Source organism: Hyperolius riggenbachi, chromosome 10, assembly GCF_040937935.1.
Source record: "Hyperolius riggenbachi isolate aHypRig1 chromosome 10, aHypRig1.pri, whole genome shotgun sequence".
Lineage (NCBI taxonomy): Eukaryota > Metazoa > Chordata > Amphibia > Anura > Hyperoliidae > Hyperolius > Hyperolius riggenbachi.
The window spans coordinates 136,718,146-137,006,503 of record NC_090655.1 but is presented as its reverse complement, the minus strand read 5'-3'; the positions used below and the strand labels follow the sequence as shown (position 1 = coordinate 137,006,503).

Sequence of the window (288,358 nt, the reverse complement as noted above, 5' to 3'; positions counted from 1 at the left end):
AACTTTTACTGGTCCTCATTTTAACTGTTTGCAGGCCGCAACACGCGGTTGGGCGTGGCCAACCCCAGAACCACCTAACGCCAATCGGCATAATGTCCTGGGGCTTTAGTTTGCAGGAGATTGTGCATCGGCTGCGCGCGCATCTCCTACTTGATAAAGAATTACAGCCATAAATCTCTTCCTTGGCAGTTAACCGCTTCTGAGTGAAGGGAATAGGTAGCAAAAGATCAATAGTTAATATATTTTAGCTCTGGGACACTTGAAAGACGGTGTCATTGAGCAGAGACAGTAACACATGAAATCTACTTTAAGTTTTTAAACATAAAACTATGGGATATCTAAAAAGTCATATTTAGAATTAGGAGGTTAGATACCATTGCCTTATCAGTTTATTTTCAACTTAGATTCACAATAAGAAAAGGTATAAGACAAGTGATGAGAAATTGTCAAATTTAATTTGAGTTTTTATGGATGCAATGGTTTTGAAATGACTTATGTTAGTGAATAGGGATGGACTACAGTGAATGCAATTACAATATTGTAATGTGCTCCATTTGGCACGACCTGTTTGAAATTAAAAATGTTGATGATGACCTACACTTTTTAAAAATGTAATACATAAAATTTGGAATGACACTTTTTTTTAGACCTCTCTGAGGGCTGGTGTTCTTTTCCATCGCACAGGAAAGGTGGCTGTAGAGTGGAGGTTCTCACACAAAACCTTTTTTACGCATCATGTAATAAAGGCGCCTATTAAAAAGGGCGCCCCATAGACATCAATGTTAGGCCTCTTGCACACTACATGTGATTCCAATTCTACTTTTTTTTTTTAATACAACCGATTTTGGATTCCGATAAAAAATCTTAGCAGCATGCAGTACGTTTTTTCATTGGAATCCAAAATTGGATCAGATAAAAAATCGCATGTAGCGTACAAGAGGCCTCAAACTGTTTTTGTTTGACAATAATAGTATAAAAATGGTGCTGTTTTAATTTAAAACCATTATTTGTAAAATTATTTGCGTAAATATTAAATATATCACTTGTGATCTTTAACTTTCATGTCTATACCAAATTTATCGAATACAGTAACCCATAATTTAACAAATCGTTTCTGAACTGTATAATTGTCTACAACTGTTCCCTTCTTTTTCAGAAAAAAAATCATTTAGATTTAAAATGTTTGCACCGTAACAAACACTTTCCATTATTTTCACCTATATTACAAATTATCGTTTTTAAACAAATTAACTTAAACTTATATATTATAAAAACTTTTTTTTACATTTGACTCCTCAATTATATCATTTTTTTTATTCTATGTAAAATAAAACCATAAACAATCAAATACAAATTTATTTTACACAAACAAAATGGGTGATTAAGCTTAGGTGCCCTCCAGGAGGGAAGTAAGGTCAGGTGCCACCGGGGGGGGTCTTAAGGTTAGGCACCACCTGTGGGGTCTTAGGGTTAAGCACCACCAGGGGAGGGTTCTGTGTGAGAGTAGGGAGAGGTCAGTAAAATATTAGTAGGATTAAATATATTTTACTATAAGAATGAAGTAGTACAATACTGGTATAATAAACAATATTTTATCACTTTTACTGGTCCTCATTTTAACTGTTTGCAGGCGGCATCACGCGGTTGGGCGTGGCCAACCCCAGAACCCCCTAACGGCAATTGGCATAATGTCCTGGGGCTTCAGTTTGCAGGAGATTGTGCATCGGCTGCGCGCATCTCTTACTTGGTAGGTGGAGCTCAGCTCTGCCTTTAGTCTCCTAGCAGCGATCGCCGCTCGGGGACTGTTAGACAGCAAAACCGCCGTCTTTTTACTTAGTACAGCGCTGCGATCTGCAGCAGCGATGTACTGGGGACAGCCGTGTGACACCGCTGTCCCCCTGGGGCACAAGAGAGCGATCGGCTCTCATAGGCTGAAGCCTACGACAGCTGATCGCTATGATTGGCTGGCAGGGGTGGGAGGGAGGCAGAGGGAGGAAAAAAAATGTTTATTAAAAAAAAATACCATAAATATTACAAAAAAAAAAAAAAAAAAAACATCTGGGGGGAGATTAGACCCCACCAACAGAAATCTCTGGTGGTGGGGAGAAAAAGGGGGGGGCAGGGGCATAGCAATAGGGGTTGGAGAGGTTGCGACCGCATCGGGGCCCTTGGGCAAGAGGGGCCCCAAAAGCCCTCCCTCAACTACAGTATTAGCTCTCTATTGGTCCTGTGCTCATAACAATCACTTCTATAGATACATTGAATAGTGGTTATCATTAACAGACTGCTCCCCATCCCCTTCTTGCACCTCTGACACTGTAGTTGCCTTTGGTAGGTTTTGGTGCGCCGTATCAATTGTTATATATAGAGTGCTTGGGGGGGCCCCATTGTAAAACTTGCATCAGGGCCCACAGCTCCTTAGCTACGCCACTGGGGGGGGGGGATCACTAGTGTGCTGTGTTGTGCGGCCCTGCAGCTTGACCTTAAAGCTGCAGTGGCCTATTTTGAAAAAAATAGCCTGGTCTTTAGGGGGGTTTAGCACTGTGGTTCTCAAGAGGTTAATAAACATAAAAGTAGAGGTTACAGTGGGGAATAGTAGTATATTAGTATTATAAATGATGTTTTACATTATATCATGGCACCCATTAAAATTATAGGTTTAACCGCTTAATGACAAACTGACTAGAGCCTCTTAAAGGATACCACAACTGACATGTGGCATAATGAGATAGACATGGGTATGTACAGTGCCTAGCACACAAATAACTATGCTGTGTTCCTTTTTTTCTTTCTCTGCATGAAAGAGGTAAATATCAGGTATGTAAGTGGCTGACTCAGTCCTGACTCAGACAGGAAGTGACTACAGTGTGACCCTCACTGATAAGAATTTCCCCCTTTTTTATCTCTTTCTTGCTCTCAGAAGCCATTTTCTTCTAGGAAAGTGTTTTATAGTTGGAATTTCTTATCAGTGAAGGTCACACTGTAGTCACTTCCTGTCTGAGTCAGGACTGAGTCAGCCACTTACATACCTGATATTTACCTCTTTCAGGCAGAGAAAGAAAAAAAGGAACACAGCATAGTTATTTGTGTGCTAGGCACTGTACATACCCATGTCTATCTCATTATGCCACATGTCAGTTGTGGTATCCTTTAATGGTTCCAGGAGTTTTATTTTAAGTCAAACAGTGCTGCTGCCATTGTGCGCGTGCACGTGAAAATAGTGGGAAAAAAAAAACACCATACAAAAAATACACCTTTATTTCCAAATAGTATATTGTCACCATACTTTGTACTAGGGACATAATTAAAATCTTGTGATAACCAGGACAAATAGGCAGATAAAATGATGTTCGGCCATCCCTATTAGTGGCGCTTCCTACAATTATATTAGCTTTAGAGCTGTTCTATACCACAAATGATTTGTTGCACTTTATGATTCATTTTCTATTGCATGCAAACCACAACAAGAAAGGACACTGCATAATGATGAACCCTTTTATACAATACAATAAAAATACAATAACATTTGTAAAGCGCTTTTCTCCCATTGGACTCAAAGCGCATAGTTGTGTCTCAGATCAGATTATATTAGAGTGATCTGATAATTTGATTTTGCCTGATCGCAAACGCTTCATATCTTATGTGTTTCTCCTTGTCTTCTTCGTATACAGTAAAAATCACAACTCACAAAACACAATCTCATTGCACTGCATTTTGCATTTTTGTACTATCAAACACCCCTCTTTTCCCCAAAAAAGGATACCAGGGCAAAAACAGAGTGACGATGGCAGGGAGTCCCTGTTCATTTAATTTGCACAAATTGCAAGTTAAGATATCAGTGCTTAGTGTAAACTAGACCCGCGGTACTCCAGTAGCGCGACCACTACTGCCGTAACCCGCACGTTACCGTAGTAGCAGCCGCACTACTGGAGTACCGTGGGTCATGCTACTAGTGTATTTTGCGGTACTTATGTGCATAAGTAATGGCTATATTGCCTGTGCTATGAGCTCACTGTAATATTACCACAGTTTATTGAATCAAGCACTTTATCACATTTTATTAGTTAATTTAGAATGGTCTTCCGTAAAAGTAAATAAATAAAAATAGGATTACAAGAAAAACACAAGTAAGTAGAGGTTAAAATCATAATAATAGTCCCTCACAAAGATTCCCAACTGTACAAACTTCTAAATATGCACTATGTCTTGTTTGTCTCACTTTATGAGATCAGTGTTAGAATTATGTGTGTAACATTTGTGCCAGGGTTCGTTTTATCCCAATACCCTCAAGTCTTGTATTAAATGACACAAACTATGTTTCTTCTAGATGGTGATAACTAGTGAAGCAAAAAATAACAAGGGAATTCTAAGACAACTGACCTGCTTGTCTGCTGTGCCAATATGGAGCTGAATTCAAGTATGATAAAAAGTTTCCCATGGGAAGTATGCAGCTTAGCCTGATGCCTTGACATCAGTCAGATAAAATAATACATAAATAAGTGAACAACACTGTTTGTAAGAAGATTAGCTCAATCATGGGGACTGTACTCTTGGGATTGTCTCTCAGGAAATTCGGGATACATCATAATGCCTTATAGAAATAATTAACTTATACTGGTTTCTTCATCTCTAATCACAGGCTGGGTCAAATTTCTTTAGCTGCTTTGCTATGCAAGACAGGGAACACACCAGCATGTATAAACAGCACAGATAACCATCGTCCTTTCAGTCTTGCTGCTAGTGGAAGATGTACCTGCTAAGCACCATAAGACATTTACATTAAGTAAGTCGCTGGAAATAATTTGATGTGACCAGTTGGTTTGGTGTTATCCCCAAGGAACTGAAATTCTTTACAGACCAGATTATTATCTGCCTCTATTTCACTGCTCAGAGCCCACTGAAGTGTAATGCACTATATTGTATACTACAATACCCAAATCCTTGTAGTGTTGGATTTAAAATGTCCTTCAAACTGAACAGAATAGTGTATATGAATACATTATAAAATAGTGGCAAGAAAATTACAGAAAAGAAGAGTTAGACTTTCACAGTTATATGAACAACATCACTAAAAAGCATTATAAGAAAAACACATTGGTTAAGGTCAAACTTTGTTTTAGGGTTAATATTTCATTCTCGTATTATAGTATTATATATTATACAGCTCAGTATTCCTAATTAATTTATTTTGTATTTGTGATATACATACAGTATATATTGTGCGTGCTTTTCTTTATATGTGTGTGTGTATATGTGTATATATATATATATATATATATATATATTGAACATTTTTGAAACTTCACTACATTGAGGTGTGATTTTAGACTATTCAGACTCCAAGGGGCAGGGACACAGCTTTCTGAGAAGATTGCTACCTGCTGAATCTGTATTTCTGTGTTACAGGAAAAGACTAGAGAATCGCCTCCTGTTTGGACCAGGGTCTTAAAACAAGACTGGTTGTCACATTTCAGCCCACATAGGCCTCGGTTCATCATTGTCTTTGAGATAACTTTTTCCAGTTTGTTAAATTACCGACTTCGAAGTTTATCGATTTCTAGTTGTATTCATCAAGGTTTTTCCGCATTCGGTGTGAATTCGATAAACTATCGATAACAATTCGGTAACCATTCGGTAACGTGTCAATATTTCCATTTTACAGCGGTAATTTAACACAAGGCTATAAGATTCCCATGGAATTGTGGGTAAAAGGCAGTCCTTTGAACACTACGTAGCAACATTCTGAATAGGGCTTAACACCTGGACCAGGATTCTGGAAGTGGCTTGGGACAATTCCACAATTTCACCAGCTGCGGCTTGATAGAAGCCCTTTCTAAAAAAATATAGTGCAGCTAGCAAATTAGTTAACCCTGGCACTGCCTTTGTTCTCTTACAAGATGATTCCCGAGAAATGCAGATGTCCTGTTATAGCAAATAAATGTATTCTCTTGCAAATTGATATGGTTCTAGACCTTATTCTTGCCCTTCTGCACCTTTGAATCACTCTCAGCTGATACATAACCACTTCAAATGGCTCCATCTTCTCTGTCAGCAATGATCTGACAGGAATAACGGCAGAGCAATGAAGGAGATAACTAATCCTAAATGTAACGCTAAACCACGCCCACTTTTATGTTCATGAATTGCACGTTCTTCCGTTTTAACGCATCACTAACGAATAATTACTGAATTATTACGAATGCTCGCTAACAGCTGTAGATAAATTTGATGAATCCTGAAATCAACTTACTGAACTGTCGTTAATCAATTTGATAAGTCTTGATGAATCGAGGCCTGGTGTATTACTTGGGCGTTGCCATAGACGTTAGGTTATTACACTGCGCTGCGTAATATGTTGGCGCTTTATAAATACAATAAATAATAATAATAATAATAATAATTACACCTATAGTGGTGCAGCGGGATTTTTTGTGTAATTTGGGTGCCGTCAATAGCCAGTCCCTGAATTACACATCCCTCCGAGTTGCTACGACTCACAGGGGGAATAGTATATAACATCTACCAGAATTTCAGCAGCAGCAGGGTGAGCTGTCTTTCAGCTCATCCTGCAACCAACTGACTGGGCTGCGTCAATATGTATGCTCTTTGAATGTGTTTTACTCAACATCAGTGCATCAAGGAACTTGTTTACAGAGAAACACACGGAGTGCCTATGTTGGACTGGAAACACAATAGTACCGAGAGTTGGGCTTTTACTAAGCACCTGTCATGACAGAAATGTTTCCTATTGCAAACCTTCTTCTGAATAGTGTTGGTGTTTGGCAAATTTGGCAACTTGTGGTTCAAAACTTGAACACATGCATTCAGCACTGTTTCAGCACAGAAAAACAGGACAGTTGTGTTTCATTTAACTCTGATACTCCCTCCTTCTAAGCTGTAACTCACACCCCTCCTGCTGATCCATGCGGAAATGGTGTTGGACGTGTGTGTTCAGGTTCCAAACCATGCAGTGTCAAACTTGGACACCATCACTACTTCGAAATATCAAGCAGTTTAGAATCAGGATGATACAATTTATCGGCTAACTTAAAAGAATAAGAGTAAGCAAGGTTTTGGCTGTATAGCCTTCATCAGACTCAAAATATGAGCTCTTCTTGGATAACAGTTAATTTGTTTGCTATAATAATTCATTGTTCAAGAACAAGTATGCATGGAAAGTTAGGGCAAATCACAACACCCTATTTATTTTAGTGGAGTAAATTGGAAGACGTTATACTCAAATATGCAGCACAAATTGCAAGAGTAGAAGGTAGTCAGCAGTTACACCAAATATGTCATAAAGAAATCTGTTATGTTCTACTTTGTGATAGTCATCTCCTTGAATTACTTGAACTCTTCTGTTGAGTTTACTTGAAGTCGAGCAAGTTCTGTTAAATTGGGTCTTGTAACAGGATCCTATAAAAACGATCCTATAAAAACAGTATTAAACACCTTAAACACCAACATAGTTTAAAACATAGTAATGTTGGGGAACACAAAAAATGTATATGCAGGGCCGGATTTCTGGCAAGGCCACATAGGCCATGGCCTAGGGCACCAGAAGTTTAGGGGCGGCTCAGTGAGGGGCAGGAAAGCTGTTCTATGCAGTCATCCCTATCTACAAGAACAGCTTTAACCTTTGAACTCTCGGTCCTGTACTTGTGCCGTCCCTGCAAGACCTGTAAGCTCTATCCTGCAGGTATACATCAGTCTAACTCTCATGGTGATGCAATGGGTCAATCATTAATGAGATGGCAAGCATAACATAAAATTTCAAAACATAACTTCTAATCTTTACACGTATTACTAAAATAGCTATTTTCTGTGACACCAATGATGGAAAGTAAGGCGAATTCTCATTGGGGCACACAGAGATAACAACCATACAGAATCAGATGGTATAGTTGGCCTTGGGAGGTAAAAAGTACAAGTCCGGCCCTGTGTATATGATACACATTTACTAAAAAGGAGTGTACGTTTACACCTATCTCCTAAGAAGAATCAGTTTAGGGAACAGTAAAAAGATGTGCAAGCCCTAACAATGTGTTTTCTGGCTCAAAAATATTTAATCAGTGAAAGTGCCTATACATTACTTCACATAAAATAAACCTACACAGGCAAAAAGGACCAAAAACAATATGAAGCATTACATTAACAGTATGGCCGTTAGCCTAAAACAACTAAAACAGCTCAAAGTCCTGTTCATTGTGGCTATAATGTGAACCAATGTGTAAGCTGATATTTTATTATGATAAAATGAATATAATTTAATCAGACATAAATATTAATAAAAATTTAGTTAGAGGCACCACATGCCAGAAATGACATTTTACATGAATGATTTATTAGTAAACTTTGCGTATTAATATTAATAATACAATTCTAAAAACTTGCAGTTTCAGCGTAACCCCCTTCACAGTAATATCAGGGCACACTATACAAAGCAATTAGTACCTAGCTACAGCTTCAACATTATATAAAAATATAATTTATTGAGCTACTGAACAAAAAACATCTGTACGTTAAATTACCATAGAAAATAATATTTTGTAATCATTTAGTGCTGTTGACATCTTCCACTGTGTTTTCCAGAGGTGATAGCTATGTCACCAACTGTCCCTTAGAGAAACTTACAATCTAATCCATGCAAAAGTCAAATTCATATGCGCCTGTCATGCCCAATGTTGACCAATAAAAACAGGAAACACCAAGATCCCCAATAGTGTAATTCTTACTGGACAAGGTGGCAATAAGTTTGTATTGCTAAATACTCACAAGTCAGGGTCACCAGCAGGCAACCACTGTAAAGGCAGGTGGGGAGATTGTCCTGACCCCACTCAGGATTAAGAAGTCACTCTCTGTAGACAGGAAGAAAGGGTAGCAACCCTCCACCAAGGGTGGACTCAAAATTGTATACAATGAACAGAGGCGCCAAAAGTATAAGATTGGATTAAATGAGCTTAAAAACCAACTTAAATGGCAAAATTGAAGGAGGAAGTGGTGGTCTTACCTTCCTCAAGCAGACACGACAACGACTGCGATTCAGACAGTCAAACACATTTATTAGGAACTCCAAAAAGTTAAGCGCCTTAATTTGAATCCTTGTGCAGATTGTTTGATACTCCTCCCTATATTGCCTGATGAAGCGGGGTTGAACCTGCGAAACGCGTTGCATTTCTTTTTGGAGTTCCTAATAAATGTGTTTGACTGTCTGAATCACAGTCGTTGTCGTGTCTGCTTGAGGGAGGTAAGACCACCACTTCCTCCTTCAATTTTGCCATTTAAGTTGGATTTTAAGCTCATTTAATCTAATCTTATACTTTTGGCGCCTCTGTTCATTGTATACAATGTTGACAAATGTTGGGGGAACCAATTAACTTATCTCTAATTTTTGGGGATGTAGGAGGAATCTGAAGTGCGTCCGAAGAAACCCACAGGAACATTTGTGTCGTCCTTGATCTTGCAACCCCAACTATGACACCTTTTCCATAGACTAACTCAGACTTCAATTCCTGGGTCTCTGTAAAAATTCAAGATCATACATCTTATACCATGTTTGCATGAATAACCTTGTGCTGTGTTGTATAGCTGTTTACTACATGTCTGTCTGTCACCCCTTGTTTACATTGTATGGATCCCTCTTTATTGTCGAGTGCTGCATAATATGTTGGCGCTTTAAAAGAAAATTTGTAACGGTTGGGTGTTGCAGCTCAGACGTCTGATTATTGTGTGATCTGCAGAATCACCAATAATACAGACTCTATACCTGATTATGTGGTGATCTGCAGTATCACCAATAATGCAAGTATAGAAGGCAGATATATAAAGGTGTATGGTGTTTGGTGCACAGTAGAATAAATAGATCTCACCAGAGGAGCTGGCGAGCACTATCCGCAACAACAAGGCTAGGCCTCACCAGAGGAGCTGGTGGGTACAATCTGTAATTAACGCTAGACCTCACCAGAGGAGCTGGTGGGTACTAGCTATGATAGTAACTGATAGTTCGACTAAACCTTACCAGAGGAGCTGGCAAGGTACTATCTGCAATAGTGACTGTATAGTTTGGCTGGACCTTACCAGAGGAGCTGGTAAGGTACTACCAGTCACATTAACTGAATAGTTTAAACTAAACCTCACCAGAGGAGCTGGTGGGTACTTTCAGAAGAGCACCTCACCAGTGGCGAAGGCCCACTGGTGAGTAGAGAGGTCAGACAGGCAAGGTTCGGCAACTGAGAGGCAGATACAGTACAGAATCGTTAGGCAGAAGAGTAGTAGATAATCAGGCAGAGGTTCAGCAACAAGGTCAGATGGGCAAAAGTACAGAAACGATAAGCAATAGCAAGGTCAGAGTATAGACAGAAACATACACAGGTAATCAATAATACAATATAATAATAGTCCTAGTCTTGTGTGAAATCCCTGGTTTCCTCCCAGATCAAAGCACACCGGATACTAGTCTAAAGTCTGAGCGCTAACACGAGTGTATTCGCAACAGCAGACAAGTTGCCAATGACCAGTGAAAGCTTAAGAAGCCGAGGAGAGCTCACAGCCACGCCCCTTGCCAATCAGCCAATCCGAGCGGCGAGTCACCTCTGACGTCAGCCGACTGGCAGGTCAGCTGACGCGGCTTCTTCCAGCATAAAGGTCCTGTCTCCGCGCGCGCCCGCGCGATACAGCCACCCTATGAGCAAGAGACAGTACGGTTCCCGGCGTGCTAGACGATTTTCATTTTCGATTTAAAATAACTTTCTAGCACTTTTCAACTAAAAAAGTACCAAAAAGTAGGTGAAAAAGTATTATCAAAATTATATTGAATATTGTCTTGCTTTCTGGTGGCTTAAAAGGCATCTTATTGACAAGTTTAAAATTATCACCTAGGAGAAAACTCAAGTGAAAAAGTGATTTGCATATGGGCCATTATGTCATTAAAATAGCATTGAAACATTCTAAAAATAATTATTCTTAATACAAAAGGTGGTTAGAGGGTCCTAATACCCACATATACACAAAAATATTTATTTATGGGGAGGAATTAAATTATGGGCCTTGATGATTGATAAATATGCTGCTGAGCAGAATGTAAAATCACCACAATTGGGGATGGTCGGAATTGCCAATTTCCGCTTCCGCAGAAAATCCACTTTCCGCCATTGCAGATTACCGCTTTCTGCTACCGATTTCCGCATTCCGATGCGGATTTTCACTGAAATTTTCACCGACTTTAACAATGATTTTCTCAAAAAGTACAAGGTCTTTTTGAAAGATTTTTGTTCTCTTGTTCCCACACTTCTGCTTAACATACCCTGAAAATTTGGGGTTTCTAGCACTTATGGGGGCTTTGCTATTAACCTCTAAAGTCAGCGGCATACCGTATATCGGTAATGCGGATTTTCTGCATTTTTAATTACAGTTAATTCCTGCCGAGCGGTTAATAGCAAAGCTCAGCGAAAATCCGCCTACCACACTTTTATTACAGATTTCCGAATTCCGATGTGGAAATGCAATTTTCGATTGGAAATGCGGAAATCGCATTTCTGCGAAATCCCAACGAACATCCCTAACCACAATAACCCAATCACAAAACTTCCAAAAATATATTATTTTGGAAATACCCTTTTACATTGATTGTGTAGAGAAAAATACAGTGGCACCTTGATTTGCAAGCATAATTTGCTCTAGAAACATGCTTGTAATCCGAAGCACTCTTCTATCAAAGCAAATTTTCCCATAAGAATTAATGGAAACTCAGATGATTCGTTCCACAATCGAAAAATATTTATAGAAAAATAATTAATATAAAGTACTGTGTAATGTAAAAATGCATACAGTTAAAAAAAATAACCTGCACTTTACTTTTGAAAGAAATCATGGCTGGTGGTGGAAATGAAAGGAGTTATTCTGTAGGAAGACTTTGACTATAACAACAGAACCATTGCTATCTGTTGATTCACCCCAAACTTTTTGTTTTCTTTTGTGCATCTTTAACAAGGAACTTATCCAATGACCGTTACTTTTGAGGGTTCCACAGAAATGTGACATTGTACAGCCCTTACACTCGTGCAACTTTGATCCTGCAACATCAAAGAAGGGAAAGAAGAACTATTAGTTCAGTTGTGATGACTTGATGGATATTGTAATAGATAGCGGAGATATCGCCGCAGAGGCAATCGGCATGGCGGCTATCTCTGCGTATCAGCCGGCGGCCTCTGCCGCGCAGTTACATGCTGGTGCTCCGCCTGGTCCTTCTATTGCACATAGATTGAGAGCTACGCGCGCGCGCCAGGCGACAGGACCTTCATGCGAATAGAAGGGGAGTCAGCTGATCTGCCAAGTCAGCTGACTCCAACAGTACGCTGAATGACTGGGGCGACGTTGTGGAGCACTTTCTGTATATATAGTACTAGCCTGTCAGTTGCTCCGTGTCTGCTGTTGCGAATGCTAACGTGTTAGCGCTCAGACCTTAGTTAGATCCCAAAGTGTGCTAGAACCAGCTGGAGCTGGGGTTCCACACTTAGCCAGATTCTGTTGATAGCTTAAAGTACTAATTGCATTGTATTATCTGTTATTACCTTCTGCTAGCCTTGACTATTCTCCTGCCTTCTGATTCTGTGCTTTCGCCTATCTGATCCAGTTGCCGACTCTGCCTGAACTTAACTCTGAGTTAGCCTTCTGTCTTTGTACTGTATCTGTCCGTACATTGCCGATCCTGCCTGTCTGACTATCCTGTCCTCACCAGTGGGCCTAGCCACTGGTGAGGGATTCTTAGTATTGAGTCACCTGCTCCTCAGGTGATCTCACTGGCTGCAGTACTGTCTTTATCACCTGCTCCTCAGGTGAAGCCCTAACTGCAGTACAGTCTTAATCACCTGCCTCTCAGGTGATCATTACTTGCAGCATAATTTGTAAACACCTGCTCCTCAGGTGTCCACTGGCTGCAGTACAGTCTTAATCACCTGCTCCTCAGGTGAAAGCCCTGACTGCAGTACAGTCTTAATCACCTGCTCCTCAGGTGATTCCCAGCTGCAGTACAGTCTGAATCACCCACTCCTCGGGTGATCTTATCTGTACTGAATTACATCTCCAGCTTGCTGGGTGAGTACTCTTGAGTTCTATTGAGATACCTCTCTCCACCAGCTCCTCTGGGGTAGCAGGTATCTCCATCTCATTACTGTTGCACCAAACACCCACTTCTATATCTGGTTGTCCTGTGTCTCGCTATACTAGCATTATTGGTGATTTTGCAGATCACCACATAATCAGGTATAGCATCTGTATTATTGGTGATAATGCAGATCACCAATAATCAGAAAATCTGTGCTTGCTGACACCAATCGTTACAGATATATACGTACTGTGTGTGGGTGCGCGTGCGTGCGCAGTACATGCGGCGGTGAGAAACACAGACCCTAGAGTCCTTTTTAAACAGGCTTGGGTCTGCTAGTATGTATATAAATATAATTGCTTATTTATCAAGTCAAAATATCATAAAATGTATTTTTGTCTTGCAAAGTGCTGACAAACAAAGTTACCTGCAATCTAAGGTTTTACTATAAAAGTGAATTTCCACCAGGCTTTTTTTCAGTTAGGAAGATGACTTTTGGCTTTTTTTCAGGCAAACATTCGTGCACCAGTTTGGATACATTCGTGCCAACATGACTTATCCAAGATAAGTTTTAGGGCCCATTTCCACTAAACGTGGTGCAATGCAACTACCACATCGCACCGCAAAAAAACTAAAGGTAATGCACGGGAATGGAACAGTTTCCATTGCGTGGTAGTTATGTAGAGCGGTGGGGAGTGATCCGAGAATCTTCAGCATGGGCGGCCGCATCTCCCAATGGAGAAGTGCCGCAAATGCGAGATGAATTGATGCATAGCCGCATCCCATCCCTTTGTATCCCATTCGCCACTGGAAATGGGCCCTTAAGTACCTCAGTCATTCATAAGGACAGGTCTGAAAGGCAGTTTAAAAACACAGCACAGGAGAAGTCAGGTAAAGAGTAGACAGGTACTGCCGATCTGATTGTCATTAGCAAAAAGGTAATAATAAAGTCTGAAAGAGAAAATACCGTTGTGTTTGCAACGGAAGGTGGTCCAGAGAGAAAAGAGAACAGAGCCAAATACAGAGCCTTGGGAAACCCTAGCTGGTGTAGTTTAGGTAGAGGTCAACAGAGATCTTACAATTTAGTATTACCCCTTCATGCAGCCTGTGCACAAATTTAGCGAGTGTTGAGCTTACTTTTCTGCATATATAATATTAGACTCAGTAGTCCATGACTACGTTGGTGTCCTCAAATACTAGTAGAAATTATTCAATTTACGCCTTTTAATCACAAGATCTTTAATCCTTACCTTGGAAGTGCCATGGATGTACAAAAGTATGAGAGATGTAAACCTTCAGTCCGGTGTATGAAATATGGTCTTCATCTTAAAGGATACCTGAAGTGACATGTGACATGATGAGATAGACATGTGTATGTACAGTGCCTAGCACACAAATAACTATGCCTTGTACCTTTTTTTTCTTTCTCTACCTGAAAGAGTTAAATATCAGGTATGCAAGTGGCTCACTCAGTCCTGATTCAGACAGGAAGTTACTACAGTGTGACCCTCACTGATAAGAAATTCCAACTATAAAACACTTTCCTAGCAGAAAATGGCTTCTGAGAGCAAGAAAGAGGTAAAAAGGGAAATTTCTTATCAGTGAGGGTCACACTGTAGTCACTTCCTGTCTGAGTCAGGACTGAGTCAGCCACTTGCATATCTGATATTTAACTCTTTCAGGCAGAGAAAGAATAAAAGGAACACAGCATAGTTATTTGTGTGCTAGGCACTGTACATACCTATGTCTATCTTATCATGTCACATGTCACTTAAGTTATCATTTAAAACAAATTTTAATGAAAACTAGGTAATCTGTAATACTTTACTCTTTCTACATTAGCAATGGTCCTGACTCTGAACTATAGGCATGTGGAGGAGAGGTCATAAGTAAATACCAAAGCCTAGATAATTTGATATTTATATTTGATGCATCAGTGGTTTGCACTAAAAGCATGTGTCACATACACTGCCTTACTGTGTAAGATAGTTCCTAAATAATAATACAAAAAAGTTGAATTCAGGTTCAGATTGAAATGTACTGTATCCCCTAAGCTGCTGAAAGTATTCATTTCTGGAAGACTTCTTTAAATGATCTATTACGCTATTCCAGTGACACCTCAAAAACGCCTTTTAGGTTGTCAGATCTGATGTTGGAATGCTTTCAGCACCAGAAATTAATACAGAACATTTTATGTGATGGCTCAAATACACTATCACTTTGCAATTGATAGTGCTGTGACAGGCTAAATACTTCTGTCCATTAATGAAATACTGGTAATTGCCACATCTGAATGGGAAATCCAGTTTAAATGAATAAAGGTCAAGTGTTTTCCAGCATTGCCAGGATAGAGAGATTAGGTTACGGAAATATTCTGCAGTCATTAAGGAAGGCTTGCTGCTGCTGTGGCCTTTTGTTTACAGTATGCATCTCGGTTAATAAGTCGATCTGCTATGTCTAAACGATGCAAATATTTCCTGTGCAGAGTAAGCAGCACACTACTTGCCAATCTTATTCCAACACAAAATAGTCTCAATGTATATTTCTGCTGTGTTGAAAAAACTAGTACAGATTTGCTCTACAAACTCTTCATGTGGCTCTTAGCAGATGACTAACTTCATGGATGTAGAACACAAATTACTTTTCATTATGTCTTTACCAACATCTGGGCAATGTAAGTGAGCTGACACATCACATGACCTACATAAACGATGTGTAATCTGATGTAATATTTTCATAAATTAAAATGAATCAATCAGCTTTACTGATAATGTAAAGGTTATTCATAGGGAACGTTTCTTAACTTTGGTGCAGCAATTGTTTGCAGTCTTCTATATTTGTCTATTACGGTCTTATTAGTAGAGTTGAGCTGAAATTTTCGTAATTTCGCATTACTATAATTACGCATGCGAAATTTGCGATTACGATGCGAAATTAGCGTAGCGAAATTGCCATTAAAATCGTAATTGAAAATACCGTAAGCGTAATTTTCAACGCGAAATTTCGCGTTTCGTTCATGCCGTAATTTCGCATTAAACGCTACCGTAATTTCGCGTTAAACCGTAACGCTCCGTATAATATAAAAAAGCCGCCGACTTTAAGGGTTAATAGTAAAGCCCCCTTAAATGCTAAGAGCCTCAAATTTGGAGAATATATTAAGGAGATCAGGAGGAATAAGAGGAAAAATTTTTTTTTCAAAAAGACCTTATAGTTTTTGAGAAAATCGATGTTAAAGTTTCAAAGTAAAAATGTATACATTTAAAAACCCGCCGACTTTAACAATTAATAGCAAAGCCTGCTTAAAGTTTAGGAACACCAAATTCCTCGTGTATATTAAGGGGATCAGTGGGAATAAGAGGACAAATTTTTTTTTCAAAAAGACCTTATAGTTTTTGAGAAAATCGATTTTTAAGTTTCAAGGGCAAAAATGTCTTTTAAATGCGGAAAATGTCAGTTTTTTTTGCACAGGTAACAATAGTGTATTATTTTCATAGATTCCCCCAAGTGGGAAGAGTTTTACTTACTTCGTTCTGAGTGTGGGAAATATAAAAAAAAAACGACGTGGGGTCCCCCCTCCCAGACCTCTTTAACCCCTTGTCCCCCATGCAGGCTGGGATAGCCAGAATGCGGAGCACCGGCCGCGTGGGGCTCCGCACCCTGACTATACCAGCCCGCATGGTCCATGGATTGGGGGGTCTCGGAAGGGGAGGGGCAGCCAAGCTTTCCCCTCCCCCTCCGAGCCCTTGTCCAATCCAAGGACAAGGGGCTCTTCTCCACCTCCGATGGGCGGTGGAGGTGGAGGCCGCGATTTCCTGGGTGGGGGGTTCATAATGGAATCTGGGAGTCCCCTTTAAAAAGGGGTCCCCCAGATGCCCACCCCCCCTCCCAGGAGAAATGAGTATAGAGGTACTTGTACCCCTTACCCATTTCCTTTAAGAGTTAAAAGTAAATAAACACACAAACACATAGAAAAAGTATTTTAATTGAACAAAAAACATAACCACGAAAAAAGTCCTTTAATATTCTTAATTAACCATTAATACTTACCTGTCCCTTTAAATAAATGATCCCACGCAATATCCTCGGAAATGTTCTATCAGTTACAATGTAACAAAGTTATTACAATGTAACAACTTTGTTACATTGTAACTACGCCGCACCCGACGTCACTCACCGCCGCCGCCGCCGCCGCTGCGTCTGCGCTGCAGGACCCGACAGAGCTCTGAGCTATAGCTCAGAGCTCTCGAAAGCATCTTTGTATTTGGGCTCCAAGGAGCCCCATTGGTCCTTAGCAGACCAATGGGGTTCCTTCTGATTTGAAGGAACCCCATTGGTCTGCTAAGGACCAATGGGGCTCCTTGGAGCCCAAATACAAAGATGCTTCTCAGAGCTCTGAGCTATATAGCTCAGAGCTCTGTCGGGTCCGTGCAGGACGCTAAGTGCCCGCCGGCTCCGCTGCCCTCCCCGCCTCTCCCACATGTCACCCACATGTCACCCACATGTGGGTGACATGTGGGTGACAGATGTGGGCGGGGTGGACAGCGGGAGCTGCGGGGACTTAGCGTCCTGCACGGACGCGTATGCGGCGGCTGAGCGGCGAGTGGCGTCGGGTGCGGCGTAGTTACAATGTAACAAAGTTGTTACATTGTAATAACTTTGTTACATTGTAACTGATAGAACATTTCCGAGGATATTGCGAGGGATCATTTATTTAAAGGGACAGGTAAGTATTAATGGTTAATTAAGAATATTAAAGGACTTTTTTCGTGGTTATGTTTTTTGTTCAATTAAAATACTTTTTCTAAGTGTCTGTGTGTTTATTTACTTTAACTCTTAAAGGAAATGGGTATGGGGTACAAGTACCTCTATACTCATTTCTCCTGGGAGAGGGGGTGGGCATCTGGGGGACCCCTTTTTAAAGGGGACTCCCAGATTCCACCATGAACCTCCCCCCCAGGAAATCGCGGCCTCCACCTCCACCGCCCATCGGAGGTGGAAAAGAGCCCCTTGTCCTTGGATTGGACAAGGGCTCGGAGGGGGAGGGGAAAGCTTGGCTGCCCCTCCCCTTCCGAGACCCCCCAATCCATGGACCATGCGGGCTGGTATAGTCAGGGTGCGGAGCCCCACGCGGCCGGTGCTCCGCATTCTGGCTATCCCAGCCTGCATGGGGGACAAGGGGTTAAAGAGGTCTGGGAGGGGGGACCCCACGTCGTTTTTTTTTATATTTCCCACACTCAGAACGAAGTAAGTAAAACTCTTCCCACTTGGGGGAATCTATGAAAATAATACACTATTGTTACCTGTGCAAAAAAAACTGACATTTTCCGCATTTAAAAGACATTTTCGCCCTTGAAACTTAAAAATCGATTTTCTCAAAAACTATAAGGTCTTTTTGAAAAAAAAAATTTTCCTCTTATTCCCACTGATCCCCTTAATATACCCTGGGAATTTGGTGTTCCTAAACTTTAAGCAGGCTTTGCTATTAACCGTTAAAGTCGGCGGGTTTTTAAATGTTTACATTTTTCCTTTGAAACTTTAACATCGATTTTCTTAAAAACTATAAGGTCTTTTTGAAAAAAAAAAATTTCCTATTATTCCTCCTGATCTCCTTAATATATTCTCCAAATTTGAGGCTCTTAGCATTTAAGGGGGCTTTGCTATTAACCCTTAAAGTCGGCGGCTTTTTTATATTATACGGAGCGTTCCGGTTTAACGCGAAATTACGGTAGCGTTTAATGCGAAATTACGGCATGATACGACTGTAATGCGAAAATTACGCGAAAATTTCGCTTACGCGAAATTTCGCGAAATCCTTCTTCATTACGATTATGTACTTACGGCCATAATCGTAATTACACTAATTACGCGAAATTTTGCGAAATCGTAATTAGGTCATTACGCTCATCTCTACTTATTAGCCCAAAAATCTATATTATCTCAGGGGTAGATTTGTCCAGGGGAAAAGGCATTTTTTTCTTTGGCTACTACATTTTTAAAATAAAATGTATGTCTGCCATGGCTGAGGTTGCTTCTGATGTAATTGCACAGAGGTTGGTTGGAACTGATTGGCCATCTGATCTCTGTCTTTCCCTGAGCAGTCACGTGACCGAAAAGGAGGCTAAAAGTACTACTTTCTTTGGCCTCTTTTAGCCCATTTCAGCTGCTCTTTGCAACGGCTGGGTGCTTGTTAGCACTCTGTGACAGCGGTGGACAGACCTTACGCCCCATGGAGCCTCAGCCAAATCTGAGCACGGCAATGCTCAGATGCAACATGTCTCAGCTTTATGTCACCAGGTCACACCACTGCGTGACACTATTTAAATTGCACCTGAATGCTGCTTGGGGATGGGAAGGCAGGGTGATGAACTGCTTCACAAGCTACTAAAATGGATGCAGGCTCCCAATGCATGGAAGATAGGCTAATATCCATCCCTGTTTTCAGTGGCGTCTGTAGCCTCTTTGTTACTCTAGGCAAGAAGTCCTGCCCCCCCCCCCCCCCCCAAAAGACACACTAGTGAATATAAACCATGTGCTGTATAGGTTGGAAGCATAAGTACATGAGGTACAAACAACCCGCCGATCCTGTCCCATTTTGTTGCCCACTCCTTCCCTGCACTACCCCAGCTAAGTGTGTAAAGGCAGCGTATAGTGCAGCAGAAGCTGTCCTCTAACCTCTCTGCTGGAGTACAGTGCTGTGCTTCCGCGTGTCCGCCCACCACTCGCCCTGGTGCATAGCATTTCCTACTGCATGTAATGTGATTACATGCTACATGAGCAGAGCCAGCACTAGAGGGAGCAGAAAATGGACAGGACAGTTGCACAGCACTGGACTACAGAGGGGAGCTTCTGCTGCGCTATACTCTGTCTTTACACACTGGACTGGGGGAGCGCAAGAGGGGACAGGAACAGATAGTGGGACAAGGGGACAGAGGGACATACACAGAGCTGGATCATCCACAAGGCAACTTAGGTAGGTGTCTAGGGCCTGGAGAGATTCTAGGGGCCCAGTTTATGCTTACCCTTTTTGCCCCCCCAAAAAACTAGGTAACCATCAAGTGTGGGTCCAAAGTCGTTGCTTGCCTAGGGCACCATTTACCTTTAATCCATCTGTGGGTGCACATGGGGACAAAGAAGGCACAGGGAGACAGAAGAAGCCACAAAGGGAGACAGGAGGCACAGGGGACAGAGGGACACGAGGGCAGAGGTGGCACAGGGGAACTGAAGGTGGCACAAGCAAACAGGAGGAGGAACAAGGGGACAGAAGGAGGTACAAACACCCGTGGTGGCTTGGCTTTGCTCGAGGCATGGCTTTGTCCGGGTGCATGGCCAACTTTTAGGGGGCAGGGCTTTAATGAGGGGCATGGCGTCTCCCAGCACCAATGGTACTCCAGGCAGTGGTATGTAAAGCCTATGCCTACAAATGTCCCTGCCTGGTGTAGTGTCTTGTCATTCCTCTTTAGAGGTGACAAATTTTAGTTTATCCTAAAGAACATTCGGAGTGCGACTGACAAGTTCTTGTTACAGACCAGGAAAACCAAGTGGGGATGGTTAATTTCCCATTTGCTCTGACAGTGGTTGCAAGGATTTGCAACCCACCTTTGTGAGTATTTACATCCTTAGCAATTTGCTTTTCCAAATCTTACATGATTCTGTGCCATTGGGCTCCCCGTACTCTATTGTCTTTTGATGAGCCTGGAGTTGTTACAACCACAGGAACCATCAGCATAATCTATCTGCTCCACAAGCTTGTGGTTCAGCCATCTATCTAAAAAAAGGAGAAGCCTGCCAATCAATCAAATCCTACACTGCTCCATGTCTCTGCTGACATGCTGTTGAAATAGCCTGTCCATCAGTTTGTTGGTAAATTTCGACAGTTACCCAGAGGATTTAGGTTGGAAGCTAGGTTCTGGACTGGTTAGCGTGTGGTTATGGTTAGGGACTAGGCATAAACATATGCAGGCTGCAATATGTATTTATTTTTGAACAATACTAGTTTTCCTGGCTATCCTGCTGATCTTTATGGTCAGTAGTGTCTGAATTATACAATTGAAACAAACATGCAGCTAATCCAGTCAGTCATGAGTAAAAAACAGCTGATCTGCATGTTTGTTTAGGGTCTATGGTTAGAAGTATTACTGTACAGTTCGAAAGCAGCACAACCCAAAGCCTATCTATACACAGGATTCTATGCTCTCTGTTAGCGATGATCAAAATCTGCTAATTACAATTGCGCAAAATTTTGCAGTCATTTTTTGCAATTACGGCCATACGTAATTACAGTTTGGACATTCAACTGATTTTGTGTAATCCATTTGTAATTTTCACGTAATTTCATGCCGACTTTGGTTCAGGAGAAAGGTGGGAACAAGTCAAAAAGACAATTTTTCAAAAAGACCATGCAGTTGTTGAGAAAATCGATTTTAAAAATTAAAACTAAAAATAATTTTTACCACTTGAGGACCACAGGTTTATTCAACACTGCACAGCTTTAACGGTTTATTGCTCGGCCATACAACTTATCACCAAAATGAATTTTAATTAAATTTCATAGATTTTATTATTAAATAAAAAAACTAAAAAAAAAAAATGTTCTTACTCTCTCTCCCTCCTAAATTGGCCCTAAACTGTGCTCCGTACACTACATTACCCTCTCGTAGCCATCAGCCTATGAGAGGGATTAGATTGTGTGCCAATCAGAGGGACAGCTAAGTGAAAGGACTCTCCACTGTACATCGCTGCGCTAGATCGCAACGCTGTACAAATGTTTGCGTCCTTTTTTTTGTTTTTTTTACACTGCAGCCTGCCAGCTAATGAATCCCTGCTTTATTTGCAGGGAATGGGCGTGCGAGTGCTCGTTCCTTGCTAATCCCCCACCCACCACTCTTAACGGCAATTGGCATTAGGCGGTCTCAGGAGAGCCACTTTGTGACCGCCCATCGGCGTTAGATGGTTGCACAGTGGTTAAACTCAAAAAAATTATTTTGCTTTAGCATTTTTAAAATCGATTTTTTTCCAAAACTACAAGGTCTTTTCATCCTTCTCCTTAACATATGTAGCGATTTTAGTGGTGATAGCAAGTATAGGGGCTATTAAGCGCTAAAGTCAGCAAAAAATTACCCAAAATTGCAAAATGACGGTTCCTGATTACATTTATAAACAAAATTAATTACGATTCTACCCAAAATATTGCATTATGATTTGCATTGTGATTGCGAATTTGTGTTCAACACTACCCTCTCTAGTTATAAAATCTACATAGAAGACCAAAAATTTCAATTCCCCAAGTTATGGCATAAGCAGGTCAGCAGTATTCAGGAACTTTTTGCTAGACAGGATAGTCTCCACCACACCTGGCACACAACACTTACCAAACTTAGACCCACAATAACGGGCCTGACAGCAATTTGGAGATGTTAGCAGGTCTCCCATCACCTTGCGAGCCGACCTACAGTGATAGTCACACCCCAGAAATCAGTACTCACTGGTCCGCTCCAGTATCCACAACTACCTTTCTTCATCTGCAAACTTCAATATAAAAAGATGCTGTTAAACTTTTAACTAGGATAAAAAGCCATTGCACTTACATAGGATGATGTGTTAACAGGGCAGAGCCAATACTTAATCACTCTGTGCTTTTTAAATGGCCATTGGCAGACACTCTCCATTAGTGTCACAGGTGTTCCAGCAATTCCTGGTTCACTTGCCACCAAGTGCCAGTATTTACTGTTCCATGTATATGTCGTTGCCTTGTCCAGGTTCTACCCCATTAATTTTATCAGCACATGACTAATCAGAGGCATGGCCCTGGACACAGTTACCAATGTAATCATTACCTGCCCCCAAGCAGATGGCTAACTCAGTCACTCACCTCTACCCCCTATTTTGATAGACAGATTTTTGTTTCTCCCACTTATCCATGCTTTTTAGCACAAAATGACCCCACTTATCATTTCCCGTCCACCAACCCTACAATGTGATTGGATGGCAGGTGATCCACCGTCCAGTACCATCTTCCAGCTCCACAAAATGTACAGAGCCTGCCCTATTCAAATCCACCAAATTTGAAATTGTTTTACCTACTCACCCTGTCCATTGCATTACTTCAGATGTGCACTGCTCTATTGGCTACCTCCATAGCAGAAGAACATGGGCTAGTGACGTGTCTGTACAGTGTGGGCCCAGCTGTGTTGCCTGAGGAATCCCATGCAAGTTAGTTGCCTTACTTCCAAATTGATTATGGAGCATGACAGTCAAAAATATGTTGTCCGCCTCTTTGAGAGAAATAAAGGTGGTGATTTTCTAGCAAGATAAAACAATTAAATGTGGCTTAATTACTCCTGCAAGCCCATTTGATAAATGTTTACTGATTGAAAGTGTGATGAGGTGCAGAGGTAAATTTTCATTAAGGAGACACGAGGAGGAGGGACAGGAGCTTGATGGTAACATACCTTTGTACTGCATCTAGTAGTACAAGAGTATTGGTGGTAGGGGTTTGACTATAATAAAGTAGTTCAGTGTGGCAGTTTTTTTTTCGAAAACTGAAAACGGTTGACCTGTGTATACCTAACTTATTAGTGTTGTAAAACAGTTCACCAGGCTCTGTACATATAAAAGGGAGAAAAGCAGCCGGGCATGTAGAAAATACATCAATATCTACCTATATATTTACATTTGACACAGGTTATTTATGTAATATGCTAGTTTGTTTCCCATTTCCCACACATGTCTGGCCAGTGGCCTCTCACATTGCCATCAGAGCTTTCAATTTTTTGATCGCTTGCTAGAATATGTGTTGTATTCATACTTCACATTGATGCTTTATCCAACAGACCCTTTGCTCTTACTGGTCTGTTACTTTGCCAAAATTTGTGAAATGTTAGTCTTTTAATCAACAATACATCACAAAGCTGTTCAAGTTTAATTCACTTTAACCTTCCCTGTGCAGTCTGTTTGACTTTAAGGTGTTGACATCACCAATCTCTTTCCTGACACCTATTGTTCAAATAAATGTCTTGTACAATTATGTTTTTATGTAGTGGTGCTCAGCAGAGCTCGAATATTCGAGTAGCTCGAATATTCGAGCTCTTTTTCAGCTATTCGAGCTCGGTATTCGAGCTCCGAATAGCTGTAGCTATTCGAATGGGCTATTCGAGAACACTCGAATAGCCCATTCACTATTCGAGCTATTCGAGCAAACCGGCGCTATTCGAGCTCGGTACCGAGCTCGAATAGCGTCATAGCCCAGATTGATGTGCTTAGAGCCAATCAGAGGGCTCCCAGGCCCTCTGACGGCAGCCAATCACAGAGGGGGACCCTGGCCAGCCCCTACCCTATAAATAGCGGCCGCCATGTTCGGGTTTTCCATGCTTGCCTGAGACTTGTACAGAGAGAGATCTGCTCCTTTGTGCTTTGGCTTAGCAAGTGCTCTATTGTGTTCATTTACCTAGCGTTTTTGCTCACCTACACCTGCCATATACACCTGTATTGTTGTTATTTAGATAGACATTGTATTTTAGTTAGTAGCTTGTGTGTTACATTAGAGACAGGCAGCTGCTGCAAGCTTACAGGTTTAGGCCTCAGGGGGGCCTTGCCTCTGTGGGCAGCTGTCCTCTGTTTATTTCTCTCATCATCTATACCAGTATTTCTGCTGTCCTTTACTAATAGTATTGTAGTTATACTGTACTAGGAGTAGGACACTCACTGACTGTCACTGTTTATAGGCTACTAGCTAGCTCCTGCGTGTGTGCACTCACTCACTGTCTGTGTGTACACACACTCTATTTCCTTCTGATTACTGATTGATTATTGTTAGTTGTACTTACTTACTACTTACTCTTACTGTACCCGTAGGGACACTCACTGTCACTGTTCATATAGGCTACTAGCTCCTGCGTGTGCGCACTCACTGTCTGAGTGTACACACACAACACACACTCTATTTCCTTCTGATCGCTGATTGATTATTGTAATTAGTTAGTTCTACTTACTGTTACTACTTACTCTTACTGTACTAGGAGTCTAGGACACTCAGTCACTGTGTTCATAGGCTACTAGCTCCTGCGTGCGTGCACTCACTGTCTGAGTGTACACACACCCACACTCCATTTCCTTCTGATCGCTGATTGATTATTGTTATTAGTTAGTTCTACTTACTGTTACTACTTACTTACTCTTACTGTACTAGGAGTCTAGGACACTCAGTCACTGTGTCCATAGGCTACTAGCTCCTGCGTGCGTGCACTCACTGTCTGAGTGTACACACACCACCCACACTCCATTTCCTTCTGATCGCTGATTGATTATTGTTATTAGTTAGTTCTACTACTTACTGTTACTACTTACTTACTCTTACTGTACTAGGAGTCTAGGACACCCAGTCACTGTGTCCATAGGCTACTAGCTCCTGCGTGCGTGCACTCACTGTCTGAGTGTACACACACCACCCACACTCCATTTCCTTCTGATCGCTGATTGATTATTGTTATTAGTTAGTTCTACTTACTGTTACTACTTACTCTTACTGTACTAGGAGTCTAGGACACTCAGTCACTGTGTCCATAGGCTACTAGCTCCTGCGTGCGTGCACTCACTGTCTGAGTGTACACACACCACCCACACTCCATTTCCTTCTGATCGCTGATTGATTATTGTTATTAGTTAGTTCTACTACTTACTGTTACTACTTACTGTACTAGGAGTCTAGGACACTCAGTCACTGTGTCCATAGGCTACTAGCTCCTGCGTGCGTGCACTCACTGTCTGAGTGTACACACACCACCCACACTCCATTTCCTTCTGATCGCTGATTGATTATTGTTATTAGTTAGTTCTACTACTTACTGTTACTACTTACTTACTCTTACTGTACTAGGAGTCTAGGACACCCAGTCACTGTGTCCATAGGCTACTAGCTCCTGCGTGCGTGCACTCACTGTCTGAGTGTACACACACCACCCACACTCCATTTCCTTCTGATCGCTGATTGATTATTGTTATTAGTTAGTTCTACTTACTGTTACTACTTACTTACTCTTACTGTACTAGGAGTCTAGGACACTCAGTCACTGTGTCCATAGGCTACTAGCTCCTGCGTGCGTGCACTCACTGTCTGAGTGTACACACACCACCCACACTCCATTTCCTTCTGATCGCTGATTGATTATTGTTATTAGTTAGTTCTACTACTTACTGTTACTACTTACTGTACTAGGAGTCTAGGACACTCAGTCACTGTGTCCATAGGCTACTAGCTCCTGCGTGCGTGCACTCACTGTCTGAGTGTACACACACCACCCACACTCCATTTCCTTCTGATCGCTGATTGATTATTGTTATTAGTTAGTTCTACTACTTACTGTTACTACTTACTTACTCTTACTGTACTAGGAGTCTAGGACACCCAGTCACTGTGTCCATAGGCTACTAGCTCCTGCGTGCGTGCACTCACTGTCTGAGTGTACACACACCACCCACACTCCATTTCCTTCTGATCGCTGATTGATTATTGTTATTAGTTAGTTCTACTTACTGTTACTACTTACTTACTCTTACTGTACTAGGAGTCTAGGACACTCAGTCACTGTGTCCATAGGCTACTAGCTCCTGCGTGCGTGCACTCACTGTCTGAGTGTACACACACACCACCCACACTCCATTTCCTTCTGATCGCTGATTGATTATTGTTATTAGTTAGTTCTACTTACTGTTACTACTTACTTACTCTTACCGTACTAGGAGTCTAGGACACTCAGTCACTGTGTCCATAGGCTACTAGCTCCTGCGTGCGTGCACTCACTGTCTGAGTGTACACACACTAAATTTACTTGTGATTACTACTACTGATTATTGTAACTGCTAGTTGTACTTCCTGACTGTTAATACTTACTTACTGTACTAGGGGACACTCACTCAGTCACCTCACCAACCAACCCACTCCATTAAAGTACCCCACTTTTCACCCGCCCTTTTACAAAACTTTTGTCTATACGCCCAAAACATTGAAGATGTCTGGAAGTGGCAGCCAGCGCGGTTTGGGCAAGGGGAAGGGCAGCAAGGGAATCAGGAAGAGAGGGAGCAGCATTGTGGCAAGCCGCGGCCGCGGGCGCGCCACCATGCACAGTTCCGCAGCAGCAGCAGCAGCGTCAGTGGCTAACATTCCTCCCATAGCCACTGGCCGTGGACGCCTTGGGCGCCGCCCAGGAGGAGCATCTGCAACTCACGCTGCAGAGACACAGCAGCAGCAGCGTGTAGCACCTGCTCCCATTTTCCTCCAGCCGGGTCGGAAACGTCCCATTGAGGAAAAGGATGCAGACACTGTGGTGCAACTCATGACGGAGGATGAGCAGCCCGCCATCAGCTCTGCATCCGAGGCCTCCACCCTCACCACCACCACCACCACCACCCCTGTTCGCAGCAGCCGCCCAGCAGGGTCTGGGGAGGAGGCCAGTTCACCGTCAGTCGCCGACCTCTCATTCAGCACTCTTTTGACCCCAGGCATGATGAGTCAATTGAATGCTGTTGTTGGCGATTTGGAGGAGGAGATGCTGATGGGCACTTTGGGGGAGGAGGGATTGGACAGCAAGACTGTGGCGACAGTCAAGCGTCCCATCCATGCATCAGCAGAGGAGTTTGGGGGGTCATCATCAGAGCAGGACATGTTTCAGGAGGGGCATGATGATGATGACCCGGTGACAGACAGAGACTGGGTGCCAACACATCCAGAGGATGTCGTCCTCAGCAGCTCTGAGGAGGAGGAGGAGGATGCGGTTGTGGGCCTTGCAAGGAGGCGCATCATTGCAAGCATTGGCAGCGTCCCACAGCCTGCTGGTGTCTCAGGCTCAGCAGCAGCAGCAGCAGCATCAGCCAGTACCACCACCAGCCGCACCCAAGACCCCCCCCCCCCCCCCAACCACCACAGGGAAACAGGCAGCAGCGCTTCCATGCCGTAGGGGGATGTTTTTGTCACCAATCTGGCGGTTTTTCACCATGCCCACAGTGTACAGCAAGTACGCCACTTGCAACCACTGTCAGCGGAAGTTGAGCAGAGGTGCAGACCCCTTGAAGTTCAGCACCAGCTCGCTGATCAACCACCTTTCTGCGAAACACTTCCACCAGCATGAGGAGTTCCAGAGGCTGAAGGCATCTGGTGCTGGCAGTGGCACCAATCCCATCACTGCACAGCCTTCAGCAGCAGCAGCAGCAACAGCAGCCACCCGCCCTCCTGCTCCTCCAGCAGCACCAGCAGGAGTGCGGAAACGCCCTGCTCCTCCCCCCTCTGCAACTCCTGCCGCCGACACTGAGGCCTGTTCTGGCAGCCAGTCCTCAGTGGCCTCCTCTGCTCCGTCTGCTGATTCCCGTGCCAGCAAAAAGGCACGCCAGAGCCTTTTGAGCGAGTCCTTCCAGGGGGTGGTTAGGGCTCTGCCTCCCAGCAGCCGTCGCGTGCGGCAGCTGAACGGCTTGCTGGCACGGGCCATGTGCTCCCAACTCCTGCCGTACACGCTCGTGCAGGAGGGGAGCGACATGCGGGCGCTGCTTGCTTGTGCAGCCCCAGACTGGCAGCTCCCCAGCAGACACTTCTTCGCCCGCAAGGCCATTCCTGCACTGCACCGCTTTGTGATGGCCAATGTGGAGCGAGGGCTGGAGCACGCGGTTGGTGAAAGGGTCCACGTCACCATGGACTCCTGGAGCAGCCGCTTCGGGACAGGCCGCTACCTGTCCTTCACTGTCCACTGGGTCAGCTTGGTGGAAGGGGGTGAGGATGGGAGAGCAGCAGCGGGCACAGCAGCAGCAGCAACACAGTGGGTGGTGCCACCCCGCAGGGTCAGGGGAACTGCAGCGGGTTCCTCCGATCCTCTGCCATCCTCCGCCACACCTGGCCAAACCCCCCGCCTCAGCAGCAGTGTGAAGGCCCGCCACTGCCAAGCGCTGCTGCACTTGGTCAGCCTTGGCAAGACCAAGCTGACGGCAGCCCACGTGTTGGCCAAACTCCAGGAGCAGGAGCGGATTTGGCTGACCCCCAGAGGCCTCAGAGTCGGAGAGGTGGTGTCCGACAATGGGGCCAATCTGGTTGCTGCCATAGACAGGGGAAACCTGACCCACATCCCCTGTCTTGCCCACGTGCTGAACCTGGTGGTGCAGAAGTTCCTGCGCACCTACCAGGGGATGGACGAGCTGCTGGAAACGGCAAGGAACGTTGTGCGTCACTTCCGGCGCTCGGCTGCAGCCTGTGCGAGCCTGGAAGACGTGCAAAAGGAGCTGGATCTGCCACGCCATCGGCTGATCATTGACGTTCCGACTCGCTGGAACTCCACCCTGGCGATGTTGGAGCGTCTGGTTGAACAGAAGCACGCTGTCAACCACTACCTTGCCCTGGCCACTGTTTCCGCAGCTCAGAGAAGGGACAAGACCAGCAACATCCCGTCCATCGTCCCCGATGATGACTGGAGGCACATGCAGCAGGTGTGCTTAGTGCTGGCTCCCTTCCTGCAGGCCACAAACATGGTGAGCAGGGACCATGCTATGGTCTGCGAGTGGGTGCCCCTGGTTTCTCTGCTGAACAGGGCACTCGATGCTTTGCTGGCACAGGGAGCGGCAGCCTTGGACCAGCAGGAGCGGCAAGCAGCTGCACAGTCCACCTCTGAGGGGGAGGAGGAGGAGGACTTGGTGGAGGTCCCTGACCTGGCTGCTGATGAGGGGGATCAGCGCAGTGCAGCTGAGTTGGTGCGGGGGTGGAGAGAGGATGAGGCAGCAGAGGAGGAGGATGAGGAGGACAGCACTGACGTCGATGTGCCAGCAGACGTGGCCCGCCTCTTCCCAATGGCAGCGCACATGCTGACGTGCCTGCGCAGGGACCCCAGGGTGATCCAGATGAAGCAGAGGGAGGACATCTGGATCAGCATGATGTTGGACCCACGCCTCAAGGGGAAGTTGAGCCAGTTCCTGCCGCCTGCAGGAGGAGACCCAGCGCAACAAATAAGGAGCTTGCAGCAGGCCCTTGTTGAGCGCTTGGAGGAAGCCTTCCCCCAGCCTTCCACCCCCACTGTCCAGCAGCCAGCACAGAGGCAGCAGCAGGTGCCTGCATCCAGCAGCAGCAAGCGCCCCACAGACCTGCTGTCTCTCAGCCACGAGCTCTACAGGACTGTAGAGGCTCCGGCAGCAGTGACTAGAGAGGAGATGCATGCAGCAGCATCCTCCTCCGGTCACAGCCAGCGCCTGACCCGCATGGTGGCTGACTACATGGGGTCCTACAGCGGGCTTGACAGCGATGCCCCTGTTGATCCCATGGAGTATTGGGTCAAGCGCATGGAGATCTGGAGCGAGCTGGCGCAGTACGCCCTGGAAGTGCTGTCCTGCCCCCCTTCCAGCGTGCTGTCCGAGCGCTGCTTCAGTGCAGCTGGTGGCGTGGTCACCGAGAAACGCTCACGTCTGTCTCACAAGTCTGTGGACAGACTGACGTTTCTCAAGATGAACCAGGCGTGGGTGGAAGGCGAGTTCCTGGCCCCTGTTGTCGGCGAGAGGGGGACATGAACTGGCTGCCGGAACTTAGTACCATCGTTAATGTGCCTTACCACCCTTTACCACCTCCTGGCTCCTGCTCACTAAGCCAGCCTGGTTCACTTTGACTATTACGTCGCCTGCAGCCACACATTTCACACCTACAGTGGGCTGCTGCTGTGTACTGCCCTTCTGCTGTCTGTCTGTGTTTCCCACTGCCAGGGTACACAGAATTACCGTCTGCTGCCACTCTGCCACCAGCTATTACGTCACAACAATAGCTGCTCACACTGCTCCTCCATTCCTCCTGCTGCTGCTGTCTGTCTGTGTTTCCCACTGCCAGGGTACACAGAATTACCTTCTGCTGCCACTCTGCCACCAGCTATTACGTCAAAACAATAGCTATATTGGTTGTAAAACCAAAACCAAAAAAAACCAATAAAAAAAAAAAAAGGTTTAATTTTTCTGAGGTGCCCGGGTTGAAAACTGTGTTGTCCCAGTTGTGTATTGGACACAATGTGGGCTGCACGACCGCTGTCTGGGACCTCCTGTTGTGTTTATTTACAGCCCTGGTATCACCGCTAGGTACCAGGGCTATTATGTCACGCTGCCTACCTGCTGCCACACTCACACTGCTCCTCCATTCCTCCTGCTGCTGCTGTCTGTCTGTGTTTCCCACTGCCAGGGTACACAGAATTACCGTCTGCTGCCACTCTGCCACCAGCTATTACGTCACAACAATAGCTGCTCACACTGCTCCTCCATTCCTCCTGCTGCTGCTGTCTGTCTGTGTTTCCCACTGCCAGGGTACACAGAATTACCTTCTGCTGCCACTCTGCCACCAGCTATTACGTCAAAACAATAGCTATATTGGTTGTAAAACCAAAACCAAAAAAAACCAATAAAAAAAAAAAAAGGTTTAATTTTTCTGAGGTGCCCGGGTTGAAAACTGTGTTGTCCCAGTTGTGTATTGGACACAATGTGGGCTGCACGACCGCTGTCTGGGACCTCCTGTTGTGTTTATTTACAGCCCTGGTATCACCGCTAGGTACCAGGGCTATTATGTCACGCTGCCTACCTGCTGCCACACTCACACTGCTCCTCCATTCCTCCTGCTGCTGCTGTCTGTCTGTGTTTCCCACTGCCAGGGTACACAGAATTACCGTCTGCTGCCACTCTGCCACCAGCTATTACGTCACAACAATAGCTGCTCACACTGCTCCTCCATTCCTCCTGCTGCTGCTGTCTGTCTGTGTTTCCCACTGCCAGGGTACACAGAATTACCTTCTGCTGCCACTCTGCCACCAGCTATTACGTCAAAACAATAGCTATATTGGTTGTAAAACCAAAACCAAAAAAAACCAATAAAAAAAAAAAAAGGTTTAATTTTTCTGAGGTGCCCGGGTTGAAAACTGTGTTGTCCCAGTTGTGTATTGGACACAATGTGGGCTGCACGACCGCTGTCTGGGACCTCCTGTTGTGTTTATTTACAGCCCTGGTATCACCGCTAGGTACCAGGGCTATTATGTCACGCTGCCTACCTGCTGCCACACTCACACTGCTCCTCCATTCCTCCTGCTGCTGCTGTCTGTCTGTGTTTCCCACTGCCAGGGTACACAGAATTACCGTCTGCTGCCACTCTGCCACCAGCTATTACGTCACAACAATAGCTGCTCACACTGCTCCTCCATTCCTCCTGCTGCTGCTGTCTGTCTGTGTTTCCCACTGCCAGGGTACACAGAATTACCTTCTGCTGCCACTCTGCCACCAGCTATTACGTCAAAACAATAGCTATATTGGTTGTAAAACCAAAACCAAAAAAAACCAATAAAAAAAAAAAAAGGTTTAATTTTTCTGAGGTGCCCGGGTTGAAAACTGTGTTGTCCCAGTTGTGTATTGGACACAATGTGGGCTGCACGACCGCTGTCTGGGACCTCCTGTTGTGTTTATTTACAGCCCTGGTATCACCGCTAGGTACCAGGGCTATTATGTCACGGCGAGCTGCCTGCCTCATTGACTGCCTGCTGCCACACACTCATCCTCCTCCTCCTGCTGCTGAATTTACCTCCTGCTGTCTTTGTGTTTCCACTGCCAGGGAGCACATACAATGGCGCTTCCAACATGCGTGCGCCCACCAGCTATTTGTTACGCTCAAAAATAGCTGCATTTCTTTAAAAAAAAATTTGAAAAGAGAAATACGTGAAGAAGAAGAAGAAGACGATATTGAAAAAGAAGGAGAAGGAGAAGATGAAGAAGAAGATGAAGAAGAAGATGAAGAAGAAGAAGATGAAGATGAAGAAGATGAAGATGAAGAAGAAGAAGAAGATGAAGAAGAAGAAGATGAAGAAGAAGATGAAGAAGATGAAGATGAAGAAGAAGAAGAAGATGATGAAGAAGATGAAGAAGAAGAAGAAGAAGATGAAGAAGAAGAAGATGAAGAAGAAGAAGATGAAGAAGAAGAAGATGAAGAAGAAGATGAAGAAGATGAAGAAGAAGATGAAGAAGATGAAGATGAAGAAGAAGAAGAAGATGATGAAGAAGATGAAGAAGAAGAAGAAGAAGATGAAGAAGATGAAGAAGAAGAAGAAGAAGATGAAGAAGAAGAAGAAGAAGATGAAGAAGATGAAGAAGATGAAGAAGATGAAGAAGAAGATGAAGATGAAGAAGATGAAGATGAAGAAGATGAAGATGAAGAAGATGAAGAAGATGAAGAAGAAGAAGAAGATGAAGAAGAAGAAGAAGAAGATGAAGAAGAAGATGAAGAAGATGAAGATGAAGAAGAAGAAGAAGATGATGAAGAAGAAGAAGAAGAAGAAGAAGAAGATCTAGAAGAAGATTAAGAAAGATAAAGAAGAAGAAGAACAAGTATATACAGTAACACTACACTACTGAACCAAATTAAGGACACAACTTCTCTTTCCACATTTTTTTTTAAAGGAACATCCCCACATAATCACTTGCTGTTGTTACTTGGAAAAAAAGATGTTTCTTGCATCATTCACCCTCAAAACAAGTGTTGGAAGCTATTTTGGGCCAATTCGAATAGTCAGCTCGAATAGTGAGCTCGAATACCGACTCGAATAGTGAGCTCGAAGTCCGAGGTCGAATCGAATAGTAAAAAATATTCGACTCGAATATTCGACTGACCTCGAATAATTTACTATTCGAATTCGACCAAATTCGAATTTTTAAAAGGGGTATTTGAGCACCACTGTTTTTATGTAATGCTTCAATAATGATTTTGATAACAGAGCTATTAAATTAAGTTTTACCAATCAAATATAATCAAAAGCTTTATTCTATTTAAGAAATCATTAGTTTGTACTTTGGCTTCAAATGGAAAAGTTTGTAAAGTAAAGTTGACTTGTAAAGTAAAACTGAAAATCTAGTTTTACATTAACACGAGTCTAAATTCTGATGGTCTGTCAAATAGTGATAGTTGCAAAGCAGCATTACAACACAATGCAAAAAAAAGGTGGTAATGCACATTAACGCTGCATTACCATCACATACAGTAGATACAGTAAAACATACAGGCAATGAGAAATTTCTTGTACCCGGTAACGTGCATTTAGAGGCAACGCACTTCAGCAGTGCATTACCATAATGCTACATGTTACAATGCAACGCTAACGTCTCACTTTAATGTCTCATAGGCTTATCACTGCAGTGCGGCAAGCTGCATTATAAGAGTTTATAATGCAGCTCTGCAACGCCCCACTGAGAATGTGGACACAGCCATATTGTATTTTATATATTCTTATTTATAGATATTTTATATGTTACCCATCATGGCCAAAACTACAAAATATATAAAGTGTTTCCAACTGCCTCCGTCCCTATTGATAAGAATTTTAGCCTACCTGGTATCTCCATGTTAGTGTTGCTTGATTTTGCCTCTGTTCAGTCTGAGGTCTACAGCAGGGTCTATATATATATACAGCCTTAAGCGCAAATGCACTTAAAGGAAACCGGAGAGGAATAATTAAAAGTTATTTATACATACCTGAGGCTTCCCGCAGCTGCAGAAACCCTAATCGCTCCCACGTCGAGGTCCTCAGCTTCCTCCGTTCGCCGCTGTGGGTCCCGTCCTTCCAGGGGGTGTGGCCAGCCTACGCCAGTGAAGTGCGCTGTTTGCGTATCTCTCCTGCAGCCGCTGGAGAGGTACGCAAGGAGCGCACTTCAGCTACGATCGCCTGGCCAGTCGGGCTGAAGTGACGGGACCCGCACCGGCGAACGGAGGAAGCTGAGGACCGCAGCGTGGGAGCGATTAGGGTTTCTGCAGCTGCGGGAAGCCCCAGGTATGTATAAATAACTTTTAATTATTCCTCTCCGGTTCTCTTTAAAATTATGTATGTCCTATGGCTAGTGGACTCAACCCCATTTAGGTACATTGGCAAATGCTTTTTAGGAAAAAAATGCTGCCAAAAAGTGACCTAGTAGGTCCCAGGCCTAAGGGTTTTTTGCTTTCCTTTGAATCAAAAGAGGTATGTGAGGGAGCAGGCTTGTGTTGTACCATATCTTCTGGTTGAACTCAATGGACATTTGTATTTTTTTAACCCAAATAACGATGTAACCAAACCTGCAAAAGTTGAATTAATTTATAATCGATTTGATAAAAAGACTCAATGTATTGCTCAGTCAAACACCAAATCAGTGTGTATGGCCACCTAATAGAAAGTAAATGAAAGAATAAACATACACTAGATTATCCTTAGACAACATTGATTAAGAGTGCTGGTTCATACTAGAAATATCTGAAAAGCAATGCAGCTTGTATAAAGGAAAAATAAAACATTTCTATAGAAAATACATAAATTAAATAAAAAATTAAATAAAAAGGCAATATACTTTTCATGTAACTCTTTAAAGCAAACCTGAAGCAACCCCCCCCCCCCCCCCAAAAAAAAAAACACGTATGATATAATTAATTGTATGTGTAGTACAGATAATGAATAGAACATAAGTAGCAAAGAAATGAGTCTCTTATTTTTATTTTCAATTTTATGGCTTTTTTTTTATAACATTGCATCATTCTGTCATATTTGTAGTTTACAAAACCACACTCTGTGTTTTAAACTATAAAACAGAGCAGAGCTAATGACCCTTTAAACATTCCTCCAGTAAAACCATTTCTCATCCTGTCTCTCGCTGTTTCTTGGTTGTTTAAGAGCTTCAGAAAACAGGAATGTTTTCTGCCCAAGTTAGGTCAAACAGCTCTGAAATGCTTTTTTGCATAGATAACTGAAGTTTCTAAACTCTTCCTGTACTGGAAAACAATACGAGACTCTTTTCTTTGCCACTAAAGTTCTATTTCTTAGCTGTAGTACACATACAACTCCTTATATCATAAGTTTATTTTCGCTTCAGATTTGCTTTAACTACCTAACGACCGCATCACGCCAATGGGCGCGAACGTGGCTGCAGCCCCAGGACCGCCTAATGCCAATTGGTGTCAATTCCTGGAGCTACAGTTTAGCAGGGAATGTGCGCACACATGCGCAATCATTCCCTGCCGGTCCATGGAGCCCCGCTTCGTGATCAGCCTGCTAGCTGCCATCGCGGCTAGCAGGCCGTTAGTAAACAAAAGAGGAAAGAAATCCCTTTTGTTTACATTGTACAGTGCTGCTATCTAGTGCAGCGCTGTACAAGAGACATTCTGTTGTCCCTCAGAGTGGCAGGGGATCGAAGCCCTCTCAGGGATGGTCATTCGGATTCCGCGGAAATGCAATTTCCGAAATTCCGATCGGAAATTGCATTTCCGCATTGGCATGCGGAAATCGGTAATTCTAGTGTGGTAGGCGGATTTCCGCCGGAAATCGCGGAAATTTCCGCCGGAAATCGCGGAAATTCCACCCGACTTTAACATAGATTTTCTCAAAAACTATAAGGTCTTTTTGAAAACTTTTTTTTTGCATCTTGTTCACAAGATTCAATTGAATAAACCCTGAAAATTTTGTGTTTCTAGGACTTAAGGGGGCTTTTCTATTAACCGCTAAAGTCGGCGGATTTTTACTGTAATGTAAAATGCAGAAAATCTGCATCTGCCTATTTTCTGCATTTTACATCACAGTAAAAATCCGCCGATTTTAGCAGTTAATAGCAAAGCCCCCGTAAGTCCTAGAAACACCAAATTTTCAGGGTTTATTAAACAGAATCTTCTGAACAAGATGCAAAAAAAAGTTTTCAAAAAGACCTTATAGTTTTTGAGAAAATCGATGTTAAAGTCAGGCGGAATTTCCGCGATTTCCGGCGGAAATTCCGCATTGGAATGTGGAAATTTGGTAGCGGAAGGCGGAATCGGTAATTTGGCAATGGCGTTATGCGGATTTACCGCGGAATCGGAAATTGGCATTCCGACCATCCCTAGGGCTGATGCCTATAAGAGGTGGAGAAGAGGATTGCCATCCTATTCAATTCAGAACATAGCATATGGGTAGGAAGGAGAGGGAGGGAGGGAAAATCAGGCACTGAAAGCCTGAGAAAAAAAAAAAAAATTAAAAAAAAAACAGGTTTGCAGCAGGAGCAATCAGAAACCTCCAAATGAATGTCCTGTTAAGGACAATAAAAGAAGGTTAGATATATTTGTGTTCTTAATTGTACGGCTTTGCAGCAACCTGACAAAGCTGCACAACCCTGTATTGTGAAAAAGAGTCTGGTCACTAGGGGGTGTAAGCCTGTGGTCCTGAAGTGATTAAACTTTTTGACTTCAATGTAATTTTTCCATCATTGGCTTTCCTATCTGTGTGTCCTTAATTGAGGAAATACTGTACCTCCAGGGGCGTAGCAATAGGGGTTGCAGAGGTTGCGACCGCATCGGGGCCCTTGGGCCAGAGGGGCCCCAAAGTGCCCTCCCTCAACTACAGTATTAGCTCTCTATTGGTCCTGTACTCATATTAATCACTTGTTTAGATACTTTGAATAGTGGTAATCAATAATCATAAACAAACTGCTCCCCATTCCCTTCTTGCACCTCTGACACTGTAGTTGCCAGTGGCAGGTTTTGGTGCGCCGTATCAATTGTTATGTGTAGAGTGCCTGGGGGGCCCCATTGTAAAACTTGCATCGGGGCCCACAGGTCCTTAGCTATGCCATTGTGTACCTCATAATTTATTATATCCGTAGACCATTGAATAAATATACCACTTAAAACTAAGCGACTTTTACATTGATACTGAGAATTTTTTCAAACACTGGCTTTTCAACACTAAACATGCAAGCCTTCTTATCTCAGAGAATGCAAACCGTAATGTGAACTGAAAACTTGTACATGCAAATGCATAAATAAACCGATTAGTGTGTTTATTTCTCCACTCTAATACGAACCCTTTCTGCAATGTCACACATACTGGGGCATCTGTGAACGCTTTGCTGATTTCAAACACACACGCATTACAAGGCATGCAACAGTGGAAATAATTGAATTAGACATTGATAAGACATGACAATTACGTGTGATCCAGGAGACTGACTACCAGGCAGTGTTGTGACATGGACATAAGTACTGTACATTGTTAATGAATAATTTGGGAAGACAAAGAGAACTATAGCACATTGCTATAAATTGTGGCACAATGGGAGTCAATAGCCTGGGTCACATCTGCATATCTGATTATCCAGAGGGTCCAATTACTTAAATTCACTTGATCATGTCAATGTCTGGATAGAAAAAAATGTCTAAAACATAACATTTCACAGTTCAGTTATAAACATCTCTATAACTGCAATATGGATCTTCACTGACAGAGCTGTTAAATCGCACCACAAAGTTAACTTTTTCACTTCTCTTGTGTAGTTCTTCATAAACCATCCCCTTTTATAAAAACATGCGCAGCCCCCTCCACAAGCATAAATGACCTTGTTACACACCAACCAAGCAGAAAATTGACGGTTACAATTTTGTCAATTCAACCATAAGAGTCTGAGCATCACTGCAGTGATAGTGTACTCAGTCTACAAGGGCTACTGCATGCAAAGTATAAGATTTAAAGCAAAAAAATCCTTCTTTCTAAAATGAAGGGAACAATTTAATTAGAAACAGAAATATATGGGTAATAATCTTACAATCCTATTCATTGCCTTTTCTCAGAACATGAAGGACCTGTTTACTCTAGGTAATGGAAAACAACATTGTGAATTGACGTGTATACTTTTATTAGCTCTTTCCAGCGACATACTTCTAAATGCAATTTAAAAAGTAGACGCTAAAATCCTATGTAATATTGATTTTATTCCTGTACTGCAATGTCTATATAGGTATTTGTTGCTGACACCGTAATGATGATTTCACACTAGAAAAAACTAGCCTTTGTGTTGTCTGTAAATGTTTTGTTTTTTGTTGTTTTACTATGTATTGTAAACTTTTGAACAAGTGCATCTAAAATATTTGACTTAGTTCTTTGAAGTGGATGAATACAAACTTCGCCACAATCGAATCTGTACTCTGTTCCTCCATCCTGGTCTGGTACGCTGGTTCCTCCGCCAGCGACAGACACAAACTACAGAGGGTGATAAGATCAGCGGAGAGGATAATCGGGAAACCACTCCCCCCTCTGGACCTCCTCTACAATTCCTGACTGCGCTCCAGAGCACTGAGGATTACTAGCGATCCCTCTCATCCAGGTTATCGCTTTTTCAGCCGACTCCGTTCAGGCCAAAGGTTCAGGTCCATCGCCACCAGGACCTCAAGGCACAGGAACAGCTTCTTCCCCTCTGCTGTTAATTCTCTAAACTCTCTTCAAAAACTCCCTACACACGCTGTTAATCCTCCCTCGCAAGCAGGGTTGGTCAGAACCCGATTACATTGACGCACCTTACGCAATATGTAGGAAACCTGGGGATGAGAATGCGGAATCATCCAGGATGATGATCTATGGCAGTCCAAAGTTAAAAACATTTTATAGCAGTAGCGCAATTGTGTTTGAAACTGTATTTGTATTGTATTGTGTTTTGTTTAACATTTACACTGTGTTCTGTGTTTTTCTCAGCCCTGTATGCCAAGTCCAATTCTGGGCACGACCCAGTCGTGCTTGGCGAAATAAAAATGATTCTGATTCTCATATCTGATTCTGAAGTGTAACTCCAATGAGGGGGAGATCACTGCTTAACTGGTGAAGGTTACCATGTTAACACCAATATTCAGTTATTACTTCAAATTGTTTTCTTTAGATCCCTTTTAAATGTTTTCCAAAAACTGCTGGAGAAAAGTCTGTCCTCTGCTGTCTGACCCTGATTGCTTCATGCATGGCCTCAGAGTATTTCCACTCTGATTGGCATCTGAGTATGTTTACATAACCACCCTTTGAAGAGGGCTGAGTTTAATCGCGCATGCGCCGTGCTGTCACGCCGGCCGCCGTCATGACGCGCGGCGGCCGGCGTGTGACGTCATTCGTGACGTATAGGGAAGGAGAAGGCCCGACACGCGCCAGTGTCGCCCGGGGGACCGGCCTGTCCGCGCTTTGCGGACAGCCGCCGGGAGAAGAGCCAGGAGGCCGCGTGGGACGTCCCGACCAGGGCTGGGATGGAGGAAGCCCCGGGTAAGTTCAAATTTTATTTTTACTCTGAGCTCAGAGTCACTTTAAAATGAATTGGAATATACTAACAAGTGACCCCAAGCTAGCCAAATTTCTAACCCCTATTCCAAAATTTATATACAGGAGGGCACCAAACCTAAAAGACCAATTGGTCCCAAGTTGTGTAGATCCCCCTGCGAAGAAGAAACTACAGGGCTGGCAAAGAAAGGGTTTTTTTCCGTGTAGGGACTGCAGAGGATGTGAAGCAGGCCTCTCCCATAAAACTACCACTTTTAAATCCCATCAAAACCAGACTGAGGACAAAATAGAGAATTGTATCACATGCTTAAGTAACCATGTGGTCTACCTGATCAGAATCTTTTTTTCGCCAAGTGGGACCGAGGTCGTACCCGGAATTGGTTGTGGTTCACATGACAGTGGCAACAATAGCAAGGACAGAGATTGGCATTAGTACAGCAAGACAGGCATAAACAATAAGACAATAACATATAATACAAGCAAGATAAGCAAGACATGCAGTAACACACAGTTTTAGTCGGTCGATTATGCAGTACAATATGTGTTTTGCTCTTTTACGGAGACCCTCCGGTTTGGATATTGTGCCGCTCAGGGTTAAGTAACTTCGTACCCAGAGCCGGGACAAGGTCCTCCAGCACCCAAGGCTGAGACACCAAAGTGCGCCCCTCCATCCCTGCCACCCCAGCCATCACACACTGATTGCTATTAGACTAAGAGGCGCCACAGGGCCCACAACCTCCCCAAAACCTTAATATCTAGTTATATGGCTTGCAGTCACTGCCATGTATCGCCTTTTCTTATTTCTTTCTGCTTCAAACACAATTAGAAATGACAGCTGAATGAATTCTGCGCCCCCTCCTACATTGCGCCCTGAGGCTGGAGCCTCTCCAGCCTATGCCTCGGCCCGGCCCTGTTCGTACCACACCTTGAGTAGAGTTCTACCAAGGAGTGCAGGCTAATATGTCCTGAAATGCGGCTAGTGTACCGCCGAGAGGCCGGAATTCAGCAGGAGGGCTGCTTGGGGAAAAAAGGTGTCCCTACGCCTGTTAGTCCTCGGGCGGATTGTCCTGTAGCGACGGCCCAACGGAAGGAGCTCAAAGAAGCGGCAGCCTGGGTGAGTCGGGTCCTGGGAGATTCTTTTAGCCCTTGTTTTCATTCTGGTGGTGTAGAGGAGATCTAGAGGTGGCAGAGGAGAGCTGATGGTCCTTTCCGCTGAGCTGATAACTCTTTGGAGCTTATACTTATCACTGGCTGTTGCTCTTGCATACCACACAATAATGGCGGAGCAGAGGGTAGCTTCAATAGTGGCAGTGTAGAAGCTGGACAGCAGCTCCCGAGGCATACCAAATTTTTTCAATTGGCGCAGGAAGAATAGTCCCTGCTGAGCCTTCTTCTGGATTTTGGTGGTATTCTGTGCCCACCTTAGGTCGCTCGTTAGGGTAGTTCCCAGGAACCTAACGCTGGAAACTCTGGACACTTCAATCTCGTTGATAGAGATTGGTTGTTGTGTGGGGGAGTGTCTCCTAAAGTCCAAAATCAGTTCCACTGTTTTGGCTGCATTAAGGACGAGCATGTTGACCTCGCACCATCTGCAGATTCTCTCTATCTCGCTGCGATAATCATGTTCACCCGCCTCTCCGATGAGCCCAATGATAGTGGTATCGTCCGCAAATTTAATGACCATTACGGAGTCAGCGGAGGAGGTACAGTTGTTGGTGTACAATGAGAACAGTAGAGGGGACAGAACACACCCCTGTGGTGCCCCTGTGTTGGTAGTGCTCACACTGGAGAAGCAGTTACCAAGCTTCACCTGTTGCGTCCTATTAGAGAGGAAATCTTTTACCCACGCGCAGAGTGTGGAGTCAACTCCAAGATGTGCCAGGTTGTCGATCAGTATGTTTGGGCAGATAGTATTGAATGCAGATCTGAAGTCCAAAAACAGGATCCTAACGTAGGAGTTTGGTCTTTCGAGGTGTTACGTGATGTACGCCAGACTGATGTTGATGGCGTCATCCAAGGACCTATTGGCCCTGTATGCAAACTGATGTGGATCAAGGAGGGGGCTGGCAAGGCGTTTCAGGTGGGCAAGAACCAGACGTTCAAGGATCTTCATGACTATGGGGGTGAGGGTCACTGGTCTGAAGTTGTTGTATTCTGTGTTGCCTGGCTTTTTTGGGACTGGAATGATTGTGGACCTCTTAAGACAGGAGGGGACACTGCCTTCCGCCAGGGACCTGTTAAAGAGGGAGGTCAGCGTGGGGGCCAGTTGGCCTGCGCAAGTTCTCAGGCAAGTTGGTGATATGCCATCTGGGCCGGCAGCTTTCCTGGCATTGAGTCTGCAGAGGTGATGGAGAACATCTTCGTCCTGGACCGCTACTGGCACTGGGTCGACCTGGACCTTCGGTGAGAGCGTTGTCGAGGGTGCAGGGTTAGCCAGTTGCTTCGGACTTTTTTCAAACCGACCGTAAAACTTATTTAGTTCTTCGGCTAGTGAGGTGCTGGGGGTCGCATGCTGGGGGGGGGGGGGTGGTTTGAAGTTCGTAGCTGCTCTGAGGCCTTTCCACACCTCGCGTGGGTTGTTTGACTGGAGGTAGTGACCCAGCTTGTCAGAGTAGGCCCTCTTTGCAGCACGCAGTTCACGATTTAGGGCGTTCTTTGCATCTCTGAACTCGTCAGGGGTGCCGTGCTTGTGCGCCACCTCCTTGGCTTTCCGGAGGTGGCGCAGCTTGCTGTTGAACCACGGCTTGTTATTTGGGAAGATCTTGAAGTTCTTTGAAGGGATTTGGTGTCAGTGTGGTTTCCAATATGTAGGGAGGACCACGCGCCCACTTAAACAGAGGATTGGAGAACACATATATAAAATAAGTAAAGGACACGAAAATCATAGTGTTTCCTCACATTTTAAGGAAAAACATCATTCTAATCCTAAATTCATGAAATATTGTGGAATAGAAAAGTTGGATCCACACTGAAAAGGATGTCATAAACTAATAGAGATCAGCAAGACTGAGACAAAATGGATATACAAATTACAAACTATGAAGCCGGAGGGGTTGAATATAGAACTTGATATCAACTGTTTTTTGACCAATGATTAAGAGTATATGATAATAATAATAGGTCACGACATCAGTATGGAGTTAATAGAGATGAGATGTGAAAGGTAATAGATACAATATTTTATAAATAGGTGTTTGGAACCTCACCTAGGCATACATAATGTATACAGGTATATAGAATGGGAATTTAAATATGCATATTGATATATAAAATAATGGGGAGATAACACTGTAAATAAGTTATGGAAGAGACACACAATCACACATAGGTGTATAAAAAAATAAGGGGCAGATCACACGGTGTATAAGTAGATGGAAGGTATAGAGTAACCACAAATATGGGCTACTAAGGATTGATTATTTAAAGAGACTCCGTAACAAAAATTGCATCCTGTTTTTTATCATCCTACAAGTTCCAAAAGCTATTCTAATATGTTCTGGCTTACTGCAGCACGTTCTACTATCACCATCTCTGTAATAAATCAACTTATCTCTCTCTTGTCAGACTTGTCAGCCTGTGTCTGGAAGGCTGCCAAGTTCTTCAGTGTTGTGGTTCTGTGATGCATCTCCCCCCTCCAGGCCCCTCTCTGCACACTGCCTGTGTATTATTTAGATTAGAGCAGCTTCTCTCTTCTCTCTTATCTTTTACAAGCTGGATAAATCCTCCTCTGAGCTGGCTGGGCTTTCACATACTGAGGAATTACATACAGGCAGAGCTGTCTGCACTCTGCAGGAAGAAATAGCCTGACACTTCAGTGGAAGATAGCTGCAGGGGGAAAGAAACACACAAATGATCTCTTGAGATTCAAAAGGAAGGGTGTATACAGCCTGCTTGTGTATGGATGTATTTTCTATGTGTGGACATACTGTACATCAACCTACTTCCTGTTTTGGTGGCCATTTTGTTTGTTTTTAAACAAACTATTTAAAACTGTTTTTAACCACTTTTAATGCGGCGAGGAGCGGCAAAATTGTGACAGAGGGTAATAGGAGATGTCCCCTAACACACTGGTATGTTTACTTTTGTGCAATTTTAACAATACAGATTCTCTTTAAGTGATAATTAAATATTATATAAATGAAATATGAATGTATATTAGTACAAGAGTTAGAAATCACAGGCTGTGGATAATATGGAATAGTATGGAGCAATTGGTGGAAATGAGTACCGGTATATAATAGATTCATGTATATTGGGGGCGTTGCAGTGAATTTGACACATGCACTAAAGATAACGGTTATGGGGTGAAGTAATATGTAAGGGGGGAAGACGCATCATTTTGAACACTTATAGGTTATGCACGTTATATATATATATAGATGTATCATACATATAGATGTGAATTTGTATTTATGAAGGAAATGGTTTAATTAATATGGAGGGTTATTTTTTACAGTGTGGATAGAGATGATATTTAATGAAATTGGTTACGGTTTTATACATTATACTGGTGTTGTATCAATACAAATATATATGGGGTGCTTATAGTTTGGGTAAAGATATTGTGAATGGATGGAATTATGGAGAATTGAATATTAATTACACTAGGGATCTTTTGGAATATATTAATGTGGATATTAGTGAGTGAGTAGGGATAGGAATAGTTGTGCATAGGTTAGAAACTATGTAAGTCAGAGTGGCTACGGGGTGGGAGAATTATGTGATGTAACCCATCAAACTCTAAAGGGTTTCAGGATTTTGCGTACGGATGTGTATGCAGACATATCTGCAGTGGGTACTCAATTTCCCTGGTTGTCATAAAGGAATCGGCATATGGAACGCAAATAGCGGAAGTATTGGCATATATGGAAGTGGTAGGTGGAACGCGGACATAGGAGGCAGAGGTGGAGCGTAGAGAGCTGGAACGCAAGTGGGAAGTAAGAGTAGGAGGGCCATAGTTATGCGCATGCGCCAGTTACGATGGAGCGCAGTATGGGCAACAGCAATCAGTGAATTTGTGTTCACGGGGTCTGCGGTGGAGGAGGGGAAGCGATATCACTGGAAATGCGTATATACGTATGGATAAAGGACAATATCTTGGAGCCAGGTAATGTATAAACAAGGATTAGGTCACTTGGGGATAATATTCCTATGAACAAAGGGCTGGCAGAGTAACGGGCAACCAGCTTCACGGAAATCCGGCCGCATTGATGACACCCAGGCATATGCCACGTAATATTATAATGAGATGGGAGGTGGATTTAAGACTCAGCAAACGTATTGGTAGTAGCCCCTGATGAGTCATGTGATGTGATGAAACCGGTAGGGCGGAGCTACAGGACACGGAAGCTGAGTCCATGAGGTGGTCTAGAGGCATAGGAGACGCGAGACGCTGAAATCCTGCCCGACCAGAAGGATGGTGATATACAATGCTATGTTTTTTTTTTTAACATGTACGGGCATTACTTGATTTTAATCTAAGTATTAAAAGTGGTTTTACACATAGTCTGCTCTTCGTAGTTTGCTTACAGATAAGTCCATGCGGGAGTGCTCTGGTGGCAGAATCTATATGCTGGGTCAAGCATAAATCTGGTGAGCAGGGACATAAAAGGGGGGGGGGGGCGCCTGAGCCCGCAGGTGGTGGACCCCTTCTGTGTTGACACATCCCGGTTTTTGATGAGTGCCTGTCACTTCAGGGTGATATAATTAGATTGATACAGGTTGCACTATATGTGTCTCTTTGTCTTTGAAGGTGTTTTCTTGCAGCACAGCCTGGGGATGGCAATGTGATTCTGGAGGAAGTGATCGCACTACTATAGAAAGAATTGAATTTGCACAGATTGGTAATCTGAAAGTGGAGCGATCCACCATAATAGGACATTGTAGTTTTCATGTGAGTGTAACCATAATAGGAAAGGGTAAGCGCAGCACTACAAACCAGATATTTAAGTTGCATACATAGAACCACTCCAGTGCATTATTATTTATTATTTCACTGTATTCTGATAGTACTATTGCATTTCTCTGTGCGACACTCCACAGCCCACTGACAGCCAGAGCTGTGCATGCATAATGTGATTTTTTTTCCCTTTAGGGATTAAAACCTTACTTTGCGTCAACTACATAATTTTTGAAACAACTTTTCCATCACTTTTGTGGCCAGAAACAGTCTGTGTAGGTTTTAAAATTCACCTGCCCATTGAAGTCTATAGCGGTCTGCCGGGTACGCCTATTCGCGAACATCACGTAACATTGTCTGTAATCACTGTGCTTAACAATAGCCCTATATGTCATTCGCCACCACCTCCTGCTATCAACCACTGCCTTCCACTAGCCGCAACACAGTGTTTGTCACATATACACTATAATACATGATTTTCTTCTTTCTTCTTGCCTGTGGGATTCCAGTACTTTGATTTAATGTATATAGCACTGACACATTTTTCACAGGGTTTCACAGTGAATTTAATACTATAACTGGAAGATTTTGTGCTGATGAAAGTAAAGATCAGTTGGGGACAGTGGAACCCAAAGTTCCAACCTGCATGGATTTTGCAGGGATGCTGATGCATTTCCTGTATTATTATTATTATTATTATTATTTATTGTATTAATAAAGTGCCAACATATTACGCAGGAGTGGACAATACATAGGGATACACACAATGCTAACATGGGGTGTCAGACAGAGAGGTAGCACAAGGTTGTACATGCAAACCAGGTATAAGATACATGGTCATGGGACTTTACAGAGATCCAGCAATTCAAGTTCAAATTAGTCCATGGGAAGGGTGTCATTGGTGGAGAAGCAAGATCAAGAAGGTCATACTAGGGGAAGGGAAAAAGACCCTGCCAAAGGCTTACAATCTAAAGTGGATGAGGTAGGGATACACAAGGTAGTGCTCCTGAATTGGTGCTCAACTGTGAAAGTTAAGGTGTGGTGCGGAAGGGAGGAAATTAGGCTATTTTAATAATGTGTGTTTTGAGGGCTTGCTTAAAGGAACAATATCAAAGTTAATGGTATTCTGTTAATAGGATGCATGAATGTGGTAACAAAGACAGAGCATATATTAGCACTGTGCAGTGTTTTGTCTTTTTAATGAATATTCCACTTCCCGTCGCCATCACTGTCTTCAGGGGACGCCGTCTATAGGGTTCATTAAAAAGACAAAACACTGCACAGTGCTAATATATGCTCTGTCTTTTTTTACCACATTCATGCATTCTGTTTCTAGAAATGTCATTACTTTGATCATGTTTCTTTAAAGATGTTGTAGGAAGGGGTGATTCTGAGGGGTGTAGGGTGGGAGGAAATTCCATAAGGTGGGGCACAGCTCTTGAGAAGTCCTGTAGTCGTGCATGAGAAAGTTGTGGGGTATTCAGTCAGAGGTCACTGGAGAACCAGAAGGGGTGGGTGGGTATAGATCTGTAGATGAGTCGGAGATGTAAGTTGGGCAGGTATTGTTTACAGATTTGTCAGCCAGGCACAGAATCTTGAAATGGATCCTGAACTGCATAGGGAACCAGTGTAGGGCTTTGTAGAGGGGAGACATGGAAGCAGATTAGTGGTGAAAATAGATGCGACTAGTTTCCACATTCATGACTAGAGGGGGACATTGTGGTACAAGGGGAGCACTGACAGTAGAGCATTGCAATAGTCGAGGAGTGTCTGTGAAGTTAAGTACTGTCCGCTGTCAGGTAGAAGGGGAAAGTCTTGGAGATTCTGTGGAGGTGTAAATTGCAGGCTCTGGTGACATTTTGGATGTAGGGGCTGAAGGTGAGAGCAAAGTCCAGGGTGAATCCCAGGCAAATGGGCCTGGAAGGTAGGGTAGATGGTCGTGCTGTTGATTGTGAAATGAATATCTAGGAGGGGTGGTGCAGAGCGGGGCAGGAAGATCAGGAACTCAGTTCCCATAAAAGCATAAGGTGGAACACATCCATCTCCAGACTCCAAAGGGACTAAAAAGGACCACTGTGGCATGGTCCACTCCAGCTGGCAGATGGAGATCCAGTTCAAGTGTGAATGGAGCCATAATTTGCAAATGAGAATGTGAGTACAGTGACACTTTCCTTCTGCACATATTATTATTATCTACTAAGTTTAAGTTCAGGATTGCTTTAAAAAAAAAGTGTCAATGGTGTGCTTACAAGAAGCCTATTCTTATATACTTCTGTGGTCCGCTCTAAAAAATGCATACCACGCTGAACGCTAGCGATTGCTGAATCGCAAAACCGGCGATTCCCCCGACGTTTGCGGCCGCGATTTTGCTATGCACTGCATAGCAAAATCGCGGCAATTATCGCTCCGCCGCGCGTTCGCGTTCCCGACAAAAGCGAATCGCGGTAGTGGAAATGACCTACCGCGATTCCTATGTTAAAAAGCAAACCGTAGCGATTGTAAAATCGCTAGCGGTTTGCGGTTTTGCGATTCAGCCAGTCTGTAACTGAGGTCTAATAAAAATGTTTCAGTTATTGGAATCCTATCCTAGGCAAGGAAGCTTATTCCACATATAACGGATGAAAAAAAACAAAACAAAAAAAAACTGTGAAATGTGAATGTTTACTAGCAAAGGTTTGAACAACTTAGTTTTCCATATAAAAAGAAAGTGCAATTACACTCGACAGTGTGTATTTTTATTCCTTCTTTCCTCGGGCTCAGAATTTGTCAGGTATTCTTGCTTTCTAAATTTGAAAGACATTTGATTGAAACCAGAACAGCAGCCACATTACTTTTCTGGGTTACTGAAGCTTTTATGCTAGCATTTAGCCTTTCAGCCCCTGCCTGTTTAACTGGCGACATATGAAAAATATGAGAGACGGAATATCAAGTGGTTTCTTTTAAACAGTATGACTATCTTCCTGCTGCACTTCTATTAATGACAAAAGGGTATCATTTGCCTAAAATTATGCTGGGATAAAATTGATATTTTGATATTCTTTTTTTTCCTGAAAGCAGGAGAGATGGACAGAAAGTCTAGGTGATGAAATTAAAACCAAGGGGAAAAAAATCAAAGATTTTTTTTTCTAATTAGAGGAAACCTGAAACCCCAAACGCCGATAGCATTCTTTACTTTCACGCTGATTATTTAGATTTGGGTACAAAATGGCCCAGAGACTCATTCCAGCAGACCAGTCCTATATTTGTCAGCAGTTAGCACAAAATCAATTTTTTTTTTTCTAGATCCGGGAAAGCTGTTATTGAATATTTGCAATGGTGGAGTAATTAAGTGATAGTTATGTTCTTAATGAGGGCTTTATTTTATGTGTCATTGGGAAAAAAACAACAACACAGAGGAATTAAAGTATTAAGTTGACTAATTATCATTGTGTAATTTGCCGCCGTTTTCTCATTTTCAAGATGAGGATTGATTGACTGAGAAGTTGTCTGCAGACACTTATTTTGCTGTTCTCTTTCTGGGCTTGTCAATACAATACCAAGCGTGTCTGTGTGATTCATTTGCAATGCAGCTATCCGGCTTTCATATGCAGTAATGTTTAGTCTGGGAAGCGATTGGTGTACATGAAATTAAACTGGAATCTTAAAGCACTTTTCCTTAAACCACGAGAGCACAAGTATGCAAAATGAACCCTACATATCTTCCCCTGAGCATTCGTGCAATTCTAGTACTTATCAAAATATGCCCTACTTAAGAGATCTGAGAGCAGTCTGTTTGCCTTTTTTTAATACATCTCTCTACTTCTCTTGTAGTCACACATAAATACCAGACCTGCAGCAATTGCTTTCTGCTATTTATAAAGCGAAGTACCCATTGCAAGACTGAATCACTGGAAACTGCCAATGAACAAAGTTTACAAAATCTTTATACTACAGCAATTTAAAGATGGGATTTGGACAACCGCAAAAGACTGCAAGAAGATTACAGATGATAGGATCATATATCTAAAGTCTCATACATACAGTACGTCCAACTTAATGCACAATTAACTGCACAACATGACCAGCCGTACAACAAGTTGTTTACATGACAAGGGACGTACACACACGCCAACCAACTAAACAACCAATTCACTGAAATACTATGCACACAAATTACACAACAAACTGCACAACATGTCCGCATTCAAAAACAACAAAGTTGTTCTAAAGACTTAGACTTATACACACATTCCAAGTTCCAACCTGCTTGATAAGTGGGCAGGTTGATCCACTGGTTGGATCTGCTAAACAACCTGTTATCAGTTGGTCATCTGTTTTTTTTTTGCCAGCCGTACACACACCCAACTATATTCCAACAGAAGCAACAAGAAAAAAGTAGGAGGAGGAGCGCTCCGTAGTGTATTAAAACTTTTAATAAAAATCATGCAAGGATTAAAAACACTTATTCTAAAGTGATGAAAAGCAAGCATATCCTGGGTAAAACCCAAACTAATGACCCTGGATGGTGACCTGTTCCTGTGGCCAGCAGTGGGGGTGGTCCTGGATGGTAATGGATTGTGGGTGCCTCTCCTTCGGTCGTTGTGTGCAGTAACTTCGCAATGTGTTTCGGCGTATCCACGCCTTTGTCAAGCTAGTTACTGCCACGCACGCCGAGGTTTAAATACCTGATGGTAACAGGAAATTGATAGTGTGACCCCAGTGGTTGCCTGGGCAATCACTAGTTACACTTCCGGTTCACAATTATGCTTAAAGATGTACCTTGTACTTATTTAAATATATATGCATAAACAAAGTATGTAAAAGGGTACAATACCTATAATAAATGCATAAAAAAAATATTTAAAAAATGTCTAACTTGCCAGGCAGTAATTCATGCCCTGAAGACTCATGACGTCAGATGTGGAAGAGCCAATCGGGAGCCGCGTTTCGCAGGTTCTATTAGCTGCTACTCACATGTTTGTAGAAGTAAGCAATGGCCATCTAACTGTTCGGACGCTGTAAAAGCAGCCCTTATAGCGATGGTGTCAGGGTGTCCCTTCATCGGATCTTTGAGTGCCTGGGAGGGGGAACCCGGACGTAGGAAATGTCCGGCAATGTGTTCAAGAAACTATACCCACGCTGGAGCCCTATATATTCCAACAGACAAGTTTGGAAGATAGTTTGACAGATTGTTGGTACGTGTGTACGAGCCTTTAGAAAGATGCAGGGGGAAGTTCCATAGACTTTAGCATAAAGATTATTTAAAGATCTGAACACATGGGCTACGTTGAATGAAGTGATCTAATTTTTATTCCATCATGACAGTCTTACACTGTCGTACACCAGCCATCTGTAGCCGTCGTTTACCGCTTTTTCTTAAAAGATAGTTAAAAGTTACTTAGTGTTGGTTGGAACTATTGTTCATCTGTCTTTTTGACAAATCTGTAAGCCTCTATCTTCTTTTATTTGTACATTAGGCTTGAGCATTCATCTGGACAAAGACATGAAGGAAATGGATTACAGAGTGCTGAGATCTGACGAACGTTTCGCTCACCTGAGCATCTTCTGAGGCACTGCGCAAAATGTTCGTCAGGCGGTCCATCGCTCCCACCTCACCCACAGCCTCTAGATCAGGTAGGAACTTTTATAAAGCACCATTTTTACTGCTACAGCTGGATAGAGTAAAGCTGCCTTTAACACGAAGAAGTCGCTTGTGCCAACCTGCTTTATCTTCCTGATTATAGACTGTTTATGCTTTTTCATGGGTTAGAGCACGCACTTTGTGTAATATTGAATACCCGATCTAGTGCCCCGTTCCTCCAGCAAAGTTTAAGCCCCCAGTGCACTAGTGATTGTAGTGCCTGCTGCTGTGACTCTGCATATTGTGCGTAGGTGACCACTTGGCCAGTAGAATGAAATGCTTGTGCATGAGGAAAAAAAATCAGCGCAAGAGCTCCTTTATTTTACTAGGCATGCATGGACCTAACTAAAGCATGCCTGGTTGGAATGCGCTCATCCACATCTAGACACAAGGAGCTTATTTGACTGACTCCAATTAAAGGAACTCTTTACCGGCTTTCCTTTTATAATGAAACTAGTAGACCTAAGCCCGTTACTATAACGTGCTCTAGGTCTGTCTCACAACCCCCCTGCCGCCCCTGTGACCGCCGCCACTGCTGCAAGTTCCCATTCATTGAACTAAGTCCCCGTATGAAAGACCGACACCGCCAAAGAGACGGCTCCGTCTTTTACAAATCCCCTTCTGTCCCATCTTCGCATTACTTCTGCTTTGCATAGTAATACTATGCATGCAGAAGTGAGCTGCGAGGGCATCTTGTGGCCAAATAGTAAAATTACATCTGGAAATGAAAATTTCCAGATAATTACTTTTTTTTACTTTTAAAATTAGTCCCTTACCTCCCACACTCCCCAATAGCTACACAACATTTTTTTCTGTAAAAAATAAAAATAAAATAAAATAAGGTATATTACTGTTGTTTTATAAATTATGGGCTTGTAATAAGTGATGGACGCAAAATTGAAAAAAATGCACCTTTTATTCCCAAATAAAATATTGGTGCCATACATTGTGATTGGGACATAATTTAAATGGTGTAATAACCAGGACAAATGAGCAAATAAAATACATGGGTTTTCATTAGGTAGCATGTATTATTTTAAAACTATAATGGCTGAAAACTGAGAAATAATGAATTCCATTTTTTTTTCTTCATCTTCCTGTTAAAATGGATTTAGATTAAAATAATTATTAGCAAAATGTACCACCCAAAGAAAGCCTAAATGGTTTCGGAAAAAACAAGATATAGATCATTTCAGTGTGATAAGTAGTGATAAAGTTATTGGCAAATGAATGAGAGGTGAAAGTTGCTCAGATGCATACAGGGAGTGCATAATTATTAGGCAAGTTGTATTTTTGAGGAATAATTTTATTATTGAACAGCAACCATGTTCTCAATGAACCCAAAAAACTCATTAATATCAAAGCTGAATATTTTTGAAAGTAGTTTTTAGTTTGTTTTTAGTTTTAGCTATTTTAGGGGGATATCTGTGTGCAGGTGACTATTACTGTGCATAATTATTAGGCAACTTAACAAAAAACAAACATATACCCATTTCAATTATTTATTTTTACCAGTGAAACCAATATAACATCTCAACATTCACAAATATACATTTCTGACATTCAAAAACAAAACAAAAACAAATCAGTGACCAATATAGCCACCTTTCTTTGCAAGGACACTCAAAAGCCTGCCATCCATGGATTCTGTCAGTGTTTTGATCTGTTCACCATCAACATTGTGTGCAGCAGCAACCATGGCTTCCCAGACACTGTTTCCCTCCTTGGAAATCTCACATTTTATGATGGACCACAGGTTCTCAATGGGGTTCAGATCTGGTGAACAAGGAGGCCATGTCATTAGTTTTTCTTCTTTTATACCCTTTCTTGCCAGCCACGCTGTGGAGTACTTGGACGCGTGTGATGGAGCATTGTCCTGCATGTAAATCATGTTTTTCTTGAAGGATGCAGACTTCTTCCTGTACCACTGCTTGAAGAAGGTGTCTTCCAGAAACTGGCAGTAGGACTGGGAGTTGAGCTTGACTCCATCCTCAACCCGAAAAGGCCCCACAAGCTCATCTTTGATGATACCAGCCCAAACCAGTACTCCACCTCCACCTTGCTGGCGTCTGAATCGGACTGGAGCTCTCTGCCCTTTACCAATCCAGCCACTGGCCCATCCATCTGGCCCATCAAGACTCACTCTCATTTCATCAGTCCATAAAACCTTAGAAAAATCAGTCTTGAGATATTTCTTGGCCCAGTCTTGACGTTTCAGCTTGTGTCTTGTTCAGTGGTGGTTGTCTTTTAGCCTTTCTTACCTTGGCCATGTCTCTGAGTATTGCACACCTTGTGCTATTGGGCACTCCAGTGATGTTGCAGCTCTGAAACTTGGCCAAACTGGTGGCAAGTGGCATCTTGGCAGCCGCACGCTTGACTTTTCTCAGTACATGGGCAGTTATTTTGCGCCTTGGTTTTTCCACACGCTTCTTGCGACCCTGTTGACTATTTTGAATGAAACGCTTGATTGTTCGATGATCACGCTTCAGAAGCTTTGCAATTTTAAGGGCTGGTTCAGACGGGCGTTTTTGTGGCGTTTTAACGCAGCGTTTCAGACGCAGCGTTTTTTGGGATCTACTGCCATCCCATGCAAGTGAATGGGAGCGTTTAGAGCTGGCTTTTGCAGGCTTTCATGAAAGCCTGGCAGTAGATCCCAGCGTTGCGTCTAGTCTCAAAAGCAACATGCTGCTTTCAGAGGCAGTAAACGCGAGGAAACAATAGCAGAGACCAGAACTGCTAGCCTTGAACGCTTTTCAAAAGCTTTCAAAAGCTAGCTTTTAAACGCTGGCGTTGAAACGCTGGCGTTTGAACGCAATGCCAAGCAAAAGCTCAGCAGACGCCCGTGTGAACCAGCCCTAAGAGTGCTGCATCCCTCTGCAAGATATCTCACTATTTTTGACTTTTCTGAGCCTGACAAGTCCTTCTTTTGACCCATTTTGCCAAAGGAAATGAAGTTGCCTAATAATTATGCACACCTGATATAGGGTGTTGATGTCATTAGACCACACCCCTTCTCATTACAGAGATGCACATCACCTAATATGCTTAATTGGTAGTAGGCTTTCGAGCCTATACAGCTTGGATTAAGACAACATGCATAAAGAGGATGATGTGGTCAAAATACTCATTTGCCTAATAATTCTGCACCCCCTGTAAGGTGAAACACTGAAGGCTGAAGTGGTTAATCTTCCAATCAGTTATTAATTTGTACATCCCTTCCAGGCTGTACAGGGAGTCAGGTGACTCCTAGTGGTGGCCAAATGAAACTAAACCAACAGCTGAAGAATTTCTGCCATTCCAATCAGTAGCTGATACCCCCCCCCCCTTGAGACTCATCCTACAGTGTGATGTAAGGACCATGGACTCTCAGAAACAAACATTACGCACAGATAACCAATCAATAAATGAATATCGTAAACAATAAGCAATTTTATTATTTATGTCATTTTTCACTACAGTTCCTCTTAATGGTGTTCAAAGTGATGCTAAAGATGTGAACCTGTTTGGTGGGTAGTGTGTGTAATGTTACATTTTGGTTTCATGATACCTAGCAGGATAACTAACTACAAATTAGGTATTATATCCAGTTTTGAGTTGCTGAAAGACTAAACTTTCAGTGCAATTATACACATGGCATTTTTATGCAGCAAAGACTGAAATGACTGGGCAAAGTTTTGGAAAACTTATTCTGAAGGACCTTCTGACACATCAAAAAGTAACAAGAAGACAATACATTGAAATCTGTAGTGTAGTGAAGAAAAGATTGATGCATTAACTACCAGCCATATTGTTGTGCGCAGACAGTGCACAGCAATATTACCATTCCTGATTATACCAGCGCAATTAGCGTGACCTACGGTATTTGATGCATGTGCTTCTATGGTAACACACATTACCAAAATAGCATTACGTGTGCTACTGCAGTAATACTCTTATTATCCATGTACCACGGATTGCACTAATTGTGTAATGTGTCCTACACTGGTGGCTGTAGTAATGGTAATAATGTTGTGCGCTTTGTGCGCACACCAGTATTAATAGGGGCTTGTGCAACAACCTCAGCCCTGGGCCGCTCATTGGGCGAAGTGAGGCAGGTTCCTCAGTTGGCGGAAGGGGTGGTGTCAGTGCCTGCCTTGCTGTGGGGGGGCAGGGGCGTATCTGGGGAATATAGTGCCTATGGCAAACACTGAAAGTGCGCCCCTCTCCTACACACACACACACACACACACACACACACACACACACACACACACACACACACACACACCTCGGTCAGACCACCTTGCCCAATAATAACAGTTTATTTTCTTGCAACGATACAAGTCCCCCTAGTATAAATAGCCCCCCCCCCCCAAGTATAGGTTGCTAGAGTTAGCTCCCTAAGTATAATTAACCAGAGGTAGCCCCCCCCACACCCCCCAGTACAGGTAGTCATAGGTAATTCACCCAGCATAAGTAGCTCCCAATTTAGGTTGCCCTCCCAGTATATGTAGCTAGAAGTGTCTCCCCAGTATAAATAGCCTTCTTAAGCATAAGTGGTGAGAAGTGTACCCCCAGTTAAAGAAGTCCCCCTAGTATAGGTTTGGCAGGTGTCCCCCAGTATAAGTACCCCCCAAGTATACCCACAGAATAGGTAGAGAGAGGTGTCCCCCAGTATAAGTCACCGCTCCAATATGAGTGATGTCTCCCAGTAGGATTTACATAATTTTTTTTTTGCTGGACGCAGCTAGCACTTTGCTAGCTGCGCCAGCACCCCGATCGCCGCCGCCGCGCGCCCGATCGCCGCTATCCGGTGCGGCGCGCGCCCCCCCCCCCCAGACCCCTGCGCTGCCTGGCCAATCAGTGCCAGGCAGCGCCAAGGGGTGGATCGGGTCTCCCAATGACGTCCCGACGTCGCTGACGGGGGAAGCCCTCCAGGAAATCCCGTTCTTTGAACGGGATTTCCTGATCGCCTATCGCCGGAGGCAATCGGCGGGGCTGGGGGGATGCCGCTGAGCAGCGGCTATCATGTAGCGAGCCCTCGGCTCGCTACATGATTTAAAAAAAAAAAATTTAAAAAAAACTGCTGCGCTGTGCCTGCCCCCTGGCGGTATTTTTCATACCGCCAAGGGGGTTAAAGCACATAAGCTAGTCTCAGGTCAGTATCTAGTGATGGGTTGCAGGAGGAAAAAATTATGTGAACACCGGTTGTGTTTCAGTTTTGATTTAAATGCCTCTAGGGTTGGAGCTGTCTTGATTGGATTTGGCAGGGCATTCCAAAGGGTATGCGTAGCATGACAGAAGGCTCGGGCTCTAATTTATTTTTAGTTGGGCTCTGGGGGTGGTCAAGTTATTAGATCCTGTTTTGCTTTGAGGTTGTGGGAGGTGTCCTTCAGGAATCCTTCAGTTATCCGGGACCTAGGAGGTGTAGAGATTTGAATGTTAGCATACCAATTTTGAAGCGGCTTCTCCATTTTACGGGTTGCCAGTGGAGTGAGCAAAGGATGCTTGTTAATGTATACATGCGTACTGCTCATATGATACATTTTATGCAATATTTTGCAGGAAAAAAATAATGCAAATAAAAAAACCTGGAAAATGTTACTACACAACATTCAATTTAAATTTGTCTGTAAATGTGTGTAAAAGTAGGTTTTAGAGCATAATGTTGCCTCTTCCTAACATCAAAACAAATGTGTGCGACTTGTTCATATCAGACACTCACAGATAAAAATGTAACAGATCATAGCGCTTTTGACTAAATAGTCCTGTATTGTCTTGCTGGGAAAAGGTCATAAACTAAACATTTGAGCCAGTTACCATGTCAGTTGACAGCCTTGTGAGGAAATGTGCTGTTTAGGTGTGAAAATAATTCCCTTCCTTCCTTTCCTATCCTCTGACATCTCTCACCTCGCATAGTAACAATGACACAACTCGCTTTTTCATTCTCAGTTTGTTATGCTGATCTAATGTTTCCCTCGGTTCTCACCGAGGACGAGCTTTATTTCCATCTACACATATTGTTCATTTCATCACAACTTCCTGGATTTATCAAGCACAATGTTTCCGACTAATGTCCTCATTCTTTCTCATCATTTCACACTGATATTACTGTGACACAGGCTAAGTTCTATGCTTTGTCTCTAAAACATAAAAACATATTTATGTTGCTCCTTTTCTAACTGGGATATTTAAAGGAGTACTGTAGGGGGTAGGAGGAAAAAGAGTTGAACTTGCCCGGGGCTTCTAATGGTCCCCACAGACATCCTGTGCCTGCGCAGCCACTGGCACTCACCGATGCTTCGGTCCCCACCTCCGGTTCACTTCTGAAATTTCTGACTTTAAAGTCGGAAAACCACTGCGCCAGCATGGCCGTGCCCTTGCTCCCACTGACGTCACCAGGAGCATATTGCACAGGCACAGACCGTACTGGTATAACAAACAAGGAGAAACAACAGTGGCAGGCACTACGGCAACGTGCAATAAACCAGTCTTCCCCAACCCTGTCCTCAAGGCCTACCAACAGTGCATGTTTTGTGGAAATCCACAGAGGTAGTTAATCAGCTCTGCTGAAACACTAATTACCTCACCTGTAAATGTTTGTGGTGTTCTGCAAAACATGTACTGTTGGTGGGCTTTGAGGACAGGGTTGGGGAACTCTCAATAAACAACAGATCCAAACTTCACAATCGCATCCCTAGGGTATAGACGATGGACTGGTTAGAGCGTGCTACAGACTAGAAAAAGTAGATCAGCATCCAATATTCCTTATGTAGAACATAAAGTCTGGCACTGCTTCCACTTTCCATAAAAAGAGCTTTATTGTCCTCGGCTCATGATAGTACAAAAACTCGTCATAAACAGTTCTCACACACTGCCACACACGCCTCTGAAGACGCTAATCCTAGCGAAATGGTCATTAGGCGGGCGGCAGCCACCACAATGCCCCACAACCTGACTCGCTCTCCAAATGGGTATGTGCACCTTTTATGAGAACTGTTTATGATGACTTTTTGTACTATAATGAGCTGAACACAATAAAGTTCTTTTTATGGAAAGTGGAAGCCGTGACAGACTTTGTTCTACATATGGAATATTGCAGACCGTACTGGGCCTGTGCAATACAATTCTGGTGACGTCAGCGAGAGCAAGGGCACGGCGCAGTGGTTTTCCGACTTTAAAGTTGGGAATTCCAGAAGTAAACTGGAGGCGGGGACCGAAGCATCGGTGAGTGGCTGTGTTGGCACAGGACGTCTCCAGGGGACCATTAGAATCCCCAGTTAAGTTCAACTCTTCCTCCCCCCCCCCCCCTACCCCCCTACAGTACTCCTTTAAAGTTTTGGTCTGTGTATACTTGTGTGGCTGAAATTTTAATAATGCAAAATATATTTGTATAGTAAAGTCTCGATTTTTCACCACCGATGGGGATCAGCTGATGCTTTCTAAGTTTTCTTGTTGCTTGAGACTCAATGTTAAAAATAGGCCTAGCTAACAGTACTCTACTACACTCTATAAACTATGAGCTCCATATTAAATATTAAAATACAGTAATTGAAAGTATATTAACCTTGGGGGAGCCGTGGAACCCAGCCTTCAGGCACAACAGAGCCCGCAAACAGCCTAAGAGTTTGACCTTCACCATGTAAGTACTGCCAGTGATTTGTGCTGGTTGGTTGCGACTTCTGGTTAGTTGAGATAACTGAGACTCTACTGTTTTAGGCTGGGTTCCCACTGTCACGGTTCATCCCCAGCATTTCCGTGCAGGATAAACTGTGGTACATGCAGTGTCCATGCACGTTGCTCACATACACGTCATTATCCATCCAGTCCGCACCTGTCTGGTCCACTTTTCACTGTCACATTCACATTCTACCACCGCTGCTGCCATTGCCACTCTGGTCCACTGCCGGGGAGAAGTGCTAGTATACAGAACCAGCCACGACAGAAGCATGAGGCCCCCCGCATTAGATTGTGACAGATTAATGGGAATCCTACCTCCATCAGGAAAGATTCTCACTGTTCCACCACTCAGTGAACCAGTGGAAATCTGCTCTGGGGAAATAGGATTCCCAATAGTCTGTTGCAGTCCAATGGGGAGCCCCATGCTTCTGCCAGGGTTCTGATCAGTTTACTGGCACTTCTCACCTGAATTGGACTGTGGCAGCAGCAGTGGTGGACCACAATGTGTTGATAGCAGGTGAGTAAAATTAATGACCGGCGAGTCGGCGACCAGCCTAGTGATGTTCGTTCACATAGGCTTCCATTAATTCTGTGGGCATCTGTAACATCCATACATATATCCAGAAAGATCATGTTCTGCTCATCTGAACTGAACGAACAGATCTGCACTGAACGTACAGATGTGGAATGATACTATTGAGTAGCACAGGTTCCATTCTCCTGTAAAAAAAAAAAAAGGCCATTACCCCATAACAGATTCCTGGTCAGCACACTGTTAAATTGTAATATCACCCACTTGAGCCATAACATGGACATTGCCTTGCACATTCAGTTGTAACTGACAGCTGCTGATATATAACTGACAGCAACTGGTATATTTCATTTCTGACATAATATTGTCAGAACTGGAAGTGATCACTGTAAGAAGAAAATGGTGAGCTTCTGAGAGGAACTGACTGTGAGGTTAGTGTATAATTTTCATTTGCAGCTACGTCATGTGTTTATTTTATATAATTTTACTTCTGGTTCAGGTTCCCTTTAAGCATTGTACACAGGATAGATAATCCTTGGCCAAGGAGATTGATGTGGGCAATCTTGGCCAAGAATCTAATGTGTGAACAACTACCCTGCAAAGTTGTTTAGCAAATGTATCATGGTGGATTGATACATGTTAAATTACACCCACTCTCCACTTTATTAGTCATACCTGGTTAGTACCAAGTTGGACACCTTTGCCTTCAAAACTATCTTAATTCTTTGTGGCATAGAAAAGGTGTTAGAAACGTTCATCAGAGATTTTGGTACATATTGACATGATTGCATTGTGCAGTTGCTGCACATTTGTCTGCTGAACATCCATGGCATGAATACCTCATTCCACTACATTCCAAAGGTGCGCTATTGGATTGATATCTGGTGACTCTGGAGGCCATTGGAGTACATTCAACTCATTGGCCTCAATTCACTAAGCAATACCGCATTCAGTAATGCAGAGAACATCTGATTTTAACAGTCCCCATACCAAATCACTAAACCTATTACCACACTTAAAAGCAAAATTACCGACTAGAGAGGTTACATACCAGCTTGTGCTGTAAATACCTCAAGAAATGTCAATAAATTGTAATTTACAAAGATTAATGCATTAGGTAAAGTGTTTGGTATTTCTCTGCTCTAACCAGCCGATAACTCACACTCCCGATGCGATAACATTGACAGATGTAGCAGACAACCAATAGGGAGAGCCAGACAGCCCTAGTTTTCACCCTGATGTGGTCCGATACCCTGGAAGCCGGAACTTCACTCTGGCAGATCGGGGAAGGAGACATTTTATAAGGCTTTTCTGCATCCCTTTAAATGTGAATATCTTTATACTCTTATACAGAAGTGCTCCCGCTAGTGGCTGAAGCACATCTAACGGGATTCAGGGGATGCACTGGACAGAAAACCCCAACTCATGCACACATCTTCCTGCCCGACTGCTGACCTGCTCCACAGCTGGTAAGTGAGACTTGCCAAGCAGGACTTAGTGAGTTGAAGCATGTTTATTAGGTAAATTACCGAACTGCTACCTCATGCGGAAAATCTTAGTACATTTGGAAAAAAGTGTAAAACACATTTTTTTACCAACCTAAATTGTTTTACCGAACTGCCTTTAGAAAATTGAGGCCATGGTCATGTCAAGGAACCAGTTTAAGATGATGTCAGCTTTGTGACATGGTGCATTATCCTGCTATTAGTAGTCATCAATACATGGAAACACTATGGTCATAAAGGGATTGTTATGGTCAGCAACAATGCTTAGGTAGGTTGGGGTGTTTAACACTCCTTGACGGTAAATCCGAGTCAGACTCAGAGAAAAGGAAAAAAGTTGCTGGGAGTGGTAATCCTGGTGAGGTGAGTATGTGCAGGGGCTGCTGCAAATCTCTCTGCAGTATGTATTTTTCCTGCTTTTAGGCTCTAAAAGCACATAAGAAATTGTACCACTTTTAAAACCTAAAATCAGGGAACAATTATACTGCCTGGGAGGTTAAACACTGCTCAGTTAATGCTATGGGGCCCAAATTTTGTCAACAACCCCCCCCCCCCCTCCTCCCCTCCCTCCATGCCATTACACCACCACCAGTTGCCTGGAGTATTGACACAAGGTAGGGTGGATCAGTGTTTTTTATGCCAAATTTTGACTCAACCAGGCAACATTTTTCTTACTTGTATTGTTTGTTTGTCTGTGCCAACTGCAGCCTAAGTTTCTTGTTCCTAGTTGACTGCTGCTTTAGTTAATCTGTTTGAATGTTCAATATATTATGACACACAGAGCTAATGGTATTCTGCATACCTTGGCTGTAAAGAGTGGTTGTTTGAGCCACTGTTGCTTTTTGATCTTCTGGAACAAGACTGCTCATTCTCCTCTGGCTTATGACATAAACAAGGTATTTTTGTCTATACAACTATCACTCATAGCAAAAATTGTCGTCTTAAGACAATTCTCTGCAAAGGTATGCTAGGTACACACAATGAGATTTTCTGGCAGATTTACTGTTAGAAATCAGATTGGACATGTAAACAATTGATCTGATTGTTTTTACGATCGATATTCCATTCACTTCTTTGGAAAATGGATCAAAAATAATTTGGAAATCAGATCGGACATGTTGGAAATAATCTGCCAGTAAATATCATCCTGTGTACCTAGCATACGTTTTGGATCAAATATTATGCTGAAGCCTACCCTGCAAAACCTTGGCATAACCTTGCTAGCATGTGAAATGAGGGTTATTGTTCAGTAGTCTAAACATTCCTTTGCTTTGCCCTTCTTTGGGACTGGGGTGTAAACTGACCTTTTCCAGTCCTGTGGCCTTTGTTGTATTTTCCAAATTTGCTCGCGTATTGAGTGAAACACTTTAATAGGATCATTTTTTAAAATATTTTTAGCAGTTCAGCTGGAATATACAGTATGTTATGTCCAGAACTGAAGTTAGCCAGTGTAGGATCAGGCAGGACAATTTGTAAAGTGGCCAACCGATGAGGCCAACATATGAACAATTCTTCCTTTTTGGGGCTTTGGCCAGCCAGAACACCAAATAACAGGACCCAGTTGGCAAAGTCCAGAAGGCGTTCCTGGAGCACTGGCAAGCAAAGTTCACTGGCAGCAAGTGGGTGTAAATAATAGAGGACAAAGTGTAGAGAGCCGGAAAAATCCTGGATATGCAGAGAGCTAAGAGATGGCTGTGAAGACCAGGGGAGAAAAAAGGTGAGCGTGGAGAGCAGACATTGGAGAAGAACAGAAGGGGAGGACATGAAGTAGAGGGCTGAAAGTGCAGAACAGAGTGAAGGGGAACAGAGGTAAGAAAATGCTGAGAGCAGAGGGGGTACAGAGGTGATGATCAGGGATGCTCATTCAGATTCTGCGTAATTTAAATTTCCGCATTTCCAATTGGAAAATGGAAATTGAAATTCAGCGGAAATCCGATTTACTGCATCTTGGTAATATTAGCCCAATCACAGAACTCTAAAGTATTGGACCAATCATGCAATGCAGAATTTTTGCATCACACGACTGATTTTCTGTTTTCCCCGAATTCCATTTTTTTGATTTCCATTTTTTGGATTTAATTTTTTCATTCTCTGATGCAAAAAATGACTAATAAAATACTTATCAGAAATTGGAAAATTGGAAATCAGAAAATTGAAAAAATGGAAATTGGCGGAAATCTGAATTTCTGCATGTAACGATTGTGGAATTCTCTCCGTGATCAGCGCACAAGACGTGCCCTGACACTGCGGAAATCCTCCACAAGCGTATAATTTGCGGGAACCCAGCAAAAGGTGCAATGCACCTGTAGAGGCCCCCACAAGTGTGAACAGGGTGAGACAAAGACGCATCTGCAGTAGAAATAGTGACAACATCAGGGAAACAGGCATCAGATGGCACAGATTCAAACCGCACGCAGTCAAGAGAGAATCCTCCAGGACTCGCACAGGAATCAACTACAGTGGCACACCCACTCACTTCAGATCGCACAATGTCACGGCTCACATGCTTTACCCCAGAAAGGCAGGAACAATCATCCGACAACGATGTCTCTTTATTGGAATCAATTGGTTGGTGTGTGTGCAACTCATCCAAAATCGTCTGCCATACATAAATCATTAGATCCACATCACCCTCGTCACATTCATTGGAATCAATCAAAAGGTACATAGAATCGAGACAATCATTCAAGACATCTTCGCTTTTTGCGATGTAAAAATCGCAAAAGGCTTTCCAATCAAAATCAAATTTCTCCATCAAGGCCCCAATGTCCCATGAGGCAAATGGGGGTTCAAACAGGCCAGTATCCAGATAATCTTCATATGGGTGGAGTTCAGGAACAAGAACAGATTTTTTAACTGCTTTAATATAGTGGGCGATCCTACCTATAGTAGGATCCACACAAGCTTTGGATTGAGGCAAAAAAACCCAGAGACAAAGCAACATCATGGTAAACATCATTATCATACTGAATGGTTTTGCACATTTCAGACTTGACAGAAACAACCTCTTTATTTGTGGTTGCTATGGGCAACGGATCTTTCCGCTGGGAAGCCTTCCTAGATTTTTTACGTTTAGACTTAGAGGCTTTGGATGGCTGTTTTTTGGATGAGGATGAGCTGTTAATGCAAATCTTTGCAGGCTGAGAGATTTTGCACTGAGTAGATAGAACAGCTGATTGAGCTGCCGACAACAACTCGTTAAGGGGATATGGTAACTGAGGTAGTCTCAGCCAATTATGAATTGTAAAGGCCAAGAATTCCAGGGGTCTTTGACTCAGGGTGGTATGATCTAACACATCATAAGCCCACTTTAACATTTCGCCCCCAAACAGAAGGTAGGCCATTTGGGGGGCCCTGGTAGATACTGGGGTGCATTGGAATTCAGATTCATTAAAAGTTTAGTGCACTCAGACAAAAATTCATCCGCTGTTTCAGGTTCAAGATTTTTAAATTCTTAAAGGTACAAGAGCCACACTCGACAAAATCATACAAATCGGAAATTCCCTCTACACTGGGAATTTTGGTTGGGCTGGTCATACTGTAACAGTTGTGGAATTCTCTCTGTGATCAGCGCACAAGATGTGCGCTGACACTGCGGAAATCCTCCACAAGCGTATAATTTGCGGGAACCCAGCAAAGGTGCAATGCACCTGTAGAGGGAAATTCCTGTCGACAGGGGGAGCTGTGGAGTGCAGAGGAACCGCTCCTCTGCCCTACCACACACGCCAGACAGGAATTGCACAAAGGGAAGAAAACTGAGGGAGAACGCAATCGCTAGAGAAGCGATTGCGAATGAGATTGAGCAAAGGGACAGATTGTATGTGTGTGCACCAAACTAGTCGCCAACCCGCGACGGTGCACACACAACAGCAGATATGAAGTAGCAACGCAATCGCGAGAGAGGCGATTGCCAGAGGTGCCACAAGGCTACAGCAAGGCAGAGCACGAGAGTAGCAAAGGCACAGCAAATAATACAATGAGGAGATAAGGAAAATAACAAACGCTAACTAAACGCGAACACCGCACTCATTCGCAACAGTGCACGCGTTTTATGCGCGGACCCAGCGTGATAAGCACAACAGGGACAAGCACGCCTAACTAACCACCGACAGACAAACATAAAACAGAGGACGCGAGCGCTTGCTTAACGGTTACCTCACCGAGCCTCCAGCAAGCATTCATAGCAGACAAGACAGACACACGAAAACAGGAATACGTAAGAGATACGATCCACTGCTCTTACCGTCAGAGCGAGTGCGATCCAAGTAAGGCAACAACAGAACAGAAGGGCCTACCAGCAACAACCGCTGCTCTGGTTAGCACCCCACAGACAGAACAGGCAATACAAATAATGCAATCCTAACTGCACTAGGGAAACCTGCCTAGTGCAGTCCCAGGAATTACTCTAGGCTAATCTTCAAACAAAGAGCAAGGCTGACACTCCAGGCGAGTGTTACACAGGAAGTAACTCTTATGACCAGCAACTTACTGTGGGAAACATAGCTCTTTATAGAGCAAGCCCACAAAGGATGTGGCTAGGCAATCTGCATGACAAACGTATGCAAATTCCTCAGCAGCAAGCTGCACAACTGACAAAAGGTCTCTCTTCCAGAGACCTGCAGAATGCAGACCTGAACAGTGGTCAAAAGGCTGCATGCCTGCGCAGACAGCCACGCGGATCCTCACACTGCACAATCGGAAATGTGCATTTCTGACCAAGGCTTAGTGATGAGCAGAGTGGAGGCAAAAAGCATGGAGGAGGGAGCACTACAAATGCTGCTGAACTCTCTATTTTTTGCCGTTGAGGCAAGCTAACTTAATGTATTTTCACATCGACATCAATACATTGTTTTGCTTCTTTGAACTTGCATATATACTTTGCGATCTGGCCAGCCAAATTTGCTAAGTAGGCAAGTGATAGGGCTGATATGTGAATATTCTTAAGCTGAGTACTTACCACCCAAAGGGTCCAGCGACACCCCCTTGATGACAAGTGATCAGTGATTCCTCTTCCTGCTTGCAACATCACACAACGTTACATGACATCACAGGACAGGCTCAAATGGGCAAGCAATCACGGTACCTTGCGCAAAGCCTTCAGGGATCTTAAATATCTGATCTGCTATGACGGTTGTTATCAGACCATGTTGCTAAATGTCATTTGTGTGTTTGCGCGCCTGTACCCACGTTGCGAGATCATAGAAATGACTACTTGCCACTCAAAAAAATTGGCAGTCATCGACAATATTGCTTGGTGTGTATGGGCCTTTACTTTTTCAGACCTTGGCCAAAACACAAAATGACAGGAGCAAACCTCCTGAAGGCTTTCCTGAATTGAATGGCCCAGGTTTTTATGAAAGTGTCAGTAAAGTATGCTTGTATGCTTGACCACTCCCTTGAATTTTTGAATAATACTAAAATATATAAAAATTAGACCTTAGACCCGTTACCATAACGGGCGCTAGGCCTTGGCCACTACACCCCTCACAACACTGCTCCCCCCACGTCGCCTCCGCCAACGACACCACAACATCGCCCGCTACGTGTACATGGCCACTATGCATACACTCCTGCACAACACAATGGCCGCAACGCGGACGTATGCCGCAAAACGCTCACACAAGCCCGCCCCATTGTCCTGTGCTGTCTAAAGTCTGTCCACAAGCTGCGCATGTGCACTGGCCTAAACACAGGGACACAGAAGGATGCAGGGACACAGGCAGATTATTATATAGGATAGCAGTGGCGCATCCTTTGGAAAAACTTTTTCTAGAAGGAAGGCTAATGGTGCTTGCCTTCCTAAATGTGATTGAGTCTGCAGTGTGGTTGTATACCTAACCTGACTGCAGAACTACAGTTGTCAGAAAAGGCTACACAAAGCTAATGGATTGTTTGCAGCTCCACTGTCTGCTTGTAGGGGTAAATATAAAATATTCATAGGTAATATTTTACAACTGAGCAATTAAAAAAAATCTGTCTTTTAGTATTGAACATAACACTGTTGATTAAAACACATTGCACATAGCTTTTACATGAGTGACTACACTATCCTTGTTGTTCCAGATATTAGAAGAGCTTGTATCATTATCTGGAAAGGAAGGACTTGTCTTGTAGAGTGCCGGTAATTAACAATAACTCCTTACTTATGTGTTGAGATTTGCTTCATTTTACAGAATGATACTGAGAATGCAAGAATGAAGTAAAAGGCTATTCTAAAGGAAATCTCATTTTACACACAGTTAATGCATTTTTATATACTGTAGTTTTCACCACTGATAGCAAAGATCGTATGTTTCATTCTCACCAAGTTAAAGTATTGCTCTAAATTAAACTTTTTAAGCTCCAAAAAGCTAACGGATGTGCAGTCATGGTCTGATTGCCCTCAGGGGCTGTACTTATCATCTGACACATGAAGATAAATGCTTGGATTGCCTGATTATTTATATTTATGTCCATGAAGAGGGACAGTGGTGACTGTAAGCAGTGGACAAAAAGTGGATTATCGTTCTTAAGAATAAAAATGAGCAATTTGGCTAAATTGCTGATTTATTTCATCCACTAGCGGTCATCTATCAGTTTTTCAGTGATACTATGTACCTAAGATTGTTGCCTCAAATGTATAGGAAAAAGTCCAGACTCAGTAACTCTCCCTCACCTAATCTCTCTGAACATGGAGAAGAAGACTAGTGACCTGTAAACTTACCAGCTTGATAAAAACTACATCTAATGTAAACTTCAGTAAAATTGCATGCCAACATAGTTAGTACTCAGGGCCAGCGCTTCCATAGAGGCAAAGGGGACAATTGCCCTGGGGGCTCTTTAAAGTGTGTGTGTTGTCTGTCTGCCCCCCCCCCCCCCACACTTAACATGTACTCCCTGTGGCCCCTGCAATGTCTTCAGCAGAGTAGGATCTTATCTGTCCCAGGAGGTGCGCTTCACTGTCAGTGGAGCCACATGGATCCACATGAATGCATGTGGCTCCATGCATTCATCGACTTCATCCTTGCAGGGGCCCCTCTACTTGATGGTCCGGCGGCATATTATTGCCTAATATCACAGTGTGTCACAGCTAGGCACAAGATCATTAGTGTAATATAGTCTCACCACCACCGCTTTTTTTTTTTTTTTATAAGTAGATGTATTTATACAATTGCCTGTGTCTTGCAATGCCTGTACCTCGGAAGATGCTGAGCAACAGAAATCTCTTTTCTGGTTATACGCTTCTTCCTACCGGCCTCTTCCCTCATAGCAATGCATTGACGTGGCAACAGCTGAAAAGTCATTTGGAATTGGACAAGAACAGCACAGCTTTTACCGGCCCAAACATGCTGTCAGTTACTGTGTTGTCAGCATGTTTGTGCCAGTGGCAGCCTTGCAGTTAAAGTCATTTCTGAATGATACACCAGTTGTTGCCACAGCGACACATCCCTACGAGGGAGGAGACGGGGAGAAGGAAGTGTATAACCAGAAGAGAGCTTCCTGTTGGCACCTCCTGGTATACAGGCACTGCAGGGACATAGCTGATTGTATAAATATTTTTATAAAAAAGAGGTGGAGGTAACTATGTTAAACTAATACTCTTGTGCCTAGCAACAGGTGTATTACCGATGACAATAGGCATAAATGGTAACAGTATAGATATATACTCACAAATGTAGGATGCCAGGATAAGGAATCACTGCAGCGAATTTAGACCTGTCCCCACTCAGGTTAAGAAGTCGCTCTCCGTAAATAGAAAAGAGGGTTCACACCCATCCACCAGGTGGATAACAGTATTTCATAAAGGAACAGAGGCGCCGGCAATCAAAATGCAATCAAGGTTAAAATCAGAATAAAATGGGGTGCAAGGGTGGATTTAACGCCCCAGGAAAAAACACTAATTTCTCCTGAGGACAGGAATATCCTTGGTTATCTTTAAGGTGTTTTGCGCTCAAAGCCTCATTTCATTTGAGACTGACCAAGTGCAAAGTGGTATTGTTATTTTGTCAATGGAAAAATATCACTGCTCCATGCAACAAAGATTCCACTGTCGAGCTATGAGGATGAAAAACTCATTTAACATAAAGTAACCTGAGCTACAGCAACAAGGATGTGTAAATGTAACTGCACTGGTGTTTTTTGTACACATCAGCATGGTGCAGATAAGATACTTTGCCACCATAAATCTGTGAAGAGATGACTTTTGTCGGGGAACTTTCTTTTTTTTATGTTCCTGTGACTCAGCATTTGACAAGTTCTGCATTCACCTGTCCTGGTCTGACTGCGCTTGATCTTTCCTCTCTGGATCGCTGGTTCTTCTGTGAGACTGATTTGTAATACCCACAACAATCTGCTCACTGTGGATATTATAAATCCGCAATTGACTCACTAAAAAAAACACATTGAGCTACATTCAATTTCACCTTCAGAAGTTAAATATGAGAAGTTGAAAGCGTGATGTTAATTTCTTTATTTTCATAATAAGGAATTTTTGTATAAGTTATAGAACATGAAGTTTTAGCGATCAAATTTGAGAAAAAAAAAGAGATCGATATAAAGAAGAGTCTATACTTTGATCTGTAGGGATAAATAAAATATATAGCGTAAAGGTCAAGGGAAAAGGGGGGTTGGGAGGCATGTGTAATAAGTTCACTATAAACACAAAAATTATAAAAATACAAAAACCTTTATTAATTATTATCAAAAAAACAAAAAATAACCATAAAAGCAGCCCACACATATGCCGCCCGCCAGAAACGCGCCACACCGCAACTCTCTTACATAACCACACACCACCGCTCCTAGCTTAAACCACCTAGTGTAGTTAGGGATCCCAAAAAGGTTTCAAATAGCCGTATCAATATGGCAGATGATTGATGTCTTGCTCAGGGAAAGTTAGCATAAGCAAAGTTGTAATAATGCCATAGAAGCAACAGATGCAGAGTGTTAATTGCCAGCAAGAAAGATCCAACAGATGACCAGATATAAAGTTCAGGTCCAGGGATGAGTAAGGCTTAAGCAAGCAAGGCAGATTGTAGCGGCAAATCCGCATATAGGTCAGACATTGGAATAGTTCACAGATGTATTGGTTGCATGTTAAGCCATATACTGTACCCACTCCGGGCGACGGCACTCCAAGATTGCTGCTTGTGCTCAAGGTCCCTCAACCCACTGCCAGGGCCCAAGGCCAGGGGAGGGACCAGAAAGGAGTCTAACCAAGAACAATATTGCTGGTGCGGATGCGGATTCCCAAGCGTAGTTCCCTGCCAATGCTTGCAACGGCTAACACTGGACACAGCAGGACCGTGAGATGGTTGACAGCAGTCGTAGAGGGCCGGCAGAGAGCAGCAGGGGGCAAGCCCGGCAGAGCGGCAAGTGCGGTAGCCAGAGTCACGCCAGATGCCCTGACATGTTTCGCCGGCCACTTCCGGCTTTCTCGAAGGGAGGCATGGCTCATCTTGTCATCATGCACTGTCTAAATACGCACCACGCCGCCGTAAGAGCGGCAGGCGTGTGCGTCATCCCCCTCCCAGATGGGCCCAAAACCAATCAGACACAAGGAAGGAGCTGACACAAAGGTAAATAGCTCCCGTGTGTGTAAATAATCACACGCTGATGGCTAGTGGTGAAAGATGGCAAAAGGCAACAACTGGGAGGGCCCAGACAGACATCACTCAAGCACATAACACACACAATCAGCCCAAGTATCGATTACTACCTACATCAAAGCGATACGTGTAAATAACAGTAAAACTTTCCATAATTAAGTGGAGCAGACGCATGGACAAACAAAGTTTGTTAATAAGTAATTATAGGACATAAATCGAAATGACCCGAACATTGGGTCGAATGTCCCAAATCAAATAGTATTATCTAAACAAGGAAAAATATTGATTATCAAAAGTCAATTGCGTCATATGCAGCCATGCCGCAGAGGGAGAACCCAGATCACAGCCCGACAGGAGCAACCCGTCCACAGACACAGGGCGCACAGAACTAACCAGGAGGGACAGCACTAGGGGGGGGGGGGCTCGGGACACAGGGAAGGGAGATGAAAGAGGAGGCCCACAATCGACATAGACCCAAATTAAGTGGGTAAAAATGCTGAAAATCCGATTGAATCATTCAAACCCGGGGGGTCATTGGCTCTTAATTCAAAAATCCATCGAGATTCTTTTTGAAGAAGTAACCGATCATAGTTACCTCCCCTAATCGTTGTATGTATACGGTCAAGACCAATGACTCGTAAGCCACGGTAATCGCCCCCATGCATCAATTTAAAGTGCCTGGCCACAGGTGTAGTGGATGTGATACTCCTAATATTGGTAAGATGTTCACCAATCCTACTTTTCAAATCACGTACCGTTTTGCCAATGTAGAAAGCCCCACACTGGCAAGAAAGGAGGTACACCACAAACAGGGTATTGCAATTAACAAAATGTTGCAATCGCCAGCGATGTCCATTGGGGAGTACAACTTCCCTCCCAACAGATAGAAATCGACATATACCACATCCACCACAGCTGTATGTGCCAGTCACTCTGCAGTGGGGACGTGTAGAGTCAATCCCACGGAAATGACTCCTGACTGTAAGGTCGCGGAGGGATGGCGCCCTCTTAAAGGCGATTTTGGGTTCAGATGGCTCCAAAGGATTGATTTTGGGATCATTGATCAGAATGTACCAATGGCGTTCAAAAATACGCGCCATTTCTTTATGTTGAGCAGAATATTTGGTACAAAATCGTATGTCCTCACTGCCATCCCTCCGAGACCCGCCCCTCATAATCAAAGCCGTGCGATCAGCCGCATTCGCCCGTTGATATGCCCTTCTCAGGAGATTATCCGGATACCCTCGCTCCCTAAAACGGGAGCGTAGGTTGCTGCCTCCATTTCAAAGGTGGAGGCTTCAGAACAATTTCGTTTCACACGGAGGTACTGGCCCACAGGGATACCCCGAATTGTATGCTCGGGGTGAAAGCTATCAGCTCGAAGGAGGGCATTTGTGGCTGTGTCCTTCCTATAGAGGCCCGTCGACAGACGGCCCTGATCATCAATCAATATCCAAGTATCCAAAAATGGAATTTTGCTGAAAACGTAAGTTAACGTAAAATGTAAGTTCCGCGTGTTACAGTAAATAGCATCCACGAAAGAACGCAAATCCCTCAGGGTCCCGTCCAAACGATAAAGATGTCATCGATGTACCTGTGCCACATCAAAACGTGGCACAGGTACATCGAGAGACCATCGTCGGCAAAAATCGTGCGCTCCCACTCCCCCAGGTACAGGTTTGCGTAAGACGGAGCGCAAGTAGTGCCCATCGCCGCGCCCTGCACCTGGTGGTAGTGTGATCCGTCAAAAACGAATATATTATTCAGCAACAAAAATCTTAGCAGATCCAGTAAAAAAATATTATGGGCCGTCTGTCGCACATCGAGCTCACCAAGGAAGGTACCCACAGCTGCCACCCCCAAATCGTGGGGGATACTAGACTATAGTGCCTCCACGTCCAAGGCCACCAGAATGGCGTCTGAGGGGACCTGAGTGCCCTCCAACACTTTAAGTAGGTGCATGGTATCCCTGACATAAGAGGGGAGAGCCTGCACATGAGGCTGAAGATGCCTATCAATGTACACACTCACCCTCTCAGTCAGGGACCCACGGCCTGAAACAATTGGTCGCCCAGGAGGACGTTCCTTCCGCTTATGAATTTTAGGTAGGGCATAAAACGTAGGTGTTATAGGATGTAACACCTTCAAAAATTGACTCACATCTTCCCGAATGATACTGCGCCGCAGCGCGTCATCGATAATTGTAAATAACTGCTTTTAACATCTGGTGACCCTGGACGCAGAGACACGAACATAGCAATCCTGATTTTCAAGAATCTGTAAACACATATCCCTGTAGGCCAGCACCCCCATAACAACCACATTCCCCCCTTTATCAGAGGGTTTAATCTCCCATCTTGTCTGTGACCCGAGCTCCTCCAGTGCGTCCAACTCCTCCGTCGTCAGATTCTGAGCATCAGAGACCCTGCCAGAGAGGTGCATGATGTCCCTCTCTACCACTGATATGAATGTCCGCAGACTGGGGCTGACCAAGAGGGGCGGAAACCGACGAGACCGATTTCTCAACTCCAACTCATCTAATGATGGTTGATATTGCACTGGTAAGGCGTCTGGCAATGCATCAATGCTGCCAGCAGCCTCATCATCAATATTGATCTCACCATGGAGATCCATGAGATCAGCAAGGGCCCGTTTGTCCTGATCCGATAGAGCAAGCTGTGGAGGGGGTTGTGTGTCCCTCTGAAGCGAACCATCGCTTAACAACTTCATAAGAATTTTTCGTCCAAAGATATGTATATCCGTTATTACCTCAAACATATCAAAATTGTAAGTTGGACAGAACCCCAGGCCTCTTGACAGGAGTGCATGTATAGGGGCAGAAAGAGCCTCACCAGTGAGATTAATAACTTGTAAATCCTTGTGATCCAATTCAAGTGCTGTCACGTCAGAATCGCCCCTCTCCGTCAGCCCACCTACCCCCAAAAAAGGTGAGGACGAGGGTCCCATAGACGACCCATCGCCATCTGCCTCTCCCGGGCCAGAGTCCAAAACACCACCACATGCTGGACCCCTAGGGGCACCCTTGGGGATACGCTGTATTTCTTTTACCTTTTTCCTGTTATTAGATCTAGTATCGTATCTTTTAGATCCTTTAAATAAAATATACATTCTGTATGGAAATTTCCAGTGGTTAACCAGAAACCCCACATGGCAAACAGTTAACTGACAGCTGATAAATATAGTGGATAAACAATCAGCACCATTTCAGTACTGAAAAGTGGACAGGTTCAAAGGGAGCCTACTTGTGCGATTGTAGTTAGCAAAAGATAGAGTTGGATTGACCCGTATGAAATTACGCATATGCATGAGATGCTAACCTGTACGAACTTATGCATACTCAAAAGACACTATAAAGATTCTGATGCAACTTCTGCCTATTGATCACATGAATAAGGCCGATATGCGTGTGGAGGCGGTGATCCTCCTATAGCTATGGTCCACAAGCCCCGACTGGCCAGCAACGTTAGTCTGGTACCGGCTTATTGTCAGATGGCGATCTACAAAGGGTAGAGTGGATAACACTTCCAGTTTCCTCTAGTTACTTTCTACTTCTATTACCCTTGCTATCTTCTTGTAACTTCCTGTCATTTATCTGTATGCTGTACATAGGCTTAAGTGATGCTTTCGTGCAGCGTAGCATAGATGTTCGTACCCGAAAGCCTGAGCTAATCACAAGGACTAGTTTAGGATACCATGAAACGCTTAAGATGACTTACTACAGATTGATTGCTTTGCTGAGGTAAAGAACATGTAACAAAGATTGCTGATGAACACGCCTGTTTATCTATCTTGCTGAATAAATTCCTTAAAGTTTGTTGTCTAACAGTTCTATCTCCTTTGCTGCTGCTGTGACGAGTGTCAAGTTATTACAAGTTCTATGATATGGTGCCGAACAAAGAAGTAGCGTTGTTGCCCATAGCAACCAACAAATATTTATTACAGTACGCTCCTGGTGATCTCAGGGGGAGCAAGGATGTGGTCATGCAGGTGCAGTGGTTTGTGACTTTAAAGTTGCACATTCCGGAAGTGAACCAGCGGCGGGAACCGGAGCATCGGCGACTGGCTGCGCAGGCACAGGACATCTGTGGCGGACCATTAAAAGCCCCAGGTAAGTTCAACTCTTCGCCCACCCCTCCTTACAGCATTCCTTTAAATCATACGTGTCAAACTCTGACCCGCGGGCCAAATCTGGCCCTCAGAGCCATTACATTTGGTTCTCAAGTGGTTTCCCCTCTTTGCATTATGTTTTGCACACTCTAGACCACCAGGGACGCTATATTGGAGGTGAAGCCCTAGAACTACTGGAAAGCCATATGAGGGATAGAGGAGAAGAGCAGTAAACACCAGGGAACTGTATAGGCGAAGGAAAGGGGCCAACTGGGAACTTTATAAGGAGACCAGTAGACATTGAAGTTGGCATGCAACTAGGTCCCAGTGTACAAATGCCCACTTTGTATTTGAGATTGACAAATCTCAGTTGCTTTAAATTGTTTCTTTATTAAAATTGTTTGAGTAGATTGCCACAAGCTTCTTGCAATAAGTTACTGGAATTCTGATCCATTTCTCCAGACATAACTAGTGTGTATATAATGTGACTTGTTTGTAGGCCACACACACTTTTTTAGTTATGTCCACAAACTTTCTATCAGGATATTGAAAAAGCTCCTTAACAACATGATTCCTCCTCCATTCTTGATGGTTGGGACAGTATTCTTTGGCTTGCAAATCTCACTTTTCGTCCAACCTTTTCGTCCAAACACATCAATGGTGATTTTGGACAAACCATTTGATCTTCGATTAATCAGACCTAAGGACATTTCTCCAGAAAGTAAGATATTTGTTTCCATGTGATTTTGCAAACGGCATTGTGGCTATTTTATGGCAGCTTTGGGGAGTGATTTATTTATTGTCAAGCAACTCCTCTAGTTTTGTTGATAATGACTGTTTTTATGGTGGATAAGATGCTTCCCTACCTGTCTCTTTCTGCATCTTCAGTCCTGGAAATGATTTGATGGCAGAGTGGGTGGCTGAGCTTCCCAGCGTGCGAAGTAGACAACTATTGCGGCGGGTATGTCCGGCGATTTGTCGGTATTCCATTGTTTCTTGTACCAGAGGTGTATGGTCCTTAAGGAGGCAGAGACCGCTGGTACTTAAGTGGTTGTCATTGGTCCTCACCCCTGCAGCACCACCTATCATCTGCGCTTCTTGCCACAACATCCATCTCTGTAAATAATTGTAAGCCCCGGAAAAGCATCTGTGAAGCTCCCGCCAGGGCTCCCCATTGCTTCAAGGACTGGACTAATGAAAAACCTCCTCAGGGAGCATTCTCATTGCTCCAGACTGTTCTAATTTAAGTAGGCCTCAGTTATTTGGCCTGAGTTTAGGTAAAAGGCTTGGTTCACAGAGTATACCTTTAAGACGGGTTTCTCGCAGAAGAGATGATGCAGTCAGTTACCAGGAATATGTCCCTGGGGAAAGGCCATAGTTCTGAGCTGCCCCAGACGGTTAGTCGACAGAAAAGTAAACATAGCCAATATTTACCAAACATGGCATTCCTTGTATGTAGGGTAGAAAGCGCTCGGAATATTAATTAAATAGGTGTGTGTCATGACACCACAAGGGGTCTGAGCCAATTGTAGGTTTGGGGGGATGGCTCAGATGATACCACATTTAACTCTTTGGTGACCGGTATTAAAAGGGGGTCACAGGCTGAAGAGAGATACTTCTTCTCTTTGCTGGCTTGAACCCTTTAAACCCTTTACTTTTATTTATTTATGTCATGTCATATTATATAACTGTATGCTGTATATACGTAGTGTACATGGAACATAGGATAGACATAAGAGGACACCTGATTCCATGCAAGGGAATCAAGAAGCTGCAACGCAAAAGACTTACTACAGGATAATCTGCTTGGCTAAAGATGTAACGAGAACTGTATCTGTATATCAGTTTACTGAATAAACACCTGAAACTTTGAAGACGCCTAAGAAGTTCTATCTCCTATACTGCTAGCTGTGATGAGAGTCGTGTTTGCAGCTCTTACTAATGAGTTGCTGGTGCCGGAATAAAGGTGTGTTGTGTTGTTGCCAATAGCAACCAACATATAGATTCTTACACAGACCATGGACCACTGGGGAGCCCTGGCTGGAGCTTAACATATGCTCAGTGATGCACGGATACCCTCAATCACGGACTCGACTTATTTGGCCGTGGTTGAAAAAAAATCCAGAAATTCCTTGATTAATTTCCAGATTTGAAACGCTCACAAATTCGACCCAGATTTTTTCCGTGAATGAGGCAATCACGGAAATTCACGGCCGTGGTCGCGGAAAAGCGTTTTAGCTAATAGCAAGGCCCCCATACATACTACAATCCCCCAAATTGCATGGATTATAAAGTTGATAAGGGGCTACAACTTAAACAAAAAAAATCAAAATAGTTTTGAGAAAATGGATTTTGAAGTTAAATCAACACTTTAAATGCGGCTATTAATTTGTAATAATTGGTTTTAAACAGGGAAATACATTTTAAGCAATCACAGAGGTGATGGTGAGTCCCAATGGCCCCTGGCGGTGGTGGTACCACTGGAAGAGGAGGAGGAGCCGACGCCACAAAAACAGAGAGAGTTTTGTAATTTTTTTTTCCTTGCAGCGATAGCAATGACATGGCAGCAGAGTTGTCCGTGGCCCCTGGGGGTGGGAACGCAGACTTTAGTAGTGAAATGGAGCATTAGTGGCAGCAGGAGGAGGACTAAGCGGTCAGTGTGTCAGCACAGAACGACCATGGCACCTCACTGGTGGAACCACAGCATGATAATGCTGCCCAAAAAATGACATGCATCCGTGGCCGCTGGTGGTGGGAACCCAGACTTTAGTAGTGAAATAGAATCCAAGAGGCAGCAGGTGGAGGAGGACTAAGCAGCAGTCAGCACAGCAGCACAGAAAGACTATGGCACCTTACTGGTGGTACCACAAATTTAGAGGTGGAGAAAGTGTGCTGATGTTTACAGTCAATACGTGTGTGTGTGGGCCTGGGGACAGACGGACGGAATATAACAGGGGGCTTTTTCACAAAAGAAAAAAAATACTGAATACAGTAATAGAACACGAAAATCAGTGGGCAGCGCCGTGGTCTGCCTGCACTATGCACACAGCAAGCTAACCGGCTGCACGCTAGTAGCAAGGTACAATGTTACTGACTAAACTTAGTGACTGAACAACAGTGGCAGTGACTGCAACTAACTGAAGTTGATCACTGGCTGGCTGGCTTAGCTAGCTAACAAGTATACAGTAATAGAGCAGTAGGATCAGTGTGAAGTTGAACTCTCCACTCTCCTTTGTTTTTTTTTTTGCAGTGAGTAGGCTCGCTCTGATCTGCACAACCAGTGAAAGTAGTGTGTACTGTGCTCCACATGCTACGAGGAGGATCATCGCTAACCAGGGAAAAGATACCCGGGAGTGTGTACAATCCTGTGGGAGCACAGTGACAATACTTTTATCCGTGATTGCAAAGTGGAAGTAGTAACACTGCGTCCTCTTTTGTGTACGCTCACATTATTCCTCATTTTCCCCAGGCTGCTTATTTGTACAGTATTGTATATCCAGCACTGGTGCCATTCTTCTTGTCTTACAAATGTTATCAGGCATCAACTCACTTGCAACCAGCCTGAAGAGAGCGCCAACCATGGGTTTCACACTGACATATGCAGCATGCACTGCCCACTTTTTACTATATCCAGACTCAGCGTCAGGCCAACAATCATGTTTACTTTAACAGAAGTTTTATTATATTTTACTATTCCAGGCGTTGCTCCCATAGGCTTATAATGGAGAATATTCGGGACCTAGAGAGGTCGTTTTTTAGTGCCTACTTAAAGGGAACCTAAACTGAGAAGAATATGGATTTTTTCTTTTAAAATGATACCAGTTGCCTGACTCTCCTGCTGACCCAGTGCCTCTAATACTTTTAGCCACAGGCCCTCAACAAGCATGCAGATCAGGTGTTCTCACTGAAGTCAAGTCAAACTGGATTAGCTGCATGCTTGTTTCAGGTGTATGATTCAGCCACTACTGCTGCCAAAGAGATCAGCTGGACTGCCAAGCAACTGGTATTGTTAACCTCTCAGTTAAGGTTCCCTTTAACCACTTAACGACTGCCTAACGCCGATAGGCGGCGGCAGGTCGTAAGTGGTTTTGCATGGAAATGGTCCATGTCAGTTCACGGAGGGTGTCTCCGTGAACAGCCTGAGAACCTCCGATCACGGCTCGCAGGCGAAATGTAAACACGCGGGGAAGAAATCCCCTGTGTTTACATCATACGGCGTAAAGTCAATCAGCGATCCCCAGCCTCTGATCGGCCGGGGATCTACGGCATCTGATATGCTGAAGCATATCAGAGGCGGCGCAGGACGGATCGCCGTCCTGTGCCGCCCAGGGGAAGTAGGGGAGGGAGGGAAAGGGAGCGAGGCGGAAAATCGCTGTGGAGGGGGGCTTTGAGGAGCCCCCCCACTCGGCCACACAGAGCGGCGGCGATCAGACTCCCCCAGCAGGTCATCCCCCTGGTGGGGAAAAAAGGGGGGAAAACTGATCGCCCTGCATGCCTCCTGATCTGTGCTGTGGGCTGGAGAGCCCACGCAGCACAAATTAGCCGAAAATGCCCTGGTCCTTAAGTGGTTAAAGTATTCCAAAAAAACACAACTGTTAAACCGGCAACAGTATTGTTGAGGCTCAAAGCCCATTAATGCACATGTGTTGTGAATGCTAGCTTGTCTGGGATGATCCTACAGAAGAACTGCTATAGCAAAAACCAATGAAAAATTTAATTTTGGCCTTTAACCCCCTTGGCGGTACGCAGTTTCTGACTCTGTGTCCGCCGGGAAGTTTTTGACCCCAATTTTTTTTTTGCCGCTTTAGCTAGCCCGTGCCCGCTGCCCCCCATGCCCGCTGATCGCCGCCGGCTATACGTACCTTGCCACGATCTCACGAAGAGCGCAGTTTCCCGATCGGCTTCTGGCATTGCTATGGCGACGATCGGAGCTGACGTCATGACGTCAGCCGCAATCCCGATCGCTGCCATCGCGATGCCTGGAGCCGATTGTGCGGCTGCGCCTGCGTGGGAATGCGGGGGTATGTATCCCGGAAGTAACTGCGGGCAATCGCGGGGGACCGGAGCAACTTTGTGCATACGCTTAGCTAGCGAAACCGCTAGCTAAAGCGTATTGCACCAGTTTCTTTGTTTTTTTAAGTCCTGGGGCCATGTGATCCTCCGCGGTGGCTACCCCGTGTGTAGCACGGGGTTACCGCTAAGGAGGTTAAATAAAGGTGGCAGAATACAGAGTATATATATATATTTTTTTTTTTTTGCATATGGGGCTGCGTTACCACAAACTAATCAAAGTGACTGTTCCGCTTTTTTTTTCCAATACCAAAAATGCATACAGTGGGCATGTGAGTGCCATATCTGGACCATGATGCAATGGGGAAAGGTGGCCTAGTCTGATCTCCCCACTCTGTTTGATAGAGCATCCATGGAATGTTCTAGAAAAACAAGCCCAATCCACAGAAACCCCACCCTGCAATTTGTAGGAATTGCATGATCTTCTGCTAACATCCTGTTACTAGAGGACTTGTAGAGTTGGTTAGGGCTGTTTTAGCAGCACAAGGGGAATCTACACAATATTAGGCATCTCATCTGAATGGCTTTACTGATCACCGTAGTTACAGCTAGTCATTCTAGCATGGGAAAGATCCCCATGGGCACCTCACTCTTTTGATACAAAGCTTTTGTCCACAAACAGAATCTTCATTCAAAGGACTAGAGATCAGTATGTACGGTGGGGTTTAGAGTACTCTTCTAGTGAATCAATGGATTTTTAATACTGTCATGAAAAAAGAAAATGTTATTAGTGGGTATGTACTCCCTATGATTTTTTCCAAATAGAAGAGACATAGGGATATCTGGTAACCTTTTATAAACAGGATATAACATCTGTGTCTATACATTTAGGTATCTATAAATATATCCTGAAGGACCTTGTTACATTTCAACCATCATCTTACATTTTCAGAAGCAAGGCCTGACGCACAGCAAAGCACTCTATACAAAGAGTACAGCAGCTAATGCTTTAGTTATCCAGTATGACAGCGTGTGCAGTGGTTTTGTCTAGAATAGCCTAAATACATATTTTCCTATGTTTCTTCTCCAGAAATAAACATTGAATGCTATCTGCTCTTTATGTTTGCTTTTGCTCTTTTAGCAACATCTTAACTTTGACGTGAATGGATTGCTAGAGACAGCCATGAGTGAGCTGTACTTTGCAACACCGCACTGAGATGAACTTACTCTACACATTTACTCTATACACAACAAAATAGGCACAGACTGATGAATTATCAAAGCAAGCCATGGTAACCAATAGTGATGGAAAAACTAATGTATACAAAGCATATTATACAGGCTGCCTCCTGCCAAGGTGGCCCCAGTGTCCGAAGGACCACCAGGGCAGGCTGCAGCCACCCTAGTCTGCACCCAAACACATTGATCTGCCCCCCCCTCCTGCCCCCTGATCACCCACAGCACCCCTCAGACCCCCCCCCCCCCTGCCCAGACCATTGTTTGCACCCAATCACCCCCCTAATCACCCACCAATCACTCCCTGTCGACGCTATTTTTTTGTATGCCATAAACTGCCCCCTGGGGGCTCCTGACCAACCCACCCCACCCCTCAAATTCTCCCCAGACACCCCCCCCCCCCCCCGTGTACTGTACTGTATGCATCTATCCCCCCTGTAATAACCCACTGATCACCTGTCAATCACCCATCAATAACCCCCTGTCACTGCCACCCATCAATCAGCCCCTAACCTGCCCCTTGCGGGCAATCTGATCACCCACCCACACCATCAGATCGCCCGCAGACCCGCCGCCAGATCCCCTCCCAAATGCATTGTTTACATCTGTTCTCTCATCTAAACACCCACTAATTACCCATCAATCACCCATCCATCACACCCTATCACCACCTGTCACTGCTACCCATCAGATCAGACCCCTATTTGCCCCTAGGGCACCCAATCACCCACCCACACCCTCAGAACGCCATCAGACCCCAGCCCTGATCACCTCGCCAGTGCATTGCTTGCATCTATTCCCCCCTCTAATCACACCTTGAGACACCCATCAATCACCTCCTGTCACCACCTGTCACCCCCTAGCACACCTACCCATCAGATCAGGCCCTAATTTGCCCCGTGTGGGCTCCTGATCACTCGGCCAAACCCTCAGATCCTCCTCAGACCCCCTTACAATCATCTCCCCAGTGCATTGATTGCATCTATTTTCCCCTCTAACCACCCCCTAAAACACCCATCAAGCATCCCCTGTCGCCCCCCTAGCACTCCTATCCATCAGATCAGGCCCAATACAACCTGTCATCTAAGAGGCCACCCTACTTTTGACTGGTTTCACAAAATTCGCCCCCTCATTGATCACCTGTCATCAAAATTTGCAGATGCTTATACCCCTGAACAGTCATTTTGAGACATTTGGTTTCCAGACTACTCACGGTTTTGGGCCCGTAAAATGCCAGGGCAGTATAGGAACCTCACAAGAGACCCCATTTTAGAAAAAAGACACCCCAAGGTATTCTGTTTGGTGTATGACGAGTTCATAGAAGATTTTATTTTTTGTCAAAAGTTAGCGGAAATTGATTTTTATTGTTTTTTTCACAAAGTGTCATTTTTCACTAACTTGTGACAAAAAATAAAATCGTCTATGAACTCACCATACACCTAACGGAATACCTTGGGGTGTCTTCTTTCTAAAATGGGGTCACTTGTGGGGTTCCTATACTGCCCTGGCATTTTAGGAGCCCTAAACCGTGAGGAGTAGTCTAGAAAACAAATGCCTCAAAATGACCTGTGAATAGGACGTTGGGCCCCTTAGCACGCCTAGGCTGCAAAAAAGTGTCACACGTGGTATCGCTGTACTCAGGAGAAGTAGTATAATGTGTTTTGGGGTGTATTTTTACACATACCCATGCTGAGTGGGAGAAATATCTCTGTAAATGGACAATTGTGTGTAAAAAAAAAATCAAAAAATTGTCATTTACAGAGATATTTCTCCCACCCAGCATGGGTATGTGTAAAAATACACCCCAAAACACATTATACTACTTCTCCTGAGTACGGCAATACCACATGTGTGGCACTTTTTTGCAGCCTAACTGCGCTAAGGGGCCCAAAGTCCAATGAGCACCTTTAGGCTTTACAGGGGTGCTTACAATTAGGCACCCCCCAAAATGCGAGGACAGTAAACACCCCACAAATGACCCCGTTTTGGAAAGTAGACACTTCAAGGTATTCAGAGAGGAGCATAGTGAGTTCGTGTCAGATTTCATTTTTTTTTTGGTCGCAAGTTAGAAGAAATGGAAACTTTTTTTTTTGTCACAAAGTGTCATTTTCCGCTAACTTGTGACAAAAAATAAAATCTTCTATGAACTCACCATGCCTCTCAGTGAATACTTTGGGATGTCTTCTTTCCAAAATTGGGTCATTTGGGGAGTATTTATACTATCCTGGAATTTTAGCACCTCATGAAACATGACAGGTGGTCAGAAAAGTCAGAGATGCTTCAAAATGGGAAAATTCACTTTTTGCACCATAGTTTGTAAACACTATAACTTTTACCCAAACCAATAAATATACACTGAATGGATTTTTTTTTTAATCAAAGACATGTAGCACAATACATTTGGACAAAAATGTATACAGAAATTTTACTTTATTTGAAAAATGTCAGTACAGAAAGTAAAAAAACATCATTTTTTTGACAAAATTCATGTCTTTTTTGATGAATATAATAAAAACTAAAACTCCCAGCAGCAATCAAATAGCACCAAAAGAAAGCTGTATTAGTGACAAGAAAAGGAGGTCAAATTCATTTAGGTGGTAGGTTGTATGACCGAGCAGTAAACCGTGAAAGCTGCAGTGGTCTGAATGGAGAAAAAGGCTCTGGTCCTTAAAGAGAACCCGAGGTGTGTTTAAAGAATGTTGTCTGCATACAGAGGCTGGATCTGCCTATACAGCCCAGCCTCTGTTGCTATCCCAAACCCCACTAAGGTCCCCCTGCACTCTGCAATCCCTCATAAATCACAGCCGTGCTGTGAGGCTGTGTTTACATCTGTAGTGTCAGTCTCAGCTGCTCCCCCGCCTCCTGCATAGCTCCGGTCCTTGCCCCCGTCCCTTCCCTCCAATCAGCAGGGAGGGAAGGGATGCAGGTGGGGACTGGAGTTCTGCAGGAGGCGGGGAGAGCAGCAGACTGACACTATAGAGATAAACACAGCCAGCTCTGACAAGCTGTTTGTCAGCAGCGTGGCTGTGATTTATGAGGAATTGCAGAGTGCAGGGGGACCTTAGGGGGGTTTGGGATAGCAACAGAGGCTGGGCTGTATAGGCAGATCCAGCCTCTGTATGCAGATAATATTCTTCAAACCTACCTCGGGTTCTCTTTAAAGTGAACCTCCGGACTAAAAATTGACTCAGCAGCACGGAAAAGGCTTGGTGTTTCTTTAACAGTTTCACAGCATCAGAGCTTTGTTTCTCTTATCCAAGCCTCATTTTTAGCTGCACAGAAGAAAACTGCCCGGGCTTTTTTCCCCTGATGCTGTGCAAAGCATGATTGGATTTCTGATGATGTTGCTCTCGTTCTGCTGTTTTGGTGCAAATTTATTTATTTTTTACATTTTGAATTTGACATTTAAAGCCTAGCGTGTGCAGCTGGGAGGGGTTATCAGGACACAGGATAGTTGGAACTGTGTCTCCTGCTCCTTGTCTCCTCCTTTCAACCAAAAAGATGGCTGCCCCCATTACAAAGATGGCAGCCCCCATGAATCACAAACATTTGCCTGTTCTTTTAAAACAGGGTGGGTAAAAGATTATATTACCTATCTATTCTAATTAACATAACTAATGTAACTTAATGACAGTATGTTTGTTTAGACTGAAGTTCCCCTTTAAGCGGTGAAAAGACTGTGGTCCTCAAGTGGTTAAATAGATAAATTTAGTTATTTGAGGAATTTTGTATTTTCCACTATTCCAGTAAATATCGTTTTCGTTATTAAACTTTACATAGATAGAAACGATAACTATGGTAAATATGTTTGTAAATGTTGTTATTCACCGGGCGCCCATTGAAAACGTTATTATTCACTAGGTGCCCAAATTTCCCGTTGAGCACCCAACAAACAATATTTGACATTAGAGTCAATGGCAGAGCCCTTTTTGTCCACTTGCCTCATGCGCCCAAATTTCCTGATTCCAGTATAGACATCTTTTTCAATTTAGATTATGCGTGCCACAGCATCTTCTAAGCCATTTTGCTGCCTTATGCAGCTATGCAGAGTAGTGCAGGGAGCTTTTTTATATTTACCCGCTCCAGGTGGCTGGATTGGCTTCTCCTCTTCTTCCACCTGTGGTGCGGCACTCCTGGCATCCTCTTCTGAGTTCCGATCACATGATATGACGTGATCATAACCCACCGGCCAGCGCTGCAATGCTGACACCATCCCTTGGGTTGCAATCACGTGTCATATCATGTGATCGGAACTCAGAAGAGGATATCTGCAATGCAATGCCGCAAGTGGAGGAGAAGCCGATCCAGCCACTCAGAACATGTAAATATGACAGCTCTCTGCACCACTTTGCATACTCTGCCAGGCTGGGGAAGGCTCGCTTATATAGATTTGCTATATGTGGCTGCTACAAGGTTAAAATAAATTGTAGCTGCAAAGGTTTTTGAAGTTCACCTGCCATTAAAGTCAATGGGGTTCGCCATGAATGGTTGGTTTGCAGACTTTCACAGAAGACTTTGGGAGCAGTTCGTTTGCAATGTTTGGCCTTTGCAACCAATTGCATGTGCCCTCTTGTTAACTTTGTTCTATACAATATGAAGTAAAGGTAGACTTTCCTGTAGCATGAAGATTGTGTGCTGTAAGTAAAATCTAAAGAAATAAAGATGTGAGAATATTTTTTTAAATAAAAAATAACTGTGTAATTATAGAGAACTCTTTGATTTGCAGTATAAATTACATTGCTAATTTCATTGACTGTTGCCCTGGAAGAGCAGGATGTTACACTTAGAATAATTAGTTTTTCCATTTTGCACGAGGAAGGAACAAATTGCGTTGTTGGTAGGGATGGTGACTAAAGCAAGAGCATTTTTTTAGCATATTTGTCTTTACGCTTGACATATACTCATTTGGATGATACGAACATGGACAAGAAAAGAGTCTCTGGAGTGGAAAACAGCCAGGATTTATTTGCAATCTCCAGTTGAAGTTAACAGTGGAAGTAATATAATATTTGTTGCTGAGCAATGGGTTTGATGCATCTGAAAACAAAAGCTCAATGTCTCAACATGAAATAACCCTCTTTAAGTGGATATGTCACCCAACACTTCATTTAAATGTGGTTGTATGTCTGATATTTGAATGGCTGATGATCATTCATTGCAACTTCACAGTCAGTGGAATGGTTATAAAGCCACTAGCCCCAGAGTCATGTGAATTCTATGTTGGGGGCATTGCATTAGTTACCCTTTCATATGTGATGCATATACAGAAGCAAGAAAAAGTATGTGAACCCTTTGGAATTATATGGATTTCTGCACAAATTGGTCATAAAATGTGATATGAGCATCCTAATCTAAGTCACAACAATAGACAATTGCAGTCTACTTAAACTAATACCACACAAATAATTAAATGTTTTAATGTTTTTATAGAACACACCATGTAAACATTCACAGTGCAGGTGGAGAAAGTATCTGAACTCCTAGGCTAATGACATCTCCAAGAGCCAATTGGAGTGAGATGTCAACCAGCTGGAGTCCAATCAATGAGATGAGATTGGAGGTGCTGGTTACAGCTGCCCTGTCCTATAAAAAACACAAAAGTTTGCAAAAGAGTACCTGGATGTTCCACAGCAGTACTGCCAAAATATTCTGTAGACAGATGAAACCAATGTTGGGTTGTTTGGAAACACACAGCACTATGGGCTTGATTCATCAAGCAGTGCTGCTAAAGCATGGTGCGGCTTAATTACCCCCCGTAGTACGCTCTATGCACACCTTACATAGCAGTGTGCGCTACCATGTAAGGAATGTGCTTTCCTTAGTTATGTGCAAAGCAATGCATGTAACATTAACTGCGGGTGGCCCTGCTTCTGTTAACTATCGCTACCGCGATACTTTACTCGGGGCCTCTACTGTATTAATTTACATTGCTATGTAAATTAATAAAGTAGTGGCTGACTGGCCGTGAGTGAAGTACTTCACAGAAGCAGGGCCACCCGCAGTTAATGTTATGTGCATAGCTTCGCACATTGCAATGTGCGTAACTAAGGGAAGGCACACTCCTTACATGGCAGCACGCACTGCTCTGTAAGGTGTGCATAGGGCGCACTATGGGTCATTAAGCCGTGTTGCTTTAGCAGCGCAGCTTGATGAATCAAGCCCTATGTGTGGAGAATAAGAGGCACAGCACACCAACATCAAAACCTCATCCCAACTGTGGAGTATGGTGGTGGGGGCATCATGCTCTGCTGCGTCAGACCCTGGATGGATTTCTATCATCAAAGGAAAAATGAATTCCAAAGTTTATCAAGACATTTTGCAGGAGAACTTAAAAAGTGAACCTTCAGACTAAAAATCGACTCAGCAGCATTGAAAAGGCCTGGTGTTTCTTTAACAGTTTCACAGCATCAGAACTTTGTTTCTCTTATACAAGCCTCATTTTTAGCTGCACAGAAGAAAACTGCCCGGGCAGTTTTCCCCTTATGCTGTGCAAAGCATGATGGGATTTCTGATGTTGTTCTCGTTCAGCTGTTTTGGTGCAATTTTTTTTTTTTTTACATTTTGAATTTGACATTTGAAGCCTAGTGTGTGCAGCTGGGAGGGGTTATCAGGACACAGGACAGTTGTAACTGTGTCTCATGCTCCCTGTCACCTCCTTTCAACCAAAAAGATGGCTGCCCCCATGACAAAGATGGCAGCCCCCATGAATCACAAACATTTGCCTGTTCTTTTAAAACAGGGTGGGTAAGAGATTATATTACCTATCTATTCTAATTAACATAACTAATGTAACTTAATAACAGTATATTTGTTTAGGCTGAAGTTCCCCTTTAACCGGTTCAGCACCGCAGTGCCGAAAATCTCATGCATCCGAGCAACGTTCACCTCCCATTAATTCGCCTATAACTTTATTGCTACTTATCACAATGAATTGATCTATATCTTGTTTTTTCCGCCACTAATTAGGCTTTCTTTGGGTAGTACATTTTGCTAAGAATTATATTTTTCTAAATCCATTTTAACAGGAAGATTAAGAAAGAAATGAAAAAAATTCATTATTTCTCAGTTTTTGGCCATTACAGTTTGAAATTAATATACGCTACCGTAATTAAAACCCATGTATTTTATTTGTCTGTCCCGGTTATTACACCATTTAAACAATGTCCCTATCACAATTTATGGTTCCGATATTTCATTTAGAAATAAAGGTGCATTTTTTCAATTTGCGTCCATCACTATTTATAAGCTTATAATTTTAAATAATATAATAACATACTCTCTTGACATGCATATTTAAAAAGTTTAGACCCTTGGGTAACTATTTATGTTGTTGTTGTTTTTTTTATTGTATTTTTTTTATTTTATTTTTTTTTTAATAAAAAATGTATGTGGGTAATTTTTGGTGTGGGAGGGAAACTGCCTATTTTAAATGTAAAATAAAATAATTGTTTATTTTAAAATGTATGTTGGTGCAGTTTACTATTTGGCCACAAGATGGCCACAGTGAAAGTCCTGGATGCGAACGATCTCGCATCCAGGAACTTAAATGCAGGGGAGATGTTTCCTGGGGGGAGAAATACCACGCTCTCTGGATAGAAAGCGTCGGTATTTCTGCGGGGAAGTTAGATCGGTAAATGGGAATTATATTCCCATTCACTGATCGGGGGGCTAGCAGCGGGCGGCGGCCCGATCGCGCGCACCACGCAGGGAAAGCTGCAGTGCCTTTCTGGACAAGAAAGCTCGTCCAGAAAGGCCGAACTGGTTAAAGCCACCGGTCCACCAGCTGAAGCTTAGCAGAAGATGGGTGTTGCAACAGGACAACGACACAAAGCACAGAAGTAAATCAACAAGAGAATGGATTTAACAGAAGAAAATATACCTTCTGGAATGGCCCAGTCAGAGTCCTGACCTCAACTCAATTGAGATGCTGTGGCATGATCTCAACTACTCCTGACCATTGTGCATGTCTGATCTGCAACTACAGGAAACATTTGGTTGAAATTATTGCTGCCAAAGGAGGTTCAACCATTTATTAATTCCATGGGTTCACATATTTTTCCACCTGCACTGTGAATGTTTCCATTTTTTTTTAATTAAACACACTGTGTAAACATTTAATTATTTGTGTGGTATTAGTTTAAGCAGATAGTAATTGTCTATTGTTGTGACTTAGATGAAGATCAGGTCACATTTTATTACCAACTAGTGACCTTAGCCCATTTAAAAACGGGCTAGGTCTGTCACCACTCCTCCACATGTGAGCCCGCACACGCCCACCTCTTCTGGCCCCATCGTCCCTCAGCTCTCCTCAGTCTCTGCGTCCCTCCCTGCACATGCGCAGTAGCGCAAAACACGGGGGACACACACAGGAAGTGAGGGATGGGACGCAGAGACACAGGGCTATTATTATATATCCTATATTATTATATAGGATTTGTGCACAAATCCATATCATTGCAAAGATTTCACATACTTTTTCTTGCTACTGTGTGTATTGAGCTATAGATGGATGTAAAATGCACAGTTCACCTAATATATAAATATGTTGCAATGTGCAACAACTGATCATTTCAGTGTAAAAAAAAAAATTAAAAAAATCTGTCACTTACTGCTGGCTAGAACGCAGTGATTCAGTGTTTCAACCAGGCAAGAGACTGTGTGGGGACATCTAGTGGCCAAAAAAAAATAAAAAAATTGCAATAAAGAACATTACAAAACCACATTCTTATACCTATAACAAGCCCATTAACATACATGCATATTTTTCACCTGTATGTGCAATCCATTGGTCATGTATTAATTTGTGTGTTCATTGTATATGTTACGGCCAGAACCCGAAGTTTGGCCACTTCTAGTTCTGGCCGGCCACTTCGGGTTCTGGCCGGCCAATTCGCGAAGTGCCCGCTGCGCTGCGGCCAATGTTAGAAACGGATCGTTTACTCTGATATGAATGTATCTTCTGGCCGCAGCGCAGCGGCCAAACGTATTAATTTGTTGCAATTTTAAGCCGGCGGCAATGTAACGATTCAAGCCGCCGGCTTTTTCATCTGCCTCATCTCTCTCCCTCTCTTTCTTATGGCCAGCCGGCGGGGGGGGACACGCGAGTCCCCCCGGGAGTCGTTCGTCGCAGCAGGGGCAGCAGAGCGGGGAGGCTGCAGACATTGCTTCTGCCAGCACCCGCTCTGCAAGAACGGCAGGCTTCCCTGCCGCGACGAACGACTCCGGAGGGACACGCGTGTCCCCGCCCGGCTGCCCATAAGAAAGAGAGGGAGAGAGATGAGGCAGATGAAAAAGCCGGCGGCTTGAATCGTTACATTGCCGCCGGCTTAAAATTGCAACAAATTAATACGTTTGGCCGCTGCGCTGCGGCCAGAAGATACATTCATATCAGAGTAAACGATCCGTTTCTAACATTGGCCGCAGCGCAGCGGGCACTTCGCGAATTGGCCGGCCAGAACCCGAAGTGGCCGGCCAGAACTAGAAGTGGCCAAACTTCGGGTTCTGGCCGTAACATATACATAACTTAACATACTATATACTCTCCACCATGGATTACGCTGACACTATACAAATCGAAAATAATTTATAAACAATATTAGCACAGTATTGGATTACATTGTTGTTTTTAAATTTTGTTTTCAGTTTAGCTTCAAGCCATTAAGAGGCTTATTATCCATACAAAAGTATAAATGAAGATTAATCTAGCAAGTTGAGCATAAAGATATTAAAGATCCAAAGCATTCAACAAAATGTAAATACACAGCTTGTGCCCTTGAAACATCAAACCTAATCAAATAGTCCACATTTTGGTATATTAAGTGTTTAAGAATCTGAGGATTAATGAACAATGTAACATCATTTTATCCTAGTGTGTTCCTGAACTCCAAGAGATCTTCATCTTTGTAAACTTGCAGCTAATTTTTACCTCTTGTTTATAAGAACTACAAATTGCTTTAAACCCATCTTGCTAATTTTAAATATATTTAAAGATAGTTTTGATGTAAGAATAAGAATAACTTTAGAAATCGCATCACATACCGAACTGTGCTCATGAACCCTTTAAAGCTGGCCTGAAACTCAGATCTTCCTCTCTGCTCTAAAACAGTGTTTCTCAACATTTTATTGGTATGTACCCCTTTTAAAACCCTGTACTCACCAAGTACCCCCTAGCATAGTAAACATTATCACAAGTACCCCTTGACAAATATATATTTAAAGCTAGTACATGATAATTGGTTCTAAACTATTTCAAAGCCTTTACTATTGCTTTTAAATAGCTAAAACACTAATTTGGTGTTGTTTAAATAGGATTTATCATTTTCTACAACTCTAAATTTGTTATTCTTGGTTAGGTATATAAAGCCCGAGTACCCCCTGGAACCATCAGAAGTACCCCCTGGGGTACGCGTACCACACGTTGAGAACCTAGGCTCTAAAAGATACGCAACAGCATATTAACCTTTAAATAAAAACATCTCTTTGTTACAGCTGATATAAATCCTGCAATAAATCTGCAGTGTTTCTACTTCCTGCTTTCATGGAAGCAGACATATTGTTAATATTCTTTGCTTTCAAATTAGCTTATCTGCTGTGGCAGTCAGCTGACATAGGGGACATCAAATTACAACTTGTGATTAGTCACAGATGAGGGGGACTTAGACAGGTTAAACTGTCTAGATAGATACAGAATGCATTTCTCTATATTTTCCTTCTGTCCTGTGCAAGAGTTCAAGTTCACTTCAAAGCGGGATTGTCAGCCACAAAATCAACTTCCGTTTACCCACTGCTCTGTGTTTATTATGTAGTCTACATGCAGTCTGCATTGTGAGCATTCTAATATAACCATAAATTTTATTGCTGTAATGAATCTTATCTCAATCAGCCTGGCTCCTTTCTGGTGCATTGTTGGGGAGAAGGAAGCTTGTTATCTTCTCTGCCACATTCCTACTCCTCGCTGATTGGCTAAGGGCAGTTCAGTGTGACACAAGGCTGAGAAGGAAGTTTCACCTCACCCCTCCGCAGAAGCTGCTGAAGTATGATCTATGCTGTGCTCACATGTGTTTACAAAGCAAGCTAGATATGACAGTGCAGTTTCTGGGAGAGAAAACAGAGTAAGCAAGGAAATTACATCAGGATTGGCTTCGGTAAGAGACTGTAAAGATGGAAAATGCCTGGAACAGTTTTCTCTTTAATTACTATATAAAATTGACATAAGATGTGGAAAGTACAGTACATTTGTTATGCAAGTAGGACAAGTATTTGTCTACTTATATATGTAAGTTTTTTTTTTCCTGGGATAGTGCTGCTTTAAGGGATACCTGAGACAGGACAAAGCAACCTAAGGATAGAGTTATGTTCATGCTGGATAGACATACCTCTGTACATTGTCCGCTCCTCAACTAGTTCCTCCTGGTTCCTGTAAACACTCCTTGCAAAATTAGATTTTTAGAAATGAGAACTTTACACAGTCAATTGCATTTCCAAATCATTATTACTCATGGCCATAATTGCAAAATGTACTTTAAATTTAGCATATTCCTAATTCGCAGATCATCACTATCCAACACGATCATATCACTATCGTTACCTTAGGAGGCCTCTCCTTGGGTCAAGTAGTTAATTGGCTTCTCCCTAGATTGGTCCTAGGCTACAATAAATACACTGCACAATACATACGACTATGGTAGGGATTAGATTGTGAGCTCTCCGAGGGACAATTAGTGAAAAGACAATATACTCTGTACAGCACTGCGTAAGATATCGGGGGTATATAAATGCTAAATAATAAATAAATAATAATAAAGGGTGGCTTGGCCCCCACCCCCAGATGTATGGTTGACTCCTGGAGGTCATAGTAATCTATTGCTTAATCCTCCTAGCTATAGGCCCAATTACTATTGCCTGTAGGAATTAGAGGTCATTTCTTTGGGCTGAATGCTGTACAGATACACCATTGGCCTACATGCCCCAACATTTATTTAAGCCTGTTCTACAATAGTGATGGAGCGAACATGACATTTTCAAAGTTTGCGAATCTGGCAAACCTACATAGACTTCAATGGGCAGGCGGATTTTAAAACCTATAGGGACTGTTTCTGGCCACAAAAGTGATGGAAAAGTTGTTTCAAGGGGCCTAACACCTGGACCGTGGCATGGCAAAGAGGGATCCATGGCAAAAGTCCCACCAAAAATTATGTAGTTAATGTGTCGTCATCGTGTTTTAATCTGTAAAGCACAGAAATCACAGTACATTCCTAAATTTGTGGAATTAAGTGCTTTAAAACGCCCGGCGTGCGTACATGGTGATGAAGTAGTATAAGGGTTATGCCCGGTACACACTGACAGACGAGACGCTGCTTTTAACGCACTGCAAACAACTGCAAACAGCTTTAGTGATAAAGACAGGTGAGCAAATAATAATTTTTGCTAGTTGACACTTCCAGTACATAAATGTTAGTCCTGCTGTGCTGGCTTTCTGATAGGTGGGGGACGGTCCAGGTGGGAGGGATAGCTGATTGGCTGTCATGTGTCTGGTGGGGTGAGGGGTCAAAGTTTGGCTCCATTATAATGTATAGGGGCGTGTCGAACACGCCATGTGTTCGCCCGAGGAAGCAAACACAAACACCCGTTGTTCGCTGCAAACTATAACAGTTTGTGCCATCTCTATTCTACAATGCAACACCTTCTCATGACTCTGTCTATCCCTAATGCAGTTGTGCTCTTCCTTTGCTTTGAAGGAAAAGAACATGAATAATGAGTAAGGGAAATGTTCCCGACACAGCACACACTGATAACATCTGGTGTTCTTTTACTGAATTACTTGTCTGTTCTTGAGACTACCATCAGCTTATCAGTGATACACTGTCACAAGACTGTGCCCCAAACAAGGCAACAATCATTGCAATGTCACACGCTGTGTTAGTATATCTGTATTGCTTAAAGGCATTGGAATCCATTTAACTGCTTGTAGTGAATCCTCTGTGTAAGTTTGTTTTCAGCTTATTTATTTTATGTAGGAAGTTTAGATGCTTGAATGATGTCCACTGACCACTTCCAATTGTCCCTTAGTGCAACCAAGAGGTTACAGTAATGACAATTAAGTGAAGCATTCTTGCTAATAATGGGCATCACTACTATAATTGCCTGTTTACTGCACGTCCTCAGTACCATGTTCTGTAGCATAATAATCATTGTTTTTTCTGCCATGTGTTTGGTGTCTAAAATAAGATTCCTTCTGGAGTTGACAGATTAGGATGCCTCAATCTTATCTAAATAATACGTGGTTTGTTTACTGTTTGGGATGACTAGTGTTTGGTGGGCGTTAAAGGATAGTGTGTTAAAGTAGTCATACCCTGCATCAATATTCGGCTAAACCTTTCACTTGATGGAAGAGTCTGGAGCGCATCGATAGTGGGGTTCAATTTCAGGACAACCGACACAGCAGCGCAGCTTACACTCCCCTGTCCGTCGCACATCATGTTTCGGTCCGGTCCGGCAGTTCGGGCTATCAGCTGTTCGAGCCCACGTGCCCAGATCGGGGGATGCCGGGAGATGCCACCGCAGCCACAATGCTCTATGAGCTGCAGAACCTCCAATGCTGTTGGGGCCAGACACCGCTCTCTTCAACTGCTGCGGGGTCCGCCTCTCATCGCAAGGGAAGACCATCGCTGCGGCACACAGACGGGCCCTCCACCACTCATCAGCTTTCTGGCCCACGTGCTCAGACCGGGAGATGCCGGGAGACGCCACCGCTGCCAGGATGCCCTATGCCCTATGAGCTGCTGATCCATCGCTGCTGTTTGGGGCCAGACACACCGCACAGAGATCCCCAGGCTGCAGAGAGGGTCTTCACCAGCCACAGCCTCCAGCCTGCTCGGCCACCCCACGTGGAGGAGGTCCTCTCCTCCGAGCTCTTCAGTTCGCGCAACCTCAGAGTGCCTCACAGCCTACCCCCATCTGAAACACCCCAGGCAGGCATCACCCCAGGGCCACCCTGAAACACCCCTGGCTGGCATCACCCCAGGGCCCCACTGAAACACCCCTGGCTGGCATCACGCCAGGCCCCCTGGAACACCCCTGGCTGACATCAACCCCAGGGTCACCCCCAGGGCCCCCTGGCCACCCATGCGAAAGACCACTGGGGATCCAGTTCACACTACTGCTGCTCCAGACAGGACAGTTACCACAGCGGTCCGAGCTGACTCCAGATCCTCCACCGCCAAGGAGGCAATGAACACAAAAGACAAAAAAGGACTTTTTGCCACCTGCGTGGGGTAAGTCTCACCAGCTTCCCTGCCCGACTGGCTCACCACGCGGTCCGCTCCTCCTGGGCCACATCGACCCCAGCCACCTTGACGCCTGATCCATCTGACCTGTGTCACTTCCTCACCTGATTTATCTGACGGCTGCCCTGCATAAGGGGACTCACTCCTCACTGTCCCTCTCACTTTTTCTCTCACTTCATCTTTATTTTTCTTCCTTCTCTCTTGCATCTCTCTCTCTCCCCCAGGGTTGGACTGGGGGGGCACCTGATACAAGTATCGCTGCAGAAGCGTTTGAGTGCCACATACGGCAGCGGAGTACCCCCTCTAGTCCTCCTCCTGCGTCAATCTGGAAGTTCTTCCATCTAGGCTTATTTATTCTCTGCATCTCTCTGCGCTTCTTTTCCTCGGCATTCTGGGGGGCATCCAAACAGCTGCAGAGCTGTTGAGCGCTGCAGAGAAAGGTAGCGCTCCACTCACATAGCACTTGGATGTCTCCTCAGGGCCTTCCACTATTTAACTATGTAACTAAGTATTGTTCCATGCACTGTGTACTCACTTCTAAATGTAATGTACATTACTGCTTGCGTTTTTTTTTGCTTTACCATCACTGACCTTGTATGTGCCAAAAATAATTCCGGGTACAACCCCCGTTGTACTTGGCGAAATAAATGATTCTGATTCTTCTCTCCCATGGGGGGGTCAAACATACCTTCTGTGCGCTCCAGCGTGGAAGCTTCTCTCTCTAGTGTCTGACGCGACTTCCTGTTTATACAGAAAGTCGCATCAGACACTAGAGAGAGAAGCGTCCACGCTGGAGTGCACAGAAGGTATGTGTGTCTGCCGTTGCCCGCCGCTGCACATGTATAGTTATTGAAGCTGGAGGGGAGCGCAGAAGGGAGAGCCCGAGGTGAGAGAGGGTGGGGACCGTCCCCCCTCCACGCCGAGTGTGGCCATAGCTTTCCCCTCATACTGCGACCCCTCCAGCCCCCCAAAATGGCCCAACGCGGGCGCAGGGGCTGCAGCCCTTATTGTTACACCCATGTTGCCTATATAGTCAGTGTAGAGAGAGGAGCTGCTACTGTAGATAAAGGGACAGTGAGGGATAGGCTGTTATTTGATATTGTGCTGTATAGCAGCTGCCTAGGTGCTCTGCTACTTGAAGTTTACCAGCTAGGGACCCCCAGTAGTCCTTTTGAGGACACATCCTGACCACAAACATCCTTTTGAGGACTAACATTGACCCTGCTGTACTGATTTTTGGTTGTTGTATTTTGTAGTGTGTGTTGTAGCAACACAACACCTGTATACAGTGTAGTGTGTGGCTGGCTTTGTCACCATTATAGCGGTTTCACTATACATATGTGATTGTTACTGACCTCCACACAGTATTACACCAATACACGTGTCGCCTTACTGTATGTTACTGTCGGGGATATCCGTGTGTCATTTAAAGGGGCACTACAGCGAAAAACTGTAAAATTTTAAATATGTGCAAACATATACAAATAAGAAGTACATTTTTTTCCAGAGTAAAATGAGCCGGGCAGCCTGCAACGTGCGTGCTTGTAACGTGCCCGGCGCCGCCCCCAGCCATGACGTAGCGGCCGCGCCGCCTCTCTCTTCGCCGCCGCTTCTCTCCTGCATCCCATTGGCCTGCCAGAGTCTCTCCTCGCCGCCTCTTCTCCTCTGCCTGCCTGCTAACCTACGCTGCAGGTACATATGCCTGGAGGGCTGATATACCTGGCTAACCTACACTGGGGGCCCATATACCTTGCTAACCTACACTGAGGGACCATATACCTGGCCAACCTACACTGGGGGCCCATATACCTTGCTAACCTACACTGAGGGACCATATACCTGGCTAACCTACACTGGGGGCCCATATACCTGGCTAACTACACTGAGGGACCATATACCTGGCCAACCTACACTGGGGGCCCATATACCTTGCTAACCTACTCTGGGGGCCCATATACCTTGCTAACTACACTGAGGGACCATATACCTGGCTAACCTACACTGGGGGCCCATATACCTGGCTAACTACACTGAGGGACCATATACCTGGCTAACTACACTGAGGGACCATATACCTGGCTAACTACACTGAGGCCCCATATTCCTGGCTAACTACACTGAGGCCCATATACCTGGCTAATCTACACTGAGGGCCCATATACCTGGCTAATCTACACTGAGGGCCCATATACCTGGCTAACCTATACTGAGGGCATGTAACCTATGCTGCAGGCACATATACCTGGCTAACCTACGCGGGGAGTGCTTAGCATTTAAACCGTTGGTAGATCTCCTGGCCTCGGCAAATTTTAAAGTAGCTCGCGAGCCGAAAAAGTGTGGGCACCCCTGCAATAGGCAGTAGAAATCTGACAGAAGTGACAGGTTTTTGACTAGTTCATCTCTTCATAGGGGCTTCTCAGCAAGGCTTTTATTCTTTATAAAGATATTCTCTAAAAAGGATTTAAGCAAGGATGCTGGCCAGCTTCCCTGCTCTCTGCACAGTTTTTTGGCAGTTTAACAGAGCAACTGCCATTCACTATGTGCTTTTGAAAATAAATATATCCCTGAGAATCCCCTATAAAGAGATTGACTAGTCCAAAACCTGTCACTTCTGTCAGATTTCCACTACCTACTGTAAGTGACCGCAACATAGGAGAAAAGTAATTTATGGCTCATTTTACTCTGGAAAAAATGTACTTCTTATTTGTATATGTTTGCACATATTTAAAATTTTACAGTTTTTCACTGTAGTCATTGACATGGACATTTGTGAAAATACTTCTTGGCTGGCCATTCACTATAACAAACATGACAGGCAGAAGCAGGCAAAAGCACAGAGGTTCTAAGGGTCGTCGTGGTGCGTCATCCTGTGGCTGTAGCATATATGATCTTCTGCAGAAGAAAGCCATTACTTCCCAGATTGCAGATGTGGTTGATTGGCTCACTCAGCATTCCATCTCTTTTACCTTTTCTGCTGCCAACATTCCTGCTGCAACCTCTTCATCCTCCTCTGCTGTTGTCAACTGCAACACCAGCTCTACCACCACAGCCCTTCCAACTGAATTGGATTGCTCAGAGGAGCTATTTCCCCAGGCATTGACAGACCAGAGTGAAAAACAAGCATTCTTGCCATCGGATGAACGAGATAAACAAAGCAGACACTAAGACAACAGTCCCCAGGCCACCACAGGGTGTTATGTCCCTGCTGCTGCGGCCTACTGTGAGCTTAAAGCTGAAAGTGATGAGGATGATGATGATGTGGTGATGGAGTCTCATGGGTGCTTACCAGTGTTGCCAACCTTTCACGTTATTTTTTATTGACAAATACCTAAAAATTTACTGACAAAAGATTTTTTTTACTGACAAAATCTCCTGCGCCGCGCCGAAAAATGGGCGTGGTCACGCAACAGAATGTGGGCGTGGTCATGGGTGGGGCCAAATATATATGATTTTAGTATTGCTGTAAAAGGTCTGCCAGGGAAGTTTGAGCTCTGCCATAGTGTTTCCCCCCCTTCCCCCAAAATACATGTTCTCTTACAGCATTTCACCAAAAATCCACGTAATCTGGCAGAGGTTCTTCCAAAATACAGACAATATGGCAGTGGTTCCCAAAAAAGAGATGTAATCTGGCAGCAGCGATTCCCCCAACATACACATAATCCGGCAGCAGTTCCCCAAAATACATTTAATCTGACAGCAGTGGTTCCCCAAAAATAGGTAGCCCCAGGTCTATAGGTGTCCCCAGAATAGGTGGCCAGGGGTATAGATGTCCCCAGAACAGGTATGTAGGCAGGGGTAAAGGGCCGGTTCTAGACTGTCACATATGAGGGGGCAGTCAAATGGGTAGGGGGCAACATGTTCGAGGAAATTTGCGCGCCGCGGCGACGAAAGTGGGCATGGCAAGTAAATGCGCTTAATGAGAGACAGCCTTTCACCAGTAAATGCACGTAATGACAGACAGCTTTTCACCAGTAAATGCACGTAATGACAGACAGCTTTTCACCAGTAAATGCACGTAATGAGACAGCTTTTCACCAGTAAATGCACGTAATGAGAGACAGCTTTTTACCAGTAAATGCACGTAATGAGAGACAACTTTTCACCAGTAAATGCACATAAGACATAGCTTTTCACCAGTAAATGCACATAAGCTTTTCACCAGTAAATACACATAATAAGAGACAGCTTTTCACCAGTAAATGCACATAATAAGAGACAGCACATAATTGCAAACAGGCAGCGTCCTCAGTACATGTAGCCAGGGATATATGTGCCCAGTATATGTAGCCAGAGGTATATTTCCCCAGTATATGTAGGCAGGGGTATATGTGCCCAGTATATGTAGCCAGGGTTATATGTGCCCAGTATATGTAGGCAGGGTACATGTGCCCAGTATATGTAGGCAGGGTACATGTGCCCAGTATATGTAGGCAGGGTATATGTGCCCAGTATATGTAGGCAGGGTATATGTGCCCAGTATATGTAGCCAGAGGTATATGTGCCCACAATAGGTAGCCGGGTGACCCCCCCCCCCCCCCAGCAGGAGGACAGCAGCGGAGTGGAGACAGAGCTGTGGCATCAGCGGTGGAGAAGGGGGGGCAATCTTCACCCCCTTCTCTCACCTTAGTGCTCACCCTCTCTTGCTGACTGTCTCCTGAGCTAAGTGCAGAGTGGCTGGCAGGCGGCAGCGTGCGGAACTTACCTGCGTCTCGTCGCCGGTGCGGGATGATTTGCCGCTACTCTGGTCTGGTCCAGACCAGAGCAGCAGAACTTCCAGCGCAGGAGCGAGACGGAAGGTAAGTCCCGCCCGCTGCCAAACGCCACTCAGCAGTAGCACTTAGATCAGGAGGGGACAGTCAGCGAGGGAGAGAGAGCACCGCTGCCCACAGCTCTTCCTCCACTGCGCTGCTGTCCTCCTGCAATAGGGCGGGCGGCCTTACGGAATTCACGGGCAGCTCATTTTGTATCAGAATTTACGGGCTGCCCGTAAATTTACGGGAGGTTGGCAACACTGAGCCCAGGGGACAATGAGGGACCTGACAGACTACAGGACAGTGAAAGAAGGCCCAAGTAAGTTAAAAATACAGTTTTTTTGCTGCCAATTCAGTGGTACTTGCAGATTACGTTTCTGTACACTATTTGCAATATTTAAAGTACCACTGAATTGGCCTAAAAAAGTGGATTTTACTTACCAGGCCTTGCACCCCCTTGGTTGCCTTCTTGTAGCCAGGACTCAGGAGCACTCTGTGCCTTTGTAGTTGCAAGCTTTAACTGACTTGCAGGTGCAGTACGCTCCTCGCCACAGGAATGTGACCAAGGAGACGCATGGCCAGGGCCACGCATGTGCTGTAGTACCCGACTACTGGAGCTGACAGTGGGAACTGACAGAATGGCTCAGCAAACACTAGTGAAAGGAAACTTGATTTTAACTTACCTGGGGCTTTTTCCAGCCCTCTGGACTCCTACTGTGCCCATGATGTCCTCCTAATACCCTCCGGCCAGCGGTGGCGACCCCTGCAAAGCTGTCCTGTCGTCGCCAGTCGGCAGCTACTGCACATGCACGGCCCAGAGGCACACGCATTCTGCGCAATACAGGTAATTCACTACTGCGAATGCATCAAACGCTCCCAGTGGGAGTGCGACCGGGGTGCATGTGGCTCGGGGCCACACATGTGCAGTAGCTGCTGATTGGCAGCAACAGGCCAGCTTTGCAGGGGTTGCCACCTCTGGCTGGAGGGTATCAAAAGGACATCATGGGCACAGTAGAAGTCCAGAGGGCTGGAAGAAGCCCCAAATAAGTTAAAAAAAAAAATATATATATATATATTGTGAGAGGGGGAATATGTACCGGGTGCTAAGCTCCCTGGGGTGAGCAACCTTTTCAGGTATAGAGACCAGTCCAGTGGCTTTGCCTTCAAACAGTGGTGTGTTTATTTACAGCTATATACACAGGTGCTTAAACAGGTGCTTCAAAACAAAGTAAATTCAAAAACAAAATCCTAGCCGTGTCTCGGCTCTAACTATACAATATATACAGATCTAACTATAGACTGAACAAGCCTTATGCTTTGTTAGTCACACTGCAACAAATGACAGTTTTTAAACCAACCTTTTAGCTCCAGCCAGACCAACCTGTCTGCTCCCCAGGTTACAGAGCAATGAATGAGAGCAGGGCTTAGCTATTTAACATAATCCACCTCCTGAATACTAATTAATGAATCCGTTGGATTCCTGGAGTGGATCACAGCTCCCTGTATGCAAAGGTTAGAAGTCTGGGTGATATATAAACTCCTGACAGGACTTTTCCAGGCTCTCTGTTAGCCATCCTGCTACATACCCTCCCCCCTTGTTTCAACCCCAAGGTTGGAACACCCACAGAAAAACATGAGTGTACTCGGGATAGGGCGTCTGCATTTCCCATCTTTGCTCCTGGTCTATGTTTTATAGTAAGACTATAATCTTGTAAAGTAAGAAACCAGCGATTTACCCTTCTGTTTGTCTCTTTCTTCTGTGCCATCCATTTGAGAGGAGCATGATCAGTTATTAAATCAAAGTGACGACCCAACAAATAATATCTCAATGCCTCTAGGGCCCACTTTATAGCCAGACATTCCTTTTCTATCACTGCATATTTTCTCTCATGTTCATTTAGTTTTCTACTTAAATACACAATAGGGTGTTCTTCCCCATTCTGTACTTGTGACAATACTGCTCCCAGACCTACATCCGATGCGTCTGTCTGAACTACAAAGTCCTTGGAAAAGTCTGGGGAGTACAAGACTGGCTGTTCACAAAGGGCCTTCTTCAAGACCAGAAATGACTGTTCTGCCTCAGGAGACCACTTTATCATCACTGAGTCTTTTCCTTTGGTAAGGTCAGTCAAGGGTGCTGCAAGAGTTGCAAAATTTGGGATAAATCGTCTATAATACCCAGTAATGCCAAGAAAAGCTCTGACCTGTTTTTTGTTTGTAGGGCGTGGCCACTCCTGTATGGCTGCAGTTTTCACTAATTGTGGTTTTATTACCCCACGACCGATAGTGTACCCAAGATATTTGGCTTCCTCCAACCCAATGGCACATTTTTTTGGATTGGCAGTGAGGCCTGCTTTGCGGATAGCTGTAAGAACGGCTTGAACACGTGTAAGGTGGGACTCCCAGTCAGTGCTATGTACAACTACGTCATCTAGGTAGGCTGCAGAATATTGTTGGTGGGGCCTTAAAATTCTGTCCATGGCTCTCTGGAAGGTAGCAGGGGCATTTTGTAACCCAAATGGCATCACTTTATATTGAAATGACCCCTCAGGAGTCACAAAAGCTGTTTTTTCTTTGGCATTTTCTGTCAGGGGTATCTGCCAGTAACCTTTAGTCAAGTCTAAGGTGGTCAAATATCTAGCTGATCCCAGTCTGTCAATGAGCTCATCCACCCGGGGCATGGAATATGTGTCAAACTTGGTCACTGAATTTAATTTCCTGAAATCGTTACAAAACCTCCAACTACCGTCTGGTTTTGGGACTAAGACGATGGGACTGGACCAGTCACTATTGGATTCCTCAATTACCCCTAAACCCAGCATTTTTTTTACTTCATCTGTGACAGCTTGTCTCCGTGCTTCCGGTATTCTATAGGGCTTAAGTTTTACACGAACTCCCGGTTCGGTAACAATGTCATGTTGTGTTACTGTAGTCTGGCCAGGTAAGTCTGAAAACACGTCTCTATTTCTCTGCAGGAATTCTCTTACCTCCTGTTGTTGAGAACTAGATAACGTGTTGGCAATTGTCACTTCAGGAATTTTAGGGGCTTCAGTACACCTCTGAGAGGCCACCAGGGTGGTCTCTGCTACTAAAGAGACCCGGTCTTTCCACGGTTTCAACAAATTTATGTGATAGATCTGTTCAGTTTTCCTTTTATCAGGTTGATAAATTTTGTAGTTTACCTCCCCAACTTTTCCAATGACTTCATAGGGCCCCTGCCACTTAGCCAAGAACTTGCTCTCAGCAGTTGGGACTAACACCAGTACTCTGTCCCCAGGTGAAAAAGTGCGGACTTGAGCACTACGATTGTAAATTCTACTTTGGGCTTCCTGGGCTTGGGCTAAATGTCTTTTCACAATGGGCATAACTGTTGCAATTCTATCTTGCATCTGTGAAATGTGATCAATAACACTTCTGTGAGGTGTTTTTTCCCCTTCCCAGGTCTCTCTTGCTATGTCCAGTAGCCCCCTAGGATGTCTCCCATATAATAATTCAAAGGGGGAATAACCTGTGGAAGACTGAGGAACTTCCCTAATAGCAAACATCAGGTAGGGAAGAAGACAGTCCCAATTTTTTCCATCCTTATCAATGACCTTTCTTAACATGCTTTTCAGGGTTTTATTAAACCGTTCCACCAAGCCATCAGTTTGAGGATGGTACACAGAAGTTCGCAACTGAGTCACCTTAAACAATTTACACAGCTCTTTAGTTACTCGAGACATAAAAGGGGTTCCTTGATCTGTTAGAATTTCCTTAGGGACACCAACTCTGCTAAACACATGGAGCAATTCACGAGCAATATTTTTGGCAGATGTATTGCGTAGGGGTATGGCCTCAGGATAACGTGTAGCGTAGTCTAGAATCACTAGAATATGCTGATGGCCCCTTGCGGACTTGGGAAGGGGTCCAACAAGGTCCATAGCTATTCTTTCAAATGGCACTTCAATAATTGGCAGTGGCACTAATGGACTTCTAAAGTGAGGCATAGGTGCAGACTTCTGGCAAACAGGGCAGGATTTACAAAAACTTTCAATTTCTTTCTGTACCCCAGGCCAGTAAAACCTTTGCAAGACTCTCTCAGTGGTTTTTTCAATACCCAAGTGACCACCCAACAAGTGCCCATGAGCAAGCTCCATTACCAGTTTTCTGTGTGATTTAGGTACCAGCAACTGTTCAACAATTTCATCATTTTTTTTTACATACTCTGTAGATTAAGTCATCATTACTAATGAAATAAGGAAAACACAACCTATCCTCTGGTTGGACAGGTTTACCATCAATCACCACAACATTTTCCCATGCTCTGACAAGGGTAGAATCTTTTCGCTGTTCTGTACCAAAGTTTTCTTTATGCACATTAAGATCAACCAGCTCCAAACCAACCTCTTGGTTAGAGGAGGTCTGCCTATCTTCCCTGGCCGTAGGGACTTCCCCAGACTCCTCCAGTTCTCCTGCCATAACAGAGAAAGGAAAAACTGGAAGTTCCTGGGAGGAGTCTTCTCTACATAACTGTTCTGCAGACCTCAGAGGTTCTGATTCAGAAATGGGGATCAGATCTGGACAGTCCCACAGTCCCCAAAATTTTGGAAAGTCCCTTCCAATAATTGCATCATGTAATAAATGAGGTACTACTCCAACTACATGATTCACAGTCCCCAATGCAGTTCCAAATGCAACCGTTGCTATGGGATACTCTCGGGTATCCCCATGAATGCACACTACAGCCACTTTCCCAGACTGGAAGTTCTCAGAGCCAATCACATCAGCATTGATCAATGTTATTACACTCCCCGAGTCCAGCAAAGCAGTGACATGCTTACTATTTACAGATACAGTACACATGTGTTTTCCGATGCAAAGGTTAGAAGTCCGGGTGATATATAAACTCCTGACAGGACTTTTCCAGGCTCTCTGTTAGCCATCCTGCTACAATATATATATATATATATATATATATATATATATATATATATATATATATATATATATATATATATATATATATATATATATATATATATATATTTATTGTACTTAAGAATCCCTTTAAAGACATATGCTTGGATCAGGGGAACCCACAGCCACACGATACAACAAACGAACGTTCCTAGATCCATCTTTCTACCACGGGAACACACAACGGGCATCAATGAGAAATCGCCGGTCACAAGAAAAATCACTGCAAAAGTAACATCGTGGGTATGTGCCTTTAGGGTTAATAGAAATTAAAGGATACAATGGGTCCAAGACGTTTGGGGAAACGGGGGGGGGGGGGGGGAGCAAGCATATACTCTTACCTGTCCTGAAGCCTACTGCTCCCTGGTTCTCTCAGCGCCCCATAACTCACCTTCTGGTCGGCTCGGTCAAACTTGACTGTGCAGGCGCTGACCGGGCTGTGTGCGAAATACAGCATCCATGTAAGCGCACTGTGCATGCGATTGACGTCACTACGCCATACAAATGCGCAGTGCGCTTTAGGACGTGCGCAGCCCTACGCAGTCAAGTTTGACACAGCCGACCAGAAGAGGATCCCGGGGGGGGGCTTTTAGGTGAGTTACTGAGGGCTGAGAGGAGAACAGGGGAGCAGTAGGCATTAGGACAGGTAACAATATATGCCTGCTTACCCCCCTCCCCCATTTCTCCAAACTGTTTAAGTTTCGACCTTTGATATCCTTTAAGGAGAGGAAAGCAAGCTGTATGAGGGGAGCTGACTTGCAAACTAAATGACCCCAGGTCATGGCTGGTGAGATGGAGCATTTGTGCAGTAAAAAGGCTCCCTTCTCCCATGATTCCTGTGTGTGTTTAGCACAGTCTTCCTGCAGACCAGAGGGCTAGGACAGCGAATGCAATAAAAGAAATTCAGGATGAGAGAGACCGCTGCTGCCTGTTCCCGGGGAGAGAGACCTGGGCATATCATGCTTTCAGCACATTGTTTACAAGGCAAGGGAGAGGAGGAGTGTAAAAACTCAGCACAAACCTTTCTGTGCTGGGACGCTGCTCTGGCTGTCACTTTATGCTGCTGGCTACACTGCAAACTCCTGAATTCCGACTTGCATCATGTCCCTTTTGCTATTGGTCACTGGTTAGAGAGGGCTGGAGGCGGAGCCGGAGCCTGACTGCAGGTCAGAAACTATAGAGGAGGCTGGGAGGGACAAAGGCTGGAATCTGGGCTGCAATTGGCTGGCTGTACAGAGAGAGGAGACTGACTAATCTCTGTCAGCTCTGTCTCTGCTGTGTGGCAAGGACTCCCCAGCTGGAAGCCCCGCCCCCCGCCTGTTTATTTTTACGGATACCACAGAGGCAGCTACGGATTTCAAGGGGCAGGGAAATTTTACAGTGTATTTACTGACAATCCGTAAATTTACGGACGGTTGGCAACACTGGTGCTTACAAGAGAGGAACAGAAGGAGATAAGTTCTGAGGAAGGAAAAGGGAGAGGTCGCAGAGGAGAGGAGGCAAAAAGCAGTGTTGCCGTCACTTGGGGTCAGCCAGACACTGCTCCCGGTCACTTCTAGAGGTACTAGACTGGCCACATGAGGCTCTTTAATGTGGAAATATTTCAATGAGTGTGCCGCTGACGGTACCAACACCTAGTGGTGCTCGGATACCCCTTTTTATAATTCGAGTTTGGTCGAATTCGAATAGTAAATTATTCCAATTTGGTCGAATATTCGAGTCGAATATTTTTTACTATTCGATTTGACCTCGGACTTCGACCTCACTATTCGAGTCGGTATTCGAGCTCATTATTCGAGCTGACTATTCGAATTGGCCTTAAATAGCTTCCAACACTTGTTTTGAGGGTGAATGATGCAAGAAACATCTTTTTTTCCAAGTAACAACAGCAAGTGATTATGTGGGGATGTTCCTTTAAAAAAAAAAAGGTGGAAAGAGAAGTTGTGTCCAAAATTTTGTTCAGTAATGTATATACTTCTTCTTCTTCTTCTTCTTTCTCTTCTATATCTTCTTCTTCTTCTTCATCTTCTTCTTCTATATCTTCTTCTTCTATATCTTCTTCTTCTATATCGTCTTCTTCTTCTTCATCATCTTCTTCTTCATCTTCTTCATCTTCTTCATCTTCTTCTTCATCTTCTTCTTCTTCTTCATCTTCTTCATCTTCATCTTCTTCATCTTCTTCATCTTCTTCATCTTCTTCTTCTTCTTCATCTTCTTCTTCATCTTCTTCTTCATCTTCTTCATCTTCATCTTCTTCATCTTCTTCTTCTTCTTCATCTTCTTTTTCTATATCTTCTTCTTCGTATTATTTTTCTATTTCGTCTTCTTCTTTTTCTATATCTTCTTCTTCTTCTTCTTCTTCTTCTTCTTCTTCTTCTTCTTCTTCTTCTTCTTTTTCTTCTTCTTCTTCTTCTTCTTCTTCTCCTTCTTCTTCTTCTCCTCCTTCTTCTTCTTCTCCTTCTTCTTCTTCTCCTTCTTCTTCTTCTCCTTCTTCTTCTTCTCCTTCTTCTTCTTCTCCTTCTTCTTCTTCTCCTTCTTCTTCTTCTCCTTCTTCTTCTTATTCTATATCTTCTTCTTCTTCTATATCGTCTTCTTCTTCTTCACTTATTTCTCTTTTATATTTTTTTTTTTTAAAAATGCAGCTATTTTTGAGCGTAATAAATAGCTGGTGGCGCACGCATGTTGGAAGCGCCATTGTATGTGCTCCCTGGCAGTGGGACACACACAGACAGCAGGAGGTAAATTCAGCAGCAGGAGGAGGAGTGTGTGGCAGCAGGCAGTCAATGAGGCAGGCAGTGTGACATAATACCCCTGGTTTTTACAACAAATTACACAGATATAGCTATTGTTTGACGTAATAGCTGGTGGCAGAGTGGCAGCGGAGGGTAAATCTGTGTACCCTGGCAGTGGGAAACACAGACAGACAGCAGCAGCAGCAGGAGGAATGGAGGAGTAATGTGAGCAGCTATTGTTTGACGTAATAGCTGGTGGCATACTGGCAGCGGAAGGTACATCTGTGTACCCTGGCAGTGGGAAACACAGACAGAAAGCAGCAGCAGCAGGAGGAATGGAGGAGTAGTGTGAGTGTGGCAGCAGGCAGGCAGCGTGACATAATAGCCCTGGTACCTAGCGGTGATACCAGGGTGTAAATAAAAACAACAGGAGGTCCCAGACAGCGGTCGTGCAGCCCACATCGTGTCCAATACACAACTGGGACATCACAGTTTTCAACCCGGGCACCTCAGAAAAATTAAAAATTGTTTTTTTTTTAATGGTTTACATTTTTTTTTTTTTACAGCAAATTACATAGATATAGCTATTGTTTGACGTAATAGCTGGTGGCAGAGTGGCAGCAGAAGGTAAAATCTGTGTACCCTGGCAGTGGGAAACACAGACAGACAGACAGCAGAAGGGCAGTACACAGCTGCCCACTGTAGATGTAAAATGTGTGGCTGCAGGCGACGTAATAGTCAAAGTGAACCAGGCTGGCTTAGTGAGCAGGAGCCAGGAGGTGGTAAAGGGTGGTAAGGCACATTAACGATGGTTCTTCCGGCAGCCAGTTCATGTCCCCCTCTCGCCGACAACAGGGGCCAGGAACTCGCCTTCCACCCACGCCTGGTTCATCTTGAGAAACGTCAGTCTGTCCACAGACTTGTGAGACAGACGTGAGCGTTTCTCGGTGACCACGCCACCAGCTGCACTGAAGCAGCGCTCGGACAGCACGCTGGAAGGGGGGCAGGACAGCACTTCCAGGGCGTACTGTGCCAGCTCGCTCCAGATCTCCAGGCGCTTGACCCAATACTCCATGGGATCAACAGGGGCATCGCTGTCAAGCCCACTGTAGGACCCCATGTAGTCAGCCACCATGCGGGTCAGGCGCTGGCTGTGACCGGAGGAGGATGCTGCTGCATGCACCTCCTCTCTAGTCACTGCTGCCGGAGCCTCTACAGTCCTGTAGAGCTCGTTGCTGAGAGACAGCAGGTCTGTGGGGCGCTTGCTGCTGGATGCAGGCACCTGCTGCTGCCTCTGTGCTGGCTGCTGGACAGTGGGGGTGGAAGGCTGGGGGAAGGCTTCCTCCAAGCGCTCAACAAGGGCCTGCTGCAAGCTCCTTATTTGTTGCGCTGGGACTCCTCCTGCAGGCGGCAGGAACTGGCTCAACTTCCCCTTGAGGCGTGGGTCCAACATCATGCTGATCCAGATGTCCTCCCTCTGCTTCATCTGGATCACCCTGGGGTCCCTGCGCAGGCACGTCAGCATGTGCGCTGCCATTGGGAAGAGGCGGGCCACGTGTGCTGGCACATCGGCGGCAGTGCTGTCCTCATCCTCCTCCTCTCCCTCCTCAGCCTCATCCTCTCTCCACCCCCGCACCAACTCAGCTGCACTGTGCTGATCCCCCTCATCAGCAGCAAGGTCAGGGACCTCCACCAAGTCCTCCTCCTCCTCCCCCTCAGAGGTGGACTGTGCAGCTGCATGCTGCTCCTGCTGGTCCAAGGCTGCCGCTGCCTGTTCCAGCAAAGCATTGAGGGCCCTGTTCAGCAGACAAACCAGGGGCACCCACTCGCAGACCATAGCAATGGTCCCTGCTCACCATGTTAGTGGCCTGCAGAAAGGGAGCCAGCACTAAGCACACCTGCTGCATGTGCCTCCAGTCATCATCGGGGACGATGGACGGGATGTTGCTGGTCTTGTCCCTTCTCTGAGCGGCGGAAACAGTGGCCAGGGCAAGGTACTGGTTGACAGCGTGCTTCTGTTCAACCAGACGCTCCAACATCGCCAGGGTGGAGTTCCGGCGAGTCGGAACGTCAAGGATCAGCCGATGGCGTGGCAGCTCCAGCTCCTTTTGCACGTCTTCCAGGCTCGCACAGGCTGCAGCCGAGCGCCGGAAGTGACGCACAACGTTTCTTGCCGTTTCCAGCAGTTCGCCCATCCCCTAGTAGGTGCGCAAGAACTTCTGCACCACCAGGTTCAGCACGTTGGCAAGACAGGGGATGTGGGTCAGGTTTCCCCTGTCAATTGCGGCAACCAGATTGGCCCCATTGTCGGCCACCACCTCTCTGACTCTGAGGCCTCTGGGGGTCAGCCAAATCCTCTCCTGCTCCTGGAGTTTGGCCAACACATGGGTTGCCGTCAGTTTGGTCTTCCCAAGGCTGACCAAGTGCAGCAGCGCTTGGCAGTGGCGGGCCTTCACGCTGCTGCTGAGGCGGGGGGTTTGGCCAGGTGTGCCGGAGGATGGCAGAGGATCAAAGGAACCTGCTGCACTGGAGGTCCCCGGCACTCCCCCTGCATGTGTTCAAGGGTTACCTCAGTCATGCATTATGTTTTGACAGGATGAAAGCTATTGTAGATGACAAACTTCCACAATTCGAAAAGACATGGAAACCATACTTTGAACACTACTCACACTGGCTTCCCAACTCCTTAACAGCAGTATAACGTATATATTCCCACCAACCACCACCTATAATAGGTAAATAAATAACGTAACGAAGCTAATGGTGGCTCGGCAATCCCCACACCTATACCCCTGCCCTTCTGCCCCTATACTAATACTTCTCTCTACCCATCCCCCCATCCTCACCACCTTTCCCCTCCTGCCTGATGGTCTCTACTCCAACAGGCCTACAATGTGGAAAACAGAGAAACTTCAAATGCGCAGTTAAACCCAAAGGGCAGCCCTTGGAACCCTCAACGGTGTTGCAACCCAATAGAACTTAATCCCAGGGCTGCTTAAAACAATAATAAGGTACTCCAGGTCATGATAATTAAGCCGCCAACCCTTCCTGACGGCTTCTTCCCCTTGTTGGAATCACTCCAAGTCCAATACGCCAAGTTGACCTGACCAGATGTCAGTACATGATGCCTAGTGCTGCTGACATCAAAAAGTTCTCTTGAATGTTATGTATTTTACCTAAAGCGTCTCTATGTACCCTAAATACAATTGCACTAAACTGCTATGTATGTAATATGTTTTATTACTATATTGTTTTCTTGATACTTTAACTGAAAATCAATAAAAACTTTTTGAGAAAAAAAAAAAAAGGAACCTGCTGCAGTTCCCCCGACCCTGCGGGGTGGCACCACCCACTGTGTTGCTGCTGCTGCTCTGCCCGCTGCTGCTCTCCCATCCTCACCCCCTTCCACCAAGCTGACCCAGTGGACAGTGAAGGACAGGTAGCGGCCTGTCCCGAAGCGGCTGCTCCAGGAGTCCATGGTGACGTGGACCCTTTCACCAACCGCGTGCTCCAGCCCTCGCTCCACATTGGCCATCACAAAGCGGTGCAGTGCAGGAATGGCCTTGCGGGCGAAGAAGTGTCTGCTGGGGAGCTGCCAGTCTGGGGCTGCACAAGCAAGCAGCGCACGCATGTCGCTCCCCTCCTGCACGAGCGTGTATGGCAGGAGTTGGGAGCACATGGCCCGTGCCAGCAAGCCGTTCAGCTGACGCACGCGACGGCTGCTGGGAGGCAGAGCCCTAACCACCCCCTGGAAGGACTCGCTCAAAAGGCTCTGGCGTGGCCTTTTGCTGGCACGGGAATCAGCGGACACAGCAGAGGAGGCCACTGAGGACTGGCTGCCCGAACAGGCCTCAGTGTCGGCGGCAGGAGTTGCAGAGGGGGGAGGAGCAGTGCGTTTCCGCACTCTTGCTGGTGCTGCTGGAGGAGCAGGAGGGCGAGTGGCTGCTGTTGCTGCTGCTGCTGCTGAAGGCTGTGCAGTGATGGGTGTGGTGCCACTGCCAGCACCAGATGCCTTCAGCCTCTGGAACTCCTCATGCTGGTGGAAATGTTTAGCAGCAAGGTGGTTGATGAGCGAGCTGGTGCTGAACTTTAAGGGGTCTGCACCTCTGCTCAACTTCCGCTGACAGTGGTTGCAAGTGGCGTACTTGCTGTACACTGTGGGCATGGTGAAAAATCGCCAGATTGGTGACAAAAACAACCCCCTACGGCCTGGAGACGCTGCTGCCTGTCTCCCTGTGGTGGTTGGGGGGGGGGGGGGGGCTCTTGGGTGCGGCTGGTGGTGGTACTGGCAGATGCTGCTGCTGCTGCTGCTGCTGAGCCTGAGACACCAGCAGGCTGTGGGACCTGCCTACTGCTGCCAATGCTTGCAATGATGCGCCTCCTTGCAAGGCCCACAAGCGCATCCTCCTCCTCCTCAGAGCTGCTGATGACGACATCCCCTGGAGCTGGTGGCACCCAGTCTGTCTGTCACCGTGTCATCATCATCCTCCCCCTCCTGAAACATGTCCTGCTGGGATGATGACCCCCCAAACTCCTCTCCTGATGCATGGATGGGCTGCTTGACTGTCGCCACAGTCTTGCTGTCCAATCCCTCCTCCCCCAAAGTGCCCATCAGCATCTCCTCCTCAAAATCGCCAACAACAGCAGACAATACCCTGATGGTGCCTGGGGTCAAAAGACTGCTGAGTGACAGGTCGGCGACTGACGGTGAACTGGCCTCCTCCCCAGGCCCTGCTGGGCGGCTGCTGCGAACAGGGGTGGTGGTGGTGAGGGTGGAGGCCTCGGATGCAGAGCTGATGGCGGGCTGCTCATCCTCCGTCATCAGTTGCACCACAGTGGATGCATCCTTTTCCTCAATGGGACGTTTCCGACCCGGCTGGAGGAAAATAGGAGCAGGTGCTACACGCTGCTGCTGCTGTGTCTCTGCAGCGTGAGTTGCAGATGCTCCTGCTGGGCGGCGCCCAAGGCGTCCACGGCCAGTGGCTATAGGAGGAATGTTAGCCACTGACGCAGCTGCTGCTGCTGCGGAACTGTGCATGGTGGCGCGGCTTGCCACAATGCTGCTCCCTCTCCTCCTGATTCCCTTGCTGCCCTTCCCCTTGCCCAAACCGCGCTGGCTGCCACTTCCAGACATCTTAGATGTTTTGGGCGTAAACACTAAAGTTTTTTTAAAGGGTGGGTGAAAAAGTGGGGTACTTTAATGGAGTGGGTTGGTGGGTGAGGTGACACTAATCACTAAGTGATTAGATCGCTAAGTGATTAGTACAGTACAAATACAAAATACAATAATCGGTATTGGTAATCAGTAAGTGTGAACAGTGAACACAGTGAGTGTTTCCAATAGCACAGTAACTAGAAATTACAATAATCAGTAGTAATCACAAGGAAATAGAGTGTGTGTACACTACAGACAGTGAGTGCACGCACGCACACACACGCAGGAGCTAGCCTATGAACAGTGACTGAGTGTCCCTAGTACAGTAAGTAGTAACAGTCAGTAAGTACAACTAGAAATTACAATAATCAGTAGTAATCAGAAGGAAATAGAGTGTGTGTACACTACAGGCAGTGAGTGCACGCACACACACACGCAGGAGCTAGCCTATGAACAGTGACTGAGTGAGTGTCCCTAGTACAGTAAGTAGTAACAGTCAGTAAGTACAACTAGAAATTACAATAATCAGTAGTAATCAGAAGGAAATAGTGTGTGTACACTACAGGCAGTGAGTGCACGCACACACACACGCAGGAGCTAGCCTATGAACAGTGACTGAGTGTCCCTAGTAGTAAGTAGTAACAGTAAGTACAATTAGAAATTACAATAATCAGTAGTAATCACAAGGAAATAGAGTGTGTGTACACTACAGGCAGTGAGTGCACACACACACGCAGGAGCTAGCCTATAAACAGTGACTGAGTGTCCCTAGTAGTAAGTAGTAACAGTAAGAACTAGAAATTACAATAATCAGTAGTAATCACAAGGAAATAGAGTGTGTGTACACTGTACACTACAGACAGTGCACGCACACACACATGCAGGAGCTAGCCTATGAACAGTGACTGAGTGTCCCTAGTAGTAAGTAGTAACAGTAAGTATACAACTAGAAATTACAATAATCAGTACTAGTAATCAGAAGGAAATAGTGTGTGTACACTACAGACAGTGCACGCACACACACACGCAGGAGCTAGCCTATGAACAGTGACTGAGTGTCCCTAGTAGTAAGTAGTAACAGTAAGTATACAACTAGAAATTACAATAATCAGTACTAGTAATCAGAAGGAAATAGAGTGTGTGTACACTACAGACAGTGCACGCACAAACGCAGGAGCTATGAACAAACAGTGACAGTGACTGTCCTAGACTAGTACAGTTACAGTATAAAATACAATCACTAGTAAAGGACAGCAGCAGAAATACTGGTATAGATGAGAAATAAACTAACACAGAGGACAGGAGAGAACAGCTGCCCACACAGGCAGGCCCTGAGGCCTAAAGCTGTAAGCCTGCAGCAGCTGACTATATGTAACACACAAGCTAGTACTAACTAAAATACAATGTCTATCTAACTAACAACAATATAGGTGTATATAGAAGGTGTATGTGAGCAACAACGCTAGGTGTATGACCACAATAGAGCACTTGCTAAGCCAAAGCAAATCTCTCTCTGTACAAAGTCAGGCAAGGACGGAAAAACCTAACATGGCGGCCGCTATTTATAGGGTAGGGGCTGGCCAGGAACCCCCTCAGTGATTGGCTGCCATCAGAGGGCCTGGGAGCCCTCTGATTGGCTCTAAGGACATCAGTCTGGGCTATGACGCTATTCGAGCTCGGTATTCGAGCTCGAATAGCGCTATTTGCTCGAATAGCGCGAATAGTGAATGAGCTATTCGAGTTTACTCGAATAGCCCATTCGAATAGCTGCAGCTATTCGGAGCTCGAATACCGAGCTCGAATAGCTGAAAAAGAGCTCGAATATTCGAGCTACTCGAATATTCAAGCTCTGTTGAGCACCACTACCAACACCATCTGCACCCGGTATCACCAGCAAATTAGTCATAGGAAGTAGTAATGATCAATGAGATGCAAACAATTTTGAGTTGATGCTAAATTTTTAGACCTTTAGAATCAAATCCTGCTCAGGTAAAATTTGATTGGTCCAATTTCAAGGTGCATACATTTGCATTCAAAATTTGCATAATCCAGCATTAACTGCATTAAATTATTTGCATCTCATTGACCATCCCTAATAGGAAGACAAGCACCCATGCAGGAATAACTTTGATGAGAAGGCACCTGAAATCACAGCACAGGGCTCTGTGGCATGAAGCCCTTAAAGAAAAAAGCACACAAAGTGCAAGCCAGCCTCCTTGTGTTCCACCTTCTGCCTCCTTTCCTCCTCCTCTACCTCATTTGCACTTGCCTGTGTACCATGATGGGAGCTTGTGCGAGTGCAAGCTCCTGTCAAATCTCGTTCCCCTTGAGATGACGCATATACAGTATGTGTCACGCAGGAACAACATAGCCACTGCCATCATGCGTTAGGCGGTCAGTAAGAGCTTAATCTGCGACAGCTCCCGAGATGGAATTCAACATTGCTTATGTTGTTTTCACTGTACCAGCAGCAATGTGCAGTCAATGAGTACATCTGCGCACTGACTCATAGGACAGTCTCTGGGGAGATAGATTATTTCTACCAGAGGCAATGAGTGCTCATACAAGATGCTTTCAGACTGATGCATCCTTTTCGAGATGACCACTAACCTGGTTAGTCACAGTGATGCCACCATCAGTGACATCATGCTGTATATAATTCTTCTTGGAGCATGCTGTGCAATGTCACTGACCAGGCTGTGGATGAGCGGGAGAATGAAAAGGAACAAGACTTCACACTGTTGCAAATTGGAGAGGGGGGCTATGTCATCTGCTGTACCTGGGCACAGGCAGCAGTCCGAAGAGGAGTCGGAGGTGGAGGAGGAGGGTGGCTGTGGTGAGGGAAGAGCAAGAGGAGCAGGCTTCCTGGGGGGGTATCGTGGCGGCTGATGCTGCCCTGGATGAAGAACCGGACCTGGTGCCCTCTGCCTAGAACCTAATTAGAATGGGACAGTTTATGCTAATGTGTCTGAGGAAGGACACCCGTAGCAAAACATTGAAGGACACAGACCTGTACGGAGTGGGAACCATATTAGACTCTCTGTAAAAATCAGAAAATGGCGGAGATGCTACCACAATCATAAAGGGTGGCCAAAATGCAGCACTTCTATACCAAGCTGAGACAGATGACTGTGTTCTGCTTTTCAGGGTGGTACAGGAAGAGCCATTAACAGCCAAAGAGGTGCCAACAGTAACACTCCCACACCTTCAAGAATGGAAAATTGTTGCTGAGGGTGATCTGCCAATCATGTTTGAAATGAGATTCTTCTTATGTACAATGCCTCAGCCTCAACAGGTTGTTTTTGGATCCACCCTTAGAATGCCACAACCTATAGGTATCTGGCGACACTCTGGAGCAACCTCTGGACTTCTGGGTGTGCAGGCTTGACCTGTGGCCTGAGCTTTCACAATTTGCCATGGAGTTTTTGTCTTGCCCCGTGTAAAGTGTTCTATCCGAACAGATATTCAGTGCAGCTGGAGGGATCCTGACAGACAAGCAAAGTCGATTAGCACACAGCAGTGTTGATTACTTAACATTTGTTAAAATGAAGGAGGTGTGAATATCAGAGGGTTACAGCACAGACGTGTAATTGTGCCGTAATTGGATTGAAGTATTGTGCCCACCTTGGCCACTAAAACACCTGTCCTGCACCACCAACACCAACACCCAGCATGCCATTGTGAAAATAATTATTGGAAATTAGTTTTGTTATTACTATTAACATGCCTGTTCTTTCTGGCTCCTCATACAGAGACTGAAAGTAAAATATTTATTCAGTGGGTAATTCCCCAATATTTCTGGCCTCTATCTCATACAGAGAGTGAAACTATTTTTTTTGCCAGGAAACTTTCAAATTTTTCAGGCCTCTGTCTCATACAGAGGCTGAAAGTCAAATATTTATTCGGCAGAAAACTGCTCAATTTTTCAGGTCTCACCTAGTGGGGGTGCTATGTCCAATGTTTAGGCAGTTAACTACTCATTTTTACTGGCCTCATCTAGTGTGGCTGCAATTTCAAATGTTTAGGCAGGTAACGGCTCAATCTTCCAGGCATCTAAGACACTGGCTGGCTGCACATACCAATTTTAAGCAGGTAAACACAGCAGCCATTCTAAAGACCCTTTTATGAAAATTGTTTGTCATTGATGCATGAAAAAAACCTCTGCGTAATATATGTATTCTATGAGGATTATTTTGCTCTTGATCCTCCTCAGCCATGCCACTGTATGGGTTTTTGTACACATTGTACACCTTTTTCAAAAAAGTTGCAGCTGCAGAGATGCCCTGAATGTTTCAGACGTTCACCTGCCATTAAAGTCAATAAGTCTCACGGGGCTTACAAAGTCAATGGGGAAGAATTAGTTCACAAACATTTGCGGTAAAATTCGTGACCACCTTTGCGAACATGAAATCACAATGTTTGGACATCCCTTTTTACTGTTTATTAATTACTGTGTATGGTATATGTTCAGTTAATATTACCCCCATGACAATGCTTTCTGTTTATTACTACATATTAACCCCACTAGTATTCTTAAGACAAGTATCATCCACAATTTTATAGGTAGAGATGTTGCTTGTGGGCATCCCTGCAATATTATGTAAAGGTCCCAAAATCACAATTACTGTATACTTCCCCTTCTGCACTCCAATCCCAACTCCCGGTTACATGCAGAGCCTGCAGGCTACATTTTTGTGAACATTTTCATTGTAACTTTATTAATCAGACTAAAGTGAAAATGTACAATGTGCTAGGTGTTTCCTTATCAGCTACGTGTTATGGATTCAAAATGAAAGCAAATCTGAAATGAAGCATTATTCAGGTAATTCATTAGCAGAAGATGCTTTTGTTGTTGCTTATCGTTTCTGAGCAAGAACTGCATGTCAGTCTTCCTGTTTTCCCACAAACATCTGACACCTCATCAATGCTTAACAAGAGATTCACTTAACTGTATAATAATACTCTCATCTACTGAATGCTAATTGACATTTCATGATGTCAAACATGTTTCCAAGAAATGCATCTCACAGATTGTTTATGTCTATATATATATTTTTAATGTGTTTTGTTTTCGATTAGTAAAGAAAAGTGATCTTGTCAGACCTACAAAAACAAGATGTAGTGTAGAAAAAGTCTGAAGGCTCATTAATGCCAATTCTGAACATCATATTTATTGAAGTTTAGCAAATCTAGGCAAGATGCGTATCCCTTGTAGGCCTGCAAAAACTAAATTAATATGATTTAATAATACATTAATCTCTGGCAAACCCTGTCTCATTAAAATGTGTTATTTTGCATTCTAGACACTAATACAGGAACAAAACAGTAAAAAGCACTTGCTATTATTATAGAATACACACAATTACACCGCAAGTCTAGTATAATTCTGTTTTGCCTACACACATTATATGATCAGATTGAGAGCAACACGGATATATTTATAATTACATGTTGCCAAAGGCATGGAATAATAACTGTTTGGCTATATTTATACTGAGGCTTGCTATTTTGGAGACAACAGCAAGACATAAGCATGTTAAAGAGGAACTGTAACATAAAAAGATCCCCTGGGGGGTACTCACCTCGGGATCCTAATGAGGCTTCCCACGCCGTCCTCCATCCGTCAGGGGTCTCGCTGCAGCCCTCCGTGGAGTCCGGGCAGCGGTGACGTCAATATTTACCTTCCTGGCTCCTGCGCAGGCGCTCTGACGGCTGTCGGCTCCGAACTACACGGAAATACCCGATCGCCGTCGGGTCCGCTCTACTGCGCAGGCGCAAGTTTCCTGCGCCTGCGCAGTAGAGCGGACCCGAATGAGATCGGGTATTTCCGTGTAGTTCGGAATGGAAAGCCGCCACAGCGCCCCCGCTGGAGCCAGCAAAGGTAAATATTGAAATGACAGTCGGCACAGTCGCCGGCTGTTCGGAGGGCTGCGGAGAGACCCCCGTGGGACAGAGGACGGCGTGGGAAGCCTCATTAGGATCCGGAGGCTTCCCCCACCCGAGGTGAGTACCCCCCAGGGGATCTTTTGAATGTTACAGAGTCTCTTTAAGCTTTATTTGTCCCGTCTATTTGTTGTACTGTAGTTACAATTTATCCATCCATGCATATACAAAGAACAGGGATGGTAAATGAGATGCTGGTCATTTTGAGTGAATGCAGGTTTTTGTTGATTTTATTTAAATGTATGCAGTTGGGAGTTGATTTTTAATTGGTTCAGTTCTAGACTGCATACATTTTTGTATAAAATAACCATACAATTTGCACCAACTCATTAACCTCTTCCAAAGGAGAACTCCTGTGGACATTGACAGGAGGAGAATTTGCTAGTGGTAAACCATAAAGGCCAGGGGTGCCTCTAGTCATTTTGTCACTCCAGGCGAGAAAACCTGTGGCGCCCCCCCCCCCCCCAAGCCCCTCCTCCCCCCAGAAAAATAATCATAATGCAGCATTTTTTTTCACCAGAAAATAATCATAATGCGGCAGTGTTTCATCAGAAAATAATAGTAATTATCGTAATTCAGAATCGTAATTCACCAGAAAATAATCGTAATGTGGCAGTGTTTCACCAGAAAATACACTTATTGCAGCAGCAGTTCACCGGAAAATATTCGTAAGGTGGCAGCGTTTCACCAGAAAATACTTATTGCAGCAGCATTTCACCAGAAATTAATCATAGGGCAGCAGCGTTTCACCAGAAAATAATCGTAATGGGGCAGCGTTGTCAGAAAATAATCGTAATGTGGAAGCGTAATCCGAGCAGAGGGAAAGAGTAGAGAGGGAGAGGCAGCATAAGATGTAAGAGGGGGGTAGAGGAACAGAGAGGGGGAGGGATAGACAGCATAAGATGGAAGAGGGTGCAGAGGAACAGAGAGGGGTAGAGACAGCATAAGATGGAAGAGGGGGCAGAGGAAAAGAGAGGGGAGAGGGAGAGACAGCACAGCACTAAAGCACAGGTTTACAGCTTTACCAGCCTACAGCCTAACCAGCTTTCAAAGAAAACTCTAGTATCTCTAGTATCAAAAGAGCAGGGCACATTCTAGCAGTTATAACAGTATTGGGAGTCTGTACACAGGACAGGAAGTGTTCTTAGCAGCCTGCCTGCATACCTTCTCTTCTGCCTGTGCATGCAGCTTATCATCTCTGGAGTAGTGATGGGTCGTTCGCTAACGAGCCGGCTCTAAGAGCCGACTCTTTGCTGCGAACGACAAGAGCCGGTTCTCAGTTTTGAAAGAGCCGATGCCTCAGCCGCCCCACAGAGCTCTGCTTTGCTCTGCAATAAAGGGCGCTGAGGCATGTTGGGAGATGTAGTCCTCCTCTTGCAGCTTGTAGGAGTGTATGGGGCGGAGCAGAGCAGTAGCAGGAGGGATTGCCCCAGTCAGAGAAGCAGTCTGGAATTGTCATGGAGACGGGGGCGGGGCTTTTACTCCGATTCTGAGTGGTGTTTAGTGATATTGAATGAAGAGCCGATTCAGAGCCGTAAGAGCCGGAATTCCCATCACTACTCTGGAGCAGGAACTTCCCTTCTCCCGGGCTGTGTTGCTGTCTTGTGCGGGGGCGGGGCTCCAACACAGACACATCACATTCTTCTCTCTGTGACTGCATCTGTCCCCTGGCTGTCTCGCTCCAGTGTCTGTGTGCAGCCAGTGACACAGGTGGGGGGTCAGACTGTCGGGGGCATAAGCTGGCTGGCCGCTGGCTCCTGGTTTGACTGGCGTGGGGCGGAGTTAAAGGCTGGGCCACACGAGGTAAACACTTTACCTGTGTGGCTACTGAGAAGAAGGGGCACGGCTTTAAAGAAGGAGCCTGGCAGAGAAGAGCAGTATTGATTGCTCTATTGGCTGGGGAGAAGTGGAGGTGGAGGCACTGCTGAGCACATGGTAGCGTGCCGAGCACCGGGGACTGAGTCGGGAGGTAATATAATATTAAAAAAAAAAAAAAAACATGGTCACAGTAGCAGCGGTGGGGGAATACGCCTCACCACTTCATGGCGCCTCACCACCTCATGGCGCCCCAGGCAACCGCCTATACTTGCCTGGTGGGTGAGACGCCCCTGATAAAGGCTAAAGCTGGTCATACACAAAAAAGATTTCCATCCAATATTCCATTGTGATGCTGGGTATTAGACATAATCACTGAATAGATAAATTATGGTCAGATCGTCAGCTAAAGTCATACATGTGTAGTCAGAAATACTGTGGTACAAAAGGACTGAGGCAAGGCTAGATCAATAACAGGCAGATATCATACACAGGTGGTCAGATGGCTATAGTACAGAAGGCTGAGACAGAGACAAAAGTGTTAAACAGGCTGAGGTCATACACTTAGATCAGCTGACTGAGGTACAGACAAGGAGGAGGCAGAGTGAGGGTTTAGCCGGGTCATACACAGAATAACAATCAGAAATATATATATATATATATATTTTTTTTTTATTTTTTTTATATCTATCCGGTCTAACTAGAGTACATATATATCGGCAGTGTCTGCATATATATATATAGCTCTGAAAACTAGTTGACTAGGCACAGTAGCAAGACAATGTCCAGCGTTCAGTGAACTGATAGCTATAACGGACAGTGAGTAACTGAATGCCCAGGGCTTATATAGCAGGAATAGATCACAGACCAAGCCCCCAGGAAAATCAGATCAATCAGCAACATCCCTGCAACAAGTGTCAGCTGACTGCAGGAATCAGCTGACACCCCTTAGACACGCCTCCTTAACCTATAAAGGCAGCTTTGAGCTGCGCGCGTCCTCCTAGGGAGACTGCCAGAACAACACACTGACCCACATCTACAGGGGAGCTGGGGATGCGAACATGCTGATTCACGTCTACAGGGGAGTCGGGGATGCGACTGACCAAAGAGGAAAAGGAAGAAAAATCAATGTGCTCTGTGTGGTAGGAATGGATTCCATAAGGGCTCATTCACACTTTGTGAGTTGCAGTGAGTTTTGACGCTGGGCTAATATGGCGTATGTGTGGCTGGGATTACTGCGACTACAGCCAGTAAGAGGAACAGGCCACGGCCTGCCCAGTACAGCAAAATGGGGGGCAGAGTTACAGCGGCCACGGCCTGTACAATAATGGTAGGCTTTCCAGTCTCTAAAAAATGGACCTGGTTATATCTCCAACATACCTACAGATGTGCATTATCCTTAACTTTGTAAAGACTAACTTATTTACAGTAGAACTTGATCATTATAGCTGTGCTAGTACACCCATTGAATCAGAAAAGATTGTGTACTTTTTGTGATACTCTATATAATTGCTTGCAAGTACACACTACCTGCTGATAGAACGCTGAGACAGGCGTTGGAGAAAAACCGGTTCGCCCACTGTTTAAAATATGTAAATCAAATCACCAGAGCTCACAGCAATGTCACATCTATATTACAGTTCAGATGCCTAAGGCAGATATAAGCAGAACGGCGCAAATCCAAATTCCACCATCAACAATGACAGAGAAACATACACCCCACATCTTCTGTGCTTCACTGAGGATGTATACATACACCACCTATCACAGAGTCAATGATCAAATAAGGTAGACCACTTCCAAACTACACATAAAAAAGCTAAATTTCGAGAGAAGCATATACACTTGAGTCTCTATGTTTCACTGGATCAAAAATGTTCATATTCAGCATATAATTACTATTTTTCCTTGTCTGTGCATAAAGTTTGACTACGTTGATAGAGTAAAACACCACCACCACACCACCACCACACTCTAAGTCAGCAACTCACTGTTTGGTGTGACCTATGCCAGGTCTATTCAGGCCTTGTGACTGTTCCCTGGTTGTCCCTCACCCAGTGGCAATGGCTGTAATTTTCCTTAAGCTTGTATCCTCGTCCCATGTACCACCATAAAAAAGGGCTCCCAATAGTGTAAAACTGCGACTTCAACCAATTCAGCCCGCGGGTATTTTTCACCTTATGCATCAGAGCAATTTTCACCTCCCATTCATTTGCTAATAACTTTCTCACTACTTATCACAATTTATTGATCTATATCTTGTTTTTTCTGCCACTAATTAGGCTTTCTTTGGGTGGTACATTTTGCTAAGAATTATTTTTTTATAAATGCATTTTAACAGGATTAATAAGAAAAAAATTGAAAAAATTCATTATTTCTCAGTTTTCGGCCATTATAGCTTAAAAATAATCCATGCTACCATAATTAAAACCTATGTATTTTATTTGCCCATTTGTCTCGGTTATGATACCATTTAAATTTTGTCCCTATCACAATGTATGGCGCCAATATTTTATTTGAAAATAAAGGTGCATTTTTTCCGTTTTGCGTCCATCACTATTTACAAGCTTATAATTAAAAAAAATGTTCGTAGTATACCCCCTTCAAATGCATATTTAAAAAAATGTTAGACCCTTAGGCAACTATTTGTCTTTTTTTTTTTAATTGTAATTTTTTTTTTTTCCATGAAAATTTTATTTGGGTAATATTTTGGTGTGGGAGATAAACAGTTAATTTTTAATATCATTATATGTGTAAATTGTAATGTAAAAAATATGTAGATGTAGTTTTAAGATTTGGCCACAAGATGGCCACCTTGAATTTTTTTTTCCCCTCCTTGTGCTTCTTGCTAAGCGGAAGCACAACGGGAAAGTGGAAATTTTTACGTGTAGAAAGACTGAAGCCTCTTGTAAGAGCTCTTCGGTTTTTCTGCTGGGGACACGGATCGGTGATCAGGAACCATGTTCCCATTCACTGATCCCAGGGCTACTGGGGGACACCACGGGGCGCACCCGCGATAGCACACGGGAGCGCACCGGAGCGCGGCACCGCGGCAGAGCAGCCGCCCGGACGTGAGCTTCATGTAAGTGGCTGACAAGGAATTTCTTATCAGTGGAGGGTCACACTGTAGTCACTTCCTGTCTGCGTCAGCCACTTACATACCTGATATTTAACTCTTTCAGACAAAGAAAAAGAGGAACACAGCATAGTTATTTGTGTGCTAGGCACTGTACATACACGTCTATCTCATCATGTCACATGTCACTTCGGGTATCCTTTAAGCAGAGACAATAAACCATTAAATCTACTTTTTACGTGTTTTAAATATAAAATAAAACTGGGATATCTGGGGGAAAAAAAAGGTCATTTTTTTGAGTAGGAGAATATTTTCAATTGTTTATCTCAGTGTTTTTTTACCTTGGGAAGCTGGACCTTGCTCCAGAAACCTATTGAAGCTTGGTTGAAAACCCAAGCTTAGCAACATAATTGGAAACTTTATGGAATTTTGTAAGTTTAATGGGAATTTAAAGTTCTTTTAGGGGGAGAAGTATTTAGTCTTGAGTTGGGATTCTGCCTTTTAAGAAGTGATATAAACTCAGTCAAGCTGAGTACACACGTACGATAACGATCGTTTGAAAACGAACGATACTAACAATCGGACCGATAATCGCGCGTTCCAAATTTTCCAACAATCGTTTTTTTGGACGATAGCGACCGTTATCGTTCAATCCGACCGATCGAACCCGGCTGATTTTTTCGAAAGATAATCGTTCAATCCTTGCAGTGTGTACAAAGATCGTCCGATAATGATTATCTGTGGAGTAGTACGCATGATCTTATTGCCTGTCATAACGTCACTTCCGTTTGCGCACGCATTTTTTTATCATTCGTCGTTCAGTACTTTATACTTATATCGTTCACGTGTGTACACAATCGTTCATTACGAACGATCTTTTCGGTCTAATTTGAATATCGTGTAAACGTCACGAATCGTTTGTAATGAACGATCTTTATCGGACGTGTATACGAACCTTCAGGACTGAGTCAGCCACTTACATACCTGATATTTAACTCTTTCAGGCAGAGAAAGGAAAAAAGCAACACAGCATAGTTATTTGTGTGCTAAGCACTGTCCAAACACATGTCTATCTCATCATGTCACATGTCACTTCGAGTATCCTTTAATGACAGTATTTCAAGTGTCCCAGAGCTTAAAATATTTGAACTACTGACCCTTTTTCCTCTCTTGTTGCACTTAGAAGTAGTTCTCTTTCAGGAAAAAGGTTTTTAATGGCTGTAATTCCTTATCAGTGAAAGGTACACTATAGTCCAACCGGGTCCTGACTAGAGAGAAACTGTTATTTGCATGCCTTAATGTTAATTCGTCATCTAAGCAGAAAAAAGGAACACAACCTAGTAATTTGTGCATACACATGCCTATGCCATTATGTCACCTGGGGTACACTTTAAAGTCACTTTTTTTAGGTGGAGTGGGCCACTGTAAGTGAATATATAAAGGAGGTTTTTGGGTGGGGTTCACACTTCATTAACCACTTGAGGACCCACCCTTTACCCCCCCCTTAAGGACCAGCGCTGTGTTGAGTGATCTGTGCTGGGTGGGCTCTGCAGCCCCCAGCACAGATCATGTAGCAGGCAGAGAGATCAGATCACCCCCCTTTTTTCCCCACTAGGGGGATGATGTGCTGGGGGGGTCCGATCTCTCCTGCCTGCATGTGGCTGGCGGGGGGGGGCACCTCAAAGCCCCCCTCCGCGGCGAAATTCCCCCCTCCCTCTCCTACCTGCTCCCCCCCGGAGATCAGGGCTGCACAGGACGCTATCCGTCCTGTGCAGCCAGTGACAGGACGTCCCCTGTCACATGGCGGCGATCCCCGGCCGCTGATTGGCCGGGGATCGCCGATCTGCCTTACGGCGCTGCTGCGCAGCAGCGCCGTACAATGTAAACAAAGCGGATTATTTCCGCTTGTGTTTACATTTAGCCTGCGAGCCGCCATCGGCGGCCCGCAGGCTATTCACGGAGCCCCCCGCCGTGAATTGACAGGAAGCAGCCGCTCGCGCGAGCGGCTGCTTCCTGATTAATCAGCCTGCAGCTGGCGACGCAATACTGCGTCGCTGGTCCTGCAGCTGCCACTTTGCCGACGCGCGGTATGAGTGCGCGGTCGGCAAGTGGTTAAAGCACAGGTGCTAGGAGGGAGTTATTAGATTAAAAATTAAACTCTAAAATAGTTTTAAAATAGGAACATATTTGTGGCATAACTGATTCCTTGTTTCCATAATTGACATTACCATGTCCATACACTAAAGGCAAGTACTAACACTAGACTGTTCTTCACCAAGGCAGCCATTTAGGACAGAAGTTAGTGAATAGAGGAAGGAAGTTCGAGCTCAAGCAGCGAAAGTATAACTGAGGAAGCTGTTGTAGCTGCAAGGCAAGATGCTGACAATTTATTTGATACAGCAATCCTCACCTTACGTGATAAAGCTGTAGGGGCAAAGGTAGCAGAAACTAGCCACACTGCCTCTGAAGATGTTATAACAAGCACAACGATTGTCAGGCGGGCCGCCACCCCCTACATCTCCCCACAGCCTAATCTTGAGCCAATAGGAGTATGTTTATTTATGTGCTTTGTATGATGCTGACAGCTGACTGCATTTTAAATGAATGAAAGCCAACACAATAACTGTTTTTTACCTTTGATGCACGGAGTGCTGAGTAATGCATCTACCTTGGAGAGTTAGTGAATAGCACGGTTTTCATCATGCGGTTTGTACATGCAACCATCTATTGCTCCCCTTGCCCTTGGAAGCCACTCCATCGTGCCTAGTGCCATACACCCCCTCCATAGAGTCAGAACATGTTGGTCATCTCTTGCCTAGTGAGTGTCCATACAGCTTTGGGTCTGCGCAATGTCACCTGTAGGATCAAGTTTGATCTTAGCAGGTAACACAAATTGCATGCAAATTGTGCATTTGTATGCAGCTTTAGCCATTATCATCTGTAATTGCAGTTTGGATAGGGCTCTTAGTAGTGTAGCTAACACTTTACTCTGCTTTATGTTGACAGCCAAAAGGGTAGGGGATATTGGTAATGAGCAGGAAAAAGTAGAGCTAAATAAAGGTAATAAGAACAAACATCTTCAGGCACAGGAACAATAGTTGCATATGCAGGAAAAGCCCCTAGAAAAATAATTTATTTATAAAACGTTAATTCACCTACACCAACTAGACATGGACTGCAAACTTTATTTGTACTAAATGGACTACAAACCTTATCTGTACGTTTTACCATCTGTGTGGAAGTTAAAGATTTCCTTTAAAAAACAAGACTTTAAAGGGTTAGAAAGTGATGTACGGTTTCCCATCACATCCTGTTCCAGTGACCATCTGGCTGTGGTTCCACTTTAAATAATTATCTTGTTGCCAGCTTTCCAGTCTCTCACCTGAAAAGTAATAGCCTTTTGATAATAATCCAGACCATTACCTTGGCACAAATACACCTGGTTTAAACCAAAATAGCAAATGAAGCATTTAGCACAGACAAGGTAGTATATGAAGGAGATTGGCAGGAAACTTGATGATACGTGTTTGGTTTTATCTGATATAGACTTTACTGTAGCCTTTTCAATCCAGTGTGGGAAAATTCTAATAAAGTTCCCTTTAGAAAAAAGGGACATATTTTATTGCACATCAGAGACTTCACAGCACAAACAGGACACAATGATTGAATAGGATCTGAAAATGAAACACTGGTATTATTTATAACTCTTTATGGTCATTAACCTAATTGGGGATCAAACAGTTGTGTTCTGCTAACATATCAATCATACTCATATAAATATATTGACCCCAGCTTCTTCACCTACAGTATATGCTGCATGTCCTTGGAGTCTGACATATTACCCTCATATCCACAGAGAACATCACAGCTCAAGCTATTGCCTGCAGTGGACGTTCAATTTCAGTTTATCTTTGAGATGGATACTTGAGCCACAAAACCTCAAGGACAAATACATAAAAATAAATAATCATGCAACTTTGTCACCCACTATGTCAAATATTTTTGTTTAAAAATAATTTCTGTCCATCCCCACAATTGCTTTAAAAATCTGAAACAATGCTACACAAGGCTAATGATGCAGTAATACCTGTTACTGATCTGATGGCCTGGTAAATTGTTACTGAGCTGAGATTTATCGGATACTATACAGGGCAACATAGGCAAAAGGGCTGCATTAAATAAAGTATACAGCAATCAGTTACAATATTATAATCAATAAGAGCTGATCTGAATAACAACGATTAGCTCATTACAACAGTACCTGTCAGGGGATGAGATATATTCAGCAGCATGGGCATAGTTAGTTCTTCAGGTTCTTATGTTGGAAACTGGAATCATGGGGAAGCATGAGGATCCAAGCAACTTCGACAAAGGGCAAATTGTGATGTCTGGATAACAAGCCAGTATAGCACATGAGGACTGGCACCACTTTGTAGCTCTTTATTTCATAAATGGGGCGACAGTGACAGACCGCTGTTTCGGGTTAATACCCTTTATCAAACTGCAAAAAGCCAATGAACAAATGTGAAAACCAAACACCTTTAAATACACCCATAGCAATGGGCGGAGAACTGGAGCAGACCTGATGAAAGTCTAGACTAGTTATATGCAAATGTAAAAATGTTAATGTTGTAGACACTTACAAGCCCCATGCCGTGTGTGTTGCCATATAAACAAACAGACTCTACATGGTGCGCACGTCCATCAGCGCAAAACACGCCCATCTGAAATGCTCACCGGCCAAAAGACCAATCACAAAACTCAGAGGACACCAGGACACTCCCTCACTTCTCCAAAAGTGTCACACGTCCAGCTGCTCACGCGCACAGCTCCAACAAGTAGAGCGTAACGTCAGCGCGTGAGCGGCATGTCCTCATCGGATGGCCAGATCTACTGGTCCCTCTGATTGGCCGCACATAGTAGAGGGGGAGTAGCAGCTTCGGTAAATACTGAAACTAGTGTGAATGTATTACACAGGCTTCAAAGCAGTGGCAGCTCAATCTGCTAATAATCATCAGCCTGCATATTGTAAAGGTAATGTTTTTGGCAAAAATTACATAAATCGTCTCCTACCTGATCCGCTGCCAGCTTAAATTAAAAGCATAAATCTAGAGAAATAAAGAAAAAATATTACTAATAAATACAAATAAGTACTATAAGTACAATAAGCCACAATGATCTATATACAAAAGCTGAGATCATATTCCCTATTGAGTCCACCTTCCCCATAGGTACCAAGTTTCCTAATCCAGAAGGCCTCCTTTTTTAATAAAGCCCGATCTCTATCACAGCCCCTCCAATTACTGGGGATCCCATAAATGGCAGTTAATCTCAGTTGTGAAATAGATATGTGCATGAAAGTCTTCTGCAATGCCAAAGTACAATTAACATCACGTGAGGACGCCACGGCCACAGGGCTCCGGTCTTTTTTTCTCCCCTTCCCCTAACACCCCCTCTGGCGACCTCCCGACCACCTCCACCCACCTGGGGATGATGCAGGGGCCACGATGGTGCCTCGCAGGCTGCTGGAGGATCGGGAGGTAGCGTGCTGCGGGGTGAGGATTGCTTGCCCGGGGAATCACTGCTGCCAGGGGAGCCGGGACGCCGCTCTGGAGCCAGGGGACGCCGCACGCACCACGCAGCGCCGCACCACGCCGCCTCCATGCTGTATAGCTTCCGCCTCTCCTGCCGGGGACCACACGGAGAGGGGCAGCGGCAGCTCCACACTGCCCTTGGTTGCTCTTGAATGTCGGGGGCTGCCGCCTGGGAAGAAGCCGCCACGTGCTGCCGCCGCCACCACGTGCTCCCGCCGCCACCACTAGCCGACCAGGGCCGCCGCCAGAGACCTCCCCCAGAGACCTCCCCATCACCGGACGTCTGCAGCCCAGGACTGCTGGGGTTGCCGGTCCCCAGGGGCCTAGGGACCAGCAAGGCACATGGGACACCCGCCACGTGCAGAGGAGGCCTGACTGCAGCGGCTCCCCCATTCACCCGGAGAATGACCACGACCATGCTGCCATCGTGTTAATGGAGGGCCTGTTGCCAGCCACAGAGAAGGTATGCTGCCCCTGGCCTGGCCACCTCTGCTGCCTAGCCAGGGTGCCCCCTTCCCGGCCCTATGTCCACCAATGCGGCCCAGCCGAGGTGCCCCCTCGGCCTCATGTCCACCACTGCTGCCCAGCCGGGGTGGCCCCAGGTCCCACGTCCAACACTGCTGTCCACCACTGCTGCACCCTCTGTGTCTGCACCCTCATCAACCAGCCGTGCAGACCCTGAAATTCTCCTCGAGCAACCTGGCTCTAGTGATCCCTGCTGGCCGCCTCCATCATGATCCAACCCCCCCCCCCCCCCCCCCAGCATCCTCTCTACTTTTCGCGGACAATCGGTAGCACCTGTCTAGTTGGGAGCGCGTCGCTGTGTAGCGTCCAGTGCCGAAAATGGCAGCGCTCATATCAGCTCTCAGGCTGCTCCTCCAGTCCCATTCTTTGTCCCGCTATCAGTGTACATCAGTGTATGTCTTGCGATGCTATGTTTGTATTACGTTAATTGTACGTGTATGCTGTAATGCTCTGTTTGTATTATGTTAACTGTACGTGTATGCTGTAATGATCTGTTTTTGCTTTGATTTTGCTTTTGTTTATATGTATGTACCATGCTTAATTGTATACGACGCTCTGCTTAAATGTACGCACAAACTGTAATGTTGTCCTATGTATGCTTGTCCCACGTCTACGTATGCACCATGCTTAACCGTGCTATTTTCTTGTTTTTCACCAACGACCCTGTATGCGCCAAAACCAATTCCGGGTACAATCCACCGTTGTACTTTGGCGAAATAAATTCTGATTTTGATTCTGATTCTGTATATTAGATTTTTGGGAAGAAAAATGTTCTTTTAATCGCTGAGTAGTCTTCCCAATATAGACCAGACCACAGGGACACTTTATCATGTACACAACAAAAGAAAAATCTCAGCTGTAACGCCCTCGTATCTTAAAGGGGGTACCAGAGGAAGGATGATAAAAAGTATCACCCTTAATCACATGACTGCACATGTAACATGAAAGGCATAGAAACATGTCCTTGATTCCTCTTCCCCCACACTCTTTCTTGTTAAGTTTACCACGGACAGTCGAGCCTTCTAAATGACATAAGGGGGTATCTTAGCTAGGGAACCATAGGAAGACCCTCGCTCAGAATACGCCAGTGCCTGCAAATTGAATGAGCGATAGAATCACTGCAGGCACTGTATGTAGAGGTTTCCTAGGGCCAAACCTCCTCACAGGCCTCCTGGATTTAGTTTGAAAAGTCTGTTCTGGATAACCCCGAGCCCTAAACCTGTCCCTCATCTCGTCCTCTCGTGTTTCTTTTATAGATGCTTCACTAACTATGCTGGACATCCTCTTAAATTCTCAAAGGAATACTATCCCTTGTACTATACGGGTGGAAACTGCTGTAATGTAAAATTTAATTACGATCAGTGGCCTTGACATACAGATCAGAAAAAAAATGGCCTCCACCTAATATAACCACTGTGTCCAAAAAGGGTTTGGTCTTTGGATCAGTATGGATGGTGAACCCCATTAATGGACAAATACCATGCAGTTGGAAGACAAACTCACACAGGCTCGAATGTGGCCCCCTCCACATGCAGAATTTAAATTTCCACCAAAACAAAGTGTGCCGGTGGAATAGCTAATTAGTATAGACAAAGGCCTCCACATGGAGCGCCATATATAGATTAGCGTAGGAGGGGGCCACATTAAAGCCCATCACCATCCCCCATTTCTGCACGTAAAATTTTTGTTAAAATGAAAAATAGTAACATTTCAACACCACCTCAAGTAGTTGAATCAAAAATTGCCTTTGTTCAATTGTGAAATCCAACCCGGTTATGATGAACCGCCTCTACGCCCCCATCATGTGGAATGGAGGTGTAGAGGCTCTGTACATCAAGGGTGACCAACAATACCTCTCCATCAATCTGGCCCAGGGCATGTAGTTTTTCAAGAAACATGCCAGTGTCACTTAATATAAGAGGGAACCCCCTGGCTAAGTTCCTGAATGGCCTGTTACAGCCTCTTATGCGGAAATTTAACTTAGATATACTGTCAGAGTGTTTTGGTTTACAAACATATTTCTGGAACTAATTATGCTCCCAAACCAAGGTTCCACTGTATATATAGAAAGTGGAGTTGCTGTGGTTTTCTCGCTGAACAACAGGAAGTGATGAGTGATGTCAAGTGAAGCAACAGTGGAGTTATGGGTCTCCAAAAATAGCAGAAAAATATAATACTTTTAAGTAAATATCAGGTGCCAACAGAATTCGAAAAATGTTTATAGATTTAATATTTATGAAAAGTCATACCATATTTGGGCATTTCAAATCAATTATTGTATTAAAACAATAGTAAGAATAATAATTAAAGCAAAATTAATATTTGCATTGACAGATTTGAGATGAAACAACAACTGTAGACAGAACAATTACCTAGCTTAGGATACTGAAATGACCATTTTACATGCAGAATCTTGCAATGATTTCCCATCATTCCAATAAATCATGAGAAAATCTGATTTTTCCCTATTTTATTTAAAAATCTTTGGGCTTTTAATATTTAATAACCACACACATTAATGATTAACCGTAACACAGAGTATACAGGAAAATTACAATGCATAACATTTTCTTATAATTGTGTTTATTGACTGAATCCTTGTCATCGTTTGAAACTGAGCTTGTATTGTGGTTTGCATGGTGGGAAGACAGTTACGTCTAATACGTGGTACCAGAAGTGACTAAGCAGTAAATCATGTATTTACTGTAAATGTAATTAAAAGCCATTGAACTTTCTAAAATAAGATGAGCAAAGAAGGCTTTGTCATAGTTTATACATACTTTAAGCTATGTGCTGGAGGTGTCCAATATAATAAGACAATAGTTTAAAAGGAGAGGTATACGTTGTCTTACCTTTCATGAAGAAACATCCAAGAATTTGGGAGATAAGTGCCAATAAACTTATCTCCAAAGTTCTTAGCGGTCTTTGTGAGAGGTAAGTCAACTTACACCTTTCCTTTTAAACTGTTTTTAAAGCGGACCTGAACTCAGAACTTCCCTCTGCTCTAAAAAAATACACAACAGCATAATAACCTTTGAAGAAAAAAAATGTTTTGTTACAGTTGAGACAAATCCTAAAATATATCTGCACTGTTTCTACCTCCTGATTCATGGAAGCAGTCCTGTTGTTAACACCCTGTGCTTTCAAATGAGCTTATCTGCCATGGCAGTCGTGAAACAGGAGAGAGATCAAATTACAACTTGTAATTAGGCACAAATGAGGGGGAATTAAACAGGCTAAACTCTCTAAATGCATACAAGGTGCATTTCTCTCTGTTTTCCTTTTGTCCTACGCAAGAGTTCAGGTCCACTTTATTTTATTATACTGGGTACCTCTCAGCCATACTATCTCAGAAAAATACACACATGTATAAGTAGATAAATACTTGCTCTACTTGCATAACATATGTATTGCACTGTCCACATTTTGATTTTAGTGAGACAATATTGCTTAGCATTTTCCATTTAAGTGTGGCTATTTTGGAGCCACTCTTGATGTCACTTCCTCCCTTACTCTCCTGTGCCTGATTGTGTATGCTTTGCCTGCTTACCACTATAGAAAGTGCATTGTCTCAGCATGATAAATATTGGCCAATCAGAGAGGAACAGAGGTGTGGGAGGGGAAGACGGAAGGGAAAGAGGCTTCAGTCAGTCAGGCTGCATTAGTTAAGTGTGAGGGGGAAGTAGAGAAGCAAAAAAGGACAACCCAGCATGCCCTACAACTTCCTTTTTTTACCAAATGTTGTGTGTACCAAATAAGAGTCAGGTAAACTGGGGAATGATCATTTATCAACCAGAAAAGTAATAGTGATTTTAACTTTTGGATTACCTGGTTAGCATCCGTATTACATGTTTACCAGATAAAAATAAAGAATTGATTTTTGATTTTATGCCCGACAGTTACAAAAGGAAATAAATATTCCATCCTCCATATTCCTTTCCTTTCAGGCCACAGGTTCTGGAAAGACAGTAACCCTCAGTAAAAAAAAACTTTTTTTGTTTGTTTATTTTTTTACTAAGCTAAGCTACATTTTTACATTATTAATATCTTATAATTTAAGTATATATCTCTCAGCTTGACTTCCAAGACACTTTACGTTATTACAGTCTCACAAAGAGTTCAAAATTTGATCCAAAATGTTGTATAATGATCAAGTTATAAATGTAAAATGTGTATTAAACTAAAATTAGATGGCAATAAATGTTACATGGTAAGTTTACAAAGTGATTGTTAACATACAGGAAAGAAACGTTCTAATTTCAGTGCTGAACTTTTAAAGCCAGTTGATTTTAGTATACATGCAAAAAAGTTCTACAGGCTTGTTCCCACTACAAGAGTTTTTTTTTAACATTCCTGGCAATAAGCCCAAGCTGAGCGATTTATTGAGCATTTTTTAAAGCGCTTTGAATAGTGCTTTTCTAAGTGCTTTTGCTGAGCGATTTGTTTGTTCACTTCCTGACTTCAGTCAGGAATTGAACTCTTTGACCCGGGAATGAATAAATACAATGTTTTTATTCATAAAAGCACTTGGGAAATAACAATGCAATGTGCTTTTTCAAGCGCTTTGCGATTTCCATTGAGCTAAAGCGCTCAGAAAATGGTACATGTAGCGCGTTTGCGATTTTAGTAAAATTTAAATGCGCACATGTGAACACTCTCTCATAGGGAATTATTGCACAAGCACTTTTGGGGTGATTTCTAAAATCACCAGCGCTTAAGAAAAAACGGAAATGCTCATAGTGTGAATGAGCCCATTAGGCTCGTACCCACTACGTGATTTTCCTGATGATTTTTCACTTATAAGGCTTGATTCACTAAACCATGCTAACTCATAACACGGCCTAGCTAGCGTTTTTGTGTGTGTTTTTGCATTTCCGTGCGCAATTTTGAATGTGCAATTTTAAATTTTCATGTGCAAAAACTTTACCACGGCCGTGCTATGACTTAGTGAATCAAGCCCATAGTGTGCAGACAATGCTGTTCAGCTCAACAGAGGATGAACTTGGTGCAGAATCTGTGATGCTGGATTTGGATCAATGCAACATGAGTCAAGCAATAAAAAGAAAAGACTCAAAAAATATAAAGCTCCTCCTAAGTGTCCCCACTCAACATTCTAAATTAATGTATGATGCAAGATTCCCATAATATGATGAAGTATGTTTGCTGTTTTATGGTGAAAGATTAGTCAGAACACCATTTGAAATGATGTATGATTTAAAGAATACCCGAGGTGACATGGGACATGATGAGATAGACATGTGTATGTACAGTGCCTAGCACACAAATAACTATGCTGTGTTGCTTTTTTCCTTTCTCTGCCTGAAAGAGTTAAATATCAGGTATGTAAGTGGCTGACTCAGTCCTGACTCAGACAGGAAGTGACTACAATGTGAACCTCCACTGAAAAGAAATTCCCTTTTTTATCTCTTTCTTGATCTCAGAAGCCATTTTCTGCTAGGAAAGTGTTTTATAGTTGTAATTTCTTATCAGTGAGGGTCACACTGTAGTCACTTCCTGTCTGAGTCAGCCACTTACATACCTGATATTTAACTCTTTCAGACAAAGAAAAAAGGAACACAGCATTTGTGTGCTAGGCACTGTACATACACGTCTATCTCATCATGTCACGTCACTTCGGGTATCATTTAAAGCACACCCGAGGCAAAAATAAACTAATGAAATAAACGATTGTATCTATATTCCTTCTCCTAAAAATGACTTAAGATATTCCACAGTTTTTTATGTTTAAATCTACTTTTAAGTTTTAACTATTTTATTGTTTTTGCTCAATGACACATTCATTGAAGTATGCCAGAGCTAAAATCTATGAACTATTAACCCTTTCTATCTCTTTCCTGCTCTCAGAAGCCATTTTCTGCTAGGAAATATAGTTATATTTGAAATTTCTTATCAGTGAGGGTCACAATGTAGTTGCTTCCTGTCTGAGTCAGGACTGAGTCAGCCACTTACATACCTGAGATTAAACTCTCTCAGACAGAGAAAGAAAAAAAGGAACACAGCATAGTTATTTGTGTGACATGTACATACCCATGTCTATCTCATCATGTCACCTCGGGTATCCTTTAACCAGTCTAGCATTTTGGACATTTGTACTACGTCCAAAAGGCTGCTGCTGCAGTGCTGCGTGCTCCCATGCCGCTGCCCGTTATCCCGGAGATCAATGAATGGGAACAAAGTTCCCATTCATTGATCTAAGTCCCCGGCAGAAAGACCAACAACTTCTTTGAGAAGCTGCGTTCTTTCTGAAAAAAAGTGTTTCCTGTCCTCCCTATATTTCCTGGAAGCAAAAGTGTTCACTTCCAGGGCAAAAAAAAAAAATTTGATGGTGGCCATCTTGTGGCCAGATAGTAAAACTACATCTGCATACATTTTTTAATTAAATAAACACACATTATTACATTTAAAATGAACTGTTTACCTCACACCAAAAATTACCCAAATAAAAATTTGAATAAAAAAAAAAATTACAATAAAAAAAAACATTAATAGTTACCTAATGGTCTGAACTTTTTTTATCATGTATGTGAAGAGGGTGTATTACTAATATTTTTTAAATGATAAGTTTGTAAATAGTGATGGACGCAAAACTGAAAAAAATGCACCTTTATTTCCAAATAAAATATTGGTGCCATACATTGTGATAGGGGCATAATTTAAATGGTGTAATAACAGGGACAAATGGGCAAATGAAATACATAGGTTTTAATTATGGTAGTATGTATTAATTTACAGCTACAATGGCCGAAAACTGAGAAATAAAGAATTTTTTCTATTTTTTCTTAATATTCCCGTTTAAAATGCATTTAGAAAAAAATAACTCTTAGCAAAATGTACCACCCCAAAAAACCCTAATTGGTGGTGGAAAAAAAATATAGATCAATTAATTGTGTTAAGTACTGAGAAAGTTATTGGCGAATTAATGGGAGGTGAAAATTGCTCGGATGCATAAGGTGAAAAATGACTGAAGGCTGGTTAAACAGAATCTGCTGCATCTTGCTCACAAGGAGCATAAAAATTTATATTGACTGGAGTTCATGTAATGTTATTTCTGTCTGTGTGTGATAAAACGCGCAAAAGCCGCCGCGTGTACTGGCGGCAAGGCGGCTGATTCCGCGTCCAACGCGGTGGTTTGCACGCAGCAGCGTGCGTTTGGTGTGGCTGGGCCTGTTAGTTCACACAGGCTGAGGAATACGCACGCGCGCGCTGAGAGGCAGAACCTTTATGACAAACAAGGAGGGATCAGCTGACCAGGTTGGTCAGCTGACCTCAAAGCAAGTGGCTATTGGTTGATCGCTGATGGGTGGCGCCTGAGAGCGCTGGGCTATATATAGTCACTGCTGGTCAGTCTTAAGTTGGCGAACACTACGTGGAAGCACTCAGACCTTAGTCAGATCCTACAGTGTGTTAGAACCAGGAGGACCTGGGAATTCACACTGAGCCAAATTACTTCTGTGTATTATTGTGTTATACTTTAGACTAGTTCCAGGGTGTTGAGACCACGGACCTCACACCCAAGACTAGGCATTGTTGATATCTTTTATGACCTATTGCATTCCTGACTATCCCTCTGCTTTCTGATTCGGTACCTACGCATATCTGATTATCTGTTGCCAAACCCTGCCTGCCTTTGGATACCGAATCAGCCTTCTGTCTATGTACCTTGTCTGTCTGAGTGTTGCCGACCTGGCTTGCCCGACCTAGAGAGCTATCTCTCTCCTTAGAGATAGTCTTCAGACCTGCTAGTTACATCCACCTTTCAGGTGTCACTCACTCACAGGTTCTTCCTACCTTCAGCCTGGGACTCCACCCCTTTGGAGGCCTCAGGCTGTTGGACAGTTTTTGTACTTTCCAAAAGGCGGTATCGCTCATACTGCCAGAGACCACCTGCTCCTCGGGTGGTCTTACTCAAAGTCATTACTGTTGCACCAAACACTCACATTATAAAGGTGTCCAGAGGTTAGTTATACTTAGATTATCGGTGATTCTGGAGATCATCAATAATCAGGTATAATCTGTATTCTTGGTGATACACCAATAATCAGATTCTCTCTGTGTGCTGACACCGATCGTTACACTGTGCCTGAAAAGTCCTATGCAACACCTTGAATTTTATCTGTCACTAGCAGACCCAAGCCAAATTAAAAAAACGGGCTCTAGGGTCTGTGTTTCTCGCCGCTGCCCACTGCATGTTAAAGTGCGCACTCGGCTGCCCGCTCACACGCCCGCCTCCTTGGCCCCATCCTCCTGTCTCTGTCAGGTTGGGTCCGTGCTGTGCACATGCGCAGTAACAAAAAGCACGGACCATCTACACAGAGACAGCACATGCAGGGACACGGGTTTTATTATAGAGGATGCTGCACATACAATATTTATTTGGCAACCGCATCCTTTTCAATTTCAGTTAAATATCTGAAAGCACACTTCAGACAATGTACAATTTGACCAAGGGAATAATCTCTCTCTAGTATTGGTGCTATGACGGCGCCCAGTTTTGACGATCAGCTCTCAGAGCCACGCGCCGTGACAAACTGATTTGGTCCCCTGATATAATGTTAATAGACCTGTGGTCTGATAATAGACAAATGGGTCTAGCTATACTTAATATAATTAGAGCTGCACAGGGAGGGGTGATGTGTGGCAGCGGGTGCGTGGAGATCTTCAATCAAGATTGCAACATTAGAGGATATTGGTGTGGGAACATTTTTTTTAACCTCTTGAGGACCAGAGGTTTACAACCCTGTAGTGACCAGGCCATATTTTACAATTCTGACTGAATTGTGACTCTCCACAACATTAACTGTTTATTGCTCGGTTATACAACTTAGCACCCAAATGAATTTCACCTCCGTTTCTTCCCAATAATACAGCTTTCTTTTGGTGGTCTCTGATTGCTGCTGCGAGCTTTAGATTTTTTTTTTATTAATTAAAGAAGATTCCTCCCCCCCCCCCCCCCTAAATTTGCTCTGGACTGCAACACATACACTACACTACAGTACCCATACATAGGCATCAGCCTAGGTATGGGATTAGATTGTGAGCTATTGAGAGGGACAGTTAAGTGACAAGGCTGACTCCTGTACAGCGATGTGCTAGATCGCAGCGCTGTACACATAAATATTGCCCCCCTGTGTCCTCTGCACTCGAATGCTGCCTCCCTGCTAATCTCGCCTCTCACGAGATGATGCCTTTTGGTGTCAGGCGGTCCTGTGTGTGCAACGCTCACACTGCCGATTAGGTGGTCAGGAGCTGGTTAAATGTAGAGGTAAGTATTTATGGTTAATTAAGCTTAATAAAATACTTTTCTCATCATTGTGTTTTTATTTCATTTAACCCTTTGTGGAAATGGTTAAGGGGTACTTTGTACCCCTATACACATTTCTCCTGGGGAGGGGGCTGATATCTGGGGGTCCCTTATTATAGGGGACTTCTAGATGCCACCATGAACTCCCCCAGGGTGGCATCGCCCCCACCTCTTCTTGAGTCACCAGAGGTTGGGAAGAGCTCCTTGTCCATGGATTGGACAAGGGCTCCAGGGGAGAGGGGAAGGCTTGGCCGCCCCTCTCCTCCAGAGCTCCCCCATACTATGGACCATGCGGGCGGCTATAGCTCAGGGTGTGAAACCCCATGTGGCCCATGAGGACAAGGTGTTAAAGAGCCTTGAGAGGGGGAACCCCACGTCATTTTTATTTATTTTTATTTTTTTAAATTACCCACACTCTGAACAATTTTTTTTCAAAAAAATAGGTAAAGCTGCCAGGGATCCTTATACAGCCTTATTGCGGCTGTATATATCCCTGGCCAAAGCGTTTCCACATCCACAGGGTTTCCACTACGTTTGGACTCATTATCTGTCATTTACTGCATTTAAATGTATACTTTTTCCCTATCATAATTTGAAAATCGGTTTTCTACAAAACTATAAGGTAGTTTTGAAAAAATATATTTTTCCTCTTGTACCCACTTTTCTCCTTAACATACCCTGCAAATTTGGTGATTCTAGCTGATAAGGGGCCTTTGCAATCAACCCCGAAAACATTGGTAAACATTCGGCAAAGATTTGAACATTTTAGCCTATTTACATGTAAAATCTTGAATGCGAAAACACGAAAATGTAAGCGTATTTTTCGCTAAAAATCTCAAACTGCATTTATAATGTGAAAATGCCTTTGGCAAATATTCATAAGCAACACTGGTAATATATGCAAATAGGGGAACAACCAGATAGCCTCCCACACCAAGGTAAATAAGTAAAAGGGTCTTTGCTGTTCCCTGAGTTATAATTAAAATAAACTACAGTCAGCAATTTAAAAATGCATTCATAAAATAACCATAAAAGTAATTTCCCTGAATGAAATACTTGCACCTAATTTTAAAACAAGATTTTAATGCCCAGAATTTTAATCTCATCTTCACTATTGTAGATCTTGGTGTTCATATCTTCAGTAGAGATGTTGGCGAACCATTCGCCAGCGAATCTCTATGGGCCACTACTACTTCCGGGTCACTATGACCCGTAGTAGTACGGCTGCGCTGGGCCGGCAGTGCGCCTCTTTGATCGCGCGCCTGTTGCCGGGCACTCTGCGCATGAGCGTGACGTCACTCATGACGTCACGCACATGCGCAGAAAGTGCCCGGCAACAAGCGTGTGATCAAGGACGCGCCTTGCCGGCCCAGCGCAACCGTACTTCTACGCATAGCGACCCGGAAGTAGTACAGGGTGAGGTGTTCGCCGCCGAACAGTTTGGGAACCGTTCATTGACATCTCTAATCTTCAGTGGCAAGGAGCCACAAGGATGCTCTTGTTGCAGCAGATGAGAACAAATATATACTATTGTGACTGATATTTATTATTATTATTATTATTTTTTTGCAGAATGTATTATTTTGTACATGTTTTTTGTAAGCACAAGTTTTGGTTATTATTTATGAAGCTAGACTCATACTTGGTGGAGTCAGCTACAACAATATATATCAGTAGGTAAGTTTACTTTCCTCTCGCATAGTCTTGTCAGTGTTTAATCTATATTCCATTTTTTCACAAGTTAAATGGTGAAATGTTTAAAATTTAAAGAGACGGTACATTTTTAAAAACACATTGAAATAAGGAACAGCATGGTGTCAACCCTTCCAAGCCCTCTTAACACATGGGCCTCTGCCCTTGACAAGAACAGACATGATGCATAAGCTTTGGGAGTACGTTTTTGGGGTGGAGGCTGTGGAAGCACATCTTTTCCCTTCATATTGTGCATGCCCCATGCATTTTGGTGAGGATAGTTGGTCTCTATGCCTAGTAATGACTGTAGACAGAGTGAGGAGAACTGCATCTCATAGACTTCACTGCATTATGATTTTAAAAAATTGCTACAAAATGAAAATCTGACTTTTTTTTTTAAATATGCAAAAAAAATTGCTCAGTCTTCACCACTTACTAGTACCTATGTTCACTCTGTTCCTCACTGACCCTGACAGACTATACTCATTCAACTCTAAAAACTCTAGAGTGGAGAGCAACAACCCAAAGCAACTGTTTAGAATGTTTAAATACCTTCTCCATCTTCTGCCTCATTATAGCTCCAGTATAATGATAAAATGTGCTTTTTCTGAAATATTGCCAATTTCTCTGTGGTATTGTTTTAAATATATTGCAGTTTATACACTATGTATGCTATTTTTTCATGGTTCGTTGAGAAAATATTACTGTCTAAAATGTACATATTTATTGATTTTGGGTGCTAACTGCTAAATAAAATAAAGTACTTTCATTCAGAAAATCTTTAGTAGTTTGATAAATAGTCTGTGCTTTATAGAACTATGTATCGTCAATAAATCCATTTTCAGTCAGCTTCTTCAAGAAGAGCTGTGGATGTAACATCTTATTATCGATTTGCACATGAATGTGTCATAATATTTTGTGTCTGGTAGTTAAAGGTCAAAGCAATTAAACACCTTAATGTTTCTAGACTGAAAATGAGGTATCTTTTTTTTTTGTTATTGCTTATTGCCTACCTGTACTCTCTCCCTCTTGTATCATTAGATATAATATGAGGAAGTGATACTATAAGCATATAGTATACTTTATGTATTATGTAAAAGAGGATCTCACCTAATTTTACCATTGCAGCCTGCTGGTTCATTCTTTTCCATGCAGATATTAGTTATCCTTCTCCTCTCCTCCCCGACCAAGACATAAACAGCCATAAGAATATCCCATCCCATGCCATCTACAGGCTCACTTTCAATATATTGATGAGCGAAACTAATTGATTTACATCCTACAATCCTTTAAATAAAAAGTCGATAATTGGTGATAAGTGAAAATTATGCCATCCACAGGACAAAAACAGAGGAATAAATGCTAATAGAGACGGTCAATACGATGCTGATAAATTTGCTTGTGTGCAAAGTTAATGCAAATTATACACAGCTTGGGATTAGGCCAACCAAATGCTTTTCCCAATACTTTCCATTGGTGCAATTCAAATTGCATTCAGTTTGCATTAAGGAGGCACAAATTATATCATAGTAAAGAGCTGAGCAGCGCTACTTAAAAACAGATGAATGCTTACCTGCAAAAGTGTGCAAGCCCCACTAATGGGATAAAGTACACACTGAGCACACACATGACCTGTCTACCGCTTGGAGGATGTTGGTTTCCTCTAACAGCTTGCATGCAACTTGTTAGGTACTCGTCCCTCCCACTGTCGTAGAAGTCTTTCCTCCATGGGAGGGGACCTAACACTAACTAAATTATACCTATGCATATGCATAGCCTGGGCGCGCTATCAAGTAAAATTGAAAATTGCGTAAAAAAAGTGGGATCAGCGCATCACCAGGCCGCCACCGATTGGCCTCAACTCAGAGATGCGCTGAGCCCCCCCAGGGACTGCAAACGCACCTTGAACCAAACAGAGGCTCTGCATATACACCAAAAGCAAAACTGTTAAGTGGGAGCAGCTGGCCGGAAATAAATTAAAACATAGTAAAGAGCTGAGCAGCGCTACTTAAAAACAGATGAATGCTTACCTGCAAAAGTGTGCAAGCCCCACTAATGGGATAAAGTACACACTGAGCACACACATGACCTGTCTACCGCTTGGAGGATGTTGGTTTCCTCTAACAGCTTGCATGCAACTTGTTAGGTACTCGTCCCTCCCACTGTCGTAGAAGTCTTTCCTCCATGGGAGGGGACCTAACACTAACTAAATTATACCTATGCATATGCATAGCCTGGGCGCGCTATCAAGTAAAATTGAAAATTGCGTAAAAAAAGTGGGATCAGCGCATCACCAGGCCGCCACCGATTGGCCTCAACTCAGAGATGCGCTGAGCCCCCCCAGGGACTGCAAACGCACCTTGAACCAAACAGAGGCTCTGCATATACACCAAAAGCAAAACTGTTAAGTGGGAGCAGCTGGCCGGAAATAAATTAAAACATAGTAAAGAGCTGAGCAGCGCTACTTAAAAACAGATGAATGCTTACCTGCAAAAGTGTGCAAGCCCCACTAATGGGATAAAGTACACACTGAGCACACACATGACCTGTCTACCGCTTGGAGGATGTTGGTTTCCTCTAACAGCTTGCATGCAACTTGTTAGGTACTCGTCCCTCCCACTGTCGTAGAAGTCTTTCCTCCATGGGAGGGGACCTAACACTAACTAAATTATACCTATGCATATGCATAGCCTGGGCGCGCTATCAAGTAAAATTGAAAATTGCGTAAAAAAAGTGGGATCAGCGCATCACCAGGCCGCCACCGATTGGCCTCAACTCAGAGATGCGCTGAGCCCCCCCAGGGACTGCAAACGCACCTTGAACCAAACAGAGGCTCTGCATATACACCAAAAGCAAAAATGTTAAGTGGGAGCAGCTGGCCGGAAATAAATTAAAACATAGTAAAGAGCTGAGCAGCGCTACTTAAAAACAGATGAATGCTTACCTGCAAAAGTGTGCAAGCCCCACTAATGGGATAAAGTACACACTGAGCACACACATGACCTGTCTACCGCTTGGAGGATGTTGGTTTCCTCTAACAGCTTGCATGCAACTTGTTAGGTACTCGTCCCTCCCACTGTCGTAGAAGTCTTTCCTCCATGGGAGGGGACCTAACACTAACTAAATTATACCTATGCATATGCATAGCCTGGGCGCGCTATCAAGTAAAATTGAAAATTGCGTACACAAATTATATCATATTGGGATCTCTGGACCCTTAAGGTGGCCACACACCATACAGTTTTTTAAATATCTGTTCAATTTAAGAATTGCAATCAATTTTTCTGACTGATTGTAACATTTCTAAAATCTGACCAATGTACCACACACCTATGTTCAATTTTTCCCCCAATTATGATAAAAATGATTGGAAACTCTAACAAAATTGCTAGGGTGTGTAGATAAATAAATTGACAATCCAACACACACCATACAATCTTTAGAATGATTGAAGAAAAATATCTGGCATTCCGGATCGATTTAAATCGAAGAAAACGGGAAATCCGACCTTTATAGTGAAGTACACCATCACATATCATGTAAAAAAAATAGTTTGGATTTTACATTTTGGCATTTGATCATGTTAAAAAGCTTGAATTGTTTGCTTAAAAGAAAAGCAGATGTGTGTACATTGTACCACTATTGAGAATAGAATACCTATGTTAGGCTTAGTGGATAGCACACTTGCCTTGCAACGCTGGGTCCTTAGTTTGAATCCTAGCCAGGGCACTATCTCCACAGAGTTTGTATGGTATGTTCTCAACATATTCACATGAGTTTCTTCTAGGAACTCCAGTTTCCTCCCACATCTCAAGAATATGCAGATAAGTTAATTGACTTCCCCCTATAATTGGAATTTATTTATGAAAAACATTTGACTATAGTAGGGTTTACATTGTCAGCTCCACTGAGGGAGGGGCAGCTAGTGAAAACGATATATTTTGTAAAGTGCTGCAAAAGATGTGAGCACTATATAAATACTAAATTATATATGTGGAGAATGAAGAAGCCGGCACCAAGCGTAGTAGTTTAAATGCTCTTTTATTCAATTTCTTGCATTAGACTTTCACATGCATTTCTGAGCATTGTATCGCTCCTTTCTCAAGTTGTGATGGTCTCTAACATGTCTCTTTGCAGCCAGTGCATATTGCATAAGAACTCTATAGGAATGTATGGAATGTATGGAAATGCACTGGTGATGAATTTGACATATACTGAATCTGCATTATACACAGTATGTAAATTTGTTGCAGCTACCTATTTTTAGAACAAGACCTTTAGCCCCAATCTTGAGATAGATATAAGAACAGACATTCTAGACATACGCTTTGTATACTGCCTACATAAAATATCAAATGGTATTGTTATTTTATATTAAAATACTGAATTTCAGTGTGAGTCAGCTGGAATGGTAAAACCCATAATGTTTCAGTTACAAGATGACATTACAAAATACTCTATTTGTTCAATATTCCTCTATGTGGCGGAAAGATAAAACCGTCTGTTTATTGTTGATATTCCTTTCCTTTTCTTTCCAGGCACCACCTCTGAAATCTAAAGTAAAAGATATGTTTCTTTGTTCTCAGATCCCGCTGCACGCAACATGACACAACCTATGCCCTTACTAGGTGTTAGAGAATGGCATACAGGATACACAGTACTGTGAGCACAAGCTAGCCTACATCAATAGGATGGACATAGTCCACTTGGCTCCCATACCAGCATTTCCTCTTGACGTGTTCTTCAGGCTAAACATAGTGCAGGCAAAAATGGCTGGACTAGTGGGCAATTACTCATTATCACCATGTGCATCAAATCTTCCAGCACAAAAATGTTTTAGATTCCTTCAGGGTTTTATGGAAAAGCATACACTGAATGAAACATATGGAGGTTGCAATATATAACCTACATGAACATTATGTATAATTCAAATATAGATAGAGAGATTAAAGTGAGATAGATAGAGAGATTATAAATTAACCACTTCCCCTCCCCTGGTAAGAGTAACTACCTCCTTGTAAATTCCCTCTTCCCCTTGCAGGGACGTAGCTACTACATCCCTTGCCGCTACACATTCCCACTTGTTACCGCGCTCGTTATTGCCACTGATCATTAGACGGGAGATGAATAAATGGGAACGCCATTCCCATTCATTAATCTCTGTCCCCGTGTGAATAAATGTTTACTTCCAACGGAAACATATGCACGCATTACTTTCTATTTAGCGTACTATAGGTGATACGTAATACATGAGAACTTCTTGTGGTCAAGTAGTAAAATTGCACCTACACACATTTCATTTAACCATTTCAGCCCGCGGGTATTTTTCACCTTAAGCATCAAAGCAATTTTCCCCTCCCATTCATTCGCCAATAACTTTATGACTAATTATCACAAATAATGGATCTATATCTTGTTTTTTCCACCACCAATTAGGCTTGCTTTGGGTGGTACATTTCGCTAAGAATTATTTTTTTCTAAATGTGCATTTTCACAGGAATATTAAGAAAAAAATGGAAAAAAATTATTTCTCAGTTTTCGGCTATTATAGCTTTAAAATAATACATGCTACCATAATTAAAACCTATGTATTTTATTTGCACATTTGTCCCAGTGATTACACCATTGAAATTATGTCCCTATCACAAAGTATGGTGCCAATATTTTGTTTGGAAATAAAGGTACATTTTTTCAGTTTTGCATCCATCACTATTTACAAGCTTATGATTTAAAAAAAAAAATCATAATATACCCTCTTCACATGCATATTAAAAAAGTTAAGACCCTTGGGTAACTATTTGTTTTTGTCTTTTGTTTTTTTATTGTATTTTTTTTATTTGGGTAATTTTTGGTGTGGGAGGTAAACAGTTAATTTTAAATGTAATAATGTCGGTTTATTTAATAAAAAAAAATGTATGTAGATGTAGTTTTACTATTTGGCCACAAGATGGCCACAGTGATTTTTTTTTTTTTTTAGCTCTGGAAGCGAAGTGCTCATTTCCCTTAAGTATATAGAGGACGGGGAACATTTTTTTTTGACCGAAAGATGGCAGCTTCTGATGAAAAGCCATCTGTCTTTTCTACTGGGGACTTGGATAAATGAATGGGAACTATGTTCCCATTCATTGATCTCCGGGCTAATGGGGGACAACACGTGCACGCGCTGGAATGTGCAGAAGTGCTACAGCAGCAGCTTGTATGTGACAATCACGTCCAGGCAGCATAAATGGTTAAAAAAAGACCCACAAATACATTTTAAATTAACACATTACCTCCCACGCACACACACCGATAATTACCTATTTTTCATTTTTGAATAAAAAAAATTACAGTTAAAAAAATTAAATAGTTACCTTAGCGCCTGAACTTTTTTTAATATGTATGTCAAGAGGGTATATTACTGTTATTTCTGAAACTATGAGTTTTTAAATAGTGACGGACGCAAAACTGTAAAAATGAACTTTTATTTCCAAATAAAATATTGGCGACATACATTGTACTAGGGCGTTAAATGAAGTCGCTGGCACCATTAGTATTTATAGCTCAGATATATTTTTTATTCAGTACTGTCACATAAACACAACGTTTTGGAGTGTTGCTCCTTTATCAAGTGAATGACAGTCTGATACAGGTTAATACAATTGCACAGCATTTTATACCCCCACTCTACCTAACACAGTCAATCATCTTACTGCATATAAATCACCCAATTGTCTCTCACAAAGCACAAAACGCACCTGATTGTCGACCGACAATCAAGTCAAGACGAACAAGGCAGGGGGGGGCTGGCACTATAGAAGAAAGGTTACGCCAACGTCCCAAACAGAGACCGTAATTGCTAATGACCTGGTGGTCAATGGCTCTACCTATCAACTCACACCCACTCAAATCTCGATCTTAAATAAGGGACTTTCATTTGCACTGACACACTGGCCAGATCCTCTTCAGTTGGACATTGACCTAAAAAGATTCTATCGAAGAATTAAATTAAATTTTTTTTTCATCAACCTCAATTTGCTACACCAGACAATTGTCATGACGAAGATGATGTGTTGAAATTTGGAGATATGTCCTTGATAGTGATGTCGCGAACCTCCGATTTTTGGTTCGCGAACCCTGTTCACGAACTTCCGCGGAAGGTTCGGTTCGTGGAAAAATTCGCGAACCGCAATAGACTTCAATGGATTAGGACTTTGGATGCTTTAGAACCACGTGGACTCAATCATAAATATCATTTATTGCCTTTAATATAGAGTAAACTAATAAGATTTCTATTTTTCCCTAGCATCAGTGACTTTTGGATGTTCTGGATGACATTTCCATGCCACTTGTCCAGGTACAGGCTTTCCATCTGCTGACACTGTGTGTCAGCCCACCTTGGACACCATCTTCCGTCCAATGGGGAGGTCGAACACGACAGTTTGTGGTGTAGTCTGATCAGATGGGCGCCTGAGTTGCCTACCCTACGGGGATGGCTGGCTGCAGTGCCATCATCCGCCTCGCCTCCCCAGCTCCTGCTTCTATGCGGCCGCACTAGCGCTGTTGCGTAGCAACTAGAGATGGCCCGAACGGTTCCAAGGCGAACTTTCCCAGTAGTTCGGTTCGCACCCATAATGCTCAATTAGGGTCAACTTTGACCCTCTACATCACAGTCACCAGGCACATTGTAGCCAATCAGGCTACATTCAGTACTGGAGCCACTTTCCCCTGTATATAAGGCAGGGAGCACCGGGCATTACACTCACTCGTGTGCCTGCAATAGTGAGAGAAGGGCAAGCTGCTGGCAGACTCTCATAGGGAAAGATTAGTTAGGCTCTTGTAGGCTTGTTAGCTTGCTCCTGGCTGATTCTTATTGCTAAAATAGCACCCCACAACAGCTCTTTTGAGAGCTAAATTTGCTATTGTGATCTATTTTTTTTCTGTGTGTCCCACTGACACTTGTGTTGCATAGACCACTTTTGTAATTCATACTGTGTGTGTGCCACTGCCAGTGCCAGGCAGCCCAGGCCCAGCACATTCAGACAGTGACTACCTGTGTCAGTCAGCTGCACATTGTGTAATACCCATTACTGCACTTGTGTTGCATAGACAGCGTTTGTAATTTATACTGTGTTTGTGCCACTGCCAGCTCAGGCCCAGCACATTTAGTGACTACTGTACCTGTGTGTGTAATAGGCAGCTGCACATTGTAATACCAATTACTGCATATACCTACCTAGCTGTTGTGTTCAGTGAACCCACCTCATCACTGTATATACCTAACTGTTGTGTTCCGTGAACCCACCTCATCACAGCATATACCTAGCTGTTGTGGCAAGTGAACCCACCTCATCACAGCATATACCTAGCTGTTGTGGCAAGTGGTGTCATCAATGTCCGCCATAACAGATTATCGTTAAAGGATTTAAAGTTAATTCATTTCAAATACAGCAAGCCCTCGAAATTTTTGGTCACTACCTCGGGACGGGCATGCCATGCCTGCTGTCTTCCTTGGATGTGTGGTGGTGGTAGCCGTTTCTTAGGCTCCCACTCCAGACCAGAATCGAACCAGGATTCCCCGGCCATTACCCCTGGTCAGTCACCATGGTACTGAGAAAGTACCATCAAAAGTTTCACACAGTTGAATGAATGGCAGACTTGCCCTCCATAACACATTCTTGGCAAATGTGTTTGAATTGGTTTGTCTTCCGCTGGGTCAAGGGTCCATCTGACCACAGATGCCTGGTCTGCAAAGCACAGTCAGGGCAGGTACATTACTTATACAGCATGGGTCTCAGGCTCCCACTTCAGACTGGAATCGAACCCTGATTCCCCGGCTATTACCCACTGTTCACAATGGCAGACCACCAGAACAGATTCTCGTGAAAGACAAGTGGTGTCATTGTCCGCCATAACAGATTCTCGTTAAAGGATTAGAAGTTAATTCATTTCAAATACAGCAAGCCCTCGAAAGTCCTCCTGTATTGTTACTTTTGGTCACTACCTTGGGACGTGCATGCCATGCCTGCTGCCTTCCTTGGATGTGTGTGGTGGTAGCAGTTTCTTAGGCTCCAACTCAGGACCGGAATAGAACCAGGATTCCCCAGCCATTACCTGTGGTCACTCACAATGGCAGACTTGCCCTCCATAATATATTCTTGGTGCAGGTACTGAACCGCAAGCAGAAAATGTAATGTAAAAAAAAAATAGATGTAAGCTTTAACAATGGTAGAGAAAGAACCATGGAAAGTTGATAAGGCAGTCAGACATTACCTAACCTGACATTACTGAGTGAGGAAGAGCAATCTCGCCATGGTGCGCAGTAGTCCAGCACGGCCATCACTACACAAACAGCTGTTTGCGGTGCGTTACACAGTGAGTTTGGTGTGTCATGGTGAAGCAGTACACTAATTACACTACCTGATTGATGTATACACATGCAAGATGTTTTAAAGCACTTTAGGCCTGCTACTTAGCATTCAATGTGATTTCTGCCCATAAACGCTGCTTTGCGTCAAATCCAGATTTTTCCCCGGGACTTTTGGCATTTATCCCACTCTGCCATGCCCCCCTCCAGGTGTTAGACCCCTTGAAACATCTTTTCCATCACTTTTCTGGCTAGCATAAATGTTTCTAATTTTCCAAGTTCGCCTCCCCATTGAAGTCTATTGCGGTTCGCGAAAGTTCGCGCGAACCGAACTTTTGCAGAAGTTCGCGAACCCGGTTCGCAAACCAAAAATCGGAGGTTTGGGCCATCTCTAGTAGCAACATACACATGGCCTGGTTGCCTGGCAGCGGCAGCAATGAGGTGGCATGGAGGGTGACACGCAAGCAAACAGCCTCTGCGCGGTGATGGCTGATTGGTTGCTCCCTTCACTGGCTTTCAGCCAGAGATGACATACTGAAGCCTCTATCTTCTATCAGGTCCGCTGACCTGGGGGTGGAGACGGAGATGTGAAGAGCGGCAGGAGGGCATACCCTCTCTAGGGAGGTGTTACGCCTGACATCTTCCAGAGCCTCCCTCTGTAGTCACAAGGTATATAGTACCACTCTGATTGGCTCTGCTACACCAGCTTAAGTTCCACATCAGGTCCATTTTGTGCTTTGTGACAGATAATTGGGTGATTTTACATGCAGTAAGATGATTTGCTGGGGGTATAAAATGCTGTGTAATTGTATTAACCTGTATCAGACTGTCATTTACTTGATAAAGGAGCAATGCTCTCTGAAATGTCGTGTTTATGTGACAGTACTGATTAAAAAATATATCTGAGTTATACGGTAATTGCTGATGGTGCCAGCGACTTCATTTTAATGCATTGATGGACTGGTGATTCTGTTGCTGGGCACATCAACGAAAATTGACGGTTGTGCATCTCTTCAAGATATTTTTTTATACATTGTACTAGGGAAATATTTTGAACGTTACAATAATTGGGACAAATGGGCAAAAAAATGTGTGGATTTTAATTACGTTAGCATGTATTATTTTAAAACTATAATGCCCGAAAACAGAGAAAAAATTATTTTTCCCATTTTTTATTTTTTTTTATATCTTTCTAGTAAAATTCAGTTAGAATAAAATAATTCTTAGCAAACCGTACCCATTAAAGAAAGCCTAATTGGTGGTGAAAAAAAACAAGATATAGATTTTTTTTCGTTGTGATAAGTAGCAATAAAGTTTTAGGCGAATGAATGGAAAGAGTGCTGACGGGCATATTGCTCTGGTTTTTAAGGGGAAAAACAGTGGTTAAGAAATGTTTGTCTGCTAGCACCACAAAACTTTTATTTTGCTGTCTGTCCACTGGTATACTTTATCCATTGGTTATATTTTATTTACTACTGTGTGAAAGAGACAAAAAGCTGTGAAATAGACTTGTACCTACTAATAGCTCTTATATATATTAGCATTTGGTGTTGAACAATATGATACTCTAGCAGCAATGTTCACTGAGCTTATGAAGCATTGAAATATAGTCAGTCATAGCCTCTGTTCCTCATTCATTCAGTGACCATATGTACTTCTGCATGGCACATGTCTCTGTTAATCGCTGCTTCTTTCAGCTGCTACATAGGCATGTTCATAGCTTCACATATGCTGTCTATCCATCTTAGCCTCTGTCGCCCTCTACTTTTACCCTTCATTTTTCCAAGCATCAAAGATTTCAAAGATTTCTCCAAAGAACCCGGACTTCTCATAATATGACCAAAGTATTTGAGTTTTAATAGTAGTATCAGCCCATCACTTTGGCCTTTCTTTTAGTATTGACTGGTTAGATTTTCTAGCACCTCAAAGCCTCTAGCTGCCATTTAAACAACGAGCTGCATGCCTAAGAGATAATCATCTACTGGCTTTTAGAGATGTCGCTGTCAGGATCTCTCCTGTAGCATGTTCTGTTGCTTGCAGTGGAGCTGCAACTGGGCAGTTCTGACTTATCTGCTTGCTTTCGGTTGTGCATTCGCAATGAGTCTCATTTTCATTTGCGATCGCTCTGCAGTTCAGGGCAGCTCAGGATGCTGTCATCATTCCACTAATTGCTTGTTGCAGCTGAGCTGCGGCCGGATAGCCCTGGATTTCCTACATGCATTTTGTTACATAATACTGCATGTATTTCTTATGAAAGTCCTTTGCATTCACAGTCAGCTAGCAGATCAGACCAGCTCAAGATTGAGTGATTACCATTCAGCTGTGTGGGAATTTGCATGCCTGCACTCATTGGCTGAGGTCCACATAAAAGTCTGCCTCCCATTTTAGACCCTGCCCAACATAGCGGTCAGTACGCTGGTCTGCTGGGCACTTTGTCACTCTGTAATAGATCTGTTAATGTAGTTCAATGCGACCGTATTACTTGTGCTTTAGCTAGTTTCTTGATAAATATATATGCAGACTTGCTAATATATATTTATCCATTAGTTGAGCCGTTTGTTATTTTTATGTATTATTGTGTATTGCCTTGTTTCCATGCTTGATGGATGTTCGCTGCATCTGCGGTGGGTCAGTAAAGTCCATTATCCTGATCGCTTGGATTCTGCCATCACCAACCTGGTGACTGGTAGTATTCCTGCTACTCTAGTTCCTGGGAACGTAACTATAGGCTGCGATTGCTACTAGTTACGTTCTTTCCTGTAGTCTTGCCTGTGTAGATGCTTGCTGGTGACTGGTTGATTGTTAACCTGCTTGCTCTGCTTGTGGGCGTGGCCATCTCTACTGGCTTTGATATGATTGCTTTATTTTCATATTTTGGTCAATGGGTATTTCAATTTTAAAAGAATTTTCTAATGACATAGCATGGAATTTCCAGTGTAATTTAGTATTTTATACCATGGTAAGTTCACACTTTTGGAATCATACCTATGGTTTATGGCATATTTATGGTTTGTGCAATGATTGAATTATAAATTATAAAATGTCTATCCAAAAAATTATCTCTGCGCTCTCCCTTTATCCACAGTAGTCACATTCAGTAAGAACAAAAGTGCAAAAGTTATGGAGTTGACGCAGAGTTGTGTTTTAATCGCTAGAGGGCAGAAATCACAATACATTCCTAAATTGGTGGAATAAAGTGCTTTAAAACATCCGTCGTGTGTACATGTCGATCAGGTAGTGTAAGGGTTACGCCCGTTTCACACTGACAGGCGAAACGCCGCGTTTGCAAACAACCGCAAAGACCTTTAGTGATTACGTCAGATGAGCATATCTTTTTTTTACCATTTGACACCTTCAAGACATAAATGTTAGTCCTCTCAGTGGCAATCTTTGTATAGTGGTGTGTAGTGGCTGCCGTGCTTGTGTGCACAATCATGAGAGTGCAGACAATCATGGTTTTCCAGCCTCTATGGTCAGGCTGAGGTAGTTCAATGACTGTTAAGTGACCAAAAAAATCTAATTCTGCACAGGCGGCAGTGGATGCCAGTAGTGGTGGTGAAGGACTATTGGGTTAGGGACGATGCACTACTAGGACCAGCAGAGCAGACCTGTCCCCAGCAGCACTGAGGTCTTATACAGGGGCCAGCAGTGGATCCTAGATGCCATTAGTTGGCAGTGTGAAGGTGGGTTAGTGCACTACTAGGGCCAGCAGACCGGTCTCCTACAGCACTAAGGTTTTACACAGAGGCCAGTGGATACTAGATGCCAGTAATGGTGTGAAGGTGAGTTATGGTCGGTGCACTACTAGGACCAGCAGACCTGTCACCAACAGCTAACTTGTGCACTGGCCACAGAAGAGAAATACAATAGCAAGAAAAATAATGTATCAGCCCTAAGAAGGGCTTAGCTGTTCAGGACAATGTGGTAGCAGCAAGAATCTGCACTGAGGACGCAGAACACAGGCCTACCAAACTATCTCCCTGTCGCAACACACTGTCCCTGATCTGCCTAGCACAGAAGCCAAACATAGATTGCAACATGGCTTCTGTGCTGGCTTTCTGATTGGTGGGGGGCGGTCCAAGTTGGAGGGATAGCTGATTGGCTGCCTTGCACCTGCTGACTGTGAGGTAAGGGGTCAAAGTTTAGCTCAATGATGATGTATAGGGGGCGAGTCAGGCACGCCATGTACTCGCCTGAGGGGGCGAATGCGAACACCGCTTGTTCGCCGGGAAAAATTCGCCCGGCAAAAAGTTTGGCCCATCTCTAGTAGGAACTAGATCATTGGATGTGTTATCAGCTGAACTCATTAAAGTATTGGTTTTCTATTGCCATGTCTCATGTTAAAGGGGCACTAGGACGAAAAATGTACAAATTTTAAATATGTTCAAACATAGACAAATAAGAAGTATTTTTTTTTCAAGGTAAAATGAGCCATAAATTACTTTTCTCCTATGTTGCTGTCACTTAAAGTAGGTAGTAGAAATCTGACATTACCGACAGGTTTTGGACTAGTCCATCTCTCCATAAGGGATTCTCAGCAAGGCTTTTACGCCTTCTAAAGATAGCTTCCCTGCTCACTACACATTTGTTGGCAGTTGGATGGAGCAACTGCCATTCACTTAGTGCTTTTGAAAATAAATAAATCCCGAGATTCCCCCCCCCCCCCCCCCCCATAAAGAGATGGACTAGTCCAAAACCTGGCGGTAATGTCAGATTTGTTCTACCTACTGTAAGTGACAGCAGCATAGGAGAAAATTTTTTGGCTCATTTTAATCAGTAAAAAACATACTTCTTATTTGTTTATGTTTGCACATATTTAACATTTTAAATTTTTAGCCATAGTGCCCATTTAAGGATCCACAACTAACCATGCTTTACTGTTCCATTAGCCAACAGCAGGAATGCCAGAAACACTTCACAGCAAAGTGTATTTCACAAAGGCCCTAGTCTGCAGCTGCAGATAATGTTTTCATACTGTTTGTATTGCAAGTAGCAATTTTTGCAGCAGATTGGATTCATTTGAAATGTCGTTGACTAGTTAAACATGTTTTATAATGTTAATGTTAGCCTAAATAGCATATCAAAGAAGGACTGTACTGAAAATAACATAATGAGTAAAATTGCTTATTTTTTACAATTTTACCTTATAAATGATTTAATAGTAAAGCGACACAAAGATACTGGTACTATAAGCTCTATTAATAATTTTCAAACAATGTCTGAATTTAAATTGAGAGATGTCCCACACTGCTTTGGCTGTTTTTTCCTAAGTTTTGGGCTGGTGCACACCAAAACCCGCTAGCAGATCCGCAAAATGCTAGCAGATTTTTAAATGCTTTTTTTTATTTTTATGAGGCGTTTTGCTAGCGCTTTGTGGATTGCTGCTGCGGTTTTCAGTATAGTAGATTTCATATATTGTTACAGTAAAGCTGTTACTGAACAGCTTCTGTAACAAAAACGCCTGCAAAACCGCTCTGAACAGGCGTTTTTCAGAGCGGTTTGCGTTTTTCCTATACTTAACATTGAGGCAGAAACGCATCCGAAATCCAAAAAATGCCTCACCCAGGCATTTTTCGTTTCTGCAAAACGCCTGCCGCTCTGGTGTGCACCACCCCATTGAGATACATTGACCAAGCAGATCCGCAGCCGCAAGCGGATCTGAAAACGCCCAAAAAGCCGCTCGGTGTGCACCAGCCCTTAAACACAGTTCGTGTACAAGTTAACTACCTGCTGGATGAGTGGGTGGTGGGTGCAGAGCACTAGCTCTGCCTGACAGCTGATTTACTCACTAAGGGCTGGTGCACACCAGAGCGGTTCTGGAGCGGTTTTTAAAACGCTTGCAGGGGGAAAACAGCTTGACTAATGAAAGTGAATGGGATGGTGCACAACAGAGCGTGTCGTTTTTTACACAAACGCAAACTTGGGGGCTGCAGCATTTTTTAGATTTCTGAGGCGTTTCTGCCTCAATGTTAAAGTATAGGAAAGTGGAAAACTGCTCTGAAAAACGCTAGATCATAGTGGTTTTCCAGGCGTTTTTGTTACAGTAGCTGTTCAGATACAGCTGTACTGTAAGAATATTTGAAATCTGCTACACAAAAACGGTCCAAAAAATGCTAAGCATGTTTAGAAAACATGCCTAGAATCGCTCTAAAATCTGCTTCAAAAACCTCTAGCGTTTTGTAGATCTGCTAGAGGTTTTTGGTGTGCAGTGCACTGGGCACCTCGAAAAAGTTAATTGCGTATCGGTCATGGTCAGAAAACCAGACAGACTGCAATCTTGCTAGATAGATTCAGACTGTGTCCTCTCCTGAATATTGAGGATGATGCAATACGGACAGTTAGAGCAGCCACAACTAGTTTAAGAAACTTATAGCTACTCACTCCACCCTGTTGCTTATGGTCATGTGATCAAAATTTGAAGACAGTTTTAATGCAGAAACTTTTTATCAAATTAAAGGCCAGTTCACTCTTGTGCGGATGCAGAACAGAAATGGTAAATTAGAGCATCCACGATGCAGATGCGTAGCATCAGTTCGGCATCTGCATGCAACAATCGCACCCGACTGTTCTGTGTCCGCACCCTGTCCATTCTGCATCCGCATGTCTGCCCGTCTACTCCTGTGTCGATCACATCCGCATCACTGCTCACCTGTCCTGCCACTGCCGCTCGGTCCCTTTAAAAGCCCAGAGGCCAGCAGAAGCATGGCTCTCTATAGGCTGCAGCAGGCCAATTCTCCCTAGCAACATGGAGAATTTTCATTGGCCCAACATGAACCAATGAGAATTCTCCCTATTGCTGAGGATTCCCATTGGTCTTTTACAGCCGAATGGAGAACCCTGGCCACTGGGCTGTTTACAAGGGACCAAGTGGCAGCAGGATGCATGGGTATGACATCACGGTGGCAATGCAAATGCAAGGAAAACGGGAGATGCAGATGTGGTGACTAGCCTAATGAGAACGGACAGTGTCTGTTCTCATAGGCTTCCATTGGGCTTGTTTTCCCGTCTGGTCCAGGAAAATGTGCCAAGTTGAGACTCTGCATCTTGCATTACATGTTTTTTTGGATGCTGTTTTTAAAATAGCATTCGCTTCCTGCGTTTAAGTGGAGCTTTAAGAACTAATTGCACTGATAAAATTTTTAAAGCAAGTGCGAACTGGCCCTTAAGGTGACATCTGATTTTTTTGATTACTAAGCTATAAAATGATATTTTAGATCTGGTCCTGAAGGTTTTTACTGCTTTTGTTTTAATAAATACTGCAGTTTTTGCAGGTCCATTTGCTTATTTTTTTCAAATGCGAGCAAGACAAGTGATAATGAGCTGTGGATTGTGCACGTGTGCAGAAACTCTAAGGGCCCGTTTCCACTAGGGCGGAAGTCGCCGCGATTCCGCTGAGTTTCCCCGCACATAAATCGCACTGGGAAATTGCCATAGGGGAGAATGGTGCTGCCGGCGGAATCGCTTGCTGTAGCGATTCGGCCGGATCCCACTGCAGAATTCGCAGCTAAGCTGCGAATCCCATAGCCGTGCATGGCACGGATGATGGGATTCGCCTGCGATCCCGCCCACCCGCTCAGTGCCGGCGTGCGTCTCGCAGACGCACGCCGCACTAGTGGAAATGAGCCCTAAATGTAATCTTGAAAATTTCCACCCGGCCCCCCTAACAACGCATTGCTAGCTAAAAATTAAAAAATTCTATAGATGTATACATTTAGGAGAGCTCTCGTAGGAAATGAGGTGCTATAACAATTCTGACCAAGCAGTGTAGACTATCTGCACACTACTTTAACTACTTAAGGTCCAAGCTAATTGAAATCTACACCCCCTGTTTTGGTGGTCGCCTGGCTGGAAGGGCGTAGATTTCAATTGCGCATCCGCCGTTTCCGTTGCTTCCGCCGATCTCTCCGCTTAATCCCCACCATCTGTCACCGCAGCTCGCTGGCTCTGCCTGTCTCTATGACGGCAGAGCCCTGTGAGCGGGTCAGGAACCGATTTCATTGGCTTCTGGCTGTGCCTTTCAATGTAAGCCACTTACATTGAAAGATAGGGTCAGGAGCCAATGAAAGCGGCTCCTGACCAGCTCACAGGAACTCTGCAATCATAGAGACAACAGAGTGGGTGGCCCAGGATCCCGACGTGCGGCGGTGACAGCGGTTGTGACGGGTATGTGCGACGATTCGTTGGTATTCCATCAGGATTCTGCCGTTTCTGTACCAGCGTTCTCTGGTCCTTAACGGGGCAAAGACTGCTGGTACTTAAGTGGTTAAACTACAATTAAAAAACTATTCCTTCCTGCTTAAATAATCTCCCTTGGGAATAGTCTTATAATGTGCATTGGGTACATAGTTCTGACATACATAGTATTTATAAGTACTAGCCCTATCCCAGCTCCTTCAATCCCTGCCATACACTGATGAGGACCAGAAAGTCAAAAACAGGCTGTATGCACGTTAGGTTGATGTGGTTCTGTAAAATGTATAAGCTGCAGGGGTCCATATGCAATTAACTTTTTCTCCAGTGTTATCTCCCAGGAGATAATTTTCATATTCTCTGTAAAATAGCTTTTCTGTTTGGTAGTTTTTACCAAGGTAATATGTTCAAACTTCCAAATAAAATGCCTTGTTAAGCCACCAGCAAGCACACAAATACTCAAAATAATTTTGACAGTACTTTTTCACCTACTTTTTGGCACTTTTTCATTGCAAAGTGCTAAAAAGTTATTTTAAATTGAAGATGAAAAGTTATCTCCTAGGAGAAAACTCAGGAGAAGAGGTGAATGGCATATGGGTATACTATACAATTGAAGACCTGTGCACCGGATTCATTGGTTGTATGTTGGAATTGCATATGGGCCCAGTCGTGAAAATATGACCTAGGGGAAAACAGGAGAAAAAGTTAATTGCACATGGGCCAGGTAAGGTTTGCTATACACCAGTGGTTCTGGATGTGAGCCTGGCTTTATGGGCATAAATGCTTTTTGTATTAAGAAGGCAAAGTATACTCAGTGTTGTTTTTTAGCAGGAGGCTTTTTGGACTCTTTAAGCCCCTTTTACTTCCTAGTGGTTCTGGGTCACCATGTGCTGCTGTCTGGGTATCCTGACATAGTATTTTATAAACCTTAAAGTGCTTTAGGCTTTATGGTCAACACACATGCGAACAAACAAAGCATTCATGATATAAAATATGGTACAACATAGATTCTATTCTGTCAGCCTCATCTTCTTTCTCTCTTTCCAAAGTGATGATGGGTAGCAGGTGACATGGCGTCTTATGGAAATGAGGATGGTCATGTCAGCTCTTTGTCACCCATTGGCTACTTGGAAGGGCTTCGTATGCCTTTGTGTTTGTAAAGGGTTGTAGACTGAAAGAAAGTAAAACATTATTTCCTTCTTTAAAAACTCAGATAAAGTCAAATGCATATTTTCACAAAAAAAGTGATTAACCAGGTTTAAACTGTGAAATAGATTTTGCACCATACGCTAGCACATTTCTACAGTTGAACTGACAGTTTCTTAGAATAATGAAATGCCGCTTAGAACTGAGAATTTCAACTGAATTCCAAAGAAGTTAGATATTCAAGCATTCCTTTTACTCTTACAGTAAGTTATTTGAAGTAATCAGATTTAGGTCATTTATCACAGCCAATTAATATCTCGATTTCACCTACATGTTATTATTTTTATACTGTTTTGTTGTTGGTATTATTGTTGGTTTTGGGTTTGGTTCTTAAGGCGATTTGATTTATATATAGCAATAGTTGTTTATTATCAAAATAAATCTGAGTAGGCATAAAAGTAAGTCTAGAAGAAGATGAAAACCCTTTCTTTGTTAATTGGGAAGTATTAAAATTCAGTAAGCAGACAGCACAAATTACTTGCAGATAAGGTGCAGTAGCATGTTTGTCCTATTCCATCTATCGGTAACATTCTAGCAAGATGACAATTAAACAAAATATATACATATCCTTAATTAACAGCAAATGTTTAGCTTGAGGTGATTGTTTTTATTGACTGCTAAAATATGTTAACTAATGTTCATCTTTTGATCCTCGCTCTGACAAACATGAAGAAACAGTTAACATTTTTGCTAAATCGATGGTCTCTCCGATACCTTTTAAAACACAGGAACTAAACATTAAATGTAACTTATAATTACAGAGCACATAACTTTTGGTTGCCTTGTAAAGTTAAAATTGACATCATAACGTGTATCCTACAGTATTTCACAGGGTTATAAATTCCTTAAACTGGGGCTAATTAGAGCCAAAATGTTGTAAAGCTTTTAGAAATAATGGTAAGTCTGCTGCAGAATTCTGGATGGAATCCATTATAAAACTGGGCTTTTCCTATGTTGAACTTATAAATCTGAAAAGCAAAAGCACAATTAGATTGACTTGACTTCATTAACATAAATAGAAAATAAATATCTGTAATTTTTTGGAATATAGATACCAAATAGTAGTGTATATGATAATACTGTATATTATATAATATTTTATAATCGGAGGTCACCTAGTGAAAATGACATGCTTACTTTTCATTGGTTCTAGCTATTGGATCAGATGTAAGTGGAACTGAAGAGAGCTTGAAGAGAACTGAACTTCACTGATGGTGAGTGATTCCATTCTCACATCAAAACATCAGTAGGAAGGATGGTGCTAAATTCAAAAGGGAGAGTCTTCCTCAAGAAATTGGGTTTGGGTTAACAATGGAAATTCACAATGTATTGTTGCTCTCTGTTTTGTTTACAATAATGGAGGCCAATAAAGTCTATTCCTGAGTTTGGTGCTCTATACTTCTTACAGATGATAAGCAATAATATTGTTTCTTGGCAACAATGTAGAAATAAGTTGTTGTTTTTTTCTGGCAGGGACAGTTTTAGGTAAAATGCCTGGGGCAAACATGAATGTAGGGCCACCTACATTTTCATACTGTGCTGACTGTAAACTTGTGACCTCTGCAGTTCTCTGACTTGTGGGGCCCCCAAGGACCCTGACAATTGCCCAGTTTGACCTAATAGAAGCACCAGCCCTGATTGGGAAGGGGGGGGGGGGTGGCAGCCAATTGCACATCTATTACCATAAGCTAAAATAATACCAGTTGATGGTTGAACTACAAGAAAAAAATACAGTTTATTTTATTTTAAATCAGTTCTATTTCAAGTTAAATTTCACCATTTAGTGGAATATCACTAGAGACCAGGCCCACTGTACAGTGTATCAAAAAAGATGACACTGTACATCCCCAGCCACCCACCCACCAGCAACATGCAGTGTTGAGCCTAGCCCAATGCAGCACACTGCTGTTCATGTACATGTCTTCCATACCCACCAGTTATACAAGACATATTGCTGTGAGAGAGGTCATTATAAAACACCAACAGATGCCAAGCCAATGCACATACAACTATGTTTATTGATCCCAGCTCTGGAAAAGAATGTACAGATGTATACTCTTCCTAAAATGCAACAAACAGGGGTGAAGCAAACACTGTACATTGCTGACAGACAGCAGGAGAGGTAATGCACGACTACTTTTTCCACTACTCTATTGAGAGTGAGAGGTAGGGGGCTGGTGTCTAATGATACTTCACCAATGAGTGGAATATCACTTTAAATAGCTTAGAGAACCAAATTACAATAAATTATTTGTACTGTATTAAATAGACCACAACAGTTTTACATAAGGAGTGAAAAAAACTGCCACAGCACACTTGGTTGCTGTGTAAAGCTGTTAAATGTAGGCGACCGAAGCATTTAATAGCTGTGAACTTCATAAAGTGCCCATGCTGTACTAATTGTGCACACAGACCAAGAAATGACTGTCAGAGGCTCCTCACTTACTGCCATTGTAACTTAAAATTCACCATAAAATACGGAGCATGACAAAATAGAGGTAGATTCATCCCAAGGTTGCTGTTTTGTATTATACACATTATCTCAAGGTTTTCATATAGCGAATTCTCCTGAGCTTTTACTTACTGAGGTAGAGAGATTAAGCGGAATATCTTCTGGCAGAGGCTAGACTGTCACTTCAAAAAAATCATAACTCAGAGTGTCCAAGCAGAGCAAACCTCAGTAGAATTGTTATCATAAATTGCAGTGCCGACCAGGGCATGCTCTCTGGTGCAATAGCAGCAGTAAATATGAAAGCAATAACTGCACTCCTGACCCTTCCATGGACCTTTTTGTGCATATGCGCAGTGCTGCCTGCCTAGCTTGCTGCCCTTCCTATGCAGAAAGCTATATAACAACACATTGGAATCTGATGTATAAGTTAATTCAATTAAAATTATACAGCAATATGGTGTGTTGCGTTACCCATCACAATTACTGTTGAGAAAAAAAATATTAATTTGAGCAAATTAAGCATAAAACTTTTTCCCCTAATTGTTGGGTTACTTTAGATCATGATAACAAAACAATTTTTGTTTGCTTTCTGGTTTTCAGAGATGGCCCGAACGGTTCGCCGGCGAACGGTTCCCGGCGAACTTCGGGGGTTCGCGTTCGCCTCCTATACTACATCATTAGGGTCAACTTTGACCCTCTACATCACAGTCGGCAGGAACATTGTAGCCAATCAGGCTACACTCCCTCCTGGAGGCCCTCCCTCCTTATAAAAGGCAGGCAGCGTCAGGCTTTTCACTCACTCGTGTACCTGCAGTAATTAGAGAAGGTATAGCTGCTGTGCAGAGACCTATAGGGAAAGCTTAGTTAGGCTCTTGTAGGCTTCTCAGCTTGCTCCTTGCTGACTGTTATTGCTAAAAAAAAAAGCACCCCTCAACAGCTCTTTTGAGAGCTAATCTTGTTCTTGTGATCTATTTTTTTTTTTTTGTGTGGCCCACTTGCATTATATACAGCCCTGTCAGTCAGTCGCAGCTGGCCTTGGTGGTATAATTACTACTGTGCCAGGTGCACATTATAATACCCATCACTGCATATACCTACCTGTTGTTCACAGTGCACCCACCTACCTACGTGAGTGCACGCAGTGTCACTGTGCCTGTCCGGTAACTGTGTGTGACAGGTGCACATTGTAATACCCATCACTGCATATACCTACCTGTTGTTCACCCACCTACCTACGTGAGCGCACGCAGTGTGATATTTAATACCACCAGTCACTGTACCTGAAGCAATGACCGCCGGCTATATGAGTGTCTCGGGGGGGGGGGCACACCCACAATAATAAGGTCGTTGCTTCATTGTGGACAGACCAAATTTGATCAGCTTGGCAGTCACAGTTCTGTCATTCAGCTACGTCAGCCCAGCGACCATATTGGCTTGAAAACCGCTACGGCCTGCACTCTCGCCATGGTGCGCACCAGTCCAGCACGGCCGTCACTACACAAACAGCTGTTTGCGGTGTGTTACACACTGAGTTTGGTGTGTCAGTGTGAAGCAGTACTCTAGTTATACTCCCTGATTGATTGTATACACATGCAAGATGTTTTAAAGCACTTTAGGCCGGCAATTTAGCATTCAATGTGATTTCGCTGCTTTGCATCGAATCCAGATTTTTCCCCCGGGACTTTTGGCATCTATCCCAATCATCCATGCAAAAACTCAGATGTTAGGCCCAGTGCACACTGAGCGTTTTTAAATATGCTTTTAAATATGTATTTCAATGGGATGGTGCACACCGGCGGTTTGAGGTTTGTAGCAAACTGCAAACGTGCCTCCTGCTGCATGTTTGCGGTTTGCAGAAGCGTTTCAGCCTCATTGTAAAGTATAGGAAAAACACAAACCGCTCTGAAAAACGCTACTTCAGAGCGGTTTGCCAGGCGTTTTTGTTACAGAAGCTGTACAGTAACAGCCTTTACTGTAACAGTATGTGTAATCTGCTACACAAAAATGCACCCAAAACCGCTAGGTATGTTTAGAAAACCTCTCTAAACATAAATAGAATCGCTCTGAAATCAGCTTCCAAAACCGCTAGCGTATTGCAGATCTGCTAGCGGTTTTGGTGTGCACTGGGCCTGAGACCCCTTGAAACATCTTTTCCATCACTTTTCTGGCCAGCATAAGTGTTTTTAGTTTTCAAAGTTCGCCTCCCCATTAAAGTCTATTGCGGTTCGCGAACCAAACATTTGCGGAAGTTCGCAAACCGAAAATCGGAGGTTCGGGCCATCTCTAGTGGTTTTAAAGTGAATTTTTTTTTTATGAATTTTCAATGAAAGCAGAAACATTAAGCACATGTCTAAAGTTTTAATTAAGACCACAATCTCAGAATTATGTTTTTAATATGTTAATAATAAATAAATATTAATACAATACTGTTGAAATACCACATTTTTTACCACACTTTATGCATTTTCCTTGTGTTTTAACACATGTTTTACCACATGTTCGGAAGTGTGGAAAAATCTTCCAGAATTGTAAAAAAAAAGAGGAAAATACCGCATGAGGTATTTTACCAACAAAAATATTTACCGTACATAGCTACCAAAATTGAGACCATTGTGATTTGAATTCCATATGTGATGTTTAATCCCCTATTGCATTAAAAAGACCTTCATGAATGGGTAATAAAAAAAAATCAAGGTTTCCACTCTAAAACTGTTATCACAAGGTGACATGTGACATGATGAGATAGACATGGGTATGTACAGTGCCTAGCACACAAATAACTATGCTGTGTTCCTTTTTTTCTTTCTCTGCCTAAGAGAGTTAAATATCAGGCATGTAAGTGGCTGACTCAGTCCTGACTCAGACAGGAAGTGACTACAGTGTGACCCTCACTGATAAGAAGTTCCAACTATAAAACACTTTCATAGCAGAAAATGCCTTCTGAGCAGGAAAGAGATAAAAAGGGTCAAACGTTCATAAATTTTAGCTCTGGCATACTTCAATGAATGTGCCATTGAGCAAAAACAATAAAACAGTTAAAACTTAAAAAGTAGATTTAAACATAAAATAAACCTGTGGAATAACTTAAAAAGTCATTTTTAGGAGAAGGAAGATGGCCTTGCCTCGGGTGTCGTTTAACCAGATGCCTGAGCTTGTGAATTGATAAAACAGTAACATTACATGTGCCTACACAGTTATCCATAGGAATAAGAAACAATTTAATGTGTAAAGAAAATGTGTGCTTAAAGAGCAACCATTCAGAATATTTTCTCTAATTTAAATAAATTATATGAATAATGAAGTTTTTCATTGAATACATATTACATGGCAATACTATTTTTTACTTTTTTTATTTTTACAAATGGCGATATTTTATCACATACATTCAAGGCAATTTGCGGTCTCCTTTCATTGGTTCAGTGCTGTCAGTACAATAAACCAAGATAAGTGATTGATTTCTATGGGTCACCTTACCATAAAATATGTTTGGCTTTTTCTATAGAGGCCATTGTGCCAGGTTCTCATACCTTTACCCTCCTCACGCAGCTGTGGAATGTGCTGTTAGGTACCGGAAAAAATATACATGAAAGTGATTTTGTTAAGTACATGCTGTCTTCCCTACATGGTCTACTGGCTAAATGATAAGCTATCCCAATCCTGTAAATATAATGCTTGAAGTGAAAGCCCGTCCGGTACTGAGGCAAACAAGGCTATTTTCAGCTAGTAATGTATTTGAAGTAAATGCAAGTGAAGTATCCATTTTGTAGAAGTAGTGTCAACAAGCTTGTTTTAAACTTTGCATACTATTATGTAGGTGCACTAGAGAGAAGCTAAACACTGGATGTGCAGCAATGAGTTTCTTGCAGCTTGAATAAAGGAGCCTAATGGTGAGGATGTTTTTTTTTTCCCTTTAGGACTTAAGATGACTTGTGTTGTCTGGCTGATAATGGTCCAATCAGAAAATGATTATGTGTCTGAGTTCCCCATCCCCAGCTGATTTCGGGGGAAATAAATTGTCCAACAAGAAGTTTTCCTGCCATGTAGCCATTGCGTGCTTGAGTTATATTAAAAGGACCCGGAGTATAAGCATATATGGTGTCTGTGCATGGCGATAGCTGGTTGTCCGACAGAATACTGTAACAGGTGATCTTCTGATTGATGTCTTATATTTATGGGTATTGTAAATATAGTAGCTTTCCTCATGGCTCTCCATTATATTCAAGCATACTACAGACATTACATGGTGTGAGCAGCGTCAGTCTTAGCCTCACACTGATAAGTATACTTATTTTTTGTATGCCATGTGAGTAAATAAATATTTTGAAGGATTAAATGATGTATGATGATTTTCCTCAGACATGATACCTTACTGTACAGTGTGAGATTATGTCCAATGACTGAGCAACTAATAAAATTAAATATAGACTTCTATCAACAAGCATTCCAGATTAACTTTGTTTTATGTAACAGCTGCCTCCGCATAAAAATAGGAACTGTCTAGGCACTTATGTTCAAAGACAGGGACCTGTACAATGTAGGTGCTATGCTCAGAGGGGACCTATAATTCCAGTTAGGCTGGATTCACACTGTACGCATTGCATAACCCATGCATTATAATGTGTGTGAACTGCAATGGAGACTGGACATACATGCTGTTTTAAAGCCTTAGCAGCGAGTTATAATACCGCAATCTGTTACAACACAGAGACGTGAGCAGAGCCACAGAACTGTACTGGCAAAAGGTTGACATGCAGAAACTTTTGCTAGTGATGTGGACACTATTTTATATATATTTTTAACTGGTTGGTATTGGAGGATTGCCTAGTCCATTACAGCTGCTGATATACCAATAGGCGCATATTTTCTTTTCTTTGTAGTGTAAAAGGACCATTAGGATATGCCCAGTGCCTTAAAAACTGCGGTCCCAGTGGTCGCTGACGCAAAGGGAACCATGGCCATGGGGGGCCCGCTTGTCAGCCCCACATGCTGGGTAGGGGGCCGCAGTGGTAGGCAAATCAACAGTGGCAGAGTGGATAATCAGATACTCTCATTACCGGGATCCAGCGCTGCATGTACTACTACATCCTGGTCCTGCTTTTCATCTCACAGTAACAGGGATGGAGGGGGTAGCCCATCTGCTTACCATACTGGTGTGGTGGGGAGGGTACATTAATGTAGGGGGGCCTGGGTCCAAATTACACAATAGTCTGTAGCTAAGTTACTGGGTATAACAAAAAGCTAGTGTGAAGCTGCAACCTCAGGGCTTGCCCCTTTAACTACATAATAGAAAGAGAACCCATAACCAAAAATGTAACTTTATCCCAATCAGTAGCTGATACCACCTTTCCCATGAGAAATATTTTCCTTTTCATAAATGGATCATCAGGGGGCTTTGAAAGGCTGATACGGTAAAACCTCACCCACAGTGTGGTGTCAGTGTGGGAGCCTTGTTGCATTGTAGGAAATAACAGCAGTTTACAGCTGTTTCCAACTGCCAAAAAAGCAAGCAGCATCTCCTTCCACTGACATCACCTGCCAGCAGTAAAAATGTCACCATGTGGTAAATGTCAGAATGTAAATCAGGGAGAGGAAAGATTTTACAATGGGCAAACACTGACTAAATTAAATTATTTATACATAATTATTGTCAACTTGAAGCACTTTTTTATCACATTATTTTATCAGGTGTTCCTCTTTAAGACAAAGCAGCCTGTGTTTACAACAATTAGAAATGATATACTTGGGGTGTGTGACCATTTTTTCTTACATCCCAAATTAATCATGCACTCTTTTCTATACTTTAGTTAGGAACTACTTCTGCATGAACACAGAGTAAAAATGAGTACCATCTAAGCAACTCTGTTTACATTTTTTATACTAGTAGCATAATAGCTCCCTCTGCATAAAAAACATCATCTCTAATCCATGCATGTCAAACTCTGGCCTGCAAGCTGTCAAATTTGGCCTAACATTGTCAAGTAAGGTAACATGGTCACACCCGCAACGTGTACATTTAGTTTCTATGCTAGTCAGTTTGACATTCCTGAATGTCTCTGGTGTGATTCAGACGCTTCTGCAGCCAAATAGCCAGGTAACTAGTGACATTTCCCTCCAAATAGAGAGTATATAAACATCTCGTGTGCAGGCTGGTAGCGTTATCTGACGAAGGCGTGGAACGCCGAAACGCGTAATAACACAACCAGCACACGTTTATCCCTTGGGGAGCATCCAGGGTCACTCTCCACCTGATCCACTCGACTACGATGGCCACGGCAGTTTGAGGTGCACCCACCAAGGAAGGGTTTTAAGGCTGCAAAGCCTGACTACATGCTTGTACACAACTTACATCTAGTAAGTTAATTTTTATTTTGCGCAATTTGTTTTAATAAAGCGTTGTTACACTATGGAGTGCTCCTCCTCTACTTTAGGTAACTAGTATAGTTTAAATGTAAATAAATATGGCACCCTCTATATTCTCCTCACTACAGTTGTCTTTTAAGTAATAACAGTTGCCTGGCAGCCCTGCTGGTTGATTTGACTGCAGGAGTGTCTGAATCACACCAGAAACAAGCATGCAGTTAATCTTGTCAGATTTGATAAAAATTTCAGAATCATAAAAATCTGCATGCTTGTTCAGGGTCTATGGCTAACATATAGGAGACAGAAGATCAGTAGGACTGTCAGGCTACTGGTATTGCTTAAAAGGAAATAAATATGGCAGCTTCCATATGCCTCTCACTTCACTTCTGTTGTCCTTTGAGATCTGTGGCGCGCCATATCCACAAGTACCATTGCAGGCTATGGTAATACCGAGGACTCTGTCTGCCTCTAGTGCCAAAGTGTGTGCCTTGCGCCAGCACCTTTTGTATTTTATAGTTGATTTCTCTGAGCACGTGGTATTTTGTCTTTAGTTTATAAACTAAGCTTAAAGTGGAACTTTTACTCATTGCATAATTGTGTTCCTTTCATATAGTTTATAGGGCATTCCTCAAGTGTTTTGTTTTAATAAGCTAATTCCCTGTAAACTAATCGAGGCAGAGGGGAGGAGGGAGGAGGAGAGGGGACTGAATTTACACACAGGAAAGCTGATAGCATCTCCAGCCCTCAGCCTGTGACAATGTGACAAACAGAACACGGCTGCCCTCATTGTATTACAAGAATAAATAATCATAAACTAGCCGTTTGCAGCTAGATTTGCAGCGTAAACTATCTAAACTTTAGATAAGATATATAGAGAAATTACTTGTTAGTTTTTCATCTCCGATCCGCTTTAATGTGTTAAAAATTGAAGATTTTCCATTTTATCTTATTCATGACCTACAGAGAGTTTATGAAACATCAGCCTAAAGTAATAAACGCATCTTTTTGAAAATACTGATGGAAGTGACTCATTTTTCTGTTGCAGCTGCTGTTCCAAGTGCCTCTTAAAGTCTGTCTAAACGCAAAACAATTTGAGGCATGGAAGGTGATTTAAGTCATACTTCCTTGTAGCCATGGAGACCGCACATATTTTAGTTTACATAGCTTTCCAAGTTTTCAGTTCCTGTGCAATAGAAAGAAGTACACTGCTCAAAAAATAAAGGGAACACAAAAATAAGACATACTAGATCTGAATGAATGAAATATTCTTATTAAATAACGAGAAAACGAGAGAACACGAAGAGCCCAATATAGTACAGTATGCACTAGATTGATGTGGGTAATGACAGGCAAGTAAGTAAAGTTATACTAACAAACATGGGTTACCACTAAGGCAACCACTGTAGATGCAGGTGGGAAGATCAGACCTGTCCCCACTCAGGATTAAGAAGTCGCTCTCTGTAGATCAGGAAACAAGGGGTTAGCACCCTTCCACCATGGGTGGACTCGAACAATGGGGCAATGAACAGAAGCACAAAAAGAATAAAAGTAGCTAAAACTTAAAAAAAAAAATGGGGGAGGCAGTGGTGGACTTACCTCCTCCAAGCAGACACAAAAACAGGTTGAGATTATGTCAACAAGCAAATTTATTTATATATACACTCAAAAGGGTCAAAGCAACGCGTCTCGTAGGTATGGCCCTGCTTCATCAGGCAATAAGGGATGGAGCATACAGCAACAAGTGTCTATGTCTCAGCCTAGCGCCTCTGTCATAGACACTTGTTGCTGTATGCTCCATCCCCTAATGCCTGATAAAACGGGGCCAGACCTGCGAAACTTGTTGCTTTGACCCTCTGGAGTGTATATATAAATAAATTTGCTTGTTGATATATCGCCAACCTGTTTTTGTGTCTGCTTGGAGGAGGTAAGACCACCACTTTTTTTTAAGTTTTAACTACTTTTATCCTTTTGCTGCCTCTGTTCATTTCCATATTCTTACTAAATACTTAGTTCTTTACATAGTCAATGTGCTGACAACAAAATCACACAAAAATTATCAATGGAAATTAAATTTATCAACCCATGGAGGTCTGGATTTGGAGTCCCATTTAAAAATTAAAGTGAAACAAAAACACTACAGGCTGATCCAACTTTGATGTAATGTCCTTAAAACAAGACAAAATGAGGCTCAGTAGTGTGTGTGGCCTCCATGTGCCTGTATGAGCTCCCTACAATGCCTGGGCATGCTCCTGATGAGGTTGCGGATGGTCTCTTGAGGGATCTCCTCCCAGACCTGTACTAAACCATCCACTAACTCCTGGATAGTTTGTGGTGCAACGTGGCGTTGGTGGCTAGCGCAAGACATGATGTCCCAGATGTGCTCAATTGGATTCAAGTCTGGGGAATGGGCAGGCAAGTCCATAGCATCAATCCCTTTGTCTTGCAGGAACTGCTGACACACTCCAGCTACATGAGGTCTAGCATTGTCTTGTATTAGGAGAAACCCAGAGTCAACCACACCAGCATATGGTTTCACAAGGGGTCTGAGGATCTTATCTGGGTATCTAATGGCAGTCAGGCTACCTCTGGACTTTGCGGCCTCCCAAAGAAATGCCACCCCCACACCATTACTGACCCAATGCCAAACTGGTCATGCTGGAGGATGTTGCAGGCAGTAGAATTTTCTGCACTGCATCTCAAGACTCTGTCACATCTGTCACATGTGCTCAGTGTGAACCTGCTTTCATCTGTAAAGAGCACAAGGTACCTGTGGTAAATTGGACAATCTTGGTGTTCTCTGGCCAATGCCAAACATCCTGCATGGTGCTGGGCTGTCAGCACAACACCCACCTGTGGACGTCAGGCCCTCATACCACCCTCATGGAGTCTGTTTCTGACCGTTTGAACAGACACATAGACATTTGTGGCCCGCTGGAGGTCATTTTGCAGGGCTCTGACAAGTGCTCCTCCTTTTCCTGCTTGCACAAAGATGGAGGTAGCGTTCTGGACATTGGCTTATTGCCCTCCTACAGACTACTCTACATCTCCTGATGTATAGAGATGGCCCGAACCTCCGATATTAGGTTTGCGAACTTCCGCAAAAGGTTCGGTTCGCGCGAACTTCCGTGAACCGCAATAGACTTCAATGGGGATGCGAAATTTGAAAACTAGAAACATTTATGCTGGCCACAAAAGTGATGGAAAAGATGTTTCAAGGGGTCTAACACCTGGAGGGGGCATGGATGAGTGGGATGGAAGCCAAAAGTCCCGGGGAAAAATCTGGATTTGATGCAAAGCAGCGTTTTAAGGGCAGAAATCACATTGAATGCTAAATTGCAGGACTAAAGTGCTCTCAAACATCTTGCATGTGTATATGTTACGGCCAGAACCCGAAGTCTGGCCACTTCGGGTTCTGGCCGGTCAAATCTAGAAGTGCCCAGCTGATGCGGCCAATGTCAGAAATAAACTGTACCTCCGGACTTTGGCCGGCCAGAACGCGTTCTGGCTAAGTGTGGCCGGCCAAGTCCCGAACTGCCGCTCACCTCTCCTCCCCCGCTGCCGCTAGCCAGACCTCACATCAGGACGACCCGGACCAGAGAGTTAAAGAGAGGCAGAGCAGCGCCGCACACGCGACCCGCAAGACGCTTACACTTCCATGCAGAAGTGACGTCATTGCTCACTTCCGCATGTGAAGTGTATGGGTCAGGGCGGGTAGCGTGCGTGCTGCTCTGTTTCTCTCCGCCGCTCTGATCTGGGGTCTGGAAATAGCGCCGGCTGCCCCCCCCAGTCATGCACGGCAAAGCAGCCAGAAAAGCCCCCACAGCCATGCAAAACTACCCCAGCATGCACAGTGCCCAGCAAAGCGCCCAGCATACCCATCCCCCCAGCCATGCAAAACGGCCAGCAAATCACCCTACCCCAGCCATGCAAAGCGACCAGCAAATCCTTCCCCCCCCCCAGCCATGCAAAGCAGCTAGAAAAGCCCCCCCCCCCCCCGCCATGCAAAGCAGCCAGAAAAGCCCCCACCCCCCACAGCCATGCAAAACTACCCCAGCAATGCACAGTGTCCAGCATATCAAACCCCAGCCATGCAAAAACCCAGCAACTCCCCCCCCCCCCCCCAGCCATGCAAAGCGCCCAGCAAATCCCCTCCGCCATGCAAAGCGCCCAGCAAATCCCCCCCGCCATGCAAAGCGCCCAGCAAATCCCCCCCACCATGCAAAGTGCCCAGCAAAGGCCCCCCGCCATGCAAACGCCCAGCAAAGGCTCCCCCCCCTCAGCAAAGCCCCCCCCCTCTCCAGTCACGCATAGCGCCTAGCAAAGCACCCTCCAGCCATGCATCCCCCTCTCCCCTGTGTCACCTGACTGCCACAGCAGAGCAGCTAATTTAAAAGCACAGGATGTTAATATGTCTGCTCCCAAGAAAGCAGGATGTAGACACACTGCAGATTTATTGCAGGATTTGTATCAGCTGTAAGTAACAAATAGAAAGAAGTTCCCAGTGCCATTCATGGTGCTGGACAGGACCCGGGATGTTCTGGGATTTTTGCGTTTTTGGACTTTGGCCGTCTGACTTTGGCCGGTTCTAGCACTGGCCGGCCAATGTCAGAAATTCCCAGCATTTTGGACTTTGGCCGACGTCAAATCGGCCAGTTCTAGAAACGGCCGGCCAATTCTAGAATTGGCCGATTTCTGGTTTTGGCCATAACATATACATCAATCAGGGAGTGTAATTAGAGTACTGCTTCACAATGACACACCAAACTCACTGTGTAACGCACCGGCTACCTGCCGGTCCAGGCGTTAGTGGAGGGTGGATCTGGAAGCGCTAAGGCGAGGCATTGAACTAAATGTCCGCATGTCCGACATCACCATGAGATCGCTGGAGCGTCCTGTCCTTTAGCGTGGACATGGGAGAAGGATTACTGGTATTGGCACCTTTATTGCGTTGTGCTGTGACATCACCCTTATACACATTGTAAAGCATACTTTCCAGCTTGTTCTACATGTGCTGCATCCTTTATGCCTTCAGGTGACTTGGTAACATGTCCACCACTTTATGCCTATACCGAGGGTCTAGTAGCGTGGCCGCACAGTGCAGCTCATTCCCGTTGAGTTTTTTTATACGGGGGTCCCTCAACAGGCTGGACAGCATGAAAGATGCCATCTGCACAAAGTTGGATCCAGACATACTCTTCATCTCCACTTGCTCTTCCTCAGTGATGTCAGGTAAGTCCTCCTCCTCCTCCCCCAGCCACGAACAATACCACGGGGACGTTGAGCAGCACAAGCCCCCTGCGACGCCTGCTGTGGTTGTTCTTCTGCCGCTGCCTCCTCCTCCTCCTCCTCCACAGAAACACATTCCTCATCATCTGAGTCTGACTCCTCTTCCCCACACGACTCTTCGTCCTCCTCCCCCCTCTCTGCTGCTGCACGTGTTGAGGAAACATCTGGCTCTGATGTAAATTGCTCCCACAACTGTTCCTGCCGTAATTGTTCCTTTTCACGCTCCTCCACAGCTTGATCCACCACTCTACGCACGGCACGCTCCAGGAAGTAAGTGTAGGGGATCAAGTCACTGATGGTGCCTTCACTGCGACTCACCAGGTTGGTCACCTCCTCAGCCACATGAGCCTGCATGCATTTAGCATCAGTGTCCAGTTGTCTGACCACAACATCCCCATCTCCCCAGATTGTATCCTTCTACTGAAATTGTAGAGGTACTGGGTGATGGCTTTCTCCTGTTCTAGCAGGCGAGAGAACATGAGCAGGGTTGAATTCCAGTGAGTCGGGCTATCACATATCAAGCGTCTCACCGGCAAGTTGTTTCTCCACTGAATGTCCGCAAAGTGTGCCATGGCCATGTAAGACCGCCTGAAATGCCCACACAACTTCCTGGCCTGCTTCAGGATGTCCTCTAAGCCTGGGTACTTTGACACAAATCTTTGAATGACTAGATTCAGCACATGTGCCATGCAGGGTACATGTGTCAGCTTTCCCAAATTCAAAGCGGAAAGGAGATTGCTGCCGTTGTCACATACCACGTTGCTGATCTCCAGCTGGTGCAGGGTCAGCCACTGTTCCACCTGTTTGTTAAGAGCAGCCAGGAGAGCTGCTCCAGTGTACTCTCCGCTTTGAGGCAAGACATGTCTAAGATGGCGTGACACCCTTGTACCTGGCATGCAGCATAGGCCCTTGGGAGATGGGGCTGTGTAGCTGAAGAGGAGATCGCGGCACCAGCCAAGGAGGAGGAGGATGATGACAGCGAAGAGGATGTAGCAGGTTAAGAGGAGGTGGCAGGAGGCCTGCCTGCAAGCCATGGAGGTGTCACAAGTTGGTCCGCTGCACAGCCACGTACTCCCTGCTTGCCATTGGTCACCAGGTTGACCCAATGGGCTGTGTAAGTGACATAGCGGCTCTGACCGTGCTTGGCAGACCAGGCATCCGTAGTCAGGTGGACCCTTGACCCAACGCTGTGTGCCAGAGATGACACTACTTGCCTCTCCACTTCATGGTGCAGTTTGGGTATCGCCTTTTTAGAGAAATAATTGCGGCCTGGCATCTTCCACTGCAGTGTCCCAATGGCCAAGAATTTACGGAAGGCCTCAGAGTCCACCAGCTTGTATGGTAACAGCTGGCGAGCTAACAGTTCCACCACGCCAGCTGTCAGACGTCGGGCAAGGGGGTGACAGAAATTGGCTTCTTCCACTCAAAAATATCCTTTACGGACACCTGGCTGCTGTGGGCAGAGGAGCAGGAACCGCTCAAGGTCAGAGGCGGAGTGGAGGAGGGTGGCTGTGAAGGTGCAAGGGAGAAAGCGGCTGAAGACGCTGCACCTGAAGGAGGAAGAGAAGGAGGGTGGCTTTTCTTTTGTGTGCTGCTTTTCCTCAGGTGCTCTTCCCATTGCAGTTTGTGCCTTTTCTCCAGGTGCCTTCGTAAGGCACTTGTCCCTACGTGAGTGTTTGCCTTTCTACGGCTCAATTTTTAGAGGCAGAGAGAACAGATGGTTTTGCTCCGATCTGAAGCAGACACACTAAAAAATTTCCAAACCGCTGATCCCCCTGGGGTGATGGCACTATGGTGGCCTCAGCAGCTGACGCTGAAGGGCATGTTGGCTGGCTGTCCATAGGTGGTGATACATAGCGCCAGACACTGCCACCAGCTATTTCTGACAATGAGCTCCCCCTGCTTCTTTCAGCAACTCGTCTCCTCCTACTCCTCTCTGACTCCCCCTCTGAACTGTCCCCTTGTTCATCTCCTCTATTGCGATCTGGTATCTTCCACTGCGGTGTCCCAATGGCCCCAAATTTATGGAAGGCCTCAGAGTCCACCAGCTGGTATGGTAACAGCTGCCAAGCCAACAGTTCCGCCAAGCCAGCTGTCAGACGCCGGGCAAGGGGGTAACTGGCAGAAATTGGCTTCTTCCGCTCAAAGATACATGCCACCGGACACTGCCACCAGCTGTTTCTGACGACGAGCTCCCCCTGCTTCTTTCAGGAACTCGTCTCCTTCTACTCCTCTCTGACTCCCCCTCTGAACTGTCCCCCTGTTCATCTCCTCTATTGGGAACATACGTGGGATCCATATCCTCGTCATCATCCTAATCATCCTGCCCAGCTTCGCTTGCTTCAGACACCTCCAAAACTGCACCAACAGCAGGTACTTCATCATCTTCACAAGTTATGTCCACATTGTCGCCGCCTAACTCAGACATATGAGGTGGTGTAACTTGCTTAGCGCCTTCATCTTGTTGTTGCAGTAGTGGCTGGGAATCATTGATTTCACCACCAAATAACTCCTGCAAAGTGTCAAATGCAGTGGATGTGGTGCTTGTAGTAGCGCTGGTGGCTGCGGGAGATGAGGGGCTTGATTCACAAAGCGGTGCTAACTGTTAGCACGCCTGTGAAAACCCCCTTAGAACGTCTAAACAAGCGCTCCGCGCGAAGTGCCCATTAAAGCCTATGGGACTTAGCGCGCGTAAAACTTTGCGCGCGTAAAACTTTGCGCGCGTAAAGTTAGCGCGCGATCTGATTGAGACATCCGGTGCTAACCTACTTAGCACCCTGGTTAGCGCGTCTAAAGACTTTAGACGTGCTAAGTAGGTTAGCACCACTTTGTGAATCAAGCCCGAGGTGTTCTTTGTTAAATAGTCAACCACGTCCTGACAATCTTGGGAGTTGATGGCACGTGATTCTTCTGAGCAATGTACTTTGGGCCAGAGCCGCACAAAATCACATCAACATGACCTCGCACAGACCTGCCGATGGTGGGTGGCATTCCTCTGTGTCTGCCTCTACCTCTTCCTCTACCTGTTTTGTCCATATCGGGGGGGGGGGGGGATGAAGTGAAAGGTATGCACTGACTTGACTAACACAATGTTCAGTCACACAGGTGCAGTTAACAGGTTTGCATGGAGAGGTATATCACACTGTGTGCACTCACGTAGGTAGTTGGGTGCACTGAACAAAACAGGTAGTAGGTATATGCAGTGATGAGGTGAGTTCACTGAACACAAAAGGTAGGTAAATGCAGTGATGAGGTGGGTTCACTGAACACAACAGCTAGGTATATGCTGTGATGAGGTGGGTTCACTCAACACAAAAGGTAGGTATATGCAGTGATGAGGTGGGTTCACTGAACACAACAGATAGGTATATGCTGTGATGAGGTGGATTCGCAGAACACAAAAGGTAGGTATATGCAGTGATGAAGTGGGTTCACTCAACACAAAAGGTAGGTATATGCAGTGAGGTGGGTTCACTGAACACAACAGCTAGGTATATGTTGTGATGAGGTGGGTTCACTGAACACAACAGCTAGGTATATGCTGTGATGAGGTGGGTTCACTGAACACAAAAGGTAGGTATATGCAGTGATGAGGTAGGTTCACTCAACACAAAAGGTCGGTATATGCAGTGATGAGGTGAGTTCACTGAACACAAAAGGTAGGTATATGCAGTGAGGTGGGTTCACTGAACACAACAGCTAGGTATATGCTGTGATGAGGTGGGTTCACTCAACACAACAGCTAGGTATATGCTGTGATGAGGTGGGTTCACTGAACACAAAAGGTAGGTATATGCAGTGAGGTAGGTTCACTGAACACAACAGCTAGGTATATGCTGTGATGACTCTGAGGTGGGTTTCACTGAACACAAAAGGTAGGTATATGCAGTGAGGTAGGTTCACTGAACACAACAGCTAGGTATATGCTGTGATGAGGTGGGTTCACTCAACACAACAGCTAGGTATATGCTGTGATGAGGTGGGTTCACTCAACACAAAAGGTAGGTATATGCAGTGATGTAATGGGTTCACTGAACACAAAAGGTAGGTATATGCAGTGATTAGGTGGGTTCACTGAACACAAAAGGTAGGCATATGCAGTAATGAGGTGGGTTCACTGAACACAAAAGGTAGGTATATGCAGGGAGGTGGGTTCATTGAACACAACAGCTAGGTATATGCTGTGATGAGGTGGGTTCACTCAACACAACAGCTAGGTATATGCTGTGATGAGGTGGGTTCACTAAACACAACAGCTAGGTATATGCTGTGATGAGGTGGGTTCACTGAACACAAAAGGTAGGTATATGCAGTGAGGTGGGTGTTGATCGGATACCTCATTATCCTATTCGAGTTTGGTCGAATTCGGACAGTAAACTATCCGAATTCACTCGCAGTTCTGTATTCGAGTTAATCGAATATCCGATTCGACCTCGGATATCCGACGTCACTATCCGAGTCTGTATTCGAGTAAAATATTCGAGCTGGCCTTAAATAGCTTTTAAAACTTGTATTGGAGGTCAATGATGCATGAAACCACCTTTTTTATGAAGAAAAACATCAAGTGATTATGTGGTGATGTAGTAGTTATAAAAAAAGGTATCAAAAATAGTAAATTAACTTCATCAAAAGTGTCCAAAATGGTTGTAAGTTGGAAGTCTTAATTTACGTCGTCTTCATCTTCTTCTTCTATATCTTCTTCTTTTTCTTCTTCTTCTATATCTTCTTCTTTTTCTTCTTCTTCTATATCTTCTTCTACTCGAATCTTCTTCATCTTCTACTTCTTGTATTTTCTTCAATGATCTTTTTCTTCTTCTATATCATCTTCTTCTTCTTCTTCTATATCTTCTTCTTCTTCTATATCATCTTCTTCTTCTATATCTTCTTCTTCTTCTTTCTTCTTCTTCTTCTTCTTTCTTCTTCTTCTCTATCATTATATTATGTGTCTTGGTTTACCTTTCTTTTGTAATATTTTTTTTTACTTCATTTGTGGAAATATTTTATTTTAGTAACACCATAGTTATATTTGTGTTGATGGCATAATAGGTAGTGGCACATTGCAAGCCACAGCGCCTTTTTCTGTATACCCTGGCGGTGGTAAAACACAGACATCAGCAGGAGGAGGAAGTAGTTGCAGCTATTGAAGTGTGGTAATAGCTGGTAGGATAGTGGGTGGCAGCAGAAAATAGTTCTTCTTCTGTTCTCCCTGGCAGTGGTAGCAGCACACGGACAGCAGAAGCTCAATGCAGCTACAGGAGGAGGAGTAGTGTGTGTCAGGCAGTGTGATGTGACTGACATAATAGGCCCTGGGTCCTAGCGGTGGTACCAGGGCCGTAAATAAACACCATGAGGTTCCAGACAGCAATTGTGAAGCCCACAGTGTGTGGCAGACTGGCAGCAGGCATCAGGAGGGCAGGCAGCTAGACATAATAGGCCCTGGTTCCTAGCGGTGGTACCAGGGCCGTAAATGAACACCATGAGGTTCCAGACAGCGGTCGTGAAGCCAACATTGTGTCCAATACACAATTGGGAAAGCACAGTTTTCAACCCGGACACCTCTAAAATAATTTAAAAATTTTTTTTTTCAAAATAATGCAGCTATTTTTGAGCGTAAATAGCTGGTGACGCATGGGCAACAGAACCTTGTAATGTGTTCCCTGGCAGTGGAGACACAGACAGCAGGAGTAAATACAACAGCAGGCAGCGTGAGGAGGATGAGTGTGTGGCAGACTTGCAGCAGGCAGGCGGGCAGCGAGACATAGCTGGTGGCGCATGGGCAGCAGCACCTTGTAATGTGTTCCCTGGCAGTGGAGACACAGACAGCAGGAGTAAATACAGCAGCAGGCAGCGTGAGGAGGATGAGTGTGTGGCAGACTGGCAGCAGGAGGGCAGACAGCCAGACATAATAGGCCCTGGTTCCTAGCGGTGGTACCAGGGCCGTAAATGAACACCATGAGGTTCCAGACAGTGGTCGTGAAGCCCACATTGTGTCCAATATACAATTGGGACAGCACAGTTTTCAACCCGGACACCTCTAAAATATTTTTTTTTTTCAAAATAATGCAGCTATTTTTGAGCGTAAATAGCTGGTGGCGCATGGGCAACAGAACCTTGTAATGTGTTCCCTGGCAGTGGAGACACAGACAGCAGGAGTAAATACAACAGCAGGCAGCGTGAGGAGGATGAGTGTGTGGCAGACTTGCAGCAGGCAGGCGGGCAGCGAGACATAGCTGGTGGCGCATGGGCAGCAGCACCTTGTAATGTGTTCCCTGGCAGTGGAGACACAGACAGCAGGAGTAAATACAGCAGCAGGCAGCGTGAGGAGGATGAGTGTGTGGCAGACTGGCAGCAGGAGGGCAGACAGCCAGACATAATAGGCCCTGGTTCCTAGCGGTGGTACCAGGGCCGTAAATGAACACCATGAGGTTCCAGACAGTGGTCGTGAAGCCCACATTGTGTCCAATATACAATTGGGACAGCACAGTTTTCAACCCGGACACCTCTAAAATATTTTTTTTTTCAAAATAATGCAGCTATTTTTGAGCGTAAATAGCTGGTGGCGCATGGGCAGCAGCACCTTGTAATGTGTTCCATGGCAGTGGAGACACAGACAGCATGAGTAAATACAACAGCAGGCAGCGTGAGGAGGATGAGTGTGTGGCAGACTGGCAGCAGGCAGACGGGCAGCGAGATATAGCTGGTGGCGCATGGGCAGCAGCACCTTGTAATGTGTTCCCTGGCAGTGGAGACACAGACAGCAGGAGTAAATACAACAGCAGGCAGCGTGAGGAGGATGAGTGTGTGGCAGACTGGCAGCAGGCAGGCGGGCAGCGAGACATAGCTGGTGGCGCATGGGCAGCAGCACTTTGTAATTATTATTTTTTTATTATTATTTAGTATTTATATAGCGCCGACATATTACGCAGCGCTGTACAATGTTTATATATATATCTTGTCACTAACTGTCCCTCAAAGGAGCTCACAATCTAATCCCTACCATTGCCATATGTCTATATTATGTAGTGTAAGTACTGTAGTCTAGGGCCAATTTTAGGGGGAGCCAATTAACTTATCCGTATGTTTTTGGAATGTGGGAGGAAACTGGAGTGCCCGGAGGAAACCCACGCAGACACGGAGAGAACATACAAACTCTTTGCAGATAGTGCCCTGGCTGGGATTTCGAACCAGGGACCCAGCGCTGCAAGGCGAGAGAGCTAACCACTACGCCACCGTGCTGCACCACGCCACCGTGCTGAGTGTGTGGCAGACTGGCAGCAGGCAGCAGGAGGGCAGGCAGCCAGACATAATAGGCCCTGGTTCCTAGCGGTGGTACCAGGGCCGTAAATGAACACCATGAGGTTCCAGACAGCAGTCGTGAAGCCCACACTGTGTCCAATACACAATTGGGACAGCACAGTTTTCAACCCGGACACCTCTAAAATAATTTAAAAAAAAAATTCAAAATAATGCAGCTATTTTTGAGCGTAAATAGCTGGTGGCGCATGGGCAGCAGCACCTTGAGGATATTGACATTGTGGAAATTTTGGATAGATTTATTCAATGATTTGTACCATGTACATGTGGTATTTGTTAATATAAACCTTATTCTTCCCAGATTCTCTCTTTGTATGTACTGATTTTTCTCTTGTAATTTTGCATCTGCAATTTTATTTTTGTTCACAAGATGGCGGCATATCTACTTTTCTATTTCTCTACACACTGTCATACTCTATTCCAGCCACAAGATGGCAAATACACAGTCCTTCAACACATGTGTACTAAATCATAATATACGTATGGCTGACCCCGACGTGCTGACATCAGACGGCACGCGGGGTCAAGCCCATGACGCGGCCACGTCCCCCGGACACCATTTATAACGCGCCAATTCACACAGATTGCTGTCCCTCAGCAGCTTCGGCGAAACTAGTCGGACGGGTGCAGGAGCGCCCATGCAGCCGTCCCCAGCCCTCTTCACCATTACATTTAGGTAAGCCCTGCTGACATCTCCTGCTCCTTGTCTATCCTCTTGGTTGTTTCTCCTTTTTATCACTTGAACTTCTTCACTCACCTGATTCTCTATAATTGTTTATATATTTACTTCTCAACCCATCGTTTGTATCAAACTTGCACTGTATTTTCCTCTGTGAGGTCATATTATCACACACTATTGTGTTGCACTTATATGGATGTTTAGCGCAGGAGAATTTCATTGTGTATATATATCTTTCTGTATGGTGTTTCATTCTTGTTGTATTGCAGTGGTGCCGTGTCACTTATTACTCTTTTTGATTCATTATTGTGACGCAGCAATATTATTACCACTGCACCGCAGGAATTGTACACATTATTTTTGCATTTGATAAATAACTCAGAATCTCTATACAGTGTTCTAGACTGTGTTCAGGGCTTACTGCCAACATTCCATTATTCAAGGGGCCTGTTTGGGCTGGGCATGGTGTTGCCTTGTTTTTAATTGTTTTTAATGTTTGTTAATTGGCTTAATAAAGAGAGATTTTGTACCTACTCTTGGTTTTTGCACTAGTATTTGTTTCATTGATATATATCTCAATATCCATAGGGGGTGCCCTTTTTCTCCTTTAGTTTTTTTAGAAAAGAAGTGCTGGGGGGAAAAACACATTCCTTACCATGTTTTTCTAAAGATAATAGTGTTAGTGCTTGCTTTGTAACTACAGTCCACAGTCATCATTCTCCTTCCTTCTTCTTCCTGTAGGTGTCCATTTGGGTTACACAAAGCATGAAGTCAAGTTACAGGTAACATATGGATTTAGTCTATACAAATGCATGGGGAAACGCATAAACCACTGTCTACTACCACATCATACCAATACTGTAAGTGGCATAACGCAATGGCTATGAGGTAGTAATTGCACAGCTCGGCCACTGCCTATGTGAATAGGACCTTACCCTACCCAATCCCCTATAACGCTATATACAGTGGGATGCGAAAGTTTGTGCAAAAATCGTCATGATTTTCCTGTATAAATTGTTGGTTGTTATGATAAAAAATGTCAGTTAAATATATCATATAAGGAGACACACACAGTAATATTTGAGAAGTGAAATGAAGTTTATTGGATTTACAGAAAGTGTGCAATAATGGTTTAAACAAAATTAGGCAGGTGCATACATTTGGGCACCACAAAAAAGAAATAAAATCAATATTTAGTAGATCCTCCTTTTGCAGAAATTACAGCCTCTAAATGCTTCATGTAGGTTCCAATGAGAGTCTGGATTCTGGTTGAAGGTATTTTGGACCATTCCTCTTTACAAAACATCTCTAGTTCATTCAGGTTTGATGGCTTCCGAGCATGGACAGCTCACTTTAACTCACATCACAGATTTTCAATTATATTCAGGCCTGGGGACTGAGAGAGCCATTCCAGAATGATGTACTTGTTCCTCTGCATGAATGCCTTGGTGGATTTTGAGCAGTGTTTAGGGTCGTTGTCTTGTTGAAAGATCCAGCCCCGGCGCAGCTTCAGCTTTGTTAAGGATTCCTGGACATTGGTTTCCAGAATCTGCTGATACTGAGTGGAATCCATGCGTCCCTCAACTTTGACAAGATTCCCAGTCCCTGCACTGGCCACACAGCCCCACAGCATGATGGAACCGCCACCATATTTTACTGTAGGTAGCAGGTGTTTTTCTTGGAATGCTGTTTTCTTTTTTTTTCCATTCATAACTCCCCTTGTTATGCCAAAATAACTAAATTTTAGTTTCATCAGTCCACAGCACCTTATTCCAAAATTAATCTGGCTTGTTCAATTGTGCTTTAGCATACCTCAAGCGGCGTAGTTTGTGCTGTGGGCGGAGAAAAGGCTTCCTCTGCATCACTCTCGCATACAGCATCTCCTTGTGTAAAGTGCACCGAATGATTGAACGCTGCACAGTGACTCCATCTGCAGCAAGATGATGTTGTAGGTCTTTGGTGCTGGTCAGTGGGTTGACTCTGACTGTTCTCACCATTCGTCGCTTCTGTTTATCTGAGATTTTTCTTGGTCTGCCACTTTGAGCCTTAACTTGAACTGAGCCTGTGATCTTTCATTTCCTCAATATGTTCCTAACTGTGGAAATGGATAGCTTAAATCTCTGAGACAGCTTTCTGTATCCTTCCCCTAAACCATGATGGTGAACATTTTTTGTCTTCAGGTCATTTGAAAGTTGTTTTGAGGCCCCCTGTTGCTATTCTTCAGAGAAAATTAAGAGGAGGGAAGCGTACAATTGATCCCCTTAAAGAGACTCTGAAGTCTTGCTAAAATGAGGTTTTTATTTTTAAAACCTCATTAACATTATAGTCTCACCTAAAACGCAGCAGAACCGTGGCTGCAAACCCCTCGATCACCCCAAACTCACGGGGGTACAGAAGGCAACTTCCGCATAGAGGCAGCGCAGCTCTGCCTCTATGCGCGTCAATCAGCGTCGATGATCGCCGCCTCTCCCCCGCCCCTCTCAGTCCTCCTTCACTGAGAGGGGTGGGGGAGAGGCGGAGATACGCGCTGATTGACGCGCATAGAGGTGGCAACAAAATCCACGACCAAGAAAGTAGTGGATTTTGCTGCCCTGTACCCCCCGTGAGTTTGGGGTGATCGTGGGGGGTTCCAGCCACGGGAATGCGCCATTTTAGTTGAGACTATAATGTTAATAAGGTTTTTAAAACAAAAACCTCATTTTAGCGAGACTTCTGAGTCTCTTTGAATACTCTTTCTCGTAATTGGATTCACCTGTGTATGTAGGTCAGGGGTCACTGAGCTTACCAAGCCAATTTGAGTTCCTATAATTAGTTCTGAAGGTTTTGCAATCTATAAATGACAACAGTGCCCAATGTATGCACCTGCCTAATTTTATTTAAACAATTATTGTGCACTTTCTGTAAATCCAATAAACTTCATTTCACTTCTCAAATATCACTGTGTGTGTTTCCTATGATATATTTAACTGACATTTTGTATCTTAACAACCGACAATTTATACAGGAAAATTATGATGATTAACCACCCTGGCGTTCTGATTAAATCGCCAGGGTGGCTGCGGGAGGGTTTTTTTTAAATAAAAAAAAAACTATTTCATGCAGCCAACTGAAAGTTGGCTGCATGAAAGCCCACTAGAGGGCGCTTCGGAGGCGTTCTTCCGATCGCCTCCGGCGCCCAGAATAAACAAGGAAGGCCGCAATGAGCGGCCTTCCTTGTTTTGCTTACATCGTCGCCATAGCGACGAGCGGAGTGACGTCATCGACGTCTACGCTGGGCTCAGGCGGCTGGGGGGACCCTCTTTCGCCGCTGCTCGCGGCGGAGCGCCGCAGAGCGGCGGCGATCAGGCAGCACACGCGGCTGGCAAAGTGCCGGCTGCGTGTGCTGCTTTTTATTTGATGAAAATCGGCCCAGCAGGGCCTGAGCGGCAGCCTCCGGCGGTGTTGGACGAGCTGAGCTCGTCCAGACCGCTCAGGTGGTTAACAAGGTTGGCCAAACTTTCACATCCCACTGTACCTATCCCTACAATTTTAAATACCTTTCTTCTTGATGCCTACTAATGCTAGCTTCACTTACCCTATCTTGACATACAAATCTTCTAATATCTTTGTGCTGTCCCCTGACTGATAACCCTAACACAAAGTTTACCTTCTGTCATCCTAATCCACAGGAACAAAACAATAACATTGGGTCAATGGTATTCAAACTCATCAAAAGGCTACACAAAACTCACTTGCTTTGATAGTCAAAACATTCCCTGCAATGTTCTTTCTTTTATTGGAAATGAGTATTCTGTTTTTGATGATATTCTAACAGGAATGAATTAAAAGTCAAGCAGGTAATGTGTTGCCTAATGTCTAATGTGTTGCATTATGGCCCATACTCATGGGCTACTTTTGCTGCCTGTCGCTAGCACACGGGAGCGTGTGCGCGACAGCTCGTCGCCAGGTCCCTCCGCATACACACGCGGAAGTGGAACTAGGGATGCGACGGAAGCTGTCGCCGACGTTCCTCCCCCCTGCCGGAAACTCAATGTTCCGGCTATTAGGTTGCTGTCGCTAGTCCGCATACACGCGCGGACTAGCGACAGTTGCGGCGAAGTGGCAGCGGCAACTGTCACCATGCGATTGACCGCCGCCAATCGCCTGACGACAGCAGCAATGAGCGACGGTTCGGGGTGCGCGCCTCATACTCACGGGCGACCTTTCGCCGCAACACGCGTGCGCCACATGGTTGAGGCGACAATTGTAGCCCGTGAGTATGGGCCATTAGATGCCAGGGGCAGACTGACCAGGGGGGAAGGGGGGCAATCTCTCCCAAGGCCTCCTTTCATTCAGTGATTTAAGACCAGTCTGGTGTCTGCCTAGTTTATTCAGGTTTGTTGTTGTAATGCAACATGAAACACTAGGCTAGCTGATAAAAGTGCAATTAGAGGGCAGGCAAGCTGTTAATTATACACAGCATGATGCAGAGCTTGTCTGGAGGGTCCGTGGGCAAACATCTGTCTTGTCTCTCCCCATTGTTATGACTGCATGTGTGGATAAGGCCTTAACCACTTGAGGACTGCAGGGCTAAACCCCCTAGTGACCAGGCCATTTTTAGCAAAATTGGCCACTGCAGCTTTAAGGCCAAGCTGCAGGGCCGCACAACTCAGCACAGAAGTGATTCCCCCCCCCCCTTTTCTCCCCACCAACAGAGCTCTCTGTTGGTGGGGTCTGATCGCTCCCCCATGTTTATTTTTTGTTAAATAAATATTATTGTTTGTTTTTCTTGAAAAACCCCTGTTTCTTTAAATTTCTTCCCTCCCTCCCTCCCTCCCCACAGCCAGCCAATTATGGCGATCGGCTGTCATAGGCTTCTGCCTATGAGAGCCGATCGCTCTCTTGTCCCCCATGGGGACAGCCGTGTCACACGGCTGTCCCCAGTGCAGCGCTGCTGCTCATCGCAGCGCTGCACCTAGTAAATAGACGGCGTGATCGCCATCTAACAGGAGACTGAAGGCGGGGCGGAGCTCCGCCCTCCGAGCATGAGATGCGCACGCACCATGCGGGTGATCTCATGCAAAACAGAGCCCCAGGACTTTACGCCAATTGGCGTTAGGCGGTCCTGGGGCTGCCGCCGCGGCCACGCCTACTGGCGTGACGCGGGCGGCAGAAGGTTAAACAAGTTGAAAAGTTTTTGACAGTCCCTAGACTCCAGGAGGGCTGCTTTCTGACTTGTGTGAGAGACTGGTAGGGACAGGAGTCCTATTATAGGCAAGTAACCTTTGTGTGATGTGAGACTGCAATACAGCTCTGCTCTATCTCAGGCTATTCTCAGTCTCTCTCCACTCCTCCTCCATCTGGGCTAGTGCACGACAAAATTGCAATAGCAATTGCTAGCAATTTGCAAGTAAGATTTTGTGAAGCGATTTTTCAGAGCGATTTTTGAATGAATCGCTCCAAAAAATGCTACATGCAGTATGTGTGCGATCTTTAAAAAATCACAATGCTGCTGTGAGAACACCGTCAGAGTAACATTAGCCAAGCGCTTTTCAAATCACTGTCGATTTGAAAAACGTTTAGAAGCACTCTTGGTGTGCACCAGCTCTCCCTCATTCACCTTTGTTTCCCTCTTACCCTAGTGCTGGGGGGCTGTGTCTTCTTCTTATACAGGAAAGCTAAATAAAAGTGCAATCCTGGTGAGGCAAATTATTGATATTATTATTTAGTATTTATATAGCGCCGCCATTTTCCACAGTGCTGTACAGAACATATTGTCTTGTCACTTAACGATCTTCTTCCCTCTCTTTCAGCTTTTTTCTCCTCACTGTTTCTCCCTTTCTCTGCATAAGGGCTCAGACAGACTATAAGCGCTTTTCTGAGCGATTTTACCGCGATTGCGATTTTACCATGATTTTAATGTAAGTCAATGGGAGCCCCTTAAAAAGCTCTCAGCGTTTTTATGAGCACTTTTTAGCCATCATAACCTTCTTATAGTGTGTCTGAGCCCTTAGTATTTGTACGCTGTGGGTGAATTGGGCGCCAGGAGCGCCGAATGACGGTTCTTCCTGCTGCCAATACACCCACCAAGCGGTGATAAATATTATTCCCCCTCCAAGTCGTCGCAACTCTGAGGGAGGTGTAATTTGGGGTACATCGATCACCGGAGCCCCGAATTTCCCTTACACACCCCGCGCAGCATATTATTGTTGCTATGGGTCTACTAGTCTGGGTAACCGGTGCTGAACGCCGTGCACCAAAACCACCTGCTTTGCCTTCTCTCTCCTCTCTCCAATCTTGTTATTAGAAACCATAATCTAAAGCTGGCCATACATGCATCATAATGGCTTTTCCACCTGTCAGTACGGAGTATGGATGTTGCCTTTAGGGTTTCATACTATAGTGAAGTGGGTCGTGGGCAGGCAGTGATTCACCACCAATAAAAAGCAGGTAAGCAAGGCATGGATGTTGGGGGGGGGGGAGTGAAAACAGTGATGGAAGGAGGGGTATCGAAACTTTGGAAATTAGCATTAACGTGGCAGGGATCATGGTGCCAGCAGGAAGGTCATAAGGATGTGTCTGGTAAAGGGGGAGGGGATATACAAGGTGGAAAAGGGGCATATTTGAGGGATTAGTAGAGATGGTGGCGAAGATGAGGACATAAGTGTGGGTGGGGGGGAGGAATGAGCTTTGGGGAAGTAAAGTGGCCATACATCTGTTGACTTGACAGCCGATCGACCATCCGTTTTGATATTATCGAATGAGATAAACATTTTGGGTGTAAATTGGTTGAATGTATGAATCTGAGATGTTGGGAAATCTCAGACCAATGTGATTGTCAGGTGCGATAATCACGGCATGCAATAACCACGAATGATAGACATGACGTAAACCCCGGCCGTGGTCCCTCAAAATGTATTATGTGCACCCGTTGCCTGTATTTTCGCATTGGTGCTCCACATGACTACTGGCATATACGACGTGGGGTGCGTGTGTTACGTCATTTGAGCTGAGGCTGCCATGATAACAGACCTCTGGTTTGTGTTTCCCCCCAGGCCAAAAGGTCCCAGTCCTCCCCTAGCATAGCATAATTCTTGAGAAACCACAAGAGTATTTGGAAATCCATAAAATAGTTTCAGCTTTATTGCACAAAAATACAAAACCTTTTCTGATAAAATGTGATCACCAATCAATCAAAGGGTCTTCACAAGCATCACCCATATTATAATGGCTAATTTGTCAGTCAGACTCAATCATTAATATTCTGAGCAGGCAATTCTTCATGAAGGTCATGTAATATGTGGTTTGGCTTGGAGTAATTTAATTATTTTTCAAGCAACAACACTAGTTCCTTTCAGGCTAAAATCGCCCTTTATCAGGGCTTTACAGTATAAAACAAAAGTCTCCTCAGACCAATCAAATAGAAGCAAGGTTCTGTTGTAAATTGATAAATGTAGTAAAGCATACACCACCTACTGGCTGGAGAAAGGAATATACCATGCAGCAATTGAGGGGTACTTTTTTTTTTTTTTCCGATAAAGGCCTGATGAAGCACTACTTTAGCTCAAAATGAACTAGTGTCCTTTCCAGAAAAATATGTAGCTTACAGCAAGCCAAACCACATATTACGTGACATTCATGAATAATTGGTTGATAGGAATACTAATGAATGAGTCTGATTGATGAATTAGCCATTATAATATCTGTGATGGTCGAGAACTGTTAAGTGATGATCAATTTTAATGTAAAAGGTTTCGTATTTTATGTTCAAAAAAAGTTGAAACGAATTCTTGGACTGCAACATACTCTTGTGGTTTCTCAAGAATGATACTGTTCTTATAATGCACCATGTATTCATGTAGGCTTCCTCCCAAATCGGTTATATACCACATTATTATCAAACATAAGGCGATCATGTAATTAGAGTGGCAGACCAATTCACACATTGCCAGTTTTAGAATGATTTTGAAAGGCAGTGGCACTAATAGGGTGTGTGTGTGTGTGTGTGTGTGTGTGTGTGTGTGTGTGTGTGTGTGTGTGCGTGCGTGCGTGCGTGCGCGCGTGCGTGCGTGTGAGCGTGCGTGTTACACATAGACAAATATACTCAATACTGCTGGAAAGAAGTGCTGTGTTATCATAGACAAAGAACTGTGGCTGAGAAAACTACCCATAATGAGCTTAAAGCCAAATCTTATGTTTGTACTGCATAATTGATACTAACTTTGATACAGTTGTAAATGACTTTTTGACCTTGATTTGAAAACCAGCGAAAAAACAACAAATGTTTATAATGTCCTGAAATGTCCAAGTATGAAGTGACTATGGAAACCATTGAGCATAAGGTGGCCTAAGGGAGTGCAGCTGAGACCTAGATCTGATTGTCCTTGCTGCTGTATCATAGTTGGGGTTATCTAGGTTTAATAGCAACTGACAAGCCAGAATTTAGTAAACAATAAACAGACAAAAGTTGGCAAGTTCGCAATAGTCTGGAAACTATGAACTGTGCATTTAACTGGAAATAAAATCTTCTGCTGCATTTACCAAGAGCTGAAAAGTTTTTAGGGTATTGTAACTTTATTTTATTATAAAGTTGCAGACTATTTAATGCACATAGGTAGGTTCTAAAATGCATCTAATCCAGCCATACATACTGTATTGTCCTGAAGATACAGCAGAGCCGGGACAAGGTCCTCCAGCACCCAAGGCTGAGACACCAAAGTGCGCCCCTCCATCCCTCCCACCCCAGCCATCACACACTGATTGCTATTAGACTAAGAGGCGCCACAGGGCCCACAACCTCCCCAACACCTTAATATCTAGTTATATGGCTTGCAGTCACTGCCATGTATCCCCTTTTCTCATTTCTTTCTGCTTCAAACACAATTAGGAATGACAGCTGAATGAATTCTGCGCCCCCTCCTACACTGCGCCCTGAGGCTGGAGCCTCTCCAGCCTATGCCTTGGCCCGCCCTGTGTGTGTCTTAATCAACACAATATAGACTTGTAATGTAAATGGCAGTTGTTATTTAGTAGCCCTTCACATACAATTCCTCTCATACTATGGAAGTGATCAATGTAATTTTCCTCATTTTCCTGGCCTATGTGCTAGAGATTAGTCATTCTCACTTCACCTGAATGAGCACAGTTATTTGTGTGACAGAGCACAGTGCTGTCAGTAGCCTCTGTTCTAAAAACCATATAAAAACCTCCAGCCACCAGAGGGCATAGAGACAGCATGATAAATATATGGAGGCTTTCTTTCTGTATGTAACAGTGTTACCAATAAATAAGTAATAGCAGTAGAATATTGCATGTATAAAGCTGTCTTATAAGCATACAGGATTCAGTCAGACGAAGGCCCAGGGGCCAAAAGCTTACTCTTTTATATACTTTTAAGTTAGCCAATAAATGGTATCATCCTGATTCAAAACTTCGTGCAATAAATAAGTAGAGATGTAGCGAACTGTTCGCCGGCGCCAGGCGAACTTTGGGGGTTCGCGTTCGCCTGCACCAGGCGAACTTTTGCGGAAGTTCGATTCGCCCCATAATGCTGTATTGAGCAAAACTTTGACCCTCTACATCACAGTTAGCAGTCACATTATTGCCAAACACACTGCTCTCACTGCTGGAGGCCCGCCCCCCTCCCTCCTCCAAGCAAGGTCCTTATGCCATTTCACTCACTTGTCTGCCTACACTAATTACTTAAGGGACAGCTGCTTCCCTCCTCCCTCCTCCCTTCTACCCTTCTACCTATTCCCTCCTACCGGAGGGAGGAGGGTCTCATCTGCCAGGGAATTATACTATTTCAAAAACCAGTTTACATACCATGGCTGGGAATCGAACCCAGATCTCACTGTGTGGTGGGCAAGTCACCCTAACCGCTGTTCCACAACAGTACTAACCGAAGCTGGCCTAGCATTTACTATTTATGCTCAATGCAATAGAAAAATTAGGTTGCTTAAAGGGAGCCTTAACTGAGAGTGATATGGATGTTTCCTGTAAACAATACCAGTTGCCTGGCTGTCCAGCTGATCTCTGTGACTGCAATAGTGGCTGAATCACACCCTGAAACAAGCATGCAGCTAATCCAGTCTGACTTCAGTCAGAGCACCTGATCTGCATGCTTGTTCAGGGGCTGTGGCTAAAAGTATTAGAGACACAGGATCAGCAGGCGATTCAGGCAACTGGTATTATTTTAAAAGGAAAAATCCATATCCTTCACTGTTTAGGTTCCCTTTAAGGATTTGTAGCATAAAAGCCAACTCACATTGGCTGGGATTTGAACCTTGGTCTCACTGTGTGGTGGGCAAGCACCCTAACCGCTGTACCACAGCAGTACTAACTGAAGCTGGCCTAGCATTTACCATTTATGCTCAATACAAGAGAAAAAGTAGACAAGACAAATAACATTTATATCACGCTTTTCTCCTGGCGGACTCAAAGCACCAGAGCTGCAGCCACTTGGGCATGCTCTATAGGCGGTAGCAGTGTTAGGAAGACTTGCCTAAGGTCTCCTACTGAATAGGTGCTGGCTTACTGAACAGACAGAGCCGAGATTCGAACCCTGGTCTCCTGTGTCAGAGGCAGAGCACGTAAGCATTACACCATCCAGACATTACTTACCAGGCCATTACCAGGCAACTGGTATTGTTTACAGGAAACATCCATATCCCTCTCACTTAAGGTTCCCTTTAAGCAACCTAATGTTTCTATTGCATTCAGCATAAATAGTAAATGCTAGGCCAGCTTCAGTTAGTACTGTTGTGGTACAGCAGTTAGGGTGCTTGCCTACCACACAGTGAGACCTGGGTTCGATTCCCAGCCAATGTGAGTTGGCTTTTATGCTACAAATCTTTACATATATATATCTATCCAAATAGCAACAGTTCAGTCCCAAGGCCTATTTCCTATTATAGATGACAAACATGGTAGAAACAATTCCGATCGCATTAGGTTCCAAGGGGATAGATAGCTAAGGGACCATTGTGGCCCAGATATTAATGGATGCAAATATGGTTGGCAATGAACTAATGGCTCTGCATGGGAGCGAAGGTTCTTAATATGGAGTGACTGTATACATTTAGGGCTTGTGTGTTAAGTGGAAAAATACCTGTCCAAAGCTTAATGATGATAACTTAGCCAAGGACAGGAAGTATAATAATAACATATCCCTAACCCCTTGGAACCTAATGCGATCGGAATTGTTTCTACCATGTTTGTCATCTATAATAGGAAACAGGCCTTGGGACTGAACTGTTGCTATTTGGATAGATATATATGAGTCCGTGAAATGCAATTAAGAAAATCAACACAAGATGGCGATGTCTGAAAGTGTCCCATTGGCCGCGTTGATGTGTATATATGATGACAAGTAAAGGCACGGCATCTAGGAAAATAATGATATAATATGCAGTTAGAGCACTATCCACAACATGGCGATGATAGGAGGCGGCCTAATGGCCGCGTTCATGCAGACGGAGAAATTTCAATATATGCCCTGCAATAAAGAAAACAACCACATGATGGCAGCAAAGAGAGGTGACGGGTTGATCACACTGGTGCGTGACGTTACTTAAATAGCAGCTCTCAACCACCGCCTCCAGATCACATGATTAAGGCCGGAAGAGGCCGATACGCGTGGTGAAGGCGTTCTTCACTGTCTACCAAGCGCTGCCTGACCACACACCCTGAATGAAGCCTACCACGGAGCCTGGCGCCGGCTGACCGTGTGGAAGGACATACAAGAGAAGGTCTGTGTGGCCGGAGAGGGTACTGGCTGGCAAAACACGTGTGCACACGCTTTCCATCAGCTATACGAGACACCTAAGGACCCTGGCTGCCCTGCTGAGTATGTGGACTATATAGGGGAGTGGAGGCTGCCTGTCAAGAGACTGCCATGTTTCTGACACAGTAGATGGGAGATGACCAGAAAATGTTCCTGAGTGGTGAGAGCCTCAGTGAGGCAGATTCGAGCTGGTTTATTGCACTTCAATGCTTCAGGCTATATGAATCCATGCTTTGCCCTCGCCCCTTGTGACCTGCATGTGCTTCTACTGGCTTGCTAAGCCCCATGTGGGTTCTTACATCCCCTTGTTTGGAACTTTGCTGAATTCTGGCATGCTGCACTTATAGATAGTCCCGTGCTATATAGTGGATGAGTGATGGGATCCCGGGTGTGACTGATGTGATACAAGTGCAAGGTGCATGTGTGAGCCCAGCCGGCTGCACTTGTTTACATCAGCAGTGAAGTATGATTTTAAGGTAACATTTTGGTGTTCATGCAGTGATGTTTTTCATGTTTTATAATAAAACTTTTTCTACTGAATGTGAAGCAGGGTCTGTCCTTATAGATTGTTGTTTCTTGTTTCATTTCAATGCAAATTATTGATGACAAAGACCGCAAAGCTCACACACTAGAGTAGCAATAAAAAGTATGTGAACCCTCTATATTGTTTTTTATTGCTACTGTAAATCATTGAGTAATCGTCTGTTAGTTAGAAAAAGTGGGTGGAGCCAGCACCAGCCAGATGCATACCCAGGCCATCAGCACATATATATATATATATATATATATATATATATATATATATATATATATATATATATATATATATATATATATATATATATATATATATATACATACACACTCTCACTTAAAGGATTATTAGGAACACCTGTTCAATTACTCATTAATGTAGTTATCTAATCAACCATTCACATGGCAGTTGCTTCAATATACAATGGGTTGCAAAAGTATTCGGCCCCCTTGAAGTTTTCCACATTTTGTCATATTACTGCCACAAGCATGAATCCATTTTAATGGAAATCCATGTGAAATACCAATACAAAGTGATGTACACATGAGAAGTGGAACGAAAATCATACATGGCTCCAAACGTTTTTCTTTTTAAAATAACTGCAAAGTGGGGTGTGCGTAATTATTCGGCCCCCTGAGTCAATACTTTGTAGAACCACCTTTTGCTGCAATTTCAGCTGCCAGTCTTTTAGGGTATGTCTCTACCAGCTTTGCACATCTAGAGACTGAAGTCCTTGCCAATTCTTCTTTGCAAAACAGCTTCAGCTCAGTCAGATTAGATGGACAGCCTTTGTGAACAGCAGTTTTCAGATCTTGCCCCAGATTCTCTATTGGATTTAGATCTGGACTTTGACTGGGCCATTCTAATACATGGATATGTTTTGTTTTAAACCATTCCATTGTTGCCCTGGCTGTATGTTTAGGGTCGTTGCCCTGCTGGAAGGTGAACCTCCGCCCCAGTCTCAAGTTTATTGCAGACTCCAAGAGGTTTTCTTCCAAGACTGCCCTGTATTTGGCTCCATCCATCTTCCCATCAACTCTGACCAGCTTCCCTGTCCCTGCTGAAGAGAAGCACCCCAGAGCAAGATGCTGCCACCACCATATTGGACAATGGGGATGGTGTGTTCAGAGTGATGTACAGTGTTAGTTTTCCGCCACACATAGCGTTTTGCATTTTGGCCACAATGTTCCATTTTGGTCTCATCTGACCAGAGTACCTTCTTCCACGTTTGCTGTGTCCCCCACATGGCTTGTGGCAAACTGTCAACAGAAAAGCATAAGACGTCCCGTTTGCAATGTCTTTCTTCTTGCCACTCTTCCATAAAGGCCAACTTAGTGCAGTGCACGACTAATAGTTGTCCTATGGACAGATTCCCCCGCCTGAGCTGTAGATCTCACCAGCTCGTCCAGAGTCACCATGGGCCTCTTGACTGCATTTCTGATCAGCGCTCTCCTTGTTCGGCCTGTGAGTTTAGGTGGACGGCCTTGTCTTGGTAGGTTTACAGTTGTGCCATACTCTTTCCATTTCTGAATGATCGCTTGAACAGTGTTCCGTGGGATGTTCAAGGCTTTGGAAGTCTTTTTGTAGCCTAAGCCTGCTTTAAATTTCTCAATAACTTTATCCCTGACCTGCCTGGTGTGTTCTTTGGACTTCATGGTGTTGTTGCTCACAATAGTCTCTTAGAAAACCTCTGAGGCTGTCACAGAGCAGCTGTATTTGTACTGACATTAGATTACACACAGGTGCACTCTATTTAGTCATTAGCACTCATCAGGCAATGTCTATGAGCAACTGACTGCACTCAGACCAAAGGGGGACGAATAATTACGCACACCCCACGTTGCAGTTATTTATTTGTAAAAAATGTTTGGAATCCTGTATGATTTTCGTTCCACTCTCAGGTGTACACCGCATTGTATTGGTCTTTCACGTGGAATTCCAATAAAATTGATTCATGTTTGTGGCAGTAATATGACAAAATGTGGAAAACTTCAAGGGGGCCGAATACTTTTGCAACCCACTGTATTTAGGAGTGTGGTCCTGGTCAAGACAATCTCCTTAACTCCAAACTGAATGTCAGATTGGGAAAGAAAGGTGATTTAAGCAATTTTGAGTGTGGCATGGTTGTTGGTGCCAGATGGGCCAGTCTGAGTATTTCACAATCTGCTCAGTTACTGGGATTTTCACGCACAACCATTTCTAGGGTTTACAAAGGATGGTGTGAGAAGGGAAAAACATCCAGTATGCGGCAGTCCTGTGGGCGAAAATGCCTTGTTGATGCTAGAGGTCAGAGGAGAAAGGGCTGACTGATTCAAGCTGGTAGAAGAGCAGCGTTGACTGAAATAACTACTCGTTACAACCAAGGTATGCAGCATAGCATTTGTGAAGCTACAACACACACAACCTAGACAAAACTGAGCTCCTGATCCTTCCACCCCATGCTGCTGCACCCATCCCAGGTTTCCACCTCACAATCGACAACACAACCATTCTCCCTACCTCCCAGGCCCGCTGCCTGGGTGTCACCTTGGACTCTGACCTCTCCTTCATCCCACACATCCAAAACATCACAAGAGCCTGCAATTTCCACCTCCGTAATATCTCCAAGATCCGCCCATTCTTAACCCCGGACACGACCAAACTGCTCATCCATGCCCTCATCATCTCCCGCCTTGATTACTGTAACTCACTCCTTTCTGGCCTCCCCCTGAAACGCACTGCCCCCCTTCAATCAGTGATGAACGCGGCTGCAAGACTCATCCATTCTTCGCACCGCTCTGCATCCACATCTCCCCTTTGTGAATCCCTGCACTGGCTCCCTATCCGTCTCAGGATAAGTTTCAAGATTCTATGCCTGGCGTATAAATCTGTGCACAAAACATGCCCTACCTACATCTCGCAGCTTGTTCACAAGTATACACCAGGTCGCCCCCTCCGTTCCTCCAACGACCTTCGCCTCACCACCCCGCGCATTTCACACTCCCATGCCCGCCTCCAGGATTTCTCAAGAGCTGCCCCCACCCTCTGGAATGCCCTTCCACCACCCATCAGACTTGCTCCCTCTTTCAACACATTCAAGCAAGCCCTCAAAACCCACCTCTTTATGATGGCCTACCCACCTCCTACCACACAGTAACTCTCTAAGGAATATTTAACAGCCCCCCCCCTAGTGTTTCCACCCCTCCCTTTAGATTGTAAGCCCCTGGCAGGGTCCTCCACTCCCTAGTGTAATCTACAGGATCATGTGCTCCTGTCCTATGACAGCCTGTACTTGTATTACTGGGCCTACCTAACCAGCCCATATTGCATGATCATGTATTTTGTACAATTTGTATGTATAACTTTGTTCTATGTGTATAACCCTATGTATGTCATCCTTGTATCATTGTATATATTTATTGTCCAGCGCTGCGTAATATGTTGGCGCTTTATAAATACAATAAATAATAATAATAATAATAACCTTTAGGCGGATGGGCTACAACAGCAGAAGACCCCACCTAGTACCACTCATCTCCCCTACAAATAGGAATAAAAGGCTACAATTTGCACAAGCTCACAAAAATTGGACAGTTGAAGACCGGAAAAACGTTACCTGGTCTGATGAGTCTCAATAGAGTCAGCATTTGGCTTAAACAGAATGAGAACATGGATCCATCATGCCTTGTTACCACTGTGCAGGCTGGTGAGGGTGGTGTAATGGTGTGGGGGATGTTTTCTTGGCACACTTTAGGCCCCTTAGTGCCAATTGGGCATAGTTTAAATGCCACAGGCTACCTGAGCATTGTTTCTGTCCATGTCCATCCCTTCATGACCACCATGTACCCATCCACTGATGGCTATTTCCAGCAGAATAATGCACCATGTCACAAAGCACGAAACATTTCAAATTGGTTTCTTGAACATAACAAGGAGTTCACTGTACTAAAATGGCCCCCACAGTCACCAGATCTCAACCTAATAGAGCATCTTTGGGATGTGATGGAACGGGAGCTTCGTGTCCTGGATGTGCATCCCAAAAATCTCCATCAACAGCAAGATGCTATCCTATCAATATGGGCCAAGATTGAATCAATGCCATGTAGTATTAAGGCAGTTCTGAAGGCGAAAGGGGGTCAAACACCGTATTAGTATTACTGTTCCACCTCCGACCCTGTTGTGCCAAAACCAATTCCGGGGAACAACTCACATTGTACTTGATGAAATTAATTTTGATTCTGTGAAACAGCCCTTGTCCAGATCTGCAATGATCTGCTCATGGTCATAGACCAAGGAGACGGTTCCACCCTGATACTGCTTTGATCTTTCAGCTGCTTTTGATAAAGCTGATTATGAAATTTTGCTTTCAAGCTGCAAGAGTATTGTGGCATTGATAGTTTAGTCATCCAGAGGTTCACCTCTTCCTGCTGGTAGAACACAAATGGTAGCTTTGGGGGTGTTCCGGTCCAACTCTGCACCACTAAATATGGTGTGCTTAGGGCTCAATAGTATCCCCTTTGTTGTTCACCATAAACATTCTAACTAAATCATCAAAAAACACAGTCTGACATACCACTGCCATGCTGATGACACCCAGCAATTGTTGTCAATCAAACCTGGCGTGACACTCTAAAGCAAAAACGAAAGCATGTTTAACTGAGCTTTAGGATAGGACGAATGACAACTGGCTTAAACTAAATGCTGACAAAACTGAGGTTCTTGTTGTTGGAGTTCAGTACCAATTAGCAAAGCAGCTCTATTCTCAACAATGAACCACTGAGGGTAGGAACCTCACAGCTAATTAGCTTAGATTATTTATGTGCTCAGCTTTGGTATACTGTTTGATGGGAAATTAAACTTCAGGAATCAAATTGTATCTGGTGTGAACCATTCCTTCTTTCACCTTTAGAACGTCACAAAAACAAAGCATCTCTGGTCTCCAGAGGATCTCCTAACCCTAATGCATGCCTTCATCATACCACCGCTGGACAATAGCATTGTCCTCTATGCAGGCCTTCCAAATAGACCTGCACCACCTGCAGCTTGTACAGAATGCTGCCGCAAGGCTATTAACAAGCCAACCCCACCATTGCCGCATAACACTAATTCTTTGCTTCCCATAAAATGAAGAATCCTGTTTAAAATTGGCCTTTTAACATTCACACTTCCTAACTTATGCACGGATACCTTCTTAGGCAAGAATTTGTTGCAACTGCATCACACATTTCATAACTCAAATCAACAGGATCTAATAACTTGGCCACCCCCAGAGTCTAACTCAAAATCTCTGGAGCCAGAGCCTTCTGTCATGCTCTCCCTACCCTTTGGAAGATCTTGCTAAACCCAATAAAGACCGATCCAAATCTAGCTGCTTTTAAATCCCAAATGAAAAACCACTGGTTTAGTACGACTTTTATGATGACATAACTTTCCCTTGTAACACATCTCAATCCGCAACTATGAGCTAATGTGAGACAAGTCTATGCTCTTTTAGTCCTGTGGAAGAAAAGTGCTTGACAAATGTTTTGTTGTTGTTTCAGTAGAGTCCCTGCATTTCTACATACAATCCCTATTTAGTCATATTCAATATAAAAGATTCCAGGAATGCCCTATCACGGTCTCTAACACTGGCCAGCTCACTGTATCAGGGATTGGCAGGCACTTACTTAGCAAAGAGAAGGTCAGCAGATGTGTCTAAGCTGAATTTGCATCTGACTTCATGGTCTCACCAGTGGTCGTTAGAAACCCATTTGAAGAAATTTTGAAGTAAATATGGTATTAAAAGCAGTTGGATGATATCCACCTGTACCTCAAAAGAACAAAATAATATACTGTTAGGGTAAAAGGTTTACCATTAAAAGAGTTCGGTTTTGATAGGTCAATATGGCTTGGCAATTACTTTCTAATATATAGGTATTACTTGCCTTCTTCTGAAGAAACACAAAAAGCTTTTACTTGTACTCAAATAGCCTAGAACAGTTTGTAGGAAATTTCAAAGATTCAGTTCTGCTGCCATTACAGAACAATTAGGGAGCTACCATGTAAATTCAATAGCAATTTTTTTTTTCAAGCTTTCCTTTAAAATGTGGAATAATAGAATGTATTGAAAACAGAGTTTTAGAAGATTGACTGTTAAGAAAAAAATGTAGCATTGAATAATGTTATGTTTGATCCACCCTCCCATGTGCAAAAAAAAAAATGTGTTGATAGTGTAAATTATAAGTACATTGAGTTTAAGGTAAAAATATTGAACTGGTAGTGATACCCTCACTTCCCAAAGACATGGCAAGTAGACTAGCCATACAGTAGCTTGATATCAAGAGAGGACAAAATGAAAAAACTTAAAAATTCAGATATGATGAGGTTTTTGATGGTTTAAAGATGTGCACACATGCACCATGGTTGACGCCTTTCGAGTTTGGGACTCAATCCTCAGACATTAGTTCTGGGGTGAGTGCAGTTCTGTTGCTATAAACAACAACAAAAAGTAAATTATCACTTGCTATATAGAACGATGATGAAAGATGGATATTACTCAGATGATTGGTAGGTCACTTAGACAACCACTGGTAGAGCTTCAGGAGTCATTTCTTCAATAATGCCCCTGCTTAAAACAGGAGTACACTGCATGTTTGCACTCATTTTTAATTATTCTGCCTTACACTTCACTTGCCTGTTTTTGGGTCCTGCTATTGGAGGTGAAACCTGAGACACCTCTAAACTCAAGGGGTGTCCTAGGGTGTACCATGTGGAAGGTTTTCTTAGCTTTTATTGAAGACATAACAATATGTACAATAATTATTCTTCGTGACCCCTTTTGGTGGACTCTTTAGTTAAGACAACTTAATCAGGTGAAATCTCAATTAGATGTAATGGGAACTTTAGGGTATTTTTAAAGGAGATATTTGAACGTATTTAAAGTTTACCTGAGGTGACATATGGCATGATGAGTTAGACATGTGTATGTGCAGAGCCAAGAACACAAATAACTAGGGTGTGTTCCTTTTTCTTCTTTTTCTGCTGGAAAGAGATAAACTTTCAGGTATGCAAGCGACAGTTTAGCTCCAGTTGGGACCTTTCAGACTAATCCTCACTGATAAAGAATTGCAGCCATAAAACTCTTGCCTGTAGAGAACAGATTCAGAAAGCCGGGGATAGATAAAATAGGTCAATAGTTCATAGATTTTAGATTCTGTATCAGTCATATGAGGCAATATACCGTAACATTAACCCTACCCTTTTAGCTTTTAAAAAGAAACTAAAACTCTGGGATTCTAAAAAAATAATTTTTGCAGGGGTAGAAGGATTGATATAATTGTTTCTCAGTATATTTTCACCTTGGGTTTCTTTTAAAGAGAACCTGAGCTGGACATGAAATTGAAAAAACAAGCATGCTACCTGATCCAGAAGGGTGGCTGAATCATGTAGTGTCCAATGCCACCTCTCCCTGCTGCTCCTATCTCCTGCAATATTTTAGTTTTGTTTTTGTGACATTTGGCGTCACAACGCTGCAGAAAATGTTTTGAGATCTCAGAGCGACAATTGGAATGCAGGGGGTGGGGGAGAGGCTGGAAGCGGGCAGAGGAGAGCCAGTGAGAGGTTCTTAGAGGGAAGGGGCATTATGTAGGAAATTCCTCTACTGCAATGGATGTCCCTTCCCCATTATTCTGCGTCAAGCTCCTTGTCGCTAGATGCAGAGAGGGGGCTAACGTGGCACAGGGTGGGATGTCGTCAGCTTGGAGTGCGCACAGATGCATGTCTGTTAGATGAGAACATGCCTCTGTCTTTTTTCAATATTAAAAATCGCCTCAGGTACACTTTAAAGGCTGTACTACCAAATAGTCTGCACCATTCACATTTTGTAGTCCACTGTGTAACAAATTAGCTATACTCTTACATTTTTCATCACAAAACTCTTAAACTTAGATTCAGGATCACCACATATTGAAAATGGTTAGTACATTGTTAGAAAAAGTCTTCCTAAAACCTTTTTATTTAAATATCAGTCATTTTGTTTGGTTTGTTCTTTGTTTTTAGTGTACGATATTATTAAGCCTAGATCAAAAGAGCTCTCCGAGTCCTTCAAAAACGGCATATAATGTTATGAGTCTGCAGAGGGATTTACAAGGATCACTAAACAAAAGGACATCAATTATTGCATTATTTGGGGGATAATCTATAAGAGGAAAAGATTTCAAACAACTTTCAACTTGTCCAAGCCAAAAATCCCAGCAAGTTTAGCTTAAGAGCAGAACATAGGATGCTGAAAAAGTCTAAGAAACTCAGGATTTCAGCATGTTACTTAAAAGTAGCTCCTGTCCCTGTTGATGTCAAAGTCTACAGCACTATTAAGCCTCATACTCCCCGCAACGACCCAAGAAGATGGATCCAGTGACGTCTCCCTCACCACGAGCATCTGCCGGCAGGTACGCGCAACATCACAACGTCACACAACAGATGCTAATTAGAGATGTAGCGAACGGTTCGCCGGCGAACGGTTCCAAGCGAACTTCGGTCGTTCGCCTACAGCAGGCGAACTTTTGCGGAAGTTCGATTCGCCCCATAATGCTCTATTGAGCAAAACGTTGACCCTCTACATCACAGTCAGCAGGCACATTGTTACCAATCAGACTGCACTCACTCCTGGAGCCCCACCCCCCCCTTATACAAGGCAAGGTCCTTGTGCCCTTTTACTCACTAGTCTGCATGCACTAATTAGTTAAGGGACAGCTGCTGACAGACTCTGCTAGGGACAGTTTAGTTAGGCTCTTGTAGGCTTCCTCCTCACTTCCTCCCTCCTCTCATCTTCCAGGGAATTGTAGAATTTCAAAAGCAAGCTTATATACCTTGGCCGGGAATCGAACCCAGGTCTTGGCCGGGAATTGAACCTAGGTCTGCGTGCTTGGTAGTCAGCGCTCTTAACCGCTATACCACCACCAACACTACATGCTAAAGGCAGCCTAGCATTTACCATTATGATTTATCCTAGAGAAAAATGAGCTTGCTTAAAGATTTGTAAGCTTTTAAAAGCCAGCTTACATACCTTGGCCGGAAATTGAACCCAGGTCTTGGCCGGGAATTGAACCCAGGTCTGAGTGCTTGGTAGTCAGCGCTCTTAACCGCTATACCACCACCAACTGTCTGATGTAAAGTAGTGTAGGCCTGACATTCATTGAGATTTGTGACCTTAAAAAAGGGGTTTATGTGAAATATAGATTTTTGCCTGGGACTTTTGATGTGTTTTTCACTCAATCATGTCTTCCTCCAGGGATTAGATCCCTTGAAACATGTTTTCTATCATTTTTAAAGCCGGTAGAAATTTTTCTAAATTTTGAAGTTCGCCTCCCCATTGAAGTCTATTGCGGTTCGCGAACTTTTCTGCGAACCGAACCTTCCGCGGAAAATCGGAGGTTCGTGATATCACTAATGCTAATGGGAAGTCAAGCGATCGTGGTACTTTGCGCTGTGTCATTGGGGATTATTATCATTATTTATTATATTTATAAAGCGCCAACATATTACGCAGCGCTGGACATTAATTTAGGTTACAGACAATATTTAGGGGTGACATACAGCAATATGACAATACAGGAATACAAGAAAACCAGATCACGCAGCACAGTATGAGTACAAGGTGATGCTTAGTCAGTCACTGGATGGGAGCATGGAGATTAGGCAAGTTAGGTTCACTCAAATGCATAGCATGGGTTTACAGTAATGGAGGTGCATGATCAAGAAGGACACAAAAGGAGGGGAGACGAGACGGTTGTTTATTGCCACGCGCCGGGCCCCTGTATTCACGTCATGACGTCGCATAAACAACCGCTTGTCACTCAAAAAATCGCTGGTCATGGGGATAACCATTGGTACAATCGCAACGTGGGTACATTTTAGAAAGAAGTTATGACTACATTGGAGCAAATCAGGAACATCAGAGCGATACTAAAGTTTGCTTATGAGCATCTAGGCAAAGACGAGACTGTAAAGGATATTTCTTATGCAGTGAAATATCACTTTGTACTTTTCTAATTAGTTAACATGCACCATGCAGAAATAATTATCATATAAATTGTATTTATATTGACTGGCTTTGTTTTAGGAGGTACTAAGCTATATGCAGAAATCCAAATGGTGTTTAGTGGGGTTAATTCAGTTGCCATTATAATGTCAAAAGTATTAACTAGGCTCCCAATTTTACATAAATCTATAACAACATATGAAGCTATAAAGTAATGCTGTACTTCTATGCTATGCTGTTATATTAATTTCTTGCATACACAAGCCACTGAGCATATTATAATTGGTTAAAAATGGTTATGGTTTTAAAAAATGCTATTTATTACACCAGCAGAATATAATTTTTTAGCATGCAATAACTTTCTCACTAGAAATTTCTAAGTTAGGGCTAGTCCACACTGCTTAGCTGTGTTGCAAAATGATGCTGCCATGAAGAGGAAGGACTGGAAGAAAAAAGAAAGAAAAAGTCTGATGGTTCTTTCAGTCAAATTGATACGGACAATATAGCATAACCCCTACTACCAGCAGATTGGGTTGGACTTTGCCTGATTGCACAAAAGCCAAGTACTTGGAGCTTGATGAGGATTTAAAAGTAATCACTGAGTGCAGCTTGAAAATTGACCAATCAAATCTTACCAAAGTAGAAATCAATTGGTCTATTTTCAAGCTGCATACATTTTCATACAACATTTGGAAAATCTGCATCTATTTAACTATCCCTACTAGTAATCAGAGCCAGGACAAGGTCCTCCAGCACCCAAGGCTGAGACACCAAAGTGCGCCCCTCTCACCCCAGCCATCACACACTGATTGCGAGTAGACTAAGAGGCGCCCCAGGGCCCCCAACACATTATTCTCTAGTTATCTGGCTTGCAGTCACTGCCATGCATCCCTTTTTTTTATTTCTTTCTGCTTAAAACACAATAAGGGAATGATGGCTGAGTGAGTTGTGCGCCCCCTCCTACACTGCACCCTGAGGCTAGAGCCTCTCTTGCCTCTGCCTCAGCCCAGCCCTTCTAGTAAGGTATCCATGAACACTATAGTCAGCCCAAGGGCCATATTTAAATGTAACAGGAAATATTAACATGTCCAATCAGTTTAAGTAAAAACTTAAAATTAAATCCTATTTAAGTTCATTTTTAATACCAGTATCTTCATTACAATGAAATATTGTTATTTTATAAATAATGAGGGGTGGTGAATTGTTTTAAAAACAATTACAGTACCAGTTTGACATTGTATTCAGCACCTCCAGGACAGCTAAGTGCAGTGAGGATTTTTTTCTGTCAAATAGTGAAAAAAAGTCCTTCTCAGGCCATGTTCGCAGTGATCAGTTGTGCTGCAGAATAATTCTGCATGTCAACTCACTGCCTATTCAGGTTGATGGGCCTGTTCACAGTACAGCATTGTAACTGATCGCATTATTCTAACTCTCTGCATGCATGATTTGAACTAAAGTCTATGCCTAGTATCCCTTGCTGTTCGCACTCATTTTAACGCTTTAAAACACGTGCGTTATGCAACTGACCACTGTGAACCTTTCCTCATTACTTAATAAATGTCATAGAAACAGTAACTAAGAAGCATAAAGGCAGATTTTAATTTTTTTTATATCTTCTGTAAAGAAAAGCCAACCTGGTACCCATTATTACTTACACGGAGTTTGAACTATTTCAGTAAAGAAATGCCAGCCTGGAGCTCATTGTTACTTACACTGAGTAAGAACAATTTCAGTAAAGAAATAGCAAGCTGGTACTTATTGTTACTTACACTGAAACTATCATTGAATACAGCTGCTATTTAAAGGCATTTTGCCCCTTAACCAACTTAAAAAATATTTTAAAGTTAATTTATATACTTCTGTTTCAGGTGGCTTAAAATGTCTTAAAATGAAGCTATTGTCAGTAATGTAGTCTACTGGCAGTAGTGATTTTCTCTGAATCTGTCTATTTTTTGGGAGTGGGTTTCCAACATTCAGTGTTCCCAGGTAATCTTGCAAAGGAATCAGTCCATGTAAACCTGCCCCAAGCAAGCAATAGGAATTAGGATATCCACTCTGGTTGTAGGGAGAGAAGGCTACAGTGACAGGGAGAGTTGTAATGGACTGACAGGGCCAGTAAGTGTATAGCAGTGAATAACAGGGATGAGCAGAAACTACGCCAGTGGGAATTTACGCATCGTAGTTTGCATTTACGCATCGTAGTTCGTAGGTAAAGTTTCAAAATGAATGCGTTACTCGCGGCTAATTTGCGATCATATGCTTACAAATTTACGCATTGGAAAGGGGAAGGTACGCATAGAAGAGTTCCAGGTATACGCATTTACAAAGGAATTAATGTGTAAAAGTTTCTGCATACGTGCATAAGCATCCGCATACTCTACGCTTCGCACTACGCGTAATTGCGTATTTTAACGTGTAGTCTACAAAATGCATACGAAGCTAATATTTTATTTCGAAGCCGTAGTTTGACGAAGCATAATTGCATAAAACTACGCGTAGTTCCAGTGCAGCGAAGTTGGCTGACTACGACCATCCCTGGTGAATAATTTTTTGGACTTTACACTCACTTCATAGGCAAAGGCAGTGAGTCACTGCATAATTGTGCGGTACTACTGTTACAGTAATGGGTAATATTATGCACATTTATACATAACTGTGCATTACTGTTATCTTACAGGTTGATACTGTGCATATTTTTACTTAATTCTGTGTCACACACACATTTTCACAAAAACAGCTAGTGGAGCATTAGCCTACAAATTAGCAAATATGCATTTGTTTCATGAAAAGTTTGTTTTCAGCAGATTCGCTCATCCCTAGTGACCTGTCAATATTATAATATTTAGCTAATATCAGTATTGCAGATACTGTATATTGTATTATTGATCAAGACCCCATTTTTAAGACCCCATTGTTAAAGTCAGTGGGAATCTATTTAAAAAAAACAGCTGGATACTTACCTAAGAAGATGGAAGGCTCTGGGTCCTATAGCGCTTTCCCGCTCCTCTCTTGGTTCCCTCGTGCATTTGAATCCCCCACCGCTGGGGACTTCGAAAGTCTTTGGGAGCCGAGTCTTCACCCTCCCAAAGACAGGGGGCTCCATAGTGCGCATGCGCCGGTGCGTGATAGAGGGTGCTCGTGCATGCACAGTATGGAGCATCCCATCTTCGTGGAGCGCCAGGGCTCCTGAAGACTTCCAAAGCCTCCCTTCGGCAGCGGAGACAGCAGTATTTGACCAAATACTATAGGACCCAAAGCCTTCCCTCCCCTTAGGTAAGTATCTGGCTGATTTTTTTTTATAGATTCCAAATGACTTTAGATAGAAGTACACTAACTCTTCAAAATTTCTGTGTAGTGTGGAAGATTAAAATTCAAACATAGAACAGCAGATATACAGTTATTTTGTAATATGATGATATAGTCAGTCTAATAATTAAAGGCAGAAAAAAAGCACAAATCTAGTGAGAATGCTTATCCTGGAGAGTTTAAAAAATCGTAAGCCTGAGGACACAGTGTATGAAAAAGGAAATATGAGATATCTTTGCCTCATTATAATGAAGGGTGAGCTTCTACCAGCCGGCAGTTCGCTACGCTCTCTTAGAGATAATTAAGTAATAACATCTTCAGAGGCAGGTAATGTCATCAGAGTCTTTTGGGAAAATTAACACCAAAGGCAAAGACAAGGGTGGTTAATGGACCTATTAGATTCAGTATGATCCGTCTTCTAATGGTGTAAAAGTCAAGGGATGTCAACAATGCAGCTCTGCTAGAGGTTATGTGTGTTTGCATGTGTTTTTTTTCCTTCTAAGTTCTACCAATCATTTAGCTAATATCTTATTTATATCTGTCTTTTTTTTTTTTTTTTTTTTTTAAGCAGTAGCATATGGAGGATGCTACAGGTGGCATAAGATGTGTGAGAAATCTTCTACACAACTACCTACAAAATCATCTTCTGGCAAAAGCATTAACATCATGGGCTCTGTTTCAGATTTTATCAGCGAACAAGTTATTTTCTATTTCTGTACATGTTTTGACTATAAAACTGCAACACGGTTCAGTTGCCAGGCTAACTTTTTGTGACCTTTTTAATTCCTAGTTTAAGAAACCAAGCACAAGCTATGTATAACACACTTCAATGTATGCATACTACGCATAAAGGTCTCCAGGTCTCAGGCATTCATTCAAGCATTCAACATGCTAAATGAGTAAATCTGTATCGATTTACTCTTACTCAATGTTTAGCAAAGCAACCAAGCTACTCTGAATAACAGTTCAGCGTATTGCACAAATCAAAATAATTGCTACAGTTAAAATAATACCATATGATTTTGTTTCACTTTCCATTTGTTAGTGAAACTGTGTCCTTCCAGGTATTGGATTGTAAAGGAAAAAGGCAAACATACTTATGGAGAGGGTCTTGGGCAAAGGAAAATGCATCTGTGCAGTGGTGGAAAAACCAAAACACAATGCAGTGAAATAAATATAAAGGCTTTTTTTATAATAATAACCATTGCTAGACTGTCATTCTAGTCTTTTGCCTTCAGGAGTTTCTGAGCCACATATCTGCAAAAGCATGCAGCCCCTTAATCCCCCTCCCCGCCCACTATAGTAACCAGATGTGCCCCTTAATCCATCTTCATACACAGTATAGTAGCAAGATGCACCCCCTTTTCCCCCTCCCTCCCCAGTACAGTAGCCACATGTGCCCCCTAATCCCCCTCTCTCCCCAGTATGGTAGCAAGATGACCTGGATCCTACTCATCTTACAGAGCACAGTGTGGGCAGGCTTGCAGGCAGCATTCACCTCCCTCAGGTTCCAGACAGGTCCTGTCTACCTTATCTGTACTGTTGTTGCACTCCCTGCTTCTCAGATTGCAACAAACAAACAATTCACAGAACATTTGTATCGTGCTTTTCTCCTGGTGGACTCTACAGCCACTAGGACGCACTCTATAGGCAGTAGCAGTGTTAGGGAGACTTGACTTCTTCTGAATATGTGCTGGCTTACTGAACAGGCAGAGCCAAGATTCAAACCCAGGTCTCCGGTGTCAGAGGCAGAGCCCTTAACCATTACATTATCCAGCCACCACACTAGAGCCTAAACTGAAAAGCAGGAAATGCAAAGTAACAACAGTACAGAAAAGTGTCCTGCAGTCTTCAGTGTCTAGAACCTGAGGGAGGTAAGTGAGTGTGCTGCCTGTCCACTGTGCCCATACTGTAACACTGTGGGGCGGGGTGCACAGGGTGGGGGGATTGCATATGCAATAGTTTGGCACCCCCACATAGCTCAACACCCGGAGTGGTCTTCCCCCACCACAACCCCATTGTTATGCCACTGGGTCAGAGTTCTCAAACTCTAGTGCTGAGCAGGAAATTGCAGCTACTGTCTGCGCCTTGCCCAGTCCCAATGAAGTAATCTGGGCACCAGACATCAGGCGCAGTAGCGGATATTGGGCGCTGAAGGGCAGCAAATTGTGGCTATTGTTGGTAACTAGATATAGCAGGCACTGATAAAATAATTTGGGCCCCAGACATCATGGGCAATAGTGGCAGCACTGAAGGCAGCAATGGTATCTGCAGATTTTGCAATGGGGGGGCAGTTAAATTTAGGAATCAGAAGGGGAGGACGGACTCGAGTGAAGAAAGAATTATTGATTATTAAAGGATTAGGTTTAGAGTTAAGGGTGAATTTTGTAGCTGGGGGGGAGGGGGGGGGGGTTGTTAAAATTAGGCATTAGTAGAATATAAGGTAAGGTAAGGTCCATTAAGGTCCAATATTGTCGGATATTGTGTCGGGGAAGTCTATCGGGGTTAGGCTTTGGCCGTGGGAAGGCACAAGTGAGAATTGGGTTAGGTTTAGTGTTAGTTATTGTTGGATTTATTCTGTAATGGGTCAGTTAGGGTTAGACATCAGTAAAGGAGGGGCTCATGTGAGAATAAGGTTATGTTTAGTGATAGTAAAATATCAGTAATTTATACCGATATTTTACTATCACAGTTATTACCACTGCCCAATATTAGAATATTGGTAATTTTACAAATATTCTATTAGTGGCTATCTCTGGGGCCCAAATTACTGCAGCGCCCTTTTGTAAATGTACACCCGTGGAGGTCCCAGGGACAGGAAGTGAAGAAAAATCTCTCTAAGGAAGACATGTGTGGATGTCATGTCATGTCATATCTATGACTGATTATCTTAGGAAACATTCTCCAAAAGTTGTTAACCCTTTTTCATACTGTTTAAAACTAAAAAGAAAAAAACTTTACAGTCTAATAATTAGGCAAGACCTTTGTGAACGGCGTACCCACTGGAAGAAATAAAGTGAAGGGCAGCGTGATTGCTTCCTCATGTAGCACAAAGTAACTAACATTGCTTCTGACATTCGGATGAATCTTGGTTCTGCTGAGAAATGTCAGTGATTCTGTGAATATCACCCTAATCACACTCTGCTTTCCCAGATAATATATCACACAGGCTCACTGTGACAAAGATGATCCCTCTACAGACATCTCAAGGAGGAGGAGAGGGATAAGTTATTCAGGGCAAGGATACAAACTGATGATTCAAGATAATGCCAGCTCTGCAATTTCCCTTACCTGAGGAAAGGTCCCTGGGCTTTATATACTGCTAAATCTTTAGGTGGAGATTGCAAGTTAACTCCCTTCAGAGAACTGCACATTAGTGTTTTTATGGGACAGGTAATAAAAAGTAATGCAATAGTTAACGACTTCACAGTGGTCTTATCACTGCAGTACCATTTTTTTATACTACCTGCTGTCACTCACCTGGATGTAAGACTGTGAGCTTGGTGCATTGTCAAATGCCAGTCACTGCTAGCATACAGAAAGTAGCAAAAGTCCTGTGTGGGGAAAGAGAGACCAAAGGGGGTATGGGGATGTAAAGGAACTCTTTACAACTTTCCTGTACCTAACTTATGTAAAGTATGTAATGTCTGAGAGCATGTAAAAGCGATTGACTGATCTGTTTGTGATCAAATTGACACAGTTAAAGAGGAACTCCAGTGAAAATAATGTAATAAAAAAAGTGCTTTATGTTTACAATAATTATGTATAAATGATTTAGTCAGTGTTTGCCCATTGTAAAATCTTTTAAATCCCTGATTTACATTCGAACATTTATCACATGGTGACATTTTTACTGCTGGCAGGTGACGTAGCTGCTGCTTGCTGTTTTGGCAGTTGGAAGCAGCTGTAAACAGCAATTTACCACAATGCAACAAGGTTCACAGACAGGAAACTGCCAGGAGTACCATGGTCCTCAGAGTTTCTTGTGGGAGGGGTTTCACCACAATATCAGCCATACAGCGCCCCCTGATGATCCGTTTGTGAAAAAGAATAGATTATGTAAAAGGGGGTATCAGCTACTGATTGGGATAAAGTTCAATTCATGGTCGGAGTTTCTCTTTAATCTCTATAGTCTCTATATAGTATAGTATATTTTGCCCTGTGTGAAAAAAAAAACAGCTGAGAAAGGTGAGTTGAAATGTAGATCTTGGTGCCTTCCTCCCATCATCCAGCGCTCCTTAGCACTACTTCAGGTGTCCTTAAAAATGTGCCATTTACCTGCCTGTCATGATGATTTTCTGGATTTAGTAGCATCCCTAAAACAAATAGTGTGCAGCGGGGTAGCAGGAAAATAGGGTGGTCGGTGACTAGTGGAAAAAAAGGGCGCCGCCATAGACTCTAGTGCAATTATCGTTAACCACTTGAGGACCACTGTGGTAAACCCCCCTAAAGACCAGGCTGTTTTTTTCATAATTGGCCACTGCAGCTTTAAGGCCAAGCTGCAGGGCCACACAACACAGCACAGGAGTGATCCCCCCCCCCCTTTTTTCCCCACCAACAGAGCTTTCTGTTGATGGGGTCTGATCGCCCCCCAGTTGTTTGTTTGTTTTTTTATACAAATATTTATTCCTATTTTTTTATTAAATAAACATATTTTTTTTCCTCTCCATCCCGCCCACCCTGCCAGCCAATCACGGTGATCGGCTGTCATAGGCTTCTGCCTATGAGAGCCGATTGCTCTCTTCTCCCCAAGGGGGACACCGCTGCTGCTGATCGCAGCGCTGTACTGAGTAAATAGATGGTGATCACGCTGTCTAACAGTCTACCGAGCAGCGATAGCGATAGCAACAGCGATTTCCTTCAGTAGCCGGCTCCAGGACCTGAAGCCAATTGGCGTTAGGCGGTCCTGGGGCTGCCGCCGCGACTACGCCCATTGGCGTGGGGCAGTCTTGCAGTAGTTAATACGGCAAAAAAAGCAGAAAAAAGGACGCCCGATAAATATCGTTAACAACATTAGAACAAAGTTTTTGAAGTATATTATCGTTTTAGAAGCTTGCATAGTTATAGTTTTTGTCATATCATTTCGTTTGCATCTACAAATGTAACATTATCAAAGGTTGTTTGTTTGTTTTTTTATACAAATATTTATTCCTATTTTTTTATTAAATAAACATATTTTTTTTCCTCTCCATCCCGCCCACCCTGCCAGCCAATCACGGTGATCGGCTGTCATAGGCTTCTGCCTATGAGAGCCGATTGCTCTCTTCTCCCCAAGGGGGACACCGCTGCTGCTGATTGCAGCGCTGTACTGAGTAAATAGATGGTGATCACGCTGTCTAACAGTCTACCGAGCAGCGATAGCGATAGCAACAGCGATTTCCTTCAGTAGCCGGCTCCAGGACCTGAAGCCAATTGGCGTTAGGCGGTCCTGGGGCTGCCGCCGCGACTACGCCCATTGGCGTGGGGCGGTCTTGCAGTAGTTAATACGGCAAAAAAAGCAGAAAAAAGGACGCCCGATAAATATCGTTAACAACATTAGAACAAAGTTTTTGAAGTATATTATCGTTTTAGAAGCTTGCATAGTTATAGTTTTTGTCATATCATTTCGTTTGTATCTACAAATGTAACATTATCAAAGGTTGTTTGTTTGTTTTTTTATACAAATATTTATTCCTATTTTTTTATTAAATAAACATATTTTTTTTCCTCTCCATCCCGCCCACCCTGCCAGCCAATCACGGTGATCGGCTGTCATAGGCTTCTGCCTATGAGAGCCGATTGCTCTCTTCTCCCCAAGGGGGACACCGCTGCTGCTGATTGCAGCGCTGTACTGAGTAAATAGATGGTGATCATGCTGTCTAACAGTCTACCGAGCAGCGATAGCGATAGCAACAGCGATTTCCTTCAGTAGCCGGCTCCAGGACCTGAAGCCAATTGGCGTTAGGCGGTCCTGGGGCTGCCGCCGCGACTACGCCCATTGGCGTGGGGCGGTCTTGCAGTAGTTAATACGGCAAAAAAAGCAGAAAAAAGGACGCCCGATAAATATCGTTAACAACATTAGAACAAAGTTTTTGAAGTATATTATCGTTTTAGAAGCTTGCATAGTTATAGTTTTTGTCATATCATTTCGTTTGTATCTACAAATGTAACATTATCAAAGGTGTTATCTTTTCTATGTGTAAAAGGGTGTTTCTGCAGGGGGAGTGGTTAGGGTTAGGCACCATCCAGGGGGCAGTTAGGTTCGGCAATACCGGGGGGTGATTGGGCACCTGCAGGTGGGTGGTTAGGGTTCGACACCACCGGGGGGGGGTTAGGATTAGGGCCCACCAGAGGAGTGGTTAGTTTTAGGCACCACCGGTGGAGGGTTCTGTGTCAGAGTAGGGTAAGGTTAAGCTGTATTGCTGAATTAGAGAACAATTTTTAACATTAATATATTTTCGGTATCAACTCCCGCCTGGTTTAAAATGGTATTTATAGTTAACCTATTTTAACGATGTTTATCATTATCCAGCCGGGCCCTTTTTTTTCCTGGTGCCCTTTATTCATACATGCGTGCAGCGGGTATAATCAGATAAACAACTCTTCATATTTGTTTTGGGTCAGCGACTTGAAGTTTTTAGAGTTGGATTAGTACAACAGCCAGGCAACGCATGCATGAAAAAAGAACGCAGTGAAAAAAGGGGTTGGCTTGATAACAAAATGGCGCAGGTGGATAAAAGAGTGCCTAAAACTAACCACTCCCTGGTGGTGCCTAACCATAACCACCCTCCCCCCCTGATGTTACCTAAAACTAACCACAGCCCGGGTAGTGCCTAACCCTAACCACTCCCTTTGGTGTTGCCTAACCCTAACCACTTCCTCTGCAGAAACACCCTTTTACACATACATACATTACAACGATAATATATTTGATAACGTAAAATCTGTACTTATAAACAAAATAATATGCCAAAAACTATAACGCTCCAAGCTTCTAAAACGATAACTACTTCAAAAACTATGTCCTAATGTAAACGATATTTTTTGCCGATTAACGATAATTGCATTAAAGTCTATGGCGGTGGCCTTTTCGTCCACCCTCGTTCTGCACCCTTTTTTCCTGCTACCCAGGCAACAGCATTTTAAAAAGGAAATCAGCAATTGCAAGTCATGCTTTCTTTTCACTTTGGGTATCCTTTGAGGAGGCAAGGATAACCCCAACCAGTGTAATGCTGCTACCTGGTCCCCAAGCTCTTTATGCATGAGCTGAAGAAGTTGCATGCAGTGTAAAATACAGTGATAATTAATTTTTCAACACTGTGGTAATGAATTTTTTTTCTAATAACATTTTCCACAAGGCATATTAAAAGATCGTCACCAGTACTATGTGCATTAATTAATGCAGAAATTATTGATTCACCACAAGTAATATGAAATGTATCATCTGGTGTGCATAAGTGTGAGAACTCTTTTACCAAATTTATTCTCTGTAGTAGTGCAGTCTATTCATTCAGGTATTGTAGGATAAGAGTTGTGTAAGGTGCGCAATTTTGCTGGTAAGGCATATATTGCAATCGAAAACAAAATGGTAACAAGCAAGGAAAGATGCTGGGGGGGTTACATTGGTAACAGAACAGGAAACTTGGGCATGGGCATGGAACAATCACACCATCTCTTTCCACCATTTTACTGCCAACAAGAAAAAAATCTGGGTAGTTGAACAAAAGCACATCTTGACTGTACATTAGTTAGCACCTAAGGTAGTTCTTAAAAAGAACCTGAAGTGAAAATAAAAAGTCAAAATAACCATACACAGGTCATACTTACCTTCTGTGTAGTCTACACCTCAATCTCTTTTTCCTCTCCTGTGTCCCATTTGTCCACTGTGATCAATGGAATTCTCCATCCTTCATTTTGAAAATGACCATTACCCCATAACAGCTTCCTGGTCAGCACACTATTAAACCGTAATATCACCCACTTGAGCTATAGGGAAACCTAGAGATTACCTTGCACATTCAGTTGTAACTGACAGCTGCTGATATATAACTGACAGCAACTGGTATATTTCGGTTCTGACAAAATCTTGTCAGAACTGGAAGGGATCACTGTAAGAAGAAAATGGTGAGCTTCTGAGAGGAACTGATGGTAAGGTAAGCATGTAATATTAATTTGCAGGTACAGAATGTGTTTATTTTAACCACTTTCCCCCCGCCCGTACGAATTTCTCCGTCCCTTTTTCCATCCTTTAACCCCCAGGGACGGAGAAATCCGTACTTTGCGCACTCCCGCCGCTGTCCGTGCTACCGCTAGTAAACACGCCGCCCACCGCTAGTAAACACGCCGCCGCCCGCTCGCCCGGAGATCAATGAACGGGAAAATCAATTCCCGTTCGTTGATCTAAGCCCCGCAATGATCCGCTGCTCTCCGGAAGGACGCTTGGAGGTCGCATTAAAAAAATAGTAAGACTACACCCTAAAGCATTTTTCACATACAAATTAATTACTTTTACACAAAAAATTAACTCATTACCTCCCACACTCCCAAATTTTTTTTTTGTAATTAAAAAGAAATAAAAAAAATGTATGTCACGGACGGTTGCGGGGCCGCAGACGCGTCCTGTAACCGCCCGTGAAGAAAAAGCGATCGCACTCGATTCCCTGCATCGATTGCGCTTCAGATCGATAGAATCTGGGTTGATTGTGTAGGAGGTCTGCAGTCTTTTCTCAGCAGAGGGAGAGCACCAGCCCAAATGCTGGATGGCTCTTTTGATATGCTAATGAGCCTGAGCCTAATCTGCCCCGGAGAGTCCCTGGCTTCAAGCTGTGCTGATGGCCCATCCATCAGGTATAAGGTGACAAGCACCATGGCAAAAGCAATCTAGTTGGGGGGAAAACCAGACCCGCTGGCTCCCTCCCAGCAGGGGAGGTGACACCTAGCTGGCTGCCCCAAACTTCAAAGAGCCTTTGCCTGGGAATAACCTGGGTCTCATAGCATATCCATAACTTCCCAGATCTGTCATATTTCTGGGGTTCCTGAGATGGCAGCTTCGCCAAACATGGGGGAAGTGTAGCATGAGCCCCGGTGCTGGTTCTGAGGAAGTTTCAGAACATTCTGAGGTAAGGACTGCCAGTTAGGCAGTTTGAAAGTGCCCTGATGATACCACAGGGGTCCCACCCCTCATGTCTGGTATCAGGGCGCTGGGTAAATCGAGACAGACCTGAAAATGTTAATAAATCTGCCCTGACCTGTACGGTTCTGTGAGATAGAGCCCATATATGGGTAGATATGATTTCTAGTCCCCAGGACAAGGGGAGGGCTCATCTCATCTTCTAAGGGGGTGTGTGGCTCCCCGCCCTCACTCCCTCCTACTGAATCAGGGGCATAAGAATGGCAGAGGACCCAAACTCAGTGTCCTCCACCCTGAAAACATCTTGAACTCATCGGTGCCAGCTTGAGGATCTGCTGGCATCCACCTGGTCTGAACTCTGAACTTTGATTGAAACCCAGAACTCTGTTTTTCCCACAAAAAGGACATCTTTCCAGGAACTAAGTATTTTTCTCCCTTCTTTTATTTTTTATACTGGCTATTACTGTTTTAATAATTGTTGATTTTAATAATTGTCTGTATATATTAATTATTTATATTGTGTGAATAAACGACTTTCTCCAAGTCATTCACTGTCCGCTACCCTGCTTATCAGCACACACAGAACTGATCCCGGGTCTCTGAAGATACGCTACTGTTTGTTTGTTGTTGGCTAGACAGAATACTGTGTGTTTAACCGTTTTATTCGCAGGACTAGTCAGTCAGTTAGTGGGCTCCACGGTCCCATGGTAACCGCGGTGGTGACAGTTTACTCTGAACCAGTGGGTGAAGTTGTAATCACCCGTGTCTCACAGGCTCCCTTCTGAGTTGTCTGCGGCTAATTCTTAACGGTTCCTGCGCATTGACTGCGACCAGAGTTCGCACGATCTGTGCGCTGGCACCGTTTAGAAGGCTAAGTGCGGTCAGCCACTAGGGCTCCTGTGACAGTGTTAGGCAGCGGTTGGGACCTGTGTTGTGCTGAAAGTATCTAAGATAGTGCTAGCGCTATCAAGAAACGAACTAATTCGTTGGTGTAGCTGGAAGGCAATATATTTTTTATATATACAGAGAGACTGTGTAGCCAGTACCCCTCCCCAAAAGTTTTATTTTATTTGGCATGGAAATGTCCGGGAATTACCAGAACATGTGCCTGTCGGACCTGCAAAATCTTTGCCAAGCGAGAGGCATTGACGTCGGCCGCAGGAAACAACAGGACCTGATAGCAGACTTGTCCAGATGGGATACCCAGCAACTGCGGGAGCCGGGAGTGTCCGCTGAGGTGGATACCAGCCCATCTGACAATCGAGGGGAACCAGAGGCTGAAGATCCTAGGCGTACAGAGGTTGAGCATCCTGCGGGCCCTGTTGCAACAGTTACGCCAGAGACTGTCAGTATGGACCCCAATCCCAGAGTTTCTGAAAGTACTCGCCTGGAACCGGCCAGTACTGGACTGTCCATGGGTGCTGACCCGGTAATGCAGCAGGCATTACAAAAGCTGATGGAGACTGACCTGGAAAAGTACATGCAGTACATGGAAGCCCGCGAGGAGCGGGAACGCCAATCTGCAGAACGCAAGGCTGCTGCTGCTGCTGCAGAACGCCACGCGGAGAGGGATGCCACAGAGGCGCGGGAGAGATGACAGCATGAGCTCAACATGGCAAAGGTTCAACAGGCCAGCCGGAGTTCACCGCCCAGCCTCCCTGCTGAAGGAGCTGCAGCACCCGTAAGTGCAAAATTTAAATTTGCTAATATTGAAAAAGACACCGACATTGACTTGTTTTTGCGGTCTTTTGAAAAAGCATGCCGTCAGTATCGTCTGTCCCAAGACCAGTGGGCCAGACATCTGACACCTTTGCTGCGCTACAAAGCGCTTGATGCTTTCGCAGAATTGCCTGCGGAAAAGGATAATGATTATGATGCTATATAAGACGCTATCATTACTAAGTACCAGCTGACGCCAGAAGCCTATCGCAAAAAGTTCAGGGCCTGGCAGAAAAAGTCTATTGATTCGTACCGAGATGTGGTCAGCAGCTTGCTCACCACACTCCGCCAGTGGACTCTAGGCCTTACCAAAGGGTCTTATGATGTCCTGGAGGACTTGATAGTCCTGGAACAATTTCTGAACATTTGCCCTGCTGATGTACGACAATTTGTGTTGGAGCGCAAGCCTGCGTCAGCCACTGTCGCTGCAGACCTTGCTGAGACTTTTGCAACTACCCGGGTGGCTGATACCCGCAGAACTGTCCCATCCAGCTGGAGAGGAGGTCAGCCCAATACCTCGGCAGACTCTCCTGCCCCTGTGAGCCGTCAGCCACAGAGGCCATCCAGCACAGCTGCTGCACCCAGGCCTGCAGCCCCTGGAGAGGTCACCTGTCACTACTGCCGCCAGCCCGGACACATGAAATTCGACTGTCCGGAGCGGAGACAGACACCACCAGCACCTGGATCATCTGCATCACCTGTACCTCACCCACAGCAGAGGCAACCCGCCAGCGAACCACAGCCTGGATCATCAGATTTTGTCCTGTTTGCCCGCGGAAAGGAAATCCGCGACCGAACCGACCAGCAGCAACTTGTTAGAGTGAACGGCAAAGTTGTCACCGGATTTCGAGACACCGGAGCTGACATCACGTTAGTTCACTCACACCTTGTGCCAAAGGAGAGCATCAGCTCCAGCCGATCCCTTGCCCTTACTGGAGTAGAGGGCACCCTTTTTCACATAGCCCACGCGAGAGTGAAGCTGGATTGGGGAGGAGGGGTCCACGAAAGGGTTGTTGGGGTTATGAAGGATCTCCCAGTCCCTGTGTTGCTGGGGACTGATTTGGGCAAGCTTGTGTCCTACTATGAACCTGCCACGACCGCCTTGTCGCTCACGGAAGGAGACGGACTCTCCACCCACCACCAGGTACTTTATACACTTAGGGGAGCACCAGGGGGAGGTGGGTTGAATGTGCCCAGTTCAAGGGTACCAGGTTCAATAGTGCCTGCTTCAAAGGCACCTGAGTTTGATGTACAGACTGTCTGTTGTGATGATGCTGTAACTGTACCTGAGTTTACTGTACAACCTGTCTGTAATGAAAAAATGTCTATACCTGTCAATGTCATTACTGCCTGCAATGATGATTTGAGTAATGTCCGTCTGTGCCATTTTGACAGTGTACCTGTGCTAGCAGTACCGCGCAGCTGCACTGCTCAGAACCCGAGCTCAGAACAGGTGGAGGGGGTTCCGGCCTCCTCCCCCTCCTCTGACCGCAGGGATGAGACCTTTCAGCCGCTGCCCTCATGTGACATGAGCCAGTTGGCTGAAACTGACAGCGCCGTATTCTCAGCCGCACTACAAAGTGACCCAAGCCTGGAGGTGCTCAGGCAGCAAGCCGCTGAGCCCCTCGCAGACGGGGCCGCTTTCAAGGTGTACTGGGAAGGTGGGAGACTGTACAGTGAGTCTGTACAGCCCCCTACAGGTAGATCCCACGCAAATACCAAATGGCTTGTGGTCCAGAGTGCGTTCAGGGGACATGTGCTGAAATCCGCACATGGTAATCCTCTGACAGGGCACTCAGGGGTCCGCAAGACACTTGCCGGTATTCGGAAACAGTTTTATTGGCCCCGGATGAACAGGGATGTAGCAAACTACTGCAGAGCATGTGCCGTCTGTCAGGAGCTGGGAAGGTCCAGGGATTCCCGTGGGGTTCCCTTAGGTCCAAAGCCACTTAGCAGGGGAACCCTGCGTGGGCTGGCTGTTGACCTAACCAACCCACTGCCCGTTGTCAGCAGTCCCGGCAGACACCACGTCCGACTGCAGTGGCGCAAACGCCCTGTCCAGAACGGTCCATGTCGGGTCAACCCTGAGGGTAGCAGACCGCGACCGGTCCAGGGGAACCGAGCCACAGGCTCCAATAGGTTTTCCCGCCGCACCGGCAACCCGAGACCCGTCAGCCAGGTTGGCCGACACGCAGCGGGCAGCCGACCCCAGAACGCCAACGGGGAACTAGATCAGATCTCGCAGGTTAGCGGCAACGACACACATCTTGCTGATGAATGTCTATCTGCCTTCTCCCCAGGGGGGGGCTGTCACGGACGGTTGCGGGGCCGCAGGCGCGTCCTGTAACCGCCCGTGAAGAAAAAGCGATCGCACTCGATTCCCTGCATCGATTGCGCTTCAGATCGATAGAATCTGGGTTGATTGTGTAGGAGGTCTGCAGTCTTTTCTCAGCAGAGGGAGAGCACCAGCCCAAATGCTGGATGGCTCTTTTGATATGCTAATGAGCCTGAGCCTAATCTGCCCCGGAGAGTCCCTGGCTTCAAGCTGTGCTGATGGCCCATCCATCAGGTATAAGGTGACAAGCACCATGGCAAAAGCAATCTAGTTGGGGGGAAAACCAGACCCGCTGGCTCCCTCCCAGCAGGGGAGGTGACACCTAGCTGGCTGCCCCAAACTTCAAAGAGCCTTTGCCTGGGAATAACCTGAGTCTCATAGCATATCCATAACTTCCCAGATCTGTCATATTTCTGGGGTTTCTGAGATGGCAGCTTTGCCAAACGTGGGGGAAGTGTAGCATGAGCCCCGGTGCTGGTTCTGAGGAAGTTTCAGAACATTCTGAGGTAAGGACTTCCAGTTAGGCAGTTTGAAAGTGCCCTGATGATACCACAGGGGTCCCACCCCTCATGTCTGGTATCAGGGCGCTGGGTAAATCGAGACAGACCTGAAAATGTTAATAAATCTGCCCTGACCTGTACGGTTCTGTGAGATAGAGCCCATATATGGGTAGATATGATTTCTAGTCCCCAGGACAAGGGGAGGGCTCATCTCATCTTCTAAGGGGGTGTGTGGCTCCCCGCCCTCACTCCCTCCTACTGAATCAGGGGCATAAGAATGGCAAAGGACCCAAACTCAGTGTCCTCCACCCTGAAAACATCTTGAACTCATCGGTGCCAGCTTGAGGATCTGCTGGCATCCACCTGGTCTGAACTCTGAACTTTGATTGAAACCCAGAACTCTGTTTTTCCCACAAAAAGGACATCTTTCCAGGAACTAAGTATTTTTCTCCCTTCTTTTATTTTTTATACTGGCTATTACTGTTTTAATAATTGTTGAATTTAATAATTGTCTGTATATATTAATTATTTATATTGTGTGAATAAACGACTTTCTCCAAGTCATTCACTGTCCGCTACCCTGCTTATCAGCACACACAGAACTGATCCCGGGTCTCTGAAGATACGCTACTGTTTGTTTGTTGTTGGCTAGACAGAATACCATGTGTTTAACCGTTTTATTCGCAGGACTAGTCAGTCAGTTCGTGGGCTCCACGGTCCCATGGTAACCGCGGTGGTGGCAGTTTACTCTGAACCAGTGGGTGAAGTTGTAATCACCCGTGTCTCACAGGCTCCCTTCTGAGTTGTCTGCAGCTAATTCTTAACGGTTCCTGCGCATTGACTGCGACCAGAGTTCGCACGATCTGTGCGCTGGCACCGTTTAGAAGGCTAAGTACGGTCAGCCACTAGGGCTCCTGTGACAATGTACAATAAAAAAAATACATAAATAGTTACCTTAGGGACTGAATTTTTTAAATATTTATGTCAGGAGGGTACAACACTGTTACTTTATAAACTATGGGCTTGTAATTAGGAATGGACGCAAAACTGAAAAAAATGCACCTTTATTTCCAAATAAAATATTGGCGCCAAACATTGTGATAGGGACAATTTTATAACAGTTTTATAACCAGGACAAAAGGGCAAATACATTTCATGGGTTTTAATTACAGTAGCATGCATTAATTAAAAACTATAATGGCTGAAAACTGAAAAATAATTAATTTTTTCCCAGATTGTTCCTATTTTCCCATTAAAACACATTTAGAATAAAATAATTCTTGGCATGATGTCCCACCTAAAGAAAGCCTAATTAGTGGTGGAAAAAACAAGATATAGATCGTTTAAATGTGATAAGTAATGATAAAGTTATAGACGAATGAATGGAAGGAGTGCTGAAAGGTGAAAATTGCTCTGGTGGTCAGGGGGTAAACCCCCTCAGTGGTGAAGTGGTTAAATAATTTTACTCAGTTCAGGTTCCAGAATCTTTGCTTTTCTTTCCTCACTTTATTTGCAATTTTCTTACTTTCTTGGGTTAGATATCGAAAGTAATGTGAATTTTAAGCAAGGAACAGCCATGAATTTTGATCGTAAATAGTGAGCATAATCACTACAAGGGCTTTAAATTACTTCTGTGCCGAAAATCCTCTCATCCTTTCACTGAGAACATGGTAGGACACTTAAAGGCACACTTAAAGGGGTACTATGGCAAAAAAAAATGTATAATTTTATACATGTGCAAACATAAACAAATAAGAAGTACGTTTTTTCCAGAGTAAAATGTGCAATAAATTACCTTTCTCCTATGTTGCTGTCACTTACAGTAGGTAGTAGAAATCTGACAGAAGCGACAGGTTTTGGACTAGTCCATCTCTTCATGGGGGGATTCTCAGGGATTTATTTCTTTTCAAAAGCTCTTAGGGAATGGCAGTTGCTCTGTCCAACTGTCATAAAACTGTGTTGCGAGCAGGTAAGCTGGCCAGCATCATTGTTTAAATCCTTTTTAGGGAATATCTTTATAAAGAATAAAAGCCTTGCTGAGAATCTCCTATGAAGAGATGGACTAGTCCAAAACCTGTCGCTTCTGTCAGATTTCTACTACCTACTGTAAGTGAGTAGGCATGCTCGGAATTGCAATTTCCCGTTCCGCGGTAATTCCGCATTCCGTCGATCCAAGATTCTGTTTCCGTTTAATTCCGGCGGTATTCCGGAGCTGTTCCGCGGAATTCCGAATTCCGTCTAAAAAATTTTAAAATATCTCTCTCTCTCTCTCTCATAATGGTACATTAAAGGCCAGCTTTAGCATGTAGTGTGGTTGGTGGTCTAGAGGGTAAGACAGATACCTACTACACACTGAGACCTGGGTTCAAATCCTGGCAAAGGTATATAAGCTGTTTTGAAAAACTGGGAGGAGGAGGAGGAGGAGTTTTTTGGGTTTATTCCGGAAAATTCCAGGGAAATAATAAAAATTTCCGCGGAATTCCGTTTGACAGGTTTAGTAATTCCGTTCCGACAATCGGAATTGACCTAATTCCGTCCGGAATCACGGAATTAACAATTCCGCGGAATTTACTGAGCATCCCTATAAGTGACAGCATAGGAGAAAAGTAATTTATAGCTCATTTTACTCTGGAAAAAAACGTACTTCGTATTTGTCTATGTTTGCACATATTTAAAAATTTTCGCCATAGTGCCCCTTTAAAGGGGAACTGAAGTAAGAGGTATACAGCGGCTGCCATATTTATTTCCTTTTAATCAATACCAGTTGCCTGGCAGCCCTGCTGATCCTTTGTCTCTAATACTAGCGGCAGCCATAGCCCCTGAACAAACATGCAAAAGATCAGGTGGTTCAGACTTTAAAGTCAGATCTGACAAGACTAGCTGCATGCTTGTTTCTGGTGTTGTTCAGATACTACTGCAGAGGAATAGACCAACAGAGCTGCCAGGAAATTGGTATTGATTAAAAGGAAATAAATATGGCAGCCTCCGTATAGCTCATACTTCAGTTCCCCTTTGAGGCAAAAAAATAAAGTTTTACTCACCTGGGGCTTCTACCAGCCCCCTGCAGCTGACAGTAACTGGTATATTTCAGTTCTGACAAAATATTGACAGAACTGGAAGAGATCACTAGAAGAAGAAAATGGTGAGCTTCTGAGAGGAACTGACAGTGAAGTTAGTATGTAATATTCATTTGTAGCTACATCATGTGTTTATTTTACTCACTTCAGGTTCCCTTTAAAGAGGAACTGTAGTGAGAATAATATAATGAATAAAATGCCCTATTTTTTAACAATCTTCATTTGATTATATTGTTAGTGTTTGCCCATTGTACATTTTTCCACTCCCTGATTTACATTCTGAAATGTATCACTGGCATTGACATCTTTAGTTTAGCTAGGTGATTTGTGCAGAATGTTTGTTACTGAGAGTTCTAGGCACAGAAGGAGATATGTTTGCTTGGAAAAAGTGTTTCTTTCCCACATTGCAACGAGCTTCACAGACAGCAAACTGCCAGGACCTTGGTGATGACATCACACTATGGGAGGGGTTTCACCACAATATCAGTCATACAGACCCCCTGATGATCTATTTGAGAAAAGATTAAGATTCCTAGTAGGAAAAGGGATGTTGGCTACTGATTGGGATGAAGTTCAATCCTTGGATAAAGTTCCTCTTTAAGTCATGCATATGAGATGGTTGAAAAATAGTGGGAAAGTACCCTGCAGTCTTGCCTTCACTGCTATATTTTCAGGTTTGACTTCCAGAGTGAATGTTATCTTCATGGTATTTATTTGGTCTGTTTGTGTGGGTTTTATCCCATATCCGAAAAAACATACTGGTTGATTAATTGGTCCCTCCCACCCAAAATAGACCCTACACTGTGGAACAGTGATTCTGGAGGGCACATTAGATTGTTAAATCTTGCCATAGAAAGTTGGCAAAATGCAGTAGTGTACATTACTTATGGTGCTACAGAAATTTTCATCGCTCTTAAACCCCTTCCGTGCCAGCAGTCTATGGCCCGTTAAAGTGAACCAGAGATGAAAATAAACTGAGATAAACAATTAAATCTGTCTTTCTACTTTTAATTTTATTAAATTTTTATTTAATTTTATTAAGGTTTTATTTTTATTTTGTGTATAAACTTTTACAAAGCAGATTTAATGTTTCATAGTCTCTGCTCAATTGCAGTGTCTCAAGAGTCCCAGGGTGAAAATACACAAACTATTGACCTTTTTATATTTTCCTCTCACAGTAAAAAGCCCAGGTATCTGCTTAGGAAAGGGTTTTATAGCTGTAATTTATCAGTGAGCCCACTGAGTCTTGACTGGAGAAAAACTGCTAGTTCCATAGCTAATTATAAACTCTTTTAGGCAGGGAAAAAAGAAAAAGAACATAGTACAATTGTCTGTATGCTTGCCGCTATATATATATATATATATATATATATATATATATATATATATATATATATATATATATATGTCTATCTCACCATGTCACATTCCATCTCTGGTACACGTTGACTGCTGGTTTAAAAAAACAAAACATTGCTTACTGATATCACATCGCACTGACCCGCCGCTGGTGCTGTTCTCCCAACACTGTAGCTCCCGAACTCTGCCGTTGCTATGACAGAAGAGCTCTCTGAGACGATTAGTAGCGATTTCATTGGCTTCTGACCCTTTAATCATATTGGCTACCAGTGATCACGGGGTCAGGAGCCAATGAAATCGGCTGCTGATCGACTCAGGGAGGCCTGCCGCCGTACTGAAAGCAGAGCAAGGGGGATGCAGCGGCGAAGAAATGATGATATACACTGAAACTATTTCTGCTTCCCTTTTGATGTCTCACACATAAGCTTGTCAATGAGTCATCCAGTTCTGTATGGATTTGAACCAGTTCTGAACTATCCTTAACCTATTTTGGTTCCTGGATGTAGAAAGTACGTCCAGGAACCATGCGCGCTACCGCGCGCTCCCGTGGCCGATCGCGCGCGTGCTCCCGGCCCGCGGTTCATTAGCCAGGCAATCAGTGGATCGGGCTACGGTGCCCGATCACTAATTCCTCTCCCCCGCTGAAAAAGCGTCAGCTTCTCTCGGAAGCTGTGCTTTTTTTGGCCGTTGCCTCCCCCTGCGTCACTCTAAGCATGTGTTACGCTTAGAGTGACGTCATGTAAACAAACTCATGGCCGCCATCTTGTGGCCAAAAAGTAAAACTACAACTAAAAGTAAAAAAAATTTAAAAACAACACACAATTACATTATAAAACTATAGTTTACATCCCACCCTCCCAAAAATACCCAAATAAGATGTTTAATATAAAAAAAAAAAAAACATTACAATAATAAAAAAAAAACATGTAAATATTTACCTAAGGGTCTAAACTTTTTAAATATCAATGTAAAGATGAAATATTTCTATATTTTTTTTATTTTAAACTTGTAAATAGTGATAGATGCAAAACGGATAAATAGCAACTTTATTTCCAAATAAAATATTATCGCCATACATTGTGATAGGGACATAATTTTAACGGTGTAATAACCGGGACATATGGGCAAATACAATACGTGAGTTTTAATTATGGAGGCATGTATTATTTTAAAACTATAATGGCTGAGAAATAATGTTTTTTTCCGTTTTTTTCTTATTCTTCCTGTTAAAATGCATTTACAGTAAAGTGGCTCTTAGCAAAATGTACCCCCCAAAGAAAGCCTAATTGGTGGCCGAAAAAACAAGATATAGATCAGTTCATTGTGATAAGTAGTGATAAAGTTATAGGCTAATGAATGGGAGGTGAACATTTCTCAAGTGAAAACGACGAATGGGTTAAATAAGAAAGGTAGGTTTGAAAAGCTTGCAAGAAAACAATCTACAGATATTCATTAAAGGATCAGCGAGGGTCACTCTGTAGTCACTTCCTGTCTGAGTCAGGACTGGGTCAGCCACTTACATAGCTGATATTTAACTCTTTCAGGCAGAGAAAGAAAAAAAAGGAACACAGCATAGTTATGTGTGTGCTAGACACTGTACATACACATGTCTATCTCATTATGTCACATGTCACTTTGGGTATCCTTTAATCATTTCTGACGCCCGGACGTGAAGCTCACGTCCGGGCGACTGCTGTCCGTGCTGTCCCCCGGTAGCCCTGGGATCGGTGATCAGGAACATGGTTCCCGATCACCGATCTGTGTCCCCAGCAGAAAAACCGAAGCACTCTTCCAAGAGGCTTCAGTGTTTCTGCACGTAAAATTTTCCTTGTGCTTCCAGTTAGCGAGAAGCACAGGGAGAAAAAAAAAAACTCAAGGTGGCCATCTTGTGGCAAAGTAGTAAAACTACATCTACATATTTTTTACATTAAAATTAACACATATAATAACATTAAAAATTAACTGTTTATTTCCCACACCAAAATATTACCCAAATAAATTTTTTAATGGAAAAAAAAATTGCAATTAAAAAAAAAAGACATAAATAGTTACCTAAGCATCTGAACTTTTTGAATATGCATTTGAAGGGTGTATATTACAAACATTTTCTAAATTATAAGCTTGTAAATAGTGATGGACGCAAAACGGAAAAAAATGCACCTCTATTTCCAAATAAAATATTGGCGCCATACATTGTGATAGGGACAAAATTTTAATGGTGTCATAACCGAGACAAACGGGCAAATAAAATACATAGGTTTTAATTATGGTAGCGTGGATTATTTTAAAGCTATAATGTCCGAAAACTGAGAAATAATGAATTTTTTCAATTATTTTCTTATTAATCCTGTTAAAATGCATTTATAAAAAAATAATTCTTAGCAAAATGTACCACCCAAAGAAAGCCTAATTAGTGTAATAAAAAACAAGATCTAGATCAATAAATTGTGATAAGTAGTAATAAAGTTATTAGCGAATGAAAATGAATGGGAGGTGAAAATTGCTCTGATGCATAAGGTGAAAAATCCCCGTGGGCTGAAATGGTTAAAGGTATTACCAGAAGCACCTTTTGTTATTTTGACAAAAGCATTCTTTTGAAGTTAATAAACTCTGCCTGTCTACTGCGTATCTACATCAAAATTGCCTTGAAAAGACTTCCATTTGGGCCAAATAATAAAACAGTTTAAACACCAGACTCATAAAATATTTCCTCTCTACATCCCTCATGCACATTATCAAAGTATACCTGCTATTCTTAAAATGACACCTAAAGCAAATACTGTTGGAAATGGGTGCACAGGCAGCATGTTTTAAAATGGATGGATTAGATAAATGGATTATATAAGCCAATGCTCAGCTTTCACTGACAGGTCACTTTATCCACAGGTAAGAACCAAGGTATGATCTATAATAATAATTTCCAAGCCAACCGCTGTGTGTCTGTGTGTGCTTCTGGCCCGCACACACTTTGACAGGGACATTTTTTTTAAACCATTGGCACTTGTACAGATTTGTAGCTACACTCACCAAATTTGGACCAAATATTCTTGATGTCAACTCAAGATGTGATAGGGTGAGATTCCTAATAGTGGGCGCAGCCAAAATGAATTTTGCCTTGCTCTCTCCAGGATATCTTCCTATCTCTCTGGAAGGTCTTTCACATTCTCTTACTTAGATCAGATCTCATCACCATGCTTTATCCATCTACATGCATGGTCTTGGTAAATTAGTCAATTCATTTGGGTTTCAATACCCCTTGTATGCAGATGATGCACAACTGTACCTCTTGGCCACAGACCTTAACTCCCTCCTCACAAATGTTCCTGACTGTTTGTCTTCTATATTCTGTTTGGTGACCTCTTACTTCTTAAAACTAAATATACGGTAAGTAAAACGTAACTAACCATCTTTCCATTGTCTCTGTCCACTTCTCTGACTGATATAACAATACATGTTAATAACATCCCTATAACTTCATTTCCCAAATCACAGTACTTAGAGGTTAGAGGTAGTATTTGATTCCTCTCACTCTTTTATTCCTCACATTCACTACCTAATCAGCTCCTGTCATCTCCAACGATCTTTTCTCGCTCAGAACACAACTAAAATGTTCATATATACTCTTATTATTTCTTGTCTGGACTATTGTAACATACTACTTTGTGGACTACCAACTAACACTGGCACCGCTCTAATCTGTACAGAACTCGGCTGCTCGTCTCATTCATTTTTCTTCCCGCTCTTCCTCTGCTGTTCATCTTTGCCAAGCTCTTCATTGGCTACCAATTAATCAGAGGATACAATTCAAACTCTTAAGTCTAACTTAAGCCTCATACATATGCTCAACAAAAGTCTTTTAAATGCACAATTCTCAAACAACTTTTGTTGTTGAAACAAACAAAAAAAGTTGTTTGTTATTGTCCAAACAACTGATAAGACATAGCTCAAGTCAAATCAACAGTTGGATGAACCTTTAACCTCCTGAGCGGTCTGGACGAGCTCAGCTCGTCCATCACCGCCGGAGGCTGCCGCTCAGGCCCTGCTGGGCCGATTTTTATCAAAGTGCAGCACACGCAGCCGGCACTTTGCCAGCCGCGTGTGCTGCCTGATCGCCGCCGCTCTGCGGCGATTCGCCGCGAGCAGCGGCGAAAGAGGGCCCCCCTAGCCGCCTGAGCCCTGCGCAGCCGGAACAAAAAGTTCCGGCCAGCGCTAAGGGCTGGATCGGAGGCGGCTGACGTCAGGACGTCGGCTGACGTCGATGACGTCACTCCGCTCGTCGCTATGGCGACGATATAAGCAAAACAAGGAAGGCCGCTCATTGCGGCCTTCCTTGTTTATTCTGGGCGCCGGAGGCGATCGGAAGATCGCCTCCGGAGCGCCCTCTAGTGGGCTTTCATGCAGCCAACTTTCAGTTGGCTGCATGAAATAGTTTTTTTTTTATTTAAAAAAAACCCTCCCGCAGCCACCCTGGCGATTTAATCAGAACGCCAGGGTGGTTAAGCTCTCCACAATCTCTCTCCTGTATATATTTCCTCACTAGTTTTCAGATGCTAACCTAATCGCAATCTCAGATCTGCAGACGACCTTCTATTGTCCTCCTCTAAAATCAGCTCCTCTGGAATCCTTTGTCACTCCCCAACGATACCCGAAGTGGCATGTGACATGATGAGATAGACATGTGTACATACAGTGGCTAGCACACAAATAACTATGCTGTGTTCCTTTTTTTCTTTCTCTGCCTGAAAGATCAGGTATGTAAGTGGCTGACCCAGTCCTGACTCAGACAGGAAGTGACTACAGTGTGACCCTAACTGATAAGAAATTCCTCTTTTTTTTATCTCTTTCTTGCTCTCAGAAGCCATTTGCTAGGAAAGTGCTTGAGGGTCAGAGCCCACTGATGCAGTTGTGTCCGCTTTTCTGTTACACATCAATGTTACAGATGCTGAAAAGCGGACAGAAGCGGACACAACTGCGTTAGTGGGCCCAGGCCCTTATAGTTGTCACTTCAGGTATCCTTTAAACATGCCTTCAAAACTCACTTTTTCCATCAAGCATACACGCTACCTTAGGCCAGTTCATATTTTGACCTCTGGCCAAGTTCTACTTCCTACCAGACAACCTAAAACACACTGCCTCTAGGTATGAATATTGTATACTACTCCTTGTATACTACCCCATCTCTTGTTCTCCCCCCATTCCTTTAGATTGTAAGCTTGCAAGGGCAGGGCTCTCTCACCCTTTAGTGTTTTGGATTTTGTTACACATTTATTCATATTAATTCTGTCACCGTTATTACTGATTGTATACTGTGTACTAATTCTGTATTTTGTACATCGGTGCATATCACTGTCTGTATTATTTTGTACCCCATGTTTGTTTCTTACTTTATACAGCACCATGGAATATGTTGGCACTTTTGTAAAATAAATCAATAATAATAATATTTTCTATACGTGTCTACTCTATACGGTTCTATTCCTATAGTCTTCAACACCTGGTAGTGTAGCTTTTTTAAGCTATCTCACCTTCCGTGCCTCTAGGTAAGCCCCCCAAAGACTCCTCTTTTTCATTGGAAAATGTAAAACTCCTACAGCTCTAAAGCTAAACTCACCAAATTTGGTTCACATAATGATGGGTTAAGCCTGAAAAATATGGTCGTATGTTGGTGATTTAAAAAAGTGGGTTGAGCCACAAATTGCCAATCAGATTTTACCAGTTGACTTCAATGTGAACATTTAAAAAGCTGTAATTCCCACAGTATTAAGAGTCTCTAAACTTGGCACAGTTGGTCACTGGGGTTAAAATATTGGAAACGTGGATGGAGCCTACAACAGCCAATCAATTTTCACCTATGGTTTTAAAGGAGAATAATGCAATAGATGCCATCTTTACACTGTTAATAGCAGGGTCCTCAAACCCCAAAACCATAGTCGGTCACTGGTTAACAGGGATTGCAATTCAGGAAAAGTGGGTGGAGCCTACAGAAGCCAATACAATTTCAGCCATTCATTTTAAATGGCAAGATGTCTCTGCTACCCTAACTACAGTATATTAACGATGTTGCAAGTGGATCTTGAAATCCATACGTGAATAAAAGTTACTTCCATGAAATGAGCTCAATGCGCATGCTAGCACACGCCTGGGCTCATTAACCCCCTCCCCATAACTTCATTAATCAAAGATCCCCTCCTGGGGTCCATTCCCCCCCCCCCCGCCTTATTCCCTGCAATTAACCCCCCCCCCACTTCCCCCATGCCTGGTAATGTACAGAGTGCACTGGGCACCGGGGGGGGGGGGGGGCATTAACCACTTCGCATCCAGACCTTGTTTTCCCCTTATTGACCAGAGCAGTTTTGACGCTTTAGCGGTGTCCCTTTTTAATCAGCCATAACTTTATCCCTACTCACGACACCTAAATGATCTAGGTATCGTTTTTTTCAGGACAAGCTAGACTTTCATTGGCGGGTATTTTGTCCCGATAATTTTTTTTTCTGCGCATTTTAGCGGGAAAAAATAGGGGAAAACGTTAAAATTGCATTATTTCTCAGGTTTTCTTCAATTCTAGTAAAAAATACAAAGTGCTACAGTAGGTAAAAGACATGCCATCAGTATTAAGTCCCCCAAGGATAGATAGCCAGATGTGTGCCCAGTATCAGACCCCCCCAGTATAGCCAGATGTGCCCCCAATATCAGCCCCCCAGTATAGCCAGATATGCCCCTGCATTTGCGACCCCCCCACATATATTTATACAGCTGCGTATCACAAATAAGCACCCCTCATTATAGCCAGATGTGTCCCCAGGATCAGTGTTCCCCATTATAGCCAGATGTGTCCCCAGGATTAGCGCCCCCACCCCATTATTGCATATGTGCCCCCTAGCATTAAGTTATATCCCTCAGGACCATCAGATGTGCCCCCCATTATAAAATCCCCCACCCCATTACCCTGATGGGCCCCAATAATAATTTCAAACCCCCCCCTTCAGATTTTAAACCCCCACCCTCTGTTATGGGCAGCCTGATGTGCCCCCCCACCCCTATCACGATGCCCCCCCCCCCCAGATCGTAAAAAAACCGCTCCTGCAAGATGAATATCTCACCTTACCTGCTTCCTGCGATCATCCTGCAGCTCCAGCCTCCATTCTCCGCTCTTCACTCAGCCCTGTGACGCTGAATATCCGGGTCCCGGCTTGATGACGTCATCAAGCTGGGACCCGGATATTCAGCGTCACAGGGCTGAGTGCACCGCGGAGAATGGAGGCTGGAGCTGCAGGATGATCGCAGGAACCAGTTCAGGTAAGATATTCATCTTGCAGGGGTGTTTTTTTTACGATCTGGCCACGGAGGGGGAAAGATGAATGATCACGCTGTTTGCTACAGCGGTGATCATTCATCCGCGGGGGGGGGGGGGGGTCACTAATTGGCTAAAAGGGAACATGTTCCCTTTTGCCAATTAGTAAGGCAGCTGACAGTGCCGGGGGGTGTGCTCTGAAGCGCACCTGTCCCTGCACAACAGCGCTGCAAGCAGGTCAGTATATCTACGTGGCTGTGGCTTGGAGGGTGCCACAGCGGACGTAGATATACTGTAGTGGAGGGGAAAGTGGTTAAACATTAGGGGGACAGAGTTGGGACGGCGGATGCAGCATTACAAGGCTGATTCCTGATCAATTTCAGCATGAAGTTGATCGGGAATCAGGCTGCGGTGTATGATCAGCCAACAGATTTCTCTGTAATCAGATTCGATTAGAGAGAGATTTGTCTCTTGGTCGAATCTTCCCATCATTGCCAGATGCAGGGGCGTAACTAGAAATCACTGGGCCACTGGTGTTATGTAGCAACAGGCTAGCACAGCTACTTTCTCAAGTTAAAATCAGCACAGAGAAGACAAATAGACAATTTTATTAGAAGTGGATGCATGCTATTCTGGCAGATGAATGACAATGCATCTGCTATCTGAAAAAAAAAAATCATAGTTGTTGGGTTTGTCAGTTGCAGTAAAGCAACATGTTAATATGGACACATGTGAACAGGCCTTTCAATATGCCTCCATCTGCTCTGGGAACTGGTCCACATCCCAAAATATTTCAGAAAGTGAGATTACACCTAATTTGACAAAATGAGATGAGCAAAATAAAAGATGAGCAAAATAAAATGGCTTCCTCTTGCCTATCGCCAGTCATAAGCAATGTCTAATATCTAGAACTGTTTACATCCCAGTCGCAGCAAACCTCATACACGGATAGTTTATCTGACTTACAGTGATGCATCATTGCCTGGTAAAGAATCTGTGCATGACAGTGAAGCCTTGCTGAGACATCACCAGATGATGTATATCATTCTTTAACTAAGTCACGGTACAGTAAGTTTGGGGACAGTGATTGAGACTTTACACTGAACACCAGACCTGTGATTGATCTCCTGCTCTAACTTTTCTCTTTTCTGCTCTAAGACCTCTTCAATCAATAATCATGCGGATAATATCTTTTTAAGCTATCACTTTGACCCAGGATTCACACTTGTCACACAGTGGGTAACAGAACAGCGGTGATTCTGCCATATGCTGCTGTGCAGAATAGCTGCAGACTTAAAAAAAAAAAAAAAACATCCTTTTGTGTAAAAGTAGATACACATAGTTTATCACTGCCACTCCCCTCCAGGCACTCTATATAGCAAGAATTTTAGCATACCTTTACTGCAAATTTGCATTTGCTTCTCTTCTGTAAATACTTCACTCTCTTCACTGAAATTCTTTGCTAATTGGTAATCACTATCTGATCAGTTTATCAGTTCCTTAGTTGTAATAAAAAAAAGTTGTAAAAAAAAAAAAAAGTTTTAACCCCTGTATTGGTTTAGCCATTCCTCATGTTAGAGGTTACAGAGGTTGGGACTGCACCAGGGGCCCCTAGACCATAGGGGATATCCAGGGACCTGCCTAAAGCAGCATTCAAGCAGCCAGTCAGAGGCTGCATGTTCACTGTACAGACACCCGGGGCTGGATTTGTAATCTTTACCGCCCAAGGCCACTGTCACCAGCCGCCCCCGTTCAGTATAGGTAGCAATGTTGCCCACAAATGAATGGCTATCTCTGCAGTGCTGGAGATCTCACGAGCCTGGATTTGAGAATAGGGAGAAGATGGCTGGAGGTGGAGAGCACGCTGGGAGGAAGCGGATATCCAGAGAGAGGGGAGGCTGTAAGTAGCACTCACTGTAAATTACTACCCACTACAGCTGGGCAACCACTACTCTACTTGGCACCTACTACTTGTCTGTAACCCACTACAACTTGTTAAACAAGTATCTATCACTACTTGTCACCTACTGCTATCAATTCTTGCCTACCACTAAGATTAGCTGAGCACTATTTTTGTTTGGCACTAAAATCTAACTATATCTATCTGCCACTAAAAACTTCCAACCACTACCTGCTTGTCATTACAGTCACTATTGCTACCAATCACTGTCTACTCACCACAATATTTTGATTATTTCCATGCCTCCCAACTGTCCCAAGTTTGCCGGGACAGTTTCGGACCGAAAGATATGGCCCCCCGTCCTGCAGCTTCCCCCCCCCCACCACACGCACACGCACGCACGCACGCACGCACGCACACACACACGCACACACACACACACACACACACACACACGCGCACACACACACACACACACACACACACACACACTTCCCCACAATGTCCCAATGCAGGGCAGCAGTGGAAGGATCATGGTGGCGAGCTGCCATATGCACTGACACACATAGCCAGCAGCCATTTTCCTAGAGACCATGCTAGATGACAGCAGAGGGAATTGCTGTATGGATTGTAACTAGCAGGAGGACAGTTAAGAGCTGTCTGCCTCTGGTGGCAAGTGGTGTTTGAGGGCTGCCAGCAAGATGGTAGAGTCCAGGGACAGGAAATAACTAGAGTAGACATGTCCTGAGTGTAGATAGTCGATGTGTATCGACTGAAGTGTGAATTGTGCACACCACCTATGCAAGGAGTGACAGTAAGGAAGGGAGCAGGCTTATATAGGAACTTAGTGCGGTTTTACTGTATTTCTTTGTTATGCTTGTATTCAGATTCCTCTTTGACTGATCTGACATAAGACTTCAAGAGAGATGGGCAAAGAGATGCTCTGGCAGTGACAGAGGCACACTTTTGGTGCAATTTGGCTGGCAAAACCTCAAACCTAAGAGGTCATTTATCAGGTTTACCCAAAGGAACCACAAAAGAAGTTTGCCTATCACTAGAATACATGGCTTATATATGATATTACTTTTGCTAATGACAGTAGTTCACACCACCACTGTCTTATGCTGGACATACACTGAGCGTTTTATGCGCTGGATTGAGCCAGCGGCTCGATGCCGGCGCATCCCCGCTCATCCGCGTGTGCGCACGGATCGATTACTGCTCGTCCCCACGGGCACTTCCTTATCACCGAATCATTTTTGCCCATTGTCCGTCCGCAGGGATCGGGCGGGCGGGGATCAAGAGGGTTCATTGGACCTGTCGGAAATTATCAATTGAGCCATCAGCGGCTCGATTGATAAGGAAATACACTGCCGTGTATGCCCAGCATTAGTCCCACTCTGAACATAGATTTGTCAGATTTAGGGATTACAGTCATGTACCTGCTGCAGTTTGAGCAGGATCACCAATAACTGTGGCCCACAAACACACACATCCAGATCACTTGTCACCACGACTTGTATTGAACCTTTTACTCCAAGCAAGATCTGTGGCAGTTCTGCCGGACTACTGCAGACTTGGTCAGGTTTACAAATGCCTAATATTTCTGTGGTAGTGCCCAGAGGCTGATTCAGTGCTGTAAATACTCAGAGGTCACACTTGTCTTTCAGTTTTCTTTGTGCGTTTTTCTGCACATGTTTGCTGCACATCATGTGCATTTATATGAAGAAAAATGTGGCGTTTTTTTCACAGCAGTTAATGTAATTGATACAGAAATGTTAGGATGTCAGTTTTTTTTTCTGCACGTAAAAAAAGGCATTCAAGTGTGAACTAGCCTATTGATTAACATAAGTTCTCAGTTGAAGCCTCATAGATTTTGTGCCATTTATTAAAAAGGAAAAATAGTGAGATTAAAATTAAAGAGGAATGTAACAAAAAAAAAAATAAACACAATAGATCACCGTAAAATAAAAGGAGATACGTTAAAAGTTAAACTTAAAAAGAAACTTTAACTTGGGAATCAGGATTGAACTTCATCCCAATCAGTAGCTGATACTTCCTCTTGCGCAAGAAATCTTTACCCTTTCTCAAATAGATCATCAGGGACATCTGAATAGCTAATATTGTGGTGTGTATCATATCGTATCACATTGTCACATTGTTAGTGGGTGTGTTGAGTGTGTTTATAGATAATGGTTGTTGGTGCTGTCTGTTTTTTTCTAGTCAACCAGTGGTAAATATAATGACCTGCAAGCTATCCGAATGAGTACCAGGGAAATATTTGCAATGCACAATTTGTCCTAAACTGGACTAGCCCTATGTGTACACAAATATTAGATAAAAGACTGGTATCTTTATTATAAGAAATACATAGAGGAATACAGATTGTCTATGTGTGGACAGCTCTATTTAATAAAAACTGTCTGCTCAGCGGACAGAGGTAGTGAAACACGGGTCCCCCAGCAACACTCTAAATGCCCCAAGTCAGAGCTGCCGATGCCATAAAACAATGACACAATAAATTACCTTCTGTGGCATACATGTTCCCCTCCTGGTTCCTGAATTGCATGAAAAGCCACCCTCCACTAGGCAGCGCCCTGTCAAGCGTACATCACAAACACTGCACACTCGTGTCTAGACTGATAGTGCGCAGGGAACTAGGCGGTGGCAGCGGGTGATGTCACAACCGGGAACGTCACCAGCAGCTGCTGGAGAGATGCACAAAGAACACACTTCTCTTGCATAGATTGGAAACGGCTGACGTAAGTGACGGGACCCGGTTCCCGAAGCTGCAGGCAGAGGAGGATGGCGGCGTGGGAGAGATCCGAGGATGGGGCCCGGAAGCCCCATGTATGTATAAATCTTTTTACTGTTTTCACCTCTGAGTCCCTTTAAGAGGGTAATGTGATTTTTGGGCAATTCTGCTGCCCTTAGAGCTCTTTTGAGCCTACGCACTGTTTAGGTTGTAGACGTGTTAGGTTGCAGAGTGTTGCTGGGAAACACTCTGTCCATTGTACAGTTGGTGCGGTGCATTATATATATTGTAAATAACACTGCACTGTTATGTCACCTTATGAATCTGATAAAGTCTTTCGGGGTGAAACTGATTGAGGGAATTTTGTGCCAGCACTGTATATATGATATGAGCTCCCAAGTTTCTCTGTCAATTGAGTTACCCCCACTCCACGGATCTCCGCACCGCCGATTCCCTGCTCGCTCCCCGCGAGGGGACAATGGCAGGGAATCGAGCGGAATATAAGCGGCGCCGGCGGGGACGAGCGGGCACGAGCGGGGAATCGAATGCTAATCGAGCCGCCGGATCGCTGCAATCTCTCATAGTGTAGACGGGGCTTTAGAGCAGGGAAAATCGCACAGATATTTGCAGCCCTGTTTTCATGAATACCTCACCTGTATACAGGGGCGGCGCCAGGGGGGTGCTTGGGGGTGCTCGAGCACCCCCTAGAATTGTCCAAGCACCCCCAAAGCACCCCCTGGAGTGAACTGACTTCAGGCGTCTAAAAGACGCCAAGTCAGTTCACACAGCGGCAGCACGGAGCAGCAGGCAGGGCTACGGTAAGATGGCCGCCCGGAGCCCTGTTCTGCAGACTTCGAGTCTGCAGTGCATGGCTTCGGGCGGCCATTTTCCCGTAGCCCTGCTCTCTGCATGCAGGCAGGAAGTCTCGTCGTGACGTCGGGAAGGAAGAGGATCGTGGGCGGGCGCTGCGCGCCACAATGAGGTCGGGACTCGGGACAGGAGGTCGGGAAAGAAGGTCGGGAAAGAAGGTCTTCTGGCTGTAGGTGAGTAAATGGGTTTTTCTTTTCTTTTTCAGGTGATGCTGATTGTGCATATTGGGGTCATATCTGCTACGGATTGTGCATATTGGGGTCATATCTGCTACAGATTGTGCATATTGGGGTCATATCTGCTACGGATTGTGCATATTGGGGTCATATCTGCTACGGATTGTGCATATTGGGGTCATATCTGCTACGGATTGTGCATATTGGGGTCATATCTGCTACGGATTGTGCATATTGGGGTCATATCTGCTACGGATTGTGCATATTGGGGTCATATCTGCTACGGATTGTGCATATTGGGGTCATATCTGCTACGGATTGTGCATATTGGGGTCATTTCTGCTACGGATTGTGCATATTGGGGTCATATCTGCTTCGGATTGTGCAAATTGGAGTCATTTCTGCTACCGATTGTGCATATTGGGGTCATTTCTGCTACCGATTGTGCATATTGGGGTCATTTCTGCTACCGATTGTGCATATTGGGGTCATTTCTGCTACCGATTGTGCATATTGGGGTCATTTCTGCTACCGATTGTGCATATTGGGGTCATATCTGCTACCGATTGTGCATATTGGGGTCATTTCTGCTACCGATTGTGCATATTGGGGTCATATCTGCTACCGATTGTGCATATTGGGGTCATATATGCTACCGATTGTGCATATTGGGGTCATATCTGCTACCGATTGTGCATATTGGGGTCATATCTGCTACCGATTGTGCATATTGGGGTCATATCTGCTACCGATTGTGCATATTGGGGTCATTTCTGCTACCGATTGTGCATATTGGGGCCATACCTGCTACCGATTGTGCATATTGGGGCCATACCTGCTACCGATTGTGCATATTGGGGCCATACCTGCTACCGATTGTGCATATTGGGGCCATACCTGCTACCGATTGTGCATATTGGGGCCATACCTGCTACCGATTGTGCATATTGGGGTCATTGGACGTGTTTTTTGTTAAAATCTGCTCACATTACGTGTATTTTCTTGAGAAAACCTGCACAATTATGTGAATTTTCTGGGAAAAGGGTCACCAAAACTTGGGCCCACTGTCTTTGCATTGCACTTTTAAAGGGAACCCGAGGTGAGAATAATATTGAGGCTGGTATATTTATCTCCCTTTAAGCAATACCAGTTGCCTGGCTGCCGTGCTGGTCCTCTGCCTCTTATTCTTTCAACCATAGACCCTGAACAAGCATGCAGCAGGTCAGGGGTTTCTGACAATATTGTCAGAACTGACAAGATTAGCTGCATGCTTGTTTCTGGTGTAATTCAGTTCACTACTACAGCCAAATAGATCAGCAGGGCTGCCAGGCAACTAGTATTGTTTAAAAGGAAATAAATATGGCAGCCACCATATCACTCTCACCCTGGGTTCACTTTAAATTACAGTTAGCCCCGCCCTCATCCGGTCATGACCACGCCCATTTTTCGCCGCGGTGCACTTCGCGCGCCGCAGGTTGTAGCCACACCAATTTTTTGCCGCAGGTCGTCAGCTCCCCCGGAAATTGGTCCAGCACCTGCATAGCACCCCCTAAAAAAAATTCCTGGAGCCGCCACTGCCTGTATATATTGTGTGTGCAGAGTGTGTGCATCTTTCTGGCTGAGGGATAGCTACACCTCACTCTGTTTGACGATAGGAGCAGTGGAGGATCAGCAAAGACGCCCCCTCGGCTACCCTTGATTCACTACCTCTGTCCACTAAGCAGTTTTAATTGAATAGAGCTGTCCATACATAGACAATCTCTATTCTTATATGTACCGTATTTCTTATAGTAAAGATACCAGGCTTTTATCTAATTTTTGTGTACCCATAAGGCTAGTCCAGTTTAGGAAAGATAATGACCTGCAAGCTCACAGTGAATCAATAAATGCAAACAAATTATACAGCAGATATCATTAATTGTTTGTTCTATCTTATATTTTTTAACTTCTCACTTTGCAATGTATTGACTCTCTCCACTACTTTCCTTCTGTAAAGTTTGTTGGGTCTGTTCCAGTATTTTGAGATTACAGTGGAGAGCTGCTGTCCAACTGTACATCAGTTTATTGTAATTGGAGTCCTGTTGGTTGCCAATAGAAAACTGTCAATTGTCTTATTTCCTTAACAGCACTGTAAAAATGACAGTAGGTATATAACCACCCCCCAAAAAGAGAGAAAATTTGCCTAAGGCTAAGCCCCAGAGCACTATATGAATTTAGCTGATGTCTACTTATTTGGCAATAAAGAACACATTCCACAGTGATGCACTTTGTCAGAAGTAAAGAGGTTATCATTCCTTATAAATTTAGGAATGTCAATCAGGGTAAGGAAAGATTTCACAATGGACAAACGCTGACTGAATAATTTATAGAAAATGGGAAAAATAAGCAATTCTATTCAATAAAAGTAACCTGAAGCGAGAGGTATGGTATACGGTGGCTGCCATATGTATTTCCTTTTAAACCATACCATCAGTCCTGCTGATCATTCTGGCATCAATAATGTATGATTCACACACCTGAAACAAGCACACAATTGAAACAAGCAGCTAATATTGTCAGATTTTTGTCAGAAACACCTGATCTGCTACATGCTTGTTCAGGGTCTGTGGGTAAAAGCATTAGAGGCAGAGGATCAGCAGCAGGATAGCCAGGCAATGTACATTAATTAAAATTAAATAAATGTCAGCCTCCATATTCATCTCTTTTTAAGTTCCCTTTAAGTTATATTTAGTAAAGTTCCTCTTTAACCCACATGTACTGCAAAGCAAAATCTTGGCTTGGCTTCTAAAGGACTGTTTTCATTGTCATAACATTGCCAGAACATTACAGGCCATCTGCCCCTTGCAAGGTTACCAAAGCCATAAGTCTGGAATGTTGCTGTTCTTAGTCTTTTTTTTTTCTTTGCTGTGATTTCTGTGTGCGTACCTAAAGGTGAAATACAAATTTGGTGCTCTCAAAACAGAAATGGGAGGCTTGGCACTGGGAAAGAAATTGATTTAGGCTCCGTTAGCTGGAAATGTGTTGCGGTCAAAAACTCATTTTAAGAATCCTCTGTCGGGTGTTTTCTGCAGACACAGCGAAAAACAAAAGAGCATTTAGCCCATGATCTTAACTCGTAGATTGCTAAATTGGACTATCCTGTAATGGGAATGCAGCTGAAGATGCAGTAACAATAAAAAAAAAAAAAAAAAAGCTATTTGAGCTAATAATTGTTGACTGATAATCTTGTAGCGATCATGCTGAAAAGTGTGACAACAGTCTATCCAGCCATATGCAAGTCAGTAGACCTTAGGTAGCCGGCTGCTCCCTGAGCAGAAAAGGTTTACATTTCAGGTCTCGCTACTGTCAGCTCTGTGGTTTCCCTGCATGAATAACAATGTTTTCTTTCTTATGCATTGTTAACCACTTTACCCCCGCGCGTACGTATTTCTCCGCCCCTTTTTCCATCCTTTAAAAACCAGGGACGGAGAAACACGTACTTTCCGCGTTCCAGCCGCTGCTCGCGCTCCCGCTCGTAAACACATCGCCCGCCGCTAGTAAAACCGCCGCCGCCCGCTCGCCCAGAGATCAATGAACGGGAAAATCCATTCCCGTTCGTTGATCTAAGCCCCGCAATGATCAGCTGCTCTCCTATGGGCAGCGCGATCATTGTGAGAAAAAACTCACGTGTCCATGCTCATTATACTTCCTCCAAGCTTCCGGAAGGAAGCTTGGAGGTCGCATTAAAACAAAAAGTTACTGTGGCCATCTTGTGGCCAAATAGTAAACTACACCCTACACATTTTTCACATACAAATAAATGACTTTTACACATAAAATTAACTCATTACCTCCCACACTCCCCATTTTTTTTTTTTTTGTAATTAAAAAAAAATAAAAAAATTTACAATTAAAAAAAATACATAAATAGTTACCTTAGGGACTGAACTTTTTAAATATTTATGTCAAGAGGGTATAACACTGTTACTTTATAAACTATGGGCTTGTAATTAGGGATGGACGCAAAACTGAAAAAAATGCACCTTTATTTCCAAATAAAATATTGGCGCCAAACATTGTGATAGGGACATAATTTAAATGGTTTTATAACCGGGACAAAAGGGCAAATACGTTTCATGGGTCTTAATTACAGTAGCATGCATTATTTAAAAACTATAATGGCCGAAAACTGAAAAATAATTATTTTTTTCCCCACATTTTTCCTATTTTCCCATTAAAACACATTTAGAAAAAAATAATTCTTGGCATAATGTCCCACCTAAAGAAAGCCTAATTGGTGGCGAAAAAAACAAGATATAGTTCATTTCATTGCGATAAGTAATAATAAAGTTATAGACGAATGAATGGAAGGAGCGCTGAAAGGTGAAAATTGCTCTAGTGCTCAGGGGGTAAAACCCCTCAGTGGTGAAGTGGTTAAATCTTTAAGTGAATTGTATCTTTTATCCCCAATACTGAATTGAAAATCTTTCAGCCATGAAACTTAGTTATGTACCACAAGTGTCCTCAGAGTTCTGTTCCAGTGAGTAGCTGAAGAAGCGTGTAAGATTTGCTCTGAACCTGAACAATGTACAGATTAAGTAAATAACTTTGTTTAAAGGGAATGTAGGATCATTTTTTTATATTGTTTTTTTTTTTTTCTTTATTTATACAATAGGTGTTGAACAAAATATTTTTTCCAAACATTTCTACTGGTCCTCTGAAAAAATATTATATCACGCAAATGACAACCGTTAAAATAGACAATGGTTTTTACTTTACTAATGTTTAGTAAACGTGACACTAATACTTAATATATAAGGAATGTTTAGAAATTGTTTTTATTATTTTAACAGTAAATATAATTAATGACAATGTGATATTTAAGTAAAGGCCTACCTGCTGATTTGACTGTACAAAAAAGATGATGCTTAGAGAGCGGTAGGACCTAGGAATGCATATTATTATTTAGTATTTATATATAACCGACATCTTCTGCAGCACTGTACACAGAGTATGTTGTCTTGTCCCTTAAAGAGAAGCTCCGACCAAAAATTGAACTTTATCCCAATCAGTAGCTGATACCTCCTTTTACATGATAAATCTGTTCCTTTTCACAAACAGACCATCAGGGGGCGCTGTATGACTGATATTGTGGTGAAACCCCTCCCACAAGTAACTCCTCCCACAAGAAAAGTTCGAACTTTTGTGGGAAATAGCTGTTTCCAGCTGTTTCCAACTACCAAAAACCATGCAGCAGCTACATCTCCTGCCAACAGTAAAATGTTCACTGGAGTTCCTCTTTAACTGTCAGAGGGGCTCACAATCTAATCCCTACCATAATCATATGTCTATCTTTTGTAGTGTATGCATCATAGTTTATTGTCAATTTAGGGGGAAGCCAATCAACTAATCTGTATGTTTTTGGCGAATATGGTAATTTAGTTTCACTGTTAAAATCCATATTTGCGCACAAATGTGGATATGCATGAAAATTCATGGACACGTGAAAATGCATTTTTGCTAACTGTATTGAAGTCCATGCACATGTGAACAGTAATTTTCACAAAACTAAGACTATACGTAAAAAAGTGTTAATACGAAAACACATTTTGCAAAATGCGTTAAATTCAATGGGCAGAAGAAGACACCTTTTTAAAGCAAACCTAAACTAAAAAAAGAAACAGAAAAACATACACATGTCATAACTTACCTCCTGCGTAGTCTATGCAGCATCAATCTCTTTCTCCTCTTCCACGTCCTTTGTCCACTGTGATCAATGGAATTATCCATTCTCCATTTTAAAAATGGTGATGTCCCCATAATCACTTACGTGTCAGCATTTCTTTTATATGTAATATCGCCCATTTGAAACATAGGGAAGAGAAGATCACACATCAGTTGTCCTGTCCTTAAAGTTATAACTGATAGCAGCTGATATAGTGGAAAAGGGCCCTAAGGCTTCCAGTTCTGACTAGATCTAGTCAGAGCTGGAAGGAATCACTATTGGCTTCAGAGAGGATCTAACGGTGACTCTGGACAACTATGTGGATGGGAAGAAGTGCAGGGCCAGACAAGAGGCAGCATAGGAGCGGGACACCCAGCTCACCAAACACCAGAGTATGGTGAGGATTACAGCTGTAGCTGACTGTAGCTGATGTCCTGTCCGGCAGTACATCAGCACCAAATGGATGAGAAGTTAGACAGGATGGCTCCTCCTACTGGCTGTCATCTTTGCCTGTAACATTTTACCACATGGCTTATAGCTAGTTACTGACAGGTCACAGCTGGTCTTAACTGGTTCCCCGCCGCAGTACAGTATATCTACGCTCCTTTGGACTTCACTTCCCCGCCCGGAGCGTAGATATACGCACCCCCCGCCGCTACCGCCGCTACCGCCGATGTCCGCTCTCCCGCTCGCACTCCCGCGATCGTGCACGCCGCTGCCCGCTCGCCCGGAGATCAATGAACGGGAAAATACATTCCCGTTCGTTGATCTCTGCCCCCGCAATGATCTGCTGCTTTCGCTAAGCAGCTCGATCATTGTAAAAAAAAAAAAAAAATACCAGCCTCTTTGTACTTCCTCCAAGCTTCCGGAAGGAAGCTTGGAGGTCGCATTAAACTGTTGCCATCTTGTGGCCAAATAGTAAACTACACCCTAAACTATTTTTCACACACACATACATTACTTATACAAAAAAATTAACTCATTACCTCCCACACTCCCCATTTTTTTTTTTTTTGTAATTAAAAAAAAAATAAAAAATGTACAATTAAAAAAAATACATAAATAGTTACCTTAGGGACTGAACTTTTTAAATATTTATATCAGGAGGGTACAACACTGTTACTTTATAAACTATGGGCTTGTAATTAGGGATGGACGCAAAACTGAAAAAAATGCACCTTTATTTCCAAATAAAATATTGGCGCCAAACATTGTGATAGGGACATAATTTAAATGGTTTTATAACCGGGACAAAAGGGCAAATACATTTCATGGGTTTTAATTACAGTAGCATGCATTATTTAAAAACTATAATGGCCGAAAACTGAAAAATAATGTTTTTTTTCCCATATGTTTTCCTATTTTCCCATTAAAACAGATTTAGAATAAAATTATTCTTGGCATAATGTCCCACCTAAAGAAAGCCTAATTGGTGGCGAAAAAAACAAGATATAGTTAATTTCATTGCGATAAGTAATGATAAAGTTATAGGCGAATGAATGTAAGGAGCGCTGAAAGGAGAAAATTGCTCGGATGCTGAAGGGGTAAAACCCCTCAGTTGGGAAGTGGTTAAATACCAAACATTTTTACATGTTTGTGAATTGACATTTACTGACATTTATTCTGAATTGACATTTACTAACATTTATTGAGGTATTTACCGCACAAGTCGGTAATTTACCACACAAGTCGATAATTGACCTCACTAATCAGTAATTTTAATCTTTACTGCGGTAACAACATTAGTGAATTGATATATGACAAGATGTTTTATGAAATGTGGTACTGCTTAGTAAATTCGTGGCAAAAGGGGGTACAGAGGTTCAGACTGTACCAGGACCCCTGAGTCAGAGGGAACACTCCTTCATTCATCCTTTTAGCTTTTCATTTGTGCTTTGCTGTTCACAATCACCTCTATATGTGCATTGAATAGTGGGATCATTATCAAATGTTTTCCCTCCTTTGATTGCAGCTCTTACACTGAAAATGTCCATGGATGGTTTTGAGGCTTCATAAAGTGCTTGGCTGCCCTATCTTAAACTTGCATTGGGGCCCCTGGCTCCTTAGCTATTCCAATGAGTCCATGGTAATCTTGTGATGACAGACTAATAATCCTCTTCTTCAGCACTGCTAGTTGCTCTAGAGACAGCCTGAGCACCTTTCTTTTACGTTAGTTGTACTCCCAATACCTGTTCTTACTACACTATATCAGCTCCTGGTCTGCCTTGTTGTTTGTGTTCTGAGATTTATTGGGAACAGATGCATATATCTCTCATGCTATACCTCACTCTGCTCGTTTTGCTCTACATCTCTCTTCCTGCATTCACCTATGCCAGTTCAAGTTTTATTTTTTTTCTTGTACGAAAATAAATGCCAATGTAATATCCGACAGTGCATGATTAAATGCAGCAAAATGTATTCTGTTTATTACACAGTATATTTCTTTTTATTACAAAGTCCACATTAGTAAGCATCAAACATGGAAAGATGGGACAGTGCCCTAAAAGGCAATGTAATAGGCTTCATGCTTTATGAGCTTACCCATAATTGATTCCATGATTTAGTGCTGAAAAGCATGAAATGTGTTAGGACTTTTTGACTTAAAACAAGTCCTCCTTGCCTTTGGCTGTGTGTATGCATATGCTCAGTACAGGATTTGTGATTTAGACTCTATGCAGACATTGTAAAGATTTATTCCCAGCAAGGAAATTAAAATAATACATAATTAGGAATTCCTAGTAAACACTAGCTAAGGACTGCACAGGGAAAACACACACCCAGTAACAGTGACTTGTGAAAAGCAACACAAGCCGTTATGTCCTTAGGAAACAGGATTAAAGTTCTTTAACCACTTCACTACTGAGGGTTTTTTTCCTTTTCGACCAGAGCAATGTTCACCTTTCAATGCTCAACTCTTTAATTTACCAATAACTTCATTACTACTTATCACAACAAAATGATCTATATTTTGTTTTGTTTTTGCCACCAATAAGGTTTTCTTTGGGTGGTACCTTTTGCTAAGAATTATTTTATTCTAAATGCATTTTAATGGGAATAATAAGAAAAAAAATGGAAGATTCATTATTTCTCATTTTTTGCCCATTATAGTTAAAAAAAATGAATAAAAGCTACACATTTTATTTGCACATTTGCCCTGGTTATTACAATGTTTAAATTATGTCCTTAGTACAATGTATGGTGACAATATTTTATTTATCTCCGGCTTTTTTTCCAACATGCGCTATTTTTCAGTCCGTCCCGGTGCGGCTGCGGCCGGATCCTGACCCGAACATGCGGCCCATGCTGTGCAATGAGAAACGGATGTTTCTCATCACACTGGCAATAGGACCAGATGCTTCCAGCACCGGTCCTATGCCACTTGAAGGGGGGCCCGGACTACACGCCGGTATCCCCCATGCTTGCGGTGCCTTTCTGGCACTGCAAAGTATCTAGTTCCGGCTACTTTATTGTAGCCGGAACTGATACATTCCGGATCCGCAACTTGTGCCGCCTTGTGGCCACCGCAGAGACCCGTACGGTCTCTTTGTGGCCCCCGGACACGGACCCCCGGGCACTTGCGGACTCGAACCGCAAGTGTGAATGGGGGTTTACACTTTTGTCAATGACCACCACGATCCCCTAGAGAGCCATGCTGAGAATTTTGGCTAGGTATTATTTGAGTTAATTTGGCAAATTGATAATTACAGGCAGGAATGGGACTTAAAATTACTTCCAGGAATGTGAAGGCCCTTAGGTCCCCAGTGAAGAGGGGTCAGGTCCTCAGATATCTCAAAAAAACTCGGTAGACATAGTGCCACTCCAAGAAACACACTTGGGCCAGAACGAGATAAAACTTATGAAAAAACAAAGTGGGTAGGTCACCTGCCTAGGATTGCCTTAGAAGATATGGCTCTGGCTCATGCACACTCAGTACACTTCTGCTTATCTTCAGAAGTACTCGGGATGCAAATACTTTAAAAGTTTACCTAAATGTCCGAAGGCTTATTCTGACTGCCTAGTCTGATTACTTCAACAGTGGTGGGGGACTGGTGGGGAAATGAGGGAATGCAGAGAGGACCGGTAAGACTCTGTGGGATTCAGAGCCTTCCTTCTTCTAGAATCTAAAGTATCAAATTAAATTTTTTCCTCACTTCATGATCGCTTTAAAATAAATTTGGCATTTGTTTGACGTCTATTTCTTGCCTAATTTTAATATGCATACAAATATAATTCCCACATAGTTTCTAATATAGCATGCCAGATAGGATCCTGGTTATCATCACTTGAGGAGTCCCAGGTAGGCAAAAAAAACTGTTGTGCTTTGTACTGCATATTACTTATGCAGGTACATGATCACCATGGGTGAAAAGCAATGAAAACTAAACTTCCTGGTGATTTTAGATAGTGGCAAGCTGAAATGAAAAGTAAAATGGCATTAGTTTACAAATAACTTGTGTTGCAATGCTGTATGTTTGTTGCATTTTTTTGTTTTTTGCAAAAGCGTGAATTATATTTTAATTCTAAAGCAGTAATTCTGTATAACACAGCAGTCATGGCAGTTTATTTCCCCTCTGGTATGATTTGATTATTTTTATTGGATCCGACTATTTTATTTTCAAAACAACAACTTCGCGTAGCAGATTTCAATAGCTTGCCATAAATCTTGCCGTTACCAAGTACACCTTATATAGTTTATGTGAAGCTATAACCTAACAGCACGATGACTGTGCAGTAAATGTGAATTATATCTCAAGCTGTGTCCTATTTCCATCATTCTTCGCTGGTGCCAACCAATGTCACTGTGTGGGTGTGTCAGAGCAGATAAAAATGCTTTATTTTGATAAAAACAAATCTAAACAATAGCTATGTGAATGGTTTTTGCTTTGTGAGAAAAGGCAAAATAAAAAAAAAGCTGTTTGTGTTCTCACCCCAGGGGCATTTTTATTGGTGTCTGCAGACAGTCATTGAAAGCATAACCGCACAGTTAGTCTGGATAACAAATTAGATTGCATTGGTGTAAAGCAAAGGGAATCTTACCACCTTGCCCTCTTGTGACAGCTCAGCATGAGGACTGCTGTGCCTAGCTGATAGCCTGCACCAATGTAAGGAAAAGTCAGGCCAATTTAATATTAGTAGTCCTATCTCAATTTTGCAAAGATCCCTTAGGCTGAGCTTAAGAGTATGACATGATGATTGCTTCAACTGCCCAGCAACTTATTGGCAACCTTTTAGATAGCAATATATATCCCATTTACAATAACACCATTAGAAATGGACATCTGACTCTTCTTTGAAATAAGCACTATAATAATAAAAAATATATATACATAAGCAAGTCACCTTATTAATGTATGTGCTCTGCTACGTAATATATGCATCTACACTGACCACAAACCTAGCAATAAAAAAACACAACTGCAATGTACTGTGGTACTGTGAAAAAAAATGTTTATATACAGTTGGTTGCAAAAGTATTTTGTCTTGAAGTTTTCCACATTTTGTCATATTACTGCCACAAACATGAATCAATTTTATTGGAATTTCACATGAAAGACCAACACAAAGTGGTATACACATGAGAAGTGGAACAACAATCATACATGATTCCAAACATTTTTTACACATAAATAACTGCAAAGTGGTGTGTGCATAATTATTCGGCCCCCTTTGATCTGAGTGCATTCAGTTGCCTACTGCCTGATGAGTGCTTGTCACAGGAGCCCTAGTGGCTGACCGCACTTAGCCTCTAAACGGTGCCAGCGCACAGATCGTGCGAACTCTGGTCGCAGTCAATGCGCAGGAACCGTTAAGAATTAGCCGCAGACAACTCAGAAGGGAGCCTGTGAGACACGGGTGATTACAACTTCACCCACTGGTTCAAAGTAAACTGCCACCACCGCAGATACCATGGGACCGTGGAGCCCACTAACTGACTGACTAGTCCTGCGAATAAAACGGTTAAACACACGGTATTCTGTCTAGCCAACAACAAACAAACAGTAGCGTATCTTCAGAGACCCGGGATCAGTTCTGTGTGTGCTGATAAGCAGGGTAGCGGACAGTGAATGACTTGGAGAAAGTCGTTTATTCACACAATATAAATAATTAATATATACAGACAATTATTAAAATCAACAATTATTAAAACAGTAATAGCCAGTATAAAAAATAAAAGAAGGGAGAAAAATACTTAGTTCCTGGAAAGATGTCCTTTTTGTGGGAAAAACAGAGTTCTGGGTTTCAATCAAAGTTCAGAGTTCAGACCAGGTGGATGCCAGCATATCCTCAAGCTGGCACAGATGAGTTCAAGATGTTTTCAGGGTGGAGGACACTGAGTTTGGGTCCTCTGCCATTCTTATGCCCCTGATTCAGTAGGAGGGAGTGAGGGCGGGGAGCCACACACCCCCTTAGAAGATGAGATGAGCCCTCCCCTTGTCCTGGGGACTAGAAATCATATCTACCCATATATGGGCTCTATCTCACAGAACCGTACAGGTCAGGGCAGATTTATTAACATTTTCTCGATTTACCCAGCGCCCTGATACCAGACATGAGGGGTGGGACCCCTGTGGTATCATCAGGGCACTTTCAAACTGCCTAACTGGCAGTCCTTACCTCAGAATGTTCTGAAACTTCCTCAGAACCAGCACCGGGGCTCATGCTACACTTCCCCCACGTTTGGCGAAGCTGCCATCTCAGGAACCCCAGAAATATGACAGATCTGGGAAGTTATGGATATGCTATGAGACTCAGGTTATTCCCAGGCAAAGGCTCTTTGAAGTTTGGGGCAGCCAGCTAGGTGTCACCTCCCCTGCTGGGAGGGAGCCAGCGGGTCTGGTTTTCCCCCAACTAGATTGCTTCTGCCATGGTGCTTGTCACCTTATACCTGATGGATGGGCCATCAGCACAGCTTGAAGCCAGGGACTCTCCAGGGCAGATTAGGCTCAGGCTCATTAGCATATCAAAAGAGCCATCCAGCATTTGGGCTGGTGCTCTCTCTCTGCTGAGGAAAGACTGCAGACCTCCTACACAATCAACCCAGATTCTATCGATCTGAAGCGCAATCGATGCAGGGAATCGAGTGCGATCGCTTTTTCTTCACGGGCGGTTACAGGACGCGCCTGCAGCCCCGCAACCGTCCGTGACAGTGCTAATGACTAAATAGAGTGCACCTGTGTGTAATCTAATGTCAGTACAAATACAGCTGCTCTGTGAGGGCCTCAGAGGTTGTCTAATGGCCCATACTCACGAGGGACTTTTGTCGCCGCCCTCAACACGCGGCGCGCGCGTGTTGCGGCGACAGGTCGCCCGTGAGTATGGGCCGTCGCACACGCGCGCACCCCGAACTGTCGCCCGCCGCTCATGTCGCCATGCGATTGAAACTTTCAATCGCATGGCGACAGTCGCCGCTGCCCCCCCGCCGCAACTGTCGCTAGTCCGCGTGAGTACGCGGACTAGCGACAGCAACCTCCATGTAGGTACATGGAGCTTCCGGCGGGGGGAGGAGGAACGTCAGCGACAGCTTCCGCCTTGCCGCTGGTCCCTCTTCCGCGTGTGTACGCGGAGGGACCTGGCGAGAAGCTGTCGCCGGCCTGTCGCCCACACGCTCACGTGTGCTGGCGACAGGCCACATTTCTCGCCCGTGAGTATGGGCCATTAGAGAATATTGGGAGCAACAACATCGTGAAGTCCAAAGAACACACAAGACAGGTCAGGGATCAAGTTATTGAGAAATGTAAAGCAGGCTTATGCTACAAAAAGATTTCCAAAGCCTTGAACATCGCACGGAGCACTGTTCAAGCGATCATTCAGAAATGGAAGGAGTATGGCACAACTGTAAACCTACCAAGACAAGGCCATCCACCTAAACTCACAGGCCGAACAAGGAGAGTGCTCATCAGAAATGCAGTCAAAAGGCCCATGGTGACTCTGGACGAGCTGCAGAGATCTACAGCTCAGGTGGGAGACTCTGTCCATAGGACAACTATTAGTCATGCACTGCACAAAGTTGGCCTTTATGGAAGAGTGGCAAGAAGAAAGGCATTGTTAACAGAAAGCATAAGAAGTCCCGTTTGCAGTTTGCCACAAGCCATGTGGGGGACACAGCAAACATGTGGAAGAAGGTGCTCTGGTCAGATGAGACCAAAATGGAACTTTTTGTCCAAAATGCAAAACGATATGTGTGGTGGAAAACTAACACTGCACATCACTCTGAACACACCATCCCCACTGTCAAATATCATGCTCGGGGTTGCATCTCTTCAGCAGGGACAGGGAAGCTGGTCAGAGTTGATGGGAAAATGGATGGAGCCAAATACAGGACAAACTTGAAAGCAAACCTCTTGGAGACTGCAAAAAGACTTGAGACTGGGGCGGAGGTTCACCTTCCAGCAGAACAATGACCCTAAACATAAAGCCAGGGCAACAATGGAATGGTTTAAAACAAAACATATCTATGTGTTAGAATGGCCCAGTCAAAGTCCAGATCTAAATCCAATCGAGAATCTGTGGCAAGATCTGAAAACTGCTGTTCACAAACGCTGTCCATTTAATCTGACTGAGCTGGAGCTGTTTTGCAAAGAATGGGCAAGGATTTCAGTCTCTAGATGTTTAAAGCTGGTAGAGACATACCCTAAAAGACTGGCAGCTGTAATTGCAGCAAAAGGTGCTTCTACAAAGTATTGACTCAGGGGGCTGAATAATTATTATTAAAATTGATGCATGTTTGTGGCAGTAATGTGACAAAATTTGGAAAACTTCAAGGGGGCCGAATACGTGTGTGTGTGTGTGTGTGTGTGTGCGTGCGTGCGTGCGTGTGTGTGTGTGTGTCACACTCAAAAACAGCTTGACCGATTTAAACGAAACTTGGTACACAGATCCCTTACTACCTGGGATGATAGGTTCTGGGGGTCTCGCGACCCCCCCTGCACACCTCGGCGGAGCTACAAACAGCAAATCAGATTTCACGCATTCAAGTCAATGGAAAAAATGTAAAAGGCTGCCATTCTCACAGTAATCAAGCCACAGGGCTGAATAATTATTATTAAAATTGATGCATGTTTGTGGCAGTAATGTGACAAAATTTGGAAAACTTCAAGGGGGCCGAATACTTTTGTGTGTGTGTGTGTGTGTGTGTGTGTGTGTGTCACTCACTCAAAAATGGCTTGACCGATTTGAACAAAACTTGGTACACAGATCCCTTACTACCTGGGATGATAGGTTCTGGGGGTCTCGCGACCCCCCTGCACACCTCGGCGGAGCTACAAACAGCAAATCAGATTTCACCCATTCAAGTCAATGGAAAAAATGTAAAAGGCTGCCATTCTCACAGTAATCAAGCCACAGTCCCCACACTTGGCACAGGTGGTCACTTGGTGACCGAGGTTACAAATCCAGGAAAAGTGGGCGGAGCATAAAACAGCCAATCAAATTTCAGCCGTTCATTTTAAATGGGAAAATGTAAACTGCAGCCATTCTTACACTGTTAATCGCAGGGTTCTCAAACTTGCCACAGTTGGTCACTGGGTGAATGCGATTAAGATTCAAGAAAATGGGTGGAGCCTACAACAGCCAATCAAAATTCACCTATTGATTTTCAAGAGGAATATTTAAACTGCTGCCATTCTTACACTGTTAATGGCAGAGGCTTCAAACTTGCAACAGTCATCATTGGGTGACTGGGGTCCAAATTCACTAAAGGGGCGGGGCCACATACAGCCAATCAGATTTCCTTGGTGGATAAACTGCTTCCATTCACACATTTTTGATGCCAGGAACCTGAAAGCTCACAAACATGGTCATTGAGTGACTGTGTGTCAAAGTCACAAAAAGTGGGTGGAGCCAAGAACAGCTTTTACTGGGAAAATATAAACTGCAGCCATTTTTACATCGTTAATGGTAGGGTTCTCAAACTTGCCACAGTTGGTCACTGGGTGAATGCGATTAAGATTCAAGAAAATGGGTGGAGCCTACAACAGCCAATCAAAATTCACCTATTGATTTTCAAGAGGAATATTTAAACTGCTGCCATTCTTACACTGTTAATGGCAGAGGCTTCAAACTTGCAACAGTCATCATTGGGTGACTGGGGTCCAAATTCACTAAAGGGGCGGGGCCACATACAGCCAATCAGATTTCCTTGGTGGATAAACTGCTTCCATTCACACATTTTTGATGCCAGGAACCTGAAAGCTCACAAACATGGTCATTGAGTGACTGTGTGTCAAAGTCACAAAAAGTGGGTGGAGCCAAGAACAGCTTTTACTGGGAAAATATAAACTGCAGCCATTTTTACATCGTTAATGGTAGGGTTCTCAAACTTTGCACAGTTGGTCATTGGGAAGCTGAAATTAAGATTTTGGAAGGTGGGTGGAGCCTACAACAGCCAATAAAAATTCACCTTTTGATTTTCAAAGGGAATGTTTAAGCTGCTACCATTCTCTTATACTGTTAAAATCAGATGCCTCAAACCTGGTACAGTTGGTCACTGGGTGACTAGGGCCCAAACTCAGAAAGGGGGCGGAGCCACAAACAGCCAATAAGATTTGTTTATTTTTAAATGGGAATATACCAAGGACCCCAAAGCTGATAAACTTGATAATTGAGTGACTGTATGTCAAGGTTAGAAAAAGTGGGCGGTGTCAACAACTATATTTTTTACATGGCAGGGTTCCCAAACTTTACACAATTGGCCACTGGATGACTGGGATGAATATTCAGAAATGTGGGTGGAGCCTACAACAGCCAATCAAAATTTACCTATTGATTTTCAAGGGGAATATTCACATTGCTACCATTCTTACACTGTTAATGGCAGAGGCCTCAAACCTGATACAGTCAGTCATTGGGTGACTGAGGTCCACATTCAGGGCCGGGCCGAGGCATAGGCTGGAGAGGATCCAGCCTCAGGGCCCAGTGTAGGAGGGGGTGCACAATTCATTCAGCTGTCATTCCCAATTGTGTTTGAAGCAGAAAGAAATAAAAAAAGGGGACACATGACAGTGACTGCATTCCAGATAACTAGAGATTAAGATGTTGGGGAGGTTGGGGGCCCTGAGGCACCTATTAGTCTAATAGCAATCAGTGTGTGACGGCTGGGGTGGGAGGGATGGAGGGGCGCACTTTGCTGTCTCAGCCTTAGGTGCTGAAGGACCTTGTCCTGGCTCTGTCCACATTCACTAAAGGGGGGGAGCCACAAACAGCCAATCAGATTTGTTAGATTGATTTCAGCCATTCTGTTATTGTCAGGGTTCTCAAACGTGACACAGTTGGCCACTGGGTGACTGGGACTAATATTAAGGAAAGTGGGTGGAACCTACAGCAGCCAATCAAAATTCACCTTTTGATTTTCAAGGGGAATATTGAAACTGCAGCCATTCTTACACTGTTAATGGCAGAGGCCTCAAACCTGCTACAGTCGGCCGTTAAGTGTCTCAGGTTCCAATTCAGTAACGGGGCGGAGTCAAAAACAGCCAGATTTCTTTGCTGGATAAACTGCTTCCATTACCATAATTTTGATGCCAGGAACCCAAAAGCTCACAAACTTGGTCATTGTGTAGTGACTGTGTGTCCAGATTACAAAAAGTGGGTGGAGTTAAAACAGATTTTTCTGGGAAATTGTAAACTGCAGCCCTTCTTCACTGTTAATGGAAGGGTTCTCAAACTTAGCATAGCTGGTTACTGGGTGACTGGGATTAATGTTCAGAAAAGTGGATGGAACCTAAAAATGCCAATCAAAAATCGCATGTCGCTTTTCAAGGAGAATTTTACAATTGCTGCCATTCTTGCACTGTTAATGGCACAAGCCTCAAACCTGGTACAGTTGGTCATTGGGTCACTGGGGATCAAATTCAGAAAAGGGGACAGAGCCACAAACAGTGAATCAGATTTGTTTCATTTCATGGGAAAATACAAATTATTGATGCCAAGGATGCCTTTGTGTCCAGGTTACAAAAAGTGGTCGGAGCCAAAAACAAATTTCACTGGGAAAGTGTAAACTGCAGCCCTTCTTACACTGTTAACGGCAGGGTTGTCAAACTTTGCCCAGATGGTCACTGAGTGACTGAGATTAATATTCAGGGAAGTGTGTGGAGCCTATAATAGCCAATCAAAATTCACCTGTTGATTTTCAAGGGGAATATTTAAATTGCTGCCATTTTTACACTGGTAATAGCAGATGCCTCAAACCTGCTACAGTTGGTCATTGGGTGACTGGGGTTCAAATGCTGGATAGGGGGTGAAGCCACAAAAAGCCAATCTGATTTGTTTAATTTCTATGGGAATATACAAATTATTGATGCCAAGGACCCCAAAGCTCACAAACTTGGTCATTGAGTGTTTGTGCGTTAGGGTTAGAAAGTGGGTGGAGTTAACACCAGCCAAATACATACACGGGCAGTCCCGGGTCATCAATGGGTGGAGACAAATACAAATTTCACTGGTAAAATGTAAACTGCAGCCATTCTTACGCTGTTAATGGCAGGGTTTTTGAACTTTGCACAGTTGGTAACTGGGTGACTGGGATTAATATTCAGAAAAGTGTGTGGAGCCTACAAAAGTGAATCAAACTTCACCTATTGCTTTTCAAGGGGAATATTTAATTGCTGCCATTCTTGCACTGATAATGGCACAGGCCTCAAACCTAATACAGTTGGTTATTGGGTGACTGGGTTTCAAATTCAGAAAAGGGTGTGGAGCCACAAACAGCCAATCAGTTTTTTTCATTTCAATGCAAATTATTGATACCAAAGATCGCAAAGCTCACAAACTAGGTCAGTGAGTAATTGTTGATGGCACTGCTCCCATCGCTCCACCATGGTGGCTCCCCTCTGTGAATCCCTCCACTCCACTAGCCGCTCACTCCACTCCTTCAATGAACTTCGCCTGACCGCCTCCTGCATCACCCAGTTCCATGCACGACTCCAGGACTTCTCAAGAACTGCTACAACGTTATAGAACTCCATACCTCCCCCTATTAGGGCTGCACCCTCCTTCAACATCTAAAAGGCCCTCAAAACGTGCCTTGCCACTCTGGCCTACCCCCCCCCCCCCCCTCACTGGTGCTCTAAACCTGCAGCTGAACTCTGGTCCCATAACTGTCCCTACCTCTCCGGGAGTGTCCTCCTCCTTGTGTCTCCTACCTGTTAACGCACCTCCATTGCCGTACACCCATCCTATGGATCTGAGTGAACTCAACTTGACTAATCTCCATGCTCCCATACAGTGACTTACTAAGCATTACTGTGTTCTCATACTGTGCTGCGTGATCTAATTTCGTTGTATTCCTGTATTATCTTATTGCTGTATGTCACCCCTAAATATTATCTGTAACCTTAACTAATGTCCAGTGCTGCTTAATATGTTGGCACTTATAAATACAATAAATAAGGATTTTCTGTAAAAAATAATCATAAATCGGGAGTTTTGAGGGTCCTGGTGGGGGGATGTCACTTGAACAGGCAAAGGTTCACACAACTGATGCATTATGAATGTTGGGATGCCTCTGTACTACTCATGTACTGGTGCATGTTGTACTCTATATTGTGTCCCCCATCGTTTGAAGTGTTAACATTGAAAAACGTTACCTCCAAATATATCATAGAGTCGTTTTTGTTTCTATGCATTATAGTATTCCTAATCAGTTGATTAGTTGATTCACTGATTAGTGAAATTCTATGTAACTGATCCAGTTGCCTTGCGCCTCCTCTTCTTCTTAGCAGCCACTCGCTCTGTGCTGTATATATGGCTCCTGATGTCACATGATCCAAGGCTGTGTATGTAGCACAGAGCAAGTGGCTGCCAGGAGGAAAAGGAGATGAGGGGCAGTGGGATCAGTTAAATATAGTCACATTGCACCACCATGCTAATACTGGGATGGGGCATCTGTGTCTTTGGCCACCTCCGGGGGGTGGGGGGCATCTTCAGGAGGGGCTTGGGATCATTTTGTTTATTGGGGTGCCCAGGCATTTCTTGTTGAGCTTCTGTATAGGATCATCACAAAAGTGTGTCAAGTTACATTTTTGAAAGCTTCTTCAACATACAAAAAAATTGTAAGTTTTTAAAACTTTAAAGCTTTTCTGTCCTCATTTTATTTGCAATTTATTTGCAATTTTCTTATCTAAGGTTAGGTATAGAAAGTAATGTGAATTTTAGGCAAGGAACAGTCCATGAATTTTAAACATAAAGAGTGAGCATAATCAGTACAAGGGCTTTAAATTACTTCTGTGCCTAAGATTCTCTCATTCTTTCACTGAGAACATGGTAGGACACCTAAAGGCACACTTAAGGCAAAAAGAAAAAGTTTTACTCCACTGGGGCTTCTACCAGCACCTTGCAGCTGTCCCGTGCCCACGCAGTCTCACTCAGATCCTCCTGTCCCCGCCGCAGCTACTTCCGGTTTCGGCGACAGGCCTGGGAACGCAAGTGATTCTTCTCGTTCCTAGCCACAATAGTGCCCTCTATACTGCTATTGCCTTAAGTGACCCATTAAGTAACTATTATTTCTAGAACCCTATATAAAGCACTAATACATTTAGATGTATATGTGGGACTCTTTATTAAAAAAAAATTAAATGTAGGTGTAATTGTACTATTTGGCCACAAGATGTCCTTGTGCACTGCTTTGTTGCATACTATTAATACGCTAAACAGGAAGCAATGCATGGGCATGTTGCTTTCTATTTTTGTGAATGACGCGGCATCTCATTGATCGCAGGCGCTCATTCACACGGGGACTTGGATTAATCCCCCTCTACTGATCGGTGGCAAGAATGAGCACGGGAACGCGTGCTGGAGCGAGCAGGAGTGCACGGTGGCAAGGGAGAAGTATCTACATCCCTGCAAGGTAAAGCAGGGACATAGATACTTGTGCTGGTGGAGAGGAAGTGATTAAGATGCGTTTTTGCCAGGGCTCCCATTTCACAGTGTGAGATTAGAAGTGGGGAGTGGTGGCTGCAGCAGTAGTCCTATCGTGATCACTGCTGTTGAGGGGAGTGCCAGTGCCAGGGGAGCCTGGCATAGCTGTGTCAGACATTGGGAGAATGTTGGAGTGCACCTTGTAGCAGCAGTGAATTACTGGTGAGATCTGGCAGAAGGACCTCTTTCTAAATGGATGGCAATAACGTTTTTCCTCCATACGCAGATCATGTCTTCTTGTCTGTTGTACAACCCTAGGGACATAAAGCTTATCTGATAAGCTTTTGTATTGTCCTCTGATGTATTTACTATATGCATGTTAATTAGGTCATGACTCAGTAGCCTCTTTACCAAGCTAAATAAGCTCAATTTGTCCAATATTTCTTTGTACCCCTTCTAGAAGGTCAATGTCCTTTGTATAGTGTGGTGCCCAAAACTGTATCCCATAATCCGAATGTGGCTTCACAAGTGATTTATACAGAGAGAGTAGTATACTAGCATCTCAAGAGTTTATTTCCTGTTTTAAGCATCCCAGAATTTTATTTGATTTAGCTACCGCTGCTTGGCATTGTATATGATTACTTAACTTGTTATCAACCAATATTCCCAAGTCCTTCTCCAATTCTGATGTTCCCAGCTGTATGCTATTTATTTTATATGGCAAACAGATAAATGACTTTACATTTATCAACATTGAATTTAATCTGCCGCGTTCCTTCCCCTATGGCCATGTTGCCATGATTACGTCATGTGACTTTTTCTTGCAAAAAGAATGTTGCCAGGTTGTCAAAAATGTTACTTTCTACTCTGTGTAGCTAGCTAGACATCACAGAATATGGAATATAGTAACATTTACAGGTGAAACACTAAAAATTAGAATATCGTGCAAAAGTCAATTTATTTCAGTAACCTAAAAAAGGTGAAACTAACATATGAAATAGACTAATTACATGCAAATTGAGATATTTCAAGCCTTAAAGGGAACCAGAGAGGAAGCACCCTTGTGTATTTTACCATGTATATCAGTAAGAACATTAGAGAAAACACTTACCATGCTCTCTGTTTCACCCTCACTGCTAAAAGTGTCTGTTATCAGCAGTCACAAGAATCCCAGACTGAGCAATTAAATCTGGCTTTGCTGGGAATGATTATTGCTGAGTCATTATAGCAAAGCCACAAGGGGGCAGGCTTGGGCTTGAAATAACACCACAGAAGACAGACTTAGCTATAATCTTTCTGTAGCAAAGCTAGACGGAGCAGCCTGACTTCTCAGTTGGGGATTCTTATCAGAGGTGATAACAGTCAGATTACACAGAGAACAATGAAACAAAGGGCAGATTAGGTGTTTACTGTCATGTTCCCACTGATTTATAAGGTAAAATACAAGAGGGTGCTTCATCTCTGGTTCTCTTTAACTTATTTTATTTATCATCATTACATTGAGATCTTCTTTGAAGCCTTTATTTGTTATAATATTGACGATTTTGACTTATGAGAGCACCAAAATCTCAGAAAATTTGAATATTGTGAAAATGTTCAATAGTCTAGGCTCAAAGGGTCAGACTCTAATCAGCTAATTAATCCAAAACACCTGCAAAGGGTTCCTATTTCATATATTAGTTTCACCTTTATTACTGAATTACTGAAATAAATGGATTTTGGCAGTTGGCACGATATTCTAATTTTTCGAGTTTCACCTGTATACACCAACCTGAACTTTCACCATGCTCACAGAAAAAGTTAAACAGTGAAAACTGAAACTTCTTAGAAAACCTATTAGAGAATGAAAATGGTAAGATATTTGTATAACTTGCTACACTTGCCGGATAGTTACCCTGACCATAACACTTGGCTGCCATCGGTATCAATACAAAGAAGTGTAGTGTTATTTTCTCAGTCTTTTTAGCCTTGTGTGACTTAGGCCTTGACTTCTGAATTGCATTTCTCTGTGGTCTATCGACATAAACTTGGCGACTGCAAGTCAGAAATAATTCTTGTGTAGTAAAAAATACAATTTTTAGCCATAGTGTCAAAACGACATGCTTTTTCTCTCCATTGTACTGAAAACATAGAGACAAATTAATGCACTTGCACATATCTTCTCATTCAATTTGATGTTTATGCTGTTGTAATATTAATTGGGCTCTATTTTGAAGTGTAAGTGTTAATGATTTTGGTATGCGTTTTGATGTGTAAATATATGCAGCTGGTGATCGTTGTTCTATTCCCTCTGTGGCCCAGATGACAGAAGCCATTTACATTGAAGGTAATGATCAATATTCTACGTACAGCAAGCAGCAATCAGTATGCATTTTAATGTTTCATTTTTTTCCCCCTCTGATTTCAAAGTACTTTTGACTGGAGCACATTGGAGGCCCCAGCATTTTTATGGGCTTAAACTTCTATTTCGCTCTGTGACAAATTAATAAACCAAACTCATTTCTCAGACCTATTTATAGCATTTTGATATTTTTCTTCTAGCTCTAAGTACCTTGTCTGAAAAATAGCCGTGGTCTATTATAAACAGCTTTGATTTAAAGTAGCATCCAGCTGAGTACAGCAGCAGTTGGGCGGCTTTTCTGATTCACCAGAAGAGGAAAGTTTACATCTTTGTAGCATGCAGGGTTTAAAGGGATATTAGCCTGGAAAATCCTATAATTTTAAATAACTTATCATATTCAACTGGACTGGGTGATAACTGATTACTTAATTACTAGAGGTCAACATATTTTAAAGTTAACATTTGTTTTTATTTGCTTACTGTGTACAGCTCAAAAATAGTTTTATTTTTGTTTTAAAGTAAACTAAACACAATAACAGTAAAATATACAGCATGAACCGCCCTCTAAGAGACTATTTACATAAAAAATTGTGATCAGCATCACAATTGTGCTGTGATACAATTGGGATTTCCCTACTTACAATTCACAACAGGATTACTATGGGAGTAATAAACCTTTATCAAACATAGAACAAATTCAGCATGTAGCACTTTTGTGATCAGTAAAAAAAAAAATTGATGTGTATCAGTGGAAAAAGGGTACTGTGATTACTATATTATCATCCCAGTGCCCAGTGCCCTTGCAAATGGCAAATTGTGGCAATCTAAAAATGCAATTGGAAATGCAGCCATGTAAAAGGGCCCTAAGGAAGCTTGGTAAGTGGTGTGGATTTTTGGAGTGGATAGCAAGCATTCATTTAATTTTGTGGGGTTACTCCATAGCCCTCTGTGTATATGCGGGCCTCCATCTTCTATTTAAAGGACCACTATCGGGAAAAAAGTTAACGTTAAAATACATGTAAGCACATACAAATTAGAAGTACGTTTCCTCCAGAGTAAAATGAGCCATAAATTACTTTTCTACTATGTTGCTGCCTGTCACCTACAGTAGATAGTAGAAATCTGACAGAGCCAACAGGTTTTGGACCAATCCATCTGAGTCTCCTCATGGGGAATTCTCAGCATGGCCTTAATTCTTTATAAAGACACTCCCTGTAAAGGATTTATACAAAGATGATGGCCAACCTCCCTGCTCACTGTACACTTTTTTGGCAGTTGGACGGAGCAATTCACCATTAACCAAGTGATTTTGAAAATAAAGAAAACCATGAGAATCCCCCCATGTGGACGTGGGCTAGTCCAAAACCTGTCCGCTCTGTCAGATTTCTACTACCTAATTTATGGCTCCTTTTGCTCTGCAAGAAACGTACGGAATGTGTTTACATGTATTTTTAATTTTACGTTTTTCACAATAGTGGTCCTCGCAGTTTGTGCTTTGTAATCATGTGCCTTCGTAAGGTAGTTGTCCCTACGTGGGTCTTGGTCTTTCCACGGCTCAATTTTCGGTGACATAGAGTACAGATGGCATTGCTCTCATCTGAGGCAGACACACAAAAAAATGTCCACACCGCTGAGCCCTGGGGTGATGGCACTTTGGTGGTGGCGGCCGACTGAGTGTTAAGTGGGGTGCCAGAATCAGAGCAGGAGGAGGAAGATATGTCACACTTCTGTGCGGAAGCTGAGAAATATGAGGTGTTCTGTGTTACATAGTCAAATACGTCCAGACAATATTGGGGGTTGATGGCACGTGCCTTCTTTTGAACACTGTACTTTGGTCGAGGGCCACACGCAATCACGACAGCGCGACCTCGAACAGACCTGCCAGGTGGCCTATCTCTGCCTTTTGTTTTGTCCATATTGGGGGGGATGAAGTGAAAGGAATGCACTGACTTGTCTAATACAATGTGCAGTCACACAGGTGCAGTTAACAGGTATGGACGGAGTGGTATATCACACTGCATGCACTCACGTAGGTAGGTGGGTGCACTGAACACAACAAGTAGGTATATGCAGTGATGGGTATTACAATGTGCACCTGTCACACACAGACAGGTACCGGAAAGGCACAGTGACACTGCGTGCGCTCACGTAGGTAGGTGGGTGCTGTTCTGTTCAGTGAACCCGCCACTGCATACCTGTTCTGTTCAGTGAACCCACCACTGCATACCTGTTCTGTTCAGTGAACCCGCCACTGTATTCCTGTTCAGTGAACCCACCACTGCATACCTGTTCTGTTCAGTGAACCCGCCACTGCATACCTGTTGTGTTCAGTGAACCCGCCACTGTATACCTGTTCTGTTCAGTGAACCTGCCACTGTATACCTGTTCTGTTCAGTGAACCCGCCACTGTATACCTGTTCTGTGAACCTGCCACTGCATACCTGTTCTGTGAACCCACCACTGCATACCTGTTCTGTTCAGTGAACCCGCCACTGCATACCTGTTCTGTTCAGTGAACCCGCCACTGCATACCTGTTCTGTTCAGTAAACCCGCCACTGTATACCTGTTCAGTTAACCCGCCACTGCATACCTGTTCTGTTCAGTGAACCCACCGCATCAGTGCGCATACCTGTGCAGTTAAGTGAACCCACCTACCTACGTGAGTGCACGCAGTGTGATATACCACTCCGTGCATACCTGATATGGACAAAACAGGTAGAGGAAGAGGTAGTGCCAGAGCCAGAGGAAGGCCACCCGGCAGGTCTGTGCGAGGTCGTGTAAATGTAATTTCGTGTGGACCTGGCCCACAGTACAGTGCTCGGAAGAAGGCACGTCCCATCACCTCCCAAGATTGTCAGGACGTGGTTGAGTATTTAGCGACACAGAACACCTCATCTTGCTCAGCCACCAGCGCTACTACTAGCACCACTTCCGCTGCATTTGACACTTCGCAAGAATTATTTAGTGGTGAAATCACTGATGCACAGCCATTGTTGTTACAGCCAGATGAATTTTCACCAGCTCATATGTCTGAGTTACGCAGCAACACTATGGATGTTATGTGTAAGGAGGATGAAGGACCTACTGATGGTGCATGTTTGGATTTTTCTGAGGCAAGCGAAGCTGGGCAGGATGATTACGATGATGACGATGATACGGATCCTCTGTATGGCCAAAAAACGCTAGCAGATCCGCAAAATGCTAGCAGATTTTGAAACGATTTTTCTTATTTTTCTGCAGCGTTTCAGCTAGCGTTTTGCGGTTTTGTGTAGCGGTTTTGGTATAGTAGATTTCATGTATTGTTACAGTAAAGCTGTTACTGAACAGCTACTGTAACAAAAAACGCCGGCAAACCGCTCTGAAGTGCCGTTTTTCAGAGCGGTTTGCGGTTTTCCTATACTTAACATTGAGGCAGAAACGCATCCGCAATCCAAAATCTGCAGCAGCCTGGGAGTATGCGTTTCCACAAAACCCACACCAGCCCATTGAAATACATTACCCTAGCAGATCCGCACCCGCAAGCGGATCGCAAACTGCAGCCGAACCGCTCTGGTGTGCACTAGGCCTAAGTTCCCAATAGAGGAGATGAAGAGGGGGACAGTTCAGAGGGGGAGTCAGAGAGTAGTAGGAGGAGAGAAGTTGCTGAAAGAAGCTGGGGCAGCTCTTCGTCAGAAACAGCTGGTGGCAGTGTCCGGCACCATGTATCGCCACCTATGTACAGCCAGCAAACTTGCCCTTCAGCATCGGCTGCTGAGGTCCCCATAGTGCCCACATCCCAGGGTGGCTCAGCGGTGTGGACATTTTTTAATGTGTGTGCCTCAGATCGGAGCAAAGCCATCTGTTCGCTCTGCCAACAAAAATTGAGCCGTGGAAAGGCCAACACTCACGTAGGGACTAGTGCCTTACGAAGGCACCTGGAGAAAAGGCACAAACAGCAATGGGATGGCCACCTGAGCAAAAGCAGCAGCAACACACAAAAGAAAAGTCACCCTCCTTCTCCTCTTCCTCCTTCAGGTGCATCATCTGCTTCTGCCGCTTTCTCCCTTGCACCTTCACAGGCACCCTCCTCCACTCCGCCTCTGCCCTTGAGTGCTTCCTGCTCCTCTGCCCACAGCAGCAGTCAGGTGTCCGTGAAGGAAATGTTTGAGCGGAAGAAGCCAATTTCGGCCAGTCACCCCCTTGCCCGGCGTCTGACAGCTGGCGTGGCGGAACGGTTAGCTCGCCAGCTGTTACCATACCGGCTGGTGGACTCTGAGGCCTTCCGTAAATTTGTGGCCATCGGGACACCGCAGTGGAAGATGCCAGGCCGCACTTATTTTTCCAGAAAGGCCATACCCCAACTGCACCGTGAAGTTGAGAGGCAAGTGGTGTCATCTCTTGCGAAGAGCGTTGGGTCAAGGGTACACCTGACCACGGATGCCTGGTCTGCCAAGCACGGGCAGGGCCGCTACATTACGTACACAGCCCATTGGGTCAACCTGGTGAACGATGGCAAGCAGGGCGCAGCGGACCAAATTGTGACACCTCCACGGCTTGCAGGCAGGCCTCCTGCCACCTCCTCTCCTCCTGCTACATGCTCTTCGCTGACCTCCTCCTCCTTGGCTGAGTGGCAGTTCTCCTCTCCAGCTGCACAGCCCCAGCTCCGCAGGGCCTATGCTGCATGCCAGGTACGACGGTGTCACGCCATCTTAGACATGTCTTGCCTCAAAGCGGAGAGTCACACTGGAGCAGCTCTCCTGGCTGCTCTTAAGAAACAGGTGGATGAGTGGCTGACCCCGCACCACCTGGAGATAGGCAACGTGGTGTGCGACAACGGCAGCAATCTGCTTGCCGCTTTGCATATGGGGAAGCTGACGCACATACCCTGCATGGCACATGTCATAAATCTAGTTGTTCAAAGATTTGTGTCAAAGTACCCTGGCTTAGCGGATGTCCTGAAGCAGGCCAGGAAGTTCTGTGGGCATTTGAGGCGGTCTTACACAGCCATGGCACGCTTTGCGGAAATTCAGCGGAAAAACAACTTGCCGGTGAGACGCCTGATTTGCGATAGCCCGACTCGCTGGAATTCGACCCTGCTCATGTTCTCCCGCCTGCTAGAACAGAAGAAAGCCGTCACCCAGTACCTCTACAACTACAGTAGAATGAAACAGTCTGGGAAGATGGGGATGTTCTGGCCCGACAACTGGACACTGATGAGAAATGCATGCAGGCTCATACGGCCGTTTGAGGAGGTGACCAACCTGGTGAGCCGCAGTGAAGGCACCATCAGCGACTTGATTCCCTACGCTTACTTCTTGGAGCGTGCTGTGCGTAGAGTGGCGGATGAAGCTGCGAATGAGCGTGACCAGGAACAGTTACGGCAGGAACAGGCATGGGACCAATTTTCATCAGACCCAGCTGTTTCCTCAACACCTGCGGCAGCACAGAGGGGGGAGGAGGAGGAAGAAGAGAAGTCGTGTGCAGAAGATGAGTCAGTGTTACACTCACCATGGCGGCCATCTGCAGCGTTCCCGAGGATTCTCGCGTGTGCGCACGCGCAGGTCCTCATTGGCATGACTTTGTTGTTGTTCTGAGCGGCGCGCGGCATTGCGCGCAGTGCGCATGCGCACAAGGTATTGCGCGCGCATCAGCGCGCGCGCGTGCGCAGTAGGCAAACGGAGGCACACGTTCTGCGCATGTGCAGAGCGTTAATTCTGGCGCCAATCTAGAGTATATAAGCAGCACTGCCCTTAGATGCAGTGCTGCTCGTTCTGACAGCTTGTCTCCCTGTTGGTGAACCGTGTTCCTGCTTACTTGATCCTGATTTTCCGTTGTGACCTTTGGCTTGTGACCCCGACCACCGTTTGATCTCTGCCGGCCCCGACATCTGCTCTGTTTACTGGATATCCTCTGTCTGCTGCCTGCCCGGACCCCTGGCTTGTTATCTCGACTTCTGCATACTCCACCTGCTTGGAATCTCCAGCCTTTCCCGGACCAAGTCTACTCCACAATCAGTGTCACCTGTTCTCCCGACCACTCGCTGAGGCAATCCCAGTAGTGACCTGGTAGGGCACTAGGCAGCGAAGCTCCACATCCCCCTCCTGGGGTTGTGGTCATGCACCCCCCTCAAGGGAGTGTGGGTGAAGACCCGTGGTCACCTAGACTCCACTACTGGGTAACGCCTCTTCCTTCGTGGGAGGGTCAACAGGGACTGAAGAGAATCTTAACAGTAACGAGCAGCCAATATGGACACTGGTGGAACTCGTTCTCCCGTGGAGATTCTTTATGACCTTGTGACACAGTTACGTGTTTCTATGGATGAAGTCCAGAAGGGTTATCAGGAGATCCGGGATCAGCTCCGAGGTACTGGGCCTGTCGCTGATGTTGCTGCAGTTCCTCCTGCTGTGCCCGCGGCTGCCCCGGTGGTTCCTCCTCCAGTTGGAGAGGGTGCAGTTGCTGCTCCCCCTGAACCTCGGTTACCTTTGCCTGAACGTTTCTCAGGGGATCGCTCCAAATTCCGATGGTTTCAAAGTGCCTGCCGTCTGCATTTCTCCCTGTTACCTAGGACTTTTGCCAGTGAAGAGATCAGGGTAGGAGCTGTGATATCCCTTCTTCAAGGGGAGCCCCAGGCGTGGGCCCTTCGCTTGGTGGAGCAACGTCATCCTGCACTACTAAGCCTTGATATGTTCTTTGAGACCATGGCAGAGATCTATGATGATCCCGGTAGAGCCGCTTCTGCGGAGAGTGCCCTCCAGTCCCTTCGGCAGGGCAGAAGACCAGTCGAAGATTATGTGTTGGAGTTCCGCCGCTAGGAAGCGGATGTCTCGTGGAACGATTCTGCCCTGAGGTTCCAGTTTCGGCAGGGACTCTCTGATACCCTTAAAGACGAGCTGGCCCGGGTAGGGGTTCCGGATTCTCTTAAGGATCTCATCCAGCTGGCTATACAGATAGACAGACGCCTCAGAGAGCGACGTTCTGAAAAGGCCGGAGCTACTCGACCAGCTTGGAGCCTACCCAGCCCGAGACCTGCTGTTATTCCTCCACCGTCCATTCCCCCTGGTTTGGATGAGCCCGAGCCTATGCAGATAGGTCTAGCCCGTCCCGCTCTCTCGCTGGAGGAGAGACAGCGTCGAAGATCTGCCAATCTGTGCTTATATTGTGGAGCTTCTGGACACTTCCGGATCAACTGCCCGGTCAGACCACCTGGTGAGCTTGACTTTATAATTTGTGCAAGTGGTTCCCCTGCTCCTCCGCTTGCCTCCTCTCATCTTCCGCTCACTCTCTCGTTACAGGGCCCCCAAGGAAGGAGCGTTATGATTAAAGCCATCGTGGACTCTGGAGCCTGCTCGTGTTTCTTGGACATCCAGTTGGCGCAACAGCTCCAGCTCCCTACCTGCCGTAAGCGCCAACCCCTGGTCATCCAATTGGCAGATGGATCTGCCATTGGTTCCGGTCCTATTACCACTGAAACCCTGCCACTTCTGGTTACCATTCAAGAGGAACATCAGGAATATCTGAGTTTTGATCTGTTGCCTTCTCCTTTATTTCCAGTGATCCTTGGAATGCCGTGGCTAAAGACTCATAACCCTGCTGTCAATTGGGTCTCTCATGAAGTCGCATTCCATTCAGATTATTGTTTGCGTTCCTGCTTCCCTCGTGCAGGAACTTTGTTCTGTATGAACTCTCCTCAGAAAGACATCATTCCTGCAGTCTACCATGATTTCCTGGATGTATTCGACAAGTCCAAAGCAGACGCCTTACCTCCGCACCGATCCTATGACTGCCCCATTGATCTCCAACCGGGAGCTCCCATTCCCTTCGGAAGAACGTACCCTTTATCCGAGCCCGAGACTCTAGTTCTTAAGGAGTACATTCAAGAGAACCTCGCCAAGGGTTTCATCCGCCCTTCTACCTCTCCTGCAGGGGCCGGAATATTCTTTGTTGAGAAGAAGGATGGTTCTTTGCGGCCCTGCGTCGATTATCGGGAGCTCAATAAGATCACCATCAAGAATCGCTATCCCCTTCCATTAATGCCCGACTTGTTCCGGAGACTCCAGTCCGCCTGTATCTTTTCCAAACTGGACCTGCGTGGAGCTTACAATCTGATCAGAATCCGAGAGGGGGATGAGTGGAAGACAGCCTTTCGTTCCCGGTTTGGTCACTTTGAATATCTGGTAATGCCTTTCGGATTATGCAACGCTCCAGCTACTTTCCAACATTTTGTCAACGACATCTTCAGGGATTTCATCGACCACTTCATGGTAGTATACCTGGATGACATCCTCATCTTCTCTTCATCCCTGGGAGAGCATCATCTTCATGTAAGAAGGGTTTTAGCTCGTCTCCGCGTTCATGGATTATATGCAAAGCCGGAAAAATGTGAATTCGACCAAGTTAATATACAATTCCTAGGCCTGAAGATCTCTCCAGGAGGAGTCGAGATGGACCCTCAGAAGGTCACAGCTATCTTAGACTGGCCAACACCTGTGGATCGTAAGTCCGTCCAACGCTTTATTGGTTTTGCTAATTTCTACAGGAGATTTATTAAGAATTTCTCCCAGATTGTGGCTCCTATCACCCAGTTGACCAGCACGGCTCGTGCGTTTAAGTGGACTCCTGCTGCCCAGTCTGCCTTCGAGAAACTAAAGTCCTGTTTCACGTCCGCACCTATCTTAAAACATCCTGATCCTGCTAAGGCTTTCGTTCTGGAGGTGGATGCCTCAGAGGTCGCTGTGGGAGCCGTCTTGTCTCAGCGTTTTGGTCCAAGATCCATTCTCCACCCAGTGGCGTTCTTTTCCCGAAAACTAAACACGGCCGAAAGGAACTACGACGCCGCGGACCGGGAGCTTCTAGCCATTAAGGCCGCTTTTGAGGAATGGAGATACCTTCTAGAAGGGGCAGAGCAACCAATCCTAATCCTGACAGACCACAAGAACCTGGAATACCTACGTTCAGCCAAGAGATTGAGACCACGTCAGGCTCGATGGTCGCTCTTCTTTTCTAGGTTCAACTTCCACTTAACCTATCGCCCTGGATCCAAAAACATTAAGCCGGATGCACTATCAAGGATGTTTCAACCTGAGTCTGCTCCTGATCCAGCGCCCGAAACAATTCTTTCTCCACGACAGTTTCTACTATTGCAGTCTAATCTCCTGGAACTCATCAAACAAGCTTCCTCTCAACTCAGTACGCCTCTGGACCTACCAATTAAAGAAGGTCTCTATTACCTTCGGAACAAGATCTTCGTTCCTACCGCAACACGTATGCTGGTTCTTCAGGCCTGCCATGACAATAAATTAGCAGGACACTTTGGGGTTCACAGGACACAGGAACTCCTACAAAGAAAGTTTTGGTGGCCTGAACTGGTCAAGGACTGTAAATCCTACGTTACATCCTGTGAAACATGTGCCCGGTCCAAGAATCTTCGTACCCGTCCTTGGGGCCTCTTGAATCCTCTTCCTGTCCCAACCCAGCCATGGAGCGACATCGCAATGGATTTTATAGTGGAGCTACCCCCTTCCGAGGGGTTCACAACTATTCTGGTCGTGGTAGATCGCTTTTCTAAAATGGCCCACTTTCTTCCGTTGAAACAAGTTCCCTCAGCCGCAGAGACTGCCCGAGTTTTTATCCGAGAGATAGTACGACTTCACGGCCTGCCATCCAATATCGTGTCCGACCGGGGGTCACAATTTACTTCACGGTTTTGGCAAGAACTTTGCAAGGGTCTCCAAATCAAACTGTCCCTCTCTTCAGGGTACCATCCACAGACCAACGGTCAAACAGAGAGGACGAACCAAACATTGGAACAATATATCAGATGCTTCACTGCTGCTTCCCAGGACGACTGGTATTCCCTGTTGGCCACCGCGGAGTTTGCCTTCAATAATTCGGTTCACTCATCCACCCATCAGTCGCCATTCTTCATTAACTATGGAATCCACCCCACTTTTCTGCCTGGCCTGGATGTTTCTTCTGATTGCCCGGGAGTACTAGAAAAAATTTCAAATATCAAACGGAACTTTGACACGGTTCACAGTGCTCTTCAACAGACTCAGGAGAGAGGTAAAGGGTCTGCCAATAAACACAGAAGAAGAGGACCAGACTTGTCTCCTGGGGATCTAGTATGGCTTTCCACTACTAACCTTAAACTCTACTGCCCATCTAAGAAGTTTGCTCCTAGATTCATCTGTCCTTTCCCTGTGTTACAAAGGATCAATCCGGTAACAGTTAAATTGACTCTGCCAGCTTCACTTCGAATTCATCCGGTGTTCCATGTCTCCTGCTTAAAGAAGGTTTTACCTAACACGTTTCCCGGTCGTTCCTCTGATCCTCCTCAACCAATTCTTGTCGAGGGTTCCGAAGAATTTGAGGTGGAGAAAATACTGGATAGCAGGCGGGTAAGAAATTCCCTGCAGTATTTGATCAAGTGGAAGGGCTTTGGAATTGAAGAAAACTCCTGGGAACCCGCTACTAATATACATGCCCCCTTACTAATAAGAAGATTTCATCAGAGATTTCCGGACAAGCCAAGTCCTAGGGGCACCCGGAGGTTGCCCCTCGGGGGGGGGGGGGGGCAATGTTACACTCACCATGGCGGCCATCTGCAGCGTTCCCGAGGATTCTCGCGTGTGCGCACGCGCAGGTCCTCATTGGCATGACTTTGTTGTTGTTCTGAGCGGCGCGCGGCATTGCGCGCAGTGCGCATGCGCACAAGGTATTGCGCGCGCATCAGCGCGCGCGCGTGCGCAGTAGGCAAACGGAGGCACACGTTCTGCGCATGTGCAGAGCGTTAATTCTGGCGCCAATCTAGAGTATATAAGCAGCACTGCCCTTAGATGCAGTGCTGCTCGTTCTGACAGCTTGTCTCCCTGTTGGTGAACCGTGTTCCTGCTTACTTGATCCTGATTTTCCGTTGTGACCTTTGGCTTGTGACCCCGACCACCGTTTGATCTCTGCCGGCCCCGACATCTGCTCTGTTTACTGGATATCCTCTGTCTGCTGCCTGCCCCGACCCCTGGCTTGTGACCCCGACCACCGTTGATCTCCGCCTGCCTCGACCACTGGCTTGTTATCTCGACTTCTGCATACTCCACCTGCTTGGAATCTCCAGCCTTTCCCGGACCAAGTCTACTCCACAATCAGTGTCACCTGTTCTCCCGACCACTCGCTGAGGCAATCCCAGTAGTGACCTGGTAGGGCACTAGGCAGCGAAGCTCCACATCCCCCTCCTGGGGTTGTGGTCCTGCACCCCCCTCAAGGGAGTGTGGGTGAAGACCCGTGGTCACCTAGACTCCACTACTGGGTAACGCCTCTTCCTTCGTGGGAGGGTCAACAGGGACTGAAGAGAATCTTAACAGTCAGACTCAGAGGATGATGAGCAAGGTGTTTCTTTGGGGGAGGAGGAGGAGGGGACGGTGGCAGGAGAACAACCGCAGCAGGCGTCGCAGGGGGCTTGTGCTGCTCAACCTTCCCGTGGAATTGTTCGCGGCTGGGGGGAGGAGGTTGACTTACGTGACGTCACTCAGGAAGAGCAAGAGGAGATGGATGGTACATCTGGATCCGACTTTGTGTAGATGTCATCTTTTATGCTGTCCTGCCTGTTGAGGAACCCCCGTATAAAAAAACTCAAGGGGAATGAGCTGTACTGGGTGGCCACACTACTAGACCCTCGGTACAGGCACAAAGTGGCGGACCTGTTACCAACTCACCTGAAGGTGGAAAGGATGCAGCACATGCAGAACAAGCTGTCAACTATGCTTTACAATGCCTTTAAGGGTGATGTGACAGCACAACGCCAGCAAGGTACCACTGCCACTAATCCTCCTCCCGTGTCCACGCAGTCAAAGACAGGACGCTCCAGCGATCTCATGGTGATGTCGGACATGCGGACGTTCTTTAGTCCAACGCCTTGCCGTAGCCCTTCCGGATCCACCCTCCACCAATGCCTGGAACGGCAGGTAGCCGACTACCTGGCCTTAAGTGTGGATGTGGACACTGCTGTGAACAGCGATGAGGAACCCTTGAACTACTGGGTGCGCAGGCTTGACCTGTGGCCAGAGCTGTCCCAATTTGCCATCCAACTTCTCTCCTGCCCTGCCGCAAGCGTCCTGTCAGAAAGGACCTTCAGCGCAGCTGGAGGCATTGTCACTGAGAAGAGAAGTCGCCTAAGTCACAAAACTGTTAAGTACCTCACCTTTATCAAAATGAATGAGGCATGGATCCCGGAAGGCTGCTGCCCGCCCCAAGACTAAGTCAGTCCCCGCACACACAGCATCTCTGCCTGCACGCCGTGTGACTGGCTGCCTGGCCTGCCCCAAGAAGACTAAGTCGCTCCCAGTCCCTCCACACAGCATGTCTGCCTGCAGGCCGCTTGACTACCTTCTCCGCCACCACCAACGGGGTCCGGGACTCCAGGCGGATTGCTGAATTTTTTAGGCCGCTGCTAGCAGCGGCCGCTGTAATAATTTTTCTGGTACGTGTACATGACTGCCTAATTTTTCTGGCTGCACTGCGGGCAGCTGCAACAACAAAAGAAAAGGCATGTACATGCGCCCATTCCCCTTCGTGATCATTATCTTGCCGTGGTGAAGGGGCTTGCGTATCACAATGAAGCAATGACCGGCGCCTAGATGAGTGTCTCGGGGGGCACACCCACGATAATAAGGTCGTTGCCTCATTGTGGTCAGACCAAATTTGATCAGCTGGACAGTCACTGTTCTGTCATTCAGCTACATCAGCCAGGCGACCATATGGGCTGTAAAGCCACCAAAACCTGCACTCTCGCCATGGTGCACACCAGTCCAGCACGGCCGTCACTACACAAACAGCTGTTTGCGGTGCGTTACACGGTGAGTTTGGTGTGTCAGTGTGAAGCAGTACCTTAATTACACTACCTGATTGATGTATACACATGCAAGATGTTTTAAGGCACTTTAGGCCTGTCATTTAGCATTCAATGTGATTTCTGCCCTTAAAACGCTGCTTTGCGTCAAATCCAGATTTTTCCCGGGGACTTTTGGCATGTATCCCACTCCTCCACCTGGGGGTCCAGGTGTTAGACCCCTTGAAACATCTTTTCCATCACTTTTGTGGCCAGCATAATTTTTTTTTTCAAAGTTCGCATCCCCATTGAAGTCTATTGCGGTTCGCGAACTTTTCGGCGAACCGAACTTTCCGCGAAGGTTCGCGAACCCGGTTCGCGAACCGAAAATCGGAGGTTCGGCCCCACTCTAGTAATTACATCTTCATGCCAGCAAGTATGCTGCCCCAAGCTTCCCCCAAAATTGGTGATGCTTAATTTTATTTAAGCTAAAGTGTGTGTGTGTGTGTGTGTGTGTGTGTGTGTGTGTGTGTGTGTGTGTGTGTGTGTGTGTGTGTGTGTGTGTGTGTGTGTGTGTGTGTGTGTGTTTTTAATTCACATGATAACCTGGTACACAGATGCAGTCTTCTGGGTACAAGTGGAGGAAAGGAGGCAACAAACCTTGACTGTATTTTTTCTTAATTCTGGTATTAGATCGTAACATTTGCTTGTGAAAACCGGCGTGCCCAGTGAAACCGGTAGACACGTGCAATTGCCTTACACTGGTGTATAGAGGACGCGCTGCACAGGATGTTCGATGTTTGATACTGCTGGAGTTACTGGCAGGACTATTGTTACTTATCCCACTAACCTGACCGAGAGTGCGATTCAGAGGTATATGTACCACAGGGTGAGACGTTGCTCGGAGTGGAGAGAGGAGGTCTCTGCATCTAGCCGTTGGTGTGAACTGATCAAATCCACGGAGATGAATACTCAGATATGGTGACCGTTTCATACTTTTCCTCTATTGCACTCATGGCAAAAAGAATGGGAATGTTAAACGCCAGTGCAGCGATTGTTGAATACAATTACTTTTACCCTACAAATATTATGGATTAGTGCCTGTAGACTTACTGCTATCTTATGAATGGACACACAATATACCATCAATTGATTGTGCAATATATTAAGCAACGGAGCAGTGATTCAGTGTGGTCATTGGGATGCATATTCTTGGAGGATTTCCTTTTTTGATTTTTCAATTTATTTTTGATGGAAACCAGGATATTTTGTCATTCATAGAGATTGTCTGTAGGCCTCAGACAGGGTTTATTTGGTGATTAATGTATCACCAATTACATCATGCAGTGTGCACTGTAAGGACATTGCTTTGTTCACCCTAATCAGGGTTTTTATAGTATGTGTGCAATTTTTATATCAATAAGAATAAAAGTTATATTTTAACTTGCAGAAGCCCATGTTGTAATGTATTGACATAATGTACTTGAATTATAACCCAATAGTATTGCTTAAAGAATTAAGATCGTAACATTTGCAACCCTCACCTTGGTCACAGAAAGCCTAAGTGAGGATCCTTGACAGGTTAGTCAATAAATGGCTGTGCAACTGCAGTCATTTGACTGCACCCCAATGAGGACTTTCTTTTTAACACATCTAGGCTGTCTCAGATTTATTAACCTCCCTGGTAGTAATCCCAAACTGAGCTCTGACTCAGTTTTAGCAGCTGGAAGCGGTAAGCCCGAGCTCAGTTCGGGCTGGCCAAATCCGCTGCTCCTGTTGGTTGCCTGGGCCGCTGTGCAATCAGCGCTGCCCAGCGGGACCCAGGCTTCTCCCCATGTCTTCTCTCTGGTTCCGGGGATCTGGCAGCCAGGCTTCTCCCCGCAGCTATCAGCCTCTTCTTGGGGATCCCCATGTCTCCCTCTAATCATACCTGTGGCTATAGGCCTCCTCTTCGGCTGCTAGGATCCCCATGTCCCTGCTCTGATTCCAGGGACCCGGCGGCCAGGCTTCTCCCCATGGCTGTCATTCGCCTCTTTGGGATCGCCATGTCTCCCTCTGATTCCTCCAGCGTCTATCGGCCTCCTCTTCGGCCACTGGGATCCCCATGTCCCCGCTCTTCTTCCTGGGACCCGGCGGCCAATCACAGCAGAGGAGCGGCAATGCAACGTCATCGGGCAGGGGGCAGAGCAAATATTTAAAGTGTAGGACAAAAATGTTAATATCTATATATAATAATCTGCCGCCCGCACCGACTCCTGCCTGGATTTTGACTACTGCCTGCCGCCTGCACCAACTTCTGCCTGGATTTTGACTACTCTCTGCCTGCCTTATTTGTACAGTTTCACAATTTTTTAAGTTTATTCATAAATTTAATTCAACAAATTTGTGTTCTAGTTTTATTTATTTGCACAAGGTCTGCCAGGCTTTTATTCTGGCATATTTTGATGAGTTATGACTTTAGAATTGGAGGCCTAAAATTCTTGAAATTTTTTTTACCTCTTTTGACTCATAATTCCAGACAGAAATGCACCGCCAGGGAGGTTAAAGTTAAGTTCTTTCTGTGGGCATATCTTAGGCAACTGCAAACACAAACTGGAATAAGGTAATCTTTCAACAACACGGGATACACTTGGATATGGCCTAAGTAAGGGCTCCAAACTTTATGACCTAAAAACACTAAAACTGCAAAAAAAAATCAGTTCCAAGATTGTGGGATTACATATGTTCTGTGTTGTATGCGGTACTCAAGGCTAAGTAAATCAGTCCCACTGTTAAACATAGCAGTTTTGCTAATTCAAGAATGTACATAAATATCTAATGGGATAAAGAATTATTCCTACACTGGTTGTAAAATAGTGAAACAGAAAATAACTTCTGTTGACATGTAATATACGGTCTGCTCTGCAGGGGAAAAAGTGGCTTAAATGACTTCACCAATAAAGTTAATAAAAATGCAAAAGAGAATGTCACTTTTGGCCATGGATGATTTTCACATCAGTGCCTCGATAAAAATAAGTGACACACACATAATTTAGAAGAGTCCCCCACGCTGCGACGGCTATAATCCTGGCAACTGGGTGGATGAGATAATCTGTTGTTAAAACACGCTGACCGGTCTGTAATTCTAAAGAGAATGAAATGATGTTTAAATTGGAATTAATGCGTCGGCTCTCTTATCAGTCCTATCTGTCTTGTACTCTTCATCTTTCCGTGAGCATTGCGCAAAGGGACATTCAAATGCATTCTCCTGATATTCTTTCACTGATCAAGAAAAAATAGAATTTCCCTGAAGACTGTCCAGGACTAATCCGTTTAAATCCAATCCAAGGAACACAGACAATCGGGAAAGACCCAAAACCAATTCTCGCTTCTGGAGTCACTCTGCCTTGGATGGAGACAAGGGATGAAAGGTGCTCATTGCTCTGTGCCTAATGTGCTTGTCTGAATCTGTTTATTAAACACTATCCCCCAAAGCAAGCATGTAAATCATGGAAGGATGACTTGCTTCTTGCTGCACATCCCTATCTAGCTGCTACCTGATTGCATTCTAATAACATTTTAATTTCTGCCCTCTATACCAACGTAATTTGCCAACTTGCCTTTCTTTATAACCTTCAAGTAGTTTTTTTTCTAAAGCAAGAAAGCAGTGATTTTGGACTGGTCTGCAACATTTACACCTACTGTTTATTTATAAATAACAAAACCACAGTTGCATAATAATTTACAGAGCTTCTTAAGGCTAAATCTACACGCTTCCAGATCACTTACATGTGCGGTCACAGCGGGTCCAATGTACGTTCCACTCCATATAAATATATATTCGTTGCTGTCAGTTATAGCCGTTCTTGACAATGGACAGCAAGAGAGACCTAATTTGAAGTATTTGGGGTGGAATTTTGCTATTTTTGTCATGTCTATTTTCTTTGTAGGGTAAAGGCAAGTTGAACAAGATGGGACTTTGCTTTCTGCTACCACATTGTAGACAATGAATACGTTGAAAACAGACATGCTTAAAGCGACACTAATGCGAAAAAAAAATTATGATATAATGAATTGGCTGTGTAGTATGGATAATTACTAGACCATTAGTAGCAAAGAAAATATTATCATGTTTTTATTTTCAGTTAGTGTTTTTTATAACATTGCATCATTCTCTAATATTTGCAGTTTACTCACTACTCAGCATTCTAAATAATTTTACAGAGCAGTGGACTTTTAAACTGTCCTCTGGAGAGAAAAAGAAAATACAGTGACTGACAGTTGATGGCAAGCTTTAGAAGACAGAGCTCTCTGCGACTTTGAAAGTCGTGGAGCTTAATGGCTCTTTTACATAGATAACTGGATTGTTTTAACTCTTCCTGTAATGGAAACAATATTAGACTTATTTCTCTGCTCCTAATGTTTTATTTCTTAGCTGTACTACACATACAAATCATTATATCATTTTTTTTTTCGCTTCAGTGTCTCTTTAACCCATTCGCGTTCCGTCGTTTTCACTTGAGAAATGTTCACCTCCCATTCATTAGCCTATAACTTCATCACTACTTATCACAATGAACTGATCTATATCTTGTTTTTTTCCGCCACCAATTAGGCTTTCTTTGGGGGTATATTTTGCTAAGAGCCACTTTACTGTAAATGCATTTTAACAGGAAGAATAAGAAAAAAAACTGAAAAAATTGATTATTTCTCAGGTTTCAGCCATTATAGTTTTAAAATAATACATGCCTCCATAATTAAAACTCACGCATTGTATTTGCCCATATGTCCCGGTTATTACACCGTTAAAATTATGTCCCTATCACAATGTATGGCGACAATATTTTATTTGGAAATAAAAGTGCATTTTTTCCATTTTGCATCTATCACTATTTACAAGTTTAAAATAATAAAAATATAGAAATATTTCATCTTTACATTGATATTTAAAAAGTTTAGACTCTTAGGTAAATATTTACATGTTTTTTTTTTATTGTAATGTTTTTTTTTTTTATATTAAACATTTTATTTGGGTAGTTTTGGGAGGGTGGGAGGTAAACAATATGTTTATAATGTAAATGTGTGTTGATTTTCATTTTTTTTAACTTTTAGTTAAAACTCATGGCGGCCATGAGTTTGTTTACATGACGTCACTCTAAGCGTAACACGCTTAGAGCGACGCATCGGGTACGTTACAGCCAGAAAAAGCGAAGCTTCCGAGAGAAGCTGTCGCTTTTTCAGCGGGGGAGAGGAATCAGTGATCGGGCTCCTTAGCCCGATTCACTGATTGCCTGGCTAACGAACCGTGGGCCGGGAGTGCGCGATCGGCCGCGGGAGCGCGCGGCAGCGCGCATGGTTCCTGGACGTAGTTTCTACGTCCAGGAACCAAAACAGGTTAAAGGGATCCTATAGGTAACATTGAATTCCTTGACCTATCCATTTCTCTGTTTATCTCCATTGTGGAAAACATTCCGCTTTTATGTGTAGTTTAAATCTTGTCTAATTCCATTTTTTTCCTAAGTTCTATATGCTGCTGCTATAGGTGTCATATATTATCTGCTTTAAATGCTGAATACATGCATTCCTGAATACAGAAAGTAAACAAAGAGCAGGACTAGTGCTGAATAGTTCAGGACTGCCCTTCCTGCTTACCAGGTTGATATAAAATGGCTTCTCTTTAACATTTTTTGCAGATTAGTCATCTTCTCTGCCAAAAAGCTGCACCTTAAAGCGGATCCGAGATAAAAAACTAAATATAACAAGTGACTTGTCTATATATCTTATCTAAAGTTTAGATAGTTTACACAGCAAATCTAGCTGCAAACAGCTTCAACAGTATATTATTATTTTTTCCTGTGATACAATGGGAGCAGACATGTTTTCTGCTTGTCACTATTACACAATTACACACACAGGCAAGCTTATCTGTATCTAGGCATGCTAATCTGCATATTCTGTGAAAACTCCACTCTTATCTCCCCCATTACACAGGCAACTGATCTGTATCTGCACTGCAGCTCTCAGATTGTGAAAACTCTGCCTCTGAAATCTATAGCTAGTAACACCTTTTTCACCTGCCCAGACTGAAATCCCACAATCCTTTGCAAGCGCCAAGGCACTCTGGAGAAGCTGTGGGTGTGGCTTATTTAGTTTATAGGAAATTAGGGTATTAAAACAAAACAAAACAAATATTTGGCTTGAGGAATGCCCTATAAACTATATGTAAGGAACACAATTATGCAATGAGTAAAAGTTCATCTCGGATCCACTTTAACATCCTCAAAAGAATGTCCCTTCCTTAGGTGTATGTAGATTGTAGAGATCTAATGTACAGAGTAAACCCTCCATGTTGGGGCACACATTCTTAAGGTGCCCATACGTGGTACAATTTTTTCATTCTTTTATTAGATTATTTTGTTTGTTTATTCCGTTAGATCAAATATAAAGATTTTCTCAACATGTCCGAGTGTTATTGAAAAAAACGGTATAATAGTTTGTTTTTCTTGATCAAAGAACGATTATGTTTTAGCTTTTATTCAAATTGATCGTTTTGGTTGAAAAAATTGGAAAATCGAATGTTTGTATTGTACCATGTATGTGCACCATTAGTCATTCTTGATCTCCAAAATGTAAAAAAAATTTGCACTCTTCAGAGAAAAGATTTAATTTGATAATTTTCTTCAGAAAATATCACTAGTGTTGGTGTTTGAATTCAGAACATCGTTTCAAATTCACCTGAACACCACACTTCAGCAACATTCAGCACTGAACTTGCAGACAGGGTCAGGGGGAGTTCACTTACTTGCACTTCATGCTGCATTTCACATGACTCCACACATCCTCCTTCCAAAGCGTAATAGAGGAAGTATTGGAGTCACGTGAAACACAGGACCTCTGTCGTGAAAATCTTAAAATATATGTAAACATATACAATTAAGAACAGGGCAGTTTCTAGGCTAAAATGTGACCAGGGCGAGGGTGTAAAAATTGCAACCCCCCCCCTCCGCCCCGCGGAGCCAGGTATAGGTGCCCCCAGTTTAGCCAGGTATAAGTGCCTGCAGTTTAGGTTAGCTAGGTCTAGTTGCACTCAGTATAGGTAGCCAGCTATGGGTCCCCCAGTATAGGTAGCCAGGCATAGTTACCCCAGTATAGGTAGCCAGGCATAGGTACCCCAGTATAGGTAGTCAGGCATAGGTACCCCAGTATAGGTAGCCAGGCATAGGTTCCCCAGTATAGATGCCCCCAGTATAGGTTAGCCAGCTAGGTGCCTCCAGTATAGGTAGCTGCCCCCATTATAGTTTGAATTGGTAGCTGACCCCCAGTATAGGTTAGATTAGGTAGCTGCCCCCCCCCAGTATAGGTTAGATTACTTAGCTGCCCCCCAGTATAGGTTAGATTACTTAGCTGCCCCCAGTATAGGTTTGATAGGTAGCTGCCCCCCAGTATAGGTTAGATAGGTAGGTGCCCCCCAGTATAGGTTAGATAGGTAGCTGCCCCCCAGTATAGGTTTAGATAGGTAGGTGCCCGCAGTATAGGTTAGATAGGTAGCTCCCCCCAGTATAGGTTAGATTAGGTAGGTGCCTCCCAGTATAGGTTAGATTAGGTAGGTGCCCCCCAGTATAGGTTAATTAGGTAGGTGCCCCCAGTATAGGTTAATTAGGTAGGTGCCCCCCAGTATAGGTAAGATAGGTAGCTGCCCCCCAGGGTAGGTAGGTAGGTAGGTACTCCCCCCCCCAATAATAGAGGGGTAAGTCAGCCGCGGGGAGGGCAGCCCGACCTCTCCCTCCCTTCCTTTCTGGGCCGCCCTCCTGCTCCCCCCTCCGATGCAGAGCGCAGCAGCCAGCAGGGAAGCACTGTAATAGTAACAACTTACCACCCTGGTTCCAATCGCCGGTCACTAGCCGTTGGTCTTCTCTCTGCATACATGCTGATATACACGCTGCTTCCGGCTAAACAGGAAGCAGCGTGTGTGCAGAGGAGGAGACCAGCGGCTAGTGACCAGCGATTGGAACCAGGGAGGTGAGTTGTTACTATTACAGCGCTTCCCTGCTGGCTGCTGCGCTCTGCATCAGAGGTGGGAGCAGGAGGGCGGCCCGGAGAGGAAGGGAGGGAAAGGTCGGGCTGCCCTCCCCGCGGCTGACTTCCCCCTCCATTACAGCGCCCCCTCTTCTTCAGCGCTCAGGGCACACGCACAGCCCAAGAAACGGCCATGATTAAGAAGTGCGTTTCTTGCAGAGTAAAATGAGCCATAAATTACTTTTCTCCTATGTTGCTGTCACTTACAGTAGGTAGTAGAAATCTGACAGAACTGACAGGTTTTGAACTAGCCCATCTCCTCATGGGGGTTTACAGGGATTTCTTTATTTTTAAATTGCACTTAGTAAATGGCAGATGCTCCGTCCAACTGCCAAAAAAGTATACGGTGAGAAGGGAGGCTAGCCAGCATCTCTGTATAACTCTGTTTCAGGGAGTGTCTTTACAAAGAATAAAGGTCATGCTGAGAATCCCATATGGACATATGGACTAGCCCAAAACCTGTCAGTAATGTCAGATTTCTATTACTTATTGTAAATGCCAACAACATAGGAGAGAAGTAATTTATGGCTCATTTTACTAAGGAAGAAACGTACTTCTTATTTGTATGTGTTTTAAATTTTAAGATTTTTGCAACAGTTCCTCTTTAAGCACAAGTAAGTGTGCGCCCCCTGACATTGTCTAACACCAACACTCGATATCCCTGCCTCGAGAGAATTAAAGGGAACCCGAGGTGAGAAATATATTGAGGCTGCCATATTTATTTCCTTTTAAACTATATCAGCTGCCTGGCTATCCTCCTGATCCTGTGTCTCTAATACTTTTAGCCATATACCCTGAACAAGCATATAGCAGATCAGGTACTCTGACTCGGCTGACTCAGGTTTTTACTAAATTAGCCATATTCTTGTTCCAGGGTTTTGACTCAGACATTACATATGCCAGAAGATCAACAGGACAGCCTGGAAACTGGCATTGTTACAAGGAAATAAATATGGGAGCCTCCATATCACTCTCTCCTTGGGTTCCCTATGAGCAGGCATACATACAGTATGCTGGCACAAAGGTTTTCTTCCAGTAGTAGCAGTGTGTGTGTGACAGAAGCAGGAAGATTTTGCACATAAGAATAGTAAATGATCATCCAACTGGATCTTTGGACTCCTGAATACAAACCCAATTTTTTTTTCATTTCTGACCATTGTGTAACCCACCAGAAAATATCCTATCCCAACTTAATGGTTTTATAAGTCTATATCCTACCAAAGTAACACCATAACTGCGCAGAGTTTGACTTATGAAACCGGTGGTTTTCTTTCTCGTTTGTTTATTCTCTAGTTGAGCAGGTTTTACTTTTTACTGCTCAGAGCCAATACCTAGTAATTGCTACTGTCTGCTTGTCTAACCACCTGAGTAAAATAGGATTTTGTTGGCAATATATTGTTATGCCTCAGCTTTTTCACGTCTGTGAGGGACTGCAGCCTAAGGAGAGAAAAATAGAAATTTGGAAATCCCCCTACTGGGATACAATGTTCCTTGCTTTAATGGACAACAGCAGCAGCAAGAGAATTGTCACTTGGCTTATAATGCTCCCACCACTGCTTGCCAAAGAGCCTCCAATGCTCACCTCACTAGTCAGTGCTGTGCCTCTGATGCTCCCTCCCTCTGCCTGCCATCAGTGCTGCACCTTCCGGGCTTTCCTTACTGCTTACCACTGTGCCTCTGCTGCTCCTGGAGGCATAGAGTGGCTTGTCGTTTCTACAGAAATAAAATGTTTACTGGCCGCAACCGAGGGGAGAGGCATGTGCCATCGCATGTAGCTCAACAGCAGCGTGATGTATTTCTATGTTCTATTGTGGGAAGGAGTGAAGGAGGGGAGTGGGATGTGCCATCACAGGTAGCTCCACAACAGCATGATGCGTGGTGTATTTATGTGCCCTATTGTGGGAGGGAGTGATGGAGGGGAAAGGGATTTGCCATTACATGTAACTCCACAGTAGCATGATGCGTGATGTATTTCTCTGCCCTATTGTGGGAGGAAGTGAAGGAGGGGAGTGGGATGTGTCATCACATGTAACTCCACAGCAGCATGATGCGTGGTGTATTTATCTGCCCTATTGTGGGAGGTGTTATAATTTAAGTAGGCCTCAGTTATTTGGACTGAGTTAGTCAAAAAGGCTTGGAGTGCAGATCGGCCCTTTAAGGGGATTTTCTCTGAGAGAGAGAAAATCTGCAGTTCTGTCAGCAGAACTAGAACATACCAAGAAGCTGTTCTAGTACAAGGCCGCAGGTCTCCCTGACCTGCGCATGTACCTCCACTAGAACAATAAACATCAGATATGTTATGTAAATATCCACATTCCTGCATGTAGGTCAAATGCCTCATTGATTATTAATCGAGTAGGTGTGTATGGTGACACCACAAGTGGGTCCACCAATAGACTGATATAGGGAATGGCGAAGATGATGTCATATTTAACTCTTTCCTAGTCGGTATTAAACCCGGAGTGAGCGATGGGGAGCTCATTCTGCTCTTTACTTTCGCAATAGCTCGCAAGGCTGACTGGGACCTCTAAGTATGTTATTCCTTTCTGTAATCTGATATAATGTATGCTGTACATAGGTAGTCTAGATGTAACATAGAGTAGATACAAGAAGACCTGGGTGCTTTCAGCAGGAAGGTACTCACGCAGCTGTAACGCAACATGGAAGTCTGCTTTGCCAGGAGATGATAAACTGTATCTATCTGTATTTCTGTTACTTGAATAAATAACGTAAACATTGAAGAAGCTTGAGAAAGTCTATCTCCTGCTTGCTGTGTGATCGTGTTTGCAAACTCTTGAGGAGGAGTTTGCTGGTGCCGGAAAAAAGGTGAATTAGAACAGTTTATAACAGTGGCGCTGAAACCCTTCCCTGCCTAGAGAAACAGGCAGACAAGAGCCGGGGGCCGAAGTTTTCAAGATATTACACAGCGACACAAGCGGAGTTGACGTGGACTGGAAAGCTTATCAAGAGGATAAGTGGTGTGTGGGAGGTAGTGTTGGGCGAACAGTGTTCGCCACTGTTCGGGTTCTGCAGAACATCACCCTGTTCGGGTGATGTTCGAGTTCGGCCGAACACCTGATGGTGTTCGGCCTTTTAAGTTCGGGTTCGCCCCGAACTTCTGTATGCCCCCGAACAGGGCCGAACAGGCCGCAATACGGCCCCCCTATGGGGTCGCAGGCATAAGGGGGGAGCATGCCCCGATCGCGGGGGGGGTCGGAAATTCCCCCCACCCCCTCCGCTAGCGCTCCCCCCTCTGCCCGCTTCCCCATAAAAAAAGTTTAAATCAAGTTCAATAGTAGTGTACCTGGGCTGGTGGCATTGGCTGGCAGTGGAGTGAAGAGGAGGAGGAGTCCGAGTAGCAGAGTGACGTTGAGGCCGGGCAGCGGGCGGTTCAGCGCTAGTACCCTTGTGGTACTTCCGCCCTTTCTCTGACCTCACGTCCTCTGCATACGAGGGTACGCATCACGCGTACCCTCGTATGCGTCATCACGCAGAGGACGTGAGGTCAGAGAAAGGGCGGAAGTACCACAAGGGTACTAGCGCTGAACCGCCCGCTGCCCGGCCTCAACGTCACTCTGCTATTCGGACTCCTCCTCCTCCTCACTCCACTGCCAGCCAATGCCACCAGCCCAGGTACTATTGAACTTGATTTAAACTTTTTGTATGGGGAAGCGGGCAGAGGGGGGAGCGCTAGCGGAGGGGGTGGGGGGAATTTCCGACCCCCCCCCGCGACCGGGGCATGCTCCCCCCTTATGCCTGCGACCCCATAGGGCCCCCAAAATGGGCATGTTCGGGGGTCCCATTGACTCCCATTGAGTTCGGCGTTCGGGCCGAACATGCCGAACATCTGGCCCATGTTCGGCCTGTTCGGCCCGAACCCGAACATCCAGGTGTTCGCCCAACACTAGTGGGAGGCCGCTGGAGAGGCCAACACACGGACTGCAATCCGAGTGATGATCAGCGGCGAGTCATGGACCTGTTTTATTTGGGTTGTGATGTACACGCAATCTAGCCGAACAAAGGATTCCGTGGTGAGGTATCCCAGGCAGAGGTTTTGAGCAAGTTACCTTCGGGACCGGAGAATCCACTGAGAGAACGCTCAGTAAACGCTCACCGAGGTCCATCGACTCGTGGAAAAAATTTGCCGTCAGCTGATCGGATTGGAAGTCGGTACAAGTCTGTAGAGCCAGGCAAGTATAGCGTTTCGTTTATTTGGTTTTGTGGTCTGTTATATGTTAAGTGTTTTTTTTCTACAGCTGTGTGTTATCTTTCTGTGTTATGCTAAAGTGTGGGCAGCGTATAGAGTTTCGTTTTCTCTCTGGGCAGTTATGGGCTGGGAGGGATGCCAGCGATGTTTGTTTTTCTCTCGTGCTCGGTCACGCAGATGGTGGATGGTGAGGAGAGCAGGGGGTGGGTGAAATGAAGAGAACATAGTTGGTATAACGAGAGCAGCCCAGAATAGTGGGAATACTGGTTCCAGTCAATGCTATTAGTTAGTTAGTGCTATGTAATGTTTCTGTAATCTCAGCATGATTCAGTGTCATGGGTTTTATTGTTTTTTTCTTTCGGATCGCAGAGCGTAGGTTTAGTGAGAAGGGGGGCCAATACAGTGCATTCTCCCACCCCCCTCTCTACAGATTGGGGGAAGCACGGTTGAGGTTTGTGTCCGCGGATATCTGCTACCAGCTGGAACATTTGTTCAGCTTCTGTCACTCCGCATTCCAGGCAAAGGTTTATGATATGAGTAAAGTTTCGGTGTAGTTGGGGAGAATTCCTTCTGTTCAGGATGCTTTTTTTCAGCCGTCATAAGATCGGAGTTCTGTGGGAAGCGTTTGAGTGCACGGGGTTGGGTGCATGTTTTTTTTCTCTCTTCCATCTACATGTCCAAGATGATTTGCGTTTTTTTTCTGGGAAGTCTGTTTTTGCAGGTATCTGAGAAATATATATGCTGAAATGTTTAGTGTGCATATGCCTTGCATTTTCTAACTGCTTTTTTCTAAATGTGCATAGGATTAAGAGGTTGCTACGGGAGATTGATAGCAGCCATTTTGGCTGGCATGCCATGACTCAACATGGCATTGGGTTTCTGAGAAAGCCACTCCCATCTGCATGATGTATCAGGAGGGGAGGGGGCGGGAAGCGCCCACTGATAGGCACGCCCCGATGGCAGGGGGGAGGATGTGCGGGGGGGATCCCACGTCCCATGTCACAGCTGTGCACAAGGCGCCGTGCACGGAAGCAGCTGGTGGGAGGGGGGTCCAGAGTGGGGACAGTAGAGAGATTCTACTGAGTTTCTTGGCTTCCAGATGATTTCCTCAGAAGAAGTCTGGACACAGGGAGTGTCCGCATACGTGAGCCAAGCAAGTTGCAGGCTCACGGATAGGAAGTGTTTCCCAGCTAGGAAAACACGTATAAGTCAGATAGTCCCCAGGGAGTGATTTGCAAGTGCTGCGCAGATCAGGGAAGTATCTGTACTGGGTTGCTTATGGGATTATTCCTGTAAGTGAGGCACCTTAAAGTGCGGTGCAGCATGTGTTCCCCATAGAGATAGGGGGACAGTGCATAGTTGGAGAGGGGGAAAGGAAAAGAGAGAAAGAAAGGAGTTGACCAATCCAGGTGTACTCGCGGAGACTGCAGAGTGTTTGTTTCGGGGGGGGGGGGGGGTGTCAGGGACAGGACCAGAGATTGACAAAGATGTCATTGCTGGGCTGTTGGCGTGTTTTTCCTCGCCCACCGATTGGTCATAAATATATATATTTTTTTTTCTCTTCTTTTCTCCAGCTCTGATTCAGTTTAGCACGGAACAGGACTGGAAGCAGTTCAAGGGGCACTTATAGGGATGCAGCAATTGCCATTTACAGAGTGACGGTGTGTCAGTACAGTGTTTGCCATTTGACTACCTACCAAGTGGGCA

The 288,358-nt window shown here is 44.0% G+C and overlaps 1 long non-coding RNA gene across 3 annotated transcripts; it reads left to right on the top strand.

Annotated features, from left to right (window-relative positions):
* The first annotated feature begins 49,862 nt into the window (after positions 1-49,862).
* On the top strand, positions 49,863-182,782 carry LOC137535666 (uncharacterized). 3 transcript variants are annotated; one of them, XR_011024429.1, is made up of 4 exons: positions 49,863-50,066; positions 51,502-51,658; positions 161,061-161,121; positions 182,740-182,782. It is a non-coding gene; the product is annotated as an uncharacterized lncRNA (long non-coding RNA). The 3 variants fall into 3 exon arrangements; XR_011024428.1 differs by lacking the exon at positions 182,740-182,782 and adding an exon at positions 166,274-166,388; XR_011024427.1 differs by lacking the exons at positions 161,061-161,121; positions 182,740-182,782 and adding an exon at positions 54,888-55,029.
* Positions 182,783-288,358: the final 105,576 nt, after the last annotated feature.